Source organism: Labrus bergylta, chromosome 18 (assembly GCF_963930695.1).
Source record: "Labrus bergylta chromosome 18, fLabBer1.1, whole genome shotgun sequence".
NCBI classification, from domain to species: Eukaryota; Metazoa; Chordata; class Actinopteri; order Labriformes; family Labridae; genus Labrus; species Labrus bergylta.
Genome location: NC_089212.1, coordinates 6,081,236 through 6,359,359, shown reverse-complemented (window position 1 = coordinate 6,359,359; position 278,124 = coordinate 6,081,236). Strand labels below are relative to the sequence as shown.

The 278,124-nt window shown below is 40.8% G+C and overlaps 4 protein-coding genes, 1 long non-coding RNA gene and 1 other non-coding gene across 11 annotated transcripts; 3 read left to right on the top strand and 3 right to left on the bottom strand.

The window, feature by feature from the left end:
• Positions 1-42,940: 42,940 nt before the first annotated feature.
• Positions 42,941-55,406, bottom strand: osr1 (odd-skipped related transcription factor 1). Its single transcript, XM_020641249.3, has 3 exons — positions 55,055-55,406; positions 46,296-47,003; positions 42,941-43,664 (listed from the first exon to the last, which is right to left on the bottom strand). Exons 2-3 carry the CDS (start codon positions 46,973-46,975, stop codon positions 43,532-43,534), a joined length of 813 nt encoding a protein of 270 aa, XP_020496905.1. The 5' UTR covers positions 46,976-47,003; positions 55,055-55,406; the 3' UTR covers positions 42,941-43,531.
• Positions 55,407-88,798: 33,392 nt separating this feature from the next.
• Positions 88,799-88,899, bottom strand: LOC114920627 (U6 spliceosomal RNA). The gene has a single exon (XR_003808926.1). It is a non-coding gene; the product is annotated as a U6 spliceosomal RNA (small nuclear RNA).
• Positions 88,900-90,610: 1,711 nt separating this feature from the next.
• Positions 90,611-98,922, top strand: LOC109989510 (E3 ubiquitin-protein ligase TRIM35). Its single transcript, XM_020641288.3, has 6 exons — positions 90,611-92,812; positions 94,117-94,212; positions 94,825-95,055; positions 96,059-96,081; positions 96,416-96,534; positions 96,849-98,922. The coding sequence occupies exons 1-6, from the start codon at positions 92,276-92,278 to the stop codon at positions 97,415-97,417; spliced, it is 1,575 nt and encodes a 524-aa protein (XP_020496944.1). The 5' UTR covers positions 90,611-92,275; the 3' UTR covers positions 97,418-98,922.
• An 11,019-nt stretch (positions 98,923-109,941) lies between these two features.
• On the top strand, positions 109,942-113,246 carry dio2 (iodothyronine deiodinase 2). The gene is made up of 2 exons (XM_020641280.2): positions 109,942-110,445; positions 111,855-113,246. Exons 1-2 carry the CDS (start codon positions 110,200-110,202, stop codon positions 112,443-112,445), a joined length of 837 nt encoding a protein of 278 aa, XP_020496936.2. The 5' UTR covers positions 109,942-110,199; the 3' UTR covers positions 112,446-113,246.
• Positions 113,247-131,667: 18,421 nt separating this feature from the next.
• Positions 131,668-277,659, bottom strand: nrxn3a (neurexin 3a). 6 transcript variants are annotated; one of them, XR_010669084.1, is made up of 25 exons: positions 277,378-277,659; positions 263,876-264,980; positions 253,475-253,495; positions 252,643-252,669; positions 251,241-251,252; positions 206,958-207,259; positions 204,469-204,630; positions 191,293-191,586; positions 190,281-190,428; positions 189,623-190,006; positions 178,652-178,855; positions 176,712-176,738; positions 174,760-174,879; positions 174,361-174,481; positions 173,275-173,535; positions 172,741-172,931; positions 171,992-172,165; positions 167,457-167,576; positions 151,192-151,373; positions 150,927-151,098; positions 147,135-147,224; positions 145,932-146,239; positions 144,677-144,767; positions 137,398-137,927; positions 134,345-134,735 (listed from the first exon to the last, which is right to left on the bottom strand). XR_010669084.1 is itself a non-coding variant. In XM_020641257.2 (24 exons), exons 2-24 carry the CDS (start codon positions 264,558-264,560, stop codon positions 133,808-133,810), a joined length of 4,401 nt encoding a protein of 1,466 aa, XP_020496913.2. In that variant the 5' UTR covers positions 264,561-264,980; positions 277,378-277,656; the 3' UTR covers positions 131,668-133,807. The 6 variants fall into 6 exon arrangements, 4 of the variants coding, with proteins under 4 accessions (XP_020496913.2, XP_065822211.1, XP_065822212.1 ...); XR_010669085.1 differs by having other exon boundaries at positions 144,686-144,767; XM_020641257.2 differs by lacking the exons at positions 134,345-134,735; positions 137,398-137,927 and adding an exon at positions 131,668-134,112 and having other exon boundaries at positions 277,378-277,656.
• LOC136183248 (uncharacterized) lies at positions 216,226-218,594 on the top strand. The gene is made up of 4 exons (XR_010669086.1): positions 216,226-216,674; positions 216,992-217,192; positions 217,277-218,334; positions 218,416-218,594. It is a non-coding gene; the product is annotated as an uncharacterized lncRNA (long non-coding RNA).
• Positions 277,660-278,124: the final 465 nt, after the last annotated feature.

Sequence of the window (278,124 nt, the reverse complement as noted above, 5' to 3'; positions counted from 1 at the left end):
GTAACTAATGAATTTAAGTACATGGATAAACTCTGGAAGGATTGTATTTTTCATGTCTCTGTCACTGTAGGTCCGTCTGAGCCATGGAACTCTTTTCTTTACTGACTTATTTAAAGGTTTCTGTATTCAGTGTTTCAGCCATTGGACACATACATGGCATGCAGTGATCAGAAACATCAGGCCTGAAGAGGTCTTACTTCACTCTGCTGCAGAATCCCAACACAACAAAAGCTGCAGAAGGCTCCATCAGCTCCTGCAGCAGGCCCATGCTCGAGCCAGCAGGGGTGAGAGGACCTGAGACTGAGCCAATAAGAGAGAATGTGCTGCCCTTTATGTGGAGGAGTCTGCAGGAGTGCAGGAGGACACACACACACACACACACACACACACACACACACACACACACACACACAGAAAGGTATACAGTTAGAGAGTTTACGCAGGAATTCGGGGAGTTGTCTGACGATGGGTCCTAAAATAACAAACACCTGTGTGTGTTTCCTCACAGAGCACTGTACTGTTAAGAACCTGTTTTTCATCCAGCTTCTTCTTCTGACGGAGACGTGCACGACTCAACATGTTGGTCCTCCGGGGTACGGCGGGGAGAGCCGCTGCTCGGGCCCGAGGCCCAGTCTGGATCTCTGCTAATGCTGAACATACATGCGGGGATGCAAAATTTTATATTTTAGGGCGCCACATAGGCTAGCGGTTATGTTGCACCCCCTGTGTAGGGTTTCAATCCTACCTCGGCGCTTTGCTGCATGTCATTCCTCACTCTCTCTCCTCCCAATATTTCCTGTCTCTCCTCAGCTGTCCCGTCCAATAAAGGCAAATAATGGCACAAAAAAAGAATGTGTAAAAAAAACTGAATGGCAACGGAAATGTGCAGCAAATGACGGAGTACAGAAGAAAATGATAACACTTACAGCAAATGTGCAGCATATCAGAAATGAGTCAGCCAGAGAGAAAACAAACAAAAAAGATTTACAGTGAACAATATGATCCTCATTAAACTGCCTCCATGCATTATACTTGCACAACTGTTTCTTATATTATTATATTATTATATTATAAGTATCACCATTTTTAAAACAATATCCTTTTTTAACTATAATAGAATCAACTCATCATTGCATATAAAGACATTTAATCTACAAATAATTGTCTCATCTTGTATTTGAATGAGCCCATGAATGTAAGCCTGACAGTCTTGTGAAATGATATCATTTATCATTTACACTCTTAAACTGGGTTTTATTTGTAACATAGTAATTCTACTACACTTTTGTCTGTGATTACCAATCAGAAATATGAATGCCTGACATTTTTGGACATTAAAAACAAGAAATTACTCAATACTGGGAGCCCAGGACTTCTAGTTGGTATTTCTACTGTGGTATGGAAAGAGGTATTAATGTTATTTGGGTTTTACTAACATCACATGAAGTTTAAAATAGTGGTATCATGATAACCCTAATGCCAACTCTGACCTGCTGGCAAGAATCAGGGCAGACTTAAAACAGTCGATTGTTAAATGGAGACGTTTTCATCTCAATAAACCACCCTTAAATACATTTATTACAAAAGTACATCTAGTATATTCTAATTAGTTTACGGCTTTTAAAACACATTTAAGTGTGTGGTTGATGTTTTCCTGGTACAGACGGTGAAGGGAAAACCCTCTCTCTAAATTTCTGTCTTGATATTTAATCCTGAATTTCCTGAAAACTCTCTGCAAGTATCACCTGTGTAACTGTAACAGTTTGACTTCCTCAATACTTTACAGTTTATTCTCAGACATCTGTGCACTATTGTTTCAAAGAATGTAATGTGTGAGATGCTGGAAGCGAGTCATACATGTCTTTGACTAAAAACATGACGGAGCTCTTATTTCTAATGACGAAGAAATGTGGTCAGACATGGTACAATTAAACGTCATTATATAGAGGTTCAATCAGTGCTTAAAGGCCTTTGAAAGGATACTTATAGGAGTTCCCTCCCACATGCTACACTGAGTAAAACACTCTGTAATTGCTCCACAAACGTTTCTAACAGTGACTGATTGACAGCTGCCTTGGTTGTAATTAGCACTTATATGTAACTGTAACTGTGTATATCTAACACTCCAACATGGGGTGCACCACGGCTCAGTCTGAGCCTGCGTCTTATCTCCTGTCTGTATCAGCGGGATGAAGAAACACAGAGTCAGACAAAAAGCCATACAATCCAACTCTGGCAGTTGAAAGCGATCCCGAAATGTGCCAAAAGAACGAAAAGGTGTTTTCCAAAAGCATCTCTTCAACAAATAAGCATTGTTCGAAAATTGGCAGCTGGGAGCCGTGCACAAAACATTCCTGCTTATTGTCACCAACACCCACACCTGACTTCCAGCTCCTTATTAAACCAATAAATCGTTGATGGCATGACACCCGCTCAATGATAGAGCAACAGAAAAACATGTCCCTGTTGTGTAAATGATCGGTAACGCCTGCACAGGAACTCAAGCTGCTGTTTCCACTGACACACACACAAACCGCTGGGAGACTTTCAGTTTCTGTCTGAACAACACTCCTGTGTTTTAACTGTCACTGGAAGTACATCTGTGTGTGAGAAATTATCCCAAAAGCACCCAGAGGGATTCAACCACAATAAATCCAATAAGCACATATAAAAAAAAGTGAATAAAAATAATATCTGTTCATAATCAATCAGAACCAGCACTTCCTTTAAATTCTCTATTCTAAGTGTTGACTCATATTTACAAAGTGTGTTGGGGCGCTGGTGGCGCAGTGGTTAGTGGAGGTTGTGGTCCTCTAAGCAGACAGCCCGGGTTCAAATCCCACCTGTGGCTCCCTTCCCGCATGTCATACCCTACTCTCTCTCTCTTCCTGATTTGCAACTCTATCCACTGTCCTATCTGTCCATTAAAGGCACAAAAACCACAAAAATAAATCTTTAAAAAATATATATTTACATACTGCTTGTCTAATTCACAAAAGCATTGCACTAAAAGTGTGTAGATTGACCTGACACATGCAAAGGGTTAAATTCATCGCTAACATGAAGTAACTCGTGCTTTACTTGACGGTGGGTGAGTGGAATACATTTGCAAAGCTTTGTCAGAATAAAAAGCTCACCTGCCCAAGAGGAAAATCGCTCTCTGTCCAGTCTTGGAGGTTCAGTTATTCTTTCCAGCAGCAGCCATTACCGGTCATTGAATGCATCATCAGCCTCTTTCTCTGCACTTAGCATCCTCCGCTGGACAGGAGTTATCATCAACCAATTAGTGCTGACAAAAGTTTTAAAGCCTATATTCATTTAAGTTTTTGGTTATTTTTGGGAGCTATATTGTCGCCATCTACTGGGGTGTTTAATACTTAACCGTCACAGCTCATGAGGGTATTTGGCAGAGAAACGTGATTTTGTAACATACTTGTTATTTAAGTGCTCCATTCACTTTGTGTGTTGGCCCTTGGGGTGGGGGGGGGAGCTCCTTAACAGATTTTGCTCAGGGCCTCACCCTGGCCAGGAGCAGCCCTGGTATGACAGTTCGTCATTGTAACATGAAGCCTAAGATGTTCGACTAGATTACATGAATCATTCAAATAGCTTTGTTCAGACCACAGAGCGAGCACAACGCTGTCCTTAAACCCTGCTCTGACATACAGATTCCAGAAAGAGGAAAATAACTTTACATTCAGCTACTGAAGAGTTTTCATGTTTTTTTTGATCACATTAAGAATAAAATAAGGGCTACTCGAGTAGTTTTACTTGTTGTGGTTGTTTGCACATGCTTAGCAAATCACAGCTTTTCTATCAGAACAACTTTATTTAAATCAGAATAAAATAGCCGGCTGGCTTGATTGAGCCTGAGTTTTAGTAAACAGCACAATCAACATTATTTATATACCTCCTTATAGATACGAGAGCATGCAGCGTGCTTCACAAAGCGTGACAGAAAACACACATTTATAAAAGACAATGAAAAGAAAGAAAAGGGAATTTAAATAACTCCTAAATAAATTGAAGATTGTGAATGCTCCGTCCTGAAACCCATCAAACACCAGAGTCGTGCTATCACTGACTGACTCTAAAAAGACTGAATTATCGTTCAATGAATGTACTTTTCAATGTTTAATACTCAATATTCAGAAAACTGTATCTCTAACACAGATGGCAGATAAACCAGAACAGGAGCAGATCTCAGATGTAGGAGCTGTTGTGCACCTCATACTTTCTTTAAAAGCCTGATGCTTGGCTGCATTTGTAAAAAGTGCAGGAGCTGCAGTCTGATAGGGTTCATGGTGGACATTCCTACATTATGATGCTTCATTTAGCAGGGGCTCTGGTTATATAGTCCTTGGCAAGTGCCTGTTTTCATAAGCAATTAATTATTTCTCTCACTGGCTCCAAAGTCTCCTTTGAATATTTTTCAGCTTAGGCACAGATGGCCAACAATCAAGCTAAATACAGATTCAGGCTTATCCACGGCCTCTCAAACGCACCTCTCCTTATTAGTTCCCAAAACTGCAGCCCTGCTCCACGCTCAAACTCCAGAAATCTTATCAGCACTGTTCTCTGGACACATCTGTACAGTTTCCTCGTGTGTCCCTCTGCTGCTGGGACAGAGGTTTGGCTCGAACATGGTTTCCTAGATAGAAGGAATAATATTACACTCTGTCCAATCGATCAGAACGGCTGCCAGGCAAAAGGCCAGAATTAAACTGTGCTCACAAAACAGGAAAGTTGTTATGTAGCTGCATGCATTGTGTCCTAGGTCAGGGGTTCCCAAAGTGGGGGTTGGGAGATTCCTTCCAAAAACATACACAAAATGTAAAATAGCATATCTTATCCATTATTGTGAAAATACAAACAAAAGCATTCAAGAGGTGACGTGTGTTCTGCTTCTAGCGATTCTGTTTGTGCTGTTCTAAATCCATTATTTAGACAGGACTCATAGTGTGCCCGGCTGTGCACAACATTAAATGTTTGAACCACCTCCCGGGACAAAGGATGGGTCCCCCAGTTGTTGGCATCGTTATTTTGGGGGTTGAGGGCTGAAAGTTTTGGGAACCCCCTAAGCTAGGTTACACAATGAGAATGAGACGAACATGTACGGTGGCTGACGAGGTCAACTGGAAAACTGGAAAAATTCAAAAACATTCAAAAAGTCAAACGATGTTACGACTGCTCGAGCCAAGGCCATTTGAGGCATTCAATAACTATATTCCTTTGCAGATTTTGCTTCAAACCATCAGAAATGTTTTTTTAAGGGTTGGACTGACATGTTGAAGATGGTGTAGGAGGGCATTTTAATTTGTAGTATTATATCAACGAGCAGTGACAGTGTGTTGTGGAAGTGAAACCAGTGATGCCAAAGGACAAGTCAGGACAAGTGGACAACAGAAGTTTCATCCTCTGGGGACCATGACATTAGCTACAGTAACCTTTACCCTGCCTTTACTAAGTTTTCAATGCAACACACACACACACACACACACACACACACACACACACACACACACACACACACACACACACACACACACACACACACACACACACAGACTCCCTGTGGCCAATCTCTGCGAGGCTCTGTGGGTGTTTCAGGGCTTTCCCCAGTCTCATTACACATGTAATCAGCCATTCATCCAAACCACACAGCAAACCACAACGTCAGCGAGGTTGAATAATCCAACAGCAGCTGGAGAAGGAATACAGTCGGTGGCTGTCAGTCAGAGGTGAACCTCAGCATTAATCGCTGCAGACAGCCAGCCAACAGACCCCTCTAATGTTACACGTTCAGTGTGGGACGTCTTTAAATAGGAATCATAACTTGGGAGCGTGAGATACCGCTCTGTCAAATGCCTGCTGCTAGTGTGACTGCTGTATAATGTCAATATTGAAACCCAGAAAGTCGTGGTTTTCAGTACAGATTATATCAAACAGAAGTGTGCATAATCACGCTGCAATCTTTTCTAAAAATGTTCCTTCAATTTAGAACTGCTGTACAGTTACTTTTTTTTTCTTGCAGCATAACTTTTATTGTTTCAGTTTAATGGTAATTACACTATTTGAGAAACATTGGCAGGATCTTACCTTTCTATACGTCTACATTCAGCTGGAACCGGCTCGTTACGGTGGTTGTTACCTCCAGAGGATGAGGGAGAGAGAGAGGCCAGTATTTCCAAGAATGAAGTCACTGTTGGACAGTTCCTCACTGGAAAATTTACCTCCAATGCTGACGTCAGAGCCAGTGCTGGAGGAGATGCCTTAAGGTAAGGGTGTTGGGGGTCGAGGTCGAGGTCGGGGATGACCTTCAACCTACATCTCCCACGGCGCTCCTGACACGTCTGGTCTCTTCACTTCTCTTTGACCTTTACATTTACACCCATACACACATGCATTCCAATACTGAAACCGATAACACCTTGTGTTAAGTTAGATGTTTTACTAAATATATCTACAGAAATTGTCAACGGTGCCCAGATCTGTTTTTGCTCCCTGTTTTCAAATGATTCATACACCCATAATTAACAGCATTTGTTGTAAGATAATGTACTGTAGGTCATAAACCATCAGTTCACAATTTTTTCTTGTTTGGGCCACTTTTGGTCAGCACTGACAAACCCCACTGAAGATGCTCTCAGCCGGTCGTCTAGCCATCACAGTTTGGCCCTTGTCAAAGTCGCTCACAGTCCAACTCTTGTACATTTTGCCTTGCTTCCAACACATCAGCCATTGAAACGAGATGATCCATTATATTCACTTCACCTGTCAGTTGTCATAGAGTTATGGCTGATCAGTGTGAGTTCTTTGAAATGTCTTTTTACATTTTTTTGGAGCACCTTTAGTCTAGCAGTTCGAATCCGACCTGTGACTCCTTTCCCACATGTTGTTCCCCACTCTCTCTCTCCCCACAGTTTCTGACTCTAGAATATAGGCATAAAAAGCACAAAATAAATCTTCTGGCTAGGTCAGGCAGTCACTTGACATGCCTCATTCTCAACAACCACCTGACAACACCTTCTTCCAACTAGCTGCAAGATTTCTCTCTGCTCTATCATCACCGGCTCTGACCTGCAGCAGTACTGCACTCATGCTCAGTCCCAGCACCACCCCAACATCCACCTGAGGGCTTATCATCCCCTGATACAAACTCCAGCACACAATAACTGATTAAACACTGCTATAACTACATTTCAAGAAGTCGTGAACAAAGATCGAATAAAGGCTTGAACTGTCATTACTTTTGTTCTGGATCAATTTACACATAACCATGCATATCTCAAAGAGTTTATATTCATCGCTTACTGCAACTTATGTTTGCCTTTTCACTAAACCCAATGGAAATACTTCCTTCCCATTACAAGGTGCCATTTGCAGAAATTGCACAAAGTGAGCATGATTGAACCTGAAAAAAAGAGACAGGGCTGCAGATATCCGACCTCAGCATGTGTTTGGAATTCTGTTTCGTAGCACAACAACAGTTTGCACTAACCAACCCACTGGCTGCTCTGATAGGGTGAGGTGAAGTCTGCGAGCGTTTCTTGAGAATCAGTGATCTCTGAATGCCTCGTATTGTTACATGCTGACGTTTCATCTGAGCTGTGTAAGTGCCTGTCCATAAATTACAGCAGTAACGACGAGCCTTCCACATAATTAGAGTGTGTTTCAGACTACCTGGAGTGTTGGATAGATTGGCATGTTGGAGGGTGCAACAGTTTGTTCAGGAATGTTTGGCTATTAAGGGATGATATTAAAAAAGCTGGCTGCTTCCATTATCTGCAGGGTGCAGAAACCAATGCTTAACAAGCCCTTAACAAGACCCTCTGACCCAATCAGGCAGAGATGGGATAGTAAAAAAGTCAATCACATCTCAATATAGGTCAGTTTAAACGCAGTAAAGTATTATGCAATAATAACAAATGTGCTTAATGGAATAAAATCACACCAAAGATTAGATCTGTGCACGATCATCATCCATCAATTCTTCACCCATCCAGTCTCATCAAGTCATCAGCTTCACCACCACCAGGGTCTGGACTCCATGGGGGGATTTATTCTGACGATGCAACACATCAACCACCCCATAGAGTCCAAGCGCCAAAGTATCTAGCTAGTTGATACATCTAGTGTGTGTGTTCGGAGGAAGCTAATATTAAAACTCGGTTGTATTATGTATTTGGTCTCCCATGTGTTTGAAACATCGGTTGAGTTTTGAAAATGGTCCAGTGTGCACCCAGCCTTAATGATTGTCTGTGTGACTGTGGTTTCCACGGCTACACCACAGCTGGTGTAGCCGTGATTAGTTAGACAGGATACAGGTGACCTTCACTGTGAGGCATCTGTCTGTCAACAGGGCAGGATGAGGACCGGGTTAAACTGAGGTCAAGTGCACGAACGCTCTCCTCACTGATGGACGGATTATTATGACAAGGGATGCACAATAATGTTTTTTGTTTTTTTGAGGACACTGAAGACAGACAACTGCACTGCACTAGTGCTGGAGACTGATACACTGTTTTAAATATAACAATGAGGTTTATAACGTGGCCAGAGACATAATGGTGTGGAGGCAGTCTGGAGCCATTATCCACGAGGATGCACGTTTGTTTTGTATAAGTTGCCCTCACTTGCTCCGTTCAGAGAGGAAGCTTTGTTCTTAACAGTGAATTCATTTAACATTTTTTAAGTTTGTCATCAAAATAAACCCTGGAAAAGTTTCCCCTTCTAGCTCATCATCTTCATGTGGACAAAATAAAGTGCTCTGTCAGCCTGAGAGATCATTTCCGCTCAGATTATACTGTAGGTGCAGATAGCTTTTCTCCTCATGCAGACGCTAAACAAGTGCCAACTGCTCGGCGCGAGACGTCTTTATAAGCGTGTTTGTACCTCGATATCATTGAGCGCTATATACAGTCTGTGAATAAGACCTGGAGACGGAGCAGATAGTGGGAGCTAAAGAGCAAGTTATTGAAGGTCCAAGACAAAACTGAAAAAGACAGTAATAAAATGTAAACACTGTACATTACACATTACTCTTTATGTTTTATATATTTCCTGTTTTATATATTTGTATTAACTCATGGTTTATATTAAGATTTTAGATGAAAAAGGAAACAAACTGTACATTTTCAAATGGTTCACATTAGATTTTAAGGCACCCCCACACGGCCGTTTTGGACGCCCCTCGGTTTACCAGATATGAGAGCAGTTATCAGGTCAACAGGTGTTGCAGTGATGGAAGCGGGCAAGAGAAGTGGTTCAGATAGAAGTGATTGTACCCGACCTAAAAAGCCTCTGCATGTTTCTAATAAGCTCCACGAGCAGAAACGTGCTCAAACTAGGATCAATATTGGAGATGCTTTTGAAAAATGGAGAGAGGTTAGAACACAGAAAGGTTTACAGACCGATGCAGAGCTGGATAAACACTGAATGGCAACCTGCGTGAGCATGGACTCTACAACGTTTTGAATGTAGACTGCAGTACCCATTTTAAACACTAGGTGTCAGAGTTACATATTACTCCTTTAAGGAAATCAAAGACTTATAAACTTTTTTGTTTTTGCATGTATTGAAATGGACATTGCAGCTGGACAACATGGAGACCCAATATAACAAAGATTATTTTTGCAAGGTGTCCATTAATAACAGCAGCCTCTTTGAGCTCATGCAGCCCCTCTGAGTTCCTTTCATTCTAAGTATGTGTGTTTTATATTGTGTCATACTCTCTGAGCTTCTTTTAGCTTGAAGCCCACAGACAATGTGTGGCTGTTTTTGTTTCTCTGGTGGAAGTCGCGTCTCTAATTGCTGTTTTGTGACACACAGCTGAAGGATGGATCTTAGGAGGATGCTCTGTAGTCATGGTTACTCTGCATAGCTTTGTACATGGTTCTGTTACCAGTTGGATCCGCATACTGAAACATGAATACGAACGATGCAAAGTTCCCCAGAGGTCCATTTAGTACTCTCAATATTTGGATATTATTCAGGAGAAATTTTTCAAGCGTAATGTCAGAGCTGTTTATATTCCGGTCACCCAGCCTCAAGTGGCCACTTGGGGAACTGCATTTTTTTGGTATTTGTTAATTTGTCCAGATTGGCTTTATTTTTCCAAACCAAAGGTTGGAAAATTATTATTATTGGTTCAAATAATAAAATAATTTAAATAACATCATATAAAAGAAACAATAAACATGTTTAATCCAACACAGAAGAAGACACAATGGCATTAGGATAATTATAAGCTAAGGCTTTTGTTGGAGGCGCTTGTCAAACAAGCAACAATTTCCAATGTGACGATTGAAGCAGATTCCTGATAAATTGCTCGAGTGTTTCCGAAGGATTTACCCGACCACAGACAGAGCTGAGGGTTCTGCTGCTCTTAGAGAAGCAGGGTAGCAGAGGATCAGAGGGGATTATGGGTGAATAAACCAGGAGGTGAATGATCATTGTCTGCTATGTTGTCGACTTAGAGGAGCAGCAGCACCCGTCTGAAAGCGGCGTCTGCATGTTTGTGTTCTTACTATATGTTGCACGCCGTCTTTCATCAGCACACACTCAAGCCGCTGAGCTGTTTTGAAAAGCCAGCCAGCTCTCTGTGAGGCATCATTTAGGATGTCAGCATGCATGACTGATGTGACCACTGTTTGGTATTCTTTTAAAACCATGGCATGAATCAGATTAAAGCAATGACAAAGTGTGAAGACGTCAGTGGTCAGAGTTTTGTGTATATTTGAATATTTTAGTTTGGCTATTTCAAGGGGAAAAGACGATAAAACAAATAAACAAAAAAAGCTTGGTAAAGTCCGACTTAAACTGTATAGTTTTATAAAAATGGTGGTGGAATGTCAGCTCACACTGTACGACCGGAGGAGGAGGAACTTAATGATCGACACTGCAGCCAGTCAGTAGATGGAGCTCTAAATGTTTGGCTTCACTTTTGTGGAACTGTCATGTTGTCATCCTTTTTATACAATATATTCTGTCCGCCTTGATCCCCATTCTCCACTGCATCAAGACTACAGAGGCACACAGAGGACGAGTTAAAAAAAACAGTTGGACACAGAGTGATGATGGCAGGAATTTAACTTCACAGTGATAAACACTTCATTGGAAGTTAAACGCGAGGATGAGAAAAAAGAGGAAGAAAACATTGACTCTGCTCTTTAACTGGGAACTCTAAACACAAAAAAACACACACACCTTTAAGTTTTATTTCCCTCAACTTGGGAAGAAGTTAAAATAAATCAATATGAATCATTTTGTGTCATGAAGCTGTATGATCTCCCATTTCTGATATGTCGTAAACCAATCACACGATACCTTTGTTACATGTGTTAGTTCACTTCACCTCTGTGTGTCCCTGAAGCTGTAAAAAGTCACAGCAGTGTCTGACAGTGTGACGTGTCAACTCTGAGTGGAGGGTCACACACCTCTGAGTTTTCTTTTCACACCAGTGATGGAGTAAAGACCGGCTCTGATGAATATGTGATTACTTTAACACTTAGGTGTCAACTGCCACCGCTTATCTGTAGATAAGATACGACCATCTGAAGGACCATTCAGCATCATTAATCCAACAATAATGCCTACTGGAGAATGATAACTCTGACTTCTGTTCAATAATAAGCTATTTTACTTTCTATGTTTAAGTACATTTTGTTGATGATTACTTTTAATCTCCTGCTGTGAATTTAGAAAAGATTAAATCTACAATCTCAGAGAGTTTCAGTTGCTGATACATTCATTTACCAAATCACCTTTTTCTGAGCTAATAAACTTTGAAGCTCTTGGTTGGCTATCAAAGCCCATGAATGTGTCATCTGGTAAGTCTGATTTTAGATAACAACATGCCTTTTTTTTAAAGTCAGTCCTGACACAACACAGGCCTAAAGTTAGTCATCATGATGTCATTCAAATAAATTCAATAAATTCCATTATAAACAGGATTTATTTTAGGATTTTTGACGGAAAACCCATCCATATATCATATGTGATGTTGTTTATTTATTTACTTTAGATGCAGCTCAAGTCTCGAGTCCAAGACAAATTTCCAAAGGGAACAATAGTTTAATCGCATCAATAGTTGAAGGAACAATCATTTTGGTGACATATTTCTTCGGGCGGTACAGCTCAGTCTGTAGTGACTTTGGTTGGGAAACAGAAGGTGGCAGGTTCAAGTCCCATTCCAAATGAAAATATGAAAGTTTGTCTGGTGGCTGGACTGGCATAGACTGTAAATATTAATGTTTGAAGCCTGAGTGACATCAGCCATCAGGAGTATACTATAATAAAGTATACTATAGTATACTATAAATCTGCAGTACCGGGCTGCAGGGGGCTCTGGAGGTTCACCAGGAGCTGCCGCCATGCTGGAAATCCTGTCTCAGTCTAACTTTCAGTCAACCCAACGACAGGCTGAGAGCTGTATACTTTTTTGTATGTGCCTTCTGGTTTTCCTCGAGCCAGCCTCAAGTGGACACTCGACGAACTGCAGGATTTGGCACTTCCGCATTGGCTTCATTTTTGAAGACTGGAGGTTGCTGCTTGGTCCCGAGTACTGCAGAGGGGCCTTTTGGCAAGGCACCGAATCCACAACAGACATGCTACACTCCCCATGTAGCAGCCTCACTCTGACATCTCTCCAATAAAGCAATAAAGGTCCACAGGTCGGGTTTGTGCTTTTGTGTGTAATCAGGGCCTATGTGTGTAAGAAGCATGTCTCTCAGAGAGTAAAATCATATATGTCTATATGCAGGGACAGATGTGTAGTAGGTAAAAATGTTTAACATGTCCTTGTCCTCAGACTGAGCCTTCGAACAAGCTACACTCTATTATTCTATTTTCTTTTCAAGAAAACTAGAAGCTATTCCTTAAAATCTCCCCACTGTTAATGGACTGGACAGAAGGTAAACAGATAGAGTGTCGACTGAGATTAGATGGTTAAACTTGTTGAAGTTATCACAGCAGTTTTTCTTTCTTTTTTTTTTTTTTTTTTTTAGTAAGTACATGGAAGTGATTCTCATGAGCTGCTCTCACTGTCCAATCAGAGAACGGGTATATTTGCTTTGTCTCAAATGTCCAAAATGCTTCCGTAGAAGAATGAACACTTGATTAATCAAAACAAGCGGCTGAAACTGAAGCTGACACTTCGGGACATATAAGGTCTGTTTCCAACATAAATGTTAGCTTGATAAATGTCAAACTTCAAGAAATGAATAACAGTCGGTTAATAATAGCCTCCAGTGAGCATGTAGGAAGCACATGACCCAGGTGAAACATATACAGTGTGGGCTAACACAGTCTGACAATGGAAACTATTTTTTAAGTATTTTTGGTACCAGTCAAACTCCCCTAAAGAGCTCTCAGGATCCTATGTTCAGAGATAGATGTTTGAAACATTAAAGCCCTTGTGCGAAGGTAAAGTGAATTAAAAACAAACTAAGCTGCTTTCACACATGCACAAAACTCCTGAAAATGTACTGACAAAAAAACTGACAAGTGATTCATTTAGATTTTTATGATTTTGAGAATTAAAACATTTAATTGGTGGCATCTTTGTGTGGTTTGGTCTGATTGTGATTATTCCGCATTACGATGGCCATAGCTGTCCATCTGACCTGTCGCTTTGCATTGTGGGAAACAACACCCAAGGGAGACTGGTCTGATGCATACTGTACATTCTTCTCGAGTGAGTACACATCAGGGTATTTTTTGGCATACTGCAGATATTAAATATGTTCACTTACAGCATACTGTACATTTTCCTAAATCAGTATTCACTACCAGAATAGTAGGCGGTTTCAAAAACAGCCTGGGACAAAAGTTAGCTGCACTAAGTGATCCTGGTTGGAAAAGAAAAGAAGTGGATTACCAAATCTGGATTAAACCTTTTGAACCTCTGGGCCCTGTATATAAATGGACAGGCTGCATTGGTTGTACAGAATTTAATAAGATGATGTTTCACAGGCTAATTTTTTTGTTTCTTTCAAACCAAACAGAAGGTTTCTGTATAAAGATTATCTCTGTTTTCTCAACCACCTGGACTGTTATCAACCTAACTAAGCCAAGATTTCCTCGTCATGGGACATGTTGCCTTTCCTAACATCATAACAACAATTGTTTTGTCTAAAGCCCCACAAAGTGCTGGTTGAATCCAGAGCCTCTGTGTGGAAGGAGTAAGAACATACAGGAACATGAGGGGGGTTGTTTGGCTAAGGTTACCCAAGTTGCTCTTGGAGAGGGATCAAACCTCGAGGAGGCCCTTCATCGTCATGCTTAATCCACGCTGCTTTTGTTATTCTTAGGCTTTTAGATAAACTCCTACTCTGGAGGGTGAGCGCAGTACCGGGGCCAGAGGCTTTTCTTCTTTTTTTTTTTTTTACTGACACATTTTGAAGAAACAAAAACCCCTCAGAGTTACGGGAGGTGCCGGGTGGGTGAGCGGTGGGAATGATAAGGCTTGTCATCAAACCTTCTCTCATCCGCTCACTTGAAACAAACATGTCTGTCCTCAGGCCTTAACAGCCTGTGGAGGAAAGACATTCCTCTTTTTGCCCCTGCATTAATCCAATTACCAAACACCTGCAGACATGGAATAACAGTTCCTGTGCCAAGATACCACCTCCTGCCCCCCCCATACCAACAACCTCTGCCTTAAAACAACACGTCTCCAGGACTGGCCTGTATCAGCTTTTTGTGAATCTCTCACCATGTTTGTGTCTAAAGGTCTTGGTAACTTAAACCAATGATAAACTAAATCAGGTTGGACCATAACAACTTACTGAAAACCTGAAGTATGGGTTCAAACCCTTCCAAGTGTCATACCTAAGAGGGGTCAACTATAACTTTAACTTAAAACCATTTTCTAAATACAGAGGTGGGACAAAGTCATTGCTTTGCAAGTCACAAGTAAGTCTCAAGTCCCGATTCAAGTCCCAAGTAAAGAGTTGAACCTAGATTTTTTTATGAAATCAAACCCATGTTTAAGGAAATTCTACGATATTCTACATTTTACGTTTGATTTAATTTTCATTGTCAAACTCTGTGATTCCATCTGTGTTTTCTGCATCATGAAATCATAAAGCCCCATCATAAAGTACCTCACAGGGACTGCAAAGCCTCTAATAGCATTCATCTACAATCTCGTCCTTTTTGGGTTTTATTTGTTACAGTTTTCTCTTTCTTTTCAATATACTCAATGCTTATATACAATGAAACGTCCACAAACCACTGATTTTAAGTCAGCGTTGTTTCCTCATACAGCAGCCTCTTCTCACCACTTGCCAATGATGTCAGCTTCCACCAACGTTAGTGCATTGGGATTGGATATGGCGGGGGGGGATATCCCAGTGAATGGACTCACAGGCATTCAATAACTAAAAGCTTTTTGTTCCACAAAACTGTAGAACACGCAATAAACAAGCACGTATTGAAACGTGGATGCAGCACTGAACGGTTCAATATTACATTTAGAATTGTTGCATTCCTAACGACGACCGATCGCAACTAAGTCTCACAACTTCTCCACAGCGTACAGCAGCAGAAAGCCTCTCTTGCCCGTGTGTGTGATGTCACATTAGAGCTATGAATTGGTTTTAACACCATTTGTAACTTGGTTAGCTTTGAGTTTGGCCCCCTGCTCTTAAAGAATGGTCAGAGAGAGTCATATAGCATGAAGCTAACCAGTGTCATGTTTCACACCTACTGAGGCCTTGAGCTGGAAATACAACAGCCACATGTTTTGAGGTATTTGAGAAAGGCTTAGAGTCAACTTCAAGTACAAATCCTGTCATCCTTCTCAGATCTCGGAGCTCTGTCACTCTGATCCATTTTTCTCTTCAGTTTCCTTTCATGCTCTGAGTACGAGCTGCCCAGTGTTTACAGTGGGACATGAAAAGAACCCGGCACATTTTTGCTGACTACCATTCGTAGGAAGCTGTGGACGGAGTGAAAGGTTTCGGTATGAGGGAGGGACTGAGGGTGGGGGCTGATGTAGTGTGGATCAAAGTCTAAAGATGGAGATGTATTCACATGCCACACAAAAGTGGCTGTTTGCTCAGGCCTCAAGTCAACAATTATGGGCCAGGTCAACCTTTTTAAATACGCTGCAGGAGCATGTAAACGTGTAAAAATGATGGAAAATTCCACAGTCAGGTCCTCATACACCACTCTTTGTCATCAGAAGGTAATGTTCAGTGCTTTCAAGGAGCTATTTTAAGGGAGGTGGGGGTTATGATAAATGTATATTCCCCAAACTGGCCAAGACTATTTCTTCTTCAGTAATGGATGTGTTTCCTTTTCCCAGAAATGATGTAAAAAACCTCCAGAAAACTTCCAAGGCCGTTCTGCCTCCAGCTGAGTTTGACCATATATATGTCAGTAACGGAGAGAAGGTGAGAATATCCAAGAAAAAGAAAGAGTGCTGCCCCTCACTGTGCTGTGATCTATGAAGCCTCCTGTTGGCGTACATACTCATATCTTCGCAGCGTCCACTATAGACGACCCTCTATACAATTTTTTTTGTTATGTATTGAAAAATGATGACGCTGCAAAAGAAGACCACCTGGACAAAGGACAATGTCTACCAGTGTTCAGAATGTATATACCAATAAGCATGTGTGTAATACATCTTAGATACCCAGTGTAGTAGAAATAAACTGTCCATTTTAAATAAATCAGCCTTTCAGTGCAACGCTGTGATCCACGCTTACTGATCACAACGATCAACTTGAGCTACAAGTGCAGGACAGCACCTCTTTCTCTCTATTTTATTGATAAGCAACAAAAGGTCAGAAATATACTTGGCCGGCCATATACCTGGGCGGCATGACAGAGTATCCTCTATGTTTGGGAAACACTGAAGACAAAGCATTGTGCAACACTCAGCAAGTAGCATTGGCAAGGAAATCTTCCTTTTTAACAGGCAGACACCTCGAGGAGCACCAGACTCATGTTGAACAGCCATCTGATGAGACTGTGTTGGGCTTACAGGTCGACAGATGGATGGAGATAAACACAAACAACAGCTGGCTGTCTGCTTCATGGATGGATGGATGGATAGATGGATAGATGGATGGATAGATGGATGTATAAGAGCTTTAACACCAGTTGTCTGAGAAATATAACCCAACTTGCAGGGTCCAGGTCATACATTGTAAGTTTTATCCACTCTCAGTGACTGTGTGCTTTCACAATCCAGGCTGTCAGGACTTAATGATGTCATCAATCTGTCTCTTTGTTTCTGTCCTTAAGTCACTGTGTTATTACAAATTACACTTGAAGAACCAAAACAGAGCTAATGTGACACAGTTTGTTCCATGATGAGAGATATGGCAGTTGTTCCACATTTATGTGAGCGATGCTTGTAATTATGGAAGGGATCTGTAACTACTTGACCATTAGTCACTTAGGAATGGGTTTGCATTTGAATTTGAACTCTTTCTGTTCCTGTGATACTTCTCATGGAGAACCACCATCACTGCTTTGCTGTTTCCACATATCAACATGACAGTGAATAGTTCAGGAGAAGGGAATGTGCTAATGTAGGACTCCTGACACCAAGAGCTTCACATGAAAAGGAGAAAATGATCCGTCAGACCTCAGTGCACTCACTAAAGAAGCTATTTGACGTGGGCCTCATGGGCCTGACCGCTGTTGTGTTTGGCTGAGGAGGGTTCGAAGCTGCAGGGCAGCAGTAGCCAACTGTGGCTGCTGAGCAAGAGCTGTTTGTATGGCAAGACAAGACATGCCCACCCCTGGACATAAGAACATAAAGGAAGGTATACCGAAGGATGGTAGGAGCTGGAGATGAAAGTGTGTGATGGAGAGATGAATGGCAATCACTCAAGAGCTGGACATATATAAACACAGGAAAGGTTTTTAATGTTTTAAGTTTAACTTTTGCATGTAGGGGTGAATGGTCGCAAATTCAGCCAATTGGTCAGAGGACCAAAGCTTCCCAATATGTTCAACTATGTAATATATCACAAATGTATTAATATGTGGACACTGAAGTCAAAGTTATAGTTCTGGTATGCTGATGAGAGGTAACATTTCAAGAGCGCATATTGGTTCCTTTGGTGGAGGTTAGGGTCACTGAAGCAGTCAAGAGACATTTGACTTATCTATTACCAACTAAACTTTACTTACATTGTTAACATCACTTGTCTCTGGTGCTTCATTTTTGTAAATAAAGGAATATGTAACTCTGGTATAGTGTTTAAAACTGGTACTGTAGTCTAAATTCAAAGCATTGTAGAGAGCTGTCTCCCCCCGCCCCCTCCTCTCTAGAGTCCATGCTCACGCAAGTTGCCATGTGGTGGACGCTGAAGCTTCAGTGTTTATCCAGCTCTGCATCGGTCTGTAAACCTTTCTGTGTTCTAACCTCTCTCCATTTTTCAAAAGCATCTCCAATATTGATCCTAGTTTGAGCACGTTTCTGCTCGTGGAGCTTATTAGAAACATGCAGAGGCTTTTTAGGTCGAGTACAATCACTTCTATCTGAACCACTTCTCTTGCCCGCTTCCATCGCTGCAACACCTGTTGGTTTGACCTGATAACTGCTCTCATATCTGGCAAACCGAGGGGCGTCCAAAATGGCCGTGTGGGGGTGCCTTAAAACCGCCTACCTTCTCTGGTCCAAACAAATCCAGAGCATTCAGGAGCAGAATCTAAAGTTAGAAGGAGGACATACTGGCTGCTGCATTGTTGTCAGAGAAGCCAGCACTTCAACATAGCATGTTTCATTAATGTCTGATTATATAGTAAGATACCTTTATCATTTTATTCAGTAGATTTCCTATATTGGACTTTTAAGTTGAAAGAAACTTGGAGCAGTTAAATGACTGTAGCCTTGATCTTTTTCATAACTTTGCCAGATTAATAAAGCATTTGAAAGAACTTAAGAAAAAAACATTTAACATTTAATCAAATTATTTTTGTAACCTCTAATCTGAAACAGTCACATTTGGGTCATGTTCAGACAACAGACTGCCTGGTTCGGTTCCCAAAATAAGATTTTTGTATAATGTTCTTACACAAACATATGTGCGTAAAGCACTAATGTTCTAATGGTTAAAAAAAGATTCCAATTCTTTCATTTTCTGTAAGTTTCTTACAGACAATGAATCCATTTTTATAGGAAACATTTGATTTTTTTGATCCATCCATTGCCCCAACCAGCCACCCCAAACAGACTGAAGATACAGTATGTGCCTTGAGCATCCTATTTTGATTGCAAAAAGACTACCGTACAATAATGGACTTTTCAGAGATTTCCTTGAGTAGGTAAAGTTCTGTATGAGATCCAATCTGCAACCTCAGCTCTGGCCGGCAGGAGAACATAAAATTACAGACTGCCTCTGAAAAACACAATAAAGCTGAGGTCCAGAACAGTTTGATTTCAGCATTGAAAACACATCATGTCTATGAAAACCATTTCAATTAAATGCACTTTATGCATTCAAAACTTAACCACAAGAATAGTTTCCTCTGTCTTAAATCGTTACATTGGTTTGAACACACAAACCGTTTTCTTCTACTGCCTTTTCAGATTATGATTAATTGTGTCAATGTGCGTTGCCAAATCAGTGATTTATCCTGTGTATACATTTAGTGTCAGTGGAGCGGAACAGCAGTTGTGCTGAGCACCTGGCAGAAAAGGAAATGAACAACAGATATATGTAACGTAACACACACAAGCTGATGATCTAGGGCCGGGCTTAGGAATGTTTGGTGAGAACATGCACCTAACAAAAACTGAGAGGACATGACAGATCGTTCACCGAGACAACAAACCCACTTCATACATTGGAGTAGTTGGAAGTTTATTTTAGTCTGCATTAAAAATTATCTCCTCCAAAGAAAAGGGAGATTGGAATTTGTTTGGTTATGATTCAAGTGCCTTGAGGGATCAAATAAATAAATAAACTAACTAATTTAATAAAAGTATAATTGCAAGCTTTTTTTTAATTCATTCATATAATTTCCGCACTCACATGAGAGAAAGAGAGTAATGTTGTGCTGCGCGGAAATTAACAACGTACGGACCTCACTGAGTGCAGGGATTTGCAAATCCATACCTACACCTTAAAAAATCTGTGTGTACAGTTGAGGAAACCGTCCCTACAGATTGCAGATTCATGTGCGTGGATTCGCCTACAGCGGGTACGGACTTAAAAAACGGCTTTTTATTTTTTCTTGACTGAGCCTTCGGGGGCTCTGTTTTTTTTTTTAACCTTTTTTTAAATACACAAAGTGAATTACATGATTTTAACTTAATCAATTCTGTTCCACAGATTTACCCTTTTTATAGGTCCACACTGCTGCTTGTACTTGTAAATGTTTTTTCAAATACTGCTGTTCCTGTTGGTTTATAGTGGCTTTCACTGATTTCCTATAACCTCTAAATAACCACTGATCCACAGCCGCCCCATATAATTCTGATTTCTATGTCATAAAGAGGCATCAGCATTCATTTCAGTCATTTTCATAACCAGCTTAAAACTCCTCACAGGAGCTTTAGCTTTATTTTGAATGGCCAACCGTTTTCTTATTACTGATATTTTAATTGCAGAACCCTTTTACAGACACTTTAGCGATATGTAGATCGTCATTCTTTAAAGCTGAGGCCAAATAAAAAAGTTCTAAGACGATTTGTGAGTGAGGATGTGGATAATTTCAAACTATCATTAAAAACCTGATATTACTGTGGGTGTCAGTTAAGATCCTGTTTTCTTAATGCATCATATTTTCTTAATGCACAGTAAGTTTCCTTCTTCCACATTAGCATTCAGCCTTAACTGATTAGCTTAGCGTGCCTCAGGCGACGGCAATCACACGGCTTTCTGATGCTGAGGAAGATAAAACATGCTGGGGAGCTGCGGAGCCATCATAAATCTTACGTACATGATATCCAATATCAAATATGCCCTTAGTGGACAAATAACATCATACCAACTTTCTTTTTTCTCTCTGGTTGTGATTCCAAAAGTTACACCACACTGGCTCTCCTTCATCCTCGCTACATAAATGAAGTTGAAATGAGGAAACACTGCCCTACAGAGCGGGATGACAATGGTGAAACTGAGCGGAGTTTGGATGTTGGTAAAAGACTTTGAGGTATGCTTTCAAGCACGGGGGGGAGCCCGGTGCAAAGTACTCAGGCATAGCAGTTTGATTTCCCCAATGATCGTAATTAAACGTTTTCTATTTGAATAGCCAGCAGGGAACTCTGCGGCTTGTGTTTGTGTAGTGGCTATTGTGTTTGTGGAGCCAAATATTGGAAACTTTGATACAGAATCCCCTGATGTATGTTAACTTTGGCAGCAGCCAAAGGATTCTGGGGATGCTTTTCCTGCATATTACTGCGCCTCCACTGTCCACCACCCACCATCTCCACAGGTCGTGGAGTTCCCTGTAGCCACTGCTCGCTGCGCTGAGGAGGGGGAAGCACAGGGAAGACATTGTGATGCATCTCGGGGTGAAAACGTATCTCAAATGTCTCAGAGGTTTTGAGAGAAAACACTTGGATGTGGGAGTTTTTTTGGAGAGGCCTATCTCGTCTTGCTGAACTCTGCTTCATCCTCTCACATGCCTCACAGTGTTGTCTCTCGCACTACAAGAAGCCTTAATCCACCTCCAGAATGTGTCCTCCTCTTACACAGGTATGGTGCATGAACCTCTCACCCTGCGATCTCTCCCTCCTCCCGGGGATCAGTAAATGATCAGACTACTGTGGAACAGAGGACCGGGGCAGGGCTCCTTTGGCTGGGATCTGTGCAGCACAGGATGAGTCTTGGTTGGATGGGAATGTGAGCTGAGGGCCGCACAGGAGGAAAGGCAGAGTCAGCAAACATGGGGTAGAGCAAATAATCCACATATACGGTTTGTTATTAAGTTCTCTTTTTACTTGTGTGTGTGTGCATACACAGTACCACTGTTACCGAGATAATCCAGCCTGCAGAGGTCTTCTTTTAGAGCCATCTCTTTTGTCAGGAGTTAGTCATCTTTTGATAAATGCAGAGCTCATCTATGACCTCTCTTGACCCCCCTTGGGAGTTTAACAGGACCGACAGTTTGTTAAATGTAACACGATCTGTGGCTCCACTTAGTTTAACATTTCCTGCTGACTATTATCTCATTTGAAACAAGTTTTCAGGGAGGGGATGAGGTGGTCTTGAATCTAGAGGAGGACTTGGGTTTTCTCAAGATAAGGGGAAAAAGGAGGGGAAAGCTTTGCTAGAATGGATAATGATGCTCATTGGATATCTGCACGATCCAACCATTTAGCCTATTGTCATTCCAAAATTATCAACGTTGGGCCCAAGAATGCAGTGCAGGATTGCCTGTGGTCTAATTTCTTTGCCTTAGTATCATCCAAATGGATGCATTATAAAAGAAACCCCCATACAGTATGTATAAATAATTGGGGTTCTTTGCCTTTTGGAGACGGCCTCAAGTGGACTCTCAAGGAACTGCAGTTTTTTACACTTAAGGCCCTGACACACCAAGGAGCTCGTTGGCTGTCGTTCCTAGTTGGACCATCGGTGAGCGGTCGTCGCCCTAGTTTTTGCGATGTGTCTGGCTGCATCTGTGCTCTCCGATTGGCTGCACGGAGGTTTCATTTCTCTCCAGCTCTCGACACAGGTTCAGTAAAGCCCCTTGAGCATGCCACTGTAGTCTCCATGCTTTCACCCATTAGTGCGGTTTCTCCTTATTCGTCACCTCCGCCTCTTCTTTTCTTTTTCCACTAAAAGACCAAGAGCTGACAACGCCGGCGCCATTTTCAACTTTTTATCAGACATTATTCTTAATTAGTAGACTACCTATAATACAAGTGGTGACCGACAGTGAGATAATGGTCTTCTCGTATCATAAGAACGGACTACCGCCGCCTGCTGGCATGGACAGTTATTTCCTCTCACGCATGCGCAGAACGTAAGTGGTGGTTGGCTGACGGCTGTAGTCTTTGCGATGTGTTCTAGTGCAACTTCTTGACCAAGAAAAGAGGCGAAGTGAGGTGACACCACAGGTGGCCTTTGTAGCCACTAGTCATTTGTGAGTCAGGGCCTTTACACATTGGTTTCATTTTTCCACACTGGAGGTTCCTGCTTAGTCAAAACAGCAAACTGAGCTGTTTGTGATTTAGGTTTTCTAATAGTTCTGGGGAGTTTGATTCCCTTGGATTCTTTAGACACTAATGAGACTCTTGACTTTGATACAGCGAGTTTTGACTATTTCAAGGCTGAAATAAATTAGCATACAATAGAATTCTGTACACTTTTTTGAAATATCATCTGTTCTTCATTTCACTTTCAAGAATTTTTCTCTGAAACGTTGAGGTAGAAAAGCATCCATGGAGGTCGAAGCAATAAACTTTTGTCTGGCTGTCGTAAGTCTCTGAGGACTCCACATCAGGAGTCCATGACTCTTGCAGCGCTTTCTGTCAGCTTTCCCACATCAGGATCTGATGTAGGCAGCCACTTCCCCCTCAGCCGGGCCGCCTGCCAGCAGGACAGTGAGCAGCTGGTCCGGTCCCAGCCTTTGATGGGGTAGAGTCAGCCCACGGGGTATTACAAAATGTACAAGAATGACATGATGGGAGTGTCATGCTAATGCACTTATTAGAGTCAGGTTTCTCATGAGCTAAGAATGGACCGTTCCTCTTTCTGTTACAGCTCTCACATCTGGTTCACAGTGATGGGAGAGTGGCAGCACTTGGTTAAGGGAAAGAACTTAGTCCTGGTTTTATAAAACTCAGTTTTTACCATCTCAGCCACCCTATTTTTGTTATACTTCAAATGAGCTGATTTATCCACTTATGTAGCTTTTCCTTCCCTGGAAAACATAAAAAAAAGCTCTCCATGAACGTACAGGGTATTCTTCCAACACCCAAAATGAGGGCTTGAATTAATTTTTGGACCAAAGGAGGCCATGTACGAGAAGTGATTGTGGTTTCAGATGATGTAAGCAGCAACTAATCGACTGCTTTTAAACCCTTTAATTATTGGATTACAACAATTCAAAAGGGAGTAATAACTTTTTTTATGATTTAGATTATTACTGTTGATGTTGATTTGATCTTACTGTTTCTGTTATGTCCTCATCCATTCAGGTGGCCATTGACTCTGCCCATTGGAAATCCCATTGGTACGACACTCCATCATGCTAGCTGACCACTCCCCTCTGCCAAAAATAGAACTTGCAACAGATCGTGCTCTTAATTAAAATGAAAACTTTGCAGTTTTTCAACTTTTTCATGTTTCTGTTTTTCACCTTTTCTCCTCATTTGCTGTATTTAAATAAATATTTGGAACTTTTGTCTGTACATTGTACGGACAAAAACACACATGTGGTGGCGCCAGTAGCCTAGTGGTTGGCCTGCACAACCAATGTAGAAAGCGGGCGGTTCTGGTTCAAATCCAACCTGTGGCTCCTTTCCTGCATGTCATTCCCCACTCCGCCATTTCTGACTCTATTCACTGTCCTATCCCTCCAACAAAGGCATAAAAAGCCCAAAAGTAAATCTTTAAATGAAAGTGTGTCAATGTTTAATTTGGATAAAGTTAAAAAATATTAATGTAAGTATAACATGGTACCATCTGGTCAGTTTGAACCTCTTTAAAACCATTTGGCTAAATAACCATTTTAACATCAATGTGTCTGAAAAGTAATTTCTAAATGTTGATAATGTTGATTCCATTTTAGCATTGTAAAGGTGACAGAAGTGATGAGAAGCTGTAATTCTTTGAAATGGAGCTCAGCGTAAGTTCAGACAGGAAGACTGGTTATAGTCTTCCACTCACTCATTCATCCTTTCACTTCAACCTAAACCACTCCCCCTACTACTTCCTCTGTCTCCCTTCTCTGGTGATCAGTCGATAATGGGCGTTTATTCTTTAAGTAATTAACCAACCAGATTCGGGCACAACCTCTCACAACCAATCATCCTGCTGCGGCAAAATGCAAATTTCACATGTATGGTCAGGGTTCGCCTCTGAACACATTGACATAACAATAGTCAACTTCAACCATAGCGCCCCCTACTGCAAAGAATAAGTACTACATCCTATATACAATGCTCAATTTCCTCCAAATTTCATAGCTATCATGACAGTGCCATCCTGAACTGCTCTACATCAAAAATTTCTGTGATCTTCATTACGCTGCCTATTTCAGCATACCATAGTAGAGTATGCTTAGCCACGTTCCGCTACTGCTGCACTCCCGCGGTCGCAACACACCCCGACATGCACAGGGGTGCGAGGGCCCTTTGCAGTTTTAATTTTCATCTTACTTTTCTCACTGCGTGTTCCGTCGTTCAGTCACACGGTCCAGTAGGAAATCATGTTTAATACAAATCAGCTAGATGGGCTGATCATTCAATCTGAATCTTTCAGTAATTTTCTTAGCGTCTCGTGCACGCGTCGGGGATCGTGGCGTCAATATCAATGCATTTTCTGTCTTCTTTTACCCAATTTACAAGAATTATTTAAATCAACAGGGGGAATAGTCAACAAGTGGCAATAAAGCGGTAGAAATCAGCATACCAGGTCTGCTAAATAATAATAACATAAATCAGACTGATCAATTTCATGCTCCATTTCTTAAAGGTAGGCCTAGAGAGATTTATAACAACAAAAGTCCACTCTTCTTAATGTCTCATGAGGAAGGTTTTGAGTAATCCACATTTACTCGAGTACCAATAAATAAAGAACCTTAATTCAAAGCTCTTTAGTAAGTTACTTCTAATCATTGTACAACAGGCATAAATTAACTGTATCAGGAGTTTAAGTCTTTCACGTTCACTCAGGGTAGTTCTATGTATTTTCTTAATTTAACCAGGAAAACATCAGCCAGTCATTCTAATAATAGTTATTTTCCAGCATGTTTGGCTCATTATCTAATTCCTCTGCTGGTGTCTCGCTCTACAAATATGCTTTGCAATCTCTGTTCAACAGATGGTAGTCATACTAATGTTGCACAACTAATTGAACTGTTCCTGATATGAGGTTCGGCCATAATCACATTATGAAAGTCTGAAATTATTTAAAAATTAATTAATTAATAAAAAGTAATATGTTAGTTAACAAACAATATTCCTACTGGGCACATGTTAACTTCATTGTCACTGAGTTTAAAATCACCACTCTGTTCTAAAATGTTCTTCAAATAGATAAGCTGAAGCCATATCAAACTAAAAGCAATGCTTGACAATTCATGCAAACAAGATCATCACTTAGAAATAGACTATTTTAAGTGATTAAATACCTGGAAACGTCAATGTAGACAAATAACTTAACAGACTGGAAGTGAGAGCTCTAGGAGCTCATTTTAAACCATGTAACAGCAAGAATATCACTGTAATTCAAAAGTTTTAGTTTTAATGACAGGAAGTTGTTACTCTCTGACAGCTATCTTGCAGGCATGTAAGACGGGAGAACACTCAAATTCAGCGATGAGTTGGTGCAGCGCAAGTCTTTATTTCTGCTAAAGTATAAGCAAATTTAGCACCCGGAAACCTGCCATGGCATTGAGCTGGGTATTGTCCACAACCTCACGATTCGATTTTGATTCTTTGGGTCAAGATTCGATATTGATCATTATGCTTTGATATCGATTCAACATTACACATAGGTGAGAGATAATACTTACAGTACCTTCTTATATTCGTTAAATAATTAGGGCCCGAAGCACTGACAAGTGCGTAGGACCCTCTTGAAACCCAAGGAATTATTATTTTTCTTCTTCCTCCACTTTAAACATGATTTTGAGGGCCTGAACATGTGCAAAAACTCACCAAACTTTCCACGGTCATTGGGTCTCGTTATGTTTATATTTGTTTAAAACAAACTGACTCAAAAAATTTAATTTATATTTGCATTACTCTAGAATAAAACATGAAAGTACAGTATGATCTAAAGTGCAAAAATGTGCCTGACTTGAATTCACAGTGCCCCTGTGGAGGGGGGTGGTGTTACATTCAGAATTCACTGTACTCACAGTGCCCCAAGTGGAGAGGGGTGTCATTAAAAAAAAAAAACTGCAATGCATTGATGAATCAAGTTTCTTAACCAGCTCTACATGGTATGGTGATGTTAATATTGTAGGTTAAAGTGCCATGTGGAATTCCCACTAGGTTGTCTAACCCTTTATCCCACAGTGGGGAAATTTACAGCGTTACAGCAGCAAAGAGCAAAGATTGCAGACAAAAAGTGAACACAGTACAATTTAAATAAAAAAAGAAAAATTAAGAATGTACAAAAAATAGAAACTAAAAAATAGATTTACAAAATAAAAAATAGATCCGCTATTTGACAAAAGCACTATTTGACACTGTATTCAGTGTAACACAGATGTAATGCCGCTCAACCTGTACCAGAAACTCTACGTCCAACAGCATCACAGTTTTCAAGAGTGGCAAGTGAAAACTGTAGGTGACGGTTCTATCAAGTCAAATCACTATGCTGTAGATAGGATCAGAAACCGATGATCAATCAAAGTACAGTCTCCATCTATATTACTCCAAGTAACTGTAATTTCCCACACAGATATCCATACAGCCAATAAGGTAAGGCATACGATAATGGTGCTTTCTTTCTCACTTTTATTTTGGGGGGTCTCCTAGCCTGCTGTTGGCTTCATTACCTTTCGAGTGTGAAGTCGTCACGATGGAGTCTAATCCCCCAAAGACTTTGCACATTCAAAATTAAATTGTTGCACATTTATTGTAAATAAATAATTGTTCATTCTCAATTAAGTCTCTCCTGATTGAAATCATTTTGCAGCAGTGGGTGAGATTCCAGATTGTGTTCTTCATACAAAAAGTCATAACTGTAGAGCTTTATCAAATGTTTGATGTTAACGAGAAGGTTCAGCGATATCATGAAAGGAGACGTTTGAAGCATTCCCCACACCCTGTACATCTATATGATTCTTCACAGAAACCGATAAAAGCAGATTGCATATGCAGGTACTTGGGCTGTGCAGCTCTGACTACGAGGCCAACAGACCCCTGGGTGCTGACGTAGTTGATTGATACCTGATGTGAGAGGGAGTCATGGAAATGTGGGGGGCTAATGATGGAGAGTCACAGATTTGCATGCTGGTAGTTGTGAGTTTGAAATCAGGGCTTTTATCGTTCTTTTAAGTTTGTGACTTTGATGCACTGATCACCTTTATAAACCGTTCTAGCTGCTTTGATTATGAAGACAATTGCGTTGTGTCAATGTGCAACAAGTGTACGTGTGTCATGATTACATCTCAGCAGTTTTAACGTCAGACTACCAAGACTTGTTATATGAGACATAGTGTGACATTTGTTGCTGATTACTAAGAGATGGAGGCTGTGTTGACATTTTTGGGTCTTGTTATACCGTTACAAAAAGGCATACTTGTCACAATGACGTCTTTATAATGTCGGCCATGGTCAATGAAAAGAATGATGTTTGATTTGAATGGTTAAATACTTGGTGCGATAACTGCTGGTGGTGTATAGAAGATAAACACTTACTTAAAGGTTGAACATACAGTGCAGACTTGAAAGATCACATTTCCCATAAGCCTTCCTGCTTCCTGTCTCCTTGTCTTTGTCTTTCCTGAAGAGTCCAAACATGCTGGAAGTGTTTTTTTCCACTTAATGCTCATTCCTTTTACAGTTTCCACTGCCAGAGGTTCTGGAAAGTTTGACTTCAGTGCTTTTGGGAGAACACGACCCTGCTACTGGTTAGTGTCAATGTGCTCTGAGGTAACGTAAAGAGATGAAGAGGAAGAGCAGGACATCCCACGATGACAGCTGGAATAAAATCAGCTGCTGCAGGATGTGTATGACATGTTATTTGCCCAAATGTGTTTTACACCTATACACCCTCCATATATTGACATAATGAAATACCAAACAGAGTGAGGTCCACCATGAGAAGCATGATGTCACTTAAACTCTGAGTTATTCATATTGCTATCCATTTACCCAAGACAATCTCTGGTTCCCTCTCATGAAATATTGTAAGACTTTTCTTCCTGTGTTGCTGACTTTTATTCGATTTTGGAGTTCAGTGTTTCTCTGAAATGCTGTGAATGCATGGTGCCGAGCTATGGGCATCTAACCTCCATTGTAGAAGTACGGCCTCAGATACAGCAGAACTGAAGGCTCTCTGGAGAACACTGTATGGCTATCTCCAAAAGAAATACCCTAAAACTCAAAGCATTTTCTGGTCTTTTTCTTTCTGATAATCTGCTTCTTTCATTTCTGTGATTAAGGACCATCTGTATTTGTTCTCTGACTGCTGGAAACCTACAACACCAACTGAATTTTAAAATAATGCCTGAATAGAGAAACTTCAGATATTATCTTCCATTATTCAAGCTAGTTTAAAACCAAAACATCTGAAAATAACGGTGCATCATAAACTGCAGGACATTATGAAGTTGATTGTGTATTGGCCGAGTAATCAGCATACCTCCAAATGTCACATGATGTCTCATATAACAAGTCTTGGAAGTCTTCAGGTGTGGAGTATGTGGATGTGTAATGACCTATAGCTATAGAATCTATAGATATGGATTATATAGATACTCCACATCAGTGGCTGTGTTTTACTGTCACCCTTGGGCTGTTGTCTTTCTGTTTTGAGTTGTCATTCAGATTTTAAATCCTAAATATTAAAAATGATTCAAATGATAAAAGAAGCTCCTTTTCTTTTCTTTTTTTACGAGATAATCGAGGTTGAACATTAGTCCAGTCCAAGTTTCCTGATCAGGGGTTATTCTAAGGCTGGGTATTTCCTACAACCCCACTTATCACGATACAGAGGCCATGGTATGATACATATCGTGATACATTTTTTGGATAATGACTATGTCCCACACAGAATCCACTACAACAGCTGTGATTGTTGAGAATAACAGCAGAGGCATTTTAATGACCCTAAAACTAAAAACTATTCAATTTAGGTCCTCAGAGATCCTAGAAATACATTACAATATTTTAATCACAGAGCTATGGCTATGTTGTTATTGTAGACTGCACCATAGTCAATTGTTCTTTAAAACTGTCATCACAGCTTTGCAGCCATATCTGTAACATCTGCAGCGATACATGTATTTGCAAGGAGCACATGACGATATATTGCCATATGGATTTTGTGAGTACAGCCCTAGGTGATTCAGAAAAGAACCTGGCCAAAAGACTTCAGTAATCGGAGCCTGGCCTCAGGTTTGGACACTTCCTCTTATAGTCAACACTGACTTCTTTCTACCATGATGATTGTTTCCTAGCTGAGATAGTAAAATAGCCGCTGGAGGTTAAACTCAGGGCATTTTTGTCTTTTAGATTTCACGGTGCTCAAATAAATCAATTCATCCAAAACTGAAGGAAAACAAATCTCTGAACCGTCGTCGTTCTGATTGGAATTGTCTGATTCAGTATTATTTATATGAGTAAATATGGCTCAACAAGTGGAGAACACAGACAGCTGCTAAGATCCTTTAACATCAGACATACATGTCTTCTTGATATCAGTTTATTGTGACTAATGTTATTCTCTACATGGCCAAAGTATCATATTTATGACATTTTGTGGTTACTTTGTTCAACAGTGAACTTCTATTTCATGTCGATCTGATTGGCTTTGACTTTCCCTCCTTATCTGCACATCTTTATCCATGAAATGTTTGCTGGGAAGTTTGTTCTCCATGCCGACGGATGCATTTTGGAGAAATTTTTCATGCTTTGGTTTTTATTCCCAGCATTAAAAGCAGGTAATGGAGAAGGTCAAAAAATCATAATACAAAGGGGAAGATGCTTGTTTGCTGGATATAGTGTTCCTCTTTATGTAAGGGTTCCCTGGAAAAGATTGCAAAGTCCCTTGTTGCTGGAGCTTTTTTGACCTCTTCCAGCCCATCACTCGCAATACACACTGGTGTTTGGTGAAGTTGTGGCAGAAAATCCCACTCTGCTTATATAGGAATGGTTACACATTTTTGTTAACATGAATGCTTTCTTTCTAGGAATCTTTCAAATAAGATGAAGAGTATTCTCAGGATGTAGAGGACTCGACATTATAACTGGCCTGCTGGCCCAGACAGGTTATTGAAAGGCTCCAGGCCACCTGAAAAACACAAGAAAAAGCCTAAAGAAAAATGTCCTGAGCTGTCATTGACTACAATAAGACTAGAAGTATAAAAGGTTGAACATGACTAAAATATTACTAAAACTCAGAAACATTTAAATCCAAAGACAAAGTCTGAATCTTAAATAGCTGCCAAATTAACACTGGTCGGAAGTTAACTGGAGTATTCCAATATGGCGACTACCATTGTTTGGCTTCATAGCATCTCTTCAGAACAAAACAGGGGTAGTCATTTAGACTTTTCCATGTTTTATACAGTCTTCGATTCATGCCTAAACCATAGACTGTAAATATTAATGGACGAAGCCTGAGTGACGTCAGCCATCTGTTCCTGCAGGGGGCTCCGGAGTCCCATTGACAGCGGCCGCCATGCTGGAAATGCTGTCTCAGCCTAACTTTCAGTCCACCTAACGACAGACTGAGAGCTGGAGCTGAGGCGGGTTTTAAGCCTCTTGACGTACCGTTACATCGTGCCCATCTGTCAATCATGTCAGCTATGCGCCTAACTATGAATAACACGTATCGTTTAAAAAGCCTCAAGCGGACACTCAACGAACTGAAGGATTTTGCACTTCCGCATTGGCTTCATTTATTAAGACCGGAGGTTGACGCTTGGCTTAAACATAAACCATATTCTTTGCCAATCAGAAGTGTCCATGGCAGTCTTATGTAATGGTATTCATATCAAACACAACCTGAAAGGTGGAGGAACTCAGGTTATGTTAACTCCAAAGAGCTGAACAAGTCTTGCTGTTTGAGACAAAGAGTGGAGCTGAATACACACTCAAAGCAGCCACTTGAAGCAAAAAGGAAAAATTCCTCATAACCCAGCAATTCATTTGTCAATATTAAAATGAAACAAACACAATAAAGCTGCAGTTAATGAAGAAAAGAGCAGAACACATGGTACCCCACAGGCAAAGGGGTTGCAGCCAGAAAAGATGGTTCTAGCCACAGGGTCCAATGGAGAGCGACAGTTTCGCTTGTAATTGACCACATTTCATTTATGACCAAGTGTGAGTCAACACTGAATGCACCGTGCCATTAAATCATCTGGGTGTTGCCTTTGTAGTGTGACTTGCATTTGAACAGCTAAAGGTTGAAACATTTCTTCTGTTTGGGCCAGGGTTAGGTTTCCATTTAATGTTTGTTTGGTTCCAAGGGAGAACAAATGGAATATGAATTATTAATAGGAAAGTTTTACCACCAGCAGCTTGATTTGAATGGAAAACTACAGCTGCTGAGGCACAAACACCAAGTCATTTCTCACAATGTTACCATGACTGAGAGAGATTAGGTATTTCTTGTGCATTGCTGTATTAGGGCTGTTTTTGTATTACCATGACAGCACAAAGGGAAAGTGGATGATGGGAAACAACAGTACAACCCTGTCACATGTATTTGACTCCTATAGATGTTGGCTAGTTTATTGAATACTTCACTGTTAATAATGATTGATTTCCATAAGATTCATGTAACCAGCTGTGTAGTTTAACAGTAAAATCATGTGAAAAGGATGAAAATATAAAGTACATTTGTAAAGGTGAATTTGCACATGAATGTGTTCAGAGCCATATAACCTAAAAAAGAGGCCAGTTTATTCGGACCCTGTTTGAAAGCCTGCCAAGATACCAACACTGATAGGGACGGCTGGTATTGGCAGTCCAGATAAGCCCTCATACAATAAATATGAGAACTTTTTCTTAAATATCTTACAGCCGTCTTCTTAAAGCCCAAGCACTACAGCATCCTCTTCCATGTACTCCTGTCGTGTAAATGAGTAACAGGTGTTATGGCACTCCCCATTCATTCAGCCCATATTCCACTGACTTTTTACCAATGACACAGCAATACTGCAATACTGACTGTAAAGCAGAAGAGGGGGAATTCAATTGTTTCAGCCATGATATACACATAGGTAGAAATGCACATGCACATACAGGATCCTTTGGACATACACCAATGGAGAGATGTCAGAATGAGGGGGTAGCACAGGGACTGGCACCATGAGCAGTTGGGGCTTTGGTGCCTCGCTCAAGTGCTCAAGAAGTGAACTGGCACCAGACTTGTCCCTCACCGGGAACTGGTGACCCTCTGGTTCCCAACCCAGGTCCCTACAGACTGAGCTACTGCCGTCCCCGCGATAAGTTTTTTTCTTTAGATTGTTTCTTCATGATCCGAATTCTGTTGGCATATTAAGGGCAATTAAGTGCTAGCATCAAGCTAATAAAACGAAATGTACATCCCAGTCCATCAATGAGTAACCCCCCCCCCCTCGTTCTTATAAAATTACAAATAAATTTTCCTCATTTATGTGACTCAGCTGGTGTAACACCACAATGTCAGTAAAAGTGCTCCATCTATGTCAAGCTAAATGATTTGAACTTTAAATATATGGTAACATTGTTATTTGTTGTTCAAATAAAGCGTGTTTATTTCCCTTCACTCGTTTCCGGGCGGTTGAATCTCTCCGTCTGTTGTGCTTTGTATTTTGGTGCCATTTCGATTAACATCAATTCCACTTCAAACTCTTGTAGTGTCATGAACACGATTCATTTTCAACTTTAAATTAGTCCCAGTGCCACTGGGACACAACACACTGTAAGACATACATAAAATATGATGGTCTTGACCTGTATGCGGTCACTTACTTCTATAAAATGTGACTGTGAACGACAAATAGCAGCATGGAGTTCCGGCAGCACATTTCTCGACTGCAACCCAAAGAAGCTGGCGTCCCACCCTCTGGCACACACTCACATTCTTGCAGCCTGAGGCATACTGAAATGATCTACAAATTGTTATGGGACTTGTTGCATTCAATTATATCAAAAAACTTGTTTAACAGCAATAAATGTATATTTTATAGACTAAATAAGTGTGTTAGACATGACAATATATTTGCTATGGAGCTGTGCATAATGGGCAGAGCTGCAGGAGTATCAGACCCCAGTGCAGAGCGTTAAATTGGGGATAAATTTATGAGCTTTATAAATATGGCTTGAGTAACCAGAACACTGGGCACTTTACCATTTCCTGCAGTGAGTTTTCTCTTGATCTTTATTGTAATGTACTTTATAGTGTGGCCGAGTGCAGAAAACACTAATGGTACCATGGGGATAGCTAAATGGCTCAGAGTTATTTCAGAGGTTAGAAGGTAAAAAAAAAAAAGTGTATTTCGATACATATGCTCATTTTAGACAAACAACATTCCCACGTCCTGAGGCTGCTTAAATAGGCTAAGAGCCATTTTGGTCCTGCCACAGTTAATTCGTTTGAAACAAAATGTATGGTTATTGAAAAAGACTGCATGAACTATGCTGCTGCCAACAACCCGTGGGACCATTGCTTCACTCAATGCAACCCTTTATTAAAACAGATAAACAAACAAATCATTGGGTGAAACAATGATCGAATTAAAACGAAAACCATTACACTGTGTGTAATGTGCTGCCAGAACAGCGTCAACAGATCTTGGCATTAAGTCAACAAATCTTCAAACTCTGCAGCGGGAATGAATCACAATTCTTCATCAAAATATTTGCTAACTTGGTGTCTTGATGGTGGTGGTGGAAAGCAATATTAAACACTTTGACGCAAAACTTGTCGAGGTGTTAAACTTGTTTAGAGCTTATGACAGTTAGGACCAGAGGATTTTATTCACAGTCTTTCGGAAAATCATTGAACCATTCATGGATCCATTGGTCTGATGTTTTAGATGTGCTGAAAACTGGAGAATCTGGTGTGGACGAGTTGACTCACAGGTGTGTTGTAGCTGTTTGCAAGGAGTCTTAAGGCCCGCCTTAAGTTAGCATGTCCAATATGGCATCCCCCATTGTCCTGCTTCATGCTGACTCTCCAGAAGCCAATGGGTGACCTCACTTAGGCTTCATCCTTTTTTTAGGGACTGTGGAACTGGAGATGCCTTCATCTGAAATGGTGATTTTTGTACACAGTGGACTGACTTGTCAAACAAAAGCTGTGACATGTGGTCTCTGTCTCCTCTCTGTAAAACTCGTTGTCGAACTTGCACATGCCTTTTTCACAAACAGTGCCTGTGGAAGATACATGCTTATTTAAAAGACAGTTCCAGTGGATGCACATGTCTGAGACTGTGGCTCTCAAACTCAACATACGAACCTCCAGAATGGTGGTGTTGGAACTTGACATTTATGCTTAAAAAATGGCCGCTGAACTTGATCCGTGTGGAGCTCCCCTGTTGTTAGCTGAGAACAAAAAAGAGCCATGTGTAAAACTTTTGGTTTACTAATCTGTGTGCACAGTTTATGATCTGCTCCCACAGATTCATTATCCGGGACCATGTGCAATCAGTGGAAACAGTTTCATAAACAACGGGAACGCATTTGCAAACTGAGCATGGTTTGGTTTACTGTGGGTACAGAGGTGTTAATGATTTCAGACTACATGTAGTCATTGGGAATGGAGGACTTTCACCGTGACCGCATCCACCAAGCAAGTCAAACTTTTGATTTCAGGTTTACTGCCTCATTGTCTTTTGCACTGGACCTTTCAGAGCTTTCACTGTGTAACATCATCGTCCTTTTTTACTCCAAAACCAAGCCTTAGCTCCCCAGGCTTTTTTGTTGGCCACACTTTTTTGATGCCCACAGTTACCAAATAATTCCCAAAGTTTATTTAACCGTGCCCACAGATTAAATATCAGCGGTTATTGGTCACGAATCTGCCAGGCGTGGGTTGAAAACGGAGCACAAATTTGTTAACCAAAGTGCTGATTCACACATGGATCTTTTTTTCTCAGCTGACCACAGGGGGGCTCCACGCATTTCTAAAATGTGTAAAATGTGTAAAACAGTGGCTTTGGTTTTTTGCATGATGCATACTTCAAGAAAGGGAGCTTTGGAACTCTTTAACTATGGCTTAGCACCTCCAGAACATTGGATGTGGAACATGTGCTTGAGTACTTAAAGAATGGTGGCTTTGGACCATGGCATACTGTATGTCCATGATGATGGAATAATCACAATCACCTGTACAATGGTTGATGAAAAATATCGGCCGTGGAACGAACACATGCATGTCTAAAACAATGTTTGTCGAGGCTGTCCATCTCTGCAACACAATGTTTCTCCCTCATTCCTAAGTAATGAGGTCATTGTTATCCTGGAAGATGAAATTCCCATCAGGATAGAAATGTTGCATCATAGGATAAAGCTGATCACTTGAAAAACTTTAACTGTGATCACACTGATCATTCCCTCCAAGAGGACTAGTAGACCCAAACCATGTCCACAAAAAGGCCCCACAGAAAAAACACATCCACCAGATCCTCTTACAGTTGAGGTAAAGCGGTCAGGTTTTACTCTAATTTGTCACCATATATCCGAACATATTCAGTCCACAAAAAAAAAAATGTTTCGGCTCCAGCCAGTAAATATGAAAGAGGCTGACCACTTGAATTCCTTTGTGAAATTAAAGTCAAATCAAATTCAGATGACGGCTCATGAGAGCGAGCCACATAAAATTAATCACTCCAGCATGCTGGCAGTGAGGAAGGTGAACGTTTTTTGATTCTTATTAACTTACAGGGTTTCCTGGCCTTTCTAGAAAAGCCAAGATTACTAGAGTCGATTTCACATGTGCACAAGATATTCTTACACTACTGCAACAGTTTCATTAGATTAGGATAGCTATAGAGCATTCACCACAGGAACTAGGGTTGGCTTTGTTAGCTGGTCAGTCCATCCAACAATTACAAGATAACAATCTGCATCATTTCCATAAATTATTTCTCTGGGTCCACATTTTGAGCAGATGTTTAAACCAAATTACTTTGGCCACTCTTGACCTTTACTTACAACCAGAAGGTCATTTATTTAACTCTACACTCTAATAAAACAAACATGAACCCATGAAATGACTGATGATCCTCTTACCCACTTTAAACTGGAATATCACAGGGAAGACGATTTAAAGCCACTTTCTGAAACAATACATGCTCTACCTCAAGTAAGTATAACAATTAAATAGAACATTTAAAAAAAGTCTATAAGGACCCTTGAAATGTATCATCCAACTTCACCAAGGAGACCTTCATATGTTCATGTATGACTTGACATTAGGGGTACCTACTGTAGTTCAAGAAACATTAATGAAGAGCCCGACCGGTTAATAAGGGCCGATATTAGCTTATCAGGTGACTATCAGTATCAGATAATTTTATCACAAAGATAAACGCTGATATTACTCGATTTATTTATGGATTAAAACAAGCATTATTGCTCTCCACAGTGTACAGCATGATGCACGTACATACACCGTTACTTTCAAGTTGAGTGACCATCTTTTCTTCATTATAAATATTTTAATGTGTCTGCCTTTCAGGGATCAGTGCAAGAAATGTGTATATCTATATATCTATCTCTACAGATCAAACATAGATCTAAGAAAGATATCGGCCGATATATCGGTATCAGAGTTCTTTTTTTATCTCCCCAATATCGATATCTGTATCGGCACCAAAAACCCATATCAGTCTGGCCCTACTTTGAAGCACAGTGCTACGGAGAATCCCGCAAGCTTGAGAATATATTGCAACTTTACCATCCACACTGATCCCTGGGAAGCAATCTTTGCTCTAGCTATAGCCAAAAGACTTCACTTCCTGGTGGTTCTGCAGAGCCATGTAATGCTGGTGCAGGCTGTTCTATCATGATCAGTATTACCTATGCAAAGTGTTTGCCATGAACCATGGTTACCATCCACCATGTGGAAGTGATTTTCATCAAGACCTGCTTTCACCTTCCTGGCCTGCTCTGATCCTGCTCTATAATTGTTGGAGGGGAGGGAGGGAGGGGGGGTTGATTTTCCTCCCTCTTTCCTCCCATGCTGGAGGAAGCCTGAGAGGGGGCAGCTGGTCCCGGTCGGCTCTGGATCTGTCAGTTCACTGTGCGTCCATCCTGCCACCCTCTAGCTCACCCTGCCTGTAGGAAACTGTAAATGTGTCAGTGGCTCACAGTGACATCTACTGTGTGAAGCATCACCTTATCCCCCCCACTATGCCCTCTGCCAGCCCCTCCTAAATCATTCAGTTAGGACAGTAGCAGTGAATGACATTTCCCCCAGGTCCGCAGGACACCGAGGTAAAGCCAAGGCCTACACAGTAAACATCCACTCCGACATGCAGTAATGACTCCTCTCTGATACTGATCTCTGACTCGTCTATTACTCATGCAGACCAGGAAACATTGCCACATTATTATTGAGAAACAAAGCACTTTGAAATTCAAATGCAAGGATCTTGTTAAAGTGCTCTTTTATGAGTAGAGATTTAAAACTTTGATTTTGTTCAGTCCTTTATTCAGTTTTCAGGGGTTCAGGCCCGGTTCTACGAGGGTGCAAAAGCATGCATTGCAACCTCATTTTCAATTTCTGCACCCTCAATTGAAAGGCGACAAAAAATAAGTAAAGTAATCAAGGCTCTCAAATGACAACAGTGACTCAGACCGTGTTTATTACATCCATGATCTGATGGTTATGACAACGCCACGTGACCCGTCTGTGACATGGTTCACCACATGAGGGTCCAGTAACACCTACGCTCTTTGTCAATGCTGATACTAGTCACTGTAGCTGAACCCCCTATGATCTCAGATGCACCCTAAAACATTTTGTTGTAGAACTGGGCCTGCAGGGATTCCCCAACTTTCAAGAAGCCCAAAAATAAGAGTGCAAGAGACTGGGGACCCCCGACTTTCCCTGGAGGAGGTTAAGGCATGCAACGCACGCGCAATAATAGTCCTATCCAAACAAACCTTTTTTGTATATTTTACATTAAGTAATATACAATTTGGATTCATTTAAACTATGTATTAGCTTTTTTAGAAGGCCTCTCCCGACCCCCTGCTTGTATGCCCCTGCAGGGTCCTTACCCCCCACTTTTGGAACCTCTGGAGTAGGGAACAGCTTTGTGATTTTGTTGGCTCCTGTGTCCCCTGCCTGTTACTTCTTTTATAGTTGAACTACTAGAAACTTCTCTGACCTGCACAGCTGGACTGCAGTGAGAGCAGATTTGAGGTAGTGGATGGATGAGGGGATCTCAAATATTTGTGATACATTTTAGACCTTCCAAAACAAGACACATAGACTTTTTCATTCTCCATGCACCTTGGAAGTTGGGTTACTTGTGCCAGAAAACCCCACTCGGCTTCTTCCAAACAAGAAACATACCCACATTACTACATTGAGGGATTGGCCAGGTGTGGGTAGGAGTGAAGGAAAGGTAGGATGTTACCTGGTGTTTTTATCTTCATTCTCTTGCTACACAAACTTATTCTTCAATTGTATTATTAACAACACTTCTCTGAAGGAGGTGTTTTTTTATCCATTATTTTAGCAGAGACTGAGGTCTCTTTTAGCAATCTGACTCCCTTCTGACCCCTGGCCCAAACAGAAGAAAATGAACAAGCTACCAGCTCTCATACAACAACACTGCAAAAGTACAATCACAAAGCTATAACTTATATACAACTCCATCTTCAGGACAAAAGAAAATCTTCTGGAAAGAATGAGTTTTCACCAAAACAAGAAACAGCTGAGTTCATCCTCCTTTCTAACAATCTCATCATCACTCAAACTGCGCGTGCACGTCATCACAACATGCTGACAATGAGCTGCAAAGGCATGACAGCTCCCCATAAAACACAAGACCAATACTGCACATCATAAGAACACACACAGCCTATCAAGCATCAAAACAATTATTAATTGAAAAAAAAAAAGAACATGTTAGCAGATATCTCATTACCTACACATGCTGCAGCATCATAAACTTTATTTAGAGCCAGGTGTAATATCTACCTCATTTTTCATATAAATCTTAACAGAATAACAAGTGGGTACAGTGGACTCACACATTTTAACCAGGCTTATTTACATTACGTGAAAGCAGAGTCCACAGGTAGGCTCTAGTGATGTCATCAGAGTTGAATGCCTCTCTGCAGCTTTTGTTTCCTGAACCATATGGAGCTCAGGTGAGGTGAAGGTTCCTTTGCAGATTCAGTCTAACTTTTCATTAAAAGTCAAGAAAACAAAGATTTTAACAATGTTTGCTGCTATTTCGTTGTCATTAACATTAACCTTAGTTACTTACAGCTTCCACTGGGCTAGCTAGCTAATTAGGTTAACTTGAAGCAAGCCTGTGATTCGTGCGCCTGGCAAGACTTTTGGTGCATTCATGTGCTGTCGGACAACATAGGAAAAACGAGCGTTAAAGTTGTAAAATGCATGAACACCTGCTCAAGTCCGAATTGACGCCATAATCGTCATTATATGGGGGGCAAAATATGTACCGTTAATGTTAAGATACTTTTTATTAATTCAGTCATTGCACATCAACTTTTGCTGAAATATAAGTCATAACACGCCACAGATTTTCTTCGTAGCGTTTCTAGGCCGAAATGAATACTTCGCTCTTTCCATAAGGATTTCAAGGGAAAAGCTTGTACACACACTGCATCACTTTAAAAGCATTTCATTGCCCATTAGTTATATTTTGCAAGTTAGACAGCGTACGAGGGTTTGCGTGCAATTTTCTTCGTTCTTAAAATTGTGACTTTGCACAAACATCATTGTTTTTGAGTGCCAAAAGAATAAAAAAAGAAGACTCATATGTTGCTACATTGTGTTACTTTTAAGTACATATCATAAGTGGGGAAAGAAAGCGTTAAAAAAATATATTATTTGCCTGTGTGTGCCCACAAACATCATGCCACCCCCAGTTAAAAGCTTTATTACTCCCAAGGAAAACTCCAAAAGGCTCCAGATTCCTGCTCCAATATTTCAGTATAATAAGAGTCGGCCAAAAGAGCATCAAATATACTTGAAAACATAAAGTGCATGTTAACATTTAAAGTGGTGTGAGTGTGAAGAAGCATTGCCTAGAGAAAGGTATCAATATAGATAAGTTAAAGCTCCTGTGAGGAACTTCTGGGTCGTGTTGATAAAGTAGGATGCTTTTTCTCTTCTCCTGTGCGGATGTACGGAGTATCTCAAACCTGCAAGTAACAATCACACTTCGGCACTGACAAATTTCAAAACAGCTGTAACAGCCTGACCTAACAACACGCGACGCGAGCAAACTATTGGAGTGTCCTAAATGCCCGCGTGCTGTTTTTACCCCGATGTTTCTATCTTCGTCTCTGTTGCTCACAAAGATGGACGAGGAACAAGAAAGGAGGGGGCTCTCAGCTGAGCTTGTTAGCTTGTTGTACAGAGGTGAGATATCGGTGCATAAATAATATCCACATCAGATATTGAAATGTTGAGCTTTGACTTGTGTCAAGTACTCTGGAGAAAAACTTTTTTTCAGCTCACCTCAAGCCGTTTATTGACGAGCCCCTGAGTGTTGTGATTTGAGTCAACAGCTTTGACTTTTTTATTCAGTTCAGTTTGTTTCTTTAACAGCTTTAGGATCTTTAAGCTATCTAAAAAAAAGGCAGTGGCATCATTGATAGTAGAAGTAGAAGTGATATTTGAAGGTAGTCAAAAGTTATATTGCACCATATGTAATGAATTTATGATAGCATGTGATATTCAACACAATTGTACACGTTAATGAAGAATGAAGTGTGTTTGTTTGTTTATGTGTGTGTTGGGGGGGGGGGGGGGGGGGGGGTTGCATATTTTTGTGTATGTGTGTGATGGCATGTTTAGTGTGTCATGCAGGAAGAAGGCAGCTGGTCCAGGGGAAAGAAGAGAGCAGAGCGGATGGTCGGCCTGCTGCTCACCGTTTCTCTTGTAGCCAGGAACTCATCAGTCTGTCATCAGCTCCATGAGTAGCCATGGACACTAACACACACACACACACACACACACACACACACACACACATACACACACAAACACAGCTGGGCAGCTGAGATGGCAGGGGATGGTGTACGTGACATACTGCTTGTGTCAGAAGTGACTCTACTTCTGTTCTGTCTTATACCCTCATGCTGTATAGACCAAAACAAAGGGAGGGTGGGGCTATGATAGGTGGAGAAGGGCAGCAATGCAAAATAAAAACAATGCACACTGTTTGACACTGACAGCAAACTGAGGCAAATTCCTTTTGGTAAACGTAAATCCAGGTAAACAACTATTTGAGGGTTTTCTGGGAAATTCCTTCAGTAGGCTTCTTAAGATTGAAATAACTGGATGCTTACACCCAAAAGCAGTATATTGTCAAACATAGTTAAACATGTTATATTGTAAAAAATCATAGTGCTAGTATGCGCTGCACGGTGGTGCAACGGTGGCGCAAGGGGGGCGCTGTTTCAGCGAGGAGGTTCCTGGTTTGAATCACCGTCGGACAGGAGCCTCTCTGTGTGGAGTTTGCATGTTCTCACCCCCCCCCCCGAACAGAAAAAGCAGTATAGATAATGGATGGGTGGATAGTGCTAGTATTGTCCATGTTAGGATATTAGGGATGCTGATGTCTGAACTCAGATTGCAAAGTGAATTAATTGGATGTGTCCTCATGTCATTTGCTAAAAATTAAATCAGTGCCTCTTCTTCTGGGTGTGTAAAAGAAACATTTTGTTACAGCTCCTCTCTTGAATAAATCAAGACTAGATCATAAATATGATCTAGTCTGAGCAAATTTTCTGACTTTAGATAAGACATTTGGCTCGTTTGTGAACTGATCATCACTACTTTCCTCTTCATAAATAAGTCTGCTGTGCAATAAGTCACATGAAGCTATGAACTGAAGTCGTCTATAAAATTTCTCTCCACACACAGCAACGTTTCCCTCCCACAAATCAAGACACACAGCGGACCTGTTAAAGTAAAATATTTTATTTAGAAATGATTATTCATTTTGAAAATACGTTTAAGAAATCCAGTGATATATGTAAATAATCAATAATCAGGTTAAAGTGCAAAAATACATTTCTGATATAATGTATCTGTACAAAAATAACATTGGAATGTGATATTGAAAACGTGTCTATGTTAACATGGCTTTGATCATTCTCAGCTCTTGTATTAAAAACATTGCATAAGAGTCGTGTCCCTTTTTAAAAAAAAAAAAAGTCTTTGGATTAGAAGTTAAGTTTTCACTGAGCAGCCACACAGATTTTTTTTTTATAGCCTTTTTGTTCTTCAGGTCCATTTCACATTCCACACGTCCACTGGGTCCTGTGCCAAATCAGGCTTTTATAACTACGCACACACGTCTCCGCTAAGGCCGATTTCTGTGTTATTTCTTTAAGAGGCTGGCTGCTGAAACATTTCATCCTTGGAAAGTATTCCCATCGCTGCGGACGGCTCTGAGATGAAAAGTCTTTGGTTGTTCTTTCACTGTTGTTGTCTTTGGTCATGTGTTTTTTTTTTCCAGTGTCCCCCCCCCCCCTCCCTGCAGGCAGAGTGAATCACTTGATCTTGGCTGGCTTCAGTTCCTTGACCTGCATGTGTAATGTTTTGTGGACAGCCAGAGTCCTGGACTGACAGAAGCCCTTCCCACACTCCTGACATTTGAAGGGTTTTTCTTTGGAGTGGATGTACCTGCGGGGGGGGGGACACAAGCGAGCAGCTGGTTAGTATTCAGGAGGAATCATCAGAAGAGCATCATTATAGTCTGAATGGATAACGCATGTTGAGCTTTGTGACCCTTCCAACAAGTTATCAGAATAAACAACACAGCACATTTCTTAAAAACAAACCACATGAGTTCTGTCCACTTTAAGGCCAATGTTTGGTTTACATAATGAACAAACACTACAGTATAAATCCCAGAGATCTGTGGACTTAAGGACAAACCTGGGCTGTATTTGATCATCTAATGAATGATGGTTTTAGATTTGCTTCAGAGGATTGATTCATCAGGGTGAAAGTACCAAATCAAAGCATGTCCACCAGTCCTTACTAAGTTGTTTTACTGAACTTATGTATCGTCATATTGTGGTAAATGTATTTGAATGTATCCTCATACACTTCTATTGGTTTCATGTTATTGAATTTTATTCCTTGTTTACCCAAAAGTCCAACTAGGGACACAAGTTGGAAATCGGATAGCTATAAACTCTTTGTGCAACACATTAGCTTCATGCTTTTTATTGAAACTGATGTTGAATTAAACGACCACTGAGAGGCACCGATTGTTGATCTAAGTGTCCGACAACATTACAGAAAGCATCCCTTAAAAAAGGCCTTTTTATTAAAGAGCCAGATGTTTGTTTTAAACCACAAAGAGATGTCACATTGCTCTTCTTAAAGCAACCAAACTCCATTGACAGAAACAGTCATTTCTACCTTGCAGAATAAATGAGTTGCTGTATGTGGCACCAATATGGTTTTGGATCTGAAACCAGATCTGCTCTAGTCCGACTACAATCTAACCTCAGGGAGTGACAGGAGGCCGACTTTTCAGGATGTTTAATGTAGCCGGCTGTAGTCGATTTTGGGTGTAGCTGGCGGTGGTGACAAAGGACTTAAGCCCAAGACATTTCCATTGTTTTAAGTCCAAATATCAACTTGAGAAGCGAGAATGATTCAGTGTGAGCAGATAAATCGTGGGCTTTGGTCGACTGGTGTAAACTGTAGGCAACTAGTCTATCGATGACATTGGACAAAGTTGAATGATGTGACTTGGGTATAATCTTGTTTTGGGTCTGCTGCCTTTCTGTTTGTTTTAGTAATAAACCATATTAAACATGGATGTGGTCACAGTGACATCATTACCCATTGGTTACTGAAATTGTATTATGAAGCCAAATGATGGCAGTCTCCATGTTGGAGATACTGACGCCAACTAAATTAAAATAATCTAGAAACGGGCTAAAAGGACGGAGCTGAGTAGAATATCTTTACTTTACTGGCTACACTGAGTCCACCTGTCAGTCAAATCAGACAACGCCCAAAAGGTTATTTTGCACTTCTGCATTGGCTTCATTCTCGTGGGTTGCCGCTCGGGATTACTAAATCACAAAGCAGTAACAGATAGACAGTATAAGCTGTTTCCATTATGACAATGTTATTATGTTCATAAAAAAACAACACTATTAAGAACAACCAACTCTCAAGCAGCCCAGTCACACCCTGACGTTCACTGACTATTCAAAGCAGGTCATAGCATCTCTGGATAATGAAATCTTCCAAAGTAAACACATTTCCTGTCATTTAAATCTAGCAAATTAAATTATTGTTATTGGTCTAAATTATACCATGTACCACACCCTCGCTATAGGCTCTCTCTCCTCACATGAATCCAGGTGTATTAACCTGTTTCTGCACGTCGGGTTACTGCAGATACTGATGTAAAAGAACTGCAAAGACTAGGGTGTTATAAATCCATAATTGATCAATGAAAGGTCTTTGACAAGCTCAGTTTGCTGGTAATGAAATGCGTTATGTTGGTGTTCATTCACGGGAGATGTTCACTCACACTGTACTCAAGTAAACAGGACCTTAGCTTTTTTTTTTACTGAGTCTTTTTCCTACATATTTTGTGAGCAACTGCCTTAATTAATCCTGCCTAGACAACTGAACACTGGAGCTGGTGCTGCTCATGCTAGCCCTTCCTTCTCACATGCTTGACAGGATTATCAAAAACGTCATTGACACCAGGTAGAGTTATGGCAATAGGTTATGACCTATCGACCTTTTCCGACCTCTGCCCTTTGCTGCATGTCATCCCACACTCTCTCCTCCCAACATTACCTTCCTGTCCAGTAAAGGCAAAACTAGCCCCAAAAAACAAAGTGTCATCCCAACATGTACGTGGCAAAAGTATTAATTTAAGTCCCTGGGCGTCCACCTGACTGCATGGATAATTAGCAAAACCAACCGTTTTTTCAACAAGTGGCTCACTCCACATATTTAAGAAGTGAATCGGGATATTCTGGCACAACTTCACCAACCAGCATGGTGGTTAAAGAGGTCAAAATTCTCCAGCAGCACTTGCAGTATGAAGATCAATTATTTGTAATAAAATAGACCAACGCATTTCGGCTTGTGCCCTTCATCAGGGACCCTGAAATGTATGTCTTAACACAAAAAAAACAAGTCCAGAGTTTGCCTGTTTCCCCACCTTGCTGAGGTGCTTTTGCGACTGACAGCTTAAGTAACCGTTCATTCAATCAGAATATAAAGACATCCATTCTCTCTGTTGTTCTGTAGGACAGGTCTGGTTCTCACCTGTGGTCCCGGAGGTGGTCCTGTCGTCTGAAGGCCTTGTGGCAGATGTCACAGGTGTATGGCCTCTCGTCCGTGTGCGTCCTCTCGTGGATCAGCAGGTTGTAGGATTTGGTAAAATGGCGTCCGCAGAACTTGCAGACAAACTCTTTCTTTGTCTTGGAAGGCAGGCGACCTCGGCTGGACTTGCGCTCCGGAGAAGAGAGTTTGGTCACGTCCAGGAGGCATCCCAGGCCGGCGGAGCTCGGGTGGAGAGATGAAGCCTGAGCTGCAGCGGCGGCGGCGGCAGCACCAGTTATGCTCAGATCTTCCGCCTTCAGGTGATCCTCCTGGGTGGCTGCTGTGGCCAGGTTGGCAAAGTCAAAACGGGGCTTGTTCTTGGAGCTCAGCAGCAGCCCCGCTGAGTCTTGCCTGGGCTGCAGGAGGTGGGGGAACAGGGGGATGGAGGCCATGGAAGAGAACTGAGAAGGCAGCTTGGAGATGGTGCAGCGGGGGAGGCCGAGTGGAGGGTAGCCGAGGGTCCACTGGTGGAGGTGGATGGCGTGCAGGGCGCTGAAGCTGTAGATGCTGTGTAAGTTATCTGCTGGCAGCTGGAGACCCGTGGAGCTCTGCAGGAGGGAGTAGTTGGCCAGCTGTAGGGATGGGTGGAGGGGGACCGGTGCTGGCAGGGTCTTACTGCCCATGGCTGCTCTGAGATATCCAACAGGCGACCTAGTGGAGACAAAGAACACAAGCAGATGAAAATATGCCTATTTGAAACTCCAGATAACATCACTGGTGACCAAATATTTGTCTTAAAAAAATATTATTTTCCTTCTTTCTTCTTCAAATAAGAAGAGTTTTCAACTGAAGAATCTGAAAAGATGCTTTAACCCATTGCCTTTGCTCCGCGGTGCAGTCAAGAATATTTCTGTCACATTCCTCCTTGCAAACACTTTTAATCGATTTTTTTGGGGGATTAGAGAAATATAATAAAAATGATTCAGCTTTAGATGTCTTAGAGTGGTGTCGACTTCATCGGAGGTAAGGCTGTGTTTATGCTAACCTAATCATGTCCTGCCTCCAGGGCTGCAATTCACACACAGGTGTGAGGATAACATCTTCAATCTTTGAGAGGTTATTCCTGTGATCGTTGAACAATGAAGCCCAGAACATTAGTAGCTATAAGAGGAAACTATCGTCCTTTTACGAAACAAATTTAGTCGGACTTAAAATGGCTCAAGTTTGACTTCCTGTAGAAGATCCACCGTCCTTGTTTCACTCTGGTCACATTAGTGAATCCATTGCACCTCCATGTGTGTTTGCCAACTTCAAAACAAGAAATCGACTTTGTTGTTGGTTGGTTTTTTTGAAAGTGCAAATCGAACAGTCACAACAAGTACAACTTTTCTCCTCAAAAAGTATTGAATTATAAAATAGTTTACATTCATGAAATTTGAATGACTTGACCTCATTAAGATGCGAGGACTAGGGGCTCTAACCGTCACCTGAGTGATAAACCTAAAGCAGGGGCAGCCTTTGTTTGAAATGCATATTACTAATGTACCAGTTTCATACCCCCGACCCCCCCAGAACATTAGTGACTTGTCAAAACAACACAACAACACACAGACACACTTCTATCAGGAGCCACTACACATCCAGTCATGCTTGCTGATAGAGTTGTTTTGTATGTGTGGGGGTGTGTGTGTGGGTGTGTGAGTGTGTGTGTGTGTGTGTGTGTGGGGGGGGGTGTCATTATCAGATAATGAAGTCTGTGCATGTGAAAGAGAGAGAGCTCTCAAACTGTGGTTTGATCCTGCAGAGTTTGTTTTAGTAGGAGTTATTTTGCAGTCTGTTAATAATAGGGGCTTTAATTACAGCAGAGACAAGGATCAAGGTCCTCACAAGTGGACTAAGACACTGAGACAGCGTGTGTGTACGTGTGGTAAATGTGTCAGCGAAAGTGAACACAAAACAATTGGCAGCATTAACACACACACACACACACACACACACACACACACAGATGTGTCTGACTGTGTGTGTGTGTGTGGGTGTTTCCTGTTCCCAGAAACACGCCCGAGGCTGTTGAGGGCAGAGAGAGAGAATGACAGCATTGAGCCGCAGAAATACCTGTGAGCTGTTAAATCAGGTTTGATAAGCAGGAATAACAATAGACAATAATGTATCTTTGTCTGAGGCAGACGCTGATGGACAGGAGCCGCCGCTGCTCCAAGTCACAGGCCACGCCCCTCACCTGCTCAGCTCGCACAATAGATCTGTTTAATGCTCACGGCTGCTGCTGCTGCTGCTGTACAACGTCCTCTCACTCAGCTGAGTTTAACTTCAGAATATAAATATGTTCTACTCTTTAGTTCAATCACAAAAAGACCTTTTATGACATTAGTCCGAGTAAAACTGGACTTTTTAAAAGCATGTTAAGTTGAATTTCTCAAAGTGGGACTGACACACCTCGATAATCCAGCTGGGGGACTGTTAACTCTTGAATGTAAAATACACCTCAAATGGCGTGCTCCACAGGTACTTTGACCTGCAAGTCTAACAGCACAAATGTGAAGAAAAAAAATGCCAGGAAGAAAACATGTCAAGTGTAACTTTACAACTTTTAGGTTTTTCATGTTATCAGCATTTGACATACAGTTTGTTGCTTGTTAACTTGTCTGTCGATTGTTTGGTATGTAATGTAAAAGGTCAACCAGAAGAAAGGCCAACAGATACTAGCCTAAAGAGGGTATATCGCCACCTACTGCTGCGTAGTCTAACATACTTCTGTCAATGTAAAGTCCCCCCGCCCCCCCGCCCCCCCGCTTGTGGACAGGGACAGTTGTCCAAAGAAATGACCTAATGGAGTTTGCTGGTTGTAGTAAAAAACACATTTGTGGCATAAGTTCTAAACTTGAGTAATGTTTTGGGTGCATGCCTCAAGGGGTCACACCTTGCACCCCACCCCTCCTCTTTTCTTTTTTTAAACATATTTTTGGGGTGTAGATGACTAATAGGTGGCGAAAGACTTGGATTCGGGGTCCTGGTTTACCTCAGTCAGTAGAGCAAGCCCCGCCACAGAGGCAACAAAGATCCTCGACTCATTATCTGCAGGCTCCTCGCTGTATTTTTCTTTTTACAGGCAAAAGCCAAAAACATAATCTTTTATTAAAATTAGATAGCCTTACACATTTTATGAATTGGTGCTGTACAAATAATGATAGATTGATTGATTTATGGGGCAGTAAAAGTCTGAAAAGTCTGGGAGGTAGAGCTGATAGTTAAAGAATAAGATGCTTCTCACCAGAATCAGGTGTTACAAAGCGTTCTGAAGCGACCACACTCCATTAATAAAAACATCTGTTTAACGACGCAGAACTCAAAGATGCTCCATGTTCGAGAAATCTGATGGACACACTTTGAAAACTGTTTTGCATGTTGATCATGAAGACCTCAAAATACATGTCAGGTTTAAAACGAGCGGAGTCAGCAACTTCTGGATTTCCATTTAAACTACGTAGTTAGTAACTTTGAACTTCAAGAGAAATACACTCACATTAAAACTCTCATCCAAAACATGCTGCAGAATATGATTCAGAGTGACAGACTGAACTACTCAACAGTTTATAAAAACATTCAGATTGATGATCCAATGTGATTATTTGATATTTTTAAACACACATGGATCCATTCTGTTGCACCAGACGTGTTTTTAACCTTTCATTCTGTTTGATTTGGATTCTTTTGGTACATTTCTCGTTTTGGTATAAAGTAGTCACAGGCTCCTGTCACTGCTGTAGTCACTTATTACAGATGGAGAATATTTTCCCATCCCATTTTCTGGCACAACTTCACCAACTAACAAGATGCTTCAAGAGGTCAAAATGCAGAAATGCGTCGGTCTAATTTGTTAATAAAGTTGATCTTCAGACTACAAATGTTGATGGAGCTTTTTGACCTCGTCAGATGGAGAATAAAAAGATCATGTTTACAGTAAAAGTTATTTGATAAGGGGTGCTGGTAGTGTAGTGGTTAGTGCATGCACCCCAGGTATGGAAGCTGTAGTCCTTCAAGCGGGTAGCCTGGGTTCAAATCCGACCTGTGGCTTCTCTCCCGCATGTCATTCCTCTCTCTCTCTCTCTCCCTTAAATCTGAATCTATCTCCTGGCTTGTCTCTAATTAAAGGCAGAAAAAGCCCAAAAATAAATCTTTAAAAAAAAGTTTGGTGATAAAGTCATGAATGGTGCTTTTGCTGTTGTGCTCAAAACAGAGATGAAAAAGTAGGACATGCATGTTTCACAAATACTGTGAAATATATTGCAAATACATTAAATGTTCTTTCACTCACTTTTGACGTCATTAATTTCAACAGAACTGACATTTACTTTGAAATTGCACTGCTTGTCATTGCAGCTTAGTTCAACAGAAACATGTTAACATCCCTTCATAAATATTTGTCGTCATAAATTGATCTCATTTTTCATTCATGAAAGCGGCTTCGAAAGCCTTTAACTGAACATGTGTCAAGACGAGCATTTTTTACCAGTCACATAATTACTAAACATACTTCTGCTGGATTCAACATTTAGTTAATAAGTAGAAGATGCTGATTGTTCAACTTAAATCCCTTCACCATTTTACATCCCAGAGTTTGCAAAAATCCTGAATTGAGTTTTTCTTATGAGCAGAAGCAGAGTAATATTAAACAGCAGAACATTCACATAAACGACACCTTGTTTTGTTAGTTTGTTTTTCAACCTTTAAAGGACAACAGATTATTTTCACATATTGATAACATGTTCTCTGAAACATGAACCTCACATAGAAATAAACAAAAACTTTAAGAATAAAGCTGAACGACCACAATGGTGACCACAGATCACATTTCATAATCAGTAAAGTTACACTTTGAGAAAGATGCCGTCAAATAAGAAGAGAAATGTGGAATGCAGAGTGAGTCAGTGGAAAAACACGAGCAGGCGTTACAAGGTTCTACAAGGACATGTTCTGTGAATGCACTCTTTATGCTGGGGGGGAAACCCGGTATCTCCGAAACGGATCAGATTTATTTAAAGATTAAGAAAAATGTGTGGGATTATAAACGAATATATGAGAATAAGACACTGAATAACTTATCTAATTTAATCAGCACCTGCACAGATGAGAGAGCTGCTTAAACAAACAATTATTTATTAGAATAAACCGTCTAGGAGTTTTTGTTTTGATCGCTTTAGGGTATTAATCTTTATAAAAGCTTCATGTTATGTTGTCCTAAAAAAGATCAAGATTTAAATAAATGGCTTAAATAAAAACGTTAGAAATGGCCGTGGTGGCGAGGCCTCTCGTCCAGTGAACTCCGGTGAAGTGTTTGTAATGAGGAGCAGCGGAGCTCGAACAGCCCCCCGCAGCCTGTTCCTCTCTGATCATGACGCAGAAGTAATTGACTTTTACTTAGGAGGTCATTAGAGGAGATAAGTGCAGCGCTGCTGAGCCTCTGCTCACCTTTAACCCTTTGATGTCTGCATACCAGGGGCCCTCCACATCCGAGCAGCCGTGTGGCCCTGTGTGTTTGGGTCTAGGCTGTGAGATTCAGCGCCTCAGACAACCTCGACGTGGCCGTTGCGACGCCGCTGCTTCTCACCTCTGTGTAAACGTGATCAGGCTGGGTGCAGTACGCACTCCAGAGACTGATATCATGAATGGATATCATATTTCCCTTTTCTACAGAACTGAGCAAATAAACCGTCCAAACACAGGCTGAAAAAACATCCAGGAAAGAGTTCATGTCCACAGACCTTTTGAGGGTGTGTATTTTTTTTAATTTTTTTTTAAAGCAACCAACCAGGTCAAGTTTATGTTCTGCAATTTAAACTTACAGTGTGCAATTTGCATAATAATTCATCAACTTCTTGACACTATTTACTTAATTTTTTTATATTTTTTTATGCCAATTGAACAAAAACCTAAGTGGGAACTTGTCCATCACTCCGACTGTAACCTTTGTCAGTATACACAACTAGTAAAAGTGAAACTCAAGTAGTAAAACTCAAATCCTAATTGCTCCATGTGTTAGTGGTTATAACTTAAACTACTGTTTCACGGTTTGAAGCGGCCGTCTGGAATGTTTTTGACTCGTCGTGACCTCTTTAAAATCACACTTAATAGTTTTGTGATTCTTTCCCTCTCTCAGAGTTCGTCATCATTCTTCACAGTCAGAGAAAAAACTGAATATTTAGAGCGAGAATAAGAGACAAGACAGAAGAAGAAGAAAGTCATGGGCAGCAGTAACTTTGGGTGACCCCTCAGAATTATCTGCAGACCCCCTCCCCTGCTGGGTCATTTAACCCCCCCAGCTGTGAAGGCATGGTTTAAACTTTGTGTGAGAATCTTATCCTTCAAACCGGTAGATAAGAGCCTCAGATAAACATGTCAAAGTCATAAAACTTAGCAGCACATTAGGGACCAACATTCAGTGAAATGTATGAGGGCAGAGGGAAAGTTGTCCGTGATATAATTCTAGGTATGACCTGCATCGTCAGCGTCAGCTCTCAAAAATCTTCACATGTTCTGTTTTTGCATTTAAAAAAAAAAAACTTTAAATCAATGCTCCTGCAGTGCGGAGAACCAACCTCTCTACCTCTCTACCTCATCTTTATGCACTTCTTTACTCGTGCAGATGTTCACAGAATAGGAGAGTTGTGTCACACAAACCTGAAAAGTTTAATATCTACCGTCTTTACAGCTATAAGATCTGCTGCAGCAGGTCATTTAAGACCTCCACCGTGTGGCCAAGGTTCTCATTTTACACTGATGATCTTTAACAGCCTTCTTCAGAAAATGCATGCGACTTAATCTGCACAGTAATATTCCTCAGGTGGATTCATGTGAGATGATGCAAGGCCTACAGTTCTATATAATCTGCAGCTATGACACATGCATGCATAGAGACAGAGGCTGCATGTTTACATTAGAATATAACAGAAGTCATAAAAGTTTAAGCTGAACATCTCTGCACAGTGCACTGAGCACATGTCGATCTGTTTCCAATAAAACTCCACTTGTTTTTCTTTTTAGAACAATGTTTATTTTCCTACTCCAGATCGGAGGCCTGTTAAGTCTTTCATGTTGCAAGATGCAGATGCTCATAGCTAAGGTTTTTTTTTGTTGTTGTTGTTGTTTTTTTGTAGCTTGAAGCAGGTTGGAAAGTTCTTACTGCTTCCAAAAAAAGTTCATCTAAAAAAATAAATACAATATTTAAAAAAAGATTTAACACATGTTTACAAATGCTGGAAGTTTTTTTTTTCTAGAAGCTGCACTGTTAAATTAACCTCAGTTAACTTAGAAACATTTGTCACTATTTAGTTCAGACAATTTGATGAACTAAACAATTATCCTGAACGCGGACTTAACTTGCATATTATTCTACTTAATTACTTTTACTGCACTTTATGTAAGAGTTTATTTTCTGATTCTGCAGCACGTTGTTTTTCTATTTGAATCTTGTGATTATTTGCAGATAAAAACAAAGTGATCACACTTTAAATCAAACCACTCAGTGCATTATAGGTGTTCAAAGTTGCGTCAGAATTTGACTAGCGCAACACATTCCTTCACAATAAAAGCCCAAGCAGTTTTATGCACTTTGCGTATGTTTTGACTAAATAAAACAAGTGCAGGACTTCTGGCTGAGGAGCTAACGTGCAGGCTGATTTTACACCAGTGTACAATATTTGACACGCATAGATGTCATCTAAAACGGCACGAGACGCAATAATCCAGTTTTACAGATTTCGCAGAGCGTGTAATCTACCTCCACCATGTCAGGCCTCCCGGTTCAACCTTTCAGTGGTCGAGGTGCTGCTGACCCGTCTGACCTTCCTCCCAGCCTGGCCGCTCTTAACATGATGCATGATGTAAAGGGCCTAGACTTTATTAGATCCGGATCTTCAGCATCATTAATTAAACACGTAGACAATGAAGAGTGTCAGAGCTGTTAAGAGAGGAGGTGATCCTGCTCTTCTTCACACATGTCTGTGATGATGTTTATTCAGTCTGCACGCGCTCATTGTGCAGACGGTTTCTGCATAAATCTTTATTTAACTTTTTCTTTAAACGAGATTCATCAAAGAGGGCTGGAGAGCGTTTAACAGAGGAGGACCCAACAACGAAACAATCTAAAGGGGGTCAGAATTAAATCTAGATTTGACTGTATAACTTTTTCTTGTTATTTAAAATGAAATGAATTGTCACGTAATAATTAGCAACCCACCTAGTTTACATTTGGAGCGTTGTTCGAATCCAAATGGGAAATTACGCGCATTTTAAAAACGCCATCACCTCCATACCTGCAGATCTGCCGAGGAAGCACTTTTTGGAATCATTTTATGACACCATCTGTTTGCTAAAAAGTTCAATATCTCAACCAAAATCATCTCATTCCCTTCAAACTTATCAAATCTAATTGAATTTAAATTTTGTTCTCGCTAAATATGTCAATACCGATCATGTTGAAATGAGAATAACAATGCAGTTATATCTGCTACACCTGTTGCACAATGTCACAGCTACAACTCCTGCACAGTTGTTTTTTAAAAATGCTAAAATAATCAGATGCATGTAAACAGAACATTTGTATTTAAGTAGTAATGTTTTATGTCTTAAACTTCATAAAATCCGGACTCTCTAATAAAGTTTTGGTTCCTTCTCCGCTCGGATGTGCTGATCCATGCCGTTACATTTTCTCTTCCAAACATAAAGAAAACAAATTGGAGACTCACCAATAGGAAAAGTTTTCTTTTTTAATTCTCCGTGTCCAGTCGGGGTCCAGGCGGTGGTTCAGGGTGTTGGAGCCCCGCAGAGCAGTCTTGTTCCTCGCGCTGGATGAGTTAATGAGACTGCCGGAGCGGCAGCATGATCCTGCGGGGTTCCTCCGCGGTGAGAGCGCACAGAGAGGAGGCAGCGCACAAGCAGGCACGGCGGTGTGGAGGAGAAGTCGGTGCTCGTTGTGGTTGATGGTTGTGATGGTTTTGATGGGGGGTGATGGTGGTGGTGGTGGTGTATAGCGGTGGAGTTGGGACGCCTCTCTCTCGCTCTCTCTCTCTCTCTCTGCTCCACTATTGTGCGCTCTCCGCTGCCCGCTGCCTCTTTATTGCAGCGCAGAGTCCGACTCCTACAGGCGCGTCACTCACAGCCAGCCCACAGACACACAACCACACACAACACACACACAGCAGGACGCAGAACATCAGTGTCCTATATGATCCTGTAGTGTCAGACAGGAAACAGGCGCGTGAGCTGAGTGTTTTATGTGCGCAAACTTGACTCTGTGCATGAAGCTTCGGGAAATTAAACAGAAAAGTTTGACACGAAATTTACAAAGACGGAGAGACTGTTGTAGGAAGAGCTGTGACAACAGTTTTATTATGCCAGAAATAAAAAAATAAATCAGAAACAATACTATTTAAGGGAATCACTCCATTTCAGTGTCAGAGGCTCTGATGAATGATTTGTTTTTTCTGCCACCAGGGTCAAATATGAATAAGAAGTTATTTTCACAGGGTCACAATCTTTAACTGAATGCACTTATACAAACAAACCACATGGATGGCCATCTGAACTTTCTGAGTATTTCTTGATTAGGTGACAAAGTGACTGAGACACAGTGGAGACCTGGTTCCATGCACAATGTTAGGATACATGAGGTGATGACATCACATGTGCAAAAAGGGTTGGGTTAGGGTTAGGGTTAGTTTAAAAGTACACATATTGTTAAAAAATATTTCAATAAAAAATGGCCAAACAATTGGATTCATTGAAAGTGTTGCTCATACAATTCTGATAACAGTACTCATTGTTTAACACATAACTGAGCACAATCAGATGAAAACTCCATGGTCAGAGAGGAGTCTGCAAAAGTAAGATTCTGAGGACATTTTTTTAAAAGTCACAAAAGTTAAGATTAAGAGAGGAAGACCATCAGAGCAAAGATGCAGACAAATATAGAACTGAAAATGATGACTTCATTTTGATTGTAAGCCGAGCCGTTTTGCAAGTAAAGCAGAAAGTTGCAGTGCAGACCTGTGGGTCAACGAGTCATTCTGAGTCAGGGTGAATTTGATCACTTTTGGTGAAACAGTTCCTGTTGCCTGGATACCTGAAGAAGAAGACCTCTTCAAAATCTTTTGTAAACGTGGGCCCTAGATTATAGAACTTTTTTGTATCTTTGAGTGGTTTAGTGCGATCTTGCAGCCCTCCCTGTTGTCCACTTATTCTATAACATCTGATCAGGCTTTAATGTTGATTTTTTGCAGATTGGGGTAAACATGGAGTCTGTCAGAGGAGAGTTTGTGACTCTGCAGCTCTGCTCATTAAAACCTCTCTGCTCGTTCTGCATTAGGGCTGCATGCTTCATGCTCTGCTCTCCCTCCTGCTGTGGATGTAGTTTATATACTGCTGGTAAGAATGTCCAATGATTAAACGGGACTGTTTGGGAACAAGTTTGCACTGATAGTAGCAGCTCTTTGGCACTGCGCTGTAATTACATGTGTGAATAATGAACCCTGAAGGCCTCACAAATCAGTGCAGAGGGACAGTCAGCACACACACGGGGACTCTTTGAGGATGTTACTCCTTAATTATTGTGTAAGAAGACGACAGATTGATCCATTTGTATGCTATTTTATAGCATGAAAGACTTCTTTTCTTTCATTCAGTTTGTACATGAAATATAAAATAAAGAAGTTTTAACCCTCAAACTACTGATGTTATCCTCTAAAAACTGTTAGTGATGCAATTAATGTCATCGAGAGGAACGAAACGGACAATTGGATGATTAGGAAAGTGATCTATAAATAGCATTGTGTAAAAAAAAAGACATAAAAACTTAAACTTAAAAAGCTTTTTCTTGGTGTTTTCATCATTTAAAATAACTCACAGGTGACTTGAGTCTGTTTCATGGTCAAACAATGATGAATGTGATAAAAACAACATTTGATCAAATGTTATTTTACAACTTTTACTGCAAAAAAGCAAAAAGCAAAAACAAGGAGATCAAAATATACTGACAATCATAATTTTGAGATAATTTCAGGAACCTCAGAAGATAATGTTTCTGTATGTTGGTGTAATCTGCAGTTTGTTCTCAATGAAGTGAAGTGTCACGGCCCGCAGGTGAAGCAGGACGACACCCTGAGGTGCTCTGAGCTGCAGGATGTGTTCGGTGAACAACATCTGCCCTCTGCTGGACAACTTTTAACTGGAGAGGATTTTGACGCTGACTGTAACAGCACCACTGACCTTTTGTCATGTTTATCTCCTCATAGTGGCAATAAAGTCTCTCTCTCCAATACACATGAACGTGTTCATAATCAATCAGTTATAGCTCTGATTAAAACATGAAGAGAAGAAGAAGCAGCAGCTCAATGAGTATCCTGGCTGCATTAACATTTTAAGCAGACAGAATTTGAGAGAATAAATTGAGATACATTTCAAAAGATTCCAAACAAAATAAACTGTCAAGAATTGTAATCTTTTAGTTTATTTAATGTTTTTTTTTAAAAAAGCTTGTTGAGCTCTTTTCTAGTCTTCTGACTCCTTAAAGCTCTTTTGCACTGCAGGTCACACCTACACATTCACACTCTGATGGTAGAGGCTGCTGTGTAGTGAGACCATCAGTATTAAGCAAAGTCCCTTGAGCTTTCACAGAACTCGGTAAATCAGCATTTTCTTTTGATGGAAGGCCCTCCAGTAAACGCTAAAGATCTGAGTTCTTCCCTCTCTTCCAGAGTTTAGGAATTAGAATTTTAGCCACTTTGTTTCAAATTGTTTTTAATGGAGCACAGTGGGTTTTTTTTTCACTGATTCTGAGTGTGTGTTGTGTTTTTGCTTGTAATCTGGAAATTGGAAATGAGGGAAACCTCAGTGTCCTGTCGCGAATAAATAAAGGTTTGAAATGAAATGCACTAATCCCATTCATACACATTCACACGCCGCTGATGAAGCAGCGGGAGCAACTTGGGGTTAAGTGTCTTTCCCAAGGACACATTGGACATGCTGCTGCAGGAGCTGGGGACTGAACCCCCAACTTTCCGGATGAGGGATGATTGACTCTACCAACTGAGCCACAGCCGCCCAAACACTTAGATTTTTTGTCAACCCAGTGTTTCCTTTTCATTCAAACTTCAGAATATATACCTCAATACGGGGAATTTTCCTGAACATTTCCTTATATTGCGTACATCTCAACCTACAGAAAGAAGATCCCCCTCGTGTTTTTTGAAAATTGTGGAAATCAGTTTGTGGTGGTCTGTGCATGCCTTTGTTTATCTGATAACTGTTATTATAGCGTCATAAATTATATATCAATATGTACACATGCACACACACATAGACATATACCTGCAGAAATTCCCCCTCTAAAGTCAGAGGAAAATAAATATGTATATGTATGAATAGAAATATATGCAAACAATACATTATCCCCCTCCTATTTCCCATCCTTCCGAAGTGCTAGTACACTACCTGAGCACTGTCGTGGTGAACTTAAGAAAGGCCCCACCAGCTCAGGAGCGCTCACTGTGGGCAGCCCCCTCACTCTGATCCTGTTTGTGCATGTGTGTGTAGCATGTCTCAACAACAGAGTGTAAAAACTGAATTTCCCGTTGTGGTTTAAAAACTACTTCTTCTTCTGCATTAAATCAGATATCTTGTGCCATGCTAACGTGTAATGAGACGCTGACGATGACTTGCTTATAACAGTGTGGAGTTCAGGAGTACAATAAAACCAGTCCATCAGTCCATGTTGTCACAGAAGCCCAGCTACAACCCCCCTCTATACGAGCAATAAAACCCAGCAGCCAGCCATCATTTACATTGTGTGAGGCAGCAAAGATACACACTATAAATAACGTCCCTGCTCTGAGTGCCCATTGTCAGCTTCACTGCAGACACACACACACACACACACACACACACACACACACACACACACACACACACACACACACACACACACACACACACACACACACACACACACACACACACACACACACACACACACACACACACACACAGCAGCACATCAAGGCTCAGCAGCCCTCCTCTGAAGCAATGTTTACCATTCACTTACACACACTGTACACGCTGTTTACATCATTTCACATGTAATCCAAACACTCAGCAGCCGATAGGAAGCGGCTGCCAAATGCGTCCAGATTCATCAAACCCGCAGCACCGCAGAGTTTCCGTTTCTTCGGCCCTGTTCACACATGCGCTCCTCGACAGTTCTAGAAAAGCAGGGTACATCCCAGTTCCCTTCAACTGAATCCATGCATTTTACACTTGACTCCTTCACTTGTGTTTTACTGCTCAGTCAGTGTGCGCTGCGTTCCATCAGTGCCACGGTTTTGCTCTGGCCGACGCTGCACGCCCAGCCCCACTGGGTCTGTCTCTTGAGCATGAGCGTGGCCATGAGCAGCTGTACACACTGGATGAAAGGATTGCAGGAGAACTTTCAAGATCATGTGAGTGACCGTGAGGCTGTATGTTATTGTTTTATTTTGAAATGCTCCGTGCGTTCCCGTGTCTGTCTTCCTGTCTGGAACTATCTGCTCTGAGCTTGATGCGTGTTGCAGGGGGGAGGTTGTTGAAATTTGACTCAACGCGTATTTGAAACGGGGCAGATTGGCGTGGCGCTGCTGGCCTGCTCTTGAGACGGACCGCAGCGCGTGCTGTGGAAACACGAGCATGGACTATAGTGGGAGCAGCGGCGCACGGTGTAAGTGGAAATCAGCAGTTAGTCCTTCCCGGTAGAGATGCATGGAGTGCCGCAAGGAAACGAAGCAAAAGAGAAAAGAAATGAGGAAATGTGTTTTAAGAGACACGGGACTTGATTTCCTTACATGAAGCTACGTTCGTTTGAAATGACGGCTTCAGCTGTTCACAGCTTTCAGTCAGCTGAAAAGATGAACCACAATAACAATGGCCGACCCATGACTGCCCGTCGACATTGGGGTCCCTTGGAGTAGTACCTCCTCGTCCGTCCACACAAACAAACATTTCTGTTGTCTTTACACCTATAGGCTGGATAAGAGAAACTAAAAGGCGATTAGCCATTTTTGCATTTTTCCAGCTCACCTCTCTGTAGAAAGAAGAGAACGTGCACATGCCTGTTGCTTCATCACAAAGCCACATTGCCAACTCCTCACATGGCATGTATAATATTTAGAGATTTTGTGGATATGTGTGCACGACGGTTGTTATCAAAACATTTTGGACTGAATCATGAACTATTTTGAAAAATGCCAATGAAAAAATGACCAGTCTTCAGTGGAACGTTCTTGTGTAAACGTGGAACTACTGCTGGTTCAAGGGATTGAGGAGGAAGGAAACCATGTTCAAGAGAAGTGAGTTGCACGGAGATCTTTGGTATTAGACGACTTGAGAACGACAACGGACTCAGCAGACTTTCTGGATCAGAAATTTTATATCACAGGGCTAACTGAAATCTTTCATGTGACATTGACTTCCAACTTGAATACTTTTTAATTTGTGCTCATCAACAAACTTGCAGGAGACGAGGGTGAAATGTAAAAAGTAGACATGACTTCAGGGTAAACTTTGTTTACAGTGATCAAGTACATCACCATCCTTCTCCGGTTGACACTGATGATGAATCTTGTCTGGGATGCTGTCCTCTGATTGGTCCCGGCTGATGAAAGCCCCTGCCACCCTTGTATTCCTCCTCAACCCCACCGCGTCTGTAAAATGCTGTCGCGGGGTAAAAACCGAAACTGTATCCCCGTAACCGAAACATATTGGAGAGTAAAGTGAAAACTCCTGCAATTTGTTGCGCCGGAGAGTTGCATCACTTCTTGGATCGCGGCGGCTTGTCACTCTGGAAACAGCATGATTAGATTAGAGAGCAGCACAGCCAACACTTCAAACTGAGAGATCCTCAGGGAAAACCCCCCCAACCCCATCCCCTCCCCCCTCCAGCAAATTCAAATGAGGTTTCATCACGTCTTTACACAAAATTGCTGCTAGCAAGGAAATGAGGAAAACGTCATGACATTATAATATTATGTTTCTGTATCAAAGTGGAAGTAATTATTAAGTTACAACATGATCTACCAATCAAAACTCTTTACAAGGCTACATGAGACACCAGGGTCCCTGTAACGAGGGGGAATCCACACAGAGTACACCACAAGCATCCCCAAAGAAAGAAATACAACATCTCTGTGACACAGCTTCACATGTCGTACACATGCTGTATATATAACAGACAGATGAATTCCATCAAGCTGCACACGGTGACTTTGGATCCTGTTCATTCCGGTCTTCACTTTAAATATGGATTGCTTTACATTTAATCAATTTGTACCAAGATTTGCTTCGCACATGTTTCACATTTATGACACATATGGCCTCAAAGAAAGAAAGAAAAAAACACACAACTATTGAAATTAAAAAACAACTAAAGATCTGAATAAGCAGACTTTGCTCACTTTCTTCCATTTAAAAATACAGAACGTTCAAAATATTAACTTTTATCCAATAATAAACACTTTAATAACAAACAGGCCTATGTCAGCCATTGTAATGTTAGCTTAGCTTAAAGGTAGGTACGAGCAATTTGATATGGCTTCTTTATTCTATCTTCGTAATTGTGTCTATTCTTTTACATCTGGTAAATTTTAAATCCTGAAAATATAAAGTTAGCTTTTAGCTGTTCCAGTTAGCAATCTTCCCTTAGATGACAGAAAGGGGACATATTATGAAAAATCCACACAGTGTTGTTGAACATATATTTGGGTAACCTGAGTGTCTACTGACCCACAAAATGTGAAATAAACCCATCCAGTCCTTTGTTTGTGGTCTGCATAAGTCTTACAACACAGAGAAAAAAATGCTCTGTTTCAAATGTGCTCTCCTTGTGATGTCACAGTGGGAAAAAATATATACCCTCCCCTCCCTTGGTATCTCCTGCCATGGACTCCTAGACTAGAACAAAACTCTTGCACAGCTCCAACATTTTTATTCCCACTAGCGAAGGAGTGATGTCTACCAGTAAAACTCACGGGGGGCTCATTGCATTTAAAGAGACACACACACCAAAACGGAGCGTTCTGAGAGAGCTGGTTTATACAGGGTCACAAACCTCCTCTGCTGCTTGATTCATGTTATATTTTGACCAAAGCACAGCACAGATGTTTAATTTAGACCACAGAAGACTGTTTGAAAAGCTGGAGAATATGTCCTCTTTAATGAATTTTAGCTAAATTTAAACACCTTCTCTCCTGGTTCCCAAACAATCTGATGGATGGTTATTCTTGATAGACATCGGAGAAAATGATGCATTAAACAGAGTGACATAAATGTGTTTCATGTACGTGGGTTAACACTTGATTTGGAGTTATGACTCTGAGAAAGAAAACTATTCTTCTCCCAGATATTCTTCCCCTCCGAGCCTCTCTTTCAAACCTTGTGTATCCCCCCTGAGAAAGCTGCTGGCTCTCTCTTTTGGATTTGTCCTTGGAATGTCAATATCAATTACAGACCTTCTCAGGATTTAAGTGATGGTCAGAATGTCGTTCTGAATGATGAGTTAAATGATCGAGGAGCTCGGTGAATGTTTCTATCCTCAGCTCATCCTGTAACATGAGTCCTTTATATGAAACCTTTTTTTTTTGTGTCATAAAACTCTTTGCTGGTGCAGTGACTCAGAATAGCCAAGGGCGTCAATTAAGTTTTATCCCATCTAATCTTATTTGTTGTTCAGGGCCCTTGTTAGTTTGAGCTGAGCTCAAACAGCAGGACGTGATTAGAGCTGAGAAAACTCAACACAGAGAGGCCGGAGCTCCATCTCTCTCGTTCCCTCTCTCCTTCTAATCATTCCTTTTGTTTTCCTCCGTAAGTGCATGTAATGCTCTTCACCTTGTGACAATATACTTGATGCATTTTAGCACTTGCCTTTGGGTCAGAGCCAGGAGACTATAAAGGAATGTGTAATTTTATGAGCGTATGAAACCACAGAGGGTGGTTGTTCATAGAAACCAACACACTGTTGACTCACACTGGAACTATTTGTGGTTGGAGCTGCTTTTGATTTGGACAAATTTAGGCCTGCGTGCAGGTGTGTCAGTGTGCATGCACACACACACACACACACACTCACGCACACACACACCATGCTGCACACACCAGGCCTCTATGACTTCAGCATGCCTCTAACTGCTGCTGGTGGAGAGGAGCTTTTTTATTGCTTCAGAACTATTTCACATTGTTCTCTGCAGTACAGAGAGCAGTTTTTTGTGTCAGGAATCTGTATGAAACGATGGTTCACAGCAACATGTTTGACAGCTTTTGGCAGAATCACCGTGACTTCGCTATACATTGTTTTTCCTGTTCGTGATAGATTCCCAACAGGGGTGTACTGGGAAATAAATTCAGCCTGGACTCGTCCACGGGGACCAGCGTGGGGGTCAGTAGTGTTTACGACAAGATCAAGCCGTACATATACGACAGTCAGTTACAAAATTGTTCAGCATAACGTTACATCTCCTCTGTGGCGTTCTTTTTATTGCCTCATGAGACCCTCCTCTTCCTGTTGGACAGAGATACTCTCATAGTGTCCTGCTGTGATTTGCATGTGTGAACAAACAAGTCAGGAAGGATTCAGGGGCAGTCTACCTGAAACATTATAGTCGTTTTCAGGAGTGCATGTGTGGAATAGATCTTGTCATGTGGGGGTTGGGGGTGAGGCCGAGGTTTTATTAATGAGGCTGGTTCTTGTGGCGTGAGGTGTTGGGTCTGATGGACAGCAGCCCCTTCCTCGAGGGGAGGGTCTCTTAACAGTCTGTGTGCGGTGTAGAGAGGGGTCACAATCTTACCTGCACACCTCAGGGTCCTGGAGGGATGGCAATAGTGATGGCACCCTCTCTGCAGAGCTGATGATACACTTCAGCCTTAAATGGAGTCTCTATGATTTACAAGCAACTGTTAGATTCTCCTACAAAGTCGAGTAAAGAACAAAAACTCTATTTGTGCTGACCCATCAGAGCTCAAATTAAAACGATGACCTACCAGACAACTCGATAAAATAGTTTAAAATATGGCCTTGGTTTGGAGAATCTGACTACAGGTTCTACTACGGAGCTTTGCTGCAGACAGGGTCATTAGAAGCTCATACTTTGGCCACTGTAAATGGTCCAAAATGAACAAAAAATTGAAGTTTAAGTTCATTTTAAAAATACATTTTCATCGCTTTCCTTTGATGCAAGATGGGCGGTTCATTTTTTTTACAACGGTTTTCACTTTGGGCGGGAGGATTTACCTTTGACTGTCATTCTGTTGTGCCTTGGATGAGTTCTTTTTGTAACCTCACCTGTAAGTAGTTGCATGGCAGCAACACAGACTCAGCTCTTGTGTAGTCAGGGGAGTTGGCTTGGGGAACGCGGCCCCCCAGTGTATTTTCATTTTTTACTTTAACAGTTATCCAATCTGTTATCAAAAAAAAAACAGACTCTATGACTGATACTGAAGAGGGACCTCGAAAAGTTTGGCTTCCCCTTTGATGAGCCATTGTTGAGGAACGTGTTTTTGGAGGGATTCTTTTGAGGGATGACCCCCAGACCCCAAATCAGACCACCCTTCTAGTCCCACCCTTGAAATGTTCTTCATTCTGTTTATTCTGCTTATCTATCAGATTTAATTCTCAGGACATCGTTTTTCACTTTCCATTGCTTGTTCATCACTTGTGATCTTGGTGCAATGCTCAGTGTAAACCTGAACCCTGCAAACGCACGCACGCACGCACGCACGCACGCACGCACGCACGCACGCACGCACGCACGCACACACACACACACACACACACACACACCAGAGTGTAATAGCCTCACATAAAGCTCTGTAATCCCTGTGAGTAATACTTTAAGATGAACATGATGGAATGAATCACTGTGTGGACAGTTTGTGTGAAAGTATTTTTTGCACAGAGGCAGAATAATAAATGAACGGTGTTTGGCGAGAGCAGGGATTGTAAATCAAAGCTCCGGGATGCACTGTGTCTTGTTACCAGAGCAAAAGATGAAAGTATGGATTTCAGTGATACATCAAATCGAGCCAGAAGCCTGTCTTCAATCTTCAATTGCCCACCTCCATCCAGAGCGGGGGGGTTCTGCACCGCCTGTCTGTGCCTATAGCATGGAAGAAGCTGGGCGTAAAATTTACCAAAGAGAAGATCTGGCTTTGATGGAGAACGTGTACTACCTGTGTATCACAGTCATATTTCCAGTGCAGTAATGAGATCCACATGGAGAGAGGACTGCAGCCTGTAGTAGTCCAGCCTCAGTCAGGATACCCAACATGCTTAGGACACAGGAGACGTTCATTACACTTAGTGTGGGGTGGGATGGGGGGGTTAAAGAAGAACAACTCAATGAAACACGCGACACACGCTTTAGACAATGCGCTTTACTTCATCAAAAAAGGCCCCTTTATCTAAACCATGAATTTAACCTCACTCTGAGGGAAGTTTACACTAGCTCATTCGGCAGCTAATGAATGAGCCACTAGTGTTACAGTAATTGTTGATAAATTAGCGTTTGCTCGCCTCTCGTTCCTCTCCAGCACCACCAAATATGTTCCCACTTAAATATGGTCACGTTTCGTTTTAGAAAACCAACATGGCAGCGGCAAAATGCTGAACTCACGGCCTCATTAAGCCAAGACACCAATGGTGTCACAATGGGTATATCCATCGTTGATATTAACCCACACTAAACATACTGTGTCAGCTCTCAAAAACTGGCTTCAATAAGTTCATTTAAAAGTGATTGAACACACCAGTAACACTGCAGTGATCATTTCACATCACTCATACAATGCTACCTTCAATAAACTACTTTTAATCATGAAAAAGGATGACATTTACTGAGCTCTTTCTGCATGCATAAACATGCTGTAATATCCTGTCATTTCATATTAAACCAAAACCGCCCCGGTCCTGAGTCCAGACTGGATCATCGACTGTGACAGGATGATCCCGCTCCTCCATGTGTAACCCATTACAGCTTCCACATGGCTTTAGGCCGATTTTGATGATCAGAATGAAAACAAAGATGGCAGAACTCCTTGACACAGGTCTTTAAGAAGTGATGTTCTACATTTGAAACCAAGAGTTAGAAAGTATGAGATGGGAAGTCTTTGCTGAATCTCCATACAAAAAAGTGTAATGCTTTTTTGAATGTGATGCCATTTTTTGAAGGTTGAAAATCTGATTTCAGGATGTGTTTCTGTCATGCTGCTTTTATTCACTATTTTAAATCTAACCTACAATACAATAAGAAAACGCCTTAACCCACATAACCATGAGTCAATTTTAAGGCCCTGACACACCACCCAGAAGGCAAAGAACTAGTGGAGACAAAGTCTGCCTGTGGGGTCGCCTCTCGTCGCCTCTTGTCTTGGCCAAAAAGTTGTACTTGAACACGACGCAGAGATTAACAGGCGACGGCCAACCACCACGTACGTTCTGTGCATGCGTGAGAAGAAATACCTTTCCATGCCAGCAGGTGGCGGTAGTCTGTAATCGTCATTCCAAAAAGGGGGAAACCGGAAGAGGACGAGGACAGAGAAGAATGGGGATTTATAAACCGTTGTTATGATATGAGAAGACCATTTTCACACCGCTGTCACTCACCACTTGTAATATAGATACTTCTAATGGAGAATCATGTCTGATAAAAAGTTACCAGCGCACTGATTCGCTTAGCTGAACAGCCAATCAGAGTGACTCCTCTTAACCAACCGTGCCGACTGAGGGTGATTCAACATGACGATTCAGCCGAGAAAAAGGCAGACAGGGGCCGACTGGTAGCGACATAGCTGGTCATATTGAAAAACTACGGCATCGATCACTCACCGTCCGTCTAACTAGGACCGATGGCCGAGGTCTTACCCGAGACACAGAGCGCCTGAGAGACAGTTATTCACTGACAGGTTTGCATTGATCCAAGTTGTCAATAGAGGGTATGCACTGTAAAGAGTCTACTACTGGTCACCGGGCTGTACAGAGCAGATTTATGCAGCAGGTTGCCAGATCATCAAGTCAGTTATCCCCCATATTAATATTCTTCACTGTTCCTCTAACAGAGCCAACTTATGCAGAAAACACACAAGAACAAAGAATATTCATTCTTCATCACCACATACTGTACACACTTAAAAACACACACACACACACACACACACACACACACACACACACACACACACACTTTTATTGTAGTTCTGTACAGTGGATGATCGCCCTGGCCTCCATATTTTATCTTGCTCTTCCATAAAATGTGTTACGGACCATAACTTTTTCTTAGGCCAAGTCTTGTAAAAGTTATATTATTTTGACATGGGAAAAGCAGTGCAGAACTCAAGAGGTCTAACACATGATTCATATTTTCTTCTCCTTCTTGTTTAAAAAAAAAAAAGAAAAAGAAAAGAGAAAACTCAGATGCTTCTATTTCTGGTGGGAAAAGAGAAACATGGAAATATTTTTCACTGTCCGGTCCTGTCCAGCTCATTTTGTGAGGAATGTGTGTCACACCCTTTACTACTGTTCTCTGGACAGAGGGCCGCGCTCTTGAGCAACAGGTTATTCATCGTTCAGCGTGTGTCAGATCGTTGGATCCCATTCAGCTGCGGCTCTGAGGGCAAAGTGTTTCTGTGAGAGTGAGAAGACGGATTCCTGAGTGAACTCACAGCAGCAGTTTCGGGTTAAAGCTTCCTCGATACAACATGTGCGCCGTTTCTTACAACAAAAGATATCTATGCTTAATCTGACTTTTAAATCCTAATGAATATAAAACGAATGATTGGTATTTTGATTTGTAGACTCACGGGGAAAATGGGTTAACTGTGGAGCAAGGAAAGTTTTTGCACAGCGTGACAGACAAAGTCAAAGTGTGTCATGATTTGCACATTCATTGGATTATTTTGGTCACTTTGGCTCGAATCTTTGCTGACACTTTGTCCCAAAATCCTCCAGCAATAAAAAACCTCCCAGCCTCTGCACATCACATCAGAGTTGGTGAAAAAGTAAAGGAAACATTTTAAAAGTTGTCTCCTCTTGTAAACACACCAGTGATGAGTCGCTCCCAAACAAGCCGGCTCAATGCGTCGGCTCTTTTCTGTGAATTATGAGAGCCGACTACCGTTCGAGAGCTGGTTTATTTTCTCTCTCTTTTATGTTGTGTTTTGCGACCTTTGACCAGCTGTGGTCCAAACTTCTGAGGGAGCAGCCTGAGGAGGCAGGTTGGCTCCAGATCTCCTGAATAAAGAGATGCTGGGACACTGTTTCTTGAGCGGCAACATGCTGCTGATTAACTAAACTAAAGCCAGCAAAACTCTCAGGAGATGACACATCAGAAGATCATAAAAATGTGACCAAAGAAAACAACAACCCTCAAACCCACAAGAGGTGGTTGTGAAATGTAGTGATTAAGGTAAACCGAGCCTTCAAACAACATGTCAAGTGCTGTGTTGAATGTACTTAACACGGGCAAAAAGCCTCTTTACAGAATGCTGTAAGGATCTGGAGTGTATCAAAACCATATTTCAGAGAGGAGTCGTTAATCTGTGAGTCCTTCTCAGTGGATCCACATGTTTCCTGTTCTGTTTGACACTGAAGCTGCAGATTCTTGCTCGTCTCTGGTAACAATGAAACCATGACTTATGTCAACGGAGATTTTGTGGAAAGGTGCAAAGGGGAAAACCAAAAGACTCCCTCAGGCCAATGTGCACAAGTCAAATGTGAAGCCATATTTGACATCTGATAATTGTTTGTCTTGTTCAAAGTGAGTGATGTTTTTTTAAATAATTACCTAAAGCACAAAAGCCTCCTTCAAAAAAGGGTTATAGTCCCTGTCCAAGTCAATCCAAGAACTCATCGGCTTTCATCTCACAATAGAATATGCTTCTGAAAACAATGGACGTCTCTGCTGTTAGTGTACAACGATAAGTGTAAAATTACCTCCAGCCAAGCCTCCCTTTTCTGTACACTGCACCGCTTACAACGAGTCGAATTAAAAACTTGAGAAGTAACAGTGTGTTCAGATTAAAAAGTGAAGTAAAAATCTCTCCTCCAGAAATATCTGTAAAATAAACGCTGTAATTTCTTGGTTCGTTGCATCCCCCTCCCCTTTCATCTGTTAGCGGTGACCATTGGATTCCATGGGATCCGTGTGCCCAGCGTTCAGTCTCCGCCGTGGTTTTGCCTCTTAGGCACGTGCCGTATCCTGATTGGTTCATCTCTGGAGCAAAAGTGAAGAGAGAGCATCCCTAAACAGCTGGACTCGCAGGTTCACAAGATCAACTTTTAGGGTAAAGTCACTGAAAATTGAATCATTTTAGTCGCACACATGCCCCATATCCCCGTCGACACGAGATTGACTCGCAAACAACAGGTTACTTTGTCTTTCCGAGCTCATTTCCATACTCATTTGGCGCCTGTTTTGACGCCATATTGTGCTAAGTGAGGGGATAAATGATCAGCAGGTGAAGCTTAGTTCAGCCAGGATACAGGTGACCTCTCTGACCTGAGTCGGTTATGCAATGGTCCAGCTCTATGTGCCGATTCTTTTATGTAAATGATGGGAGCCTGCTGATTTGAAGTTTGTATGATAACGATCTCGGTTTGATAAAAAAAAAAAACATGGTCAAAATGGTTCAGAATAAAGAGGCGTTTGGAAGCCGGCTCTTGGTACTGAGCTGATCCAGATTTCTATCACTAATGCAGAGACACTGAGCTGGTTCATCCTCTGAAATCTTCACTCAACCAGCTGTTTCAGTTCAGACATACTGCTGGTTACCTCCATCATCATCATCATCATCGCCAAACTGAACAACAACCTCCTCCCCGCGATGACTCCGGGTTGTCTCACAGCACGGTTACATCTGTCTGACTGCTTCTGTCACTTTTCATTTCAGCACGGAGAGCATGCTCTGCTCCTCTGGGCTGCAGCTCCTGTGTGAGCCAGGTGTCTAAGCTAACGTTCGATTCCAACGGGCAATTTCCTACATTATTGTAATCAATGAGCTAATAATTCACATGGGCATAGAGGGTTGGTTCCTCCTCTGAATAACTTTAATCACTGACAGCAGCTCAATTTAGTACAATTAGACAAATTGTCCTAAGCTGAGGCAGATGGGGATAGGCTCGGATGACAGAGGCCGCTTCCTAACTGAAGGGATGGAACACTTTAGGACTTTTTTATGAGGCAGATTGGACTGTCAGACTTCTCTCAGTCATACATTACACAGTATTATATAAGGCAGCAGATGGCGGGATGTACGTACCAATATTTTAAATATTGGTACATATATCCCGCAAGTGACTTAATTTGAAGCCAAGACATGCGTCGATAAAAGATCCCTCAGGTCGGGGCGCTGGTGGCGCAGTGGTTAGTGCGCGTGCTCCCATGTACGGAGGCTGTAGTCCTCCAAGTGGGCGGCCCCAGGTTCAAATCCAACTTGTGGCTCCTTTCCTGCATTTCCCTTATTTCCAACCTTATCTACTGTCCTGTCTCTACAATAAAGCCAAGAGGTCAGAAGAGTTCGAGGCAGAAATCATTCTTGTCTTTTTGAAACAGACCCTCACGGTTATGAGAAGTCCAACGACTCTTGTGGTGTGTGGCGGGGTTTATGACCTACATATGTTGCAGCCAGTCAGCAGGGGGAGCTCTAAATATTTTGGGGCTTTAATCCCAGGCGGCTCTTGCTCCGTCCATTTGAATATAAAGTCAATGCTTACAGTAAGTGTTGGAAAAATGATCTCTGCCTTTCAGAGCTCATTTTGTTTTACGTTACTTCCAAGCTCGATGTGCTCACACAGGTTAATAATCAGTGCCATCATTCCCTTAAGAGGCTAGGAAGAAGGAGATTGAAAATATATAGCGCTGTGTACATGTATGATAGTCATGTTTCAAACCTAAAAATTAGAAGTAAGATCAAATCTCCATGCAGCAACAGGAACAATGTTTTAGAGTAGATCATCACATCAGCGTCTTCTGTGGTGCATCAGCTTTCTGTGTTGTATGAAATCAATTCAGTCGACTCAGCAAGTCTGGTACCAGAATGTTCTCAGACTTTCCGACCTGTTCCCCCCTCGAGGGAGCCTTTGGTAAACTTGTTATGTCGGGGATTCATTTTCCGAGTTCTCTGCCTCCTCCTGAATGCAGAGTTACTACGAGGATTAACTTGAAAACCATCAAAGTAAAGTTTGTTTAAAAAAACATCTCTTCATGTCTTTGAGCTCATGGAGCAAAGTGTTAGTTTACTGCTTCAGTATCTGCACGGTTTACTCTGGGGGGAAAATGACGAGCTGAACGGACCAGGGGGCTGAAACCAAATCCTCTTTTACAGCCGTCTGAAAAAACAACTTCTCTTTATAACATAATGCAGTGTTGATCAGTGCCCCGCCGAGCCAGCAGGCTGCAGAGGCATTTTTTAATTGTTGCAGGTGGTCTGGCTTCGAGAACATAGCTGTGATGCTGAGGGATCTGCAAATAAAACTCCAAAGCATGCATGTGCGAGCGGGTATGCAAACAAGAGAGCCGGGTCCAACACAGCTGTGGCTGCGCTCGCCGTGCCAAGGTTCAAGGCCTGAGGTAACAGCATGGCCTCCTTTCGCCTTGTGTCGCTGATTCAGAGTCTGCAGAAAGCCACTGTGGATTCAAACCGTCTGCTTGATCAGCAGGTCGTCTGAGAGTCCACAGAGGGTGCCTTACTATGAAGAGGAGCAGGAGTTTTGAAGGAGACTTGAAGGAGTTTCTGACAATGTGACACAAGTTTTGGTGTCTTTGTTCTTGGGCTAAATGCTGGACTTGGTTTGGGAAATGTTCAAACGAAACCCAAATATAGACAAGTTTCACTGTGTAAACAACTTCAATTACCGTCAGTGGAGTTAGTCCTGAGTCTGGAGACCATGAGGTCATTAAAGTATAAAAGGATTACAGGCTTAGGAGCACAGATATGATCCAGAACTGTCAGGGCCAAGATTTAAAAAAAAGAAACAACTCTTTCTCCAGACGTGTACTGACTCCTGGTCAAACACCTCTGACCTCCTCCCAGTGGACTCTTTGTGACTTGAAAACTGGGGTCAGATGTTCTGACAGTGCAGCTGTGTGAGAGAGTCCCATAGAGACGCATCTGATCCCTGGTTACAGTGAAAGAAGGTCGCTTTGCGAAATGAAGGCGATTGACCGTAGTTTTACCTCAAAAAGGGGGTTTTCAAACCTTCACACAAAAGATTTCCTCTGAGTAGAACTCTATCAGACTCATAATGTAACGAGCTGCATGGTGGTTCATGTTCTTCCCGTGCATACTCCAGCTTCCTCCCACAGTCCAAAGACATGCTCATCAGGTTAATCTCAAAATTCTCTAAACTGCCCTTGAGTGTGATTGGTTGTCTGTATCTGTATGTTGGCCCTGTGATTGGCTGGCAACCATCAGGGTGTAACCCCGCCTCTCGCCCAATGACAGCTGGGATCGGATCCAACCCCCCCGAAATCCAGAACGGGAAAAAACGGTATAGATAATGGATGAGTGTTCAGTTTATATTTCTGTGTTTTCAGTTTTTTTAAATGTAATATCAAATCTTGGGTTAACTTATTTTTAGAAAAAATCTCAGCTATATAAAATTGTCTTCATATCCAATAAGCAATAACAAACGGTTTCGTCAACAATAATTTGGAATATTACAAACTCTGACACAAGACTTTGTTTGAATGCTCTTCTCCTCCTGCTCCAGGCTGCTCTCATCTCTGTGCATGTCAGTGACACCCAGGCTTCAGTGTTGATTGGCTATTACTCGTGTGACATCTAGCCAATCAGATAGTGTTGTGGGCGGGACATTGGGTGGGACAGAGTGCTGCGTGAAAACAGACCCAGAGGGAAACAAACACCTGTAGTGGAGCCAAAGTAGCACATGTTTTTATCTATTTATTTTATCGACAATCTGTACAATCAAATGTCGATACAGAAAATCGGCCAAATGCCAAATATCAGCCCCTGATGAACGGCCAGAGTGATAATCGGTCGAACCCTATCAAAAGTTTAAAAAAAGTATCAAAGCCTAAATTAAAACTTTAGCTTTTCAGTCATCTTTTTAAGCTAAAGAGAGAGAGAGAGAGAGCAAGAGAGAGAGAGCAGCAGTGATTCATTCATTCAGTCAACTGGATTACGAGAGATCTCACTGAAGCCGTTTTCCCATATGCACTCCGGATAATATCTAGATAATTACAGGAGGACTGTTCTGGAGATTCTCCTGACCTGACTGTTCTCATACGCTCCTCACAGTGGGAGACTATCCCTGTCAGAGGGGAGGCGGGTCAGGGGTCTCCCGAGGTTAGACGGGTTAAAAAAAAGAACGCGGAAGTAGCGGCCGAAGCAACAGAGTCCGCTATACGATGCTTTAATGAGAATATTGGCGTTTATATCAATGCTATGTGTAGTTCAATGGAATCACCAAAACAAAACAACAACAGAGCACTGTCAACAAAAGAGTGGAGAACAACATATTCGAGAACAGAAAACGTAATGCAGCCGTTTAATTACGGGCTTGGAGATCGTAGTGGTAGTGCAGACACTATGCACCGTGCAGCAGTCACAGTATACAAACGTCAGTCCCCCTCCTATTGGCTCGAGCTGAATTCTCCAGAGAATATCCTCCTGCGTCCTCACATGATCACACATATTGGGATTAAAACAGCATCATGGATGTTTTTGTATTCATTCGGTTCTGAGTGGGAAGATTTGAACTGAAATAATGATTTAGGATGAGCGGTGACATTTACTGGGGTCTCTAAATGCAGCTCACTTCCCCGTGTGCATGAGAGATGAGTGTCCGTGTTGGCAGCACGCAGTATGGGAATGATTTGAAAAGAGGTGAAGTGAATGCATTAGTTCCAGTGTGCGTGTCCCGCACTGACACTCAGGACTCAGCATGTGCAGAAGAGCTCAACAAGTCGACAGAATCGGAGAAAGGAGAGAGGGAAACATTTCCAGAATATACAGTATATGAAAAAAATCATTCATCATTCTCAGGATGTGCGGTTACCCTGACTCTCCATAAATACACAAACGGCTGCAGGAGCAGATTACAGAAGATTTAAAATCACAGCCACATGAGAAAAATGCATTTTTCTTCAATCTCAGAAATCTGACCTCTTTCTCAAAGTTAAACTTGTTTTAGGGCTTAAAAGTAGTTTTTCTTTCACAAATTAATTCAGAATTAGTTTAATAACATCAGAAGAATCAGATTTAATATAAACATAAATATATCAGATTTTCTAATGCAAAAAAACAATCAAACAGATCCATCAACCATCCGTCGTTATTATCTCCTATTTACTGAACTAACGTTATGGGATATATACGATTATTCTGCCGTTATTAAGGAGACAGGACAGATAAACGGATAAAATGGAAATCAGGGAGTAAGATGGGAATGACACATGGCAAAAGAGCCACAGGTTGGATTCAGACCTGTGGCTGCCCCTTGAGGACTAGCCTCTGTACATGGGGCACACAAACTAACCACTAGGCTACCAGCACATCCATACATTTGATTTTACGCTTTTACTTGAAAACGAGTAACTTCCTTTTTGTTAATCAAGAACTTTTCTTATTAATGAAGTTATTTCAAGATTACAACTCTGGTTTTCCTGTGATAAATTAATTCCTCAAAATGATGAGAAATCATCTTAAATGTTTGTTAAACTGTGAAAACAAGTCGAAAATGTACAGATGCATTGTGACTGTTTTCCTGCAAAGAATTTGACAATGACATGATTTGTTTCTTATTGAGAACTTTTATTTATTTTTGCTAATAAAGTAAAACTTTAGTACGGAGACCCTGACGTCCCAAAAAGTAAAAAACAACTTGTGGGCACAAGTTCATTATATTTTGCACATTATATTTTTTTTTACTTTTTGGGACTTTAGGATCATAAATCTGCGGCACAAAAAAGAAAGCCTTTTTTTGTTCTTGCGCCAATAATGTTACATTTAATAGGTTATGGTAATAATTAAGCCTTTTTTAAAGTTTTTATTGATTTCTTCTGCTAATACATTCATCTATAATATATACACAGCTCTGAGATAAACCCAGAACTCATGTGGCCATAATCATCCTCCGTACATGATTCTGTTTACTCATTGGGCGGTATGAAGATCTGAACCTTTTCAAACTTTTGATAAGAATTGAAACCTTCACCAATAAACTGTCGTTCGATCATGTTAACTTCTCAGTGCAGACTCCGGCCAGTCAGCAGTCATCGCCGCACCGCTTCTTATCCTGAACTGATCCATTTCACTGCTGGCTCTTTCTCCATCTCCACACCATTCATCACCACGTCCTGCAAACACTCCCGTCAGAGCAGAACTAATTCTACTGGACTCACAGCAGGAATGTAGAAATACAGCATGCTAGAAAACAACCACACTCACTTATTCAAACTTCAGTACAAAAAAGAAAATAAATTAAAGTCCGTCTCTGAGCTTCATGAAAGGCGGGCAGTGTTTATGAGATGTAATTTGTAACTAAAAGGGCCGGCACTATTTTGCCACCTGTCATTTGGGTGCAGTTCAGGGGTCTGGCATGCACTATAGGAGCTATTGCTGGTGAAATGCATACTGCGTGATGAACAACTTCCCTTTCCTGCCGTTGTGCAGCTGTAGCCAGGCCCACAGCTCCTCTGGGCTGTAAATCAGAGCCTTTGTACTCCAGAAGGATCCGATCAGCCGCAGGTGTGGGCTCTGCCTGGGGATTAGACAGCCCCGTGCTGGAAACACTGAAAACTGGAGAGCAGCAGCGATCCAGAGCCAAACACAGGAGGAGAGGAGGAGAGAGAGATGACTGAGTGTGAAGTCCAGGAGGAGGAAAAGTGCCAAGAGTGTCAGGCAGATTGGTTTTTAAGTTACACAAACAGTTCTCAGAAGGAGGTCGAAGAAACCGTGTTCAACGCGACAAACATCAGACGATGAGTCTTAAGATCTGTTCACTCTGTTTCTATAAAATCTGGTCAGGCACGCTCTCTTTCTAAACAAGTAGAGAGGAGGTTGTCAGTACATCACTGGTAAAAAAAACAAAACAATTGTTATTTTTTTCTCATCTCCTGTGGTAACTTTTATGTCAAGTTTACATTTAAGTTGTTAAAAAGAAAGTTCAACCAAAGAGAAGGAGCCAATGTTCAAAGATTTGTGGCAGTCTAAACCATAGACTATAAAACATGGACGTAGTCTCTGTGACATCACCGGGAGAGGCATTCTGAAGCTCAACGATGGCAGTGGCCATATTGGAAATGCTGTAAACCGAAGTTTTGATCAATCTAAAAGCAGGTAAGGAGGTGGAGCTGAGACGGCCTCACACATTTTAGGAGATATTTCAAATCAAATAAATTGAATGTACAAGTAAGGAAGTCTCTAAATAAACAAACCTGCAGCCTGACGGAAAATCAGACACTCATCTACATGTTAACTGATGGTGTACCTATCCGTTCTCAGAACAGGTGAGCTGGTTACAAAGGCGGAACAGACCATTATTACAGAGGGGTTAAGAAGGTCTGTATGTAATATGAGAGACTGCACCTCACACATGGACGATACCTGCTGGGTGGCCATCATCCACTTCTATTCAGCTTGTATAGCACTTTTCTATTCCTCTGACTCAATGCGTTTTTACACCGCAGGTCACACCAACACATTCACACACAGAGTGTCCATATTAACTAATCCCTTCATACAACACTGATTTAGCAGCGGGAGCAGCTTGGGGTTAAGTGACTTGCCAAAGGACACATCCGACATGTGGCTGCAGGAGCTGGGGATCAAACCCCCGACCCTCTTGTTGAGAGACCGACTCTCCCAACTGAGCCACAACCACACACACACATACACCACATGCAAACAGTTTGCAAGCAACGAGCTGTAGACGCCTGCAGAGTCAAACTTGCACAAATCTGGAAATATTACTGTACCTTGTCAGTCAACATGGTTGTTTAGCTTCTCACAACGCCTTTCCTCCCTCAGTTTGTCAACACACGCACACTGGTGTAGCAGCCCTGCGTGTCTTACAAACATGCTGTTCCTCTCAAAAACCTTCTGTGCCAAAACGCACCAAACCAAATTCCTACTTATTGTTACTTTTATTTCTAACTGTGTTTTTTTATCCATTTAATTACACACGTACTTGATGCTCAACATGAAACCAGAGCATTAACATGAAGAGCTTTTCATACCAGAGATTTGGTGCACAGTTTGACAAAATGAAAAATAGGTCATCAGCAGTTACATTCTTTAAAGCCAAAGTTGTCTTTTTGCCATTTTAATTAGTCAGTAAAGTAACCTGTTTTTTTTCTTCTGCAGAAAACAGCCCCACCTACAGAGGTTTAACTTAAACCAGAAGATCAGCCTCCGGAGCAGCCCTGCCTCCAACAGATGTTTGCAGAAAAAAAAAAAAAAAAACTCCAATCTGCATGCCAAGTCGTGAGGGGAGGGGGTGGGTGGAGATCTGTAGCAGGGCTGGGGGTTACAAGTACTGTGTGCAGCCAAGCCCCCTTTTTGGACACCAGCGAGGGGAAAATTCACTGATGAAATGTGGCACAGGCCCATGGAATGCAATTTCAAGCTTCCACATCTGCGAGAAAGATGAAACCCGGTTCCTAATTTTACAATGATGATGTCAGTGAGAATACATGACAGCGCTGGGCTGGGGTGCCAAGTCCCCCTCCTCATGTTTCCTCCTCCTCTTTTTCCTCTTTTTTTTTTTCTTTCCTCTTATTTTTTATATCAACTTGAGTGGTTGCTTGGGAAATATTACAACATGCAGCATTTTCTCTCTCTGGAGGGAAACGGGAGTGATTTTAGGAGAGATTGTGGCTGGTGAACTCGCCACATTCGAACATGTTCATCATTTTTTAGAAGTGGACATGAGTTAACCCTTTAAACCTCTATAACCTAAACGTATTAAAGTAGAAGAGAAGTTTAAACATGTTTGTTCTAAACCTTCAGTCATGTATTTACTCTATTAAGTAGATATGAACCAATATATTATGAACAAAACTAAGATCGTTGGTCATCTCCAGTGAGTCATGCTCATGCACATTATTTGTAATAGCAGTTCATGGTGCGGCCACTAGGGGGAGTTTATTTTATTTTGGACCTCATGGCTGGCCGTTCGAGGACTAAGAGACGCCATTTTGTTTCGTCTTAATCTCCTTGGTTAAAATCACATTGCTGAACTTTCTTTTTAAAGCATCTGCATCCATCCTCCTTTGGGAATCGCTAACAGGACGACTGTCTGTATGTTCAGTGTTTATTACATTATTTTATGTGCTTAAATGTTTGTAGTTGGGTGAAGCCATGTGTTTGAGATTTGAACTATTCTTTGCCCACCTTTTGATGATTGTTCATAGTTTAAGCTGCATATCTCTGGCCGCTGTTTAATGCATATCAGAGATGCTTTAAGAACATATACATTATGGAGATGTTTATTAATAACACATTTTATGTAGAGATGTTCAGTGACCATTAACAAATTCTGATACACCTGAGAACTGTCAGATAGCTACAGTAAGTCGAGTTGTGAGCACAGTAAATGTTGTGTTTGCTGTAGCAGCAGGCAGTAAGACAAATGGAGACTTACCCACACGGTGGTCACAGTGATGGTAACTTGTTGTGTAGCACATGAGCTTCTTCTTTCAGTTTTAAAGTGGGAGGCACTCGGCTTCAAGCTGCATTACCCCACCTACTGTTTTGGAGTGTGAACTAGAGTTATGATATTATCCCCTTATAAACTTATAAACTAAATTCTGCTGATTAATTTTATTTCTCTTCATTAAGCCTTCTTATCCGATAACAAGTAGGCTACTTTTTTTAAAGTTAACTCCTCCTCTACTGACTTCGTGATTTTTAAATGTCCCGAATTTCTTCCTTTCTTGGTCTCGAATGACGAACTCTAAGCTTTGTTAAAATGGTCTCTTCCTTTGTGCTCATATGATTTGCTCTCACTGAGGAGTCGACCCAACAGGTCGTGAGGTCTGACTGAAAACAGGACTTAAAGGCACATGTCCAAGGACTAGGCCTGCTGAGATGGATCACCCTCAGGTGAGCAGGTTATATCTCTGGGGTTTCCACCTGGTTGGTTGTGTTTGTGAAGTTCAAGTACTATAGCAGTGATATTTTCTGCTTTCCTTTTTGGCTATGTTGCTAACCACCATGCTAAAAACAGGCAAGGTTCTGCTTGCAGTAAATTCATTTAGCTGTGCAACCAGGAGATCTTAAAACTTAAGGTACAAACATCTGACACCTAAATATTTAAAAATGTCAAAACAAATATTTAACATATGTTATGGCAACACTGTCTCTGATAGGTTGTTTTGCATGGCTGCCTTCCTCGTCACACGGCCAATGATTTAGAAGCAGCTGTCTTGATGAGCCAATTCCGGAGGACGGTAGCAGGACTATGAGCTACATCGTGAGGAAGTTTGGTACTGACGAGGGTCCGATTGCTTCCCAGTTTTCTTCTTGTTATCGTGTGTGTGTTAAAATGAACCATCATCTGACACTGAGCAAGATGCGTCAAACGCGTCAAGGCGACAGATGCTACAACAAGTAAGATCCGCCTACCTTCCCTTCAGCTTCAGCAGCCACATGCGAGTATGACAGTCATGAGTAAATACTTCCCTGGGTTGTGTTTGCTGTGACACATTCTGATGAAAATCTTGAAATCTTTCATGAATCAGACACATTTGGACCAAGCTTCTGTCATACTTGACTCTGAAGCATGGATAAAACCAACACGTATTGTACATTGTTTGAGAAATGTTTGTCCTTCTGTCAGAAAATCACGAGTCCTACAAATTCTCTCTGTTTGCAAGGATGGCCGTACTGAGAATATCGAGCTGAGATTGGTCATTTTTTGACTCCAGGATTTCATGCCAGAATGTAATACTCTTCCTTGGACATTGAACCCACTCCACCCAAGTTACATAGTTCATGGACTTGGTGCAGAGTTTGAACAGAAGAGGGACTTTTACTGTCCAGTTATGACCATTTTAGTGCCTCGAAAGACTTTGGATAACTTTCCTCTGTGTTCAGCGACTAGTGGGTGAAAGTTCCAGCACATTATCATCTCCTCGCTCCCCCTCTGTGTTACTCTGCTCCTGACTCATTCAGATCAGTTAGTTCTGACATGACAACAAATCTTATTTCAAACCGTGTGGAACCGAGGTTACAGAGTGACCAAAGTTAATGTGGCTTTTTATGGATACACATGCTTTCACTTCCTTAATGGCATGTTGGTCCTGCCGTCTAAAAAGAACACATTGCAGATTTCTGTAAATGGAAAAAAGATGGAAACATTTTCCCCACAATGTGCCAGTAGCAATGGCTGTTTTGTTGAGAGGATGAGGCGAGGGAAAACCACAGAGAGGCCAAGGGACTGTTGCCAAAGAAAACGCTCAAATACACTTTGCCTACCTGTGGATCAGGTCCAGTTAGAGGCGCTTTGTTCAGAAGAAAAGCACTTTAAATGTCACGGTCCTGAATTTCATTCCTTTTTTTTTTTTTAACAAAGACGTTTTTTATTTATGTCAAGAAAAACCTCTGACAGACTAAAATATTCAAGTTGGAAACCGAGTTTTGAAACTCTTTAGCACAACTTAATGCCCTCAAGTTTTGCTGTTTTAAACTTTTTTAAATCAATGTTTCAATCATATAAAATTCAATTAGTTTTATAAAATGATTAATTTAAACTCACTAAAAGTGTTGCACTTCAAAAATGAACAAGAAGGCACACAAATCTCTCATGTTTATTCATTTGTGCAATTAAATTTATTCTGTTGAGGTGGTTTCACTTTAGGGACCCGGGCCCGGTTTTGAGTACACTTGACCCCAAAGTCCAGATCATTTGATCAGTGTTCATAGTGAACACTCGGCTACTGTGCCCAAGTCCACTTGAAGAGGTGGTCTCGAGTTGGACATTTTTCTGTCAATTGAAAATTCTATTAAAAATATCTCCATCCTAAAGAAAAGGCCTGTGGCTCCTCCATAGAAAAGAACAGGGCTTGAGTCTAAGCACCTCTGTATTGCAAATTGCAAACTGTTGCTAAAAACAAACAGCTGATAATCCTTTAAAGGTTGTCTGTCTTTGAGGTGATACATAACTCATTAAGATGTGTCAGAACCACGGACAGCTCCGGGATGGGAGGACCAGAGAGATCCAACACTCGAATGTGATTGGCTGTAACAGAATGAAGAAAGATAAAAAAATATATATCCAAATGGAGCGTGCAAACCTCATTTCCTGTCTTTACATCTGTTCATTGGTGGAAGTGACAAAAGCACATAATGAACCATTATCACTAACTGTAGCAACATGAAATCAACCTGCAATGTGCCGCAATATCCAATCAAATACAGACAAAGATTGCCGCTATGATTGCCCCGTCTATATACATGCACAGTGTTTTTTGTATTTAAGTAACCTTTAAACGCAGTATGTAAATCATCACCAGGGGGCTCTCAATCAAAACACTAACAAAAGATGACATCAAGGCTGGTGGGGAATCATGGGAGTGATTCTCTCTGCTCATTTTCCCGATGTAGAGGAACTCTGAGTTGACCGTAGTCAAGATGAATGGGCGAAAACCGACCTGAGGAAGAGAATATGTTAACAGACAAACTAATGTATTGAAGTATAACTTATATGAGTTTTTATCACAGCAACACATACAGCAACATTATGTTGTGGTCTTTGACGTAATCCAATGTTTCCACGGCAATGATAAACATGTTTTGGCAGCTCTGTCATGGCGGCCACCAAGACATGACATGTCCTGTTACAGCTAAAAAATATTTAAGATAAGTAATCAACAAAATATATATATATATAACATAGGTCTAGTCCATTTTTGAATCCGTTACTTAAACCTGACATCCAGAGTATTTCATTTACTTAATGATACACATTGTTTGTTTTACTACAGGGATGTACGCGTCTGACTCTCCGCTCATTCGTTCCATGTTTCAGAACCTTTACTGTGGCCGTTACTGTCATAGATTATGTCCAGCACTAATGCTTCCATAAACAGGAGACGAAGAGCCGCAACATGTTTCCTCCTGCAGAATGGAGAGAGCAGCTGGCCGAGCAGAGTTTTCACATAATATGGAAATAGAATCAAATTGTATTTTATATACTCTGAGGAGATTTGCTGGAATGTCCATCTGCATTCATGTGTCCTAATGGTTTCCATACTGCTGGTGGGAGACACTGGGAGGAGGAGATGTATGAGGGAGGAACACCTGTAACAAATATCATGAGCTGCCTCTGTATATCAAACAATCTACACCGCCGTGGACTTCTATTTGTGAGGAGAGAGAGATCATCATCATTTAGAGTTTTCTAGACATAAAACTAATAAATATATTGTCCTAAATGTTCCAGTTTGAATGTAACTAAGGAAAACTAAGAGACGGAGGAGTTGTTTTTGCTTTGAGGCTTCTTCTAGTTTCCCCAAGCCAACCGTACTGAGAATAGATTGATCAATAAGCCTATAGGGTCGCTTGATTCAGATCACAGTTCTCTTTGGTATCCAGTTTGTTCCATGTACGAAGTTATCGTCCTCCAAGCGGGCGGCCTGGGTTCGAGTCTGACCTGTGGAACCTTTTTCGCATGTCATTCCCCTCTCTCTCTCTCTCTCCCAGAGTTTCTGACTATATCCACTGTCCTGCCTCTAAAGATGAAGGCATAAAAAAAATAAAAATAAACCTTCATCAATCAAAAAAGTTTGTACTGTGGATGTCTAAAAATGTGTGAGAATGTGTCTATAATATAAAAATGCAGACGAGATAGACCAACATAGCAGACATTTATTAAGCTAAGTAGTGTGAGTGTGTATAATAATGCAGCCATAGTTCATTCTATCTCATAGTATTGGAGCTGAGATTTAACAGCTACAAGTTAGGAATTGCAAAGTCACTTGCCATATGTGTAGGTTTTGAGTCTGCAAAAGCTAAACAATCCACTTTTCACTTTAAAAAAGGAGCGTAAATAAATATGACTGGGTAACAGTGAGCGTGAGAAACCACACGATTGGATAGAGGAAACCAGTTCATGAGACAGCTGATTTTCCATCGACAGCCCCAGACAACGACTGCAGGGCCTGAGAGTGAGAATGACAGTAATTGGATGAAAAATAAACAATAACAGTGAATGCAAAATAAAGTCTCCCTGACTGAACATACGCTCGAGCAGTGTTTCTCAACATTGCTCAAGAGCCACATTGATGAAAACATATTTTTGTAAGTGATGAGGGGCGTGTGAGATCTTTACAAAATTAAGTAGAAATTTCATGACAAAGTTTTCTGACTTTGATCTGGACTTTTTGCCTTTTTTCTCAAATTTTTCAATGAGCATGGGAAATAAATCTTCCTCCTATCGTTATTCATTCCTCATGTCTGGCCCAAGTCCTCTTTCTTGGTGGCTGTGGCTCAGTTGGTAGAGTCGTCGCCTCTCAACCGGAAGGTTGATCCCTAGCTCCTGAAGCAACATGTCCGCTGTGTCCTTGGGAAAGACACTCAATCTCAAATTTCTCCCACTGCTCCGTCGGCGACGTATGAATGTGTATGAATGGGAGTAGTTCCTTCTGATGGTCACTTTACATAGCAGCCTCTACCATCAGTGTGTGAATGTGTAGGTGTGACATGTGGTGTAAAAGCGCTTTGAGTAGTCAGAAAATTAGAAAAATATATTGTGACCACCAGCACCCACTACTGAAAAACGTGTGAAGCTGTACAGCACAGGGTGTCGGACTGTTAATAATTCTATGGAAGTTATTGCATATTCCACTTTAATGAATGTTTTTGTTCTGCTCTGTAATAGTAGTCTAGAAATGGTTTTACCGGCATAGTAAATCCATGTGGTCATCTCCGCTAACGGCCACCCAGCTGTGATGAGCATCCTGACAGAGTGCTGTTAATCCCGTGAGTCATTGTGAGAGGGTGAGCAGCTCTGTGTTTGAAGTCTCAGATTTCCTGTGAGTTCGGCTGCATCAGGCCGGTCTCTGCGGTCGCTGAAACACTCAAAGGTATATTTAGATCTCAAGTGGGGTAAACATCAACAGAGAGTCTGATATTTAATCTTCCCAAGAAAACAGATGGTTCTGATGAACGTTTCACAGAGCATGGAGGGGAATACAAACGTTGCATCTTTAGACCCTGATTAACACAGAAAGTCACTCTGGTCACCAAAGGCAAGACTGACGTAGGTTTATGCGCCTGTTTCACAAATATGAAAGAGTAATTACAACATGTATGCCAAAGGAGCTAATGTTGCAACCAGCACCCTGAGACTGTCCCTGCTTACTTCTCAGCTGAATTTTGATTTCCCCTTGGATTAACATTTCAAGGTTGCCACCAGTGGTCACCACCTTGCTTTGAGGCAAATTTCCGCTGCTCTCTTTTTGAATTTACTTTGTAATGCATTTCCCCCTTGTGGACCACCATACCTGTAGGCTAAGAACATGAGGCTACAGCGGAAACACACTCAGCAAGGTTGGACTAAAGACGATTGGAAAACGATTTTCTGCTCTCATGAGTCAGGATTCTCGCTGCCTCATTGATGTTTAGTGTTAACAGCATGACAGCATGGATCCATCCTGCCTTGTGTTAACAGTTCAAGCTGCTGCTGGTGAAATGGTGTGAGGGATATACTTTGGCCACTTTTGGTGACCGATAGAATGAGATTGCAGATACAAGCGGATGAAATGAGTTTCCTCAGGGCTCATAGACATCCGACGGGATCTCATAGTAGAGCCGCTGCTCCTTCACATTGAAAGGAGCCAGCTGAGGTGGTTCGTGCATCTAATCAGGATGCCTCCTGGTCAGCTCCCTCAGGAGGTCTTCTGGTCCAACCAGGAAGAGACCCATTATACTAAAGTATCGGTGGCTTGCTGCCTACATTTTACATTAGTCTTTATAAAAAAATGCAGGTATAAGCAAAGAGTAAAACACATATAGTGTGGTAAAAACCACTGAGCTCATGAGCAGCTTAAAGATGACTGCATTGTTATTCCAGCAAGTATCATTACAAACTACAACAAATTAGAACAAGATGTCCGACAACGATCCATAACAATGCAACACAGATGCAAATGAGTCATAGCTAAAGCAAACAAACAGGTGCTGCACCATAAAATCCCCCCTTGAACACAAACAGCAGCAGGACCACAAGCCGAGACCTTCGCTTCAAACATGATCTCAGACTGAAAAGTTTCACGTTCTGTGTCACGTAAGCACAAAGCTGCAATTATGAAGACAAACACAGGGTTTCAGTGGACACACCACATGTGTCCATCATCAAGTAAGGCATCCAAACAACAGCAAATAAAGTCAGGAAGTGTCCATGATGTCACCCAAAAGGTTGTTTTACAACAGCATTAAATGTGTCTTTGTTATTCTCTATGAAACAGCTTTGGCTCTGTTAAATTAATGATGGCTCCGAAGAGGCTGACACATCAAAATGATTGAACAACTTAAAAAACCTCTGCAGCTGGAAAGCCCTAAAGTCCAAAACATACTCTTTACAAGTATTTGAGTTCATGCATTGGTGCATAGACATGTGCCACTGGGAAGAGTTAGGGCCTGTATCCAGTAAGGCTGCTTTTTGGAGCCGAAAGTGCAAAAACCAATGCAGATCACCTCAGCCCTCAAACACCCTCTGCATCAGCTGCTTTTTGTCCTTGCACTCCTAAATAAAAACAATTTGAACTTTAGGAACACCACCGCACTCGTCAATGTTATTGCTCCCTCACTGACCAATCAAAATTAAGATGGGGCGGGACTTCTGATATCAGCTTTGTCAACAACAATGGCAGAGGATTGACTTATCTGACTCGTCTTTTTGGGGAACAATTTCTAGGGGTAGAGCTGCACAAGCACCTTAAGCTTCATCTGTAAAAACATCCTCATACCTTGACAACACAAAGGTGAAGTGTATAGCAAACAACTTCTGAACTTCTCAAGTGAGAAGATGGTTCCTTTTTCCCTGCTCGTTTCATACAATCACTTGTTTCTGAAAGCCTCAGATTCTCCCCCTGCTGGTCATTAGGTAGAACACAGCTTAAACTGCCTGCCATGTTTTCTTTCATTTTGAACCCAGACGTCTTGTCCACGTCTTAAAAACAGTCTATAAGTCTCTCCAGGATTCTGCTGGACTTTTTTTTTTAAGATTGGTGCTCCTAAAATGCCTGATATGCAAGTTGCAATTTGTCCATTTTGAATTGGACAAAATGCAAGGCCAGGAAGAATTTGCGAGGATTGGTTTAATTTGTGAAAGCTGTGATTGTGACATCGCAATTCGCTGCATGGGATGGTCTAATCGTCCGTTTGTGTTTATTGATTTCTGCAGGGTGGACGCAGAAATCAGTGATGAGTTTTTAACTACTGGTGATAAGTAAAATGCTACTTGTTTTGTGTTGTTGCTTAAAAATACAGCACTCCGGTCGCATAGAATCCAGAAAAGTAATTATTCCAGGATCAGTGGAAAAAAACCCTTTTGTTGGACACAGGGCCTTGGGGTTAGCGTGTTTGGCCAACAAATCAGTGTAGAGGCTATTGCAAGGTCCATGGAAACCACAGCATCGTTTGTCAAACACAAATAAGAGATATGGGAAGAAATTCAGAGGTCTGGAAACAGGTTAATGCGTTCTGTCACGGTGGTGAAACCATATTCAAAGATTTGCAAACTCTACACATAGTGGCAGTGGCCTTGATTACAGTTTTATTTAGCATGTTTTTTAGCTCAAGGCCCCACATCTGGATACGCTGCATAATCCATCTCTGCTGTCTGCTTTCGATTGGAGGGTTCAGGCTGCATGAGAGAGCTGGAATGGTTACCAAATTTATATTCTTACTTTACGTTAAAGGGTAGTATTTCTTTTTTTTTTATAGTCTTTATGTTGAACGCACTTTTTTTATACCACTTGTACTTGTAGTTAATAGACAAATCCCCCTCTGTGTTTGCTACCCCGTAAAGCATTCCTCCCTCTCGCTGACATTACCACCACAGGACCTAAAAACAGATGCAGTCGTAAAAGCGTTTATTAGGGAGGCTCGCTTTAATGTGAAGGTTGCACCTGCTAGCTGCTAGCCTAATATGATCCCTGCTCTGCTTTGTGGGAGAGGGCTCCTGGTGTTTTAACACCTTCTGGGAGTCCCAGGTGCACACTCCTGTACTGGGGCCAACTTTTGCCCTCCATGTTACTTTTGTTTCCAGACAAGACGAGAAAGAGTCGTCTCCTAATGAGAGAGAAAGTGTTTGAGAGAGAGAGAGAGAGAGGGAGAGAGAGAGAGAGAGAAGGAGAGAGAGAGAGAGAGAGAGAGAGAGAGAGAAGTTGTTGTGGAGCTGTGTTCTCATTTAATGCCAATTCAAAACCTCTGTTTTTAGCTCCATTTAAAGGGTAAAGTTCCATCGTCTATATCACAGCAACACAAAACTCAACCAAGTCTCTGTGTAAAGGGGGCGAGTGCAGTCCCCAAAAACGCACATGCACTCCTTGGGGACTGCACTCACCTCCTTTACACAGAGTACAAGCTGCTGCCATCTGGTCGCAGATATACTCTGCCTCGGTGCAGGACTAACAGATTAAAAAATGCATTTGTCCCTGGTGGTCTCATCAACAGCGTCATGTAAATCCTCCCCCCTTGATCTGTGTATTTAATTGTTTATTGTGTGTATTTTAGTTTTTTTTTCTATTCACTGCTGGCTGTAAAGCAAATTGCCTCTCAGGGATAATAAAGTTTACCATGAACCTTGAAAATCAAGTCTAAAAGTTAGTCACTAACATACTTTATACATACATATTTTTTTAAAGATTTATTTATCTTTAATGTAGAGATAGGACAGTGGATAGAGTCGGAAATCAGGGAGAGAGAGTGGGGAATGACATGCGGGAAAGAAGACACGGGAGGGATGTAAATCCGGGCCGCCCGCTTGGAGGACTACAGCCTCCATACGTGGGGCGCGCGCACTAACCACTGCGCCACCAGCGCCCCCCTGTAACATGCATTTTTGTTGGGCCTTTTTGGCTTTAATTGGGAGGACAGCCAGTTGCTATCAATAGGAAAGGCAGGCAACGGCTTGGGGGCTCCAGGCCAATAGGGGGCCCCCAAGGGCTGAGAAACTTTAAAACAGAGCATTGGCACAAAATGTGCAAATTTCACAATGACAGCAGGAAACCTCTCTAAGGCCGCCCTATCTAACACCACTTACGCATTCTCCATGGGCTACAGCGAAGAAAAAGAGGAATCTGTTCTGGAGTGCAAAAACAAAGAGCAAGACGAATAAGAGCTGGGACACTGGCAGACATAATGTTGATGAGCACTGGTTGGAGGGGCCCCCAGGGAAATTTAGCTTAGGGCCCCAACAGACTCTAGAATCACCACTGAGGACAGCTCGAATTAAAAATGTGGAAACGCTTCACGAATTTGCGTGTCATCCTTGCGCAGGGGCCATGCTAATCTTCTCTGTTATCGATTCCAATTTATTAGACACAGGAAATGTTAGGAGGAGAGAAAAGGGGATGACATGCAGCAGAGGTCAGAGGTCGGATTTGGACTCACAGCCGCTGCGTTGAGGACTACAGCCTCTGTACATGGGGCGCGCAACATAACCGCTAGGCTATAAGTGTTCCTGACACATCTTTTTTTGACACCATCCAATCAGTCTCTTGGAAGCGGACCATTGATAAAATATTCTCTGTTGGTGTTTTTAAGACTGTCTTTTTGGGGCTTGCAATTTCTGTTTTACAGAATTACACCCTCTAGCACCATATTTCTATGAGGCGGCGTTATGATGTTCAGTAACTTGACCTACTTTTGAGCCACTTTGTTGAGGGCATTAAAGATGTCTCACTCTGATGTCTCACCATGACACTGCATGACGTCAGCGTTACTCTTGTCATACAGAGAAGCAGCTCTGTCTACTGGTGTGAACGTATATAAGCATTTAAAAGTCTAGACTCGCAATATAACACAATCCCCATTTTTTCAGATGTGTTTCAAGAAAAAAAAGAGTCATTTGTTTGGAGAGAAATGGTATGGGGCCTCCTGCCTCCTTTCTTGGTCTTCCCTTTGGGGTCTTGTTCTAGGTAGTTGTGCAGATCTCCAAACCACCTGGAGGAGCAAGTAAAAAGTGTCCAAACTCTGTCCATACCCAGAGCTCATGACCACAGATAAAGTGGGTACATAGATCTCGTACTGGTAATCTTGAGCTTTTGCCCACTGAGTAAGATGGTGGTATTAGAGCAACTGCATGGTATGTTAACAGCATCTCTGCATCAATGCTCATTTCACCACAGAAGTGTTTTATGGGTATTCTAATGATGTGCATGGATGTTGATAATTGATAGGCAGTGGAGTCGGTGCATGTGGACGGCTGAGGGCAGGTTAGATAAGAGCTTAACAATATCTGCTTTAGTGGAAACTACGAGCTCGGGGCACGTTTAACCACCTGTTTTCTGCAAAGTAAACAATGCTGTTACCGTTTTATGGGTCTGACTCATGGCTTACTTAAATGCTTCAATGGGCACTTAAATCCATAACTTCAGCACGGCCATCTGGGATGATTCGAGGCTCATCATGTTTCACCACTTATCACAGACAGGTACATGTTTCTGTGGTGGAGACAGACAAACTGAAGTGAACTGAAGCTTGCAGAAAACGGAGGCAGAAAATATTGAGTTTGCCTAACTTCTGAGTGAAAGTAGTAGTGTAGTAACATATACAGGGAAACTTATTGTCTTTATACAAAATGAATTATCCTAAAGGGAACCTGGCCGACTGGTTAGAGCCCACCTCCCATGTAAAGAAGTTGACAATCGTCCCTTTGGTGCATGTCATCAGAATCAGAATCAGAAATCAGTCATCTGACTCTCTGTTACAGTGTTTACCAAAGCAGGGGATGGGACCCCCCAGAGGACCCAAAGGCACCAAAAGTGGCGTCACAAGATGCCTTCCAAATCAATAAATACATCAAATAAGTATTTAAAATTGCACATTTTACCCCTTATTGTAAAATATACACAAACATACTTTAATTTCAAATAAACCTATCAATCATGCTGAAAATTTTTTTTATTATTTCAAATGTAATTTCACAAATGACGGTAATAATGTAGTTGTATTACTGTAAATTGTCCACACAGTTCTAAAGTGTATACTAATTGCTTGTAATCTAGCCTTTCTTACTGCGCAGTTTCAGGCACTCCTTTAAAATACATTCTCATTCATCTTTCTTTGTCTGTAAACCTGGCTGCATAAAACACACTTTGACCACCAAGAAACACTCATTTGACTTCATAAACCACAACATAAAGGCAGATTGTGAGTCAGTGAGAATTCACATTTTTGCCTTTTTTTCCCCAGATTCCATTTAATGGTGATATGCTGCCACGTAGTGGGTGAAATCCAGTATTGCAGCGTCAATGACAAAGCTGCACTGGTCACTTTGAAGGTTTATGCAGACATTAATGCATGTTATCAATGCTGCTATTTTATTTGCTTATTAGAAATAATCACGTTTGTAAGTTTGTTTTCATCACCTTTACATGTTCAACTTGTTTCACCTTTCCTTTTTTATCCGTCATGTGAATGCCGTATCTGTGGATCTGCTGGAGTTGTTTCAAACCACTGACCTGGTTCTTCCCCTAATGTGAACTTTAACAAACATTCAGAGAAGTTCTTCTACATAATATCCCCAGTGAACTGGTAGATTTACGATATGTTTCACTCAGAGGCATCCACGGTGCGATATCGTGTTTGCTTGATATTTTTTATGGTCAGTTTGGAAGGTAACTGGAGCTTTTGTGAGCCAGATGAGCATGAGGTGGATTGAGCAACAACAAGAGGTTCAGCTGAGGTGTAAACAGAACAGTTGGTTGTCTTTAAATCACTGTGCGGGTTGTGTAGTATTGGCTGCAAGCTGCAGATATCCAACAATCTCAACTCTTGGCTACAAAGAGTCATAGTTTAGCTTGTAAAAAGCGTTCGTTCTGGGTGACATCACAAAGGTTAAGTCCATGTTTTACACAGTCAATGAACAAAACTTGTTGGACTTTGTGGAAGTGCAGCAACTGTTCCAAACTCATGACCTCCCCTGATGTGCCCTTGAGCAAGACAAAAACCTGCTGCAGTTCTGACTGTGCCTTCAAAGGCCCATACTTCTATAATGTTAAGAAAGCCAGAACAATATTTAATATGTCTAATGACCTGTATGTCATGTGCAGTGTGCCCAAAAATACACATGTAATTTTTATAGCATGCAAGACAGACATGCCTTTTTGTAGTTCTGACCTAAAATCCTCTCTAGACAAAGATATGTTACATTTACCGAGGTGAGGAGAGGAGAGAGAGCATACAGATTAAGGTTCAGTACGCAATGTTGTGAGAAAGAAGTATGACTTCTGCATAAAAACTACATATTTCTTAAGTACAGCTGCAGCACAGACTATATAGCAAATAAGGTTTGCAGTATTTGTGTGCTGCACTTTGTGTTGTCATTGCTGGACAGGGTAGTTCATGATCACTTGTTTCTTCACAGGCTTCTTCACTTCTATTTAATCATGTAGTTTTGTTCCTTCCTTTCTTCTGTGATTTTCTTTGTCTATGACACCTCCTGTTCTCAATTCAAGAGTATTTTTGCCATGTCACTTTGTGACTTCCAAAGAGGCGGGGGGCTGCTGTGGAGCAGCTGAGGGGGAGGAGCTTGTAGTCACACACACAAGAAGTGATTTTGCAACCTGTTGCAAAGCTCAGATTGCATGTCGACCGAAGAACAACCTGACCTGATTCCTCTGTGGGCCTGCAGCACAGAGTCAGGGACAGAAAGCTAAAGTCAGCTATACACTGAACTAAAGTTAAACATCCATCTGTGTACTGTCATGGCCGAGAGAGCCGGTCAGACTGATCATGAAGAAGAAGAGGAGCAGGGAGAAGATGCAAGCATGCCTGATGATCCACATGAAGATGTGGATCAGCAGCATCAGACCCAGCCTGAAGAGGAGTCTGAGTGTCCGGGCTGTCAGTCTGTGGGCGTGCTGACGCTTCCCTGTGGACACAAACTGTGTCACATGTGTATCCAGGTGAGTCAGGAGGAGCTGGGTCAGACCGGCTGCACCATCTGCTACGGAGCCGAGCTGATGGACTCAGTACTCCACTCCCTCCTGGAGACCCTGTTCCATGGGCAGCCCAGGAGACGCAGGCTCCCACCTGGAGCCGCAGAGGAGGGTGTGATGGCGACGGGGGATGGAGGGAAAGCTTGGGCCGTGGACAGAGAGGAGGTGTGTGTGCAGCATGGAGAAATGTTCAGTGTGTTCTGTCTGGAGGAAGAGGAGCTGATCTGCCCGAACTGTGAGACGGACGAGAGGCATGAAGATCACCAGAGCTGCTCTGTACAGGACGCCGTCCTCGACTGTAAGGTCAGACACACTAACCGGATGCCCTGACCTGAATAGTTTAACTATGATGCACCAACATGAATTAAAGGGACACTCCCCCATTCTGAAATCATTGAACACGTCTGCAGTACTGGGTATTTTTGGATGTATTAAGTGGCTCGGGAGGATTATTTTCCAGTTGGAGAAAATAACATTGATGACATCACATTTATGTCATCTTCTCAAGGATCTTAAATAAAAGAGTTCAACCTGCTAAGATCTTAAGAGCCTTTTAAAGATGAAAAACACATGTAAAATCATGCAAAATGGAGAAGACTTGAGGACATCTTTACACTTAATTGCATGAAGATTTGTTTTCTTTCCGAGTATCCAACAGGATGTTTGAATATTTTAACTCATGGGACAGGGATTAGCCATGTTACACTGCAAAAACTCAAATATTAGCGAGTGTATTTGTTAAATCTATAGTCCAAAATAAATCAGTACACTCACAGTATACCACATTTAACTGAAAAGTACAAACAACCATTTCATTCCATGATATAAAAAGTAAAGGTCTGAATTGCTAGTAATAAAAAAATCAGCCAATGGTGCAAGCACAGTCTCCTTGTTGAAATGAGATGTACTGATTTAGATGAAGACATCTAATTTAACTTATACATATGAAGCAATGTCGTATATATATTTAAGTAAGACTTTTCAGAGGAATTTAAGTGTTCTGAGATATTTTTGATAAAAAATTAGACAAATAAACTTGCTAAGAATTGAGTTTTTTGCAGTGTAGTACATCAGGTTTATTTGCTGTGATACCTTCCAGCAGCCTGTTAGCTACTCGCTGACAAAACACATTTGGGGGGCCAGGGAGAAAGAATCTGCAGGATTGAAGAGCATCTTAATGAACACTGTAGCCAACTATGATGACGCTGTAGTCGAGAATTTTGCAAATGTATCGTTTATATCTGTGCTTGTTTCTGGGTGTAATCTGAGTCGGAGCGGAGCAGCTTCTTTTTCTTTTTACACAATGAATCTAAGCAGGTGAGACCGAGTTACTATGATCCTGTGTGTCTCAGAAACGGTCGCTTCATCTCCATATTTATCAGAAAACGACATTTAATTAAAACAAAAATGAAGTCTCTTCTTTTTTTCACTGGCTGTGTCACTAATCAGAAAGTCTTCATTATTAAACGTCAATATAGGATTTATTCATTACTAGTAGTAGTAGTATTTGCATATCTGTGATTTTAAATTTGTCTGCCTTTTCTAGCTTTAACCAATCACATGCCTGGATAATGTTTCATATAAGATACCTGATGTTCTGTCTGCAGAGAGAGCTGAGATCTGCAGTCAGAAACCTCCAGGAGCAGTTAGAGAGTTTGACCTCCATCAGACGAACCTGGGACGAAACTTCTGCTCACATCAAGGTACGGACTGACGCTTCCCAGATTCTGCACTGCAAAAAAAGTAAAATCATAGTTGATATATTAAACACAGAAATAATAGCAAGTGTATGTTTCCTATTTTCTAAAAATACATTATTACACTTATTAAAAGCCACATTCATTTTACAAGTTCTAAAAAACATCTAATTTGTGATATTACATGCCAAACATTAAGGCCTGAATTATTTGTGTTTAGAGCAAAATAGAAAGAAAAATGAGAAATAAGAAAGTTTATTGAATTTAGTGAAAGATGTAATTTGTCAGAAACTTAAACAATTACATGTTGCTTGCTTCAGTGGCAGCTTCTTTTACACATTATCAGAAATTCAGGTGCTATTACATTTATTATGTCAACCAGCTGTTAGGTATCAGGTAACAGGTAACAGATATACATCCGCTGCTAACACTGAAGATGCAGTATTATTTGTCCTTGGGCTGATGTCTGCACACTGATGTTCAATCCATACAATAATGCATCTGTGGCAAATCTCAGCAACAATGTAATGTAAAAAAACACTTTTAATGTTTCTATGTGACTAAATTACAGAACAAGTTTAAATGATTCTTCTTGATGTCTCATGATTCATCATTCAGAGACAATCGGTCCAAACGGCTCAGTTCTTAAGGGAGGAGTTTGAGAAGATGCATCAGTTCCTCAACGAGGAGGAGGCTGCTCTGATGTCTCAGCTGAAACAGGAAGAGGAGGAGAAGAGTCAGAGGATGAAAGAAAAGATCGACAGGATCAACGATGACGTGGAAACGCTCACAAACAGTATCAGAGACACGGAAGAGGCCATGGGCTTGGAGGACCTCGTCTTTCTGAAGGTAATTCAGCAAACTGCAGCTTTGTGCCGACGTGATTGTTGTTGTTTTTAGTCATCTAAATTCAAGCAAGAATGTATAACTTTAAAAAGAGTGCTTGCTCTCATCATGTGCTCTGGGATCATTTTGTCAGTCCTGACAGATGCTTTTGAAAAAGGGAGAGAGGTTAGAACACAGAAAGGTTTACAGCCCGATGCAGAGCTGGCTAAACACTGAAGCTTCAGTGTCCACCACATGGCAACCTGCGTCAGCATTGACTCTAGAGAGGAGGGGGCAGGGTGAGACAGCTCTCTGCAATGTTTTGGATTTAGACTGCAGTACCCATTTTAAACACTAGGTGTCAGAGTTACATATTGCTCCTTTAAAGGGCCCCATTTATATTAATTAATTAAAACATCTTTATTTGGTTACAGCATTTTGGTAATTGTATCACAAGAGTCAGGACGACGATATAATGCAGTATGGATATTCTGTCCCCCCTTTAGCCACGGCCTATAGATATCTTGGTAACAGTTGAATACACATACACATTCTCCAGATGCTAACAGCTTGCAAACACAGATGTAGACGCTGAGGTTTGATCAAAATCTGGTAATAGTCTGTCGACATGGGCCTTTATCTTCTCACAATGTTTTAGCCGGCTTCGTTCCCCTCTGCTTGTCAACTAATGCATGAAAGGGAGTCATAACCGCAGTATGAGTGTTTTAAGACATTGCAGTTGCACTCATAGACCTTCAGTTGGCGCCAAAGTGCACCAAACTGTTATCCTACATATTGAGGCTTCCATATCGAAGTTTGCAAGGAAAGCAGCTTGTTGACTTTATTGGTATATGGGATTTGATCTTTAGACTACAGAGCCCTAAATGTTAAATGTTCGATGACCTTGTTCCAGCTTTCTGATATTTCTAACTTTGGTTTATTGTTAGAATCCTGCTCTGTTTCTAAACCTACATTCATATGAAGAGTGTATTTGTAGTTCACTTGTCTCTCCTCTCTGCGTCAACAGAACTACAAGAGGGCCTTTGAAAGGTGAGCTTCTTTATTAGATGTCCAGGCTTAGTTGTTCTTTCAAATTTTACAGTAAAAGCATTTAGCAAAAAACAAAGAAATATGTGGCTATAGTCAAGGTTCATTGTTTCACCAGCTGGTTGATACTTTTTTGTTTTTACCATTAAATCCATCTTTCTTTCATCAAAACCAATAAGTATAGATTTTTCCCAAAATCGGGGATAGGTCTATTTAACTTGTATTTTGTATCTGTACAATTTGTGTAATGTAAGTCAAGGTATTTGCAGCACATTGTATACAAATGTCAGACCACACAGCGTTGTAGTTCATCTTCATTCCTTGTTGTTTGTCGCAGAGCTCAGCACAAAGTGGAGGAGCCTGAAGAAGAATCTGGAACCCTGCTTGATGTGGCCAAACTCCAGAGCTGTGTGCAGCACCAAGTCTGGGACAAGATGCAGAAGATCATCCAGTACTGTGAGCAAAGTCTTACTCTGTGTGCAGACAGAACTGTGTATCTTTGGATAGTTCACTTCCTGCTAGTGTTGTAGTCAGGATCACACTGACCGAGACCAAGTACTACCCGAGACCAGAGTGCTCCGAGACCGTGACAAGACCAAGACATATAGGGATCGAGACCAAGACCAAGGCAGGGCGAGACCATTGTGGCCGTAACCAAGGGATACAAATGAAATCATGAATGAATTGAAGTCATATCTTTTGTTTGATGTGTGCTCTTGATTTGTGCCGCTGTTTCTTTGTGTCTCACTGATAATCTTTGTAATCCTTAGTTCCAGTGACCGTGGACCCGAACACAGGCTCTGTGTGTCTAGGTGTGTCTCCTGAGCTGTCCAGTGTGTTTGTGTGTGAGAAGCAGCCTCTCCCAGAAAACCCAGAGAGGTTTGTGAGTCCACAGAGCATCCTGGGCTCGGAGGGCTTCATCTCAGGGAGGCACATCTGGGAGGTGGAGGTGGGAGACAACAGTCACTGGTCTCTGGGTGTAGCCAGTGAGACGGTCCACAGAAAAGACTGGTCCTCCTCTGATCTTAACCCCAGTCCTGCCGTAGACTCAGACACAGACTCTGGTGGCGGCCTGTGGACTGTTTCCCTCTCCTCTGGGGAGTACCGGGCCTCTCCTGGCCGCAGCGCCCCCATCACACTGAGGCGTAAGCCACGCAGAGTTAGGATTCAGCTGGACTGGGAGAGAGGGTGTCTGACCTTCTCTGATGCCAGTGATAACACCCTGATCCATCGTTTTAAGCAGCAGTGGAGCGATACGCTGAGACCATACTTCTGCACCACCTGCTCCAAACACCCTCTGAAGATCACAGCAGGGAAGGTGACCGTTACTGTAGAGTAGCATCACACAGCCAGACCCTTAGAAGAATGATGGCTGTATAATAATCTGACACTTGCTCAATACACTATGGGCCTGAGTAACAAAAGGATTGCAGAGCTTTTGCACCAGCTAAACCTGTGCACATTGTTTAAAAAAGACAGTGTCTAGGCTTTCATGATACCCATAACTGCACTGCATGACAAACATCATCTCTGATGAGGTATTTTTGTGCAGACATTTGAGGAAAAATTCTATGCAAATCTGCCTCATTGCAAAAATCAGCTAACTCCTTGTCACTCTGTTTGATGCATCATTTTCTCTGATGTCTATCAAGAATAACCATCCATCAGACTGTTTGGGAACCAGGAGAGAAGGTGTTTAAGTTTTGCTAAAATTCATTAAAGAGGACATATTATCCCCCTTCTCCACCTTTTCAAACAGTCCCCTGTGGTCTAAATGAAACATCTGTGCTGTGCTTTGGTCAAAATATAACATGAATCAAGAAGCAGAGGAGGTTTGTGACCCTGTATAAACCAGCTCTCTCAGAACGCTCCGTTTTGGTGTGTGTGTCTCTTTAAATGCAATGAACCCCCCTGAGTTTCCCGGTAGACACCACTCCTCTGTAGCGGGAATAAAAATGGTGGACCTGTGTAAAAGTTTTGTTCTAGGCTGGGGGTGGAGTCCATGTGTGGAGATACCAGGAGAGGGGAGGGGATTTGTTTTTACCAGAATCCCACTGTGACATCACAAGGAGAGCAAATTTGAAACTGAGTGTTGTAAGACTTGCAGACCACAAACAAAGGACTGGATGGATTTATTTCACATTGTGTGGGTCTGCAGACACTCACACTAATTTGTTTGGATTGTCATTTTTAGAGAAAGCCTCTAGTGGTCACTTAAGGAAATGCAGTTTTTAAATCTCAAGCCAAACCCAAACAATATGTGCTAGTTTACCCTTTCCACTTTATTTTTTGTACATCATGTTCCTCCTGATACATACCTAAAAGGTTACTAAGAGATAGTCAGGTGTGTACACAGAAAGCATTACAAAGGTAACATTTATATAGAAACACTCAATATATGGAGCCAGATTCAAAGGGCAACGCTTCACAGAGTCTGCACAGCCTGTATCAAGACAAAGGTGACCGGGATAAACACAACCCGGGTCATATTGGTTTTGGCCAATGGAAGAACATTGAGGGGGCATTTTCCTCAATTGGCTTTTCCCTTCATGTGAGCTACACACATCCAGCAGGTGGCGACAAACAAGAATAATTGTCAATTGAGGCCATCCCATGATGACATCAGAGTATAACATTTGTATTAATGGGTCAATTTATAAAGTCTAAAAAATTAGGCTCCATGTCTTTCATTTGACTAAGCAGATTTTCACATCAAGATGAATGCTCTCTTTCAAGCTGCCCCCTCCCCTCCCGACCTGTTCCACTGGAAGGGACAGAGACGGGCGCAGATGAGCGCCAATAAACATCTGAAAACAAGGTTCTGTGATTCATTTCATGTGATGATATTAAAATTTTTAATATTCACTTGTTATGTTTATCTTTTCAGCCCATAGAAAGTTTTTTCTCAGGTTTGGGGAGTTTGTTGGTTCTCCTTCAGTCGCTCTCTTGAGACGACAATCCGTATTAATGCACCTAGGCACAGCTCCCCTGAGTGGGTGGGGCCATCGCTCTTCCCACACGTGGTGGTGGTTGTGCTTATGATTGGACAAGGATTGATTTCGTTCAAAACTTGACACCCCATGTTTGAGCCTCTGAGTGAAACGTAAACAAGCTGAAGGGCTGTCCCTCCAATGTGAACACAGAGCCGAGAACAAAAAATCCACAGGACTTCACTATTTAAGGAAGTCTTTAATCCACTAGGGGATATTTTATATTTGCCTCATTAATTATCAGAATGTCACATATTATGCGTTTAAAGATAGTGTCACTCTCTATTCAGAAAGGACAAAGCGTTTTAAAGTGATAAGGTTAAGGGTTCAGGGTTTTTTTGTCATTTCTGCCACATCATAAATAATTTACCCAGTGAAACATTTTATGTCAGAGAGGATTCTTAGTGAAATTAAAAATGCTGTTTTTTCTATCGACATGAGAAAAAAGACTAGTATGCGAACATCCAAGCAAATTGAATACAGGTGCAGGACATAAAAGGTAACAACTGCAGAAAAGGGGAAAAGTCCTCACACTGTTCTGTTCAGCTCCCAATGAGCAAAAACTTTATGAAAAAAACTTTATTATTATTAATACAGTGATTCTCTATATGCATGTTTATTACGTTACAGTGCTGCAAATCTTTTTGTTGCAACAGAGACATGAAGAGGTTTTTGTCATGGAAAATATCTCCGATGTTATGCAGAGGTAAAGCCATATGCTGGACTCCTGAGAAGTCTGTTTTTGTAAAGAAAATGAAGCTCCACTGCAGAGGTCACAGTGTGACTAAACAGCCTCACTGAGGTGTCTTTCTTCTGTTCGCACACCTGCTGCTGTTTGTCCATCTGTCCGTCCGTCTCCCTGCAGCCTCAGCCGTCTCTTCATCTGAGGGAAAACATCACCTGACCTCCCTCTGGAAGTGTCAAAGCAACGTGACACACACAACTACTGACAAGCATTTGGCTTATACACATATATTTGACCTTTCAGACTCATCCAACACACACAGCCACACACACACTTACACACACTTACACACACTTACACACACAGGTGCACAAATATCATTGACCTCCTTTCTTAAAATACACAGTGAGTCATAGGTGAATCTAGACCAGCAGTAAACATGCAGTGACCTAAACTATTTAAAGGACATTATGGTTTTGTGGCCAGACAGGACAATCGTTCATGGAGGGTAATTTGATCACCACATTAAGGTTAAGACTTTGTAGTTGCTGCGATTGAACAAAGCAGGGCTCCATCTGGATGAGAATGATTTAACTTTAATGTGATCCAGGATCAGATAATGCATTTTAATTTGAGTCTGGTTTCTAAAAGAAATTTTAGATTTGATCGACCTGATCCAGAAAATAACTTTTTAAGATGATTAAATCCACATTTCACCAGTAGTCTTATTTGGACTACATATTACATACTTTAACCACAAGGGAGCACCAAAATCCACACAAAGTCAAAGATCCTGACAGTGGCTTTTAAATAATATGTTCTCTTTTTTTAATTTATTTTTTAATTTGGTGATGCAGAACAATACAAGACGAGTGAGGGACATGACAAGCAGGGAGTAATAATAACGTTTAGCAATTTTGTGTGAGGGTGTTGAAGGGCCCTGCTTGTGTGTGTGAGTGTGTGTGTGTGTGTGTGTGTGTGTGTGTGTGTGTGTGTGTGTGTGTGTGTGTGTGTGTGTGTGTGTGTGTGTAATTCAAGTGTATGCTTGTATTTTTTTTCACCCTTTCATCCCTACTCCTATTTTTCTCTTTCTTCTTTCCTTAATTCCATTTTTCTTTTCTTTTCTTTCTTTATTTTTCTCCTTTTTCTTCTTTCCCCTTTCCTCCTTTCCTTCCCCTCTTTCTTTCTATATATATTATCATTTGTATTACTTCATTCATTGTGTGATGCAGGGGTGCCCCTGTCTCAGTTGCCCCCAGACCCTGCGGAGGGGGCCAGCTGATAGGGTTGCCTACTGCTACCCTCTCGCCAAGCTTGAACAACCCCGAGACCTGATGGGAGGGGATCTGTTTGTGTTGGTGCTCGGAGGTATCATCTGATTATTTTCTTTGAGGCACAGTATTTTTATCATTGCAATTTTTTTTGTTTTTTTTGTTTTTAATGTATTTGTATGTTTTTGTATTTGTTATTATTATTGTTGTCCTGAAGTCTATCCTTTTTTTAACCTTAATGTTTAAAGATGGACCACTGAGAGGATGGAGGCACCAGGAGGGGCTAGAAAGCATATTCAAAACAAAGGCAAAGAAGAAAACTAGAATAACTGAGGAATGATAAAATAAAAAAGAACAAAAAAAGTGGGTAATGGACCATATCAATTGTGTTCCAGTGTAGTGTGTTATTGGGTTATGTATTGATGACAGTAATATAAATAGGGCAGATCATGTTGTAGTAATAATAATGTAATTTGTCCAGATTGTTCGACTATGATTTGCTGGTGTATCATTTTAATTCTCATTATCTTGCCTTCTTCACCCCCTCAACATACCTCTAATACCAGAAAAAGAGAAAAATGATAATAATAATGATAGTACAAAATAAATAAATAAATAATAATAATAAAAAAGAAAGATATATATATATATATATATATATATATATATATATATATATATATATATATATATATATATATATAAAGCGAGAGAGAGAAAACAAAATTAAATAATGGTAAATAATAGAGATAATATCAATATTTGAAGCAATTGTTACAGGAGTACAGTAGTAATTATGATAATAATAGTAAAAAGAAACAAAAAAAACAGCAAAGGTTTGTTGTATATATAATATGTTCTCTGTTTAAGAGTCCTTCCTTATATCTATTTGCTTATGTGGTTGATTGATATCTATACGAGGCTGACGGTGTTAGGGTGTACGGGTTTGTGAGATCACCTCTCTCTCTGCTTCCCCTCAGCTTGAGAAACTCTTAAAGAGCCCATATTCTGCCCTTTTTGGGGTTCGTATATTTAATCTATGTACCTACTTTTGTACGTTCACAATAGCTAAAGTTTGGAAAAAAGTGTCTGTTTTCATGTACTGCTCCTCCTTGCTCCCTCTACGCTCTGAGTCCGTCAGCTGCACTCTGTTGAGCCCACACTGTTAGACCCCACGTGGGCCAAGTCTGCTCTGATTGGTCTGCCGATCCGCTCTGTCGTTATTGGTCAGTTGCTAAGCACGCGTCTCGGAAATTTCAACATAAGCTGCTGGGCTTGCCACAACGAGCCAATGGGCTTAGATCAGTGATCTCACACTGACAATGACGCCGCACTGACAATTTTTATCGAGGGGGGCTAGAACCGAGTGTTACATGTGGTTAATGTTACAGCTAACAGGAGGACGTAGGAGAAGCCATGTTTCTGCGGACATGTTTAGGCACATAGATGTGCCTAAACATGCACAGGACACTGTGGAAAACACACTAAAGGGCATATAAAACCAGAAAAAGCATAATATGGGACATTTAAGACTGTTAAAAGTCATCCTCACTTCTTCTAAAAGTTTCTCACCATAGGAGCTCTCTTAAGGGCTAAGATGATTTGTGAATAACTTTCATTTTAACAAGGATCTAGTCTTCACTGTAAGGGGAAAATGTTGTGATTCTGATACATTTTCTACAAATTTTGTCAATATAGGAGCAAATCCATCCATCCATCATCTTTACCGCTTTTTCACGTTTTGGGGTCGCAGGGGCCTGAAGCTTATCCCAGCTGTCATCTGGCGAGAGGCGGTACAACCTGGACATATCAAAACAGACAACCAGCCACACTCACATTCACACAATACGGGGAATTTAGAGTCACCAGTTAACCTAACGAAAAATTTGGGTCTGTAACCAAAAATTGCAAGTTTGCAGAAAACTTTCAAAATTGCACAAGAAAGTTGGCAACGTATCAACAATTTGTGCAATTTAGCAAAGCTGTCTCTTTGTCTTGTGAAAGCTTTAGATTAAAATACGAGTGAGGGTCTGAAGGTTAAAGCTTTAGTACTTTTGGATACCAGCGTTCATTTTAAGTTGCGATCGTATCGTGTCAAAACAGGTGTTCTCGAAAATGATGGATCATTTTGACAACCTTACAGGATGATCTAGTAACGCACCTCTTGTTTATTTCTGTTGAGATTTGAACATTAGTAGGGTTGCAGTTAGTCATTAGCATCAGATTGGAGTTCTGCTTTAACTAGTTCCTAAAACAAAAGAAGATGAAGATACACCAGTAAGCAGCACTCTGACAGCTCTTTGATAAATGTAAGACTGGTCACTCTGACAGTATGACTTACTTGGCTTCCTCTTACTCTGCTGCTGATTCATGCCAGCTAAAGTCTCATTGGCTCCTCTGTTTGGCTGGGTCACTGGCAGCGAGTATGAAAGGAGTATTGACCTGTCTGAAAGGACAGACAGACAGCAAACATCCAGCAACCAATAGTGAGACAGTCAAATCAGCAGGAGAGATCTAGTTATTTATTTTGTGTGAATGAGATTTATTTGATTTTATGTCTGGTCAACACGGTCTTTCCCAAGGTTATCTCTTGCAGTAGCCTGCTGTGACTGGCCACTGATACACAGACAAAGTAATGGCTAATTTGAGGAGGTAAATACACATTTCTAGCCAATTATTACTATCAGACGCATCATGCCCATTCAAACTCTGCATGCATCAGCCGTAATACAGTTTTTATTTTTTACAAGATTTCTTCTAATGTCAAACATATTTTTCTACCTTTCCTTTATATCATACCTCAAAATGTAATGCTTGGTTCATCCTAAGGGATTGCAGGAAACCACAGATACAGAATCGACAGATAGCAGTATGTCGCTGATGTAATTGGTAGAGCATCAAACCTTCCTCAGGTGGTTTATTATGGACATACTTTCTTATCTGGTGCTACAGGAGGTTACCCCCCTGTAGTGTCTGCACAAGGAAACACAACAATTCTGCAAAATCTCTGACAGCAAATAAGCATCAAGGTCAATCTGAAGGTAAACACAGTGCAGATCTCTTTAAATATTTCCCGGCTCTTTCGTAAAATGATATAAGGTTATGCCACCTGCACAGACTTACTTGTTACATATTTACCCAGTTGACGGGTTGGGGTGAAGGGGTTGGTAATAGAGTCCACCCTGTGTCAAGTTTATTGATCCCTCCACTTCCAAGCTCTATCCCCTATAAACACATTTCATTAAAAAAAACATTATTTCAAATATATGTTAAAAAATGTCAGTAAAGATTGTTCAATTTTGACTCCAGCTCTATGAAGTTAAGTGTAATGGTGGTTTGAAATGGTTTGTTTGGATTTATCCCTGCACCTCACTCAAACTTCATGTTATTTAAAACATGCCCATTGAGTTGATTCTCTGTTCAAGGATACCCTCATCGATTGCGTAATGTCGCCGTGTCAACAAATCCTGCATGTTGACACTGAATCCTGTTAGGGCGCCGTGAAAGTGTCGGTATCTCTGTGTCTCATAAACCTCAAAGTGCAAATATTAAAACAACTTAATTAGATTTTTGCAATTACAAAATATTGCTATTTACTGTAGATAAAACTTCTGAGAAAGCCTTGTTTTAATCACCGACTTTTAGAGATCAGTTGAAATAATATGAGGATCAAGTTTGTATTGGTGCTAAAGTTCAGATGTAGGTAGCTACAGGTAAAAGGTTATAGATATCCAACCTCGATCATCTGATGTACGCTGATGTTGCTGCCTAGAGCAGAAAACCTGTCCCTCTGATACGCTTGTCCAGCTTCTTATTGCTGCAGTTCCTTCAGCTTCTGAGTCATTATAGTACAGAAGATGTTTTAGAAGAAGTTAAAACATGCAGCATTTGGGTTCGTGTTTCCTAGAATTAAGACCATATTTTGAATGAACTCGTTGCTCCATGTCACAACGAGGACACATTATTCCAAGCATCTACCGAAAATTCAGTGAAGATGTTGGCAAACATGCTGCAGTCTCCTTGTTGATGGTCCCAGGCACACTGTCTGCTTCCAGAGTGATACGGCCTGTTTACTAAGTACACATCTGGCATCCGTATAGAGACATGGGTTGTGGAACAATCCAGTCCAAATCTCTTTCTTACTTGAATGTCTGCCAGGTAAACTTAAAGGTCACATATTCTCCTCCTCTCTAACAACAAGTTTCAATACGTCTCAGAGCTCCTAAAAAACATGTCTGTGACGTTTCTTGTTCTAAATCCACTCTGATCCTGTATTTGATCATGTCTATAAACCCCTCTATTTCAGCCCTGCTCAGAACAGGCTGTTTCTGTGTCTGTACCTTTAAATGTAAATGAGCTGTGTCTGACCACGCCCTGTTTCTAGAAGGGGATGTGGCTCAGGCTTTCTCGCTCCATGTCCTATTGTTTACGGTGAGAAGGCAGACTCAGAGGGCAGAACAAACACCTAGCTGTGGGAGTGACATCCACCTGGGGGAGGGGTTACTGCCCATTGTGATGTCATGAAGGGAAAATATCCAAACAGCCTGTTTGAGCACACATTTTCTGAAAAGTGGAGCAGGCAAAAGACGGAGAGGGACTTTTCTCATAATTGGGGGGGAGGGGGGTTTAGACAGACTATGCACACATATTAGTGTCAGAGGAACATGGTAAAGTGTATTTTGAATAACATGTGACCTTCAAGGCTCACAATGACTCAACACCAGACGTCACAACTATTAAAACAAAGAAAGCCAATATGACAAGTAGTATCACCCTCGAAGAGTAATGAAGAGAATCATCACATCATACCTGTGTGAGAGAGATTTTTCAGCAGTTGCCTCAATCCACACTAAATACAGATCAAAGCCGGACATTGAAAAGTAAATAAGAGTGGAAGTCTCACAGCTGCACCCCAGACCTCAGAAAATCTGTAGCACAAAAGAAGTCCACACTAATCATTGAAAGCAGCTATTCTCTGTTTGCAGACAATGTTTGAGATAAAGTCTAAAAACAAAAGATAAGTTTTAGATTCTGGATGTAATGTAAACTTTTAGACGTAAACAACAATAATGCATCACACTTAGTTTGTTGTTCATGTTATGACACAGAAACTTGAGTTACTCATCATCATTTATGAAAAACACAACAAAGAAAGACACTCAGTGAAAGGAGGTGTAACTTGTTTTATTAAAATAATTACTCGGGCTGTATATCAATAATTAATTTAGATTATTACCATGTTTCAAATTCCATTATTTCACATTTGAAAATAAAAAATGTTAGGCTTTTATTTTCAATTGTTTTGCTGCCTTAAGCTGAGAGAACTTACTGTTTGAATTCAGCCCTGCTTTTATTTTGAAATAAAATAAGGACCTTGTAGTACTGTAGATCAAAGGTTAGGTAAGAAAGGGTAACAAAATGTTTTAAGTCATAAGGTGGATATTACTTTGGACTCATCAGCTGAGCTGTCTGAGAGTTTGTTAAAGTGAAAGGAGACGTTCAAGGACGCATCAGTGTCCTACTTTTACAGCACTGTGACTACAGGGAGACACTGCGGAGGCTGATCTACGGTGAGACTAAAGGGACAAAATAGCACGGGCACACACTAAAATATTTGTTAAATCTTAAATGAATACATGAAAAAAAAAGGGAAAATATACAACACATTTTCTTGCTGTAAAAAAGAAGCAGAGATCTCTATGTTTCCTTCTATTAATAAACACCTCTTGCTTCTTTCTGTGTGCCTGCTTTTTGAAGAAGACCAACATGACCTCACCTCTCTTTGGCCTTTATGTGGGTCACCATGGAGGTCATGGTCTCTTCAGGCTGGAGGGACATTTCACATGCAGAGGACGAGGCTTCAGCAGCAGTCTGACCGTGGGTTGGCAACGAGCATGAGGCAGTCCGAATGGTAGCCTGAAAGGACAAAAGACATGGCATCAAACCTTGGCCTCGTAATGCTGCTGCCAGTGTGTGGGGGTGGGTGGGTAAGTGGGTTGGGGGGGGTGGATTATTCAACTCCTATTAACATTGGATAACAAAATGTTGCTAAAAGGGTCACTCACCACTCCATTCTGTGTTTACTTCTCCTGAAATGTGTAAAAGGTGATCAAATGATGCTGCAGATGGTGGTCACCATAACTATCAAGTAAGCAGTAAAGAGGTGGAGCCTTCAGCCTCCTGGCGGACAGCTACAACGCACATGCCTGCAGTCATATCAGTCTAATTATGTATAACTCTTGTCCTTCATGAAAGAAAAACAGATTTTTTATTTTGTTTTTAAATTGCCACCCAGTGTGTGCTTATAAAGACATGAACTATTCAGACTAAATAGTTTTGGCACCAGGCTGTAAACATGTTCATTCCTGCTGTCAAAATTTGCATTTTAACATGAGGTGTGGATGTGACTTTGAGGTTCTTGGTGCCTGCCTCTAGTGGACACTCCAAGAAATGCATTTTTTTTTTTTGCACTTCTGCTTCAACTCTGGAGGTTGCTTGTTTCTCAGCAATGACTTCTTCATGTTATCTCTGTTTTAAGGTTTTCCACTCTTTTCTGATGCTTACATTATATCTGCATGTGGATCTTTTCAATGGTCAGAATACAATTAATTCACTGTCTACTGTATAGTATCATTATATATCTATATTTTACCCACAAATAGACTTAGCCAAAGCTTTTTTTAGGCTGACACTCTCTGCCTGCTAAAAAGAAAAATCCAGTTAAAGCAAATCTTTACCTCTTGGAGATAGATGATCACTATGAACATTTTACTTGGATCATTTTGCCGTCCTGGTATGGTAGAATACATCTTTTGAATGTAAAAAATACACCAAGTCATAGCATGCGATGTTAAATACTTATATAAACATCTACATCTCTTGCATGTGTTTTCATGTTCAGCAGAAATGCGTGGTGCTTGAAGTGTTTTTGATACAATGAATCATGGGATGGAAATATCTTTCCTGTCAATGAGGTTTCTTTGTCAAAAGGGAGGTCTTATGTTTTTGTTTAATTTAATATATTCATACAGTTTTTTTTCTCATATTCTCCTCCGTTTCAACACCATTAAAGAAGTCTCAGAGCTGCCCAAAATATGTCTGTGAAGTTTCTTGGCAGACGTCATCTTAAATCACAAATGAAACACTGAAAAGTCAAAAACATGAGGCATGCATTAAAACAGGACGGCAGTACTGAACACCTAGCAAAGCACATAATGTACCTATAAAGCAAGACAACACAACACCAGACATATTTAGGTCTGAATAGTAGCTTCGTGTCTGTTAATTGTCTGCATGGAAGAAGAATTATAGTGAATATAAAACAGGAGTTTATTTAAGTCCGTATATGCAAGCCAGCATTTTTATAACCCTTAAAACAATGCAGATGGTGTGCCGACATTGTTTTTGTTACTGTTTTCTTTAAGAAGCTTCAAATGTTTCATGTCTGCACAAACCTCATGCTGTCACTTTATTTTGGATTATTTCAAATGATTACACAAAAACAAAAGAGAGGAGAGAAAATAGTTTTGATATTTTTGCAGCTTTTCTACAAATACAGGAAGCCTTTTATTTTAATCTTTTTAAATAATATTTACAACACCCACAACAGATTCATTTTAATAAGGTTGGACGCTACATTTCGTGTTAACAGTGAGAGACACAGGCCCAGAAAAACATGTATAACATGGTTTTGATATACTTTTAAATAAATAAATAAAGTGTCAGATGATGAATCTGGAAAGCCCTTTTGGCCATTCTGCATGCACATTTGAGGCAGTAACTCAGATTCATCATGAGGATAAAACTACAGCTGTGCAGCATGAGTCAAGCTTTCTCCTGCACTGCATGACAAATTTCACAAAATAGATGAAAAGTCAAACTTTCCGAGTGAGTTGATGTTGCACAAGAACTCATCAGTGCCTCAGTGTTCCTCCTAAACTCACGATCATTCCACCCTGTTTCACTTTGCAATGTGTTCATTGTCTGTGACTGCATTTGACACATTGTGAAAATGTTTTGTCGCTTTAAATTATTCTTATATTTTTGATGTTAGCTCTGACTTGGCTGGTTTGCCTCTGATTTTGAAGTAAACTTTGGAGTGAAGGACTCCGGCTGCAGACAGAGCAGGTGCAGTATAAAAATGGGTTAGATCAGTGGTGTCCAACCTTTGACTTCACAAAACTCTGGCAACCCCACACATCCAAAACAAATTTAGCTTTTTCCTCAAATTACCATGTAATAGTTTCTCTACTGTGTTGTAAGTAAACATTATTTTTTATTGCGGACAGAGGAAGAAAGGCTGGGATGACATTTCTGCACAATGGAAGACAGACAGACGCAGATTCTGCAGGTTTCTTGTTTTGAAATTGGCTATGGCCCACAGTAGCCTGTGTTCTATATATTTAGATATACAATGTATTTTGTGTATTTGGCAACACCAAGGTTGGGAAAGCCTGGGTTAAGGGGTTATTTTGACAAAAAGGATTCAGAGGACTTAAACCGAAATTGTAATTAAAATTAAAATAAAACAAAAAAAGTCATCTTTAAAGTTTTTTTTTTTTTTTAAACTCTGTCAGTTAGACCTTTTTTTCATTCTTTCTTTCTCCAGAAGCTAAACTAAAAAATTTATTTCTTCCAGGCTTTGAACCCTCCCAAAAAATTCTGTCCCAAAAACCTGCAGTAAATATAATATCGTGTTTAAAACCTTTGAATGTGTAGATATTTGTGTTGACATGCAAAGGGCAATACACTAGATGTTTCCACTGGGTTTAAAAAAAATGCACAACACAGTACAAAAAGAGGGAAAGTCCACGTGCAGATGAGAGGGGGAGTAAACGAGAAGAAGGAGGTTACAGAGGGTTTGCTCTTAATCTGACGTCAGCTTAAAAGATAAGCAGTGGAGCTTTTAATTTGAACTTCACTCTTAGTCACTTTGTAGAGAGTTATCGAGCAGCGGCGATCGAGCGTCATTACGCACGGCCCTGAGCAGCTAGAGGGGAAAGAACTGAGGAGTGAGCTTTACCAGAAACAACTTTGTTCACCTCCCTCACTTTCTGCACCGAGTCCGGACCGGTCCATGGATCAGAGAGGTTAACAATGAAGGAAGCGACCGGGACCTTCGACGGAGGGCTGCGCGTCATGCAGAGCAGTGTGGAATAAACTGCCCGCCGGTCATATGCACGCTCAAAGAGAGATAATGGGAGTGGCAAGTGTGGACCTGCTCGTGACACTCCAGATTTTACCTGGCTTCTTCTCAAACTGTCTGTTCCTCGCGCTGTACGACTCCGTGGTGCTCGTGAAGCGCGCCGTGTCGCTGCTCAGCTGCTCCCGGTCCACGGGCTCACCAGAGTGGCGCCGCATGCTCACCTCCGAGGGGCTGCGCTCCATCTGGAACGGCTTCCTGCTGGACGCATACAAGCAGGTAACGTGGAGACATAATAAGACATCCTAACGCGCACTGTCATCAATCTGAACTCGGTTTATTTCCTTAGTGGATATTGTATGTTTTTGTTTATTATGTTATGTTCTTTTCTTACGTACATGCTTGGGCCAATGGGAGAACAGCATTTTGTCTCGTTTATGTGTACAGATAATGTCATGATTTGGTTTTGTATTTGAGTTTGCCGTTTTATCCCGGTGTTGCTTGTTTCCCTTGTGTGTTAATGTTTCCTAGTGTTGATGGTTTCCTAGTTTTGTCTTCAGTGTTTTCTGTTTTATTCTTCAAGGTTCGAGAAAAACTAAGAGGAGGACCCAGATGCAGATCTAACAAAAAATGATTTATTCAAAATAAAGATCAAAAGTCCACAACAAAACTTACGAACAAAATCCAACACGAAAAAACAAGGAGCCACAAGGAAGCACAAGGAGACACTAGTAAACTGACAATCGACATACACTGGTGTCTCCTTGTGCTTCCTTGTGGCTCCTTTTTTTTTTTTTTTTTTGGAAACAAGCAACACTGGGATAAAACGGGAAACTCAAATAAAAAACCAAATCATGACAGATAGGCTACATAAAGATAAACTTCAAATAAACGAAATATTGAATCTGCTTATTATCACAGATAATATAGTTTCAGTTCTATAAGGCTGTGAGGACAAAGAGTCCCATTCTGTTCTCTTTGATCACCTTTCAAGATTTTTCTAAAAATGTACTTTAAATATTATAATACTTCTTGTTAATTCTGATTATTTCAGAATTTGAATTTTTTGTGATTTTTTTTAAGTGAATGATCACATTGTAAAACTACAACTTTGGGATTTTATCTTTGGAGGTAATTGTTTTTTTTCTCTCAACTTCACATGTAGCCTTTTTGATATGTTCAACTAACAATTTGCTTTTTTACCTTTCATCTTCAGCACAGTTTTTTTTTTCAAATATCTAATTTCAATCAATTCATATCTTTCATAATTTCTAAATATCTTTTTTCTTGATAGAATTGAAATATTAAGTCAAGAAAAGTGGACACATTTGTTTGTCTTTTTACAGAAGTAAATACCATCAAGTTTCAAAGTCAGTGGTTCATTTCCAGATCTCACCTTGGCTTTTAAGCATCTTTACTTCTTTACTTAACTATAAACAGAAGTGACTAGTTTTGTTCTTCTTCTTGTAATGGTACAAGCTAGTTGAGTGTTTTATTTTGAAATTTGTAGCACTGAAAGAATTCATTGAGTGAAGCAATCACTTTAAACTGTAACTTTGAACATTTATGCTGATCACAACTGTAAAGACAGAGACAATATGTCTTTTAACAGACTGAGAGCCCACAGTGCATCTCTTTGATTACGGCTTTGCTCAGATAAACACTGATTCCTGTTTTTACCTCCTCAGGTGAAACTTGGCTGCAATGCACCAAACTCCAAACTGGTGAAGGTGCCTGATGTTTCTCACTGGAGCGGCAGTCTCGGTAACATGACGAATATGCCGCAGGGATCTAGGACCCGAAATGAAGAAGAATGTCACCTTCTGGATTTTGAGTCATCGGATCGCCCCCTGGTGGTCAACTTCGGCTCAGCCACCTGACCCCCCTTCGTCAGCCACCTGCCAGCTTTCCGGCAGTTGGTGGAGGACTTCAGCGACGTGGCTGATTTCCTGTTGGTGTACATTGACGAGGCCCACCCGTCTGATGGCTGGGTGGCCCCTCCCATGGGCTCCTGCTCCTTTAACGTCCGGAAACATCAGAACCTGGAGGAGAGGCTGGGGGCGGCACGCAATCTCATCGAGCACTTTTCCCTGCCGCCACAGTGTCAGCTGGTGGCCGACAGCATGGACAACAATGCTAATGTTGCTTACGGCGTGTCGAATGAACGGGTGTGTATAGTGCAACAGAGAAAGATCGCCTACCTGGGGGGTAAGGGTCCTTTTTTTTACAATCTGAAGGATGTGCGGCAGTGGCTGGAACAGAGTTACGGTAAACAGTAAGAGGGACAAGGGAAGAGGATAAGGACAGTTTTTTTTTTTTGACAATTTTCCAACTGAAGAAGATTTCCCTCCTTTGAATGAGCATAAAAGGCTAAATCAACAGCTGTGTTGTAGACTTGATGAAAAGGTAACTAAAAACATTTGACCAAGTACAGTACCGAAGCACAAATTCACAGCTTGTACTCATTTTTGACTATTTTGTTCTGCATTCTTCTTCTTAGCAATAATTCCTCGGGAAATACTATGTATTTTCCATTGCTTTTCATTTATTCGATTCCTTTGGGTAGGCTACATGTTTTTAATTCAAACCATCCTGTACTTTTACTGATAAGGTTGGGACTTGTTTTATTCCAAACAAATACATGAGTGAAAACCAAGCCCATAGCCAACATTTAGCCCTACCTTTACGAGCTTAAACATTAGAGAGATGTACATGCTACAATGGAGCTACCACCACATCCAACCCTGTTTTTTCTGGCATGTCACCACTTCCCCCCTGGGCGTCCATTTTCCTCTGACACCGTGCTCAGGGCAGGAATTATAATATAATGTCATATCACTGTGTTCCAGGTTTTAAAAAGCTTATTACCACAGGACATCTGACTAATTCTTATCATAGAGCCAGTTCTTTATTGAATAGCAGAAAAACCCACAATGGAAATTACAAATCTGGGTCATGTTCAAAGGTCAAACGTTGCACTTGATATCCTACTATAGCCCCCATTTGGCACAAGCGAACGTTAGCATTTAGTCCCTTCTTACCTAACATTTAGGTTTTTTTGTCATTTGGGCAACATGTGTCTAGCTTACCACACTGTTAGCTTGGAAGTTTCTGCATGCTAAAACATTCCCTGCTGTTTTACAGTATAGTGTCCCTTCAGATTTTCAATAAACATTGGGGTGTTTTTGTCGGCAATATTTCTTCACGGCTTGGTCCGAAATCACACTCTCATTCCCATCTCCCTTCTACCTACCAGAGTTCTCTGTAGTTGATAATGAACTTATCGGCACAATTAAAAAAAAAATATTTCCGACTCTACTCTATGTCTTGCCAGACGCCAAAAATTAAGTCATGCTGTTGCAAAACTCAAAAGCAATGAATACCAACGTTATTAAGTTGAAATTCATTTAGTCATAATTTTTAAAGGAGCTTAAAGATTTTTTTTAAACAACACCAAATATGAACTGTTCTGTGTTGTTGTGTTCACGCTGGTCGTGCGCTTCCCAACCATCTGCCTTGGATGAAAACATTCAAACATCACTTTAATCTTGTTAAAGCTTTGCACACGGCAATGCATGAAGGTATAAATTGCTTGGTCTGTGACCATTGGTTATACACTGCCTTTCACAACGCATTATGGGATCCAATGAGTCCACTTCATAGGGTATGCATTATAATCTTCACTCGTAACTTCAACAACAACACTAAATGGCAAATGCCGTATTGCACTATATGGCGAGTAGTGTGTGATTTCGGACACGGCCCATAATCTCATATTGCACCTTTTTAAGCCATTTTTTTTATTTGGGACTTTCAAAATGTATTTGAGTTTTTCTACACTGTAATATTGTTATTTTTTCTTAGAGTTTCTATGAAATCCATGCAAGGAATTTAGGATGTTCTAAAATAAATTAAGACATTAGGCTATAGTCATCTAAACACCAGTATCTGTCTAAACAAATAAATAAATAAAAGAAAGAAACACAGGATCTACAAGCTAACTAGCCGTTACGGTTTAAAGTATCACGTGTAGTTCTGTTTGCTGCTTCACAAACCACTAGGTATACGCTTCAAGTCCCTCCCTGGCTTCCTACTCTTACAGAATACAAGATACTAAACAGAACCAAAAGGCACTTTGTTAGCATTAGAGAAAAGTCTGAATATTAACCCCCACCCCCGATTTTTGGGATATCATCTACCCAAAAAGCTGTAAAAACCTTTGAAATCAGGTCAACATTTGGCATGCGGGACCATTCATGAGACGAGCATGTGACCTCGGCTGATCGCCACCGTTAAAAAGGCAGCAGGCAGATTGGGGGCGACATATGAAGTGAGACGTGCTTCATCTGTATTTCAGCCTGCTTTTACAAATATGAGGTTTTTGTAATTGCCGTTGAAAATGTATAGCCAAAAAACTGAAAGAGGGATGAAATACTTTGATCAACTTAATATATTTATAGATTTATACCTTTTAAACAATGTTGACAAATACTTGTATTGGTGGTCCCAACCATACCTATTCCTCTATCAACAGTTTTACATATTGAAAGTTTTTTCTTTCCACATAGTGCCTTTAAACAGATTGACCTGCTTAGAAGTTAACAGAATTGACTTCACGTAGATTTAATGTGGCTGTTTTGAAAAGTAATCAACAGATGACCCTGCACTGAAAAGTAAAATCATATCTTTACAATGATTTCCCTGTCTGAAGTACTCACCTCCGAACAGTCAGTAATTACTTAATGCACACTTGGGAGCATCCATATCAAACTGAAAAATGCCATTCAAATGTTCAGTTTTAAGGCCTGTGTCCGATTGACGCCATGTTTAGTACTGGCAGTGCCCATTTATACAAAACCATCACAGTTCAGTGTTTTCAGCACTCAATGCCCTAAATGTAAAAACATCCTTAGCATCATCCTTTAATTTCTCGGTGTTGAAAAAAGTTCATCTTTTGGGTACTTGTTTGGGGTCAGTGTTACTTGTCTGTCATCAACCAATCAAATTCAAAAAGGGTCAGGACTTCTGATATCACCTTTGTCAACAACAATGGTGGAGGATAAACTAATCTGACTCGTGTTCCTAAGGGTTCCAGATCTAGAGATGCTGATGGTGCTGGGACACAACTCCTTTACATTTTTATTTTTTCTGGGTGAAATGAATCTGAATAAGAGCAAATATTAAGCATACTAAAAATGTACAAAGACCTTAACTTCACTAGAGAGGGACTTTAGGAACCTAGCGACAGTAAGCATTGGTGAAAAAGTGTTTTGAAATTCGGGTGCTGGGCACTACCACAGGCCCTTAATGTTCAGTATCAATGTCATAAATGCCATGCTATACAAAAAATTAACATTCTCACTTTGACTAAGCAGCGTATTAAGTTGGATTAAGCTTTTATTCCCCAAATTCACTTCACAAAATTGGTCTACTCTGTCAGGATGTATGGAGATCACGAGGCCATGTTCTTTCTAAAGCCCAGCTAAAAATTCCTAACTGGATCTGGTGTCTGACTGAGCGGCTCCAGGAGTTTAATATTTTATTCACTGCGTACCTTGGCTCATTGTTCTGCTGGAAATAATATTTTCTTTTGAGGGTCAGGTGTCGTGCAGACTGCCATAGAAGAGTGAACACCTCAGTATGACCCTGTATCTGTATGCTTCACAGTGGGGGAAGTGTTTGATTATGTTTTCAGTGTTTGGCTTACAGCAGACATGAGGCCTGTGTTGTAAAAGTGAGTAAATTTGTAAATTTCCCCATTGTGTGATAAATAAAGGATTACCTTATCTTATCTTGTCTTATCTTAAAGGTTTGACCTGGAGCAGTTAGTAATTCGGACAACAATTCAACCAGTATTAAACCAGCAGTTTTTTTTTTCTGCAAACACAGGCCCTTGCATGTGAGCCGGACACTGAATAAAAGTGCATTTCATTCATACTAATTTATATATTCATATTTTAATGCAGTCATTAATGGGAACAAATTCATGGATTCATCTCTGGGTTGATTGTATGACTCGATAACCAGCGTCTTGTGAAAGCTGTTTACTTTTGTTAGGTGTTAGGTTCAGTGAAGATTAAAGATGGACTTTTGAAGAATGGATGATGCCAGTGGTTGTGAGCTCGGCAACAAGAATTTGTTTTATGAAGGATAGTGTGATTAAGAAAATGTGGGATTTTGAGGAAGGAGAAGGCAATGAAGAAGGGGATTGTCTGAACAGGCTGCATTTAGTATGTAAGTTTGGGTTGTGATTTGAAATGATGCTACTTCAGTCATGTGCAGTGTACCTTAGCTAATGCTAGCTACAGCTGGCAGGCAGCTGTTAGCTAGCAGGAGTTGTGTATCGCTGCTTTAAAGTAACACTTGATGAATCTGCTTTTCCATAACCAACTTCAGTCAGTGTTTGTTTTCGAAGATGAAGTAGTTTGTAAATTCAAAGATGCTGTTGGTGGTAATTTGGATTGGTTGTGGTTGTTGTATAGTGTTTGTATGTTTGATCTTGAGTTCGTCCATCTAAATGTACAGAATTAACCATGCTTGCAGTTGTACATGAGGTAACAATAATGTTCATTTCAATTCGACACCTGATTGAATCCTGTTTTTGCTGTTGTTTTTTGTATGAATGGTGAGGCCATATGGATAATCTGCACATTATTTGCTACAATTATGATGTTCTACTTGTTATTTCAGAGGCTGGGCTGTTATAGAGTCATAACAGATGCATTTGTCATGTAGCCTTTAAAGCCTACAAACTGAGGTTTAATATAATAAAGAAGTGGAAGTCGTGATGTGCATGATAACACGGGCAGCTGAAATAAGATAGATAGTCATATTTGTGGAAAAGTTTTGGTTATTGGCCAAAAGTGCAAGGATGTCAAACATCGGAAGATTGAATTTTTAGGATGGGTTTGACACTTTGAAACGACAGATGAATATCGCTTAACTTTAAAAAAAAAAAAACTTAACCAAAAACACTTCCATTTTCAGTGGATTGCTCTCATTTAATTGGGCCTGACTTGTGATCTCCATTTGACTGATAATGTGACCTAAAAATGATTTGGTGGCAGTACTCATGATTTAGAGTTTGTCAAATTAAAGGAGGTGAATACTTGGACAAAGTTATTTATTTATAAGTCGATTTTGTAGCCTTCATTTTTCATTTTGAATCTAGATTTTCAATGTCAAAACAGCCACATTGGACGCCAGTTAGCCTCGCGGAAATGTTGCACGATCAATGTACAGAGGCTGTAGTCCTCATGTCAGGGGCCGCAGGTCCGAATCTGACTTTGGCCCTTTAGTGCATGCTATCCCCCACTCTCTTGTCCCAACATTTCCTGTCTCTCTTTAGCAGTCCTGTCCAATAAAAGGCAAAAACGAACCAAATCAAGAATACAATTTTTAAAAAACAGCCACATTAAATCTACTGTTATTCGGTGAGGGCAACAATATTAAATTAAAGCCACCAAGACTTCTAAATGCAAATTATTAGAACATGAATTTACTCTTCTTAGGACAGGATTAAGTGGCCTTTTTAGAATACATTTATTTCTTGGTATTAACAACATTATCGGTGTCTCAGATTTACTTTAACATAGGTACTAATTACAAAGATGAGCATCGTGTAGGGACTCATAATAATATCAATAATAAAACAATTACTCACATAGACTAAAGGTGCCTTGCTGGTCCTTGCATATCAATGCCTCACAAGCCTTAACAATATACAGATCAGAGCCGACAACTTTATACAGAAGTTAGACTTGGACCTACTCAATTCCATGGTCTTTTATTTCACTGTCTTTTTGTAGGACCTGATTAAACCTGTGAAGACCTTGGTGTGAATGTCTTTGGTGTTGAAACTAACTTTCAGTGTAGAATTCAGCCAAGACTCAATTTATGAATTTTCAAGAAAAATTGAAATATCCTGAAATGTGTAAATATTGTCAACATGTCTTTAAGTTATGTGTGCTTTGTAAACTGCCATAACAGATGGGTATATTTCAAGAGTAATCATGCTAAAGTGATTTAGACTACTCAAAAAAATCAATGGAACAGAAGGTTTTTGAAGGTTTTTTATTTAAGGGTGTTTTCGCATTTGGTACAATTGCTCCCCCCTCCCTCTCCACTTCCCCACTGGTCTGTGTTCACATTGGTAACGCTTGTGTATACACGGCCCAATACAGCAGTATGCACGTAGTTGGTTCGCAAATCCCCCAAAAACCAGAAAGAAGAAGAAGCAACCATGGCAACTACTGTGATTGTTTTTGTTATTTCTGAGATGCTAGCAACGACCCTCTTCCTACTTCCACATCTACCGTGGAGCTCACAGGATGAAACAGGCCTATGCAACACAATATGACTGTTTTTGAAGTGACAGGGGCTGTTTAGAGTTATGTAGCAGAGCGGTTCACTTCCTTGTTTGAGCGGGGTTGCGTACATATCTCCCACGGACTGTACTCGAGTACACGTCTCTTGCCCGAGACCACCTCTTCAAACGGACTCAGGCACAGTACCCAAGTACGGTACATTTGTGTTCACACTGAACAAATGAACCGGACTTGGGGTCAAGCTTACTCAGATCTGGGCCCTGGTCCCTATTGTGAAACCACCCCTAAAAAATTGGTACCCCTACATAAAATAGTGTATGTTCGTATTTATTAAGACAGGTGACAACCCCAAATACAAATCAATTCAGGAAAAATATCTAACTTCTAGCTTCTGCCATTATACGTTTCTGTTCCTTTCGTTTTTTTGAATAGTACATTTAAGGTCAATAAGACACTCAGATGGTTTGCTCTGGTCACAGCGAAAGAGGTGTGCAAATGAAGACCTCTGACGCAAGAGTCCCTGACTCGGTCTTTGGTTGGAAGTAAACTGCACCTGGTCAACCTGACCCAGAACCAAATCATCTGTTTCATTATCAATCTGCTTCCACTTCAAACCACCATGTTTTCATCTGTTTCTTTTGTGCTTAATGCAATGTTTGTTTTTCTTATGTCAAAGGAGAGAAATAACGTGGATAATAAAGGAGAATGTTTGCTGCTAAAACTGCATCTCATGTTCTTTATGGTGTTTTTTTTTAAAAGTCAAGAGCAGGCGACATCCTCTGGTTTTGGAAATTAAGCAAATACGGAAGTGCATTAACTAAAAGTGTGATGCATTAAGTCCACTATAGAAGTGGTTCTCAACCTGTCTAGCCTCAGGACCCACCACCAATTTTCTGATATTTTTCCAACCAATCAGATTTATTTCATAAAAAATGGTGCAGTTTGCAGCTTCTGTAAAATGTTTGGTACCTCAGATGATGCAAAAGATCTGACAGAAGCAAGGAACATTTAACAAAACAAACATGTTTAAGTAAGGGTTTGACAGACTGTTTGACACCACACATGATCATGACCCACTGAAAACAGCTCAGTGACCCACCTTTGGGTCCGGACCCACCAGTTGAGAATCACTGCACTATAGGACATTATTATGCTCATTAGACACACATTATTACAATGGGGTATTCACCGTATAGCACACTATAAAGTAAGTAGTGTGTGATTTTGGACACAGCCCATAACTCTTAAATATCCCAGACTACTTGAGCCAACAGTGCTTGTGTGGTAAGTGTGTTTTTTTTTGATAATTCAAAATTGATGTTATGATCTGGAGACTGGAGCTGCTTTAAATATACCTCTTTGGCAGCTCAGGTTTCATCGGGACATGGAAGCCTTGGGGTTCATGTGACATATAAGCTTTAAAGGCCTGCTCTGGCTGACCCTCCGTTCATCCAGGCTGAACTTTTGTTCATTCAGATTCAGTGATTAATCCCAGGAGAAAGAGCATGGCTGAAGGAAGACAGAGGGTAGTGAAGAGTACTCTTATACGGAAGGAGTGGGGTGAAAACATGCCCTCTGCATTTCACGATGAACCCTCCCTCACTGCAGATTTCCAGCTTTTTCTCTTCATAGCACCTTTGACCCATTCTTGATCTATTAATACCCTCGTCTACTTGTATCTTGTATAAATTTGCGACTAAAACAATAATAAAACTTCCCTCTGATAGCATTGTGAAAAAGGGATGTATAGCACAGGTCTGTTCTGCAAAGTGTTCACAAAAAAAAAAAAAATCTGTGTTCACATGGCATTGTACACTTGAAAAGAACACAGGGTCCAGCCAGACATTTAGTGGCGCTGGAAAGTGTGACAGAATGCGACGCTGGAAAGGAAGAGACAAATTAGCAACACAAGGCCAAGCACCAAAGACGAGAAAGGGGAGCTGCTGTGTGTGTTTAAGAGAAGATCTGTACAGAATCACAACAGGAACCCCCTTTTTCCTCTTATAGCTGTATACCTCCGGTGATTATTGCTTTAACACAATTGAAAGACACACAAGCATAATGTGCTGGCTTCCTCATTTCATCATCTTTTGCCCCTCGTCTGCTGCTACCATCTCAGATATGTCAAGCTTTATTTTTACTAAAATCACAACTAAGCCTCAAGGGGCTTCATGCAGAATCATGAGAGTCGTAGAAATGTGCTAGCAATTAATGATTTGAATAAGACGGTATGAAGAACTTTGTTTGGGACATATGTGATAATGAGTGGGTTTTTACATGGACTTGGGTTTAATGATTATTTAACTTTCATTTTTTACTGATAAATATATTTTGTGAAATCCAGGGCAATTTTCCCACTGGGACAATAAAGTTCATCTTATCTTATATCCCGATTCCAGAAAACAGAAAACATCCTGATTTCTAAAAACCTGATTTTTCTACCTGGAGAACTCCGATAAGAAAACGGGATACCCTGGCATGTATACACCTTACCCCAGTGTCTGACAGCTGCTTCCGACTGACTGGGCAGGTCTGGCCTCAGCCAAGCGAAGTTAACAGCAAAACAAACATGGCGGCAGCAGCAGTGAGAGTGTCTTTCGGTAATGTTGGGGTTTAATGGTTTTAAGTCCACAATAAGCCACACAGTGGTCTCAATTTCCTCAGATTTCAAAATTAAAGCGGTTTGTATTGTAAAAAATAAACATATTTGTCCCCCGCCCAAGTAAGATGCAGTTATCAGAAACTGGGATATTAGTATTTATTATTATCTGATATGAACAACAAGGTTTCTCTGCATGTAAATGATATGTCCCAAATATGATCCAAACCAGGATAAGGCTCATAACGGGAATATCCAAATTCATGTCGAACACACTCATTGAGTGGTAAGAGTCAGTAAATGATTATCAAATCAATGAATAGACATATTTGTTGTGGTTTAGGCTTCAAAATGAATGGTTTTGACATTGCAATGTACAGTACACATGTTGAATTTTTGTGCAGCCCTTAAAAAAACAATAAGGGGAGGGTTGGGGAGAGTACTGTGGTCATGCTAATTTTTGAAAAGATTCAAACAGACAAAAATCATATGTATTAAAAATGGCAGCGTGTGATTACAAAGACACTGACTCTGAACTAAGTGTTGTTATTTTCTCATATGTATTATAGTTTTTGGGGGATTTTGCTTTAGAAAGTAGATTTTTTAAAATCAACAAGTTCTAGATGAAATATGAATAATTGGATTTTCACAAATTTTCACAAATTTTGATCATCAGGCATTCAATGTTTGTATCTTGAAGGATACATTAACAAGATATTAAACAGGGATAATCATTCACACAAATAGGCCTACTTGTATATATAGTATATAAAAAATATATATACATATTTATATTGACAGTATTGAACCCATTAAAAATTAATATGATAATGAAACAAAAATGCAAACATTTATTGGCTAAACAACCATATTTCCCTTACTTATCAGCCATCTATTTCAGTTATAGGGAAGGTTTGTACATGAAAAAACACTGCTACAAAATAAGAACGTTGTCTACACAAATTTATGGAAGCAACTAGTGATCAGAATTCAAATGATAAAGCTAATTTGAAAATGAAACTGCATTAACAGAAATACTTTTTAATTTTCAGAATATGGGTGTATTATTTGACACAAAAATAAAATTATGAATAATTTATCTAATTTGCATTTTAGTTTTCAACTTCAAAAATGCACATTCTTTGACTAAATTAAAACAAAGAAGAAAATTACATTTGCTTTTTCATTTTCAAAAAATGCTCCGCTAAACTTGTATCATAATTCAAACGAAGATGCTAATTTTAAAATGAAAATGCAGTAACAGAAACGCGTTTTAACTTTCAGAATATAGGTGCTTTATTTGACCTATATTTAAAATGAATATTCAGTCATCCAGTTTGCATTATACTTTTACTCTCTATGTATGCATAGTGTATGGCATAATTCAAATGAAAACAAAAAGGTGTTTGGCTTTTCGTTTTCAAACTTGCTGTGCTAAAAAGTTCTCCAAAAAAAAGTTCTAAAAATTTTTTGAAATAATTCAAACCAACTGGAAAATGAAATGGCAAAGTGGACGGTGCAGGAAAGTGACGTCAGACTCCTGCTCCCAGGCAGGCGAATGTAATATTTACAGTCTATGAGGCGAGCGGGCAGTACGATGGGTGGCGGGGTACATATTTAATGCTGGTACAGATTTCTCGCTGAGTAAAAGAGACTGAGACTGGTGACTGGAGACTAGAGACCACCATAAGTTCCCACTGTGATACAGGTGGCGATCGGAGTGTTTTTTTCAGCGCACACTGAACTTTCAGCGAGCATGACTTGGCAGCTCTATAACCAGAGCTGCCAAGTCTCCTGCATGACACCATGCCCACTATCTCTGACCGTGAAAGTCATTCAATCAAGCATCTTCACGCTGTCACACTCCTCATATTTCACACAGTGAGAATCATAAATTTCCCCTTTTCTATTTTCCCCTTTTAATATATTGCCTCACTTGATGCTTGCTGTACTTGGTGCCATATTTTGCCTGTGACTTGCTTACCCAGATAGAGATTGTAAACCCTGAGGTCCCGGCACACACAGAGAGTGCTGTGGCGGGGCAGGAGGAGACTAAAAGTCACTGATACTTTAAAAATGTACAGAGCATCGGGCACAGCAGAACATTCACAATAATCGCTCAAAATCAACTGAAGAGAACTACGTAGAATTGCGGTGTCTCTGCGTGACATGTTGACGGTTTTCACTTGAGAAAAGTAATTCTAAATGATAACGCCCACTTGCCTCATAGACTGTAAATATTACGTTCGCCTGCCTGGGAGTGGGAGTCTGGCGTCACTTTCCTGCGCCGTCCACTTTGCCAATTCATTTTCCAGTTGGTTTGACTTATGAGAACTTTTTAGCATAGCAAGTTTGAAAACGAAAAGCCAAAGACCTTTTCATCTTAATTTGAATTATGTCATACAATATGCATACATAGAGAGTAAGGTAGGTCAAATAATGCACCTATATCCTAAAAGTTAAAACGCGTTTCATTGCATTTTCATTTTCAAATTAGATTTATCAATTGAATTCTGATCACTATTCGCTTTCATACAAATTGGACCTGAATGAAAATGAATCAAAGCAAATTATAATTTGTATTTTATTATTGAATTTTTATTTATTTTTTATTGCGGGAACGTGAGGAAAAACCAGAGCTATCCTGGAGTAAACCTCGAGGAGGAGGAATGTGAGTGGGACAGGGTGGGCATGGATGTGTAGCAGGACTTGAATATTGCATTTAACTTGGAGGAAAAAGAGAGAATCCAGATATCATTTCCTCCATGCTAAATGTATATTTCCAATCGAATTTACAACATTAATTATTTTTTTCAAAGAGCGTATTAAAGCCCTGTTTGACAGAGCCGCAGAACCTGTTGAATGCGCTGGGCCTCTTTTGCTCCATCAGGTGAGTTTTAACAGAGATTAAAATGCTATTTTCTATTTTTGCTAACCCCATATTCATGGGAATCAGCACCATGTTTTTACCACTCAACTTCTTGGATAGGTCTCTGAAAATAGCTTTGTGGAGGGTTGTGACTGTTTCTTTTATAATGAGAAAATCTAAATCCTTGACTTCTTCCCATATTTTCCAGAACAAGCTGTTGATGATGGTAGCTGACGATATCAAGCTGTAATCCACCTGAAAAGCAAGGGTAACTACCTGCTGCACAACTAATCTGACAGTTGATCTTTTGCTATCTTCTAGTGCTGTGAAGTCTTGTACCAGCCTTGACACTGAGCTTGCCACTGTCAGTTACCTCTGGTAACTGTGTTGATAACTCCACCTTTTTCACCCTGCTGCTTTGGGATCCTGTTTCATCCTGCATGTGATCAGACACTGACTCGGTGACTGAAGTTGGGTTCTTTGTGACCTCTAACTGAGTTGGTGTTACTGAATTTCTTTTTTTTAAACAGGAAGTTTTGCTTTTAGTTTCTGTGGAATCAGAAGCAGACTGCAACTCAGTCATTGAAGGTAGACTCTTAGTGACCTTTAATAACTGTGATGATGATACTGACTTTATTTTTTCCAAAGGGGGGACTCCGTGTCACTTTCATTCTCTTCGAGATCAGAGTCTGACTCTGAGTCCCCTAAAGTATGCCCCTCTGTGATAATACTGCTCTCTTTCTGTTCTGGAAAATTTCTGGAGCATGCCGTGATTTCTAGAGGTTCAACTATGATAGACCTTGATAGCAACATTTTGTCACATAAAGCGGCCATCCATTGGCCACTGCTGGCGCTGTCCTCGTCTGGAGCGCCCTCTGGAGCGCCCTCTGGAGGGCCCTCTGGAGCGCCCTCTAGTTTCTAGAGGTTGAACTTTGATGGCCCTGGGAAACTTTGTGTCTGTTGAAGTGGGATTCCTACTGTCACTGCTGGTGCTGTCCTCGTCTGAAAGATAGCTGAGGCGCCCTCTAGTTTCTAGAGGTTCAACTTTGATGGCCCTGGGCAAGTTTTTGAATGATAATCTGGGCTTCACACTGTCACTGCTGGCACTGTCCTTGTCTGAAAGATAGCTGAGGCGCGCTCTAGTTTCTAGAGGTTCAACTTTGATGGCTCCGGGCAACTTTGTGTTTGTTGAAGTGGGTGTCCCGCTGTCACTGCTGGTGCTGTCCTTGTCTAGACAACATTTGGACTTTTTTCTTGATTTAGGACGTTCAACATTGTTGACCCTAGACAACTTTGACTCATCTGACCTGTCTAGACGACTGGGTATCAGAGGCTCAGCTGCCAAAAGTTCACTCTAAATAATTTGACGTCATTGGTTGAAAGATTATTTGCTCCATTGAACAATTTAGCCTCTTTGTCATCCATTGCCACAAGCAAATAGTCAACACTGGCAGACAATAAAAGCATTGACCGATCACTTTCGTCTTTGTAGACGGGGCAGCATTTGGTCTTCAGCTGTGCCAAAATATGCTGTATCGATATTTTGGCAAAGCTCTTTAGAAAAAAATTCTTAATCTTGCCCCCCATCCTTGTCAAAGTCAGTTTGTTACTTATCTTTGTGGATGTTTTGCTAGATGCATAACTTTCCCTTTCTAACACCTGACGATGACCTCTGCAATACTTTGTATCTCCCGACTGCTGTCACTTTGGAGAATCTCATACTCGTTGCTTTTCATCACACCGGAAATAGGTGTTGTAAGATTATTGAACTCTTTACTTATGATCTCCTGGATTGCTTTCGCTGTTGAAATAGAGTGGTTCTCTGATCCTTCAGAAGATTTGGAGGTTTGTGACTTGTATAACATGCATTTTGACTGATAGCTGTTACTGCTGTCAGCCACCTCCGACTGTTGTCTGTCATCTGTCCCTTCTTGTTTGAAGAGGGTCTTCCAGCTTGACCACCTCTCTGTTCCAGGTCTGCATAAACTTTGGATCTTTTCCAGAAATGCTTTTAATAAATGAGAAGCATGACGAACCATATTATTCAGCTTATAAGGAGGGGTGATGCGAGGATTCATCTCCTTCAGTTCCACACTGTCTGCATTAGCTATAATGATGGAGTTCACACTTTTTGTCACCTCTTTCACTATCAAACTTTTCAAGCTTTTTGAACGACCACAATCAGCTATGTCACTGACAGTAAAAACTGTAGCAAAGTCTTGTGTAATTAAAATTTGCCAACAAGGATCTTGTTACAAATGTAATTATGTCCATCAGCAGTTCTGCCAACAACACTTTTGTGTTAACATCAGGGGTGCCCTTTTTCAACAAATCCCACTGTTCTTGTGTGGTCCTTTCATAAAAGGATTCAATCATTGGGATTATATGAGACACAGTAATCTTCTGTATCTTATCTTCCTTTGAATGCTCCTCTCCGTCCATGTTGATCACTGTATTATTTTGTGAAGAGTGATGGTATTTTAAGCTAGGTTAAATTTTCACCTATCAGTTGGTCAGTTTCCCTGTACTGGTCCGTAGACTGAAGACTGAGGCTGTGTCCGAAATCACTCCCTATCCACGCCATTTTGTAGTGCTGTCCGAATTCTAAGTGAGCATGGTCATACCCTATCTAGTTCACTCAATGTATCACACAATGCATTTTGAAAAGTAGTGTATGCGCGATGGTCACTATGCGAGCAATATATACTATCATGCATTGCGGTTCAAAAGATTTTGAGTGGCGTTTGACTCGGCTGCTCTCAAATGGACGAGAGGAGCGACCAGCATGAACACAGAAACTCAATAAAGTTCATATTCAGAGCGTTTTACTGAAATCTATGATCAGTTTTAATAAAGAGTAAAAGATCGTCAACTTTAGTGATGTTAGTTTGTCCTCATGATGATGATAGACGAGAAACCAGAGTCTGTGAGCATAAATAATTTAGTTTTGGTCCGAAAATATGTCACTATGTAAAATTCTATATTTTATAAGTATTTATTATTTGTAAATGTTTTGTGAAAATACACTCAGTATAATGTGAGTTATCACTGAAATTCATCCTGTTATTTACTGTTGTTATTGATCCTCGGCCGTTGCTAAACTGCATGTTTCAGTTGCGCGACAACAATGACGTCACTGTCAGCGGCAGGTGAGAGAGCAAGTAGTGTCCAAATGTTTTTTAATTTTGCTGAGTGAGTGCACTATATAGTCCACTGCATTAAACTCACTATATAGTGAATAGGGAGTAGGGAATGAGTGAGTGATTTCGGACACAGCCATAGTCTGTGAGGAGAATGTTATGTTTGTAGTGTAAACTGTGGCTGGTTCCATGTTCAAGTTTCCTTCTGCCCCTTAAACAGAACAAAGGAACTGTAGTTCAGCAACTGTTGCTAGGTTACTGACGGAACACTTTGTTGTTTCTAAACAGTCAGAGGAAGTTTTCAAATCAACTCTGCACGTCTTAAATACCTCTGTAACAAACTAAAAAGAAAGAATTACCATGAGAACTTAGTCCTTTTTCCAGTATTGTGAGCTGTGAACTTGGGGGGGGTGGGGGGTGGGGGGTGGGGGGTGGGGGGGGGTTTGTGCTGGCCAAGACAGAAACAGCAAACCCTGTTTAACCCCTTTTAACACAATCCCTTAAAATAATGTACTATGTTTTGCATAATTTAAGTTTGACCCTTAATGGTTTGAATACATTTAAATTACCTACTTCGTCGCTTCTTTGGCATGTCATTGTCTGTTTGGAGATCAGATGCTGCTTCTGCTTGTGCAAGCTTGTGTCGAACATCTCCATATGTGTCTTCAAAATACACACACAAACACAAATACAGCAACTCTGTTCTCAACATCAAAACAGTTATTGCCTTGAGGGTATGAAATAATAGTTCCCTCATGTTGTCAAGAGTGGTCGTTTTTTAATTTAATCGCCGTACAACTTGTTGAACAGGATTTTGGGGCCTTCTTACAAGCCGCTTTAATGTCCCCAGATAAATTTTGAAAGGGAAACACAAAACATTGTCTAGGGCACAAAACATTCTTGCATCTTCAGCCAGATGTATAAGATCCATATATCTTAAGAAAGTTCTTCTCATAACATTTCAATAATTTGTCTGCATAGTCACAGTAGCAGTTACCTTCAATGAATATTTAAACCACAAACCACATGCAGCATTTTTTAAAGGAATTAGCAAGGGACCCTTAATGTTGCATATTTAAAATAGTTGCTTTTGGAATGACAGTTAGACCCTTTGATGTGAGCAGATGCACAGGCACTGCAGGAACATGCTTGAGTCGAGGAGCGATGTGTGTTCTGACACACCATTATACTGTTGTGAAAGTGGCTTTTGGTTAGACAACACTTAGTTAACGGTTAGTGAGCTAGCACGAGTAGCTCACACGGTAATGTAGTCCAAACAGGTAAAAATTGTTGATAAAAGTAATGGGAAAAGATCGTCTTAACCATATATTAGATTAGATACATTTTATTATAAGACAACAATTAACTAAATTGAATACATTTCAGATACTTACTTGATAGTGGCTTGTACCGCAGCACCTAAAAAGATGGCAGCCAAAATCTCTCCTCAATTTGAGAGTCCGTGACATAGAGCGTCATGACGTGATAATGTGGACGCATGCGTATTAAGTAAAACATTTTTTTTAAGTTGAAGTTGTTGTTTCTCATATTCCTTCATTGTAGTTGGCAAGAAGTTTACCCAATATTATTTCACTAGTTCAGCTCATTTTTTTGTCAGTGCAAAGGGGTATGTAAATATCATTCATACCGTGATTTATAAAACATTTTCTTCCTAAAAACATGACGAAAACATTTATTTTTTCTGGCTTTTGACAATATTTTCTGATTCATGAAATTGTAAAAGGAGATATCCCAATTTACCTTATGTAAAAAAAACTTTTAATCTAATATAGCAACAAAATAAAAAAATATCTTTGAAATTTGCTTCATCCAATGTTCAGAGTTTTGCACTGGAAATATATGCAAATTAGCGCATATTTAATGTCTTATATTCAGCCCACATGGGCTTTCCATGTGGGATTCATGGTACTGAAACCATATGGATCCCATATAGTGCTACCGAGTTCCAACCCATGCCCACTTAGTCCACATATATCCATTATGGGGCCCATGTAGTCAGCCCACATGGGCTTTCCATGTGGGACCCATGTTACTGAACCCATATGGGGCCCACAAAATTTGCCTAGTTTCAGCCAATGCCCCGTCGGTACCCATGAAGCCCACTTTAACCCAGGTAGGGCCTGCAAGGACATGTTGGGTAAGATACAAAAGAGAGGCAAAATTCTATTCTTAATCCCTGTTTCCGCTTTAACCTTTTTACCAGTTGCTGAATGTGAGGTGTAAAAGAGAGAGACTCATCAATTAATATACCAAGATACCGTATCAAAAAAGACTCAATTTGATACCATGAGAGTGGGAGATCAAAAGGAGGTTAGATGGTTTAGATTTTGCATTAGAAAGCGTCATGACTTTGGTTTTGTCTGCATTTAAAATAAGTTTTAAATACAAATGTTGTTGAACAGTGTACACAGCAAGTTGTAACTGTGAGAGAGCTTAGTCTGGAGTGGGTGCTGAGCAGTACATCACAATGTCATCAGCGTAAAAATGATTCATTTAAATCATTTATTTGCTATTTCTTACTTGAAGGAGCAATATGGTCGTGGAGCTCATTACAAAAAAGTCTAGGCTCTTTATGTCAGGTAGAATCAGTTATATCTTAACTAGTTCACTTGCCCATTTCCGTCACTGCAACATCTGAAGAAGAAGTGAGCTGCCATTTCACATCCTCACCTGATGGTCCTCAGAATCACACATGCCACAAAAGCAGCTGTCATAAGAATGTTTTTACTTATTGTGTTTTCACTCTGGTTTAGATTTATTTCTTGCTTGGTCAGTTAAAAATTTACATTTCTAAAGCTTCTTGCCTTATATTTATATCTCTATCTCTTTCTATCCCACTTTCACCATTATACGAACCTTAGATTACACCAAACAGAAGCCTCTGATGAAAACCTGCAGTTCCTTAAGTGTCCACTTGAAGCTGGCTGCGAAAGCCCAGGAAGTCACATACACACCCATTCCAAAATGGCCATTTTTTACAACAGAAATAAACAAGTTTACAGCCTGGTTCAATCACAATTTTGGTCTGAATAGCTCATGTTTTATTGGCACATATTGTACTGGGTATGGATTACAGAACTGTAAAACTCATCCATTCTGATTTTATGATAATTAAGAGTTATTCATAATAAGGGGTGTGGCTGATTTGACTGACAGGCGGTGCTTTGTAACTGTTTGTCAAGCGGCTTAAGACCCACTTCAGCTCCACCCCTTTTGCCCGATACAAGCTTGGTCGGAAGTTAGTACTAGATGGCAATTCCAATTTGGTGTCCCCACTGATTGGCTAAAAATATCCATTTACAAACCAATGGGTGACATCATTGACATTACATCCATTTTTTTATACAGTCTAGGATTTTTAGAAGAAACTGTCATATTTACAGCCTGGGTCAAACAACATTTGGTCTCAATTCATCTGTTTTGATATATCGTGGCTAAAACTGATGCATTCATTTGCATAATTAGGAGCATGACTGGGTTGACTGACAGGTGGGCATTTGTACCTTTAGGCCAACCTTTTTTCCAGTATCTGGATTCATCAAAAGTTGGGTGTAGATAGCATTTCCATTATGGTGACCCTGCCATGACGCCTTTTCAGAAACTACTTGGTGAAGTCAATGAGGCTATATCCATGTCTACTACAGTCTATGGATTATATATAAGAAATTAATATGATATCAATCATTTATTTGTGGACTACACTAAGTTTTGTTTGGTTGTTGTTGTTTTTTTGTTGCCAGAATTGACTCTTGGGTAGGAGTAGTGTTGTAGTCAAGACCACACTTAACAGAGACCAAGACATGCCCGAGGCTGGAGTGCTCCGACACCAAAATCAGACCAAGACAATTAGACAGAGCTAAGACCAAGACAGAGCGAGACATATCTGAGTCTGAGACCGACACAAGGCTGAGTAAAAACACTTTCGATTCTGAGATGAGACCTTAAAAAAGTGGTCTCGAGACCAGTCTTGAGGCCAAGACCTATTTCAAGTAGAACAACACTAAGTAGGAGGATGGTTTGGCTGTGTGTCTCTATTCTTATTGAAAAGGCCATTTTACCAACTTGTCAATCACAGGTAACATTCCCTAAAGCACACACTTCTTTATTGTCTATCTCACTCTAATTGGGACCATTATTTACAACATGAACATCATGCTGTGTTGAAGACTTGAAACTAGAGATTGAGAAAACAAACTCATTAGGAAAGTGTTCACTGAGGTGCAGTGAGAAGTAGGCTCACCACTAAAACCACAACTACCAAATTGGCTTTATATCAAATATGAACAGAATGCATTTATTTTATACAGCATAATCCAAAGTGCTCTTTTACGAGCCCGAACACCCAGCTTCTCACTATTAAACAAAGATTGCTGGAGCTATGAAGCTGCCTCATTTTTATTTTTTCCCCTTCAAGTGTCATGATCATGTGACAAAGTGGTTCAGTAATCCATTCCTCCATGATTTTGCAATTTCAGCCACTCAATGTACCCTTTTCAGTTGCCTTCCTGATTAATTTGTCCATTTTATCTCCTCTTTCAGTCTGTGAATTTTTACACTTTTTATTTGGCACCCTGACGCTAAAGAAATAGCCAGAGTGATGTCAGAAGACAAACAGAGATAATGGATGGCTTTCATTGGGGTGTCTGTCCCAGTTGCTCCCAGTAGATGTGTATTATGCTGCTCAAAACAAGATTCAAAACATTAAAAATTAAAAAAAAAAAAACATCTGCAAAATCAGGCATTTTAGGCCACAACAGTTGGTAAAATCCTGGAAGGACTTAGAAATGTGTGAGCATTTGGTGACTTGATCTATCCAAGGAGTACAGTATTATTTCAGAGGAAAAAAAAAAATGTTTTATTTGTTATCAAACTGATGATAAAAAAAAAAAGATTATGAAAAGTAACATTGATATAACACAAAAATGTGAATCTCAGGCAGAATAAGACGGCACACCTCCGCACGTTTGAACGACAATGGCAGTTAATGAAAACATAAATAAAGAGCAAAATATCATAAAAATGTTATCTCATGATAAAACTGTGATAAAGCATAATTTGAGGTGACCAGATCCACTTGATATAATATACGTCTCTTTCAACTGTGAACTCCCATCCACTGTAGCCTCTTTTACTTTATATCTTTGTCATAACTCTGACTTTATTCTCTTTCAAAAAAATAAATGACACTTGTGTAACCCAGAACACAAAAGCCATGATACAGAAAGAAGGGCACCTTGTATTTGCTGGACAACTGCAAGTAGTTAAATATTCATGCAACTTTAGAAACATCTCTGGTTAGATCTCTAGGCTAACAATACATCTTTATTCTTTATGAAATATCAATATGATTCTCCACATTCTGATTAAAGTTTTTCTCCATGTAAATTAACAGTTAATAGATTTCTGTCATGAAATACGCTGATAAACCATATGTTCAGTCTGTACAATAGAGGTACTAAAAATTACAACTGTCATGGTATATGTACAATTTCCTACCTACAAAGTACAACAGCTAGCATGTAATAAAATATGTAAACAAATTTGTTGTTTTTTTGACACAGTTGACTGTGACAGCAGATAGAATTCACACTTTCAACATTTGATTTATTTCCGTGTACACATTTGTTAACAGTGTTGTAGTACTGCATTTGTCCTCCTCCTGACACCTTCATAGAAAAGAGAACGAGAGGCAACGAACCAACATACAGTTTTTCAAAAAAGATAAAACCACAACCGGCTGTGCATCAATAATAGACCATTTCTTAAAGAGATTTGTTTTTTTCCATAGTTAACTTTTTTGAGGGGTTCAACCCAGGGGGGGTGGGGTTAAGTTCTGATCTGATGATGACGAACTGTTTGGCATTAAATGGTCCCAGTTGAACAATGCATACTGGACTTTTACAGTACCGTACTTTACTGCAGAATCAGGATGGCATGCATCTTACAATCAGTTGCTCTTTAACCAAGAGAAACGGCAACTTGTTTCCACAAAGTGAGTCCCTCTATCCCTCTGACGATGACAGTAGTTGTGGTGAATCAGACTCCAGAGAGGACAGATTCTGCGAGATCTGCCCCACAGCAATTTTTGCTGACTTGGTATCATTTTATACACAGATATAGTTTTCTTTACTTGCTGTTCTTTTTTTCATTTTTTTCAGTTTTGCTTTAAGCAAAAAAAAAAAAGTTAGACACCACACTTGTATTATGTATAAACCATAAAAATGTGCCATATTCGGATACAACAAGAGTTCTTTTTTTAGTTTTACAATGATGGTGTGCCTGACCCCCTCTTGTTAAGCACTACATGTTGCTTACATGCTGAAAATGTAGAAGATTATGAGCCTTTTGTAATTAACAATTTTACAAAAAAGTTTTTCGTTTGATGCCAAGGATCACATAGCTCTAAAAGTCACTTAGGAGATGATGTAGCTGTGAAATATTTTCTATACTGATAACGTCTCTGACCAGATAGAAGAGTAAGGTCTCTAAAGTTGCTATTTAGCCTTCTCTTTATGCTTACAATAGTAAGTGTGCTTTATATTACAGTACATATCATCAGTTCAACTACTCAGCACAGTATAGGATTATTCAAGTTCCACGTAATACCATCATTTGTCATAGCTCCTCACAAGGAAAGTGATAAGTAAGTGTTCTCTTTAGCGCTTTCTTCATGAAAGTCTCACAGTCACACGTAATACTCCTTATCCTTATTTTTCTGTTTCTTGTTGCTGCCTTTCAAGTTCTGCTGTTTGTCCTTCATGACTGCGCCATTGCTCTGCACGGCTGAGTTGGTTATGTAGTTCCTGCTTTCGTCCACCTGGTAGGAGCCTTCATCCCTGTTCCTGTACTTATACATGGCATACAGGAGGATGAGGATGCACAGGGCAGCGGCCGCCACTATTCCGATGACCATCCCGGTGGTGCTGCTAGATTCACGGACCACTTCCGAGGGCCCTGGGACTCGCCTGACGCCCGGCTCTGTGGGGAGTGCTGTGGGTATATTACGGAACATTGGGGAGGTTATTAATGGGCCCCTCTGCTTGGTGCTGTCTACCTCAAAGGATGTGGGCAATGGAAGCAACACTAGGTCGGGCTGGGGTTTTTTTAGCTCGCGGTTATTCATTTTGCCAGCATTGTGGAGGGTTGCGGTGGAGGCAGAGGTGGCGGTGGTGCGGCTCTGGTCGGCGGTTAGTGGTACGGCGGTAGTGGTAGTCCTACCGCGTCTGGAGACTGAAGGTTTGTTTGGTCTAAAAGTCTTGGGTGCGTGAGCTTTGTAGCCACCTTCAAAGCCTGACGTGGACAAGGTCTTATCTGTTACCAAGGAGAAGGTCGTGTAAAAATCTTCATCATCGGTAGGGGGGGCAGGTTAGACTTGAACGCTTCGCCAGAGCCATACCCCGATATCACCAAGCCATCATCATCACAATCATCGCTGCCTCGGTCCGACAAGCAAGGTACCCCCGCCTCAGTGGCCTTGGACAGGGACTCTTTGGTGGTCTCAATAATGGTGAGGAGTGGGTGGTGGGTTGAGGGAGTGGGAATGAAGGGTGCACGAGGAGCTACAGAGGGGTGCGCTAATGGATCCTCAAGTATTGGGATGACTAACTCAGCTCCTGAGGTTTGAAACAGACACAGAGTCATGTTAGAGTAAAGCAGGGAGACTTTTAAAAGTTACTAAACTTCATTTATTGGAAATGAAAAACAGACAAACAGGCATCGACTATTTAAAGAAAAAAATTGGCTTTTCAAATTTAATAACGAAAATATAAATATATAGTGCTGTAGCTGGTCAACAAACATTTCTTTGGTACAGAGCTCTTTGGGAAGTCAGAGATTTTTATTGTAGAGTTAAGTTTCAGTAAGAGGCTCAAGGTAACGAGCTAAATGAAAAAATGTTGAATTTCTAAGTTCTTATAGACAAATGAGTAAAACCATTTTTCAATGAGAAGTGATTTCTTGTAACTTAGAAGACAGCTTCATATTTTGGATAATTTGTCAACACAATTATAAAGCACGCAAATACTTATACAGAGGAAATGTTCAAACCATAAGTGGTGAACTTAAGGAAAAAAATTACACATCGTGATTGATCTAATTTGCACAAATTAGTTGGCAAGTTTAAACTCACTGTATGAAAAGTTTGGACCAAATTTGTTCAAATTTCAGGAATGAAGCCAAATGGCTGTTCGTGCATTCATAGGAAGGTCAAGATAGAAAAAATTAAAAGGAGTGTAGAAAGAATTTCTTTCAGAAGAAACTGAAATGGTAAATTATCAATTCCTTGTTTCACTCTTCTTCTTTATTGGCCTCTCTTTCTGGACTTCAACATGCTGTTTCTTGGCAAGATTAAAAAAAGGTCTGTATTGTATGTTCCTTGTTTTGTTCTTAAATTGCTAGCGATTCTTTCCAAAGATTCTGTAGCCAAGAGAAAACTGATAAACTATAACTTTAATTATACGTGCATACAACATCAATGGCAGAAAAATCCCCTGAATGTTCACTCTTTGTGATATATTGGCCTACATCCAATATTTATTAAAAGCTTCACTTTTTAGTTGGAGAATAATGCTCCATCCTCAAACACTTAAACTAGCATACTTTGATATAAACTACATTCTGATTGAGGTAGGTCTGAAAGATAAAACAGAGACTCTATCCAAACTGCAAATAATGACTAATCATCTTTCTTTCTTACTTTTGACTTACCAATTGTAAAGAGTAGTGTTCATTTCTACACAATAATAAGCATGACAAAACCTCTGGTGGTTATTCAGCATTTACCCATGGGGCTTCCTAAAAAAAATCATTGCTGACAATGAAGTTAGTAAAAATGCATCTCACAGTACCAAGAGCAATTTAAGCCAGCCTCCTTAGTTATAAATAAATGCATTTTTTTCAAGACTGTCGTTAAAGTTTGAGTCACCTGTAGAAAAGTTTTGTCAAGCAAGTATCATTGGAGTGAACATTCAAAGAGCCATTGACATAAAAAAGAAATCAAGTAGCTGCATACTCAACTCTTAAAGCACATTCTCAGATTAAAATCATATTAAGATTACAGTCAGCATAAACACACACATTTGCAGGCGCACAACCACAGATCAAACAAAGGCAAGTTTATTAGACATTTCAGTAGAATTTTATTAAAACTCATTCAGGTCATTTCAGCTTGATCTGAGATGCAGTTTGTGAACTCTAAAATAAAGGGCTGTAGTCTGTGTTGATAAGAGTAGTAGTGGTTGCTTAAGAGAACTGGTTCAGCCACTACATGGTTTTTGAAAACATTCTGGTAACTCCTCCGAGGATACTGGCATGGAACTAATTTCTTTACTTATAAACGTGCTGCAGTTTCCTATTCTACAAACTCATCCTTATATTACAGTTAATCTCAAGACACACAACCACACCTGTTGGGAATCTTCATACTGACTGAACTGGTTCAGATAGTGCTGGTTCCACCCAACTTAAAAAGCCATGTCATTTTTTCTAATAAGCTCCATGAGCAGAAACGTGGTAGAATGAGGATAAATATTGGATATGCTATTCAAAAATTGTAGAGAAAGTTAGAACGCACAAAGGTTTACCGACTGATGCCGATCTGGCTAAACACTGAAGCTTCCCTTGCCGCGACAAGGCAACCTGTGTGAGTATCAACTTTAGAGAGGAGGGGGCGGTGGAAAGACAGCTGGCTCTAATGTTTTTTCAGTACCCATTTTAAACACTACCTGTTAGAGTTACATATTGCTCCTTTAAGTGTGGGTGTTTGTTTGACACTAAACCCTACGTTGAACTAACTTAAAGTTGTGTCATTCTTGGGTTGCACCAGTTGCCGTGTTTATCTTAACTTGAAAAGCATAACATCCAAACTAACACAAAAACACTGTCGCAGATATGTCGGTTTCCCTCCCCCTCTCAGTTGGTATAATACACCTAAGTGTGAGTGTAAACGCCGCCGTAAAATAGAACCATAGGTGACATTTGGATGTGCAGATACAGTAGCTGGTGCAACCTGGTACTTGTCATTAGGAACCAAGGGTCCAGGATAATATTGGGGTTGCTTGGCAACAGCACAGTTTCAGTAAAGTTGTGGCACTACAGTAGTTGACTTGGTGGAGCAAAAAAATACTTCTCTGTTGTGGATAATTCCTTTTTTCTACCATTTGCCCAATGTGTAACTGTTGTATAAAAGCAATGTTCCCCCACTCAGAGTTTACAAACTGCATCTTTCTAAATAAACCATTCAACAAGAGAAAGAGACACATGCCGTTGTCAACTTACATCAACAAATTGCCCGCATGATTTAGGCATGAAGAAAAGAATTTACAAAGGAAAAGTTGTGTAAGAATGTTGGATAGCCGCTAGGTACCGTTGAAGATCATTTTTATTCATTGTAGTGTTCTATCTTAAAACACGACGGTACAGGGAGGCAACAACACATACATCCACACCACATAACATAAAAAATAAAACACCATAATTCTGTTTTTTTATGTTTTGTTTTTTTCCTGGTAAATAGTTTGTTTTTACAAAAATGTGTATCTACATTTTTTCCATTGCAATAGACTTCAATAGTATCTAAAATCTATTCATGTTACAGTTTTTGCTTAAATTGTCATTTGTTCTTTAGTGTAGAATGGATGATGACTTTATATTTCAATATCTCTAAAGACAAGGGAGAAGGTGAAGAAGGGGTGGGACCTATGAACATACTACATAGGAAATGAGGGTGATGAGGGTGATAGTGTAAGTCAGTTGCCATGTCCATGTAAAGGCAGTACGAAGCGGTCGGGCGGCATTAGAGCTTTTGGCTGTAAGGAAGGGATGGGGATATACAAACAATGAGCAATATACATGCCCATCTACAGAAAAGAACAGAAGAACTCTAACACTGACAAGTCTGACAAACCCTAAACTGCAACTTCTTAGCCATGCAATTCATTTGTTTTTTGTCTCAAAATGTTATTCTGCAAAGAATTGTTTTGATTTAAAAAAATCTGAAAAATGGAAGATATATGAGATAAGTGGATCTGGAACTGCTTCAACTACTAATTTTGTGGGCTTTGGCATACATCTACAAAGAGCATGGAGTTGAGTGGACTGTGCAACTGTTGGGGTTTTGATTTTCTCTCCTATTTTTAATACAATATTTTATCAGGAAAGCTTATCGTAGGATATTAAAAAAAACACACAAGTTAGTCACTAAAGTAGTTCCAAATCCAAAAGAGTCAAATTATATATAAAAATATATCCCACTGCATTCTAAATATTATCTGATTGACAAAAAAACAAACCAAACATACTTAATAAGCCAAAAACCATAATCAGAACCAAAATGCCAGTGATCAATTGGATAAATGCAAAAAAATATGACCAGTCAAAACTACCCAAATGAAAAAATGTTACGATGAAAGAACAAAGCCATTTAAAAATTTTGCACACACTACAACCAGATGCACACAATAGAAAACAGACACTGTTGAGAGGGGCACTCGGCTGCAGGACGAGCTCCTCTCTCAGGTGTTTCTGATGGCAAATCTATCAGTAATGTTAGTCTTAAAACATGAACCGGCGGTGCAGTCTGGGTGTACATCGGAGAGAGACGGTACTGGCTGACAATGGGTTATTTTAATACTTATTTTTTGGTTTCGTTTTAGTCATACTGCAGGATGTTGATGCATGCTCAAAGTAAGTTGCATTTAGGGAAAGTAGAAAAGAACCAACACAGCAAACTGGGGTGGGGCGGGTAAGACTGACCAATGTTAGAAAAAAGAAAACAAAGATGGCCACCGTGTCCCAATCCCAATACTTGATTTGTTAATACTGCAGTTTGTCCCAAGCAAGAAACAACGTGTGATACTCATGATACAACATGTGACGACTGAAGCTAAGTTAAAGATCTACAGCCAATTCTCTTCTTCATCGACGTGTCTGAGTAAACACATTTTGTCACTTTTCCAGTGTGACTTCACCCATTTTGTTTTTATCCTCCATCCCCAACCCCCCAACAGATAAAAATAGATGGTAATAACTAAAATTTAAATAACAACCTGGTAAAAATTTGTGTATAGTATGCAATTGGGACACAGCTCACTTTGAACTAATAGAAGTGAGGAGGAGGAAACAAACAAAGACACAAAACAAGAATGAATCAAAAGTATTTGTCATGTTCTTTATGTGAAATGCATATTTTTGGGGGGATTCAAGAGTCAAAAGATGAGCTTAAAGCTGATATCCATAACATTGAGTGAAGTGAAAATCAAACTGAAAATATAAATGTGTTGTACATAATGTCTCAGGTGTTTTCTGGAGAAAGAAGTGACCATATTTGGGTGGCACTAGAAGGAAGCAAATGACGTCATGGGATAACAAAAATGCTAGCTAGATTAGCAACATGCATTCTCAATTCAATACAGTTGCTAATAACTGGTATGCTTATGTTGCAGCTGACTCCTCAAAGTGTCTTTTGTAAAATGACATTTTAAAGGTTGACATGGAAGCAACTTTTCAATCACTTGGTAGCCCATCCAAAGTGTGGCCTTCTTAATCATGTATTTGACCCTAAATAGGACTGTAAGGACCTCTGTCCACTAACAGCTTTTGTTGCAATGGCAGCGTCCATTTTCTATGCAAATACAGTTTGGTGTTTTCCTTAGGGCAAAAAAAGAACTGTCATGGATAAAACTAGTTTAACTTTTGGGCCATTGCCATGCTCGTCAATGTCACTTCTCCATCACTGTCCAATCAAAATCAAGAAGGGGCGGGACTTCTCATATTTACTTTGTAAACAACAATGGCGGACGAGGAACCAAACCCTTTTCTTGCGTGGTTTATCTCGTGCATCTTGACTCACTTTTTGAGGGTACTATTTTCAGGTTTTTCCTAGAACGGCTGCTTATGCAATGGACAGGATTCCTTTACATTGATTTTATGTTTTCGTTGCAGAAGTTCTTCAACTAAAGTCAAACACAAAGCATTCAGTGCAACTTTTGTAGCCTAGCAGCATTAAAGGCTGTGGAGCTGCACCCTGCTTGCAGTAATATTTTCAAACCAGAAAATTGGCTTAATTGTTTGTACAGTCTAATATTTTGGTGACAAGAGAGAGAGTTTGCTAACATTGCTATGGCTGTATAAATATGAAGAAACAGATGGCATCATTGTCTTCTATAAATGATGGAAAGATCTGCACTTAAAGGCTTTATATGCGATTTTTTGATCCAGCAGATGTCGCCCTTGAGCACCAGCATGAAACCAAAACAACTCGCGGTGCATTGTTGTGTTAGCATGCTAATGCTAGCGGTCTTTATTATGCTTGTATCTTCACACTGCATGTAAATTTACCTGAAATGAGTGTGATCTAGAAACACAGTTAAGCAGTGAGTACAGTATGTTATTCTTCTTTTCTCTAGTCCCTCAATTAAACAACTTTTATATGCGAGGGGATGAGCTGGCCGTCCTGGCGATATAAACAAACTGAAGATATGACTCGGAAAACTTGGAAAGCATCACAGACAGTGGGACTCGGGTGTTACACCCATTGTAGACAGTCAGGACTCACAGAGTTATTTTCAGAGGATATACTTGATTTCTTTTATATTTAAGTGTGAAAAATCATCACATATAAAGCCTTTAAAGGTAGACATCAGTGCTTCTGAAACTGTGTGTGACATTAAAGGGGGCACAGGGTTCAGGGGTGTGAATGAAAAGAAGGCCTGGGCCCACCTTTAAATGTGATTGGCCAAAACCAGGGAGGTGTGAGTATTATTTTGAGAATCACTGGCTCAAATGTATCATTCGAGCAAAATCTAACCAGTGTGAAAGTGTGAAATATCCTCAGGGTTGGATTGAGAAAAAGAAAACATAAAAACAGTGTGTATTATAACTGCCAACTTAAAAGAATATAAAACTTTATTCCCTGAAAATGTTACAGATACCAGCTTTAAACCCACTGCGACTTTGACTTATGATTCTATACTTTGCCTAATGCAACCCACATGGTTTTTCCATGTAGGAAAAATACAATCAGAGAGAAATTCCATAAGATGGCACATGCCTGACCAATCTACACTACCAACGAAAGGAGACCAGTGGTTGTCGAGGTCAGAAAAATTATTTCAACCTATTTAACAGTTTTCATTTTCAATACAGTATACCAATACAAAAGTTCCTATCCTACAATTGTTCTTAAGGACAAATAAGATCCAAAATCCAAAAAGGAAACTTGTATGCCAGTTTAATTAATTGGGAAATGTTAGGTTAGATTATAATTTGGTAAGAGGGAGGCTAATTTTCCCATAGACTCTAGTACAATCAGACTTCTACTTGCAACCAGTGGAAGTTCCCCCTGCTGGCCATGAGAAAGAATGCAGGTAAGGCACTACCACATTGGTTTCAATTTTGTAACTAAGAGACTAAGCTGCCGCATTCTATGAATATGTTTTAACATTTCTTTGGTAATTCATTGAGGTTGAAAATCTTCCTTTCGTTGTGTCACTAGAGCCTAGAAAGTGTAACAGGTTAACCAGATGGAATTAATTGAATTATTTGGGACCGATATCATATTGTATGGGTCAGAATATCCATGGTCTCCAGAACAATGTGCTTGCACACTTAACAGTTCAGCGTATTTAGGAACCCTATGTATGTTGCCATCTTATGAATTCAGTTGAAAGGGGGAAAAGAACACGACAGATTTACAACAGAGAAAAGAATCACTCGATAACTTCTCCAGACAACAGCCACCCTGACACAATAAGACAGTGTGGGGGTAAGTTAGACGACACTGGATGACGCTGCAACCGCAAGAATGGTTTTACAACTCAAACACGAATGCTGACCAAGCAACCAGGTTAGTCTAAGGATGGGAAGCTTGGAGTCAAGGATCAATTCAAAAGCATGCCAAGAATGATCGAAGGGCACCCTGAAGAGAATGACTGGAAGATTTTGGTACCAATGATGGCTTAAGAGAAAAAATAAAGTGGAAAATAGGAATTGAGGCAAAAGAAATATCTCATTTGCACCGAAATAAGTACCGGGTGCAGTTTAAATATAGGTTTGCATCACAGAGCTGGATGGTAGGAGGGTTTCGGAAGGAGAGGGACTAATAATTTAGAGGGGTAGCATGTTTTGGACACAACTACCAAACTTTCCCTGTTCAGGGCAAGATAATATTTATTTTGCCTTTTGTATTTTCTTTGTAAAAATATAGATGTTTTCACTAAAAGCTGCATGGTACCTCAAGATAAAAGTGGAAACAATTATCACCCACCAAAACGTCATGCCACACATGATTAGGCCAAAATATAAAATGCGTTTTTTTTTAATAATTGGTGAATTAGACGGGATTGATGTCTCAGAAACAAAATTTTAAAATTTTTTTAAAAAACCAAGCATTGACTCTTAAAATGAAACAACAGAAGAAAATCTCAAATCAAAGCATGCCGCTGTCAACGTCAAATTGATGTTAGGGTTAGGGTTAGAATGGTGTGAATTTCTGTGTAAACACATGATTGGATGACTGGGGCCCTGTCTTTGTCTTTCTTCACAAATCCCCATGAATATCAGGCTAAACAGCACAGCTCTGAACCCATTTACACCACAACCTTTCCACATAGTCTTTGAAAAAAAATGGGAATGTCCTTAAAGACAGAGAGAATACTGTTGGTCAGCAGAAAAGCTATAAAACCCTCCACACTCTCGCTGCTGAATGATAACTTTTCTTTGGTGCAATCAACTCAAATATTGTCTAACCTTTTTTCCAGTTGGAACAGAAATATGTGAATTATTTCCCAACCAGAATCTTTTTCCAAAACCTTGTAGTGAGTTGTTGGTTTCTATGCCTCACCAATTCAGTCGTGTTGGTGCATGTTCCAAACTGGTTGGTTTTACAGCTTTGCTCACATCTAAGGATGGCTTTCTATTCTCCCACATGTACTTTGTTAAGGCATTGTTTCCATAATGTAATCACCAACCATCATGTAAGGTGTTGTTTAGAGCTTATGATCATTTCACCTATTTTGTAGCTTTGTTTGCAGAACAGATCCACAATATTTAAGATGGAAATTTCCATCCTGTGGTCATAGTGCAGTTAAAGGCAGGGTTGGTATTTTTTTTAAAACTAGCATGATTTTGAAGGTAGCACTCCCTCAGTGCTTCGTCTACACACACCAACCTCCCATCTGTGCTCCCTCAAAAGCCACGCCCCCTCACTTAAATGCACTGTTTGTTCCAGAAGCGGACCTCAGCTCATCGCTTGCATTGTGTAGAAACTACGTCGTCTCGTGTCTCATTCAGCAGGAAGTAAACTCACAGTATAAACTCTTTTTTCAGAGCAAATGAATTATTAATTTCTGTCAGGACCTAAAGACTATTTCAAGCAAAATCTTAAAAAGTGGATCTGGAGAAAATTACCAACCCTGCCTTTAAGAGGAGGAATTATTATTGTTTTCAGATAAAGTACTTCGAGAAATTTTGTCAATTTTGATCCTTTTCTGGATACATTGTAAAAAAAAAAGTCCTATATTCTGTTTAAAGTTGAGACTGTGACGTCTCTGTGGTTTTGTTTTTACAGAAACTGGACAACTTGAATGGAAGGATATCGTTACTTAAATGAAATGAGCTTTTTTTCAGATTATGCTGCATTTCGTGAAAGTGTATTCTTAAATACTTAAACATGTTTTAATTAAAATCCATATATGTTTGTTCAGGATGTGACAACTTGGCTGCTGTTTCCTTCTGAAAATGTGTTTTGTGTTGGTTAAAAATGGAAATTCCCACTTTTTTTCAAACCGATTCTTTAGGTTATCACAATTCTTAAACATTTTTTTTAAATTTTTTTCATATTTAGATACAAAAAAGACAGAATAATAAATACACCTAAAAGCAAAAGGTATGACCCAAAAAATGAAAAACCTGTACACAGAAATTCAATGATATCTGTTCTCTATCACGTTTCCAATGCAAGCCTCTAAAGATGAAAATCACAAATGAAAAAGCATAAAGAAACACATCGAAGTGGTCTAGCCAACTCGCTGAGTTTTAGCAGAAACAAAATTATAATTTAAAAAAAAAAGTCAAAATGTTTTGTTTCAAAATGAAAATCAGTAAAGCAGTGAATGGCAGGAGCAGTGAACCCAAACACGATGTCATACATTTTGCAGCATCAGTGCAGAAAACCTGGTTCACCATCATACAAATTTTGCACTTATTATTCCCCTCAGCAGGCAAAGTTTGTATGTGTACTGGTGACCATGTTAACCACTTTAAAAAGACCCCATGTGCAAGTGTAGCTCATGTTACTGATGGTGCTCTGTGTTAGCAACATACTGAATTAGCTGTCCGTGTATCTGATGTACCATTTCCACTACTTCAATTTGCATTTTCAGGTTTAACAGTCAATGTTTTCAAGGACTGGGTTATGTGTAGTGCAGCCTGCCATGATAACTGTCTGAATGAAGTTACACTTGTTCTAACCATGGGGCTGTGATGCTCTGAAGATGCCTTGGATCCTCGGGTGCAGATGAGCGATGAGTGAGAGAAAGCAAGCAAATGCTAAACTAACCTAGCCCACCTGCATGGCTCGTTTCACACTCCTCCAGGTCTTCATCGTCACTCGAACACTCTGCAGACGACACGATTTCATCCGCCGAATGCTTTGTGGGCAGGTTGTTGGTCATCAGAGGTCCCAGCCGCAGCAGAGAAACCAAAACAAAAACAAATACGATGTACAAAGATAAGGAAAAAAGAGACAGAACAGGTCAATGCTACAAGAAACTAAAAGCAGATACTCTAAAATCCCATTGTCTGTATCACGTATAAGTCGATTTCACTACCAAGCATCTCATCTCTTTCATTATTGTTGTGAAAAAGAAGGAAAATTAAGAGGAATGTTATGATTAAGTATAAACGAGATGAACGCTGGTCGGAGGGGCCACCAGCAAATCTTTTACCTCAGGTCCCAACTGGCTCTCTCTCACCCTATGGCCATCGGGGAGCCATAGAATTCTTTTAGATGAAAACATTGTTTGCTGGGAACATTTTACTCAAACCATCAGTTCTACATGCAGCTGACAGGTTTGTGACAATTAACCAATCTCAACCCAGCTGAACACTAGAAGGAGAATTTGGTTCAATGTGTCAAACACAAGTTCTCAGCACCACCATCAAAACAAGAAACTAGACACCGCTGTTCCTTCTCTTTAGTAGAAATCCAGAGATTTCTAAAACAAGTGCCGCCTACCCCCAAGGGGCATTGATGAAGTTTTAACAGCACATGGTGACCATAAAATGTATAAAAAGATGGACAACACAACACCTCCCTCAAAGTGAAGCCAAAACATTTGGAGCTGGGGTCAAACTATAACATTTTTTTTTAAAAAGGTGGCAAATAATTGTTTAATTGTTTCTCTCTCTGTTTGACATCTCTGTTGACAAATTCAGCTCCTGTGGCGCTCTGTGTACCGGATTATCAGAGTAACATCTGATAATGTGACAAACACTATCACAAATTTTTCCATAAATGTGAGTGTTTGCTTCAAACTGACACAAGAATCAGTTCTGCTGTGGATTGTACCCACCTCAAGGATCTTTGACCTAAGTTATCGGGAAGTCAAATGTGTGTTTTGGTTTGAGGAAGGGGTGAGATGTCAATACCAAGGATTCTTCCAACTAATCCCTAATGCAGACTATGGCTCCAAAATAGAAATTTGTCAGCACGTCTTACAAGTGTATTTTGGCTTCACTTTTGTACAATGTTATATTGGCTTAATTTATCTTAGTTTCTAAAGAAATGGTGGTGATGGTGAATGTACCCTTACCTGTACAGTTGAGGATGACCTGTGTTTCCGTGTGGTTGTGGTGGACATCATGGTAGTCGTCTCTATAAAGGTAGTGGACATCTCTGGAGACATGGCTGTAGACCTGGCTGAGCCTCCTCCAGTGGGCACGTCACCTACCAACCTCACACTGCCGTTAATCTTGATGTTAGGGTTTCCTTCAGCAGCCATGTTCAACACCTTGAGGCCGTTGTAGTAAAGGCCCGACAGCTGACCCTGAAAGGGCCGGCCGCGATCACTACCTCCAATTACGACTGTTGCCTGGGTGTTGAAAATTGTAAGCTGTCGTCCTGGAGGAGACAGCCAGTTTTAGAACATTTTCCACATGAATGAAAAATGACATTATACAATTCAAGAGCCACTAAGCAGGACAAAAGATGTCATTTGTTGGTGCTGCAACGACCAGCAAAAGTCACAGGCAAAAAGAAGCTGAGGGGACTTTAAGCCTCCTGGCAAACAGTTATAACAAGCCAACCTGTCAGTCAACTCAGCCACGCCCCAAAATTATTCAACTTTCAGAATAACTCTTCCGATAATCCAAACGGATAAGTAAGAAAAAGCCCTTCCTCCTACAGTTTAACCAATAAAATCAATGAGCTATTGATGCCAAATTATTTTTTGTACCAGGCTGTATACATGTTTACTTCTGCTTTGGGTATTTTAATGTGAGTTAATGGGGATTCCTTGGCTTCAGCCGCTGGCCTCAAGTGGGCACATGTGGAACTGCAGGTTTTTTGCACTTCCATGCTTCATGGCTTCATTCACACACACAGTCTGTGTGCCTCACACTTTGCTCTGGTCGTTGCACTTGCATGATTAAAATAGGATCCCTATGTCAATATGCAAAGCATTATTTTCATTATATTGATTTATTTACTCTTTATGGTTCATTTATTCACAGTAGTTTATTTCTGCAGTTTATTCAACATTTTTAGCCAGAAGGAAGCTCCGTATGAAGTTGCATGCATGGTGTTGCATTCATGTTCATGCTGTATTTGCACTTTGAGAAAAGCTTGTATTAATGTTTTGAGACTTGCATTAATGACATATATGTTCCAGTGATCATCACAAAAAATTATTATGTTTTATATTCTGAGTTAAAGAAGTGCAGGCAACGTTTTTAACATCATCTGAGTACACAGAGAGAACACAAAGAAGCATAAAGAAATGTTGGTTTAAAATTACCTTTCTCTTGTAGCCACTCCTCTACTGGTCTGGCGTATTTGAAAGGAATTTTCTTATTGGCCATTTGATAGCGTTCAATGTCGCTGTTCCCTTTAAAGTTTAAGAAGACATTTATAAAAACATTTATTGATCGTCAGCACCAGGTCACCCTGCCAGCTTTCATTACCTCTCTTACATTTACAACAAAGTTTAAAATACTTTAACTGAAGATTTCAGTTTTTATGACCTTGAATCTATACTGATGACTTTATATGAAGGTAAAAAGTAAAGACAACTATGAGCAACAAAATGCATTATTTCTATATGATTATTTTAAATATCCCTGCCGGGGGTTGATGTCAGACCAAGTGATAAACAGCGTGCTGTTTTAATTTGGATTCATAGTGAAGGGTTAATATGAATTTAGATAAAAGCAGGTGAGTTTAACAGAAATAAACACACATGCACAGTACAAAATTTAAAGGTCACATATTATGTAAAATACACTTTCCCATGTTTTTCTAACACTCATATGTGTACCTAGTCTGTCTACAAGTTCCCCCCCGATGATGAGAAGTCCATCCTCTCCGTCTTTAGCCTGCTCCACTTTTCAGAAAATGTGTGCACTAACAGGCCGTTTGGAGATTTCCCCTTCATGACATCACAAAGGGCAGTAGCCCCTCCCCCAGGTGGGTGACACCCCCACAGCTAGGTATTTGTTCTGCCCTCTGAGTCTGCCTTCTCACCGTAAACAATAGGACATGGAGTGAGAAAGCACGAGACACCCAAGCCCTTCCAGAGAGGGGGCGTGGTCAGACTGAGCTCATTTACATATTTAAAGGTACAGACACAGAAACAGCCTGTTCTGAGCAGGGCTGAAATAGAGGGGTTTATAGACATGATCAAATGCAGGATCAGAGTGGATTTAGAACAAGAAACTTCACAGACATGTTTTGGAGAGCTCGGAGACTTATTGAAACTTTTTTGAAAAGAAATGTATGTGACTTTTAAAAAGGCTAAAATTAACTACTCTGTCCACAGGGGGAGCTAAAACAGGGACAGAAGTTCCTCACAGGAGCTTTATGATTAAGTAAGGTTTATTAAATTGTTTTTAATCCAATAAACAACAATAAAAGTGTATATTAAGGGTGAAAGTGTATTGTTTGTTTTACCTCTGCATATTATCTGTATGTTTCACATTCATTTTGTGTAAGGAGTAAAGACTGAAGTCATATTTTAACACCATGTCAGCTTCAAAACCTCACTGAAATTCTACTGTTGACTTAGATATCATTTTTACTAGCTGGCCATCAAAGTAGAGGCCTGAGGCCACACCCCCTTCACTGCTCATGCATTTCCATTGTCCTCATGCCTTTTCCCTAAAAAGGAAATATTATATCTACAGGTTTTCCCTGACAAGCTGATTCAAAGTGCTGCGTCTTTAATGCTCGAGGTTTGACCCGTCACAGACAATTTGCAGCAACTTTTTCCTTTTTCTCCTCTCTCGTGTTCAGACACACACAGACGTCTGAGTGAACACATTTTTTTCTCAGGCATTAGAGAGGTAAAGCAGCAGGGCGAGTACAGACACGGTTCAGTCTAAGGACCAATGTTCTGAATAAATCTGTGATTACATCTTATGACCTTTATTATCCCCGTGTGAAGTCATAACTGTAGATTCTGTCATGGGACACAGGTCAGCCAGTGCATTGTCATCTAGAGTTCTCCAAACTCCTCTATAATGTGTTTTGACTATTTAATGTTAAAGGGAAAAATCCTCTTTGTGAATACACAGTGCTGGACCAGAAGCTTAGGAATAAAACTTAAAATCTGCTTTGACAGAAAGTCAAAAATAATCTGCTGAGCAGATACAATAAATGCACTTTTAAAGGTAACTTCTGCATCTTACTGAAAGTTTTAAGGTTTAAACTATCAACTTCACTCTGTCTGAGGAGACGCTGATTGTTGCTGCTCAACATGACGTCAAAACAGATTACTTTGTAATCATTCACCCAAAGGTGATGGTTGCAGCCTTTTGCAATAACATATTGTTTAACTTTGGGACGATTCGTCTGCGCTGAGACTCTGGAAACGTTTCTAAAAATGTGCCAAAACAACTGAGGAAGACTCTTCAATGAAATTCTGCTGGTCAGACTGAAAAGAGTCTCTTATGTTTCCAGCTGACAGAATCACTCTGAGGGTTCTAATGCAGCTGCACACAATGTCAAAAAGGAAACAAGTCATCTTGGTAGCATGATTTAAGGTGATTGGTTTGCAGGTTAGTTATAATGTTTAACTTAGGGAAGTGAAACTTGAAAATGTTGGATGAAATGTGACAAAAGCAACATAAGGACATTTGGATGAGATGATAAGATAAGGGTTAAATTCTGGAGTTGCAGCAACATAGTATACCAAAGGTATTTCAGGATAGCACACCAAATGCAGGCCTATACATTTCAAATTTCACTATATATTTTTTTATTGCTGGTAACGTTTCGTGCAAAGCCCTTCTTAGAGGCTTCACACATTCACTCACAGGTGACACATATTAGGAGGCTGATTAGAAGCCAGGCTTCTGTAATATAAGTTACTGAGGGTGAGCTTTTTTTTTTTATATACTATTGAGCAACACAGTACAAAGGGGGTGCTGGTAGCATAGTGGTTAGTGCGAGCACACCCTATGTACAGAGGCTGTAGACCTCAAAGCAGGCAGCCTGGGTTCAAATCCGACCTTTGGACCCTTTCCCACCCTTTAGTCCCTACTCTCTCTGTCCCTCATACTTCTGAATCTCCCCTCTGTCCCCTCCCTAAATAAAAAAGGTAAAGTAAAAGTAATGAAAATATGAAAAAAAGAAAAGTGTAAAACATAGAAGTTGTAGTAGTGCTAGTCTGACTTGTGTTTTATGAGGTCACGGTGCCTATGAACCTTGACATGTAAGACAAATGAATGAATGTTTAGAAAGAAGGACATGTACTGCTATGATCTTAGTCATCAGCTTTATATATCGTTAGATTCACGTGTTGTATTAAGCATCTGTAAGATGATAAATTATGGACTTGTATGAACACATGTATATATTTGAATACATTCTTAATTATTGAAATGATGTCATTTGCTTTTTTCTCAAGTATGTGATCTTAGTGGTCAAGCAGTGGCTTTGACAACCAAATTAATTGAGCTGCTCCACAGTCTGGATACTGTAGTTCCTGTGAGGGACCAGCAGAGGGCGACAGAGCTCACAGGTTACAGAACATATCACAGGCATCAGTCATGTATGATCATGTTCTTCCTGCTTTAAAGTGTTTTACTGCATGTTATCTTGTGTCCTGTATTGTTCTGCCTGTGTTATTGTTGAGTTTGTTTTGTACTGGACATCTGTTGTGTATTTCTTGTTTTACTTAGAGACGGGCATTGCATATAAGCTTAGACTAATAGTGTTGTAGTGTGTTGGTGTGCTTCATTCTTGTCCCTGTACAAATAAACAGAAAAAAAGTTTAAAAAAATAATTATAAACCCTTCAAACAGATGTTAATGTGAGTGGCAAAGGTTCAGTGTGTATTTTAAGTCACTTAGAAATCCACAACAAAAAGAAGAACAAAAATGAAATGCACTGAGGTATAATCCTGAGGAGTCCCCTCCATCGTACCCATCTTCTTCTTCTTCTGCTCCTACACTGACAGATTCACTGTAAACTCTTATCACTCAGAGTGTTCCCAGTAACACAAGAGAAGAGAACGGAGACAGACTGGGACAGATCATTTAACATGTTTAGATGATGTGTTACAGATTAGAAAGATGAATTAGCGTTGTACCTGTCGGGAAGTGTTCATTGATGGACCAGTTGTCCACCTGTAGCGTAGCGTTGCCACCGTTCCTGGTGAACCGGACCACGTGATACTTCCCATCATTCACTGGGGTGCTGCCCTCCTGCACAGTGATGTCCATTGTGCCGATGTTGAACGTCACTCCTATTTTGCCTTGTTGCTGAAATCAGACACACAATCATCACCGTAAAAACAGAGGAATGTGTAAAGAACATTCTTTATTCATGATACCTGCATTCATTTTTAGACTCACTATGTGCAGCATGAGATAATCCCCCAGACCAGGCGCGCTGTCGATCCTGACCAGGATGCCTTCTTTCAGGGAGGTGCTGAAGCCGACGGTCAGCCTGTCCGTCCTGGTGCTCGGTCTCTCATTGGCCGGCCACTTGAATGTGATGAGGCCTCCTCCTTTACCAAAGATGTACGTCGTCCCAGCTGAACAGACATAAAAATAAAAAAATCATATTCCAAGTCCTAGATTATGGTGAGACCCAAGAGATACTAGTTTAAAATGGTAGGTGGGTGTCTGCCTTTTTACTGTAAACAATAGAACAAAATGCAACCAAGGACCAAGCCATATCCCCTTCCAGAGAGGGGGTGTGGTCAGACACAGCTCATTTACATTTAAAGGTACAGACACAGAAACAGCCTGTTCTGAGCAGGGCTGAAATAGAGGGGTTTATAGACATGATCAAATACAGGATCAAAGTGGATTTAGAACAAGAAACTTCACAGAGCTCTGAGACATTTTTAAACTGGTTGAAGAGGAGGAGAATGTGTGACCTTTAAATGTTTGTTGGCCATCAATCATGACGCCTAGGTTTATAAAACATAGATGGGTTCATGCCTGGGAGACATTGATCAAGTCTGAAACACCTCAAGTCTACAGGGGTCATAATGATGGATCTGCAGTCCTGTGGTCTTTGGTTTTTGTACACAGGGATGATGGTGGAGGACTTGAAGCAGGCCGACATCTGGCCTGTCCCCAGAGGTGTTGCAGGTTACGACTTCAGGTTTGTTTTAGTAGAATTATTCACCTATTGATCCTCTTTCAAGAAGAAAAGGACCATAATCATATTTTCACTGCCTGTTATGGAACGGGAGTATCGCTTTAGACAAAAAGAAATCTACTACAACAACCTGAATTTCTAAATAAATCAGAGATATTCAGATAAAGTGAGAATGTGAAGCTCAGTGAATTATTTTTACAAGTTGCCCCCTCTGCTGCTCTTTGCTGAGACATTTCTGCTTGACAGTGAAAGTCCTTTAATTATCATTGGTGGCTGACGTTACTTCAAACTGACACCATGATAGATTCTTTTTGAAACTCAGTCAGTCAGTGCAGATGTCTTTTTCTAACGGGGACAACTTTTCATTCTTGTCTCTTTTGTGCTTCAAGGTGCGGTAGCTTGCAGCCGGAGCGAACGCTACGTCTGTGTGGATGTGAGAGAGACGACAGCTGTGGGGATGTAGGTGACTTTCAGCTGGTTCGCTGGTGTGAGGCAGCGTATGTCCTGATATGCAGGATTTACACCATGTTCTGCACATTTACTTAATACACTTAAAATACACAATAGACTGCAGATCAGAGCTTGTGTGTTGAGATTTATATAGCATTTAAAATTTTGCTGTTAATGGAGGGCAATGTTAGTGTCAGGATCTTGGTTTAGAATTACATTACATCGAGCAGTAAATTCATTTAACATTTAAATGATTAATTTCCCAACATTAATCCACCATGAGAAAGACAAACTTCATTTTAAGAGGCAGAAACCGCGAGCAAACCAGACCATGCTGAACAGCCGCCTGCTGTGACCATGTTGGCTGTGAAATTTTAATAAATGAAAAGTCAGAAAGAGAGATGCATATAGAGACCAAAAAACAGAGCAACAACCACGAAGAGTTTCATCCAGTTCATCAAAGTTTCAATCAAATCAGATAACTTCAAACTTCACATCCAGCCATCAAGATGTCAACACAATCTGCCTTTTTCTTTCATCAGTTTTGTCTTCGCTAACCGTCTGAAGATTTAAGCTGTTTGTGTCTTTATGATTACGACCCAGACTCAGACTGCTGCAGTGGATCTTCATCGTCTCAAGTCAAACTGAAAGCTGGCTGCGAAAGAAATGTGCGTCTGACTTTGATTAAAGAGAACAGAAGGCAGGTTTAACTCTGTCTGAGGCTCCACTTCCTTCATTACTTCTCCTGAACTCCCCTCACAGCTGTTGTCATTAGTTTGTGTGTGCTCAGATTTTGACAGATAAATGCATTTATAAAGTGTCATTTTGATCCGCAGCAGAAACCAGAGCAGTGAGACTGTAAAAGGGAATGTGCAAAACTAATCAACGAAGCATCATCGCCCTCAGGGGCGATTCTGGAGTCTGTTGGGGCCCAAGGCATAGACTCACAGGGGGCCCCTCCAAACAGCGTTCATCCTCATTACGTTATAAATAATCTGACTATAACCATTTTTTAAATCTAAAGTTACGTTATTAAAGTGTCTCTCCCCCATATTTAGGGCTAGACGAGCAGCATTCAGGCATTTACTATTATATGAGTGAGTGCTGTCAGATGGGGCCCCCTAAAGGAGGTTATCTACTGTCATTGCAAACTTTGAGTCACTGTTGTGTTTTAAAGTTTATCAGCCGTCAGGGGCCTCCAGTTGTCCTGTGGCCCCAAGTGGTTGCCCTCACTACTTGCCACCAGAATTACTAGCCAGTTAAACAGATAATTAATATGTCTGAGTCAATGTGAAACCATTTTGCCTTGCTTATCTACAACTAGACCAAAAACAGTAACAGAGGAATAAACAGTCAGCGGAGCATCTGTTCTGCTTCAACTGGATCTCACTCTGTAGAAAAACTTTGTTCGACATGTTACCATTCAGAGGAACCCGTAGTTAATGGATCTACACCAAGCAGCAACCTCCAGTCGTGAAAAATTAAGCCAATGCAGAAGTGCAAAATCCTGCAGTTCCTCGAGTGTCCACTTGAGGCTGGCTCCAGAAATACCAGAAGTCACATACACACCACAGGCAAAAATCTGTTTTTACAGCATAAATTAACATGTTTACAGCCTGGTACAAAAAACTAAATAGGTCTGATTAGTTATTGTCCTGATCTATACCAGCGCATACCACTGGCTGCTGCCACTGTGCACATGGTTGATGATTTCAAGTTAGAGCTCATTTTTCATTTCTGTGAACTTTCCAGGAAATAAGACAGACGGGACAATTACTCTTACTCTCTATTTAATACTTAATGCATGTACACATGTCAAAATCAGATCCATTTACTCAGCCTCCATGGAAACAGTGATGTTTGAATCCCTAATCAGGATGTGTTGCTACATTTTTGGTTGAAGAAACATCGACATGGCGAATGAGCGCTGCTATCAAATCCAGCATCTGGAGTCGTGCAGTTCTCCTTCACATCCTCCCTTCAAAAAGCCCAGAATCAGAAACCTGAGTTTGTCAATATGAAATGTATTGAGAAAAGTTCTGGTGCTGTAGTCAGTGAGATATGAAAAAAAAATGTATGTTCAGAGCTGCTTTGAATTAATGAGAGTCCAGATGGACACAAAACTTTGTTGTGTGGTTTATATTGTCCTCCTGCACAGATTGTTTTTCATCTTCCCCCAACTCTGTGTGGTATTGTGATGTCACTTCTGCGCCACGTGCACACGCACACGCGCACGCACACACACGCACGCACGCACACACGCACGCACACACACACACACCTGGCCACTCCAAGTAGTTTTCTAGAGAAGAATGATGATTGCAATAATCACCACATAACAAGGATCAAAAGGTGTCCCGCTGCAATCACCGCAACACTAATTTATCCACAAATAGCAGCCGACAGCGGCCCATCAACAGACACACACTCAACACTGTGAAAGTAGCTGCAGAGACTTCAACAGACTTCCTCTCCTCTGGAACTTGATTAAAAAGCCCTTGAAATCACTTAAAGTTGTTTTTACAAGGAAGAGAGAGACTCAGCTCTTATATGAAAACAAAAAAAATCAGAAAACGGAGAAACGGAAACAAACACAACAAGGCAAACTAGCAATAAACAAAACCCACTGTAGAGGGTGAACTGACAAATAATGACATGAACAATAAGGGCTACCTGATAATAGTATCTGAGTCATCAGTAAATCAGGAGGATCATGTTTAACATTTTGTCAGTCGATTCTAGGATTTGGCTTTTAAGCAGCTTTGTTCAAAAGTCTTGAAATGACCCTCAAAATGAATTTGAGTTTTCTAACCCAGTGCTGTGCAAGTTCTCCTCTTTAAAAGAAAACCATTAAAACTATTAAAACTCGGGCTGTCATTTAAAAACAAAAACAAAACAAATTGTCTTTAAATATCAGCATCTCTCTTTAGTTGGGTTTCAGGGGATGCAAGCCGAGATGTTTTTAAACACTGTGCTGTTTACTGGTTAACTTTTCTGAATCAGGGTTTTTATTAGCGTCATTCTGGATGCTTAGATTAAGAGAGGCATGACTTTGCAACACGCACTTTCAATTTGCAAAGTTGGCTTATTGATTGCATCTTATAATTGACTGGTTTTGACCCAGCGGCATCCTCCAGTGTGGAAAATAAAGCCAATGCAAAAAAAACTGCAGTTCCTTGTGTGTCCACTTGAGGCTGGTTACAAAAGCAAATGAATCCCCATTAGGTCTCATGTTAAAATGTTCACAATTTTTAAACATTTTTAAAGTCTGGTTCAAAAAACACTTTTGGTCTATAGCTCATTTATTTATACGTAGAAAACTGTGGGGGGATTTTAAAAAAAAAAATAGATCAATTTGATTATCTTCATAGTTTTCAGTCATGTGACCAGTGCTGAATGTCTTGAGGATGAAAACAGCGTTAGATAGTAGTGTTTATACCATGGAATACCCAGCTGAACTGCAGCACGGTCTTGTTAATTTACCATTTCTTCAGAACGATGCATGTTTATATCTCCTGACAGCCACAGAAAAACAGAGTTATTAAGATGAACTGCTAGTTTTGGGCACTTGCGACCCTCATACATCACACAGGACACTATTTCATTCACTGCAAAGTCCTTGCTGGTGTTATGGTTTCAAGACTGATGCTAACTGAGTGATTAAACATCTTGATTTTTAGAGGCCAGGAAAATCATAGTAGCCTATCAGGTTGGTGTATTGAGTAGCATGCACAAAGTAATGGTGGGGGTTTTAGGCCGTATCACAGTCAATAGCTACAGCTACAGTAATGTACTGTTCTTGAAAATACTGGAGGATTTGGCACAATTAGACAAAAACTGAAGTTGAATCAAACATGATGATAAAAAATCCGGTAAGAAGAGCTCTTTCTCAGTTTCACAGGTAAAAGAAGAGTGAAATACTAAATACTAAAACAGGCACTTGGTTCATAAACTGACAGGGTAGAAGGTGAAATGTCACCTGAAGGTTTTTCCACTCACCATGCCCCCCCTTCAGTGACGCAGACGACCTGTATATGGAGACAGGTAGATTGGAGGAGCGGTGCCTCAAACCGTGCAGGTGATGCTGCTCAGGGTGAGCATATGAGGCTGCGACCACCTGAGGTCCGGAGACACTCGCAGAGTTCACAAATATCCTGGAGGGGGATGAGCTCTGCTTTACAGACGCAGCAAAACATCCCAGAATGAACCAACCCATCCAGATAGAGTGATAGAGAACTACAAGACCGGGAACTCTGCAGGAGCCCCCTTTCATGAAACCCTGTAAAGGCGAAGCACCCATGGGGCACATGGCTGAGGGTGAAACGATTCAAAGAGACACAAGGAAGTGTTCTGCAGAAAAGTTTCATGATTGAGAAAGCCCCATAGTAAGAAAGAGGGCCACAAGATCTTCCAAAATCAGCCAATCAGAGACAGTTTGATGGGATTAGACATCTTTAGAAGATACAAAGATTCTCAATGAGGCACAAAAAAACCTAAAACACATTTGCCCTACAGCCTGCAGGAAACTAATAGTGAAAATAAGAAAGGAAGCACATCTGCATCCTCCTCTGAAGAGAACATGTGGCTCAGATTGAGCAGCCGTTTGCTGATTACATGCCACACACTTCAATCTCTCCGCCAATTTCTCCGTCCCTTTATTTTTACTTTTTAAAAAGACGTCTAAAAGCAATCTTGTAAAGATGAAAATCCATGGAGAGGAGGTCTTAGTCTCTTAGGTCTTAGACTCTGAAACCTGCACAATAAACTGCTACCAGAAAGCCATTAAAAATAGAACATTGTATATCCACTGGACCTCTGTCCATCCACTCCTGAGAGCTCCTCTCGGTTCCTTTTTAATGAAACTTCATGAAGATTTCAGGAGTATCCATCAAAAGCTCAGTATAGAAGCAAAATGCAAAAAAAAATCCTTGTCTCTGTTTTCCTTCGTCTCTGCTTTAAGACCATCCTCTGTTGTGTGCTCAATATTGCCACGCACACTTCAAGAAAAGACAGCAGCAATGATCTGGATCCCAGAGCAGCAACAGAGAGACGGAGAGAGAGAGAGAGGGAGAGAGAGAGGGGGGGGGAGAGAGAGAGAGAGAGCGAGAGAGAGAGAGACAGGGGAGAGAGAGAGTTGGAGTTGGAGGGTTGGAACTTGAAAAGGCAGAGCACGATCATTGATGGGCAGAAATTAAAGGTGAAATATGGAGCTTTAATACCTGTACTCTTCTTCTTATTGCACTTTTGTCAATGTTTGGATGTGTTGAATCTATAACTATAGAAATCCTCTTCGTCTTTTATGCATCTCCCTTTAGCTGCCTGAGGACTGGATTTATTTTTTAAGTACTTAATATTTTTTTTTCCTGGAACCCCAAAATTCAATTCAGCTTTTAAGAAAAAAAAGTAAAAAATGGCAACCCACTCCAACAAAGTGTCCAACACAAAGGGAAACAGTTTTCTTTTGTGAAATCCATCCTGGGTAAACGACTTACATAAGAAGGAAAACAGTTTTCTACAGTACTGTACTTCCGGCACATATAGCAGCAGCGTTTAATTTATGTTCTAGTGGATCTCATTCAGTCTTTGTGATTCACTTCAGGTGATGTTTGCATGTTGTGTCATGACTACAGAGAGTGAGTGTGAGCACAAGGTACAGAGGGCTGACTGCAGGTATATTTTCACTTCTTATTACAAATTAGATTATCGTTGCACAAAAAGATACAAAGAAATTTAAAAAAACTAATGGAGTAAATGTCGAATTAAATGTGTGCAGTCTGACTGTTGTTAATGGTGGACACAGATCTGTCAACTTAAAGAAAAAAACAGTTTTCCCGACTATAGAATTAAGAAATGAAGTAGAATTAAGCAAAATCTGTATATATATGGTTTCTCTCTTTACTTTGACATCGTATCATACTGATTTATGCCTAAATTTATTTTTAATTTTATATAAGTGTAATGCCCCGATTGACAGCTGTGTTGACACATCTGGCTATACTCCAGCGTTCTGCGCCAGATTAGCAGAGCAGAGGAGGAACGGCAAGGAGAAACTCATAACTACGTAGTACTATACAGTCATTCAGTGACCGTGAATGTCTGATTCAGACCAACACAAGAATTGTTGACGCCCTGAAGCTGATCCCAAACGGATCTACTCCGGCTCCAAATAGCATCACCTGCCAACAAATTCAAGCCATATTTTAAGAAAGTAGTTAGAGTAAGTGGAGATGCCTGATCCATTCTTGTACACATTTAATGGTCAGAACATGTCACAGCCTGAACTGGAAACCAGTCACACATGACACTTTGACATCTTGAAGCTGGAGTCAGCAGTTGGAGTGGACTAAATAGATTTTATATTGAGTATATTGTAGGCACTTCTTTAAACTAGGACATAATGATAAATGACAACTTACTCTGCTGATACTACACTCAAGTCAAAAGGTAAATGCCAATATGGATTGGATTCCACGAGCACAAAGACACTGGAAGGTAGAAATCTAAATAATGAATGGAGAAGTGTCTCAAGAAAAACATCTGAAACTGACGTCCAAAGACAAACAGAGATTACCTGACGATACAATAATCAAACCAGAATTCCTTTTAGATCCTTTCACTGAGCATCTGTCCACCTGCCATCACAAGAGTCGTATCATATGTTGACTGTGGACACCAACCTGTCTCAGCGCCGCCTAAAATAGTAAATTACCAAAGCTTAATGGCTGCTGATACTCCTGCCAGTAATAGAACAAGGGCTGAAAGTGAAATCAGGACACTGTTACTGTTGCTATTTCTGAAGCTTTTGTGTCTGTCACCAACAGGAAAGCAGCACACACCAAATCAGGCGGTTAGCCACACGGCATCGATTATCTACAGCTGGAGGAATACTCTTCAGATCTGATGATGTCTTTAACATTCATCCATCAGTGTACAGCGTAATAGAGTGGTTTTTAAGAAAAAACACGACATCTCTTCAGCATTTCCCAAGTGATGGTTTGCACTTAGTGACTGATTACAGAGTTGGCTTTTAAAATATGGGTTTGATCAGTACTCTTATATGTATTATGATGTTGAAGTTGTTGTTCTAATTGTGTAAAATGTTGTAGAGCAGGTTTACAATCTGACCCCATAGTTTACACTGAAGACATATTTTACACTAAAACATCTAAATTATTTATAAATCGACTAAACCTACAGTATGTTATATTTGTGTTGAGGACTCACATTAGCACGTTGTATCGGTTTGTCAAGAGGCTTAAAACTGGCCTCAGTTCCAACTCTAAGTCGGTCATTAGGGTTGACTGAAAGTTACTGCCGAAAGGACACAAAACCCCACTAGGTCTGTTTGTGGAATGTGAGCAGCTGTACACACATCACAGGAGAACAACAAGATCACGGGGGAATAAAGAGAAAAACGTGCAAACAACATGTTGCTTTGTCTTTCTGATGTTGAGGTTGCTGTGTTTTTTTTTTTTTAATTGACCAGATGTTTTGTGTGTTTCCTTACCTGACTTCCTGTCTGGGTCGATCTATTCTGTCCAGCTTGACGCTTGCCTGCAGCGTACTCCGTCGAAAATAGACTCTGAGCGCAAATCAAATGTAATCACTGGCTTTTAAATGGTCACAATTTTTTTTAATTTGTGGAGACAGACACAAATTTTGTCAGTTTGCACAACTTTTTATCTAATCGTCATATTTCATGTCATCACAAAAAAGCCATTAATACCATTTAGCATACCACTTTATGAGGCACTTGAATGTGATAATGAAGCAGCGTGCTTTTAGTGGTTTTCTACTACCAGTTATATATATATATATATATATATATATATATATATATATATATATATATATATATTGTACTGTAGACATTATATCTAATTAAACTGGTTGGATTTCTAAACATTAAAATTGTCTTTCATCTGGCGCTATGGACTGTGTGATATCTTCAGTTTTCTTTGACTGACTCTCGGAGGTGGGATTATTGAAATTCAACTTCGTCAGACAGCAGAGAGGAATGCTTCTCACTCTCCTTTTTTAGCTTGAGGGGATGAAGTGGAGAAGCTGAACATCATATTGGAAACATGAAAGAAATGGACTTGAATCCACGTTCGTTATGATTCAGACTCTCGTTGCAGTATTTAGCAATATTGATTCCTTTTGTAATTCATTCGTATTCATGGCAGTTAATCTATGTTTCTTTCAAATAAACTGCATAAAGAATTAGGAAATAAGAGTATGTGTCAAGTAAATATAAGTAACTTGTTCAGCAGCGTTGCACGATGTTGCATCATTTCATTTTGCTTTGGTCAGCTCTCTTGCTACAGGGTTTTTCAATTTATTTCATGACTGTGAGTGAAACAGATCAATGCAATTGTGGATTTGGTTTGTGAAAGTGTCATGAGCTTGTTTTTTTTAACTACAGTAAAAAAGTGATTAGAGTTTAAAAAGAAAAAGATGAATTTTTATACATTCAACAACTGCATGTGTCAGTCACTTCGGGTTTGAGGAACTTATTTTTAATCATCTTAAGCATTAAAGCAACATAATAACTCAAAAAGCTCATAAAAGAAAATAAACTCATAATACAGGGTATTGTAAATGTCATGTGTTATTTCAGAAAACATAAGTACGTTTGTCTTCTGCACTGGCAACTATTTGATCCCATACGAGCAATTCCAGCTTCATTTTTGCTCGTAATAGAGAAGATAAAGATATGAAATGTGGGTATGGTTTAAGTTTTTTGGGTACTTATCAACTTATACTGCAGCCCTATGAGGATGTGTTTTTGAGTTCTGTATTTAAAGTTCCCCTCCACAGATTTACTACGAGTACAAAATGAAAATGATTCTTCAGCCTGTCAGCCTGAGCCTCATCCATTCTGACTTAACCTAATTGGAAAACTATGTGGCGCCGCTGTCACGCTGTGCCTGAAATGAGGTGAGATGCTTGACCTGAATGAAGAGAGTGAGAAAAAAAATGTATCAAAAATCAGATTGAGCTTGTGTGTGTGCTCTACGGGGTGACACATTGGAGAGGCAGTTTGGTCTATTTTGGCTTTGTTGGAGTTTGTTGAGTATTTCGCAGAGAAACTTTTGGTGGTGTAAAACCACAAAATTTGAATTAAGTCCAGAATGAATGTGCCGAAACCAAACAATGACGTTTTGAGGTATTTCATCGTGATGGTGTGTCCTGTTCCTTAAATGTATCTGTCTCATCTCTAGCCCTCACTCACTGCACGCCTGATGTCATTTAAGTCGCTGAGGTTTCAGTATTTATGCGTTAAGGTGGAGATTGGGTTTGGGCAAAAGTGTGCTATTTGTCTGTTTTAACCACACCCTACAGTAATGTCATCGAGTACACCTTTATATCACCTCAGGCAGATAGGAAGTTTATACTCTACAAGTCAGAAAAGGCTGTGACTGTGACTACTTAGACTTTACTTAAAGGAAGAATGTGCAACTTTTTGATAAAGTAGATGTCACCAGCATGAAACCAAAACAAACTGCTGTTTGGCCACACCTCCTCCATACTGAAGCCTCCGCTCTCCTACAGAGACACACCCCCAACCCCTCCTCTCCCCTCGCGTTCGCACGAAGGAGTTATCAATTAGAACGCACCATAATTTAGCATTATGCGCTAAGTGTAAGCAGCAGACAAAATTGTCCTGGTCTCGAGCTGCATCGTTGTGTTAGCATGCTAATGTTAGCACTCTTTAGTTAGCGCATAGCTTCACATTGCTCTTTTAGTAGTCATTTTAATAAAGCAGCTTTTATACGCAAGTGGACGAGCTGGCCGGCCGTCCCATCCACATAAACTCGGCTCAGACATCATCACAGCCAGTGGGACTTGAGCTTATCACTCATTGTAGACAGTCATGACTCAGATAAATCTTTACAGAGGATACACTGGATTTCTGCTCTATATTTATGAGTAAGATGTCGCACATTCTGCCTTTAACTGAATTAGTATAATGTTGGTTTCCCAAAGAGAACAGGCTATGACAGGTAGCCTCATGAAGATATATATAAAGACCTTTTTCACTGATTTCATTCATGGTGTGACTTATTTTTAGAGCTTATGCAGCGCGGCTGTGGAGAATAAGAGTGATGAGAAAAAAGATGAGCCTGAAAATCTCTTTCAAGTTTCTTTCAAAGAGAAACATCCCAAACTTTTAAAGAATGGTTCCTTTAACCTTCCAGGAAAAGCAACACAAAAGCCCGGCTCTGACTGTCAAAAGCATTTCACATCTTTCAAATGAAATTCTTTATTTTTGTTGAATGAAGTTGGTTCCGTCTGAAGTGTCCTTGGTCGTGCCCACGCACGTGAGAAATAATCAGAGGACGTCCTCCGCCATAAAAACGAGTTAATTCAGGTCGGCTGTAAATCTCGGAGGTGGCTGTTGATACTAACACAACAGTTCCATTAAAGTGGAATTAAGCACCACAAAGACGGTGCCTCAGCAGAAATAAACAGCGAGGCCTGTCACATTAACATAAAGCATGGGCCTCAGAAATTATTAGCCTCCCTAATCTCAGGAACACTCAGACGCAGCATTGCACTGTTCAAATGACCTGTCCACTGTGATGCATGGCTGTTTTTCCTCCACCTGCAGAAGAACGCCAGCTTCTCCTGCCCTCCTACCCCCCCTCCTCATTTCCTGCTCCCAAGCTTTTTTACCTCCTGCTCCAGATTTATGCAAGGCGAAAACTGTGAGGTGCAAAGCTCACACAAACAACGGCCGAGGCAGACGGGCAAGGTGAAGGTCAATAAACACATTATCCTCCACTTATCAACAGTTTATTAGCACAGCTCATTTTCCCCTTTGCATTACACAGAGACGACCAGGTCGCATCAGCTCCTCTGTTTCCACACTCGCCTATCTGCACCCACCAGACAGAGCTGAGAATGATACGATGACATTCAGCTTCAACTTTTGCATCTTTACAAGATGCCTTGCTACATCTAAAAAAAATACCTCCTATCACAAACATCATGGGGCCAGAATTGATTAATCATGGATACACACTTAAAGGAACAATGTGCAACTTTTTGATCCAGTCCTTGAGCACCAGCATGAAACCAAAACAAACTGCTGTTTGGCGACACCTCCGCTGTACTGAAGCCTCCGCTCTCCTACAGTGACACACCTCCAACCCCTCTCCACTCACGTTCAAGAAAGGAGTTATCAAATTGGAACGCACCATAATTAAGCATTAAGCACTCAGCTCCAGTGGCGGACAAAATTGTCCTGGTCTCGAGCTGCATTGTCGTGTTAGCAGGCTAATGGTAGCGCTCTTTAGTTAGCAGACATTGGTCAACGTTTTTACAGGAATACAACTGCTACAGATGACGGATTTTCTTGGTTCCCTTTTCAGATCACATGAGTTTTTAATTTCAGTCAAGACCCAAAGACAATTTCAAGCAAAATCTTAAGAAGTGTATCTGGAGAAAATTACCAACCCTGCCTGTAAGCACAGAGCACTAAGTGAAAGCAGCAGACAGAATTGTCCATGTCTCGAAATGCATTGTTGTGTTAGCATGCTAATGTTAGCGCTCTTTAGTTAGCTCGTAGCTTCACACTGCATGTAAATTTACATGGAATGACCGTGATCTGGACGTGCTATAATGTGCGCCACAGCAGCTCTTTTAAAAGTTGCATGGTTACGCTTGGATGGCACTGATGGTTGCATATGCTATTCTGAACAATTGACATCAAAATTTAGTTCAGGAAAAAGGCCTTCACTTTGACTTTCTGAAAGCTTCATTTAGATGGTTATACCTGAGCTCAGGTTTTCTGATGAAAAGTGTTTTTTTGTGTCACTGATCAAGTTCACAGCTGGTCAAATAGTGTGTCTTCTTTAACATTTTTGTTAAGCTTTCATCATTTCCACTATAAACTTTAATAGATGCTGGACTATTTTTCACAAACTTGTGTGTTGTTGAATTGTGCAGATGATTGAGCACATGTGGAAACCTTTAGAATCAAATATGCTTCATGTTTGCTGTTAGTGTGGACACAGATTTCTACATCTAAACATTCAGAGTTTTTACACATTCAGCCTGAGGGCCGGACGGAGAGCCGGGACAGGATTTAAAGTCGTGGCTGCTGTGCATAAAGACAGCTTCACGCTCTCGGTCTTAACGGTCGCGGTAGGGGTGTGGAGGTTGTGGGATCGATGGGAATGATCTAGAATGCAGCAGAACTGAAATAAAGACCAGTGAAGGAGAAAATAGCCTCTCTGTCACCCCACCGATTGCTCTGATTGCCTGCCAACCTGCTCACTTGTGACCAGATGGCCCACCCTCCCCATCAACGCCCAACTAATACCTGCAAGAGCGCCTCTTATAGACACCAATCCCCCAACCCAAACAGACCTGGCATTACAATACAGAGTCTCTTTCACAAACTGACAGCTTGTTACAAACGATCATCCTGGATTGCATTCCAGCAAAGGTTATTTTTGATGCTTGTATTGAAGTCCTGAGCCAGGACGCAGAATCGGTGCTCAGTGCTCAGCCATATTTTAAAAGGTTGGTCCAAAATTGAAAAAAAAAAACCTGATGACGCTCATTTACTCCCCTGTGTGTTGTGTATCTATAGCTGATACTCTGACAAAGCTCCCATACATTATGTTTTACTTTACCATAAAGATTTATGTTTTCATTTCAGGTGAGTCAGGTCAGTTTTATTTATGCACTCACAGACTCAAAACTCAAGATATATTTCATTTTGAAACATATTTTGTATCCTGTTAGAAATGTTTCTGTTCCAAGTATTTCAGCTATCATTACTTAAATGCTGATTTAAAACCAGTGTACAGCTTTATTGATGGCTTTGTTTCCCCTCAACCAGCTTTAAACTCACAGTAGCTGTTTTCACATCTGCACTCCTGAAAATATCTAGATCATTTCAGGAGGACTGCTCTGGATATTCTCCCGACCTGTTCACATTATGCTCCTCACAGCTGGAGACTATCCCTGTCAGATGGGAAGGAAGTGCAGGGGGGGCCTCCATAGGTGAGGAGGTGAATCCTCCTGATTATATCCTGCTGCGTTGTCACATCAGCTCAGTCGGACTTGCTGCAGGAAAAATACTCAGGGTCTGGCAGGAGAAACTCTGGGTCAAGTCTGAGTGTTCACACATATACAGCTCCTCCTGGAAATATCAGGAGTTTTTTACAAGTGTTTCAGAAAAGGGGCAATAACTTTTTGTACTGTACCTGGTCATTCTTTGAGTTTAGAGCTTCAATTGATTTGATTTCTTTATCAGGTTTAATGCCCGCCTCAGCTCAACCTCTCTGTCTGTGACTTGGTTGACCGAATACATGGGAGAAATAGCATTTCTAATGTTGCGTCCTCAATTGTTTGGCTGCAGAATGTCTCTTCAGAATAATAGGTGACATCACTGACTACATCGATGTATTATACAGTCTAAGAGAAGAACAGAAAAAATGTCTTCTGAAGGACCAAGAGATGTCTACAACAGCGAGGAACACCTCCAGTCCTTCAAATCCTGAATTACTCCTTTCCAAGTAAAATATGTCAAATTATTTGAGGAAAGGCACAAAGGACCACCGACCTTCTGAAGACGACCACATAACTATGACTCAAATCTCTTGGTTTCTGTGATCATTCAAGCTCATGTTGTTCAAATGTTTCCAAGAAACGGGACTGGTATGACAACTGAGACCCACAAATATAAGATCAAAGTGTAAAACTGAGAATATAATAGTTACAGTGGGTTTGTCTGTGTTTAAGATCTTTGCTGATAGTCGAGCAGGCGGTCTTTTCCCAAGCCGCTCTCAATATCCAACATTCATTTTAAGTGAGATCATTGCCCAGGCAATGGACCTGCTAATGAGACGTTTAATGGTTTAGTTAATCAGATATTCCTGCGTGATGCTAAACTGCAGGGCCAGGACACCGTGCCCCCCATCTGGACCAGATGCAGCAATGATGCAACCCTGAGTCAACAGGCAGACAGCTGCCTGTTTCAGTGAGTTCTACCTAAGTGTGTAAGCCTGACTACAAGCATACAGGGCAAAACAACATAGCTGTCCAATTTTCAACAGTTTGAATAATATAAACTTTTCTCTCAAACTTTTAACACCATTACAGTGTGAGCAGGGAAATGCATCACCATCACTGTTGAAGAGAGAGACTGTGAAAGTAACACATCTCCATACCATGTTTGGTTTTCTGTACATGTCACAGAGACTACAAACATCCAAACAGTGTCTTCATCCCGTAGTAATATATCAACACTTGGTCTCACTTTACTCAAAAAGTTTTTTGTTCTATTTACTTTCACATGAAGTCATATATTGCTGAAAGAAAGCATGTCGGTATACACAAACCAAAAACAACCTTTGTGTGTGTTAAAACCCAGTTCCTGGGTCGTTATGTTGCTGCGCCCTCTAGTGGAGAGTTGTATAATTGCATTCAAATTGAAGTTGTGCATGTCTGAACCTTTATTGCCACTTTACAGCAACTGCTAAGTTCATGTTACTGTTTCCTTGAAGCCATACAGGGAGTGTGGACCACATGTAATTACAGATTGTTCACACTGTTAATCACTAACACAAACAAATTCATCAATGGAAGCAGCATAAGACCTGCATCTCCTGTCTTGTGTTTTCTGTGAAGTTGAATTACTGTTTTTTGCATATGGAATCTAATCTCAAAGAAGAGATCTGCCACTGTATGAATCCTTTCTGCCATGTTGTTTCTCTCTTAACAATCTGAGCCTGTCAGCGTCAGTGTGTGCTGCAGGGATGAAACAGACATTACAGCCCCTTTCCTGCCTGTTGAACGCCTGAAGACTTGTTAGAAAAGGACCCAGGATTAAAATTAGCACAGTTACCCTTGAACAGCCAAACAGCAGAATGAGAGCAGGTCATTGATACCATCTTAATTTGCCTCCTGTGCATGAAGCTGTTGATACAGCCACAGCCAAAAATTCACCTCTCGTCATGCTGAATTCATGCCAAACGTATATTGTCTTGTCATCTCTTGTACATGTGCTTAAGGTATTTAATGTTCCATGGGTACTCACGGTCATTGCACTGTGTCCCTGTGTAGGAGGTCATGGAGCAGTCACAGGTGTAGTTCTCCCACTGCTGGAAGCAGATTCCCATGTTGGCGCAGGAGTCCTCCTGACAGGTGGTGCTGGGACCTGAGGAAGAGCATCCATCACCACAACCACACCGAGCACCCGCCCAAGCCAACACATACACACAAACACACAAACACAGAACTTGGTTTGTTCCTTTTCATACTAGGCCTCAAAGTGAACTTTTTAAATTATGTCTCTTCTGTTTGATTTTGAGAAAACAAAGCACGTATCTACGAAAATAATAGAGTAAGAGTTTGAGGTTTGACTGCAGAATAATTTGCCTGTGGAGTTTTATTGGTGTAAATTGTTGTCACACTTTAAGTTTCACTATCATGACTTGAAAACCTATTTTTTGCTCCTAAAGTGGATTTTTTTTAATACGTTGATTTTACTGTCTGCAGGATGGTTTCTGGACATGAATTTTTTTTTTTTTTAAATGATTAAGTTAACTTTATACCAGTGGTTCCCAAACTGTGGGAGGGCCCTGAAGCTACACAAAAACACTACCTACAGTTCTGCACTGCTCGTGAAGCGAAGCCTCACGGAAAGTTCAATGTAATTTTCTTTCTTAAAGAGAGCGATTTTGCAAGAAAAATACAAAGAACATACGTCATGTTACTGAAATAACATCCTCATTATAAAACTCTAAAAAGGTAACAGCTCTTCTTTACACTCTTACTTCTTAGCATGTGGCGGTCTGACCAGGGCCCGAGAACCATCATTTTAATTAGGACAAACAAAAAATAATGAAAGAGAGAGGAGAAACTTAGAAACTTTGAAATGATAAAATCAAACAGTATAAAACACATTTTGATATCACAGCCACAAAAAATAAGTCTTAGTCACTAAATATTGGGTAATTTCTTGTTTTAAATTACCAGAAAGTCGTAGGTGAACTCTTGCATGCAGTCTAAATTGCACAAATATCTTGGCAACGTTAATTGGTGCAATTTTGACTGCACCCTCTCTCTCTCTTTGAAATCATATTAAATTGACCTTGGGGCAGAGAGTAACACCTTGGAGTAGGAGTGAAAAAGAAAAGCTGATGTTTTCATATTTTTTCAAATATATCTGCTAACACATTAATGTAAATGAATCCAAACAAAAGCAAACTGACCTATCTAACTCAAAGGAATTAAACTTGTTGAGTGGTGACTTACCTTGCAGGTTGACGCATGCTGCTCATTTAAAATAGCTGTTCAGGAACAAGTGAAATGACGATGATTTAGAGGAAGGGGGCGGAGCTTTGTAAATGAGTCGGTGATCTTCTGATCTGGTTCTATATATAAAATGTGGGATCCATGTTTCCTCTGCTGATACTGTTCTGTTAAATCTTTTTCTAGCTGTGCAGCATCACCATCTAGTGGTGGTTTTTATGTATTGCAGCAACCTGGATAGTCAATGATGGGCTTTGATACAGGCTGACTGAGAAGAGATGTTTTAGTTTAAAGGCTTACTGTGTGACTTTACTATCCTGTGAGCTCTTTGGACATATCTCAGCCCCCTCTCTACCCCAGGACTAAGCACTAACCCTGTGCCCCCCCCCCACTCAGTGTTTCACCAGCTGCGAGATGGAGAGCTGCTGATAAACATCTGCGATCAATTTCAATTGCTGATATGCATCTTAAAGGGGCTGTCTCTCTCTTTAAAAAGAGACAGAAAAGTCAGCACACAAACGTCCTTTTAGTTTCCTTTATCCAGGTAAGAAATAGCAACACAACAACGGACGCGTTTCAGCACTAGGCCTTCATCAGCGTACGCTTGTATTGCTATTTCTTACCTGGATTAAGGAAACTAAAAGGACATTTGTGTGCTGACTTTTCTGTCTCTTTTTAAAGATAGAGACAGCTTGTTACAGCTTTCAGGTTTTTTGCGGTCGTGCACCAGGAATCGTGTTTACTGTCAAGGTTGCTCCTTTTTTGCTTTTTCTGTCTCTCTCTTTCCCCCCATAGATGCAGGGCAAAAGGTTACAGAGGGAGGGGTTCATGTGGGGGGGATAAAAGAACGGAGTGAGTCCTCAGCCTGAACGCTACAAACACAGAGCTGAGAACAAGAAACCCAGGGGGAGTTTCACTTCACTCTCCCTTTAGGTTGATTAATCCACAGTATATATTTGATTTTTGCCCTAATATTCAGGATGTCTCATATTAAGCCTTTAATGTGATGAAAGCTTGTAGTGAAATGCAAGCAGTACATGGCAACAACTCACAGCTCATCATGATCCCGCCGAGGAAAAAAAGAAATAAAGAAAAGAAACAAGCACACGTAAAAATGAGACATTCCAATGCCATGGACAAGACCAACAGACTGTGATTGATGAGCTTTTATTTTGAAAATAAATCAATCAATCATTGCTTTCTTGCAGCACATACAGTCCAGTCAATAAGAACCTTATCAACATCAGAACTGCACATAGTTCTGTACTGCACATAGTTCTGTTTACATCTGGTCACTACTGCACATAGTTATGGTTACATCTGTTTACATCTGTTAGTCCGATCACTGTCCACTTATATCTACTTTTTATATTTTCTATTTTTAAGTTAAGTTTAAGCTTTAAGTTGTACTTAAATTGACACTTTCTATTTAGGTTAAAATGTTTTGTTTACTTGCACTGTTGTTAATTTACTGCTCTGTGTGCCTTTGAATTGCCCCACGGGGACAAATAAAGTTTTTTGAATTGAATTAAATCATTCAGATTGTCAAAGCGAGGAGGACAAACAGTACACCAAAGGCTCTGTTAGGACTCAAAGAAAACCTCAGCGAACACATTTATTAATCTGACATGGAGCTCTGTAAGTGAATGTAAAAAAAACAACAACAACAACAACAACATACAGTACAATCAATGTCCGACTGAATGGTATGGCAGGCAGAAGAAAGAACAGCTGTACAGAGAATGATTTGCATGCAAACAGGAGCAGGTAGTGGAAGCTGGCCCAGAACCTTCAGAGGATGACAAAAACAACCACGAAAAAAACAAAAAATGTCCGACTTGCACAGGAAGAAATGGAAACATTTTGTCCGCACTGACATTTGCTTGATCATGCAAAATGTTTCAAAAGCCCATTCTGACACAGCTGTAAGCATGAACAATTTAGAAATGAACAAAAAACAAAACAAATGAAGTTTTTCTCAGTGAGCTGTACAGACTGTAGTCTGAGTATGGCCGGATAACGATTTCTAACACTCCTGCACTACGGTGTCATGGTCAGGTGTTGACCCTTTGCAGAACCTTTACACCAGACGGTTACATCCAGTTATAGCTTAAAGTCTGTGTAAAGCAAAAAAATTTATTTATTTAAGTTTATAATACAACAAAAGACTTTGTTGTTCACCACCAGGCCAAATTTCAGAAATGAAAAACATCACTAAGTTTATAAAACAAGGTTTTAAAATCGTGAAAAATGTAGCAGTAATCTCTGCTCTGGGATGATGTGGGAGTGTACGATGAATGCGCCAAAATGAGGCCCACTCCACTCACTTCCTCATCGTTAGATATTCTTACTTTCAGGCTGAGTTTTTCTTTAAATTCCTGCCTCCAGGGAAGATGCACTTTGCAGCGTGCAGAATGAAGAAATATCCAGCGTGCAAAACTACAGACTGAAATGTTGAAACTGTAGTTACTCAAAACTGAGCGGGAGATCTCAAGATGCTAAACGCTTGGTGCAAGGGGGGGCAGGGGTTCTGCTAAGGGACCCCAGTGCATCATCAAGCCACCTAAGTGGCCCCGCCCGCTCCCCCTTAAAAGACCTGAACCTTAAAGTGATGAAAAACTCTCTAACGGTCCTAATTTATAATTCAGTCAAACATAGTTCTCAGTCTTCTCACATGTTTACAGGAACTTTTTTACCGACATATTTAGTGTGTTTAGATATCATTTCTGATTTTGCTTTACGCAGACTTTAAAGTAAGATGCTTGTAGGTTATAACCTCGGCCCTATTTTACATCATTGAGATCCATAATGTAAAAGGTCTGCTCTGAATGTGCATAAATATTTCTCTATATTAAATTAATCCACAGAACACACCTGAGCCTGACACTAAAAGCAGGAGCTCTGTTGTACCTTCTTGGTTGGTGATATCTTTCGGTGATACGACTCTACATATTCACAAAATCCAGAAACAAATGAAAGTCTACAAAAGCACAGGAGATAAATAAAATGAAGCACCTGGCAGTAGTTCTCTGTGGCTGCACTGGCACAAACTGCTCTGAGAGTGGTTTTCACTGGGCGACCAATGTGGTCGATAAGTCGAGGGGTTTGTAGGTGAGGGGGGGGTGTTGGATGTTTGGCCTAACTAACAGTTTGTAAGTGAGGCAACGAGGAGAGTTAATAGAAGAGAGGGGCCTCTGAGTGGATGCAGGGTGGGCGAGCTACTGTTAGCATTGAGCAGGGAGAAGGGGCTGCTGGAGTTGGAGTTGAAGTTTGCGTTGTAGTAGTTTAAATCAGGCTCGGACCTGAGGGACGGTGTACCTTCGCATCCACGCTCGATCTGTCCGCTGCGAAACAAGGCGTCACTGAGGAGATCCGGCAGACGGCCGTTGAGGTCCACCGATGCCAAGCAGCCCTGGAAGCCCTCTCTGGAGGCCACCAGCTTAGGCAGGTTACCGTACATGCCCGGTCCCAGTCCGGCGATGAACAGATCACCTGGGGAGGGGAAAACGATCGATCAATCTTTAACAGCAGCAATTCATGATGAATGTTATATCAATATATTTCACAAAAAGAGCAGGTTAGACCTTATTATTTGAGGTAATGTAAGTACTCAACAACAAATATATATAACATAGGTTTAGTCCATTTTTAATTAATATAGATATTTGGATGTAAAAATTCTACATATTATACCTTTAAATCAGACCATTGGATTTCTCAAATGTTCATATCATGAAACATAAACTAAAAGAAATAAAACAACGTTGATGAGTCATTATGAATAAAGATTAAGTGTTTTCTCTTTGAGAATATTGAATTCAGAGCAGAATGTGCTGCTGTTTATTCTCTGAATGAAGGTTGGATATTTTTAGTGTAATGGTTTAAAAAGAGTCCATTCCATCAAATGAAGAAAACATTTTGACAAACTATTGGTTCATGTTACAGCAGAAAGACTGTAAAGAAAATAAAGAATAAGATTTTCAGTGAGTCAACATCCAATGAGTCAGACTTAAAACTAGACACAGAAGAAACCATCACCTCCCAGGTGTCCTGTCCGTTTCCATTACCTTTCAGGTCGAGGTTTTTGGCCCCGTTGATGCTCTGGCTCGTTGCTATGGCGTCCACTTTCAGTGTGTGCGTGTTGCTGTTGTCTCGGGTGATGGCCACGTTGTGCCATTGGTTGTCGTTCAGCGCTCGTTCACTTTTGCCCTTGATGAGGTTTGGTCCATTTCCGAGGTCGAACACGTAGTGGATGTATCTGCAAGAGTAAAGTTAGTGAGAGTTACAGTGTGAAGAAATCTTCAACTTTCTCCCTTTTAAAAACTATCAGTGACATATTCCTCACTGGCAGTGCTGCAGATCAGAGCCTATTAACATCAGAAAACAAGATTCTGTGATCAATATCAAGTCATGATATTCATCTCGAAGTTTATTTGGTTGTTATGTTTGTCCTTTAAGGCCTTGGGTTGGTTTGGAAAGTCTGTTAGTGTCCCTTCAGTCGTACTGTTCGATTGCACCTGCAAACTTTCGTCAGTGGGCGGGGCCGTCGCTCTTTGGCTGATTTAAGTTTGTTCATTAATTCTGTTTCTCCTGTGACTTACCCTTTAACCAGTTCCACAGCGATAAAGTCATTTCCGTCTCCAGAGTTGAAGATTATGAAGCCGTCCGGAGAGGTGGTCTTGAACTGGAAGAAGAGATGCATGGACGTGTAGGCCTGCAGGGTGGCCAGGCTCAGGTAGCTGCTCTTGGATTTGAAGGTGACGGGATCCGCGATTATGGAACGAACTCCGAAGCGGGCGTTGAGCTCGCAGAAGTCAATGTCGCCGTTCTTGCACAGGTCGATGTAGAGCATGCCGTTAAATCTGAAAGGAAGGGAATTTGCTATTTCAAAATGTAAATGCATGTCTTGGACACATTTAACTCTGTTAGAAATCACACAGACAGACTGCAGCTCTGCTTCAAGGAGATTTTCCATCTGATTCAAGTGAACCAAAAGAACTTATGTGGCATTAAACTTTTCCATCTGTTGCAAAAAACGGCATCAAAAATAAGACTCTGCATTACCTGAAATGTTCCCTGATATCACTTTAGATTTTCAAATACAATTTCTTTTTTCAGTTTCTGATAAATGTCGGAGTGTTAAAATAATTCCAGTTGTCTTATTCTCTATAAAGAAATACTATCAACCTGGAACACACCTCAACGGTATGATATCATTATTTTCACGACAACAGTCAAGCCTCTCTGCCTGCGTTCAGAGGCGCTTCTAGAGTCTGTTGGGGCCCTGGGCAAAAATGCATTGGGGGCCCCTCCAACCACCATTATGTCTACAAGTGTCCGGACACTTTTTCTTCTTTCAAACCCAGACAGATTATTCCTTTTCATTTTCCTTAAGTGGTTTAATTGTAATGAAGGAATAATAATGAGGTGCTAAGCAAAGCAACGAGAGTGAGTGCTGTCATATGGGGTCCTGTAAGGGAGGTTTCCTATTTTAATTGCAAATTTTGACCATTTTGAGGTACTGCTGTGGTTTTAAGTTCGTCAGCCTTGGGGGGGGGGCCTTACTGTCCTGGGGCCCCAAGCAGTTACCTGTTGCCAAGCAGCGCCTCTGCCATGCGTTTGACATGATCAAACACCTGCTACATAACAAAATAAAAGACACCTTAGACACACAGCATAAAGAGTACCTGAGGCTCTGCAGATGGCCGATGAAGCTGGACGGGATGCTGGAAACAAATCGCCGCTCCGTCATGATTCCCGTTTCAATGTTATGGAACTCCAGGCGCGTGTGGTCGCCCACCATTTGGCCTGAAGACGGGGAGGGTGGAGGGGATGGGTTGAAAAGAAACACAAAAAACGAAAAGAAAAGAGAACACTGTCTGACACTAACACAAAAGGGCTGATTTAAGGAGAAAATTACATCAACAGTATTAGATGGATGCAGGCTGTCTCTACAGATGCTGTCTCTGAATTACATACTGATAATCTGTATAGCAGCACACCACAGCATGGTGTCTTTAAACCACTGACAAGTCAACACTAAGAACATTTCTTCAAGCATGGGCCGAGGTGATGCTGGTAAGTACCTTCTGCTACATCATCGTCAACCGTTAGCTTGTAGGTTTTGCCGCGACGCACCACACGCACTGTATGCCATTCATTATCATTGAGCTTTTGCCCGGCATACAGGGTCTCCGGTCCCTTGCCTGAGAACAATGGTCAACACAAAGTTAAAGACATCCTGGAGCTAAAACCAAACCTTTGTGTCCCACCAGAAAAGCCTGAAACCGTCGGCAGAAATTACACTTAAGCTTAAGCAGCTTAAAGATATCTTTAAATGCACTTTCTTAAAGTTACACTCCAGGGGAAACAAAGGTTTGGTTTATTCAGAAATACACAAAGAAAAATACAAAATACTCTACATCTGTTATTTTCTTTTAATCAACCTGAAAGCTATGCTGCAGATCAGAGTCACTGCTGTTAGAAAACGTTGATTCAAGTGGGATAATTTGATTTAATCATCATACGCTCATCTGAATCTTTGAGTTTCACTTTTACTTTCTGACCAGAAAAATCTCCAAATTACTGATCTATTTGATAAGAAATGTTTCACAGCTATACTTTACTATCCAGATATTCAGTCTCCTATGACATGCTGAACCTTAATGTAGTTATTAAAGCTACTGTGAGGAGCTTTTTAGTGACGATGAAACAGACTAAAATTTACACTGATGCCTCTTTAGGACCCACATGAGCATACAAGACGATTATTTCTATATAGTTATTTGTATTGCCTGTATAGGCTGTTGTGGGGTAGGCATCAGACGCGGTGATTCATTGTAGATTGATTGTAAGTTACATGTTGGAATTTTAAACCAAAGATGGAAGAGAGTTCTTGTCAGACAACATGACTGACACGTGTTTAGGACAGGCTCAGCAAAGAGATTAAACAGCCAACGTCCACAGGGGTCGCCATAATCATCACTACCCAAAAATTCATCACAGGAGCTTTAAAGAGGAACCTAACTGTTGGATTTCCAGAGGTTTTTTGTTTTAGTCAGTCTTTAGGTTTAAGATAGGAATCTACACAATAAAAGTTATTTTTGCTTGTGGCTCAAATTAAAAATATAATTTAGGTTTGTCTTATAATCTTATTGTTTTAACAACTGATACGTCAGAGTAAAAGTGGTTAATAACTTAGTGAATAGCAGTAACTACTCAAACCAGTAAGCTGTCACTTTTTTTAAACTGTTATGATCACTTTTAAACATTGACTTAGTGGGCAGAGCTGCTGGTTGAAGGCAATGTAGAAAACTCTTTCACCTACATTCTCTCTAATGGCCTGCAGGGGACGCTTTATCTGGTTGTCACAATAAGTAAATTGCATAGATGGCTACGAGAAAATTAGCCTTATTGTGACTTGAATCATTGCCTCAGTAAACATTTTCCTACTGAGTATTTTAAATTAAGGCCCTTTGTAGAGTACAATAGAGGCGCACGTTATGTCACATGGCGTAGCTATCTTGTGATTGAACGAAGTCCCTATCGTAACAAGTGATCGAAAAACACCCTGTTCAGCCTTTAGTTGTAACATCAGGTACACTGATGAGTCAGCTGTTCAATTAATTCAGTGAATAGATACATTACAATTGAAGACTCCTTATCACTAGCCAAAATCCCAAACTAGCATCCCAAATTTGGTAAATTACAGATGCACCTTGCTAACCAAGCTAAGCTAATGTTAGCTGATAATTTAATTTTCTATTTCGGGATGCAGGTCGATAAGCAAAAAGTTAAGACGAAGTGGTTTTTCTCCAAATAACTACAAAAAATCTGTACTTGTTCCTTTTGACTGTGGCTATTCTTGTTGTTTCCTGTTGCATTGTGGGTAACCAAAGAAACTTATCCTTTACATCATAGACCTAAAGGAGAAGGTGGATGCCGCTGCAGGACTCATATTCTTTTAAAAAACACATTTTCCTTTTCAAACAAACAACATCAACAGAGAAAGCAAAATGAAACTTGAGTGTTAACTTACTGGAGTTACAGTTTATCCTGATACAGTCTAGATGGGGAAGAATAAATGACAGATGAAATTGCATCCTTCAAGGTTACTGCTGCAGACATCCAAAAACAAAAAGTCCACCCTTCCGGGGACGCACACATGCAGGGAGGCAGCCATTTTATTATTCAGTATTTCTGGTTAACTCTTAACACATTAACATAAAAGAAATGATTGATTTTTGAAGTTGACCAATTAATTAATATAAGAATGGATGGATTTATTGGTCATAGAAATGTGCGGCTTTTCTAGAGTTTGTGCTCTCTTATTCTCCATAGTTTCATAGTTTGAAAACTTGTTTTAACAGATTATTTACAGTAAAATGGCCACTTGTGGTACCAGCTACATGAGTACCAACCCAACACCGACAGTCTTTCAGTTTAAATATTCAGATTAGAAACGTCAAAGTCTCTGGCTCCAAAGCCTCCACACCAACAAGGCGGTGGCAGACGTCCATTTTAGAGCCACGGATCTTTGAAAAGTCAGAAAATTCAGACTGATATCATTTGAGTTGTCATTCAAATAACAAAATTAATTGAATTTGGGAGATAGACAAAGTCAATCTCATGATGCACCTGACCCACTGAGGCCAGCTGTAAGCAGTGAGGGTTGGTTTTACTATGTGACTGGTGGTTTCATGTGTCGTCAACCGCAACAGAAAAGTGGGAGCAAACAGCCGCGATCCAATCAGCACCAGCACCATGCAGAGGCACAGGAACCCCAACCAACAGATTTGGAGAGCTACATTACAGTATCCCTATGTGTGCCACTAAGTTAGATCAGAGGATAGGTCTGTTAAAATTGACACTTTTTTAGAAATGGTCTGCAGGAAATTAGGCTAAGAAATCACATTAGCGAGGACCAATTAGAGCTGGGAACATTTTAGCTGAAATCTTTGGTATAACTTTGAAGAATTAACGATATCAGTAAGAGATCAATCAAAACGGGGCTTGGCAAACCAGCTAAGGCTAAGCTTCCGTATTACTCTACTAGACATACTGAAAACGGAGGGTGTCAATTGAAAGGTACGACTGAATTTAGTGACAATCTTTATCGATTACAACTGGGAGCATTTGGGGGGTATTTGGGGTCACAGCCAGCTGCAGGTTTTGCTGGGCTCTGTTCTCGGGCTGTTCGCCTGACGGGCCGCAGGCTTAAGGCCTTTGAAGGGGTGAATACCATCTTTTGACAGCATGATGGGAAATGGAGTTTGACAGGTTTAACAAAAGCAAAACACTGAAGAAAAAAAAAGAGGCATAGACTTCCATTAACAGAAATGACAGCGTCATCAGCAAAGAAAAGAATCACTGATAAGAAACAGGAAGGTGACAGAGAAAATTCCTTGATGTCAGACGGACAAATAAGTGGCAAGAAAAGTTCTTCTAATGTCCTGTTAAATGATGGACTGGAGATCAGTTGGCATACTTAGTGAAGGTAGAAAGTCACAGCACACTTTGTTTTTTTAATAAAATTTAAAGGAGGAGACTTAAAGGCACGAATCAGTACATCAGCGAGTACGTCCAACCTGTGCTGTGACTGTCTTAAATGTTCTGTAAACAAGAATATGGACATGACTATGGGTTGTCTGTTTTCAAAGATGGGCCAAACATGTTAGCCATTAAATAAAACAAGTTATGACTGTATAGCCTTAAATATCAGAACGTAGATGTTGTATTCAGTGTGTGGTTTATCTGTGTGCTCAATCTGCACACTCATGCAAAAAGATCAGATCTGTTTTATGTAAAGTTTGTAGACTTTCAGAGGATCAAAGTGATGATTAATGAAAAGCACAAAAAGATAGACAGAGGGTGACAGGAGACGAGAGGTCACCGCTTAACGGTAAACTGTCTCATGGCGAGGGGTGGAGGGGTGGAGGGGTGGAGGCAGATGGGTGGGGTTGTGGGGTTATACGATACCTAAGTTGACCGTGAGTTTGACGCGACTCCCATCCAACTCCAGCCGGAGCGTGTCGGCTGAGTCTCGGGAGGTAGTGGCCATGAGGAGGCCGTAGGCTCGCTGGGAGCGGAATCGCAGGGAGACGTCCTCCGCCTCCGTGTGCATGATGTTGGGCATCACCACCTTCATGTACATGCTGCCGTCGTAGGAGAGGATGGAGGCTTCTGTATCAGAGAGAACAAAAAGAGATGTTAGCGGTAGTTCAAGTGAGGTTAGAGTCCAATATCATCAGTTGGAAGCTTTGTGAACATTTTGAGTTATTCATGCTAGTGGCTCTCGCAGTCACAGCAGGTTGATCACCACTTTGATCCAGACCATGGCTGAATCAACCTGCTTCAGAGATTCAAGGCAAATGTTGGATTTTTGTACCCTTATACACCCACAACTCTCACTGCATAGATTATAGTCGTCCCTCTGAAGAATTGTGCAAAATAGTGAGATAGCAAAACCGCAACTGCGATCATTTGGCTTCATCAAAACTCTTTGAGTGATGTCACTGAATATGTCCTTGTTCAACACAGTCGGTTTCAGAGCAGCTAGTGAATTAGGGAAGACTGAGCTTGAATCTGCATGACAGCGAGCTTTGACAGTGAACTGACAGATTACAGTGGTTCATTCTTAAATATGCCATCAAACCGGCTTCCAATCTCCAATGTTTTCATGCTCTGTCGAGGCGGTCTGACAATTTCAGCTGCACAAAGGGAACAGTCCTCTCAACATCAACTAAAAAAAAAAAAACACCTCTGATGACCTGGTTTCCACAGCCTCTCAATTCTTGCACTTCAGGGTCCCGCATTTGCTGCGTGGTTGGGAGTCAGAACGCTCTGATCCTCTTGTGTAGCCAACTGTGCAGAGTGCTCTGCATTTGGGTTAAAATGATTTAGGATGTAGACCAATAACAACACTGTTACAGTTATTATTCACTGTCCATCACTGCCTGAAAGAACTCTTTGCCGGCGTCAGAAGCATTTTCATTTTTCTAGTCTCCTCTGTACTGTATGTCATCCTGTCAGACAGAGTTATGTCAGGTGAGACCGGCCATCCTAAAGCTTGGCAACATTTAAAAAAATGACAACTGACAACTTGTGACTGTGATAAGGCACCAAGAAGAAGAAGTGTTGGAACAGGTGCATCATTTTGGCTGTGAGTGAACTGACCAGTGACCCACCACTGAAGTTGAAACAAGCCAACAGAAGAGAGTAAAAGTAGCAGAAAAAGTGAGGTACTATTACAAAGTCTGCTTCTCCGGCCAACAACAGCTAATCCCTGCCAAAACATGTAGTCGTACAGCGAACGCCTCATTTCTTTGGCTCCAGGAGTTTGCAGGATTAGCCATCCCACACGGCTCGTTTTAGTGCGTGTCCTCGTCTGACTGCAAAGTGTCCAAACACACACACACACACTTCTCTGTACTTTGCACTGGATGTTCCACCATGCTGTGTGAGTCTGCTGATTCTGCCCGTAGTGTGAAATAGAGCACAGTCAGAGACATGTGGATGTGTTGATAGTGGTGGGAGTGAGGAAATAACAGTGTGCTCTCGCGCGCGCACGCACGCACACACACAGTTTCTTTGCAGGAGAGAGTGTGCGTGCATTTGTGCATCTGTGGATGAAATTCACATCTCTCAAAAACTCTATCATCCAAAGATGACTGTGTGACACTGCAGAAAGCTCCAGAAAACATAAATCGGTACTTGGCTTGGGTTTTGTTTGTGAAATATATTTGTTGTGTCTGTTCACTACTTTTGCACAGTGAGTAATTATCCACACCTAAGTGTCACGTAAGGATTAGACTTCAAAGCTTTTATTGGCTATCAGTCATGCACTTCACTACATTAAAGAAAACAGACTCCTCCTCAGAAATATAAGCATGCAGATTATCTTTCTGTTATTATCTTGTCTGGTTTTTGTCTACTGATTAGTTGGGGATTTTTTGCCCAGTTTCAGTTTTTTGTTGTTAATCACCAATCACAATAATTGCTCAGTCAGGGACGGCTAGGCTAGCAGTGCTAAGCCCTACCTTTCTTACACAATTAAGATGAGAAATAAGTTACAGAAGATTATTTTACATTTTGACAGAAAATACAGTAGAGTTGCATCCGAACATAAATGAGTAAATGAGTGACAGGTATCATCGCAAGCATCTTTATTCTGCTGATTATTTGGGCTAAATTCATTCAGCCACAGGCCAACGACTTTTCACCACTGACAAGTGCTGCATCACAGACTGTAGAGATGCTCAGAAACTAACTTAGCATACTATATTTTAACTTAAAGATCCCATATTCTTTCCTTTTCACCTTTCATGTTGTCAGTCTGTGAGAAGCCTCGTCTGATTTGCAGCCAAAAAAACATTTTTTTCAATAATAGTTTCAGTAAAATCCCTAATTTAAGCCTCTGCCTGAAACGGTTAGTTTCCGCTGCTGTCTCTTTAAGGCCCCCCTCCCAACATGCCCACTTTCTTTTGATTGGCCAGCTCCCTGGAAGCTCTCGGGGACAGAACGCTGAAGGGCTGCCAGGGAAGGGCTGTTCTCCAGTGCTAGGAGGAGAGAGTCAATGTAAGATGTTTCAACTGCTTACATAAAGGCTTGAGGCACTCTTATTAAATTCTTTGGTTTCAAATGGGGGAAGTATTAGGCTTCATGATTAACTAGAACATGGTTGAGTGCTAACATTAGCATAAAGGCTAGGCTAGGTGAGGTCACTAAATATTTGTTTTACCTTATAACATAGCGCTATGCACCCTGTGGATCTTTCTTTCCTCTGTCTTGTCAGTTGCACATTAATCGACGAATGGTAAAATGATGATGATTTGTCAGATTATCTACAATTATGCAGAGTGTATACAGAGTAGAAACAGTCACTTTGACTGTATGTTATGAGCACTTTGAACTTCCCACCCTGATAATGCTAGAGGAAAAAGATTGCTGTGTAAATGTGAATTAGCTTACTTTTTATCTTCTCTTTAAGTTAAGGGGTTTTATACGCCTGTGACTTTCTCACCTCTCCTGACACTTCTCTTTCTTTCTTCCTTATTAACTGGATTTCACGCTGCTTTATGAGTGTGTAAATAAATATAATGAAAAAATGATCTTCAAAGCAAAGTGTGTGTGTTTGTTCAGTTTTGAGCGGTAGAGGCCACACTGTGTGACTCTCAACTTATAATTCTCAAGATTAAAGTCTCATTGAGATCAAAATCATCTTATTAGGTGTGATCAGACCAAGAGAGGAGCATAAACAAAACAAAAGAATCACATCAACATCAGGTCAAGTGTCTCACTCTATGAACGCTAATCAAGTTTGAGTGCATTACAAGAAAAAGGACAGAAATTCATTCTTGATTCTAGAAGAAGAACATGTACTTTATTAATCCCTCGAGGGGAAACACATGCACAAACAAGATGTCAGAGTGACGGGGCTGCTCACAGAGGACACTCCTGAGCTGGTGGAGGGATTTGGTGCCTTGCTCAAGGGCACCTCGGCAGTACTCAGGAAGTGAACTGGCACCTCTCCAGCTCCCAGACCAATTTCCAGATTTGTTCCGCACCTAGACTTGAACTGGTGACCCTCCGGTTCCCAAAGCCAGTCCCTACAGACTCAGCTACTGCCGCCCTTTCATTAAGCTTCCTTAACAGACTTTGCATAACCATACAGAATAATCAGCTGCTAGACCAGAAGACCAGATTATGGAATCAGAAGTTTTCTGGTTCCTATAACACTAGCAGCATCTCCCACTTTGGTTACAGCGGACATTGGCTGTACGCAGTCTAAATTGTAACCTAAAGAGGCAGAACTGATCTGCAGAAATGCAGTCGGCAACGCGCTGGCAGCCATCTAACGGCAATTTAGCTCTAAGTAACGTCTACAAACAGACATCTGCACGCAAGAGCAGCTAACAATTCATCAAGGTAATCCATGAAGTTGCATAAAAAGTGCCATGTGTAGTGGTGAGCACACACAGCTGGAGAGGCTCAGGTGTAATTGACTTGGAGGATCCATTGGAGGGGGGGTCTAGGTCGGTCTGGGCCCCACTTGAAATCTGATTGGCCACCCCTAAAATTACCAACCTAAATTAAATATTGGGCTGTGATGAAACAGGCTCCTTGAAGCTTTCTTTGCATTTCAGTGTGGTTTTCCGGGGACATTTTTTTTTAATTTAAAGAGTAAATTCATCAGAGCCTCTACTGTTATTAATCACAATTAGGCCAGATAATATACAGTCTGCAGACATACACAAATTAACACTAATAAGTATTATACAAAGAAGAGTGATGTTGACAAAGTCAGCTTTAAAACTAAACTGCTGGACCCACATATTTAAAGGTCTCACAGATTGTAGCCTCCAGATACACAAAAAACAATCATTCACACTCCTTCTCTCCATCCTGTAATCCTTCAGTTTATCGTCTTCATATTTCAACCCACTGCCGGCATGGAGTCTTTAAAGAGAGGCTCAATTTCATCTCAGTGTGCTAAAAGAAAACAGCTAAACTGCCTCTGCTGCTATTTCCAGACTTGACTTCTCAGAGGGGAAGGAGAGAGCAAATGTGTTTTGTCTGCTTTAAGCTCTTCTTTTCTTTAACAAAGCCTCACAAAATCTACCCTAATCTCCACATGTAGATTTTGTATTTATCTGGGTATTTTTTCCTTTCACAGTCCCGTCTCTGTTCGGCTTCATCTCGCACCCATCCTGAGCTAGAAAAAAAAAAAAAAAAAAGTGCTGGCTACTGTTTCCCTGCGCTCCTCTGGTATCACTCAGGGGTGATTATTTGTGCTGTCACACAAACTTAATATGATAAATGGACCAATAACATGCGGAGACATTACGTGTCCTCTAAACGCCCTTTGTTGCTGCATGGAAGGGGAAACTGCAGTTCCATCAAATGACCACTGGGGGGAGACACAGCACTGTCTGCTGTGACGCTCTGCAGAAGGTAGCGTTGGAAGCATGGAAATAAACACCTTGAAACCTGATGTACCTGAGGACTTGAAATGAGAGGTGAACTGAACACTCAAAACTATACTCTTAAAAATATTTTCCAGTTATTAAAGTACCAATATGTAAGATATCTACTGAATTAAATCCTAAAATGACCTTACTATATCATCAGTACAAAAGATAAGCGCAACTTTTTGCGCCCCCAGGTGTTACACGCCACCCCTCAATAGGTGGCAGCAGAGGGATATGTCCCATGAGCTGAGACATAAAGAGTGTCGCCGTCAATCCCGGTCAATCTGTGACGCCTGGTGAAGCTACCACTGCCGAACGCTAGCCTCTCTGTACATGACTTTATGAACCTTACGTTTCTATCAACCATGTGGAGACAAGATCAATATCGTTGTGTGATCTTTATTCACTGGTGCTTACACGCTGTTCATGCTCAACAGCACACGAAAAACTTGTGTGTGTGTGTTTGGTCACAGCGAGTGATGCCTAATTGACAAGGTGTCAGATTACAGCACGGTGAGAGATACACAATTTAAATTCTCATTACAGCTCCGGGCTGAGCTGTCAGATTAACTCTGACGTGTTGTATTTCCTGGGTGTAACTCCATGTGTGTGTGTGTGTGTGTGTGTGTGTGTGTGTGTATACGAGATGCTCTCTCAATAGAGTGTGTCCAAAGGATTCATACACTGAACTGACTGACCTTGGCATGTTGACACCCTGTTTTTAATCTGATTTGTTTCAGTTTTAACTTTCTTCATGCACACCTGTAGTCCCGCTCACTAGATTTGATTGGATCAACGCTATTTTTTTAACATTAAATAAATGTCCTTGTCCTAGAGTGTGCATAAAAGAGGATGACATGACAGCTCCCTAAATGTAAAGCTAAAACATTTGGAGCTCCCCCTGCAAGCCGATCCCTACAGGACAGAGTCTGGCTCCCAATGCGCAACACAGAGGTCTTTAGGCTTCACTTTTGTGCATCAGGAGGAGGCAGAGACATGTCATCCATCTTCATTGGTCCAATATTAGCCTAGTGGTTAGTGGGTGCGCCCCATGTACTGTTCAACTGTTTTTTTTTTAATGTGTTCTTATGTGCTGTCCTGTAAATGTTTGTTTGTATTGTGTTTTTTATGCTCTCTGTGCAAGGCAAATTCCCCGAGGGGCAATAAAGGTTTCATTCATTCATTCAAAGGCTACAGTCGGATCTGACCTGTGTCTCACATGTCGTTCCCCACTTTCTCTCTCCCCGATTTCTGACTTTATCCTCTGTCCTATCTCTAAAATAAAGGCCCAAAAAGCCCAAAAATAAATAATAATAAAAAAAGATAGGGCAGTGGACTGAGTAGAAAATCTGGAGGGAGAGGGGCACCGCAGGTCGGACTTAAACCATTACATTACATAAACATTTCTTACCACCTCTGTTGCTCGAGCTAACGTTGTGATCATTTCTAAGCGGACCCTCCTAGCCTCTATAATTCAATGAAAATTAGACCAACAGGTGAGTAAATTCATGCCAAGAGTCGAGCTGTGATATACCGTGTTCCTATAAGCCACAATATATTCTCCACTCCATTACCTAACACGTCATGTCTCCGAGCTGCAGCACTTTATTCTGCTGGACAAATTGGTTGAAGTCAGAGCCAAAGACAAATGGCCGATAACAGCATGCAGAACAGTAAACATCCACTCAGTAAACAGCAGCCGTGCCAAGATATAATGGCTGCTAGACACACACACACACACACACACACACACACACACATACAGTGAGAACTCAGATGATGTTTTTGGCCACACCTGACAGTGTCACTGCTCTTCTCCAATCCCAGAATCCGGTCTCTATTAGTCCAGTTTTTCACAATATCTCATTTTCCCTTTATTGACCTAAAGAGAAAATGTAGCATAAAGGAGCACACACATCTAAAAATAAAACGCTGAATAATAGTGTTAATGAATATGATATCACGCAGTCTTCTGGACTATCTTCAGCTCTTCATAATTATATTTCAATATTTCAATAAAATATCCCCCGCAGAATAATTCAAGGTGAAATGTACACCCTGTATCAGATTGACCCGTTGACGACCTACAACTTTTCTTTTCAGAAGTAAAAATTAGATTCAGCGGAAATTATCATCCGGCGGCTCACGGGATGAAGAAGAAAAAAAAAGAAAGACTGGTACGGAGAGATTAGATCAGGAAGCTGTTATTTGATATGCTAAAACGCAGCAGGAGCAATTTGGCCATGTGTTAATTAGTTCTCAACTCTGATCAGTCTTTAATAACACGAGCGTCCGGACACCAGGAAGGGAAAATGGTCAGAGGAATGTTGGCTGCAGACGTCTGTGTGTGTGTGTGTGTGTGTGTGTGTGTGTGTGCGTGTGTGTGTGTGTGTGCGTGTGTGTGTGTGTGTGTGTGTGTGTGTGTGTGTGTACAGTATTGTATTTGAAAGCTGTTTTGATTCCACAGACTGAAATCATTAAGCTGACTTTTAGTGGGGATGGGTCATGTTTTTCAAATATTCAAATAGTCATCAATTGATAAAAAAAAGAGTTCATGCGACTTTGAATGGTAAATGGACTTGAGCTTGTATATTTTGTTTCAAGTCCTCTGACTACTAAAATTCACACACTGATGGAAGAGGTTGCTATGTAAAGTGACCGTCAGAATAACTAATCCATTCATATGTCGCTGACAAAGAAGCAGTGGGAGCAAGTTGGGGTTAAATGTCTTACCCAAGAACACATCGGACATGTGGCTGCAGGAGCTGGGTATCGAACCCCCGACCTTCCAGTTCAGAGAGCACATATGGAAGTGGTTTTTATTCGAATATACAGCGTAAGTTACAAAACTTACACGTTACTTCTTATTCAAACCAAAACTATGATCTTAAAAAAGTCGAGAAGTGTTGGCGACTACGCCTCGTTTGAAAGTTAAAGCAAGAAGTTGTTTGCCGTATTTTGAAGCTTATAGGACTCGTGACCAAGACTGGATGTGTGTGTGAGCGTATGTGTGCAGGTGTGTGTGTGTGTGTGTGTGTGTGTGTGTGTGTGTGTGTGTGTGTGTGTGTGTGTGTGTGTGTGTGTGTGTGTCCTGTTGGATGCCTTGCTGGCAGTAGAAGATAATGGATTTGGACAACTCTCAAATAAGGACATGACTGGCTTTGGCTGTGGAGGAAAAGCTTACTGTTATCCCGTCCTCTCTCTGTTTTATCGTGTTCCTGTCCAGTAACTCACTTCTCCCTTACCTCTGGCTTTTATCTTTTTCTTTCTCTCTCTTTTAGTAGATGAGAAAACCCACCATGGTCAATGAGATAAGACACAAGAGAACTCGCTTTAAACGAAACCTGGACACTGACAGTGTTCAGGATGTGTCTTTCATTGCCCCTCTCTCTCTCAAACTTTGTGATTGACAAGTCTGGCAGATTTGAGTCTCTTTTTTTAAGCTCTTGCCACCTCATCCCTTATTAAGACCTGATCTTATCGGGCATCTTATCACCCCTGGAGAGAAGACTATTTTCACAACTTAATTATCTAATTTCCTAGAGATAACAGTTTTATGTCATTTGTGCACTTTGCGGTCAGAGAAAGGAAAGAAAGGGGGCAAAAAACTGCTCAGTCATCGGCCGACTCCAGAATAATGCCGTGAACAGAAACACTAGGGTTTAAGCAAAACCAGTTTCAAAATCAGATATCATGCTAGTAAAAATCAGATGATGTCGATACCTGTTTCCATACCACGGAAACAGAAACAGAAGTCTGAGGCATGAAAATCTGCAGAGATTTGACCTCGTCTGTCCTGTCACAGCTCATCGACCATCTTAACAGTAAAACAGTGAGTAGTGATCAAACATCAGATGGCCTCAGTAGTTCCAAATAAACATCTTCTGACCTGCTCCTTTCTTTAACACATGTCATGTGTTTGTAACTTGTTGCCCTTTCCTTTATTTGCAGAGTTTCATGCACTTGAACTTCATTTGCATGCTGAAGGAATCACAGACAAAATCTCACCCCCTTCGGTTTTATCTCCCTTTTCAAAGGTCTAATAAATCAATTACCCTGATTGCTGGATGGACTATTTTAGCATCTGCAAAACGTTGCTCTCCGACAACCAAATGTAATATTTAGTTCATCAATCGGGTATGTTGTCATCTCTGGTTATCACTTAATATTGAAAACCATAGTGTTAGAAAGAACTTATTATATCTACAGATATGTAACAGTAGGGCGTGTCCACAGAGTCTGCCGATATTCAATGTCATATTTGTACTTTAACCTTCATGTACAAACAGGTAACTGGTTCTGCAGACGGCCTCACATTACAGATAACATACGTTTCATGATGTGCTTTGGACGAGAGAGAGGGGATGGGTAATCAGTTCCATGTTCTCATTGACATAGACTGTGTTAGACAAGTTACTCAGGATGTATAAGAGGAAGATATACATTTTTGGCAGAGCAGCGCTCATTTTCAATACAAAACTACATTCTACCTTCTCCAGACACCCCCAGCTGAAAACAAATCCCTGAAATACAGTTCTATTACAACAAAGCCACCAATGAGCATTTCGGCTCTAGGGGGGGCAATCTTAGGAGAAAGAAGATGCGAGAAAGTCTGATGTGTAAAAGAGAAACGTGTACATCAGCACTTAACGGATTAGAAATGTTTCCCGGCACTCCCAGGATGTAGTGAAGACGAAGTCAGACCCCGTCAGCTCAGCAGGGAACATGCGAGCTGAAGTGTTTTTGATTGAGAGCTTGAAGGACGTTGCATTGCTGAGGCTAACATCTTTTTTATGCCCAAGTGGCACAATGCTAAACTAGGAGTTTGCTTCTTCGTAACAAATGTACAAACTGTTGGCTTTTCTTTGTCACTGCTGATTTCTGATCAGGTTGTTAAGTCCACAGCTCACTAAACCTCTACCTCACCTTGAAGACAATGCAGAACTTTGGACCTTGACTCAGACGGAGCGGAGATGCCATGCTGTAAAGAACAATTTAAACTAGGCCGCAACTGGCATCAACCATCTTTCTTCCCATATGACTCATAGCAAAGCCCGAATTCCACCACTGAACCTAAATGAAGCTGTGCCAGCGCCTTCGATTGCACACCAATTGCTCCCCATATCTGCCCAGTCTTAAGGTCCAATTAGCACAAATGTAACAGATGGTTCTGTTTGTTATATGTTATTTGTTATACTCACCATTTGGCATAATGTGTACCTTGAGACTAGCCGTCTCCGGCTAACTGTGTAGGTGTCTAAGTTTAATAAAGCTAAAGCCCTAGCTGGAGAAGTTACCACCAGTGCACCGTTTATTATTTTCTAACAAAATGTATCCAGTTAGGTGAACCCAGAAAGCTCAGGACTCTTACTCTATGCCAATGAAACTCACTCAAAAACACACCCATAAAGTTGTTCTGCTCTGAGCACGTTGCTCTTATCTTGCCTCTTATCTTTGTGCTGAAACTCATACATGGACAAGAAGTTCCGCGTTTTCATCAGTCTTTCCACTGGTGGCATGATATCTCAATATTTGGTGTTTCTTGTGCTCGTTCACTGTAACACCAACGTCTTGGACTGAGGACTGAGAAATTAACAATCATCTACGTTCTCCTGTTTCAGATCTACTGTAGCAATTCTCCTAAGCCTGCTTGGTGTCTTATTGAACACCAATGGAGGACTCACAACCCTCTTGTTTTTGTTAATGTCCCCCCTGGTGTCGTGAGTAAGAAAGACCAATGTTGCAAGTAATTCAAAGTTGTTATCCTCATGCATCGTTCAAGAAGCTATCAAATATTCAGCATCAAAAAATGCCTTAAAACCTGCACTGAAAGCAAACATAGAGCTTTTTCAACTTCATTGGTATAGAAATTGCAGATCGGCACAGTGCAAGAAGAAGTTGCCACTTTTTTGGTTTTCCTTGGACATAGCATCAGTATGGTCTGAGGTGTATTCATGAGAGGATTCAAAGACACACGTACCTCTCTCACAGGTGCGTGACCAGAAGCCAGTGCCGGTGCAGTCACATATGAAACGATTCCATCCTTCTTTGCAGACGCCTCGGTTCTTGCACGGGTAGCTCTCACACTGCTTGCCCGGCTGCTTGTTGCACGAGGGTTTGATGCCAGCGCCGTTTTGCGCCTCGGCGATCTGTCGGATGTCCTTGCTTCGACCGTCGATGAAAAGGTCACGGATACAGCCCACGTAGCCGTAGTTGAGCATGGCGGTCCAGAGCTCTGTGGGCAGGATGAGGTTGGTGCGGTCGGTGGGGAGTCCGCCCAGGTACATGTCGCCCTCCAGGTCCAGGATCTCACTCTCACCACTGGCTGTGAACGGGGTCCTTCTGCTGTTGACTGAGATCGTACCTGTGTTTGGGATGGATGGAGTACAGATCAGATACTACACCATCAGTGGTACAAGACCGCCATCATCATGAAGAAATCATCCAGTAAACATGATGATGTTGTTGATCTTTCAGCCTCATCAGACCGTAAGAAAGGTTTTGGTATTCTTTCATTTTTAAGTGTGATCCTGAATAGATCACCGAAACCTTACAACCACAAAAATATATTCTGCCATTGCCTACATTGGTACTTTTGATTGTTGTGATGACATTTTTTGCATCATGTCTAAAATTACCTGAACGTCCATCTCTCTGGATGTCCACATGGTACCAGGCTCCATCGTTGACCTTGGTCTGTGTGGCCTTCACCTTGATCGTCCCTGAGCCCATGTCCAACAGCAGGTACAAGCTGCCGTCGAGAAGCTCCACTGCAAAGAAATCCACCTGGACAAGGACAAAGAATACATCACCAGGGTTTAACATTTGTTGTAATGCAAGATGTTGCGCTTGGAAGGTTCATCTTCCAATTTTGTTCGCCCATCATAACTGCCACTCCTAACTCAGCAGAGACTGGAGAAAGCAATATTTCCATCTACTCAGACTGGCAGACCAACCACCTGGTCACACCTGTTGATGGATGCCGCTTGGGATTTCTCTTGAAAATCCAACACAACACCTAGTTCTGTCCTTCCAAATAATATTTCAAATACTGCAGACTCAAACATGTAAAGTTAAATAGACCAGGGAGAATCGCTTAAAAGATCCCAAGATTATTCTGAAAGGCTCACTGCTGACTGACAATAATGCATGAAAGAAACAATTTCTGACACACAATTTATTTTAATTTTTTTCTGACTTTAGACTTATTGTAACCCTTAAAATAAAAGACTTAATAAGTACACGTAATTTTAAGTGTAAAAATGATAAAATTTTACATTTTGAGTTATGATTCCCTCTCAAAATGTAAAATTTTATCATTGACTCATAACTCAGTGATTCAACTGCTCGCAACTCAAAGACAAATGAAACCCTCAACGATCTTGAATAAGTAAATATTCTACACCTGGGACCCAAGCCAAATAGAACTGGACTTCTTCATTCAACGTATTCTAAAGGCATTGGTGCCCATTAAGATGAATTCTGAAGGTCATAAAGTGGCATCAGTAGAAATTGTCAGTCTGTTTAATATCCAAATAAAAACTCCTTTAAGAAGTTCTAAAGTCATCCACAAGTTTTTGTTGGTCCTTCCAAATGCCAAGTACAGTTGCTATTGACTAAACATATTCTGAAATTTCGGATTCGACTGACCTTGGTGTTCTTCTGGCTGCGGGCGGCGTCTTTGCGCTCTTGAGGTTTTCCATGTGTGAAGAGGATGAGGCCGTTTGGCTCGGTGGTGCGGAAATCGAACGAGATGGATCCCATCCGCTTGGTGTTCCACTTGGGGAGGCTGATGTAGGCCTCGGGCGTCTCGAAGGAGATGGGGTCTAGGGTGGCCACGTTCTCACACTTGTAGGACACCTCGCCCTGGATTTTCATCTTTGGGTCAATGATTCGAGCCAGGCGGGACAACTCCAGACGGATGTCATTGTTCTTATACACCACCTGTGAGAAGACAACGAGAGCAGTAGGATTATTCATCTACTAAAGTATTGTTTAAGAGCTGCTTTATAAACTCGACCCAAACAACTCAATGACACGGTTTGATATAATCCAAGGCAGCCAAAGACCCTCATTTTGGGTTAAATAGGAACTTCTTGTCTTGTGTTTCTATCCATTAATAAGGTCTGAAGCCTGGTGCGAGGGAAGGAGCTGCATTCACAGAAACCCTTTTTACAGAAAATTCTTTAAAACATTTAGCAGCAGCGTGCCCTTTTAAATCGTCCTGAGATGCTATTTTAAACACGTCCTTCACATCTGGAGTATTACCCTGTCAGACGGGAGGGGGTGGAAGGTTTCAGGAGCCAAGACATGACGTGAAGAAGACGCTGTTAGTGTGACGCTGTGATGACAGTTTTTGCTTTATTATCAATGCAATGGGACATAAAGAATAAATGAAAGATGAAAAAATGGCAAGCAGAAAACATAATTGCGCATCGTCATCACACACTGGAAGATCGCAGCAGTCACTCAGTGGTCAGAAGATATAAACGTCATTAGCTCCTCCTACTCTCTCGTGGTACATTTCCTGCTTTGTTCACACATCGGCTCAGTCTAACCTCTGGTGGCTTGAAGGAGTTTGCATAAAGTCTGGGACAAAGATTCAAGACTTGGAAATTTCTAACTCTGCACAACACTCCTGAAGATTTCCAAAGGGCTAAGAGAAAGATATGGAGGTCATAGAAGACACACAAAGGAGGGACATTATTGTGAGACAGAAGCTGGAGCTGCAGAATCTCCACCAGCTGTTTCCTCGTCTGTTCTCTCTGCTGCTGTCAGGTGTGACGCTTACCTGTGTGTTACTGAGTTCATCAGCTTACTCTCGCTGAGGTTGGGTTGTAGCTGCTTGATATCGGTGTAATCCTGCACATGCTCTTTTTCCTAAACACATTTTTAATCTTTTAAAAGTCTGATTTAATGTTCTGCTCTTTCTTGACATCAGTATTAGACGGTGCCAGCTGAAGACTCTTTAAATGTGACATTAAGAACTGCGGTACAGTCGGGGGTAAACACAGCTGCAACGGCAGCTACATTTCATTAAAAGATTTTGTGAAAAAAAAAGAGCAGTGAACTGAAAGCGAGTTGATGTTATTTGTGTTAGCAAGAGTCCATGTATAGTAGAGACGTCATGAAAACCAGACAGACGGCTCAACAGGGACCGCCCACTTTTGGGCTCTGGTTCCAGAAGTACATTACCCCATTTCAAATCCTCAATCGACACTTCAGAAAATCCTTCTATCAATCAATATTTTTAATCCTTTAAACAAGCCAACCAGCAACCTGAATCCTCGTGACTATAAATAATTTAATTCAGCTCAAAAAAACGATTGGAAAACGGAGAAAGAGGCAAAAGTTATAAGGACCGTGAACATAATTACGCATCCCAAAATCCATTGCAATTCCAACGAGACCCAACAAATAAAAGTTTAGCGCTCTTCATTTTAAAACCTTGTTTCAACATGTATCTTTATCGTAGTGTTAATATTGTCATAAAGTGAACTTCAGTGGTAGCTGAAGTTAACAGGGAGGGTAAACATTTCCATGGAAGCAGCAGGCTCCACCAATCAGAGTCGTCACTGTGACAATTTAGGATGGGTAGCTGAGTTGCTTTGAAAAAGGAGGTAGTTATACACAAATCAGGTAGGTGCAGGGCAAAATCAGCAGACTGAGGAAGAAAAATACATGGTATATTCACAATTTTGGGGAAATCAACTCCACTAGAGGAATAAGACGATAGTCCTGCACACATGCTCAAATGCCACATCAAACTGTGCAGGACTATCATCTTCCTCTAGCTGAATTGCTTTCGCTAAAATTGTAAATACACCATGTATTTTTCTTTTTCTTCTACAAAGTTAATGTATGAACTTGTGTCTTCTACAGGAGCATACACCGTACCATCGATTCACCCTCAGGTAGCTTGTGATCAGTCAACCTTGAACTGTTATGACATTATAGCTAATAATCAAATCCGCTATGGAGAAAATGAATGGGATTTTTACTTCCTGAACCCCATTGTTGAGCTCTATAACTGTGTGGTTGTAATTTAGTCACAGAGGAGCCATCGTCTACGTGTTACCTGGTTAATGGTAAACTAGGAACGTAAATACGACAGAAATCACAACCAAAATTTAAAAACTGCTCAATTAAAAAGCATACAGTTAGTCCGTCTTTGAGGAAAAAAAGATTAAACCGAGCATGTGGTCTTTTGCATGTGTTTCTGAATTTGCTGCATGGTCTTCTTCCTGTAAATCATTTCAGCAGTTGCAGTTAGTTTGCTCCTTCTCGCTTGCTTGCCAACGTAGTTTCCATCCCTCGCCATAAAGCTGCTTTGTAACGCACACAGCCTCCTGCATGAGCGAGTGTCCTGCCAATGATGGAAAACAAATGAATGAAGAAGACTAAGTGGCCGATCTTTTATCACAGCAGCCCTAAATGCTATCAATAACAGCGGGAGGACGGAGTCACGGAGGGGGATGTGTGTGTAAATTGAAATCTGCTCAAGTGGAAAATTGAAGGCCTTTTTTTTCCTCTCCCCCCCCTCTAATTCTCCCGGCAGAAAAACAGCCTCTGTCTGGCTATATTTCGGGCACAAACGTACACAAAACAAACACACCCTCTCCTCCATTTCACTCGGTGTTGTATTAATGTCTGCGCTACCCCTCCTCGCCCAGGGGTTCTGTCTGAGAGCGCCGCGATGGCTGAGTGGGTAGATTGAGGGGCCTGGCTGAGATTATCGATAATCCAGCAGCAGATTTGACAGTAAATCAACTCATCCCTTAAGGTGCCCTGGGACTGGATGGAAGATTGTCTTTTCCTCTCCTCTCACTCTCTTTGTTGCCTCTTCATTTTCTTTTTTGTTACATCCATCCTCCTCCTCCTCCTCCTCCTCCTCTTCCTCCTCCTCCTGCTCCCTCCATCCATCTTTCCCCACCTCTCCTCCAGAAGCAGTCTCCTTCCTCCTGCTGTGACTGAGCAGAAATACCACGCGCCTCGTCTGCGACTCTCTCTCACAAGATGTAAGCCTACTGTACTCAAAATGTAAGTATTGTCAGACTTATCCACAGTGGAGTAATGGCAGAAGATTTGAACGTATCACCAGCGGTAAACTGAATTTGTAGCGAGGAAATAATAGATTTTGTATTCAAATTAGTTATGAGCTTCATAAATGCATTTCGCACAAAGGTCTTTGGTCAGTCCCATATACTGTATAAAAAGACAGACGGCATGACAGCTTCCCCAAAGTGAGGCCAAAGCATGTAGAGCTCCCCCTACTGACCAGCTGCAGTAAAGGTCATAAAGCCATGCCTTCTGCATGTTAACAGATAGGACATGGGTCAAACTATGAAATCAAAATCTAGTCAAATACATTATTCTCAAACATGGTCATAGGGGTTCTTATCATGCTAACTTATCCCCGAGGGTTCACTTTTCTGAGAACTTTAGTTTGAATTTGTTATGTGAGGCAATAAAAAGCTGTAAAATGCCATGATTGACAGTTCTGTTGACAAATGAGAGTATAGAGGAGAAACTTTGAGAGGAAATGTAACATACATTAACATAATTACATCAACAGATCCAGGAGCCTACTCAAACACAAGTTTAACAAGTAAGAGTATATCCAGTCCAACTCTACTTTACTGTCAACGAGAAATGAGAATATGTACACACACACACACACACACGCACACACGCACACACGCACATGTTTCATTGCTGGCTGATAAAAGAGAGCATAAATCATATAAAATGTGTCTGGAAGAGGAAGACAGGGGTATGGCAGGGAGAGAGGTGGTGGTGGTTGAGGTGGCGTGTGTGTGTGTGTGTTGGGGGGGAGAGAGGGGGGGGAGAGAGGGGGGGGGGGAGAGGGGGGTACGATGGCCAGTGTAGCTGACAATTTGACAAGTCACTTTCAGGTCCCTGCCACCTCTGAACAATAATAGCAAAGGAACCTTTCAACATGCAAAGGGAGCTTTATCAGCAGGCTGCAGACGCAGGCTGCAGGTTAACATGAGAATGAAGCATTAGCAGATTGATAGCAGGCTGAGGGATGCCCAACACACACACACACACACACACAAATATATATTTATAGATGTGTGTGTAAGTGTGTAAGTGAGTGAGAGTTTGAGCAACAGAAAGCAATTGAAAATGTTTGACAATGACCAGATGATAGAAATCCATCACTGAATTATCTCCTCAACCAGGCCTCCACGACACACACCATTACACACACACACATCCTCACACACACACACACACACACACACACTCTTATCAGTGTGTGAGAATGAGCAATGAAACACAATATGACTCAGCCTTGAAATTACCTTTTAGATTGCCAGCCAATACGGCGAGCAGGTTTTAATGTCCACTCTGAATATCCACAAGAAAGAATCAGACTGATTCAGAGGCTCACAGCGCTGAATCATTCGACAGCAGGAGAGAAATCATTTGTGTTCTCAGAGCCTCACAAAGCAGAAGTTTGTCATGTTAATGGTGATGCAGGGAAGGCCGAGGGACTGTCTGGCTTGAAGCTGATGTTTAAATGTCCTGAGTGTGTTTGAAGAGAGCTCATTAAGAGTCAGTGATGAAGACGGGTCCTCTGAAAACCAACAAATGTTTGTGATATAATAAATCATAATCTGCCCACTTTGGAGATTAATGAAATCTCCAAAGTGGGCAGATTAAGAAGTGAGATGTTTTAAATGGCCCAAAAGGCAACAATTATTTTACAAAGTTGCAATTCATCCATCCATTATCTATATCGCTTTCTCACATTCAAGGTCGCGGGGGGGCTGGAGCTGATCCCAGCTGGCATTAGGCGAGAGGCAGGGTTACACCCTGGACTGTTTACCAGCCAATCACAGGGCTGACATATAAAGACAGACAACCAGTCATACTCACACTCACACAAACGGACAATTTAGAGTCATAATTAACTTAACAAACATGTCTTTGGACTGTGGGAGGAAGCCGGAGAACCCAGAGAGAACCCACACGTGCACAGGGAGATCATGTAAACTCCACACAGAGAGGCTCCTGTCAGACGCGGATTCGAACCAGAAAACTTCTCGTTGTGAGGAAACAGCGCTCGTGCCGCCCAAGTTGCCAATTCAGTCTTACATATAATGTTCATTCATAGTTCTTCCGTTTTATTTCCAAAATCTGTTGTAACGATTGCACCTGAATTAGTATTTCTTGTAGCAAAATATATAAAATAATTTGAACTCTGTGCAAAAATCTCTGAAGAAGTTTCTGTGTGTGACAGTGTTGGTGTCTTTAGTAAGAGAGGCATACAGTAAAGCAAACAGCTGTAATAAACTCCTGCATGGAAAGAAAAGACGTACATTAATGATTCAGGGTTTATTTCGGCTGCAATTACAAGCTCGCTGCGCTTTATCTCTAAATTATACAATAACTTTCCAAAAGCAAATAAGTTCTGAAGGAAACACAAACCCTCTCTTTCTTTAAAAACATAATGATGAAAGTGTTTTAATTAAAGTGTCTGCTTCTCTCAGACATGTTCCTCTTGAATGTATCAGAGCTGTTCTCTTTTTTTTTTAACTTTCTGTAGCCTTAAAGATAGAGTGAGTAGGCTTTTCCTTAAACATAAATGATAGACTTATACGAAAGTAAGCCTCCATACATGTGTGGTATTGTCTGATGAGACCCTGTCCTCTGCCTGAAGATAGAGATTAAACTACCAGGTGTTTCAATTAACAGAAAGATGTGAAAGCATTGTACAGGCCCGTGTGTGTGTGTGTGTGTGTGTGTGTGTGTGTGTGTGTGTGTGTGTGTGTGTGTGTGTGTGTGTGTGTGTGTGTGTGTGTGTGTGTGTGTGTGTGTGTCTATCTGTCTGTCTGTGTCTTGCCCTGCTGCACTCGCCTTGTGTTCTGTAAGAGATTTTATGAGACAGGGACGGAGACAGACGGCTCACACAGTCAGACACAGAAACACCTTCCATCAAGTCTCACTACGACAGATCATACTACTCTAATACTTATCATCACAGTCACAATTATCCCAACATGTTGGACGATTTAGGTCGACGTAGTACACACTTGAAGTCCTCACACAAAAACATCAGGCTACTTAGACAGCCACACTAATTCATGTTCTAATAAAATATGTTAAAATCGATGTTCATTATTGATGACAATGCACCACTTTTTTTCGGGTGGGTCCTGGGGGGGGGCGCGGGCGCGTCTCAGCTTTTTAAGACAAAGTAGGAGGGGCTCCAAGGAAAAAGGATCAGAACCACAAGTTTTACAGCGTATGTTCGTGTGGGTTTTTCTGAGAAAATGTGTGTGTGTGTGTGTGTGTGTGTGTGTGTGTGTGTGTGCTGCATAAATAACTGTTCAGAACATAAAAGTCACATAGGTCACAAATCCCCAGAACGACACAAGCATAGCATTGACTTCATCAAACATTTTGTTTTAGTCCAACAAGAAAACCAATCAAACCAGCATATTAACGTAACCCACATGCATCCGACTGCAGATGTTAGTGTTGTAGTATTTTCAGTCACGTGGTCCAGCCATGAGACCCTCCATGAGGTGTTTCCTGCAGGATCAGAGCTCCTGCAGTTTGCATACCCAACCACAGGGTGGCATCATTTCCTTTACAGAGCAGACAGCACGAGCCGAGATCGTCCTGAGTCAGTCTGATGAAATATGTGAAGGTGTCGACCATAGACTGTGTCGACTCACTGAGACTCATGGGGCTTTTAAACACTGATTGAATGGATGATGTGAAGAAAAGATTGAATATGGGGAGATATAACGGTGTTTCAGGGAATTCTGCGTCTGCTTGTGTGTGAAATACAGTCATGTTTTTGTAGGTGTGAAGTATCAGGTAATTACTGTATTGGCCTGATAAGCAAAAATGTACTCCTCTGTTAGGAAACACAGATATAAGCTTGAGATCACAATAAAAAATAGTATACAAATTAAACTGCTTTGTATGCTTCAAGAAAATACATCATATAAATAATTAAATGGAGAAAGGAGGCCACATACTATAAATGGGATTTCTGCCATAGTTTGAAATGCTAAGATGCTAATGACTGTTAGCTCAGGATGGTATATGTCCTTTAAGAGAGTGATTTAAAAATAAAGACGATCGAGTAAAAAAAAAAGGCAAGAAGTACTAGAATGATGGACGGGGTGCTTTTCAAGAGACAGTCTACCTTTTTCAAAACTTCCTGGGCAACCAGGAACTTAGTTTTCTGACTACTCAAAACGCTTTTACACACCTACACATACACTCCCTGATGGTAAAGTGTTCGTGATTAACTAACCCATTAATTCACCGCAGACGAAGCAGCGGGAGAAATTCTGGTTTAAGTGTCCTCCCCAAGGACACATCGGACATGTTGCTGCAGGAGCTGGGGATCCCCCGACCTTCAGGTAGAGAGATGGCAGACTCTACCAACCGTTTTTGATGGTAAATTGATAAATGGACTTGTGCTTGTATATTTCTTTCCTAGTCTTCCGACTACTCAAAGTGCTTTAACACTGCAGGTCACACCTACACATTCACACACTGATGGTACAGTCTTCTATGTAAAGTGACCATCAGGAGTAACTAATCTCATTCATATACATTAATACACCGCAGAAGAAGCAGCGGGAGCAATTCTGGGTAAAGTGTCCTCCCCAAGGACACATTGGACATGTTGCTGCAGGATCTGGGGATCGAACCTCCCGACCTTCTGGCTGAGAGACGACCGACTCTACCAACTGAGCCCCAAAATAAACTAATATCTCTTAAAGTTTGATATATAAAAAGCCATGTTACAAATGATATATTGAACTGTAGGATTAAATTAAATTATATAAAAAGATCAACTTCTTTAATTTTTGCTCCCACATTTTGTTATGAGCAACATAATCCCCTAAACTCGATTATTTTATCAGCATGGAAGACAATTTAAACAGGATTAAGGATTACTTGACCAGTGAATGAACATGTCTTGTTGCTGAACTCAGCTAATTCTCTGTTTGATGTTATTTCTGATTACATAACTCTTGTTGTTTTTCTTTAAATATGAAACTTATTTTTTTAAAGTTGCTGTCGGGGCCTGGACTGCTCTGTAAAAGATACTTCGTATTTCATAGGGAAAATGATAATGGTTATACAAACATGTACAAAAGAACAATGTTGTGAATAATAAGGATATTTTATAGCTTGGTATACTTTAAGACATCAGTAATAAATAATCTGTGGCTACTGAAAATTACTTTTCTGCTTCTTTACAATGACCGAAAAACTAACTGTAGCTTCCTCAGGTTCGCCCTGCAGGGATAATTTATTTATTTTTTCATCGTATGTTCCTGCGATTGACCGGCCCCCTGAGAACGTAGGTCAGCTGTGCATGGAGTAACGTTAACATTCCTCATGTTGGCCTCTCAGTGCTACACGTAGCTATCATTTACCTCCAGCGTCTTTGAATGAAGACAAAACAAGTCCAGTAGCATGGATTCTTTTGAAAATCAAAACAAAAAAAATTTATAAGTGCCACCTCATTGAATGGACCACAGCAGGCACACACTGTTAGCTACAAACTGCTGAACATAATGAACTGGTGTTTCTGAGGAGTTGGACCAAATCGGAGCTATACGTTTGCCTTTAATGAGTTTAGATCCATCAGGCGGATTGAGAACATGACTCCAACAGAAAGACAATGTCGCTGTGTTTGCAGGATGAATTCAAAGGAAACTTTTAACGCTTTATAAAAAGATGTAGGCTAAATCCCTGAAGTCGAAGAAACAGACGACGGTTAACGCAGCTTTCTGTGAATATTGTAAAGCATTGCTGTGAAAATTTAACCAAAGAAAAAATGAAGAATTATATTTTTTATCATCATGAAGTAATATGTGATATTTTTTAATTAGGATATTTTACATACTTGATAAATCCCTGAGGGAAATTCTAGTTTTGCACTCTGTTATTGAGAGACATAGGCACACATTATGAGTGACTTTAGCTGAAGCTAGCTTTTAGCTGCTTAAACTGTTTCTGTGTCCTTCACACTCTGTTTGGGTTCAACTCGGCTCTAAAGACCTGCACATCGGGCTTTTTTCACTTATTAAAGAAATCAAGAATGTGATGACTTCCACTGAAGACAAAGTCCCTCAGGCTCTGTTACATCATGATCCTCCTTCAACTTTGACTTGTCCGAATTAGCCTGCAGCTTTTTGTTTTATAATCTTTCTGTCTTTGCAGCATCTCTTTAGCATTGCAGTTAACGGACAAACGTCAAATTATCAGAATTATTTCTCTGGATTGATTTTTAAAAGAGTTAGTCATCAAGTCTACTTGGTCAGAGCTGCATTTCACTGGCTTAATTTTTTTGGCTAATTTAGCGGCATGGTAAAATCTAACCTTTTGAAATTGTAGCGGAACACAAAACAGAGAGAATATAACTAATTACTGGTACGGAGCTGTTACTACGGGAGTAAATTGAGAGCAGCAGCAGTCAGTGGTGTGTTGCTCATCCTCAGTAAATCTCTAAACTCCTCCTTTATGTTTCCTTGCCTGCTGCAGCACACAGGCGCAGCCAGAAGCTCCATACGAGTGGTTGATGGAGGTGTAATGACAATGACAATTATGGCAATTATGTGTTATTGTAGGCCATTATGTGTTTTGTAGGTTTTTGAGATGTAGGCTTTTTCTGTAATTGCTGGCTTGTGAAAGGCATAATAATGCTGGGCCAGCCAACCACAGGGGCTACCAGGGGCAACCAGTACCCGCTGCCATGGTAACAAAACATTTATCTGTAATGCCGCTCTGTGGATGGCGAAGACAAGAGCATTGGCAGCAGGCAAATTAGCCGTAATGGCGGGGAGCAGAAGACGAGGGGGAGCAGGACAGTAGACAGAGGGAGAGCTGATGGGTGCTGCAGATGTGTGGGTGGGTGGGCCCGTGATTAGGAGGTGGGCAGAGAGTGGGTGACTGTAGGAGGGAGAAGGTATGATGACCACCTTTTAGACTGTGTGTATTTGCTAGCAGAGTGCAGAAAGGAATATTGTGTGTGTGTGTGTGTGTGTGTGTGTGTGTGTGTGTGTGTGTGTGTGTGTGTGTGTGTGTGTGTGTGTGTGTGTGTGTGTGTGTGTGTGTGTGTATGTACGTGTGCTACCAACCAGGGCTCACAACAGACGGTAAAATAGTCCTGAGAACATTATAACAGATGGTACACAGACCTTCGGTGTTTATGTTTGTGTTTAAAACTTGAAGTGCTCAGAGACTGCAGGAAAGCTTTGTCATCTTTCTCACATGGCGGCCATTTTTCTCTGATGTCACGCTGAAATGCTGCGTTCCAGGTTATTACCAAACAATTTTCTAACAACCCTTCAGTCCCTTCAGCTTTCAATCTGATCAGTAATAGAAAGGGTAACCGATAGTTAAAATGTGGAGGGAAATCTGGTCTGCTAGAATTCAAGCACTTCTAGATGTTGTTAGCTAACATTTCGTAACTAAAGTACCATAATATTATATTTTACAAGTTGACATCATGTAGGAGCCTGTCAAAATGAATAATGCAAAGCTAACTAGCATCCAGCTATTTCCTACATAATGTTGTTAGCAAGGAAGTCACAGGACGATAGTAATAGGCCCCTATTTTGTAATTCACACTCTACAACACATAGGCTTATATTCTAAGGGACATAATTATAGCTTGGTACAAACAACTTTACCCATCTTAATATGCTTACTAGCTAAAGTTATGTTAGCTAACGTTGGGTTATCATAAAGGTATTTTTGTTTTTAGATTCAATCAGGTTACCCCGCTGGATTTTCACCGTCAGTTATTCAAAAAAATGTAATGCAAAATTTGTACAAATCAATATCTAAGGAGTTTAAAAGCATGTGTGAAAGGTCCCAGGAAGTCAGATAAATTGATGCTAGTGATGTCACACCAAAGTAGCATCATGGGTAGTAGGGCTGTCACAATATCCGATTTTAAACTTCCATTTGATTGTAGGAACAAATCAAACGATAATGGAAACCTGATTAAATACCATCCTAATCAAAATAGAAATCCTAGGTACCAAATATTGGGTAGTTTCTTGATTTGAATTACCCCCCAAAAAATCAGGCAAACTCCTGCATGCTGTCTAAATTTCATAAATGCATTGACAACATTTGTCCAATTTCACACAGTTCTCTGTCTCTCTCGAATCGGCTTTTGTTATAGATATGACTGAAGATCGGAAGTGTTTTTAAGCGTCTGCACTTTTAAATGTTATCAATCATCAAAGATTTTAAATGAAACATTGGATACCAAAATGTATCAAAGTATTGAAAATTGTGTCAATCTTTGTGGGGTGTGTAGGTGTGAGATTTCAAAAAAATACATGTGTGTTTGAGTGTGTGTGTGTGTGTGTGTGTGTGTGTGTGTGTGTGTGTGTGTGTGTGTGTGTGTGTGTGTGTGGGGTGGCTGGTACAGGGACTCGCAGACCTGCCCAGCATGGCACAGAGCAGGAAGTAGGCCAGAGGGGGATTAAATGGCTGCTGCGCTACTTCCTCCAACAACCCTCGGCCCATATGATGTTGTGTGCGTGTGTGTGTGTGTGCGTGTGTTTGTGTGTGCGTGTGTGTGTGCATGTGTGTGTCACCATTGGAAAACTGAGAGAGGGAGCCAGGTCCCTGCAGCGACCGGCTCCAGTCAAGTGTTAAGATATGACATCATCAGCTTGAGGCAACAACAAATTTGTGTGTGTCGAGTGTGTGCATGTGGGTGTTTGTATGACTGTGAGGGTTAACTTCATGTCTTACTTACTGATTTCTGCTTTGCTGAGACATCTCTGATATTTAATGTCATGACTTACAAAACTGTGTGTGTCTGAAGCCAAAAAAAGAAAAGGACAGATATGACATACTGACTCTCTTAGTTCCCTGGCTTTCTGTCTGATCTGCAACATTTTTATTTCAGTTATTTTGAGTTATTATTTTGCAGAAAATACGTGTTTGATCTGGGGGTTCATGTTGGTTCAGTTTCTTTACAAATTAAATGTAAAAACATGAGCTGAAGACAGACCAGAATCAAAAGGGAGAAGTTTTTTGTGATGGAAGAAGTTTGACGTTAGAAGAGAAGCTGACATTACTGTGGTAATGATTCAATCATCACATTCCTTTGTCTTTGCATTAAAATTAGATTTTGGAACATCTTTTAAATTGTTAGATAGATTGGCCTGAACAGATGGTTCAGGCCAAGGAGGTGACCTGACCCTCCTTTCAGGCAGTCTTTGGTTCAGTCCCATTATACCCTTTGCACTTACCGTTACGCACTCCAGTACCCTACGGTTTTTTGTTCAGTTCTAGGAGTGAGGTGATTCTTGTCCAATTTGATGGTTAGGGTTAAGTGTAACAGTTACATGGCCCTTTAAAACAGAGTTTCTCGAGAGGCTCATGCCGAAGAAGTGTTATGAGATATCTCCCAGAATGCCCCTCCATCTACGTTTATTTTTCTGTTTCTGTTAATGCTGTTGACAACTACTGAAGACGTAACTGGGTCTTGAATGGTCGTCCTATTACGTAGGGAGAGATTTCACCACGCCCCCTTTTAACTCTGTTCTGAGGGGCAAAGGGAACTTGAAAATGAGGGGTAGTAAGTCAGTAGTCAGTAATAGCTTACCTCACTACATAACAAGTAGCTGGTCCAACACTGTCTTTCTGTAAATGGTATAATACCACAAACCTTTGTGTTAAAATTGATAATAAATCTCAGAAAAATATCCAAACATCCCCAAAATCAAAGAGTCATGAGCTCTAAGCGTCAATCAACAGGTCCAGGACCTTTCAGTAACTCAGGTACTTTACCTCCTTGAGACAGCCCATGAAGTTGTTGCTGACTGGAGACCCGGGCAGGTCAGCGGTGCTGGGGCTTCCACCCACGTAGAAGAAGTCGTCAGAGCCCAGCATGGTGTAATCCTCCTGGGTGTAACCTGTTGTGGTCAGGATCCCGTCCACTGATATCGTCACCTGATGATGAGGGATGAACAGTCACAGTCAGCGTTGTAAAAATCCCCACTTAGGTGAACAAAACGACCCGAGTTAATTCTGTGTTAATATCTTAACAGAAAATCGGCTAGGTGACTTTTTGACTTGGCAGTGCCCATTTTCAAAACAAAACCACGAAATTCAGCATTTTTAGCACCAAAGTCCTAAGCTCGAAACGCTCTGAGTGTCGGCTGCTTTTGGACTCTGCACTCAAAGCGCTCTCAGTTGAAAACAGTTTAACTTTTGAAATAGTGCCACGCCCGATGGATAAGAAACCAATCAGACAGGACAGAACAGGACTTCATGTTGTTTTATGTTTTCTTTGTGAAATTTCCCTAAATAAAAGCAAATATAAGCAACACAGAGCTAATTAAAACACACTTAACGTACATAACGGAGTGTAATTTTGGTAACCTAGTAACAATAAGCGCCGTTGAGAAGCGCTCTGACACAGCGAAATGTTGATAGTGGACAGAGGTTCTTAATATTCAACTTAAGTCTGATCTTCTATAGTGTCAAAATAAGTGAAGAGGGAAATAAACTTTTTAATAAATCCCAACAAGAGTAGCATGCAGGAAAAATAAAAATGATGGAGAAGTTTTCACCACACCATACCACACCGAGTTTAATGCAAATATGCAGGACACACAGAACTAACACAGCGTCATTTAAAAGGATTGGGACCTCTGATCTAAACGATGGCATTTTTATTAACACAAGAGTCTCAAAATGAGAGATGGAAATTGTAAGTCACTACTTTGAGGCCCTCAGTGTACTTTGGACTTTTACTGGTACTTGGATTTAACTCCATATTCAATTTAAGGATTGACTAATGTACACTAAGGGAGCTTCACTGTGGTCTTGTTAAAATGGAGGAGCATATATTCCAGGTTTGATATCAAAATCTATAATTGGTTAATGGATGGATAGATGCACATTAAAGTGAAACTCCAGAAAATAAATATTTAGATGGACAACAAAAGAGGATGACATTTGAGTGGAAAGCAAAGAAGCAGTTTGAGGATAAACCAGGCGAGAGCAAAGATCAAGAAAAGTCAAACTCAAACAAAACTTGGAAATAAAAAAAATATTTTTTTAAAAGAAGGGAATCTCCATGTAGAAAGTTAAAAAAAAGAGACAAAACAGAGGCACAAAACAAAATCTGAAAAAAAATAATGATATCTACCATACAGTGGAGTGTGTTTACAGACAGGTATCCAGTGCCTGATTTCTTTGGGAGGTGGGATGGGTAAGACACAAATACATGACAGTGAACAATGGGTTTGAAAAAATATTCAAATGAATCAAAGGAAAACAAAAATAAACAAAAATGACCCCTTAATTCTAGATGCCATGGGACTGACACTTTTTTCTATTTTCTGCATTAGAAGAAAGGATTCTGAATATAAAGTATGAAACATCAGGGCGCTTATGGCCTAGCAGCTTGGTAACCCATGTATGGAGGCTATAGTCCACCAAGCAGGCGACCCGGGTTCAAGTCCAACCTGCGGCTCCTTTCCCACACGTCATTCCCTACTATCTCTCTCTCTCTCCTGGGTTTCTGCCTCTTTCCACTGTCCTATCTCATAAATCTCTTTTTGCCTTAAAGTATGATTTGTTGTGTTTTTATTTCTCCTCTTCTTGGAATATGTTTGTGTTCTGTGAATAAAATCAGATTTCTGAGTTAAATCTCAAAAGTTAAATTGATATTTCAGTATAATCCTCTCTACTAAAGATTCCAATAGGGGAGGTCAGTGAACACATCATGTTGGGCAGCCGGACCAATCTGCTAGACCTTAAAGACAAGTCACACCAGCATAAATGATTTAATTACTGATTTATAAATGGAGGTCAATGAAAATAATCCTGGCTTCAAAGTCCATCCCTGTAGAACTTCTTCTAGATTATGTTCTCACTTTTGGTCTTTTGAGTATAACAGAGACTTCCTCAATCCCGCATTCAATTTCCCTTTTGTGAGCTCTGACACAAATCTATTCTACTGAGGCAAGCAAACAGTGCAGACAATGAAAGGCATGGTAGGTATAGGAAATTATATTCATCGAGCTGTGGCATGCCATCCAGTTATAAACCTACTTCAGATGTACAAACTCTTCAGTCAATGTGCCAAGTTGGAGTTCAAATGCAGCAAAGTTTGGGAGGCTGTTGTAGGTGGCTAACTCAATACTAATAATAGCTAGTATGTAATAACTCAACTGGAGTAAGGCATCATCAATATTCTGTATTAAAAAGGCCAACAACCAACCATTACATTCACTATTTTCCATATCACCCTCCACCTCTGTGCGTACCTGCCGCAGGTTGCGTGTCACTTTGACATCGTGCCACGAGTTGTCGTTGAACTTCCCATTGACCGGCTCCACGATGGCCTCAAACGCTCCTGAGCCCAGGTTGATGACGAGGGACACGGCTCCGTCCTTCAGCGCCAGGTTGACGTAGTCAGCTGACTTGCCCGTGTGGAGGATAAGGCCATTACGTTGCCACGTCTTGAAGGAGAGCGTGATTTCGTCGCTGCTGCTCTGGATGGGGTTCTGGGAGAGATCGTAGCAGAAGTACTCCGAGCCCCGGAAGGTGGCCACGTTCTCTTCCCTTGCTGTGATGAGAAGAAGAAAAGAAGAAGAGAGGTGTTGGGAACAGAATATTTAAAATCATCAGACAGCATGGCAGATTCAAATTAGGCACAAGATTCAACCAAGGCTCAAATTCTGTCAAAGCATGTCCAAAGATCAACAGTCCAGTCAAGACAAAAGTCTCCATCAGACAACTGAAATTCAAGTGCATCTCATTTTATGCACTTGAGCTTCTATATCGCTTTTCTAGTCTTCTGACTACTCAAAGCGCTTTTACACCGCAGGTCACACCTACACATTCACATCCACCCACACACTGATGGCAGAGGCTGCTATGTAAAGTGACCATCAGTAAAACATAATCCCATTCATACACATTCACATGCCACTGACAAAGCAGTGGGAGCAATTTGGGATTAAGGGTGCACTCACACTAGGCAAAGTTATCCTGTACAGTGCTGAAGCATGATTGTCCACCCTCACCATTCCCAGTTGGCCTGCACTCACACTGCTGCAGGAATAACCGGGCCTGAGCACGGCTACCTCGTCGTAATAAAACACATGCATGGCTTCTTGAAGCGTGCTTAGTTCACAAGACAGGCAGACTCCAAAATAAAAAAATAAAAAGGAGGCGAGGTCGAGTCCCTGTCCCAACATCCGAGAACAACACAGAGAACATGACAGCCACTTTATTGACTTTGTGTCTTATTTTGAGTCATTTTAGTCAGATGCCACCAGAACACTCCGGGATTTCTTGATAATGAAGACTGTTCACTTTGTGTAACCGTGCTTCTGCTTGTGCATGAACAGTACCGTGCCGAAGCACACATCTTCCAAGTGTGCCAGGGACAAGGAAGTGTACCATCTGGGGCACTCACTCTACTCAAACGAACTGGACTTTAGGGGTGAAGCGTGCTTAGGCACGGTACGGATTTCCTAGCTTTTATGTGCCCTAAGTGTAATGCCCAAGGACACATCAGACATGTGGCTACAGGATCTAGGGGTCGAGAGACGACCAACTCTTGGCCCTAATGCTGAGATGTAGACTTTCTATTACATAGAAATGTAACACATATATTTTTCCCACCAGAGATTTAAACATGCATCAGGGAAATTAATGTACCATCACCCAAAACCATAAACAGAAAATGTTGACAATAAAACATGTTGTACTTTTGTGTGGGGAGTTATAAATCATTAACCAAGTAATTATCACTGTATAATTTAAGTCCTTTCTGACTGGAAAATAAATAGATCTGGAGACTTTCCAGAAAATTTGAACCTTCAGAAATATTCAGCACATCACAGAGAGAAATGCCTGCAATGACAGAAATAAAGAGAGACCGCCGATAGCTATCATCTAACGACATCAAAGGCCTAATCTTGCCAGTTGAAATTGCCATTTCCTGTCAAATAGCCGGCTTGTGACACAGTGGTTACGCTTGTGATGAGACGGAGAGGCAAAGATGGGAGGAAAGCCACAGAGAGAAGAGAGGAGAGAGAGAGAGCCCCGACTGTATTTTTCACTTTTGTAGCAGAGAAAGGGGGAATACAGGGATGTGCTGATAGAAAGAGAGAGGGCTAACACAGAAAAATGGTTCAGTCAGAAGTCGTTATCTGTGAGATCATCCTCAATTAACTCTCTGTCGCTTAAGCAAAAAATACCAGACTGTGAGCTCAGCCACAACACAGCAGCACAGCACAATCTATCAGCCAGCGAGACGCTACGAGGATCCGCATGAGTGCAGCTTTCATGTGCACTGCAACAAAGCCCCACCCCCACCCACCACCCCACGCTGAAAAAAAAAAAGAAAAGAGGGAAAAATGAAACAAAATGGCCACGGCTTTCATCTCCTTAACACAGACACCTCGGGCATCACTTCCTCAAAGAAGACTCATCCCACACAACATGGGCCGCTCCATCATGACCGAGGGAGTGAACGGTTCAGTGTTTCGTTTACGGAGGCTTTGAAAGCTAAAATGAAACGACGATTATATCTGCAAGACCCAATTAGACTCAACCTCACGTGCTTTCACCTGCCACCCTCCCCTTGTCATTACTCAAAATGCAAAAGACGCAAACATGCATCATTCAAACAACGATGTACTTAAGATTCATGTGGCTGTCAGAATCTTTATGGCCTGAAGCTCAACACTATTTCATGCATGGACAACCAAAATATGCATTGACTAAATACAGTGTAGACATGGGTGTAGACTCTGGTATAGAAAGTGAAGCCAAGGGGGGCACCAGATAGCCTAGCAGTCATATGGCACGCCCCGTGTACAAAGGGCTATTGCCCTTCAAGTAGGCAGCCTCAGGTTTGAATCCAACCCTCGTCCATCGACTCCATATCATTCCCCACTCTCTCTTATCCTTGGTTCCCAATCTATCCACTGTCCTATCTTTGAATAAAGGTGAAGCAAATGTAGAAGTGCTTTAATACTGCATTCATTCTAATAGCCAGCAGGGCGGACTCCAAATCCAAAGATATAGACGCAACAATACATATAGGCTACTTCCTGCAATCCCAATAGTGTGAAAGAGCCATAAATCTGTATCATTTCTAAAGAGCAGAAGGGGGCAACTTCAGTGTTAGCAAAGAGATGTCCCTTTGTTTGAAAGCATTTGGGAAAAGGACATTTTGACCCATGATTTGTTATCACAGTAAACATTTTCCCAATGACTTTAAGGTCTCTGAGTCACTGATGTCAAGTCTTCCTTCCAAACAGTACCATGTTCATTTGGTGAATTATGGTCCAATTAAGAGTGATGGAGCAGGGTATATTTAAGGGCTTGGTAGCTGTGGTTGACAAGATGCTGCAAAGGTGTCCGGTCAACCATGATACCCACATAAAAATGAATAATAATCATTATTGTAACTTCTTTGAATTGTAAAGTTACATTTCCCAGCTTGAGGCTTCAAAAGTTGTGTTCACAATCCAACGGGTGACGCCATGGAGGCTTCACCCACGTCTTGTATTGACCAAAGAGTCTGAATCAGAATTAAAATCAGGGCTTTTTTGTTCACGTATGCTGGTACAACCAGCATACGTGTTTGTGTGTGTTTGTGTTTGTGTTTCAGAGTAGGAAGCATGGAAGTAATAAAATCAATGCAGAGTTGCATTAAACCTGCCCTGCACCCGTTGTCATGGGTGACTCCAATGGTTGCAAAAAGAAGTCTGATTTTATGAAACCAAACGGGAAAATGTGTACTATATACCTGTTTTACCTCTCGAAATGAAAAACTATTTTTAGCAGTTGATTATCCATCAATATTAAAAATCTAGATTTCGGTTATCTCAACAATAAACTCAAAATGTCACAGAAAAAAAAGGGCGAGCTTTCACAGCCCTTCTAAAACCATCACAAGTTATCTCAATGTCCTTCCAGTACCTGAAGTCTCTGACAGTTTTACTCTCACAACACCTCCAGTGATGGGAGAATGATGAATTATTTATTTACAGGGATGATTTAAACAGAGCACTCCTTTATTCACCGGGTCTTTAATGCATAATGTATTGACAATAGTGAATACGCTGATTTACCACGAGTGTAAGGCCGGGGATAAAAACGTAAAACGTGGAGGGGGTAAATTTAAAGTATTTAAACTGAACAGGGAAGCTTTGATGTGAATTCAAATACTTTCAAACCATATATACTTTGTAAGAAAAATAATTTAGGAAAGCTAACTACAATGTAATATGCCAAAAATACCAGGATATCCTCCAGTATGCAAGCTACAATATACGTAGTGGAAGATCTGTGACATCCACTGGCAATGCAACAAATCTAAGGGCATCAAAGGTCAAATTCATGACATGTCCCAATTATATGTAAAGATCTTCTGAGGCACTTAGTCTGTATGCGCAGCTGCAATACGTCATATAGCATGATGAAAAAGTGAGTGGTTTCTAACTCGGGGACAGTCACTAAGAACTGCAGACGCTCGGCCCCCTCAGTTCTCCGCTGCTTTTAACCTAATGGTGTGATCTCAGCCTGTCATCACACAGGATTAGTCCCACATACGAGCAAATCAACAAAACACTCTCTTAGTGTCTGCAGTGCACGTGGGCCGAGCAGCGTGACGAGGGAAAAAAAGGGACAGAATGGGTAGAAGAAGGACAAAGAGAAAGCGTGGAGAAGAGAAGGAAGTACTTTTAAACTGTACGTTCATATTGATTCTGCAGCGGCGTAATAATGGCGTCCCAGTCTGTAAATTCATGTTGCGTTTCGGCACAGTGGGAACTCCAAATAGACACACAGTGCTGAGCCCTCCCGTTGGCTCCACTGAAACCATCTCGCCCCTTTAACGCCTCTGTGACTGACTCTGAAGACAGGGGTGTACATAACACGGCTTAAAATGACAGTCTGAATAGAGCTTAAGATTTCTATAGTAGTATGTTGTATACATAACTTTGGATTAGGTTCCATATTTAAACCAAAACCTAAATCTTTACCTAAACATGGCCGACTAGTTTTGGTTATTTTTGCTTTTTCAGAAGGTTCACAACATTTTTATTATTCTTACCAATACACAAGAAGTCCAGTTAAATCCTGCTGGTTGATACGCATGTGTAATAGACGATCAGGCATTTTTATTCTAACAAAAGTAAAGTCTGTGTGGAATTAATTTTTATCTAGTTGAATTCACACTCGCTGGACATCAACTGTTTATGTTATGGCACCAGCGATAAGAGCATTTCCTGTTATCTTTTGGCCCGCCAATGGGAAACTGCTGCATGTTTAAATGGCCTCCAAAGGTGAGAGAGCATACCTGCTTCTCTCTCCATCTACAACCTTGAGAGGAAAAAATTGCTCTATGTGTATAGAAGTCCACCAAGAAAACTTCCCCGCGTTTCATGGCTGGTTAAAAAAAAAAAAAAATCAGCAGAAGAAGAAGGGCAGTTTTATCCAAAAAAACAATCAGTACTGCAAGTTTCCAGTTGTTATGTTATGGACCTAAACATTTGGTATAAGAGCAGAATCCTTGTATTTCTTTATAGAGAAAGAAAAGTCAGCCCAGGATTACAGTCACCCAGAGAGGTAGTCATAGCTATTTGGTTGGAATATGAAATGGTAATGAATCGAGAATGAAAAGAACTTCTTTATGACCGAAACGAGGATGGAGTGAGGAGATTGTTATCAGCCCATAATGGTTTTAATGGCATCCGTAAGCTGTTCCATTTGGAGCCTGCACGTGATGGATGAGCTCGGATGAGTCCTGCGAGGGGTCATCCATAAAAATGTCACGAGTAGAGGTGGCATAAGGAAAAGTTATGGCCGCTGTAAATCTCCCACATATTTAGGAGGGAACGGGAGGTGGTATGCACCATGTGGTTAAGTGTGCCCATGTGCCCACTTTTTACTTTTACTTTACTAACTTTTTAGCTTCATGTGATACACATAACAAAAGATTAATAACATGCATTTTAATTCCAGCTCAACGTTGTGGCTTTAAGACCTATGATTGAGATAATTACACAATTTATTTGACATTATTTGTGTGTTTTTCTTTTTGTTCTTTTGCAGAGTGTTTCTTTAGCCCTAGCTCTGACACCATGATCTAAATCGCATGCCCTCATTGGTGTGACATTTTTTCCATGTTGTCCAAATGATGAGACTGCCTGATTGTAGGTGATTTGGAAAGTTATGGCAGGTTTTGTAAATTAAGAAAATGGCCAAACTTGCAATACAAAACCATTGTGTTTGGTCTGTATGCTCTATATGTGCTTTCCAACCTCTTTACGTGTGCAGACCCTGGAGATGAACTGATTGATAAAACCAGGGCCAATATGTTTTCATCACTGTTTCTTAATTCTTTGTGTCTGCTTTTCAAATAAGCTATGTGATTCAATGAAATTAAAATGTTTTACCGAGGCGCCGTTAGCCTAGTGGTTAGTGCGCACACCTCATGTACGGAGCTTATAGTCCTCCAAACGGGAGGCCCGGGTTCAAATCCGACATCCTACAAACCCTTTCCTGCATGTCATTCCCCACTCTCTCTCTCTCCCTGATTCTGACTCTATCCACTGTCCTATCTCTAAAATAAAGGCATTAAACCCCCAAAAATAAACCTTTAAAAAATGTTTTATGTATTCTAGAGATCGACCGATTAATTGGACAGTCGATAATAGCGACCAAAGTTAGCACATCACTTGACTATCTGCATTGGCTAATTTAGCTCAGAAATGTGCTGATTTAACAAGATTTATTCAACAGTAAGACGGGAAGGTCGAGGGTTCGATCCCCAGCTCCTGCAGAAACAATGTGGCCTTGGGCAAGACACTTAACCCTGATTTGCTCCTTCTGCTTCGTGGGCGGCGTATGAATGTGTATGAATGGGATTAGTTACTTTTGATGGACTCTTTACTCAGCAGCCTCTACCATCAGTGTGTGAATGTGTAGGTGTGACCTGTGGTGTAAAAGAGCTTTGAGGAGTCAGAAGACTAGAAAAGAGCTACACAAGCTCCATTTACCATAAGGAAGCTTTATATTGTCTCGACTACGGGCTGATTTTAAAATATTTTGTAATAAAGTCTAACAGAAAAGAACATGGAGTCTCAGTTCATAATGATGGATAGAAAAAGTCAAATGTGCATCTTGGAATAATCTCTAAATGTTGATTCAACTCTGCATGAGGGAGAAGTTTAATCTGCTTACACTCTTCTAAAACGTTCCAGTCCTAAAAAGGTCAGTTTGTTTAGCCATCTTAAAGATTGAAATAACCTTCTTTCCTGCTTAAATGGAGATCTGTATCCATTAAATGTATCATGTATTGGTCTGTTTCTTTAATTTGTGATAGGAAAGCGTACCCAAGGCACAATTAAAAAACTGTCCCAGTAACCTTTATTTCACCCTTTACTTGATTCCTCTGAGCGTTGTCAGATTTATTTTGTCATTTTGTTGGCAGACTTCTTTACAGCTGGCGGATGTTTCCTCATCTTTTTGCTCTAAATATTCACCTCAGGTATAAAAGTACAGAGTGTAACCAAGATGTGTTTGGAACTCAGAGGCTGTTTCAACTCCGACAGCTTTTAAGTGACAGCTAAGTACATGCATAATAAGTTTAATGACTGAAAACCTCTGCAGGATGAATAACACGCTTTGTGTGGTATCAATCATTGATGCCTTGACAGACCTCAGCAACACCAGGGTAATGGTTGTAGTCTGAGTATGAATCTGCAGTAAATAAGTCATCGGCCCATAAATAACTGAGTGGCATGATGATTTATGATGATGTAGTGGACTCATGAGCCCTGCGCACAGTCTGACAGGCAGAAGAACAAGTTTGAGAAAAACGAACGGAGCATCTTAAATCAAATACTTGATTTCCATGCGGCCTGTCTTGATTTTATGTGGCAGCAATTAGGAGTTAAAAGCTCTGTTTTATGCCATCTAAGAACCCATTAATTCATGCCTCAGATATGTCCTTCTGACCTGGTGACAATGTTGTACAGGTGGGAAACATTTGAGTTAGCAGAGAGGAAAGAAGGCTGCTGACAGAAAGTACTGGTGAACATGGGAGAAGAGATTCAGGGCTGCAGAGAGAAAGAAGAATTATCTAAGGCGCTGTTGAATATGAATGTGATTGCTGGTTTCTTCTTTCTCTCGGGGTATAGGGACAGTAAATTAGAACCGAGTGAGACACTTAAAGGGGGGGGACAGCATGTACAGCTGCACAGCCCTGCCATATCGAATGGAGCTGTTCACCCACACCATCAAAGACGAGGCCTTCCTTCATGTGTAGATTACAGCTCTGCTTTTAAGGAGTGTTTAAATGTATAATGATGTGATCCATTCTGCACTGAAGTTTGTGTAAAATTAAATATCACAGTTCATTCAGGCTGATGGCTTTCCTAGATGACTGTGTTTTTCTAAAGCAGGGGAGCGCCCTGCCTTGGTCTTGACTCGGTCTCGTTCCCTGAATGTCTTGGTCTTGTCTCGGTCTCGGAACACTCTGGTCTCAGGTATGTCTTGGACTCAGTTAGTGTGGTCTTGACTTCAACACTAGCTGTTACCTGTCAACCAGCAGAGAGACAGGATATGAATCCACCCTCTTATGCATGTGCTGTATGGAAACTGATGGCTCCGGGCAACAGCCAAAATGTCAAACTCGACTTGACTCTGCAACCACTTCTTAAATAGTCTACAAAAACAACAAAAACAATTTCTAAAGCGATGTGATGTGATGGCTCAAAAGCAGGTGTTGCTTAGAATAACATATCTAGAAATCGGAGTGAGAGGAGATTCAGAGGCCTCCATTTTTACAAGACAAGTAGATCAGACTTTAGAGAATTGATTTTGACCTCAAAAACAATAACTTAGTCAACTAGTCAAATTCAAGTTTTTTACACAGTTACACAGATTTCCCCGCTATTTTCTGCAGGAGGCGTTCTGTACATAACCACAAAGAAATACTTTATAATGTGATTATGAATTAATAGAGAGAGAGGGAAAAGGGGCGAGATTATCCATTTTTAGCCCATAACTCTGCTTCTTTTTCTCTCTCCCCTAAGATGAAAATTAGTCCTTTCTGTCAGAGCTGCAGGTCACGCCACCAAACCCCACAGAAGCCGGCAGAGTGGGTGCCAAGCAGCTGTCCTGTAAGAAGCCTTTCAGAGCCAGCTCATTTAAATTTGCCAGATCCGTTTTCATCTTCTGGCATTAGCACTGTTTCATTAATTCCATCATCTTTTCAATTACACGTTTGTGAGTACAGCAAGGGCGACAGGGAGGTGAGGGAGGACGTGGTATGCGTGTGTGTGTGTGTGTGTGTGTGTGTGTGTGTGTGTGTGTGGAGGAGTGGTTGAGACGACTACACAAACACCCGAAAAATCTGCAAAATACGCTGTGATGTTGAACATACAGGAGGTTTATATATAACCTCCAGTCAGTCACTGCAGGAAGCCGAACACCTGCCGGAATTAAGCCTGTTTTTAATAACATTTATTTATGCTTCTTCCTGAAGGATGGGGGCCAAAGGCTTTATATGCGATTTTTCACATTTAAACGTATCAGAAATCAAGTATGTCCGAACTCTCTGAGTCATGACTGTTTACAATGTGTGAGAAGCGCCAGTCCCACTGGCTTTGTTGATAAAGAGGCAGTGTTTACATCGCCAGGAGGGCGGCCTCCTCCCTTAGGCCCGCCCCTTGTGTATAATAGCGCAGCAGCAGACCGCCCCCACACAATTCAAAAGCAGAAAAAGAAGTGATACAAATGGCCGATTCCAGTGCGAAGCGTACGACCGAAGACCTTCCACCGGCTGGGTCCCCCACCTAAAAAAAACATTGGTCTGTTGCTAGAAAAGCATCAGACAAAGACCACAATGGAACTAGAATCAACATTGGGCTGGCTTTTCCACGATGGAGAGCCCTACGCACAACGAAGGGGCTCGAACACAACTCTGAGCTGGCGTTGCTTCTCCTGGATGCGTAAGTACCCCGATAGATTCCTAGTGGTCCCGGCATAAACTTTTCAATTTTTTCTTTTTTCTTTAGTCTTTGTAGGAGACGGTAGGAACGACTCGCCAGGTAAAACAAGATATCAAGATATCATAAACCATGTTGTTGCGTTTATGGAGAAGCTCACTGTCACACTACTGTGTTTTCTGAGCTTGACAAAGCATTTCCAATGTGTACTTATGTAGACATAAAATAAATATCACAATGGAGGCTTGTTGGGGACTTTACTGTATTACATATCCCAACTACATTTTTTCAGTGGCTAATCATTTTGTGTTGCACTAAAGGTCACAGTACTGCAGTTACTCCGTTATGTCAAACTCCACAAAGGACATCATAAATGTGGTGACGGTGGACAAGAGGCAGACAGGGTGGTCATCTGTAATCATGGAGAAGGAGGCCTTCATCCAAACTGTGGAGAAACTTCACAAAGAATTCAAACTTGTGGAGTTCTGCATGGATGCGCATACACAGATTGCACCTCATGAGTGAGTACATGTGCATGGTATGAAAGTTGGTTACATGTATATGTCACAGTGAAATAATATGACAGAAATATTCTCACATTTCAGACCCAGAGAGAGGACGCTTCAAAGACCTTGGGATACGACACTCCCTGGACATGTGGCATGGTGCTAAGAACCTTGCCAAAAAGATAGCTGCAGTAAGTGTTATTTGTTAACCATGTATGAAGTTTGCTTTATACATGAAAGAACCATATTCTTATGTTTGTAATTGTCTCATTTTTTTTCTATTCTTTCCTGTGAACAAACAAAGATGTTAGTGTCTGCAGAACATATCTTTGTTTTATTCCAAGCTGGTCTTACACTAATATCTATCATTTTTAGAAAATAATTTACACAATCTGCATGTATCTCTTCTGTTAGCCACTCTGGACATGAATCCTCCACCATGTCTGTGGTTGTCACACCTTCTCTGCCATAATTTGCCATCAAGACCATCTTGAAGATTTCAGCCACAAGGAATACATTAAAGGTCCCATATCGTGTCCTGTGCATGTTTAGGCACATCTATTTGCAAAAATTCAAAGTCCGCGGAAACGCGGCTTCTCCTACCTCCTCCTGTTAGCTGTAGCATTAGCCGCATGTAACACTCGGTTCTAGCCCCCCTCGATAAAAATTTGTCAGTCCAACGTCATTGTCAGTGTGATATCACTGATCTAAGCCCATTGGCTTGTTGTGGCAAGCCCTGCAGCTCATGTTGCACGCCCGTTAACTTCTGTAGCACGCCCACGATATGCCGTAGCCTGCGGTAGCATAGTAGTGCTAAAGTGCTAATGTTTATGCTCCCCTCGGACGGAGCCAGTGGCTGCATTCCAAATATGGTAAAAGAGGCGGGACATTTCCGAGAACCGTGCTGAGCAACTGACAAATGACGACAGAGCCGACCAATCAGATCAGACTTGGCACACGTGGGGACTCTGAACGTGGGCACTTCAGCGCCTTAGAGAGAGCGTCAGAAGCGAGCTGGTGCATATATGAAATATAAGAACCCCAAAAAGGGCATAATATGGGCTCTTTAAGGAGACGTCAGGAGCACACAAAGCTCTTCTGGGCATTGTACATCACAAGAAATTCCTGAAGGATGCTGAGAAGTTCTTGACCTTCAGGTAATGTAGTTTGCTAGTTTGTAGAATACAATAAAATAAATTGTTAGGCCATGTGTTAAGTATGCGTTACCTTTCCTTTAGATCTACTGCAGACTTGGAGTCTTTCCACAGCCACCTGCTGATGTATGCCAGCAAACGGTTTGCATTTTCACCGCCAGTGTATGAAGCTCGAGTCCTTCTTGTTGCCATTGACTACAACTTCCATAGGAACAGGCCATACAGGATTTCAAAAGATGGCAAGAAAATGTGAGGTATTTATGCAAAGAGGGTCTCAATAACTTTTAAAGATGTCATGTACATATTGTAATTGAATGTTGTTTTCTCAGCTACAACAGGCTGTACAACAAAACAGCCAAACGCTGGGAGGTGTATATGCTGTGAAGAGCCCAGAGACCTATGGATACATCAGGGAATTGCAGGCCAGGATTGTGTCGAGGAGGCTCTCTCCAGGAGCAGGGGTGCCCCTGACAAGGGACCAGCGTCCAGACGACCCTCGGAAGCTTGGCACCTAATGGGGCTACTGGGGCTTCTGCAGCAAAGCCTCAAGTGGGCACTCGAGGAACTGCAATTTTTTTTGCAGTTCCCAATTGGCTTCATTTCTCAACACCATGAGGTTGCTGCTTGGTAAAAGCTAAACAGGCGGTTTTTTTTTTGTGTGTGAACTCAATTATCTCATTGAATCCCCACTGTTGAACCGAGCACAAAGAGCTCTTCTTATCTGCAGAGCGTGTTTTGAAGTGCAGCACCAGATGTTGACTATTAACTGAGCTGCTGTGAAACTCTGTCACATTTTGAACAAACCTCCCTTTAAAGAGCCAATCTGCACAATACAATCCTTTCCTTATCTTTAAGTCTTTAACACCAAATTCCTTATTTTCTGTAGACAATGAAAGGCAATTATGGAGCAATCAATGAATGGACATGCATCATCCATGTGGACACTTTCTAGACCATAAACCTGCAAACAACATGGTCACAAGTCTTTAGGTTTGGGTGCACAAACACTTCTTTCCATTTTCTATAAAACATTTAAGGCAAATAACTGAGTTTATTTGAAGAGCTGTTGTCATCATTTAATTGCTGGAGGACAATATGAGAGAAAAATAAGGAGGATGGACAAAATTTCAGCTATTAATAACGAGAAGTACAGAGTAGAGCTGGAGCAGCAACACGAGGAGCTAAAGGAACATAAAGAGAAATTTATAGCCTCAGTTTGAAAAAGATTAGATGATGTCATCAAGATCAATACAGTAATGTAGCAAACATTCTGCATACAAACACACACACAGACACACACACACACAGACGCAGGCGTGGAAAAAGACCAAAGAAGTTATTACGCGCCCCAGTGAGCGCATTATGATCTCACAGCAACGACACGATGGCCGCTGGTGCTCAGATGGTAAAAAAAAAAAAGAAAGAAAAATAGAAAAGAGGGATGCAGATGATGACTGCAGGGGACACATTTAGCCTCTGATGTCAACGAGGACATCAGTGACTCAAAACAAAAAGATTTTCCCCCAAATCCATACGATGACATCGATCTAATTAGTTAAGAATTGTGTTTGTTTACTTATGAGCCATGTCGACTGAGATGCTTCTGGACATGTTGGTGTCTTCTGATTGATTTTTTCATCAGAAATTTTTACAACAATTAGATTCTGTAAGTGTTGTTTTAATGCTATACACACCCATCTTTGGCAGTCATTTTGACTCTTTTTTTTTATTTTGCATGAGCTACATGAAGCTGTTTAGTTTTAGGACCTTGACTTTTTCTAAAGATGTTCATTGTTTATTCTCACTTTTCTAATTTTAAATTATAAAGAACAGTCGAGTTTTGATTATTTTTTTACGGAAGCCCTAAGTGGACAAACATACATTTATTCAAAACACTTTCTTGTGATAACCTTTTTCAGTTCTATTCTCAGGATCTCGACTTTTTTATCTCAACAAATTAGCGTATGAGAGAATTTGGATGACAATTTTGTTTTTTGTTAAGATTTATTTTTGGCTGTTTGTGCCTCTATTAGAGAGACGGGACAGTTGATAGAGTTGGAAATCAGGGAGAGAGAAAAACAAAGAGAGAGAGAGAGAGAGAGAGAGAGAGAGAGTGGGGAATGACATGCGGGTCAGATTTGAACCGGGGTCGTGTTGTTAAATATATTATTATATTAATGCAACATAACAAGGTTATTAGTACATTTCGTGTAAGCTAACCAACTAGCTAGCCTGCTAGCAAACTGTCCGCAATCATACGATGCCGAGGGACAGGGGACATTGCCATCGAGACAGCGAGCTCCACCAATCAGAGAAGTCGCTGTGACACTCTAAGGTCGTGAGCAGTTCAGGTAATTTTACCGATATCGGGAATAAACCATGTTTTTCTTAAAACGAGGTTGATGTCATCTTACAGGAGCAGAAACCATCGTTTATCACACAGGCAGGTCAGTCTACCTTGGACTTTTATGACATCATGGCTAATAATCAAATTTTCTATGGAGAAAATAAGTGGGATTTTTTATCTCTATCGATAAGCTGATGGAAAAAGTCTCATCATTATCCTCATCTTTTTTCAATTAGTATCTCAGCACTAACACTGTTCCCTGTATGTCTGAAGCTGCGGCTACAGTATGGACCAGAACCTGACAGGCAGACACAGTCCTGAAACACACAGCGCTGAAAAGGAGACATTTTTTAGAGCGTTTCATTCGAGCAGCTGGAGGGTCTGGGGGGGGGGGGGGGAGGAGTGGGATGGAGCGAGAGAGATAACCATCAGTAATTTCAGCGAGCTGGCGGATTTCCATTTGTTTGGTGGCTTGACCAATGATGCGTTGAGATGTCTGCAGCAAACGGCGGTGTGGAGCAGAGGCGGGAGGGGCGGAGATGGGGGGGGCATTAGCTGAGAGGAAGAAAAGGAAGAGGTGCTGCCATTTTGACGGCGTCAAGAGAGTGAAAGCCTGAGCTCCTTCACACACAGACACAGATAACAGATTGATAAACAGCCGCCGTGATTGGTGTCGCCTGATTCTGGATGTCAGAGGTGTCCGGGCTGAGAGAGAGGCCCTGTCCAACTGTGCACAAATACCAACACTGATGCCATTATTTACCTTTATGTGAGATAAAAACAAACAGAGAATGTATTTACAAATGACCAGTAGAGGCTCATTAATCTGGACATGGACAAACAGCATGCAGGAATATGTCAGACGCTCCAAAATCATTAAATCACTGAAGACGGCAGAACTTCAGAATATTAATGCTTCTATTATTCTGAGCTAATAGCATCACTGGCAAAAAAATAATGCTGCATTTTTTGCAAGCAATTATTAAAAAGAGCTCAAGCAGGCAGCCAACAGGAAAGCTAGTTTGCATATTCGTGTTTAACTTTAATTAAAACTACAATAACTAAAGCCTACCTCACTTTGACAGGAGACCACTAATGCTTCCATCTTTCACTTCATAACGCCTCACGATCGTTGATGAAATCTTTACATTCATGCACCTTAAAACTGGCTAATCATTATTTGCTAAATTCTGTTCAAATTGGTCTAAAATATCAAATAAAAGCTTTAAAGTCTTCCTGTTATGCACCAGACAGCTGAGGCTTTAATCTTTAATATCGATCATGATTGTATCTGCTGAGAATACTTTTCTTTTTTAATCTATCCATCCATTTTCCTCCGCTAATCCAATGCTGGGTTAATATTATTTTATAATGCTGACATGAGATAATGTCAGTTTAAAACATGCTGACGATGTATGAGATAAGGTGCAGCTTCCATGCAGCGATGGGAGATCAGCGTTTCCAGTGATTAAATCAAAATCTACAATATAGCTAGAGCTAACAACCAAAATGACTTCTCGTTTAGATTAAGTGATTTTTACAGACGAAATGACCTAAATGTCTTTTCAGAAAATTTGACTAAAAGAGCACATCTGTATGGAACGAATAAGTTAAAGTCAAACTTTCATCTTAAAATGTAGGATTTTTTTTGTTTTATTTTTAAGATTTATTTGGGGGCTTTGTGTGTCTCTATTGTAGAGACAGGACAGTGGATAGAGTCAGAAATCAGGGAGAGAGAGAGAGTGGGGGAATGACATGCGGGAAAGGAGCCCAAGGTCGGATTCGAACTCGGGAGGACCACAGGCTCCACACACGCACCAACCACCGCCCCAAGATGTACAGATTAAAGGAATAACGACATTGTGAAACTAGCTGGAAATGAGAAATACCATTAAAATGAGTGAAATTACAAATGTATGAAGTGGTGGAGCATTTCTATTATTTTTGAAATAACATAAAAAAATACAACTTGAAAAATTTACAAGAAAACAACCTTGAATGTTGTCTGACATTACAAAAATCACAAAGTTTTCATTTCTTGTCTCGGTTAAATTTTACTTCAGAGTATACCTCAGACTGTGTGAGAGTGTGTGTGTGTGTGTGTGTGTGTGTGTGTGTGTGTGTGTGTGTGTGTGTGTGTGTGTGTGTATGAGTGCATGCATATGCAGGAGGCAGTCATGAGTGTGTGTGTGTGTATATTCACATGTGCACATTTTCCCACATATGCAGCGGTGAAGGATGAAACCCTCCAATCACACACACACACACACACACAGGAATCTCTCAAGCATGACAGCAAGGTTGGCTTCGTCCCTGGGGGCTTTTCATTTACTGCCCAACATAATGCCACATCCCCCCCCCCCCCCAACCCAAACACACACACACACACACACACACACACACTCACACACCTCCTTATTGGCTATTATCTGGGCTGTCGGAGCCTGTGTTGATACCTAATGAAGGGCCACGGTTGCCATTTCTCAGCTGACAGTCACCATGGTAACGAAAAAACAGGGGGGACGTGTGTATAAAAGAGTCAAATTAGACAGAGAAAATCAGAGACGAGGAGAAGAGGTGGTCAAAGCAAAGTGGTTTTTATGTGCCTTTTATCCGCTTTTCGAGAAAACAGTTTTTGCACAGTTACGTGTTAATAAAGACAAACATAATGATGGAGAGACGGGGAAAAGGTGGAAACTGGGCAGAGATTACAAGTTATAAATCTGAAGTGTGCAAGACATTAATACAAAGTTTTAATATATGTCCCTAGTCTGTCTCAAAAAAAAACAAATTAAGTCCATCCTCTCCATCTTTTGCCTGCTCCATTTTTCAGAAAATATGTGCTCAAACAGGCCATTTGGAGATTTTCCCTTCATGACATCACAAAGGGCAGTAACCCCTCCCCCAGGTGGGAGACACTCCTACAGCTAGGTGTTTGTTCTGCCCTCTGAGTCTGCCTTCTCACCGTAAACAATAGAGCATGGAGCGAGAAAGCCCGAGACACCCAAGTCCTTCCAGAGAGGGGGCGTGGTCAGACACAGCTCATTTACATATTTAAAGATACAGACACAGAAACAGCCTGTTCTGAGCAGGGCTGAAATAGAGAGGTTTATAGACATGATCAAATACAGGATCAGAGTGGATTTAGAACAAGGAACTTCACAGACATGTTTTGAGGAGCTCTGAGACTTTTTTATAAACTTTTTTGAAAAGGAGGATAAAATACTTTTTATTGAGTGTGTTGCTATTTTAATCAGGGTAGTCTCAAGGAGTTGCAGTCTCGTATTGACAAATACACTAAAATACCCTGTTTGACAGCTTGTTTTGTAAAAAGGAGGATCATTTCTAAGAGCCAGGGTGTGCCTTCTTTTGTTTAAATCTCTATTAAAGTTATTGATCACTCAACAGGCTCTCTTTCTCTTCAGCCCCTGGAAGTTTGATGAGGTGCCATGACGGTTTCTCCTCTTCTTTCTCTCCTTTCTGACATTTAATATCCGTTCATATTTCTTCTGTTATTTTCTCCTCTCTCTCTGCTACATTCCTCTCTGGCTGTCTTGTGCAGTAAAACAACATTTCTCAATGACCCCCCCGCATGACCCCGAGCACCTTTCTCTCCTGCCATTTCAGTTTGATTTGTAATCAGACTCTTCTGATGGACGCTGTGTCCTTTACCTGCGGGACATTATTGGGTTTTCAGAGGGACAGATGACACAAGAGGCCAGATTAATCACAACGCTAAACTCATTTCTGCAAGACGGTTGTAAGGTGGCACATGATGATTACACACGCGCACATACAAAATCTTCATGCAGGAGTGTACGTCTGCATCAATGAGATGTGGCAGGGCTAATACTGTGAGCACTCTGCAGCCTAATGAGAAGACGCCGGGGTCAGGATGATGAGACGCCTGTCAGCCTCCGCCAAGACTGCAGAGTCCTTTGAAAGAGCAACAGGCTCAGTCAGTGTGTGTGTTCCTAATTTATCTGGCAGGCTTAACACATTTGCAATCTCTTTTTTTATTCAAAATGTATCAACAACGGGGTCACCGGTAGCGTCTTGGTTAGTAAGGGTGCCCAATATTTGTGACTTTGTTTGTTCTTGTCGGCTTTTGTATGTTCATATCATAAAGTGTTTGTGCCTTGGAATAAACTGATGATGTTTACAAATATATGTAAATAATATGCCAAGGACTGCAGGTCAAAATGAGCCTGTATGAAGAACTCTTGTGCGTTTACATAATGAACATCATTTACGTTTGGCTGTAAACCTGCACTTTAACTTTGTAAGTAGAATAAAACTAAATGTATAAAATGTTTATTATCCAGACGTACACAAATTGTGTAAAAACGAAGGACGTCAGACGATGAATCACTGAGAATCAATATAGTTAATCACGATTCATACATTTAATCTGTAACACCATGTTTGAAATTGTATCATTTTGCATTTCAGAAAAGGTTTTTGTGCTTGAATGTATTTTTATAATGTCTTAAGCTTAGGGTAATTTACTTTGGGCCCTTTCAGCCTTTTTCTTGTTTTGTTAAAGTTAGTGTTTATTTGTCTCGGTTTTTCTTAGATTTTGAGTTGTGGTTTTGCTTTAAATTTAAGTGTGCTTTGTGTCTAATATTAGTGTTTAATGGATGTTGAATATGCATTTAAGTCGAGTTTGTTCAAATAAAATATGTGCTCAGCTGGGTTACTAAAATGTTCTTTTCACCCGGAAAAGCATTTTTTCAAAAACAACTGCAATGCAAACATTTTACACACACACACACACACACACACACACACACACACACACACACACACACACACACACACACACACACACACACACACACACACACACACACACACACACACACACACACACACACACACACACACACACACACACACACACACACACACACACACACACACACACACACACACGGCCTCTTTGTGTGCAAAGGGGGCGGGGGGGTATGATGGGTTGAGGAAAATCGTAAGTGATTTTGGATCAGAGCAGGGAAGCCCATCAGTCACACACACCCGCAAGCTAACACACACACACACACCCCCCCCCCACACACACACACACACACACACACACACGCACACACAGGGCCTCGGCAGGCCTTCCTTGAGGCTAAGTGGCGTTAACCTCTTTCTCTCATGGGGCTCAGACAAAAGCCCCAGAGGAGGGCTAATAATCACCCCTCTATCTGCCCCTCCCCCCCCCCTCAAACACACCAGCCCCAACGCTTCAGTCGGGGCCATACAGGACGCAATACTAAAGGAAACATTTTCCACGATTGTTATTGTTTTTGTTTATCATAACATAAATATATATTCCCCAAGTGTTCTGAAATACTAATCCGGAAAATTATAAAACAAACTATAAATAAAATAATATGATTTTAAGACAGAATCTAATATTTTAGATTTTTACCATCAGGCATCGGTTTGAGGCCTTCTGACCCTGATGAAGGCCACAAACCGAAACGCGTCACTCTAATAAAGTTAATAAAGTTAATCTTTATACTACAAGTGCTGTTGGAGCTTTTTGACCTCTTCAAGCCTTTCACTCTTCATGCACCTTGGTAGTTGGTGAAGTTTTGCCAGAAAGTCCTACTCTGCCTCTTCAGAGGTAAGAAAGCTTTTGGCCCCGTGTCCACCTAGCATTTCTTTCTAAGCGCCAGCGTCTTTTTATACTTCTTTTAATGAGTAGAGAGCGGTCGCAGCAGCAGGCGGCCGCCCAGAGAAAAAGCGCAGCTCCCAGCGTTCTTTTTTTGTGCAGCCGCTCAGAACGCTCAAGTTGAAAATCTTAGAATTGTTCAGGCCCTGTTGACGTCACCGCCGCTCTTTTTCCAAAATGTATGATTTGCCCGTCGTTTTTTCCGCCTATGGATCATGCCTTATACCCACATCCTCTTTGCTCAGTATCTGGTGGGGGTATAAACGGTCTAATACAAAAAATAACGGAGCCGTGTCGGTCATACAGCGGCCGTTGTCAACAGACTGTTCACGTAGAGACTGTTGTCATAGATTCAGGACGGACTTGCAGCACTTTTCTTCTCAGCGAACAAACGCTTCATGCAAGAACTCCCGTGCGCACAGCCAGCGCTTTTCTCCCCGGGAAAACCTCTAGGTGGACACGGGCCTTACATGACACCACACTTTCCCAGGTGTTACGTTGTGTTTGTAGTGTGTTTAATAGTTTTTAATGTGCCACCTTGTATAATGTCATATCTTGTACTTTAAATATGTCTGCAGACACAAGTCAAAGTTTGTCATGTCTGCACAAGTCACTGATCATTCTGCCGCCCTCCCTGTGCTGCCTGTTTTTATATCGATTATGGTCATGAAGAAGTGATCTTCATTAGAAACAAAACGACATGAAACCTTACAGCGTAATAGATTTATACTTGCATGTTCACACATAAAATATTCATCACCTGAACTGTAATATGTGTGTGAGAGTGTGTAGGTGATACTCACATCCTATAGAGGTGAGTGGGTAAAAAACACTGGATGATATATGAGGCCTATTTTGTGAGTGTGTGTGTGTGTGTAGGTGGGGGGGCTGAACAGCTGAGGGTGGGTGCAGTATTGAAGTGGAAGTCACTGGTGTGTATCGGCACACACACTCCTCCTTGATTGGCTTCGTTTCCACCCACACCACCCCGCCCCACGCAGCATCCCCCCCCCCCCACCAATTCTTATTGAAACAACGCTTACAATTCACTCCTCTGCTTTCTGTTCTTCACTCCCTCTGTGGGCAGGATGGATAGAAGACAAATAAGAGAAGGTGGAACCAGCAAACAACACAAGATTTATTTAAAAATGAGGCAGTGAGAGTGGCCAAAAGGCTTTGTTTTCATTTAACAAGAGAGCCATAAACATATTAGACATTTAAATGAAAGTTTACTACGTTAAAGTGTTTGGATTTTACAACCTCAAGGTTTGAAATGCTAAACTTTGAGGTCGTAAAAAAAAGGTATTTTAAAAAGCCTAAAAATGTTCTGAATTGTTGCATTTTTTATAGTGATAATAAACTGTAGACGTATAATTGCCCTGCTGCTTGGTTGGAGGTCAGTGGAGATCCACTGGGATCTGTTTTCATTGTTTTGTATAGACTACTTAATTACATTATAGTAAGTGGAGGAGTTGCATAAAATGTTTAATCTCTAGCCACAGTGGTATCCAAACTCCTTAATCTGGTGGCTGAAGCTAAATATCTGGTGGTCCATATAAAGTCAAATGAAAAAATTTAACGAAAAAGACAATCAAAATGCAACATTATACAGGATATCTTAACTGTAACAATTGAGAAAATTAGAAGAAATTTGCAATAAAAATATCTAATTTCAACTATTTAATTAATTTAAAGGCAAACCTATGTTCCTAAAATGTGTTACAATTATTCCTCCCTCCTCCCACCATCGTCAGTCATCACCAGAAAAATATCAGAGAAATGAGGGAAAGATGTGTAAGATGTGTAAATATTTCTACCTCTATGAAGTCATGTTGTCGTCACCTAAAGTCAGAGTCTGTGCTAGCTTTAGTGCTAGCAGTGGCTAATTTGTTCACCTCTTGAAGCCTCAGAGCTAACAAGAAGAGGCATTGTTTATTATTGTATATGTACATCTTCTTAAACTTCTCCACTATCTCTTACCTGAAGTAGCATCTAGCTACGCTAACACACATTTAATGAATTTGTGGTGTTTGTGAAAATGTTACGTAAGCTAATGCAGGCGTGCAGTATGAGGATAAAACTTGGTTGCCACGTCGCATAACGTATGAAAGGTAACATATGAAAGTCACAGGGGCATTTTCATCGTCCACGCCTCATATCAAACCCAGAAATATTCATTAACGTAGCTCAAAATGATTTCTAAAATGACAAGCCAGCATGATGTTAATGTTGCATTTAAAACAGGGCTGCAACTAACGGTCATTTCATTGTGCATTAATTTGCCATTAATTATTTTTCCATCAGCGTTAATTCATGTGAAAATGCTCATCACAATTTCCCAGAGTCCAAATTTGGCTCTACTAATTGCTTCTTTGTCAAACCAACAGTTCCAAACCCAAGAACATTTTATTAGAAATACAACAACAAGAAGCAAATCGTTGAATACAAGGAGCTGGAACTAGAAAAATGTTTGACGATTATTTCGAAAACCACCAAAATCATCTATTCCATGAATAAGATAATCGATTGATCATTACAGCTTTGGGTTAAAACACTGAGCCCTACAGATTATTAGAAGAGAATCCTGAATTATAAAGATGAACGTAATGAATGTGAATGCAGTGATGTGAAAGGGGAATACAAGGGGGGTGTTGGGGGTGGGGGAGCAGGATCTGGAGGGGGAGAGATAACCGCTCTCTCTCTTCTCAGCTGTCATGTGAGCGCCATGTTTCAGTGAGCGACTGGCCAACAGAGATAGGGCCAGGGCCCAGCGCCGTAATCTGCTCTGCAAACACACACACGCACACACACACACAAACACACCTTATCGATGATCAAATTTACTCAGGCGAGGTGTTCATCAAAATCTGTGGGCTCAGTAAAACGTTGCTTTTATTCCAACAAAGCACCGTTTGAGGAAACAAGCACTTTACCTGTGTAGGCATACATGCATGTTTGAAAGTAACCGAAAAGCAAAGGTGAATGTATATCCATGTGCATGTGCTCGTATAGACCCCTTTAACCTCAATCAACAAGATTTACAAAGGCCTGCTCTAATTTTCTCTCATGAGCACACACTCACACAAGGCGCTCTTCCTTTTTAGCCAATGCCACTAACAGTTGGTATGATATTTTACAAAATAAATGCACAATTTTCCCTTAAACTACTTTTGCACACCACACACATAGACTGTTTAAACCATCTACTTATAGTCACATTGACGCCACCCAATGCTTTCTGAAAAGGTGTTTTGAAGCCCAACATTGGCAATCACCATTTTGGAAATGCTGACTCTGCCTAACTTTCAATCAGTCTACAAAAAGACCAAGAGGTGGATCTAAGGCGGGCCTTATGCATCCTGACAAACACCCACAATGTGTCCACTTGTCAGTCTACTTAGCCACACCCCTAACTATGCAAATTAATCATTAACTTTTGGGCTTAACTAATAAAAACGAAAGAGTTGTAAAACTGTGCAGTACATAAATGTCAGAAATTAAACTAGATTATTATAATTGGAGAAAGATTTGGTAAATAACTGATATAAGGACAAAACATCTTTTTGTCAGCCCCTGGGTGGATGGCAGAGGTGTTGGACAATGAATGAAGAACTTTATTTAGTGTATCGCTTTTTTAGGTTTGTCTCACAAAGTATGTGGTTGCACTACTCCAATGAAAAGTTCCCTTTGTCAGGATTGCCAATGTGCTGTCATTGGTTAAGGGAGCTATGTTACATTAGGTTGTATATTTATTTTCAAAGGATTCCAATTTGTCCAAATATTTAAATTTTTATCTGCCTTTTCGGTAGGTTGCATCCTCTGCAGGCCTCATCTGATTTCCTTATCTCATTCCTTTCCCATATATTGTCTACCTGGGTCCACATGAAAGCCATATTGGAGGTTAAATGTGACTGCAATGTATGTATAAATTAGGAGAAATGACCACTAATATTTCAATCACTTTAAGATGCCCTTATACCAACAAATAAAGGCCAAGCTGCTGCTTGGATTATGAAAAGCTGAAGCACAAAATAACACACAAAACGCTGGACTGCACTGATAACGATTACAGATTACAGATTGCAGATTGCAGATTGGCCTCTACAACTGGGCTAATTTGACTCCTTGATCTTCCTGCTTCCAACAACCAAGGCAACACACATTCACACACACTTGTAACCCAGGAACAGACACTCAAACACCAGCTAGTCTGATCCCTACAGTGCAAACACAAAGAAAGTGGAAGCACAATGTATACACAGACAACAGATACAGTGAGTATGGCACAAATACACACATGCAGCAACACACACAGATACAGTCATTTATGCAGCAGCACCATGACATGACAGGATGACCCTGTAACTACTCCATGACTGTGTGCGTCAACACCAGATGAAGAAACCGATACAGTCCACAGAGGTCCCACAGTGGACAGCATAATGTGAGGATGATAAGGTGGGGTTATGTCATTGCCGATACTGCACGTCTGTCATATACTGTACAATAGAATACTAAATCCAGAATACACATCCGACTGAGAAGCTGAGGTTTTCATCTGTGTAAGAACAGCAACAATAAAAAAAAAAGAACAAAAGACTGTTCTTAAAAGAGCGCCATCAATACAATAGAAGGCAATTAAATGTGTCCGATGGAAAATAATCAGAACAATACAAAAAAATAAATTATACACAGAATGACAAAGCAAGAAGAAATGTTTCTTTGTTTTCTATGTTTTTAGAGGCAATCTTGATGTTGAAAACCTGTCTGATTAACACAATTCAGACAAACCAGCCATTTCAGAGAAATGTTTAGTCCATACAAAAGAGAGTCTTGTTAAAGAGTCAAATCCCTTGTTTGTGTCAGTCGATGATGCTAATTCTGACCAATTTATTCACTGATAATACTTTCTGACAAAGAAAGATATAGACTTTTGGGGCACAGATGGCTGAGGCAACAGACCTCCAAGCGGATGGCCTTGGTTCAAGTACAACCTGCAGCTCCCTTCCTGTACAGTGTGTCATTCCCTACCCTCTCTCCTGGTTTCTTACTCTATCCACTGCCCTGTCCAAAAAAGGCAAAACCCAAAAATAAAACCCTGTATCTCAGTTAGGATGGTCATTCACTGAATGTACCACGTGGAGGTGGGGGAAATGTTCAGAGATAACGCTGTTACCTATTATTAACATGATTTTATTGTAGGCTGAGTCATATAGAGTCTCTGGAGTGGTTGGAGTGTAAGCGTGGAGCAGATTTTTATTTGGTGGATCTATTTAGAGTTCAAAGTAGTGGACAGACACATGTACCATGTAGTGTAGGACACTTAAAATGAGGAATGCACCGATATAGATCAGATATCGCAACAACCACCAGGTCAATAAGAGCAATCTATTCTGTTCAATTCTATGCTATTTTTGTGTCTACAGCTAGCATGTAGAGCTAGCACCCAACTCACACAACAAAGAGCAGTCTCCAATGAGCAAAGAGTTCAGTTTTGGTTTATATCATATACTGTATTCATGTATGGATGCCTATGAAGCACCTAATAGCTCTGTGATTTACAGATATATGACTTGTACTGTATTTGAACAAAACATCAAACACCAAAATCATGATCAGGCACTGGAAACACCCATGAATTCTAAAGTGGTGTATAAGTATGAAATCCCAGATTACCATAATGTTTATCTTTCTTCAAATGATGATGCTTTTTTCTTCTTCTTGTTTTACCCCCATCAGCTAGTATGATCACAGACTGTTGTGCTCTATGCTGCCACATTGAGCCTCAGGGCACACTGTATGCATATGCAACATCAGAACAAACACACTACTTTGTGTAGTTACACTCAGTTAAGACAGTGGAGATGTTTGACAATAAGTAGAAATAAAAAAATGTATTGAGTTGTTCTGATGTCAGTGCATAGAGCCTGGTATGAAATGTAACGCTGGTATACCTTTTTGGATCTGCTGCGTCAACAATGTGACTTCTACAACAGAAATCCTTATAACGATATTTTGAACATTGCGTTATTGTTGGCCCTGCCCTGGGCTCTATATGTGGCTGTGTCTCACCTCTCGCCTCACTTTGCATCATGTCAGCGTGTAAACAGTAACACTCTAGGCAAAGCTAGTGGACAACTTTACAAAAATGTGTTTTTCCCAAACAGGAAGCTGTGTATAATTCACCACATGATTAAAGGAAAAGGTCAGAAGACAACCAGTGAACTTAGTTAGTGAAAGAATAGAATCAATTTAAAATAAGCCATTGGGGGATCAGCCATTGGGGCGTTGACTGTTTTGAAGCCCCAAACTTGCTTAGTTTCCTTTCTTAATCAGTTTTTGTCAGAAGTCATGAGTGACCATATTTGGAAAAGAGGGTGAAGCTAAATATAAGCTAGGTGTAAGCATATTCCAAATTATCAGCTATTCTAATGCAATGTTTTACCCTAATTCACTTTAACTACTACAAACCAGAATTTGGGTCAGTGAAAAAAAGGCTTGAAACAAAATGTACTAACCAAGCATAACCTCTGGTGTTGATAAATGAAGCCAATGCAGAAGTACAAAATAAACTGCAGTTCATGAGTGCCCACTTTAGGCTGGCTGCAAAAGCCGAGGAAGTCCTATTTACACCCTTTCCAAAAATATATATTGGTTTTCAATTGCTCATGTTTTTATCAGTACACACTGTACAAACATTTACGACTCATTTTTTTTATTAGGCCTCAGAGTAATTCATAATTAGGGGTGTGGCTGATCCCATTGACAGGTGTGCCCATTTTAACTGTTTACGAGGAAGCTTAAGGCTTGCCGCAGCTCCACCTCTTTCCTGTTGCTGGGTTAAAGTTAATTTGAGACAGAATTTCCAATACAGCAACCACCATTGTTTGGCTTTAAAACTGCACTGGAGAAACCAATGGATGATGTCAATGAGACTATGTCCATGTTTTATACAGTTGATGGTATCAACACGAGTATATTTTACAACGACCAAATGCTGAACAAGTCACTGTTCAGTTTGCCAAATTGGCAACCTGTCAATCCCAGGTAGCCATGCTCTAACACCTACCCAACTTGATCATATTTCTTACTCTAAATTAGGCCATCATTTATAAAAATGGACATCATGCTGTTTTGATGAAGCCTTAAAGCTAGTGATTGGCATGATAAACTCATTAGGAAAATGTTTACTGAGGTAACAGATAAAGAGAGAAGTGGCCTTTCCTCACTGACTTGAATATTAACAAACTTCCCTTTTTCACACAGCTGAAAGACCCATAATAAGTGCATGTTCAAGACATGTTCGCATTACCGGAAAATTTGCAGGTCGATTACCATGAGTAAAATAAGCAATCAGACATTTTAGCCCATATTGTTTCAGTGGCTGTATCCACCATGGTCCTCAGAAAGATGGGAAAAACAGAAAGTGTGTATTATTAGACCTCACTTTTAACCAAATGCCTGACAAGTTCCCCTGAAGGAGTTCTTAGATCAGTCAGGGAACTCTTCTTTGATGTGCCTGATTTATTTTCTGTGCTGTACAATCTGCAGAGAGGGTGGCTCCCAGAATACGTGTTCTGCTCTGGTGTCCTTACAATGCCCCAAAGACAAGGATATGTGTGTGTGTGTTTTTGGAAATGGTCCCAGGCTTGGCCAGATCCAGGTCTCATGTTCACGCCGTATTACCTCAACCGTGACACACACCCACAGCAGAGAAACACTAGATGAGCCGAGGCCAAAACGACAAAGCTTTCTAGCATCTAAACACGACAAACAGCACTGTGATACCTCAAACAAACAGACCGACTGAGCCAACAGTCCACTAACCTGACTCACAACTCGGCAGCAGGGTGGGAGTGTGTGTGAAAAACAAATAGTAAACCCTTTTTAAGGGTCTCTGGTGATATACATCACAACCCTAGCCAGAATAAAAAAATTTCCTGCTATGCTTTATTGTTGGACCAAGTTTATTTGCATCTTTTGGGCATGTTAATATTGTTTTCTGTGCATTTCTTATCCAATTTCCTGCCCTCATTTGGGCATGCAGATTCTTTCTGCAGGGTAACCATTGGGTGGGTGTTCACAGTGATAACTTCACAAAAAGGGTGGTGGGTATGAGAGGCCAGTTCTACAATCCTCTGTGCTGTCCAATAGACTTTTGGACAGACTTTTAAAGACTTTTGGAATATTTAGAGAATGAGAGCCCTGATAGTTGTTGGAAACTGCACAACGGAAATCTTCATACTAGTGGTATTATGCATTTAAAGACTGATATACTGTATATTCATAGGCTCTTCAATCTGGACTCTCTTTACATTCCCACTCATGTCAGTGTAATTCTAACTGGTCCATGAATGGATTGAGGTTTAAAGTTGGACATTATCCATAGGAATGGCAACCAGATTGCAAGGATTTTGACAATACTTTTGACATTTACTTTTTTTTTTAATTTTGAGTTTAGTTAGTTTTCACATTTATATAAAGACACAAACAACAAAAGTTTGCAGTTAGCATTCTCCTGCCCTGCAAATAAACAACCCATTTCTATGAAATAACTTTAAAAATGTGAAACATCACATGGATGATAAAAAAAAACTGGAGTGGAGCATTGATTTCCACTATGTATACGACCTCACCTTCAAAAGCCAGCAGAGACAAAGGACCCAATAGGTAAATGTATTCGGCTCTTGGGGAAACATCTGCAAGACTAGAGAATTACAGCAGGAGTCCTTGAAGAGCAAGACATACGAGAAACAAGTGCCTGTGTGCAAACTGACCACTCATTTGGAAACTAATTAAAGATTAAAGTCAGAGCACATAGGCAGCATGCACTCTTTATCATTACAGATTATAACTGTAAGGAATAATCATATCCTCAATATCCAATCACATACCATTCTGCCTTTAATATGGACTAATGAGCTGATAACAAACCATTCAGTTTAATCAAAAAAGTAGCATGTATCTACAAACTAATCTACGGAAAACTAATCATTTTACTACAGATAAACAGATGGACATTATGTTCATGCCAACATACAGCATCCCACTTCTATCAGGAACAAAAGCAACTCTATTAGATTCCAGAAAACACAGTGCAACCAGACATGGAGAGCCTATCCATCACTCGCCTCCATCCACAAATGAGTGTTATTATTGTGCTCAGGAGAGTGCAGAAATCTCAGCCCCGAAGGAAAGCTTTTCACTGGAATGAGAGGAAGATACTGCCAGTGATGGCCGGGGGAAAACACAAGGGCATTAGGGGAGCCATTTGTTTTTTTCACTCCAAAGAAATAAAGAACACATATGCTGCCTGTTTTCAACAAAAGAATATTTTATTTTAAAATAATAAATCACCTGTATAGAGAAGAAATCTAACTCTGTCTAGAGGCTGATACATCGATTATACTTAGGCCTTCTCTACTATTGCTGCATTGTTTCAGCCAAAGCAAGTCCTAGATATTTGTTTTGAAAAGTTGTGAACGCTGACTTTTTTTTTTAAATCAGAATTTTTATTTTTGTCATGAAGGGATTTATTAATTGGTAGTTTTACGAAGTATGTGTTGCCGCATGCATTACAGCGTTCAATAAAAGTGTTCCTTGATTGTCTTGCTTTTTGCTTGTATTCTTAAGGCTACAAACATCAATTTAAATGGGGCTCTACGGGGATTGACTCACTTTTGTAGCCGGTCCAAAGTGGTCTCTTGAGGAACTGTAATTTTTTTCCTCAATTTTTCAGCCCTCAAGGTTGCTATTTGATAAATCCTTCAGTTATGGTTAACATTCACATGTTTAAGACTTCAGTATGATTTGAAATTTGCTGAAAAGGGCATTTTACATTCTACTTCAAGACTTCAGACTAAACTTGGACATGCCACATAGACAGCTCTGATAGTGACTGAAAATAAAGTTTGAAAGTTTTGAGTTTCCTGAATGTTCCCTGTAAAACCCAGACATTATTCCTGTGTCTCTACTGTGTTGTTTTATTTTAATTTAATTTGGACCATGTACAATATTACACATCAATGTTGCCATTTGACGCATTTTACCAGAGTTAGCCTAAAGCTAATCTACATCTGCAGCTACCCTCGACAAATGTCATGTGTTGAAATCTGTACTTATGTATTTGATGGCTATAACAGCTCCTCTTGGAAAACCTCTGGAGCGCTCTGAGAAATGGGTTCATTATTGTCCTGCATCCATTATGTATCTGCAGAGAGGCTCATTGTATAAGCTGTGTGGAATTATGTAACACTCTCTCTAGGTTGATGAATGATGATTGTACCTTGGCATTCTGCACAAACCATTTCACAACTGACTTCTCGAACATGACTGCTGTATCTGTCTGGATAGAGATCTATGAATATGTTATCCCGGGGATTATGATTGTATCAATAAGGGACTAATCACTGAATCAGTTCTTCACTTGTCAGTGAGAGGGAACATTTGCTGTCTTTGTCCAGCTGTTGGCCATTTCCATTCAGGGTGTGGTCCGCTTCTTCATTCGCTGCCAATGCACCAAAATACGTTTTGCATACATTTTCTCCTTCGCCCAACGCTTGACAGTCAGAGCGTCTTTCCCATATTTTCCAGCTCTTGCATTGTTCCACATGACTGCGCTCCAATGATCAACCGATTATTTTTACTCCACTATAACTACAGCAATCATGAAGTTATGACAGAGTAATACGGGTCATTTTGAAGGGAGAAGTGCTTCAGTGTTGCCCTGCTCTTTGATATTCTTAGAGTCTGGCTGCTTTTGAAGCATTTGACCCCAGAGAGGAATTATCACTTCTGAAAATATGAAATGAAGAGGAAAAATGGGAGAGGCTGTAGTTGAAGGTGACCCACAATCTTTCAGCATTAGGCTACAGCGTGGCAAATTAAAACGATGGCGCTATCAGATGGAGGAAGGCTAAGCGGATATGCACACGCGTCAGGACGGCTGAACAAACGTAGGAGGTGAACGCGTATCACTGATTGATCTCTCTCAAAGATGAACCCTTCTCATGTTATTCGCCATCAGCATAATTCCACCTACTAAATATACCCTTCAGCCTGTAAGTTAATGCAAATTCCCACAGAGGAAGGTGAGCGGAAAATGTTTGCGCAGTGTGCCGTTATTGAAAATAAGATTGCTTTTATACGAGATGCACCTCAGGGCTGCATACTAGGCCTTTTTAACATTTATAGGCTCCGATAAGAGAAGTCCATTATGTCTCATGCAGAATGCTTTATAACACAGAGACACTGGCTTTGATGCCTCAAAAGCTGTGAGGGATTTCCCTCAAAGGTCAGTGTGATATCTAAAAGTCTATGTCCACAGTCTTACAGAAAATGTCTCATAATTTGCAATTAATAATACACTAGATGATGTAAACTCCTCACCAGATTCAGAGTAAAAGTGAAGCCATGACCTGTAGTCTTTTTTTTTTTTTTTTTTTTATTGTCAGCAGGTAGTAACTCCTTTGGTAGTAAAAGAGATCAGAATATATAGAACATGTGAGGAAATTACCCCCTTTTTCTTTAAATGTAATGCCTCAGCAAGCATGAACTGATTAATTTAGATTTGCAAGTTTTTCTTCAATATGGGATGATGTTCATTTTGTAAGTCGCCTTTGGATACAAAAAGACAATAAACCAGGGTATTCTTTAGGGCGTGGCTAACTGTGATTGAAAGTCAGTAATGATCTGTCATTAGGACAGAGCCATGTCCACCTTTATGCCCCCTCACTGCTGCCTCATTCTCAAGATGAGAATAGCCAAATGCCAATTTTTATGTTTCAAATCATTTCAATTCAATTCAAAAATGTTATTTGTCCCCAGGGGGCAATTCAAAGTATTACATAAACCGATGGGCGACGTCACTTTCCATTTCTTTTACAGTTAAAGATCCAAATTGAGAAGGTTTATTGACTCGACTCAAGTCTTCTGACTACTCAAAGTGCTTTTCCACTGCAGGTCACACCTACTCATTCTCACACTGATGGATGTAGTGAGACCATCAGAAGTCACTAATCCCATTCTTACACATTTACAGCAACGAAGCAGCAGGACACATCGGACATGTGGCTGCAGGATCTGTGGATCAAGCCCCGACCTTCTGGTTAGGAGATGACCGACTCTACCAACTGAGCCACAGCTGCTAGCTAGGTAACCTAAGCAACCAGGTATGTTTTTTTTATAGTTTTTTAGGAACGGCAATCATTGAACTATTTTATATAAAGCAATGCTTTGAAGAACAATGTAAGAGATTTTAGCTGCATTAACTTTGACCTTTATGCCAAACTTAGAAAAATGCTTAAATGCATTGAATACAGAGACTGGCAACAATTTTGTCAGCTGCTTGCAGGGAAAAGTTCATCGTTTGTTCACCTGCAGAGAACTCCTCTGGGTGGTTGAACTCAATTTAGTCATGCTCATGTGGCTCACACAAAAGCCCCTGAGGGGTTATAATAATGAAGCGTACCTCTGTGTGGGATTTCAGACTAGAACGGGTTGGGAAACATGCTTTCTTTTCTTAAAACTGCATCTTTTAGCTGCTCTGTTCACACCTGCGGCCAGAGAGGAAGACAAGGCTCATCAGCATCATGAATGCCATCAACCTGGTCAATGTTTTAGGAACCTTTCTGAAGGGATGTTTTCAAGTAAGAATTAGTTTGTTTTTATGATGCTACACAGATTTGGTTATTTATTTACTTTAGTCTGTCATCCATTTGAGAAAGAAGTTGTGTATGAACGAAATTTCCAGGAAACAAGGCGGAAATTTTAGAAACACATTAAAACACGGTTGTGGTGGTGTGTATGCACAAGAAAAAGAAAAAGGATTGTAAAAATCATTTGTCAAACACAGCTGAGAGGGTATAGAGGCAGATGGGGAGAAGTTAATAGAAAGGAAAAACCAAAAGAGAGGGAGAGAAAAACAAAGAAAGAGAGAGGGGGGGGGGCTAGTAGCTGGAGCCCAAAGTGGGAAAGATGAATGATGGAGCCTAAATGAAATGTCATTCCCAGTAATAGGAAAAAGTCCCCGCCAGAAAGCAGGTCACTTAAATTACAAAGATATACTTAAGGAGTGTAGCCTGCAGCACAGTGTGCTTGACAAAACTGTTAACATTAACTTCCCCAAATCAAAATGAATGGAGGGAGGACGGAGGGGGAGGGAAGGGGAAATCAAAATGCATCGGTCTCTGCCTGCGACCTGTGAGGCCTGGCTGCTCTCGCTGGGTTGGTATCAGCACGGGCAAATAGAGCGCTCACGGGCGAGATACAAAACACACACACAAACGCACACAAAAAGGAAGCATCCATGCAAACAGACACTTCTGCAAATATGCCCCACTCTCCTTCTCCCTCATGCATATCATATGTCATCAATTGGTAGGTGTGGCCCTGCAGCTTTAAAGCACAAGCTAAATCAAGTCTGGCAGCTATACATTGTTACTTAGAGCTCAGCTTTGTTCCTTCTTTTAATGATACCTCAATAGTTTGTCAACTGCAATAGTCACGCCCGCCACAAGTGAGAGAAAAAAATAAAAAATAAAAAAAAAATAAAAAAAAAATCAGCCTCCAAACCAGTATTACAGAGCACACTCTCTCTTTGAAAAACACACTCTGCCTCTGGCACAAATCAATAGGAGGAGGATAAAATGCACTTCCATTTAATTAAGATAACCAGCACATTCTCGCACATAATCTCTCTCTTTCCTCCTGCATCTCTCTCTCTCTCTCTCGCTCTCTCTCTCCCCCTCCATCTTTCTGTGCCGCAAACCCGTGTCACTTCCCTCTGGGGGGGATGAGAAATGTTGTCGGTTGGAATCTGGATTTAATCGTTTCCGAGATCGACGCCATGTTTTTCTTCCCCTGGAGCATGTTCTCACTCCCGCACCCCCACAACCTCCTCTTTGAAATGTCGTCTGGGGAGTGTTCTGCAGCCCAAATGTGTTCGCTCCGGGGCAAATGGACTCCTGGGGTTGACGTCTTCAGCTGAACGGGTTACAATTCATTGTACAGGCGTGTTTGACGATGCAGCAATGCTCTGCTGGACAGGGTTCAGCTGCATTTGGTGGCAAATAGCTCAGAGTGCAGCTTTGGCAACAGACGAGAAAGAAGACTCAAAGGAGGATGTTTATCTCTCTGCTCTCTATGCATTAGGTTTGAAATGTTTCAAAGAGACGGTTCTGGACTTTTATAATTCATTTGAGCAGGATTTGAAATAAAAACAGGTGGGGGGACTTTGAACTTCATTATCTTACACTGCTTTAGGAGATGAATGTGAACCATGAACCTCTTTTACTAAATACAATTTAAGGTTCACTTTGTCCTGCATCACCATTACAGCGTACATCTTCACCATAATGACCGGCTCAACGTGCATCCTTCATGTCCGTCTGTCATGTCCACCTCAGTGTCCATGAACTATACAAAGCCAGCTCTCTATAACAGAAATAAAAGACATGCTACTTGTCTAGAAGAAGCACAATTAAAGTCCTGAGTGTTCTTGCTTTTAATACGCAAACGCAGGACATCAGCCTAGCGTATCCTGCTGTGGTTTGGAGTGCTGGTTGTGCACATCCTCAAAAATTAATGCTTCACAGCTAGATGCAATATGCCTAAAACCACTAGGAGCAGTGTAGAGCTGTAAGGCAATGAGACCGGAAATTACACCATTGGAGACACCAGAGAGCCGCTACAATAATCACGAAAAGTTTTGAAGAAAAGTTGACAAATCAAGTCCTTAAACTACCCACACTATGATGTGTCGTTGTCGTTGCATAGCATCCAAAAACATAAAAATGTGAATTAATGGCAGGAATTTAGGATAGAATCCAAATGTCTGATGAAAGGCGAGGGCCCCAAATGTTACAGGTGGTCATTTTTCCATTAAATTCAATTTAATCGGAGCAGCTTCATGGTGTGCGGACTATTTTTACTACCTTTGAATTCTAATGTGTGGCTTTTGCTACAAAAATGGAGATAAACAATTGTTGTTTCCTTGTTACATTTTTTTTCTACAATTTGTACAAAAGTTTAAACTTAACTAACTTAATTAACTCTAATTTCTAAGTTAACCTTTATTTAACTGTAGTTCACAATATGTTTTTCACTGAAACAACTTGGAAGTTAACTGATCCTTCGTTCTCTCTCTTTCTACCAAAAATACTGAAAAACTTGAAGCATTCTTTGTCATGTTTGCACCATGAATCTTCTTTTAATGGCGCATTGAGGTTGTCAAAATGTTCAATACTTGTTGATATTACATATTTCACAAGAAAGATACAACCTCTACTTTAAACTTTATTATTACAATACTTTATTATTTTTATGATCAATAGTATCAAAAAGTACCGAAGCTCATGTTTTTTTTTACCAAAAGCTGCCTCAAGCAAAAGAGAGAGCGCGCTGTCTAAACTGCAGAAACACAATGACAACATTTCAGCAGGTGCTTGAACATTTTTGGAAATGGATTACAAGATATTACGCCATACTGAGTCCTATGATTTCTGCTTTTGTTTCTGTTTTATCAAAGCAGTTATCTTCTTTTTTTTTTTCCAGTATCCCATTGACGTTTAAAGACTGGTATTGTATATAGGTATTGGTATACTCTATGGAGCATACAAAAGGATTCCTGGAGATAGAAGCCACCGGTTCATAAAGGAAAACACAACACGAGTAGTTCAGAGTCTCCTGATGCTCTGTGTGGTCTATAAAGTGGGTCATGTTATTACTGAAGGCACCTTGTTAAGGAGATGGAGTGGACACTGCTGTAGAGGCCCTTCAGGCCCACAGGATCGTACACATGGAGAGCAGAGCAGACTCTTACACACACTGACATCATGTCATGCAACAAGAACACATGTCCTCATAATGTGTATACAGAGGTTTGCAGAATATGATGCACAAAGATCGGAACATCTTTCTTGGCCTTGTTGCAGCGCACATGCATTCAGTACAAGGACATAAGCACAGAAAAAAACATCAAATGGGATTTTCAAAATAGCTTCACAATAAGGGCTGTGAAACAACACATTTTTTAAAATCGTGATTAATTGCATTTTTAATCGTGTGTTTGAAATTCCATTATTTTGCATCTCTACACAGTTATTGTTGTGCTTTTATTTTGCATTACTTGTATTTACTTATTTTGCTGTCTTAAGCGAAGGGTGCTTTACTTCTGGTTTACCTGCTTTTATTTTGAAAGAAAACAAAGAAGATCCTGTAGATCTAAGATTATGAATTTAACTTGAACCCTGAAAGAAGCTAAACAGCTAGAGGGGTAAAACGTAAAAAGGTGAAATGTTTGATGTCACAATGTGGCTCCTTTGGACTCATCGACGGATCAGCGCAGGGGTTCATTTTTAAAGTGAAATGAGCCGTTCAGAGGGGCAGTGGTGTCGTCCATTCCCATTTACTGTGACTACAGGAAGGGGCTACGATGGCTCACCTATGATGCACGCCTGAAGGGACAAAAGGACCCTATTAATGCGAATAAAAAAATGAATGCATTAATTTGTGACCTCTTTTCTTTCACAGACTCTAAAAATAACGGACACCTGAAAAGGTAAAACAATGGGCCCAACATGGATCCCTGAAATAGCCATTATTATACAAAATGACAAAGAATGAAAAAGAACCACCGTCAGAGGTGAACAGCATGCTACTATCTACCTCCCTGACTAACGCCGTTTTATACAAAGGACCATTTCAGATGAAAGGTTATGAGTCAGATTTAAGTGTCTTGGAAATAGATGACATTTGAGCTGATGTTGGAGATATTAAAAAGCAGCTTTTGAAAGTCTTTTTAATACAAGTTATAATAAAATAAATCTATTTAAGAAATGTGGAATTGAGATGCAAAATCATTCTCCCCGGTAAGTTTATTTGGTGGTAGGACATTATGTGACAGTTGAGCATTTTATGGCTTCCAATATCATTGGTTGAAGCCATTACTTCACTAAATGCTTCACACAATCCGGGACGCTGCGTTGAATAAAAACAGGCGTTGGCAGGTGAGGTCTGAGTGACTTGGAGATCATCATAGCGGGTGTTTACACAGCCAGTATGAACCTTGGATCTGTTACACCTCCGTTTTGCCCTCTCACTCGTTGACTTTGAAAAGTTGAAATGTTAGCCAAAATCTCACTGCAAAGTCAAGCAAATGACTCTGGATGTGAAATAAGGAGATTTTTGAGCTACACATCCGACAGTGCTACTCAATAGGTGTCCCAGACTGACAAAATAATTGGTGCGAGTATAAAAGATCTCCTTCAACTTATTTCAGAGTGTAATAATGAATTACACAAAGAGAGATTTCTATTTTCACATGTGTGGAAGACTTCTGGGTTGGACCAGTGTTTAGTATGAATCATGATGTATGGGTAGAACTGTATTTTAGTCATGATTTGAATAACACGGATTGTTGGGTTATGTATTAATAACCCCATCTTTCCCAGGTCTCTCCTCTTTGACAGGTCAGGTCTGTAAACTCTGGGTCAAAACAGGTCAGGTGTTTATATCTATCACATATCATCAGGTCCAATTTGATCTCTCAACACAGCCTTGGGCCATCAGGGTGCTACGCTATCATTTTGGTCCTGTGATTCTAATGTAAGCAACTGGCCGAGTGTCAGAGCCAATCAAGGGTTAAATATGTAATAAATGATGTTCTAAATCTTCATGAACCAGGCTGTTAAATTAAACACACACCTGCGTTATCTATCCAGCTCGCTGCCTAAGGAGAGAGTGAAGCGGTCATGGTAAGAAGCAAAGAATTCCCCGGGCTCATCATCTCCTGATTATCAACGTCTCCTCAAGGTTAGAGAGAGTGCACACCTCTGTCGAGCAATCAAACCTGATTACATGATTAGCATAGGACTTGTATAATGTCGCCACATTTCATTACCCATGGAGTTCATCCCCCTCCTCCAGGAAACACTGATCCTTTCCACCAACATCCATGCACATATTGCATAGAAACAACAAAAACAACATTTACAGCTACACACACCATGCCAAGGTTGAAAAAATATACTGAAACAGGGAATATCAAATAAGTCTGTTGTAAAGGCTGAATTTATCCAATCCTTCTCTTGTTGTTTCAGTTTAGGGACCCTCTTTGTTCCTGCAGTCAGTTCAAACTCTTGACTGGTTTCAGTAAAGAAATTGAAGATCTGTGATAGTGACAATGGTTATGCTAACGTGCTAACTGTTTTTAAAATTTTGACTCTGACAAAAACACTAACATGATAACAAACCAGACATAGTACATCAGTACAAAGACAATTCAAAATGAGAAATGTAATTCCCTGCTGAAAAAAAATTGTCCAACGACTTCATGTAAAACTAGTCTGTCGAAAAAAGTCACTTAAAGTCTCCATGAAATGAAAAAATAAATTTTCTCGGTTTTAATCCATCGTTCCTGTTTAAAATGTGAATTTATAAAGCCATACTGCATGAACTGCTTTATATGTTCCCTGCTGATTCCTAAAGCTCTCACCAGCTGTAGCCTTCAATCTGATGGACCCATCACGTCTCCATGAACTCGCTCTCTTTGGTGAAAAGTTATTTTATTTTTGAGGCCTTTTTGGCTTTCTTGGATAGAACAGCTAAAGAGAGATGGGAAATGTTAGTAAGCGGGGGGGGGGGTGACATCAAGCAAAGGATGAGGTTGGACTCGAACCCACAGCCGCTGAGATGAGGACTACAGCCTCTGTGCATGGTGCGCATGACACAACCAATAGGCTATCAGCGCTCTGTGATAGTGCTTTTTGTGTATTTGCTCCGTCATCGTGGTCTGAGCTGCAGAGTCACTTTGAACTAGAGCATTTAGTGATTTTAAAAACAGAATAAAGAATCATTTGATGACTGTATGTATGACTGTACTAATTTGTTGATTGATGTAATTTTGTTTGTTGTCCATCTTTGTTCTATGTCTGAAACTATTATGCTCCATTTAGACCGGCTGGTAGAGGACACATATTTAACATATCATCACTGCAGCCTGTAGTTTGAACGTATATATTTGATAAATTATGAGATGACACATCACACTTCTGTCATCATAATAGAATATTGATCACTAGTATCTGTTTATGTCAACCACAAAAATCAGCTGTTCTAAGCAGCATTAGTTGAACTCTAGTGGACGGTACGACAAGATCATATAAATTCTGTAGCTTAGAAAATAAATGTAAAAAAACGAGGGAAGGAAGAGAGACAGGGCTGAACAAGGGGAACAAATTAAAAATGTGGTTCGTCTGTGTTTTGCTCTCTTTCTCTCTCTGTTTAGTCTGGGTCTCTTGTTTTTGTTGTCATTGTTTGTTGGCATATGATCTCTGCTAGCTCAGGACACGGCACAGTGTGAGACTGCATGAAGCGTTTGTGTGTGAGCAGCTCGAGTGGTGTTCTGGTCGAATCACATGACGAGGTGTGTTTGATTTTCTGCATCCCGTCTCTTATATTTAGAGAGTACATTAATACCTCTATGGAAATCAGTGAATCAAATATGCATACATTGGGAATATATTTGTGCCGCAGAAGGTCTTCGAATAAGTAAGGCCTGTAGATGACTAATAATATCACCTGTCACAAAACAAGTAATACTGTGCCTCAGCTGCACTCTGTGGGGTTTCAGTATTTTGTACTTATTGTCTCCTGAGTCACCACCCAACCAGCCTGAATGCATTTGCTCTGCATCATGTAATATCAGTGAAGCATGTCTTAGCCACACAGCTGATCCTGGCAGAGCAGAGTGGGGTTAGCATATGGACTGCGCAGTCGACAAACTAATAAGAATATAATCTATGTAACCTAAAGACACGAGTATCTCCCACTGTGTCAAACCCAAACCAAAATAAAACTGTGTTAAACTAAACAGTCTGGGAATGTTTGCTACTCTAAGTTGGTCTAAATTAGATCTTCTGTCAGGATGTTAAGGTACCGATATCTCATTAATTCAGAAACAGAGCAAATTCTATTTTCTCATATGAATGCAATACGCTTCTATGCATTGTTTTTTTCTTTTTTTGCGTCAAGTTTCTCGTATTGACAATCTTGTAGTACATTTATTCTTGTCAGTCATCGTAGATATCATCACTAAAAATTAATTATTGCACCCATAATAACAAAAAAAACATCTTCTAGCTAAAGCCCCATGAGTAGTTATTTCCCGTTTTTCATGTTCTATTGGTACAAGTTTGTAGTGTAGTATACGAGATTCAGTGATTTCATTTTGCATATTCAATAAGACTTGATGAAACAGATGAACAAACAAGCCAAAAGAAAAAATAATCTGAGCACAAAATCCAAACAAAACCGATCCACCCGGTTAGATTTACCAGGTTGAACCCGTATCATTGCTTTGTTCTCGAGCACCTGATCAAACAAAGCCTTGCTCCACGGCTCACAGTCTGCGTCTTTCACCTTCATTCTACCTGCCCCCCAGGCACACCCGTCCACACACCCCCCTGTGTCACTGACGCTGGGCTATCCCTGCCCTCCATGTCTGGCTCGCTTACCAGCACTCAGTGAAGCGGAGAAAACACAAATGTCCAGGCACTCCCTCACTCCCTCCCTCCCTCCCTCCTCTCCCTCCTCTCCCTTCAGTGACAAACCAACCCCCAACATGTCTGTTCTTCTCCACCCTCAAACCACCATGACACCGCTGATCTAGTCAAGAGCAGGTCTATTGGATTTTATTCTTTAACTCAGCGGACAGAGCAAGTGTAGTGATGATAGCTGTGGGATTACAAACATGCACACACACACACACACACACACAGACACACACAGAAACACACACTGGTAGTAAAACTAAAAATGTGATATGATACATCGATGTTGGAATAATTTGTACGAGTTATTTTCAATCATATTTATCTAACCCTTGGATAGATGTAAATACAGCCGAGCGATCCTGGTAAAATTATTGCTATGAATTATTTCTAACTGAATTAAGATGATCCTTTTGTACAAAATGCCCTTTAGAAAATATGAAGCGCATCTGCTGACTGACTGGAAGCTCTCTAGACAAACATTTTGAAACTTAAGCAAAAAAAATCAAAGAGCCTTCTCTTCCAATCTTCCACTGCTGGCAGATCAGTAAGAGTTCAGCACACGTTCGAGACCGGGCAGTCTGAATGTGGCAACACATGAGTCACAATGCTGATGTTTTCTTATTCAGTTCACAAACATGACTGAGGTGATCGAGAGAGAAACGTCTGCTGAAAGTCCAGATGATGCAACCCCAGAGATGGTTTCACTCGTACCACTTTTAGCAGGAGCTCCTATCAGTGTTGAAAGAGCAGCAATTTAGGCTCAAAATGCTAAACCTCTAAGAAGAAAAATGATCCCACATTCTCTTGTTGGGGGGAAATGAAGCATAAACTTTGGAGTAGGGTTTTGGGGAAAATAGCAGGTAATTGGTAGAAAATAGTTTAGTTAAGCAGATTTCAGCAAGTGTGAAGTTAACTAATTTGTCTTTTTGGGCCTCCAATGGATAGAACAGCTGAAGAGAGACAGGAAATGCTGGGAGGAGAGAGTGGGGGGGACATCATGCAGCAAAGGGCCGAGGCCAAACCCGAACCAACGGGTGCTGCGACGAAGACTATAACCTCTGTACATGGGGCGAACAACCTAAGTGCCATGCCATCCAGCCCCACCAACCATTCATCCATCATCTTTAGCACTCTTTCCCATTCGGGTCACTGGGGGGCTGGAGTCGATCCAAGCTGGAATTGGACGAGAGGCGGGTTACACCCTAGACTGGTCACCAGTCAATCACAGGGCTGACATATATATCAAATCAGGGCGGAGCATTCACAATAGTCAGTGGAGTTCCTTTTGTAAACTCCCACAGAAGGAGGTTGAAGTCAGATCTATGTGTATTTCAGTTTCTGATAAGTACCAGTCATAAAGACGGCTTTGGTGAAGAAAAAAACAAATAAATAAATGGAGTTGATCAGCATGAAAGTTTATCATTTGCTTTGTGCAGAAGGGTTTCACAACTCTGGAAAGTTATCACAGTGTCATGTTCACCAGGCGAACAAAGGAATACAGCAGGAGTGTTTGATTGTCCAGTGCATTGTTTGATCCTGGATAATGTGACTTTATAATCACATGTTCAATGACCTTGTGAGTTCTATGTTGGCTCCAATGCTCCGTCCAGAATCAAAGATGTACTTACACTAAAATGGTGGCTGGATAAGATTGCATGGAGACATTGAACAAGAACAGAGAATGAAGGTAATAAAACTGAAAAAGAAGATTGGAAACTGGCAGTAATGTTAGAAGAAGGAGAAAGAGGTCAGAGAGAGGCAAAAAAAAAAAAAAGAAGGATACAGTAATTATGGATTGAATGAGGAGTGAAAATGAAGATGACAACAGAGACAGCAGGGAACGGCGGAGATAACAGAAGAAGAAGAAGAAGAACAAGGGGAGAGTGACCGAGAGAATATTAAAATAGAGTCGGACAAAAAAAGAGTCCAAGAAAAAATGTAATGAGGGGAGAAGCACTCTGTTTCAACCCATGACAGTAAAATGGGACTCCTCGACAACAGAGACACCGTTTCCTATTATCCCCCCTCTCTCTCTCTCTATCTGCTGCCCTGCCACCAGCCGCCGCCATGCAAATAGAGCCAGAATGAAGACTGTGTCTGCCTAACAGGAGGCGACAGGGAGCCTGATGCCTAATAATGTCGAGCATCTCGCTCAGGGATTAGACACAGCAACGAAGAGGAGAGACAGGTGGTGAGGGGAGAGGGATCTCCAGGAGCTTACAGAAGCTTTTATTCTGTGAACGGGGGGAAACCTGTACAGGTGAACACAGCAGGCCGCGACACCTTCCAGCTTCATGAGGCAGACACATGAAGACACATTTCTGTATCGGAGCCGCTAACACTTTCTGTGTGCTACCATCGGGATCTGTAACGTCCACCGTTTTCAACCTGAATCAATTTGTGTTTGTCTTTAATAAAAAGGTTCAGACTGTATGTGTTCTCTAAAGAGCTCAACAGCGACCATCCACTTTTAGTACAGTCGTTGTGCCGGACCGTTGTGGTGAAGAGGAAGCTGAACCTGAAGGGAAAGCTCTTGATATGCCAATCGATCTTTGTCCAACCCTCACCTATGGTCATGAGCTGTGGTGGCCTAAAGAATATGATCGCGGATACAAGTGGCTGAAATGAGTTTCCTCCGGAGGGTCGCTGGGCTAAACCTGAGAGATAGGGTGAGGAGCTCAGACATTACGGGGGAGTTTGAAGTAGAGCTGATTCTCCTTTGCATCGAAAGGAGCCAGTTGAGGTGGTTCGGGCATCTGATTAGGAAGCCTCCTGGACGCCTCCATCTGGAGGTTTTCCAGGCACGCCCAACTGGGAGGAGACCCCGGGGTAGACCCAGAATACGCTGGAGGGATTATATATCACATCTAGCCTGGGAACAAGTCAGAATGCACCAGGAGGATCGGGAAAATGTTGCTGGGGAGAGAAGTCTGGATGGATGGATGGTTCTGGAAGCAAATTTCCCCAACTGAAATCCTCCATTGACATTTCAGAAAATCTTTATATCAATATTTTTATTCCTCTAAGTCAACCAGCAACCCAAATACTCATGACTATAAAACATTCGACTTGGCGCATAAAACAATCGGAAAACTGAGAAAAAGACAAAGGCACAAGAATACTTACATCTGTTAAAAACAATGTGACTATCGAACAACATATTTATTAAAAATGATGGATCAGATTTGGCTCAGCGCGTGGATGCCAGCTTGCTGCACTGACCGAGAGAGAGAGAGAAAGAGAGAGAGAGAGAGGGAGGGGTCTCTCTTGATCTGTCTAAACATTTTTTTTTTTTGCTGGTATGACAGAAGAAATGGTTAGTTTTTAATGGTCATTTGAACCTTTATATACCAACAACTACAAAGGCAACACAAGCGGCAAAGTCCTCCCCTGCACTTCCTGAATTTCATTGTGCAACTGACAGCACTCACGTCTGACCGTTATATCCATCTGAGAGGCAAAACTAAGAACGGCTCAGTATTTTCTACATCCATGTGTTTTTACCAAAAGTCTCTGAAGCCTTGTCTGCAGGTTTAGAGTCAGACATGTCACACGACCCATCATTTTCAACTCAAGTCTGACTCAGTCTAAAGTCTCCAGATCTCTTTTTGGAGACCTGTTCAGACAGAAAGCACACAGAGTATTCACATGAAACAACTTTGGAGTCACACCTGTAGATAAAGAGCAAAGTAGGAAGTGAGTCATTGCTCACACACGAAAAGGTTCACCCACAAAAAACAAAAACACGGCAACAAGCGGGTTTTTTTTGGTTTGATTGGCAGCATTTTTTTTGCAGTACAACAAACGAGTTATGCAGAAAAATCCCTTTAGTTAATGGAGTTAAAGTTTAAGACAATGCCTCCGTCCTGTAAATATTACCATCAGGCAGCCGTAAGAAGGAATTATAAACGTCCTCATTTGAAGTCAGCTTATGCAGACGTCAGCAACGAGTAAAAGCGCCGGTTTACTGAGGAAAAAGGCAACGCTTGTTCTTTTGAAAACTGATCCACAGTGACTGTTGTTCACTTTGCATCACAAAACTGTCTCACAGTGTGTTTGCATACAGTGCTTTGATACATTCCACACACACACACACGCACACACACACACACGGCAAGAAAACACAAAGCCAGACACTCTCTCTTTTTTCCTTTCTCCTTCAATTAAGGTTGGCTTAATTACTCGCTTAATCCAAGCACCCTCAGTGAGAAAGCATTACAAAAGCAACACTGAACACTGACAAGCAAACACATTAGAGCTCTCAAACACTCACAGAGCAAGCGGCGCTTTTCATACAGGCGGAAAAGGAAAGATTGGGAAAAAGCTGTACCTTTGCTTTTAGCTAGAGGAGCAGCAGGTGAAGGCGGAGACAGAAGAGAGGATCCACAGTCCAACAGAGTCCAGAGAGAGAGAGAGAGAGAGAGAGAGAGAGAGAGAGAGAGAGAGAGAGAGAGAGAGAGAGAGAGAGAGGAGGAGGAAAAAAAGAGGAGGAGACATAAGTTCAAACTCCAAAACACATCAATGTATATAGAAATACATGTCACAGGGATACATCATTGTACAGGAGCAACTGAAATGCAATTGTACATCACAAAAACACATGCAAAAACACATCAGATAAGAAGGGATTTCTGATTGTCTCATCAACACTGCACACACACAGAGCTACACACAAAGAAGAGGACACAAACTACACAAATGGTTGTGTGAAGAAGAAGGTTTAAACTCATTAACAGGTTTCAAATGTCACAGACTATATGTCTACATGATACTTGAAAAGATGGAGTTACTCTGCAGATTTTGTTGGGGAAAATTTCGACCTATCAATAGATTTTATGAGGTTCATTTTTTTAACTACTAGTCTGTTAAACAAAACATGTAATAATTTAAATAAGCTATGATGTTGACCTTTGAACTCCACAATAAAAACAGTCAGGCTAACAGCTATAATTGTTATATATTGTCATTTTCCAAAGCTTGAAATGTATTTTTAACTTAACTTTAAGCTAAAGCTAAGCTAAAGCTCTGCTTACAGTATGCTGTTGTCAGCATGTACCACATCGTAAACAGCATGTGATGTGGGAAAGTATGACATCATCAACATGCAAACATAAGATAGGAGGAAAAAGGAAAGGTGAATTACTTCTTTGTTATTTGAAGATTCCTGAGCTTATAATGCAAGACAAAATTTGCATGCAAACAGACAATAAAGTCTTATCTTATCTTATCTTTAAATAACGCTGACGATGATGGTTTTTTAAACACCGGACTGAGTTGATTTTGTATTGAAAATGGGCGTTCCCATCACACGCTAAAAAAACGGTGTCCGCGGACACAGTTCCTTATGGAGGCAACAAAATCACCTTTTCATAGATTCCTTAAAAAGTCAAATTCAACCAATTGGGAAATCCGAGTTAACCTGAAAAAGTAAAGTTTGTTGCGCTGGATATAAGCTAACGTCATTTCACTTTGTCAAAGGTTTATTTTACAGCGAGGGCCAATTTTTCAAACTGTACGAGGCTATCGACACTGTTTACACCAAATGTGTAGTTTTCATGTTTTGTCTTCCAGCAGTACAGTAGAAAATATAGTTGCATTGTACGAAACAATATACTTACACCATAGGCTTAAATAAACAATAGTTATCACAGCAACACAAACACATGCAGCTACATGTTACAAACACAAACAACAAAAAGAAATGAGATTTCAGAGGAAAAAGAGCAGCATACCTTGTTCTGCCATCATGTGTGCAAGGCCTTCAGGAGGAAACCGAGGGAAGAGACAAAAGTGACAGAGAACTCTTAGTTTCAATACTCGGCGGTATTGTGATGAAACATGTTTTTTCCAGGAGGAAATCATGACATCAGCACACACGGACACACAAAGCTTCCTGCATGTGAGTCAGCAGGAGGCTTCCTCAGAAGAAATACTGACATGTTTGTAAGAAATCAAACACTTCATCCCTCCCTAATCCCATCTGCTCAAGAGTGAAACACTCTGGAAATATTTGATCATTTCAGCATCTTCATTTGTGATAAACAAAAATGTGTTTCACTAGCTGTTTACTCGTTTAATCAGGTGACTGTGCACTGTGAGAATACCTTGTCTGTGTTGTTTTTAAGTGTTGGAGATATTAGACAAGACGTGTAACTGCACCTTCTCCATTTGTTGTGGATTAATGGCACTTATCTTGAGAATCAGAACAACTTACTGTTTATTTCATTAAACCTTGTCCCCTTTTGTGGATGGCAGTTCTTAGAAACATGAAACTGCATTTTCATTTGCAAGCAATCAGGAAGTTGTGCTGTAATTTCCTCTTTATGAATAAAACCCTGAATAGTGATTAGAAAACCCAGCATGCGTGGATTCTAATTGACCTGACACACTGCCTTCATATTTAATCTCCATGTGCTTGTACCACTGGCCTCATATTGCTGAATCACTGAGCACAGACCGTGTTAGCGGCCAGCTAGTCCTGAAAACAGCTGAACAAATAAAAGCTGCGGTCGTCATGTGAATCATATTTAGATTTTTTTTTTTTTTTGTATTCATGAAACTCACCTGGCATATTGTTGTTGACCCCTGGAACAGGCGGAGAGAGAGAGAGAGAAAACAAAAGGCAAACAAAGGCAGCATTAGATACACTCTTTGCACTTGCATGTTGACTGTCATGCAAATTATTACACACTTCATATTTCATACAGAGGGCCGGCACAGGGCACAGCCATGTGTATGTGCATAAATATACAGCAGGGTTTTAACAGAGTTAAACCATCAGATGAAGTTCAGAGAGAAATATCCAGCGTGAGGAGGAGGAGGAGGAGGAGGGGGCATCTCCTCCCGATTTATTCAAACACTTTCAGTTTCTCTGTTTCCTTCCAGAAGAGACATGTAACCCCGTTCATTCAGGATTGGCAGGTGCTAGTACCAAATCATAGAGAAAACAAAACCATAAAAGGGCATAAAAAAGCATCCTTTAACTTGTGTTGTTTATAGTCCTCACAGGCTGAAATGTTGTGTCAAGACTTGGGCCCATTCTGAACATGTTGCCAGTCATAGTTGGACAAAAACTGTGCAATGTGTTAAACTTAGGACCCATGGAAGAACCACAGTAAGACTTTAGAGCACCCTGTAATCAAAATGGTACAATGTAGACACCATAATGTTTTTTTCTCATTGTGTTTTCAAAAGTTCCAAATCTCTCGAATACACAACTGAAAGTAAACCTTATTTGACTCAATAAATCACAAGATTTGCAGCACACAACAGTTCTGATTGTAAAAAACATTTTTTAAGTTCATCACACTCCAGAAGTCGTTTAAATTCTGTTCATGTTTACATTTCAGATATTTTCTTTCTTCTGAGGAAAGTTCAGAGGACAAGGTGACTTACACACTCATTGGTGATGTCATTTTTAATGCATCTTCAAATTTAATTTAATTTCCCTACATTCTTTACAACCCAAATTGTTATGTATAGTAATGCCTTGGATATAAAGTTTTAAAGGTCACATATTATACTCTACTTTTCAACCAGTCAAAATAAGTCTCAGAGCTCACCAAACATGTGTGTGAAGTTTCTTGTTCTAAATCCACTCTGATCCTGTATTTGATCATGCCTATAAACCCCTCTATTTCAGCCCTGCTCAGAACAGGCTGTTTCTGTGTCTGTACCTTTAAATGTAAATGAGCTGTGTCTGACCACGCCCCTCTCTGGAAGGGCTCGGTTAGCTCTGGCTTTCTCGCTCCATGGTCTCACGCTCGGTGAGAAGGCAGACTCAGAGGGCAGAACAAACACCTAGCTGTGGGAGTGTCACCCACCTGGGGGAGGGGTTACTGCCCTTTGTGATGTCATGAAGGGAAAATCTCCCAACGGCCTGTTTGAGCACACATTTTCTGAAAAGTGGAACAGGCAAAAGACGAAGAGGATGGACTTTTCTCATAATTGGGGGGGTTTGTAGATAGACTAGGGACTCGTATTACATAGTAATGTGTATTTTTCATGATAGTGACCTTTAATGTAATTCAAAGAGGAATAATGTACAAAAGGAATCACCTTTGCAAATCACAGCCCCCCACGACCTCCCGAACCAATGTCACTATACATTAATAAATTCATAATGAGGCAAAAAAGCAGAAACATGAGTTTCCTGCTGCAAAAAGAGACTATAGAATTATTACAGCTGTGATGGTAAAGGACCTGGAAATTTGACATTTATTTCCATTTGTATAGGAATACCATGTTTATGGTTTTTGGTTTGTTGTGGTTCACTTGAATGAAGGTAAGAGCATATGAATTAAGAAATAAATAAAAGTATTTTAAACAGTCCAAGAGTCTCTAAATGATCTGAACACTCGTTTTGACAACCATGAATATCATAATCCTTTTATTTTTAAAAGGGAATGTTCCCAAAACCTGGACGGATATTTCCTTCAAACAAGCAGCTTAACAGAGCAGATAAAGTCTATGATGAAACCCCTTCCACTTCTTTGTTTTTTTATGCATATATGTGGCCTTTTTGTACTTCACTGACTCACAGAATTAAAGTAGTAGTAGAATTAGGAACAAGGTAATTGAGTTGAGATGCATTAAATGTTCTTAGCAGGGTCTAATTGGGCATGTTAGACTGTTAATGTGAACACAAGCAGATGGAAGTCAATCAGATATGCATTAGATATTAATTCAGTTTAAACTGACCACGAGTGTCAGCTGTGCTCCATCATGGAACGAACTGGTCAAATGGTCATCTGGGAGAGGACGGCTGTGTGTGTGTGTGTGTGTGTGTGTGTGTGTGTGTGTGTGTGTGGATAATCTTACTAAAGCTTTAATTCCTCTGTGTCTTTTCTGAACCAGTTGATTATTTAGAGATTTCTGCAGCATTGAACTCCAGACTCAAATACAGACAGAAGAGCAACTCTTGACAGAAGGAGATTAGAGCAGATTAAATGTGTGTGTGTGTACACTACACCAGCGGACTTGGTTTGCTTTCTTTGTGAGGACGTTTTTCAGTTTTAAACCACTGTGGTGAGGACTTTTCTGCATTGGGAGGACATTCAACCCCATCCTTGTTTTAGTCTTTCAATGAACTGGTAGGATGTAAGGAAAGGTTGCTGTTAGGATTAAGTATGTATTACAGCAAACACACGTTGAGTGTTGCTTTCACACAGGAATCAAACTATTGTCCCCAAATATTATAATTCTTTTTACACATCCATCGGCCCCTACATCCAACCCTTGAGGATTTTTGCCATGCAGCAACCTCTGAAGTGGAAAAATTAAGCCGAAGCAGAAGTGCAAAATATCTGCAGTTACTTGAGCGTCCACTTGGGGCTTGTGCCAAAACCCAAGATATCCCAATTTGCCAGCAAGACTACACATTTAGGTCTAGACAGATACATAGTTTTACTGTGAAAAACCTCCGAAAGGAGGGGGGCAGTGGGAAAAAGTCAGGTTGGTCAGGAGGTCTATTTCTAGATTGATTGACAGATAGTTTGAGATTTCAAATTTTGGCAACCTCCATCGTTTGGCTTCATAACGCCTCTTCAGAAACCAAAGGGTGACAGCCATGTTTTTTACTATGACTTATGCACTCTTGGAATAATGACACCAGACTATATATGACTCTAGATGAGTTGCTGGATCATCATATTTTGAAGTGCTGGTTGACCAAGCTGTTGATTGGTTGGGAGAAATCACAGTTTTGTACGTTCAGATCTGTGCCCGTTATGATGGAACGATAGAAGAGATACTCCTATCCACTGGGGAGAAAGTAGATAAAAAGAAACAACAATAGGGAGAGAGAAGATTAACAAATCCATCTTTCAGTTCTCTCTCCTGCTCCACTTTGACTCGCTGACTAATCCATCATTCAGGGCTCAATCTCTCTCTCCTGATGATCGGCTGCATTCACTCCCGTCCCTCCTGCTCTGTCATTATTTTGTTCTCCATCTTGACCTACTTCCTTTGACTATTTACTGTGTTGTGCCATCAGGATTTGATGTGTTTGTTTGGGGATAGATGCAGCGATGGGGATAAAAAGGAAAGCCAACATACATATTTAATGAGGTACCAATCAAACAGTCACAGGTACGATTCCCAGTGGAAGGATTGTCGGCATTTAACTCGATACAATTACTGTATGAGGAGCTCGGAGACATCTTTCTCTGTGTTCTGAATGTAACAAATCTATATCCTCCAGCTCCCTCGAGAAATTCCCCCTCCCCCATATAGAATCCAGATCAACTTTCTTTGGGGTGACTCATCGGCGCTTTGACAAACTTATTTATTAATCAGTGAATGCATAATCTAGGTGAGAGTATGACTCTCTCTTTTAATTCAATACACGAAAGGTGAGGCGAGGATAGCGGGGGATTAGAGCTGAAAGTGGATTACTTAAAGGGATGATTCATGATGTGTTGGATAAAGTGGGAGAGCGGCGTGATTAATGGGGTATTTCAAAATTCTGCCTTCTTTCAGCGCTGCAGGATTGTTTTCTGCGCGTTATTAACATGAAGGTAAAGCTGTACGTACACACACACACGTCCCTCAGGATAAAGGATGGAGTCAGGGGATTTATTATTACTCTTTTCATCATCATCAGTCTAACAGCCCTCGCCTCCTCTCTGACCGATTGCACCAGCAGCCATGTTTCATGTTGGTATGGACATACGAGCGGCTGGAGGAGCAGTCAGGGAGGACCGAGGCCATCTGCTCATGTTGGGGAGTCAAGGCATACAGCTGGTAAACTGTCGGCCGGGTGTCAGCAGCCCCATGCTCAGACTTACTGCAGGGGAACTTGGGATTCAAAGTGGTAATGGATTGTAGTTTCTGGGGTCAGATATAGTTATACCAAATCTTGATGGAAAAGTTTCCAATTTGGCCCTAAAATTACTTTCTGTGGGTTTAATATGATGGCTGCAACTACAGTTATCTACATGGTAGATTATTCAGTCACCAAATGTATTGAGAGATTGTTATCTGGCTTATAAAATCCATCCATTATCTATACCACCTGTCCCATTTGAGGTCGTGGAGGGCTGGAGCCGATCCCAGCTGTCACTGGGTGAGAGGCGGGGTTACATCATGGACTGTTCACCAATCAGTCAATCGCAGGGCTGACATATAGAGACAGACAACCAGCCAGACTCAAACCTACGGGCAATTTAGAGTCACCAGTTAACCTAACGAGCATGTATTTGGACTGTGTGAGGAAGCCGGAGTACCTGGAGAGAACCCACACATGCACGGGGAGAACATGCAAACTCCACACAGAGAGGCTCCTGTCAGACGGGGATTCAAACCAGGAACCTCCTCACTGTGAGGCAACAACGCTAACCACTAGAACACCTTGCCGCCGGCTTCAGAGAATAAAGAAAAAATGTTGAGATGACATCCTAGGACATCTTATTTTTGTCCACAACCCAGAGAAAAACAGTTTGCCATTCTAGCAGAATTAAACCACCTCAAATACCTTCATGTTTAAGAAGTTGGATTTTGTAAAAATAAATATCACCAAGTTACTGAAACTTGTATTTGATTCAAGTAGGCTAGATGGTGATTAATCTGCTAGCTGAAAAGCAACTAATCAATCGCTGCACCTCTGCAGTGAATGATTAATTTGGTTGTGATACCTGGCAACCCTTTTTTGAGTGATGTAATAGGACACCTAACGGGGATTTCCTTAAATAAAAAGGTAAGTTTTACAACTAAACAAATCAGATCTGCACGCTACACATCCTGAGCTGTGATATAAATTCATGGATGTAAAAAAGATAATTGTTTGGGCCTTTTTATAGTTGTAGAATAAGTAAATAGCACCATGTAGGAGAGAACATTGTGTCCCTGTGAATGCACATATGACTGCCTCGATAACATAAAGTAAACCCACATTTTGATTCAGATAGGGAATTACCATCAGCCCTGTTAATTGCTTTAAGCAGGCTAATCTAGCGGGTGATCACTGACTTTCTCTTACTTCATCGATTCCTCTCGACAAACTCAGCAATCCTGCGGGCTTCTTTCCTGCTCTGTGACTTCATCAATTAATGGTTAATTAAAGAGCAGAGGCGCTCACTGTCCTGTTTGCACTGCTTTAATCGGATATTGATGAACTGGCAAACTTGCAGAGAAAGCTCTTTCCCTACATGTATATTCATGCACGGAACGTACACTGCAAACATCATTTTCACTCTTAGATTAATTAATTAATTTTTTTAAATTTGTAGATTTTCAGATGTCAGGAGAGGGACGGGACGGACTGGAAAGTAGTTTTAGTTGTTAATTATAATGTGTGTGTTTGTGTTTCCTGAAAAGAAAAAAAAAAAAAATCATATTTAATGTTTGATGCTAAGAATCTCAGCCTAGATTGTCTGGCCAGTATAACTTCTGCCATTTAGCTGGATCCTTGACCCACTGACACAACAGTCAGTCCAGGTCAGCAAACTTCAACTGACTGCTAGGACTTAGCTTGCCAACGTAAGACAACCAGTCCATCGCTGCCAAACAATTTAAATAATTGGAGAAGGCTTCCAGTCGGTCCATAACTTCTTGATGTTATCGACCCCTGGCAAAACACAAAAATGGTCAGTGGGTTCATGCCTTCATGTGTCATATTGTCCAGATGTCCAGATCTATTAAAAAAAAAACAGGCAATCCACCAATCCACCTAAGCAAGCCTCATTAAGCCCGTTATTTATCCCTCAACAATCAACAATCCAAATTCTCCAAAGGCTGCTTGAGTTTCCTGCTTCCACTCACCTCTCACGCCTGGCAGGAGGCAGACAGAGAGAGAGAGCCAGACGTAAATCAACACTGGGAACTGATCCCACTGTGGAGGCTGTAAATCAAGGTTGGGAAAAGAGGCATATCAACCTACGAGGGTCAGCAGTGCCTTCACAGAGTCACGCTTCACAGCGCCGAGGAGCTGCAGGGCGGGGAGGAGGTGTGTGCGTGTTTTAGGGAGAGAAGTGGGAGAGGATCATGGAGTGGGAGAACACTGTATGTAGAGATGCCTATACATGTAAAGTTAGGATACTTGAACATATTCAAATGCCTCTTCACTGTATCGGCCCATAAATAGAGCTCGAAATATGTATTATAAAACTGTATCCGGCACTCAAAGAAGTCATGTCACAGAGGTCAGAAAACGGTTGTAAATAGAAGCTTCATGAAGTCATAGACGCCCATGTGAAAGAGTGTGAAAGTCATCACATCTACAGTATGTTATGTGCCCATATTTGGGTTTTTTATTTGATCTTTTGTCGTTTTGTCAGAAATGTTGCTGTAGATAATTAGATGTGGATATTCATGGTTCTCAGAAAGTGATTCCTGATCATTTTTACATCGTAAGGTCAAAACTGTTCCCTTTGACTCGTTTTAATCTCCCACAGTTAGTGGGTTAGTGGACACAATCACTATTCTGCTGTCAGAATTATTAGGAACAATAACACAGGTTCATGAGTGTCACTAAAAAACAAGAAACAGCAATCAACTTTACAGTTTGCAGGAAGAAACACCTGACAGAGCTGAAGACTAATGGGTGATTTCTGGGTCCTTTTAAGATTTAGTTAAAGCTTTTGTAACTTCCCAAAAGAACTAAACTGTATCATCAATTGCAGTGAAAATAAAGAGCACGTTACTGCTTCACAGAAGACAAAGACTTTTTATTTTGAACTTGAAATAACCTTTCGTCTTTGGGTTAAAAACAATCTTTGAGAGAAAGCAGGCTGATCTTCTAATGAACTGCAATGAAACTCTGAAATTGCGCGAAGATAAAGATGACACAGCTGATACAGCTTGCTCTTCTAATACATCAGACTTTATTTTCAAACAGTGACTGAAACTTAGAGGTCACATATGTCATATGTGTTTTTCAAACACTAATATGTGTCCCTAGTCTGTCTACAACCTCCAAATGATGAGAAAAGTCCATCCTCTCCATCTTTTGCCTGCTCCACTTTTTAGAAAATGTGTGCTCAAACAGGCCGTTTGGAGATTTTCCCTTCATGACATCACAAAGGGCAGTAACCCCTCCCCCAGGTGGGTGACACTCCCACAGCTAGGTGTTTGTTCTGCCCTCTGAGTCTGCCTTCTCACCGTAAACAATAGGGCATGAAGCGAGAAAGCCCGAGACATCCAAGCCCTTCCAGAGAGGTGGCGTGGTCAGACACAGCTCATTTACATATTTAAAGGTACAGACACAGAAACAGCCTGTTCTGAGCAGGGCTGAAATAGAGGGGTTTATAGACATGATCAAATACAGGATCAGAGTGGATTTAGAACAAGAAACTTCACACACATGTTTTGAGATGCTCTGAGGTTTATTTAAACGTGATGAAAAGGAGGAGACTATGTGACCTTTAAATACAAAGGGAGTTTATTGTCCATTGCTTCATCTGCTTTGTGTTGTGTTATTTTATATGACTTTGAAACTTCAAAGTCACACTACAGTATAATAGAAATTAAGAAATCCATGCTGAGGTAGGCCAGATAATCTCATGTTCTGTAATTTACTGACTCTGTCAAAGGAGTCTGATAGCATAAGGAGAGAAATCTAAAAGCTGTTTCCCCGCAAAGGTTGTCCTTAACGTTCAACACATTAGGCCAGGAGTACACTGTAGGATTGTAGAAATGTTGGGGTGGAATTTCGACTCACACTGTACAGCCCGATATTGTCAAATACACGACCTCGGTGCTCAGGGCATACATGATTTTTGCCCTTCCAGAGAGAATTGAATAAAAGGGCAAACATTTCATTTCATAAAAATAATAAGTATATATTTGACCAGGACTCAGCACGGAGAGATCAGAATTTTGGCTCCTCATGCAGCGCCTGTCAGCTGCTGCGGCTTCTCTTCCACTCGCCTGATGTCGTGACAAAGCAGAGGCTGAGCTCGCACATTTTCTTACATACTCTACACACTAACAAGTCCTCTGCTGTTCTCAAGTGTCTGCCATGACAGACAAGTAGAGGAGAGACTGAAGTACAGACATATTTTTTACCCGAGGAGCCCGCTGTGTCAGTTAAATGTCAGCCAGCCCATCAGCTGAGCAAAGGCAAAAAAAACAGCCAAGACTCAGAGAGGAGGATAAGCACCGACGCCAGCCCCCACCCTTCCTCTCCTTTATTTCAAACACCGGCAGGGAAAGATAAAAAACCTAATCTTTAAATTCCAGATCCTGTGGCCCTTTGTCTGTGTGCGGGGGATTTGGAGCCAGTCCAAATGGGATGTAAATTCCATATTTGTGAGAGGTTATAAGGAGCGCTGTGAAGGAAAACATGGAAGAAAAATAACTGAATAAATACATTCTAACAAATCACCTCTGATCTGAATTAATTAAGGGGGGGGGGGAGTTCAGGGACTTTCTCATCAGTGGTATTGATCATCTCATAAGGACTTAGATTATTGTGTAGCTGCTGGTTTGGAAAGCCTGAAGAATGTGTATTGATTGTGAATATAATTAGGTACACAACAATAGTTTTTTTATAAGAGTAAAGCAAAAAGCAAAAGCAGCCTGACTCCATTTCTTGTGCTGACTGCATGTTCACCAATTACCACAACAAAAAGGCTTTATCACAGAACGCTCTGTGCTCGAGATTTATCAAATCCCAGGAAATCCAAGTTTCTATATAAGGCGAGGGAAAGTAGCTTTCATTTGGCCTGCAGGCAGGAAATACAAGAAGGGGGAACGAGTAGAGGGCTTTCTTTTTTTTTTTAATAAGAATCAATTTTGGTCTGGGTACAGCCAGCTGTAGAGCGATTGAAACACAGCTCAGGCAAAATTGTCAGCACAAAAGGATGTGATATAAAACACCTGCCGTCTTGTGATTGGGTGAAGAAAGCGGGCTCAGGAGGCCCCCTTCTCTCTGCAGGCGTCCTTATCAGTGCCTGCAGGACCGATGTCATTAACCTGCGCCTCACTGGAAAACCGTGCTTAGATTAGCTTTCTGATTTTGTGGCTCAGACACACACACGCGCGTACACACACAACCACACAGCGGTAACAGCAATCACTGAGAGAGCTAAGCAAGCCCACAAAGTCAAACTGCAGTGGAGCTCATGATACCAGGTGTTATACCAGAAACAATCGTTAGACAGGAGAGTTAAAAAGCCAAGTTATGTGAGGACATTGCAACCTTCAATGTGATTATGATGGTCATTAACATTCCTGAAAGGTGACATGAAAAATGCATTGATCTAATGAGTTGAACTTCAATGCACAAAGGGGAAAACAACAACACAAAACATCAAGGCTGAACTGCTGCAGTTCTCTAAGTGTTTGGCCTCAGTGAAGCCTGATCTCCTTACCAATGAATTATTATCATTTCCTTTAATTCCTCACGAGAGCCACGCTGATATTTAGAGAGGCCCTTATTTCCTGAACAATATGGTATGTGCCAAAGGGCTAATGTCTTTGGCAGAACATATAACACAGGGAAATAAATGATTGTGTTGATAAAGAAAAGGTGTCACCTTTTAACAAGCAGAGTGTTCTCAGTCTGCATAGTCCACTCTGTGCAGAACATGTGGAGGAACATGCAGCAGGGCTGACAAGACTCTTGGAGTAAGAAGCTTAAATTGCTTAATATTATATTTTGGCTGTTTTACAGGTTGTAAGTTAAACAAACAATGAGGATTTGAACATTTGTATCTTTCAAGTACTTTTGTGGAAGCTTTTCAATCAGCCACAGAAAACCAATGGATAGTAAAAATCTGAAGAAACATCGGGGAACATTTAAAGCTAAAAGAACATGTTGGATAACCCACTGGTTCCCAACCTGATGTCCGTGCCCCACTGAGGGGAGGTGGAAAAGATCTCAGGGAATGGGTGAGGCTTTGATTGGTGGTCAAAGTAAGATTTTCTCATTTTAACAAAAATCATAAAAACACACTTACTGGATAGTTTCTACAATCAAAATCAGAGTGAATCACATGAGTGTCAGAGACTTTAAAGACGTGTTACCTTCACTGCAGAAGCGGCCCTTGTACTCTGTTTTGGAGCAGTCACACACCGGCTCTCCGTCCACCACTGAGCATGTCCCACCGTTTTCACATGGGTTCACCGTGCACCATCCCTCTGACTCCAGGGGCACCTTAAGGCTTCCCAGGAAGAGTGGCGGTGAGACGCCATATTTGAGGTCTGTGATTGAGCCCTTGAAGGGCTGCATGTTTCGCACCGTGGGCAGTGTGAGCGCTGCGCTGTGGATGTCCTGAGGCACTCCACCAAGGAACAGGTCACTGATGATTTTCATGAACAGACGCTGAGGTCGCACCTCGTCTGCTTTGACCTGGCCGTCCAGTATCATCACCGTGCGCAGGTTATACCTGCTCAGGGTGGCAAAGTGCCAACTGCCATCATCCACCCGTCTATCAGACACCACTGTGGTCTCAGCGCAGTCGATGCTGAATCGCAGCTGCAGTCGACCCTCCACCACCGCCAGCTGCAGAAAGTCACAGTAGCCTCCGTCGTCAAAGTACAGCAGCAGCGCTTCGGACGCGTCTGTCTTGAATTGGAAGCTGAGGTCGCCGCGGGTGCTGGCGTCCCAGCGGAGGTAGCGTGCCCACTGACCTGGTGTCCCTAAAAATTCCAGTCCCAGACATGTACTGAGGAACACCTGCAGCCTGATAGAAAAACCAATAAGATCCATGGCTGCAAAAAATATTAATCCAATCAAATTGAATTGTGTTGTGCTTGGATGGATTTTTTAGAGATCCACAGTTTTGTCCACACTGAGTGCAGACATAAATATTTGTTATAAAAATATGTTTTTAAAGGGAAAAGGGCAGAAGCAAGAGAACAGTCGTTGTCGTTAACAGTCTTATAGTCAAACACATTAATGAGTTGTCCAGTCGGAGTTGTGGTTTTCCTCCTTCGGGTTGAGGAGATGATATATGGGAATATATATATTTTTTTTTACACTTTAGATTTTATGCAATCAGAACTCATGGTGTACAGTCTGATGGAATTAACTTCTCTGGCTATCAGGGCCAGCTGATGTTCCTCCTTCATGTTTTCCACTGTGACATGGAGCTGACGAGGGATCCACAGGTCGGCCTCAGTTCCATCACTGTCAGAAACGGAGAGAGAAGAAGATTACATTAAGTCTTTTAGCATCGATTTTACAACTAATACTACACAACATATTCTGCAGTCCTTTCTTCAATCTAAAGCAAAAGACAGCAGCAAATTATGAACGTTTGAAATCTAAAACAAACTACATGAGTGAACCAATCTGTAGGATGTATTTGTCCTGTTACAAAAGGCTAAACTGCACCACCTAACATGCAAAAATATGTCGTCATCAAATCAATCACCCCAAACAAACATGAACCACAAACTGCAACCTTTATGCATAGAGTAGCACAACTGACAGGACAGAGCTGTCCAAGGTGCTGATCCTGCTGGGAAGGCTACCAGAGTACTCCCATGTACAGTGGACTAGTCAAGGGGAGATATGGTCTTAATACACAAATTGGTCTTCTTCGACATAGCTTGCCAAGAGGGGCCTCTTATCATCCAATCACTGTCCAGTTAAATAATTAACAGGTCCCGCAAGATCAACAAAAAAAAACAGTGTCACTTCCACATGGCAACACTCTTTGGTTGGCTGAAATCCTGAGTTACAAGTTACTATCATGCAGATGAAGATTACAATCTAATGTAGGACAAATGCACACATGGTCTGAACAACATCGTAACACTAGATTGTATAAATTTGAGAAAACACTACCCATTTTGTCCACAGGGGCCGCCAAAATCAACACAAATTGAAACTTCCTTACAGATGCTATCGAAAACAAGGACTTGTATGTGTCTAGGAGTATTTCTAACTTTTTGTACGAGACTTCTACTCGAACAAAGAACCAGAATAGATTTTCTACCGCTTTAACTTGCATATACTGTAAATTTAAGCAATCTGAAACAGTTTATGTGGACCAAGTGGCAACCTCCAGTCTTGAAAAATGAAGCCAATGCGAAATGCAAAATCCTACAGGCTCCAGGAACACTGGAAGTCACATACACACACACACAACAGGCAAAAAAAATATCTGTTTTTACAGCATAAATAACATGTTTACAGCCTGGTACAAAAAAAGAAACAGGTCTGATTAGTTATTGTCATCACTGGAACACACTGTAGGGGGATGATTTTGTTTTTTAAACGGCTCCGTTTCGATTTTGAAAACGATACATGTTATCCTTAGTTAAGCGAGTAGCTGACTTGATTGACAGGTGGGCGTGATGTAACGGTACTTAAAGAGACTTAAACCCGCCTTAGCTCCAGCTCTCAGCCTGTCGTTAGGTTGACTGAAAGTTAGGCTGAGACAGGATTCATGGTGGCGGCTTTGGATGAGCCTCCGGAGCCCCCTGCACTGATAGATGGTGACGTCACTCAGGCTTCGTACATCAGTTGAGGGTATATCCCTGGACGTCAGAGAAAAGTTGTAGAACTACTGAGTCCAGGAAGTATATGTTTTGTAGTTAGGCACTTGTATAAAAAAATAATTTCTCAGATAATCCAATGAGCTATCACATTGTTTTTTGAAGAAGGAAGGGACTGTGCTGTATTTGACAGTGATTCCATCAATTCATTTCATGGATAAAAAAAGAAGGTAGAAATAAAAAAATATGCCTGAAAAACTCCCAACATGTTCCAAACAACCTCAAAACCCCGGAACATAATACTTAGGACGTGATCTGTATGTCCTCTGAGGGAGCGACAGCCCTGATGGATGGCACAATTAACACAAATTACATGTGGATATTGATGTAATGAAGACAAATGGGACACATATTGAGCATGCAGTTTCTTAGAGAGAAGAAAAGCTTGACTGTATTTTAGTAGTGTTCACAGAGGCTGCACTACTGACAGCCAGTAATCCTAATTAAAAATGCCTTTGATACTGTTGCATTCTTCTCTTCTCCTAAAAGGTTTTTTCTTTTTTGTTTATCGGTCATCAGCTGTGTAAATGAGCCCATTATTCTCATGGCAGTGTCAGGCAGTCTGCCTTTATCTGATGACAGGCCTGAGAGACAGCTTTCTGCACACACACAGATAAACACAAGGATGAAACAAAACACTAAATATTAAGTGGCTCTGTGTTATATTTTGTTTATAAAAATGTCATGGTTTTTTTCAAAACTAGCAAAACAACCTCTACCTCAAAACCCTAAAATTCATTTCCACTTTTTCCGCTTTTCAAGAAACGTGCTAACTTTTCTTTATTAATATCTGAGTAAAACATTCCCTGCCATCACTTTTTAAAAATATTTCTTCTGCATGGCTGACACAGCTCGTTCTGGAAAAGATGGTTGTCTCGATCAAATACTGGAAAAACAAGACTTACTTTAAAAGATCTGCATAAAAAAGCCACTTGACTGACTTGAAGCCTGACTTGATGAATTTGTGACCATGAGAGGAGCTCTGTTTGCTGTCCGGAAGATGTTTGGCTTTAAAAATCTGCAATATATAATATAATATAATATATATATATATATATATATACATATATAATCTTTCTGGTTGTAGGCTTTCAACCATATGCAGCAATGACAAAGTGAAGCAAAAGAGTCAGACATCCCAAGACGACGCCTTAGTTTAAGGCAATGCATAAGACAGGAAATGCAAATGGTGAATCAAGAACGTGATAACAGTCCATCTCCCAAGGACATGAACGCACCACGGAGAGTTGATAAACACATAGCCACACAGGCTGCAAGAAAAAGGTGATATTCCATTAGACATGTTTGTTTTTTTTAAGTTTTAGGTCACATCGCCCAATGAGACTAAAGATACTCAAAACCAGTAAACCAATACGAGTCCGTTCAATCAATAGCCGTAGTTTAATGGGGGGAAAATGTGACTTGCTAAAGCCCATTTCTGTGACAATTGGTGACAAATTCGACCATTTTTACACTGACTGATTGACATTACAAACTGGTATCACCAGTTTTAAAATAATCTGACTTTGTATCACCAGATATCTCTGTGTTGAAAAATTAAGCCAATGCAGAAATGCAAAAAAAAACTGCAGTTCCTCCAGTTTCCACTCGGGGCCTGCAGTAAAAGCCAAGAATCCTCCATTAGGTCCCACATTAAAATGCAATTTTTACAGCAAAAATAAACATCTTTAAATCCATGTTCAAGAAATATAATATATATGATATCAATAGCTCATTCCTTGATCGGTCTACACCATACGTGGAGTGATTTTCTTATCACTCAGCCATTTTGTTGATATTTAGCCTAACCACTATACGTATATTTACATAATTAGGGGCATGGTTGAGTGAGCTGACAGGCAGGCACGTTGCTGTCAGCTCCAACCACTTCCTGTTATTAGATTGATCAAATGTAAGGTAGTCAGCATTTTCAATATGGAAACCACCATCATTCAGCTTTAAAACACCTCTCCACAAACCAATAGGTGACAACAGTGAGAACACGTCCATGTTTTCTACAGTCTATGGGGACTCAACTGGGGATTTTAATGCTATAACATTTTCATATACAAGCTGTTAACAAGTCAGGAGAAACCTCTGACAGCTGCAGGTAGCAATATATCACAGCACAGAGGAGGCTGATGTAGCCGTGGAGGTGCAGTAAATCTTCAGAGAAGTCAATCTACTTCTGCCACTGACACAGTCGAGAGCTGTGAAAGAGAGGCTACAACAACTACCTGGACTTACTCCTCCAGACTTGAGTTACACAGTTGTGGGAAAAAAAAAAAAAAAAAGAGTAGACGAGAAAGTAGCAGCAGCTCGGCTGGAGATTAGAGAATATCTTGTCAGAACTTCTTCTATCATTTGGCTTCTGTGCTGCACGTCTACTCTTAACCCTCCATAACCCTGAAGACTGTTCTGACAGTGTTGAATGAGCAGTCGCAGAACTTGCTGCTAGTCTCCTAAAGGGGCGGGGCAATTATAAAACAAGGTCACCAAGTGGCAACCTCTAGTACCGGAACATGCAGCCAATTGCAAAAGTGCAAACAAAATGCCGTTCCATGAGTGTCCACTTGAGGTTGGCAGTAAAAGCTAATGAATCCCCATTAGGTCCCATATTAAAATATACATTTTTACAGCAAGGGGAGGATATTTTTGCATAATTAAGGGCGGGGTTGAGATGACTTACAGGCGGGCATGTTGTAGCCGTTTGCCAGAAGGTTTAAGCCTGCCTTCGCTTCACCTCTTTATCTGTTTCTAGACTGATCATAAGTGAAGTAGATCAGAATTTCCAATATGGTGGCAGCCATCACTCAGCTTCAAAACACCTCTTCAGAAAACAAATGGCTGACGTTGCTGAGACTACGTTCATTTTATGTACAGTCTATGGACGTGACACAGGTACAGGAAATGACTCCTGGTGAACAGCTCAGGATGACTCAGCTGCATGTAAACGGTCATTACTATAGAAAAAGGAGCAATTATGGTTCAATGAATGCCACTACAACAACAATAGCTTTGATATGTGAGAATGATACCGCAACCGTTACAAACATCTAATTTCCAACAGGAGCAGCTGTAGTGACAGTTTTCTTCTAAGGTTAAAAAAGCGGAGGTGCTGTGGGATGTTATTTCATCACTGAGGGGCTTGATAGATCATTACCATGCCTGAGTCTCTTTACCGTCAAAGCCATCACTTGTTACAGTCGAGTTTGGCAAGATAACATGAATATTTTTTGGCCTGTCCTTTTTTTTGACACTGTAAAAGTAAAGGTTGGACTAACTGGAGACGAGACTTCCCACCATGATGGACAACAGGGGATACCTGGTAAAATGTTACAGTATCTGTCTAAATTAAAACAAATCTGTTGTGCTGTGCCTCTCGAATATGTGGCAGCATTTGGGTGACTTGGAGTGTCACTGGTTCAAGTCCTGCTATGAAGTCTTGAAATTGGTCCGGTAGATGGAGATGTGCCAGTTTCCTGAGCACTGCTGAGCTGCCCTTGAGTGAGGCACAGAAACCCCGCTCTTTCATGTTCAGCCCCCTCACTCTGACATCTCTCTACTGGTGCATGTCCATAAGATCCTGTTTGTGCATGTGTGGGTATTTCAGCCTGTGTGTGTGAAGCATGACTCAATAACAGAGAGTAGAAGTAATTTCTCTTTGTGACTATATCTTCTTCTTCTTCTTCTTCTATTTGGGAGGCCAACATTTGTTGTACTGCCATTGCAAGTCATAATCTTATCTGTTGTTACCAATTGAATACTAATTACAATCTATGATTCTAATATCACATAATAGTTGTTCCTAACGCTCTGAAAATTTAGATATTTTTGTTTGGGTAACCCTGTTTAAGCTGCTCTAAAATAAAAACTGTTGAAACATTACTTTAAAACATACATAATCTTTAGTCTGTATTTAAAACATGGAAGTTAATTATTTGAAAATACTGTAAGAAATGCTCAGTTTGGGCCTCTATGACAACGTCACATAAACTATCAAAAATAGCAAACAAACTTCCCACCATCCCCATGAAGTAGATCACAAAAGAAAGTATTGAGTGAGAGATACACGTCATAAACTATTTTTGCTGTTTAATATTTTGAGCTAAACTTCATCTGAAAACTTAGATTTCAATTTTACGACAACATTGCTCACAAATAAACCAGTACTTCTAAAAGTGTACTCAAAAACTTTTGAGAAAGGGAGAGGGGCAGAAAAAACCTGAGAACAACTGCTTGAAGCAATTACTACTATTTATTGAATTACATCGCCTACAATGTGGTCGTACTCATTTAAAGAAGAGAGAGCAAAAAGTATGTCTGTAAATAACAATTATTTGTTTAAAAAAAAAAAATGAAGAAAAGCAAATATTTCTCTTGCAGAGTTCTAGGGGTTAAACTCATTAGTTTGTTATTTGAAAGAGAATTTCTAATGATGTTATCTTACTATAAACAAACAACAACTGGATATTTGTGTCAGTCTCATAAAAAACACAATTTGGGGTTAATTAAATTGACATTATTTGTGAACATGTCAAATAAAGATTTATCGCCTTTATTGGCCAAGAAAGTGGATAGAGCAGGAAACCATGAAGAGAGAGAGAGTGGGGAAAGACATGCTGGGAAAGAAGCCACAGGTCGGACTCGAACCCAGGCCACCCGCTTGAGCACTATAGCCTTGGTACATGGGATGCAACATAACCGCTGGACCACTGGAGCCCCAGATTCCTCACCTTTTTGAATCACTTCTGTTAGTACCTTTATCAAACATCTGATTCTTGAGCTATGAACCTGGATAATACCAGCCAATAAAAGAGGTTTTTGTTATCCAGCTGTTTAGGGGCGCCAATCATCATTTACTGACGTGCTCCAGTACCACATTCAAAATTAAATATTTGCAACATAATAAACACTGCAATAAAAAGAAGCAAACAATTTAAACAGATCTGCATCAATGACAGCAGGATCTTTCAGAAAGAGCAGATTTACAGTCATCATGGAGGCCTTCTGGATCTTTTACAATTATTTATCTTGATCTTATTTTGAAATGTGTATCAAAATAAAGCAATAATTACAATAGATGTAGAATTAGGGGGATGCTATTATTCCTGCTCTCTTCATCTGGCCTTGTTTGGATGAGATCCAGCTATTGTAGACACAGAGACTGGCTGGTCAGCAAAAAGGAAAAAGAAATGTGTGTCTGTCTGTTTCCACTATAATCCAATCACTCTCATTCCTTAATTAAAAAATAATTCTTAGCACATATGAGCGTCTCCTTTTAAATGAAGCCTACTGTGTTTAGCAGGGAAATACCTGAAAATGTTTCCAAACATTAAAAGAGATATCTTCTCTACGAACAATCAACCATGAAATTTTTTTTCTTCTATTCTGATGTGTTATCAACCCTCGCACAGACTCTGTTCACCGCCTGCAGGTCAGATCGTTTCACACTGAGCTGCTTATCAACCTGCTCTTAAAGACGAGATATCAGCCAATCAATGCTGTCCAGCTCTGACATCACAGACACCCCTCCTTAGCTATCACCTGAGTATTAAATGCAAGGTTTAGTAGGATTTTATCCATGACTGTTAGAAGCATTATTTGGTTTTATTCTATTATTTTTATGTCATTTAAAAATAATAATAATAATTTTAGCTCCACTGAGTTTTTCTTGATTATCAAACACATTTTTTTAAGCTGTCACGTCTTTAAAAAAAAAAAAAATCACAAAACTGCAACATGATTTTTACTGTATGTATAAAAGATTTCATTTAAAAATGGTTGACATCTCCTTTGCATTTTCCCACAGTCCACGTGTACCCTTCTAATTGTTGAGTTTCAAAAGAAGTGCTGAAAATAGCACCAAAATATCTGCGTCATGCAGCGCCAGTCTGTACTCACGTCAGGATTGGCCTTTAAAAAAGCCTGACTCATGTCTGCTAGGCTACCTTCAAGCCAAAGTCAAGCTTGATTATTTGTCTTTTTTTTTGGACTATTAAAATAAAAGTTTTGTTCTGTTCACTCTGGCTTGTGTTGAGTTATTTTGCATGACGTATATTTACAACCTTTTTTCAGCTGATGGGTGTCTGATAATAAACACACACACACACACACACACACACACACCCATACCATCTCCTCATGCAGTGTACCCGTGTTTACAAATGCAAACTTGTTCTGGCATTATTTTCAGTTTTCTACAATGTGTGTGTCCATGTCTTTGTGCGTGTGCGTGTGCGTGTGTCTGTCTTTTGTTGCAGTGTGGGGAGCGTCAGGGGTTAAAAGGCTAAACGGCATGGATCATTGTTCTCGGTGAAAGGCTCCTTTGACCAACCCCACAGGGACGAGTCCACATACACACACTGACAAAAGGCAGCGGCACTCTGGATCCTATTAAAAACCACACACACTGAGGCGGCGGTGTGTGTGTGTACGTGTGTGTGCGCTTGTAAATGCAAATAAAAGCAGCCCACCGGCAGGCCCCTTGTGTTTAAATGGATGTCACTTGCCAGTCATTTTACAGCAGGTGCCCTCATCAGACACACTCACACATTACACACAAACACACACAGACAGATGCAGAAACTGTGTCCAGGCGCAGTGACAAAATGTCCTCCACGGCTTGCAGATAAAATCTACAGAACAAGCTGGCTGAGATTTTTCCTGATCTCCTCAAGTCGCTCAGTGTGAGGCCTCTGAACGTGCTGCAGTTTGCATCTCACATCACATTCACTGAGGTGCCATTTTCCTCTGCATGTCTCCGGCGCTGCAGTCGTATACAATCCGACATCATTTGACCAGGACAAGCAACCTGACAGAGGAAGGAGGAAGAGGAAGGCGGAAGGGAAGAGGAAGAGGTAGAGGAGGAGGAGACAGACGAAGGAAAGGAGGGTGGAAACAGAGAGAGAGAGAGAGAAAGCTAGAGAGGGGGGGGGGGGGGGGGCGATGTTCCACCTCATCCGCTCCCACTCATGCATCTCACAAAAAACACCCTGACACTCCTCTTCCTCTAGATCACGTTTGAAACACACACACACACACACACCTCAAGACCTTTCTAGGTACACAGAGCAAAAATGTAGCCACCATCTTAAAGGCTGATCGATATCCATCTTTTTTTGCTGTATCATATCATATGTGAAAGACCCTGCAGAGAGAGGGCGTAACATGAAAAAACGCTCTCTGTCACTGTGATCCAAAAATCTTAAAAATCCACTCTCTACATCGTGCAGGCCTTCATCCTACACTGACACCTGGACCATGCCTCAAACAACCAGATATATTAAAGGGAGAAATCCCAGTTTAGCAACAATCTATGACAATAAAAAAAAAAATACCTCTGAATGTCAAACCATGTCCTTTATTTTATTCAGCCATCTTTACAAAGAAGCACCAGTATCAAAAAGGGTGGTATCGATTCTTAAAGACAAGACATTTATCAGCAGATTAAGACACAGCTTAAGTGCAAGACTTGATTTTTTTTTTTTCTTCAACAAAAATCAGCAAAAAAAAAAAAAAAAAAGCAAACGTGGATTTATCTACAGAGGAACCCCTTTTTTCTACGTACAGAAATTGAAGCAGTCTAATGGAAAACGTAGGTAGCATAAATGTATAAGAGGAAGATGAGTAAGAGTGTGGGCGGGTGTGTGTGTGTGTGTGTGTGTGTGTGTGTGTGTGTGTGTGTGTGTGTGTGTGTGTGTGTGTGTGTGTGTGTGTGTGTGTGTGTGTGTGTGTGTGTGTGTGTGTGTGTGTGTGTGTGTGGGAGCGTGTTATTTTGGCGCTGGTTTGGCGGCGGGTACAGCGTGGGCACCGTGTTGTTATCGGCTACTCTGCAGGCAGGACACGCCTTCTCTGGGCTCTGTGGTTCTGCTGCAGCACCCTTCACGGCATTACATCACCCAGTTAGAGAGCACCCAGCACCCCACAAACGCCTGCGCACACACACACACACACACACCCTCTCTTACACACACATACACACACACACACGACGCCTGCATCAAGCAGACTTCTGCAGACATCTACACACCAATGTCTGCTTTTACACTACTCGTAAAATACACACCAGAAAATTGAAAAACACGTGCACAAATCACTGCAGACACAAGAAGAAAATTACACACGACAATCAAAAGCTGCTACACACACACACACATTTCTATCGACACACGAATCACTACACACACTCCACCAGTGAACACACCCACAAATACCTCGCCTTTTTCTCTCACCAGCAGCAGCAGCACCAGTTTATGTAACCTCACACCGCATACCTTTTTGTTTTCTCTATAACGGTTTTGTTTGCATTTTTGTGTTTGTATTTCATACATTAATTGGTCAACCTGCCGAAATCTAACTGTGCATGAAATCACGTGCCTGTGCGTTTGGGGCCTGAAGACATCTGAAATAATTGCAGCAACAAAAAAAAAACAATAATCATTTCATTTTTCTTCCAGCATCGTACTTTCAAAGGACGCCTGTAAAGACGGCACAGTAAAGAAAACATAAAGGAAAAGAGCATTCCCTACAATCCTGCGTAATATCAGCCTCTCCCCGCCCAGAGGGATTAGTGTTACCTTGAGAGCCCTTGGCTTTTTGCGCCTGATTTGTCAGCGCAGTTAATCGGCTGCCAACCAGAACAAAAAAAAAAAGAAGCAGGACAGCCAAATTACCCAAAACAGCCTCCATCCTACCCCCCAAACCCACCCTCTACACCCCAACCTTAAATATAGAGAGGAAGAAGACGAGATGGAACATTAAATCGAGATGAGAGAGGGAGGGAGGGTCATACTATTTTGTAGAAAATACGCACCGTGCATGTAAATATAAAGTCAGAAAGAGAGGATTAGAAGTGATAGAATATTTTGATTTTATAACCGGGGAGTTTTGAAAAGTGAAAGCATGTATTACATCGTATTTAATTCAGTCTGATTGTTTTATTTTTTTAGCATTCAGCTGAGATATCTTTAAAAAGGAGGAAGGGATGGTAAAAATAAAAGGCCTTTTCATTTTAACGAGGCCTACATCAAATAAAACCTATAGGCGACATATTGTTGGTGCTAAGATGCTTGAAATGTTTATCTAAAGCATTGTGGTTGCAGGTGTTGAAGCACCTTTAGGCCCTTTGCAGGGAAAAAGAGACGCATTCCCTGGCTGGGTCACGCCCATTTTGAAGACAGTTTTTTTTTTTTTTGCTTGAAAAAGCCTGATTAGGAATTCCCTCTGCATAAATGCACAAGAATCATCTAATCCTATTAACTCTTAAAATCCGACACATCGAAATGTGTGCTGCAGCGATGAAGAAATGTATAATTGTCATCCTCCTGCTTTGGTGGATTCGCACCCATTTGGACTCTTGAGTTAAAACGAGCGGATGATTTTTTTTTTTCCAGACGAGATATGAATCAAAAGGCGTCAAACTGACTGAAGGTTGAGGCCTTTACTTCTTGTTTATTTTTGCAGCAGATTGTGGTTTTTATTTGCACACACACTGCACAAGGCATTTTTCTTGCAATTAAAACTGTCAAATGTGCTGCACAAAATGGGACATCCAGCATTCGTCGCAGTGTGAATGACAAACTGAAGGCAGGGCGCGTTTAAATTAAAATGTTCGCCTGTAAATGGATTTTTCAGTCTTATCTACAAAGCAGGCCGAGGCTCAGGATTTTTTTTCTCTAAAATGTGGCTTGCTCAAAGAGGAGGAAAAAAAAAAAAACTTGCCGGCTTGACGTGCAGCATGAAATGCAGTTTATTGGGAGCAGAGCAGTCACATTTCTGCAGACCTCCCTCATGTCCCTGCGGACGCCATTTGATCCACCAGGGAACCGAAATAATCCAAATCATCAGAATCCTCCCTACAATAAAATGTCATTTTTATTTTCCTCGTTGGAATCATTCTGATGTCGCGTGGTAATAATTACTGCTGATGTTTCTTATTTATTTTAAATATTTTGAGCGAATTTCAACTTGAACAAGATGATGTGTAGAATCACATTTTTCAAACACATCGTTTGGGATTTAAAAAAAGAAAAAAGCAGAATCCGCTTGATCAATGCGGTAAATGTGTGTGAAACAGCAGCCTGCAACTGTATTTTTTTGTTAACGCATAGACATAGACACACACACACACACACACACACACACACACACACACACAGAGGAAGAAGGATAATGGAGGAATGTGATGGTGTCTGCATGCTGAGGAAGGAAGTGTGCAGCCTGCTGGTGCGCGCTGTCCATCTGCGTTTACACAGAAGGTCATGTATCGGACTGCTGCATGTCAAACCCAATGGTCGAATTACATCAAAATATGCATCTATATTTAAAGAGTGTATGCGCTCGTGTGTGGAGAGGTGATGTGCGCGCGTCGTGTCAGGGCGCATTTGTTTGACATTTTAACATGAAGCTGCCGACGAAAACAATGCGTGGACACCGGACACCTGGCGTTCACGTTATTCATTATTCATCATCCGAAAAAAAAGGTGAAGGGGAGCCTGCATGTCGCGTTTTAAGTCTTTTTTTACGCTTAATGCTCCTAATATTTGATACAGACGCGGATTTAAACGATGCACGACTGTATTTGATGATACAATTTAAATTATAATTGATAATTCGTATAGTAAACATCGCTCAGGGCAGCGGGGAAACCGTGCGTAATTCTACACCCGCCTGTCACTGTACCTCTCTCTCTGTTCCACCGGGGGAATTAAAAGGCCATAAACGTAAGAATTCCCTTTTTTTTTTTTAATCCCACAAACGCCGCTTCCCTTTGCCGGAGACACCCACCTGCTCCGGCTCGATATGTTCACCGTTCCGGGGAACAGGAAAAAGTCCTGTCAAAAGTGGCAAGTTCAGTGCTACCTGTGCGCCAGGAGTCCAGGCTTCCTGCCTCACATTTCCTCTGGAACCTTCTCCCTGTTTCTGCCCCCATGAAATCAAATTCAGAAGCTTTTTTTCTACGCGGACAAGCAACATGAACAGGTTGGAGTAAAAAAAGAAAAAAACACGACGCTACTGACCTTAGATAAACAGAACACCAAGAGTATCCAAGTGCAAAAAAAAATCCAGCCGTAAACTCCACAGAGCCGCAGTTTTTTAAAATTCCAGTCTTCGGGTAGAAGCAGCAGTGTGTCCGGTGCTGGTGTTGGTGTGGAGCGGCGAGGGGCGGAGGGCACCAGGCGGTACCGGGGTTGGGTTTATGGTCCCTCACAGGTGCGTCGAGCACGGTGCATCATGCGCACAAAAAGCCGCTGTTGGCTCGGTGCGACTTGCAGCGGCTGCAGGCAAGAGGCGCACACACACACACATAGACACACACACACACGCACAGGCTCACACTCGGGTCCGCCCTCTACTCAGCACCAGCACACGCCATTTAAAGGCGCACAGGCTCGTAAGCGGGCCGACACACACACGCACAAATACACACTACACACACGTGGCAGCATGTATGCTTCAACACCTTTTATGCTTTTATTATCAAGAAGGAGGTTTCGGATTTTGCTGCTTAAGCATCAGTGTATCACTGCGGATCACTCTGTATCTGCACAGTTTTCAAACAGGTACCTGCTGTCCACACTGATTTATGTGGCTGTATCATGCTTTTAATCGTGTACCTGTCTGTATAAATTATGAGCCTATGTTCAGTTTACAGACAAACATCCAACAGTGACTTGTGTCTCCCTTATTGAATTCAAAGGCCTTTGACACATATATTCATTTAACCTTCAGTAAACCAGGACTGAATGTGAAGTCACACTGATATG

Coding starts and splice junctions, on each gene's coding strand:
- osr1 (XM_020641249.3), bottom strand. CDS start 46,975: ATGGGCAGTAAGACCCTGCCAGCACCGGTCCCCCTCCACCCATCCCTA. Junction 43,665..46,295: donor GACCACCTCCGGGACCACAG/GTGAGAACCAGA, acceptor CCCCCCCCGCAG/GTACATCCACTCCAAAGAAA.
- LOC109989510 (XM_020641288.3), top strand. CDS start 92,276: ATGGCCGAGAGAGCCGGTCAGACTGATCATGAAGAAGAAGAGGAGCAG. Junction 94,213..94,824: donor AAACTTCTGCTCACATCAAG/GTACGGACTGAC, acceptor TTCATCATTCAG/AGACAATCGGTCCAAACGGC. Junction 95,056..96,058: donor AGGACCTCGTCTTTCTGAAG/GTAATTCAGCAA, acceptor CTGCGTCAACAG/AACTACAAGAGGGCCTTTGA.
- nrxn3a (XM_020641257.2), bottom strand. CDS start 264,560: ATGGATCTTATTGGTTTTTCTATCAGGCTGCAGGTGTTCCTCAGTACA. Junction 253,496..263,875: donor GGGCCGCTTCTGCAGTGAAG/GTAACACGTCTT, acceptor CGCCTGTTCCAG/GGGTCAACAACAATATGCCA. Junction 151,374..167,456: donor AGGGACACAGTGCAATGACC/GTGAGTACCCAT, acceptor ATGTCTGTTCAG/CTGGGACGACGTACATCTTT.